Source organism: Melozone crissalis, unplaced genomic scaffold (assembly GCF_028551555.1).
Source record: "Melozone crissalis strain CALT ecotype California unplaced genomic scaffold, PUWL_Pcris_2 ptg000009l_1, whole genome shotgun sequence".
Lineage (NCBI taxonomy): Eukaryota > Metazoa > Chordata > Aves > Passeriformes > Passerellidae > Melozone > Melozone crissalis.
The window spans coordinates 8,510,478-8,798,835 of record NW_026535787.1 but is presented as its reverse complement, the minus strand read 5'-3'; the positions used below and the strand labels follow the sequence as shown (position 1 = coordinate 8,798,835).

The window sequence follows — 288,358 nt, the reverse complement described above, 5'->3', positions numbered from 1 at the left end:
GAAAACAAACCAAACCATTAAAAACTTCAATCCTTCAGCTGTGTTAACTGGAAAGAACTTACCCATAATATGTAAATGCCTTTCTGGATCATTCCAGGAAGAGAGATGTAGTAAATATGAGTATTCATACAGACCTTGGGACATGTTTAGAATTCTGTATGAAGCCTTGAGAGGCTCCCTAGAACAGAGGCTAGACAGAGTTAAAGAGATAAAGTAGGTATTTATTAAAAGGCCCTCAAAGGATGCACCTTGGACAGTGCAAGAGCCCAGCCATGGTTCCAACCAAGCTGGATGGTGGGTCCTGAGTCTTCAAACTTTTGTAAATTTTGGTCCATTTCCATATTAGGATTAATTGTCCAATTACAGCTTCAGGTTATGAAGTTCCACCCTCCCAGATTGCTCTCCTCAATTTGCTGGTTTTTATACTTTTTGGGCCTAAAGCTGCAGTGGTGTCCTTGGTTCTCAGGCAGGATTTTTTCTGACTAAACTGTGAGGAGAACTTGCTAACACTTTATGTGAAGCTCAGACTCACACACTAATGCAGTACAGAATCTAAAAATATGAAAGCTAGAACTTAAGGCATCAGTAAGACTGTTCCCCAAAGGCTTAGGCTGGAATAGGAGATGTTCCCTTGAGTGCAGAGGAAGTTTGGGATGCCTGGCTGACACAGAAAGGCTGGGGTGGGATTCAGTAATGAACTTGTCACAGCAGCAAGGAAAGAGGTGAGATTGTGATCTGAAGAAAATGAACAAATTTAAACAAATTTGACAGCTCCTTCCAAGGTTGTCCCTATTAGTTAGCCACAAGTAATGGAGAAATATTACATACATAAACACCTTATTATTCTAGGATACTGCTTCCATCTAGGGCAAACAAGCAATGACCCCAGAATTCATGTAAAATAAAGAAATGTCACACAGAGTTCTGCTGGGCACGACAAAAACCATACAAAACAAGGCATGTATGTATAAAGCAAGGTGTGTATGGCCCCATTTGCTCTGAGGAATGATGAGCAATGCAGAAAAGTGTTGAAAAACTTGTCTTGTTAGGGGAAACTTGAGTCCTGAGGGATAACTGGGAACAGCAGGAACTTTTGCTCAAATTGCTTATCCTTTGAAATAGCAAGGAATTGCATATCAATCCACAAAATCTGACTGCATCCTGGTGCTCTTTAGGTTGAGTCCACAGTGGAAATGGCTGCTTGGTCCACCCTCATAATTCAGCATCTGGTGTGTAGAATTACCACTCTGATATCACCTGGCACTGAGTGTGTAAGCTGGTTGTCAGTAAAGGAGAATTTTATTTTTATTGCTGGTGTTTGATCTGATACCCTGCCCTCAAAGCTTGGTATTCACTGAATCATCTGTAGCCAGCAATACAAATTAGATTATTATTTCTTCCTCATAGCAACAAAAGTTGGGAGTCTTTATCTCTAGTTTTTGATTCATAGAGACAAAATTTGTTGTGAATTTAATAAGGCAGATGATGAAAATAAACCAGCTCTGCACTAGTGCTGGTTTTCACTGTATATTTTACTTCAATCTCTACTTCTTACACTTCTAACTTTTCAAACAAATTAAATCAGTTCTTCACTTTGGATGCCAGTTGGATTTTGACAAGTAAGAGATGAGGTGATGTCCATACAGCGTGAATAACTCTAAAACCTTCCTGCTCCAAATATTATTTCTGTAACTACAATTCTTTGAAAAAACCTAATTTTCATTAGAAATAAGCAAATATTTGTGTAAGAGCATCCTAGATTAATGCTCATTAATGCTGGAAGGCAGCTATGACTGCCTCATCTCTGATTCACACCGAGTCACTGGTTTCAAAGTCAAAACCTCCCAGTCTAGATGTGAGATGTGTTTAATCTTCAAACACATCTCAGAACAGCCTGCCTCTCTTCTGTCCTTATCAGCATGAGCTGGGTGACACCAGGCTCCTCATCAGCATTAACAGTGTCTCCTGAGTGCATCTCTAGGAAGTAAAATGAAGGCAACAGAAAATAAAATATGCTTACCTGGGTAGGTGGCAAGAACACAAAGTTTAGGGCACAGCAAGCTGCTGGGTTGGTGTCATCTCGTCTGGAATAGACAAAAAAGAAGAGAGGGATGTAATTTTTCTGAAGAACATTATGTAGGATCATGACAAGGCTGTAAGACCTTTGGTCTGGGTCCTGGCACTGAAGAACTCTTCTCCACTGCACATTTCTCACCTTTTTAGCCCCAAGTAAAAAAAGACCCACAGGGAATTTTGTCATATCTCCTGCTAAGATTAGCTTATGTTTCAACATAAAGGAGCACTCTCCTCCTAATCACTTTAAATGAAATTAATTTCAGATGTTTCTGAACATTTCTTCCAATCCAAACTGATGTCTTTGGTGATATTTTTTTCTCTGGAAAAAAGGGAGGAATATCTAAAGATTTGAAAGTCAATAGGTTTCCCTGTTGTTACTCAACTCAGAAACCTCCCATGGCTTTATTTTCTATTGTTTTCTAAAGTTAGCTCTACTTTTCAAACAAATTAATAAATATTTAAAGAGAGAAAATTCTTTTGAATTGAAAGAGAAAAATAGATTTTACACAATAGCGGTTTTAGAACTGAGGTCCCTTCAATTCTCTGCTTTTGCCAGGAAAGCCACTTCCCATGCCACACAGAAATGGGTGAGGATGTCCTCCAGGTCCAAGCTGGAGCATCCTCAGCCTCTGTTTTTTACTTTTTCCTCTGCATCCTCTGTTTCTTACTTTTGCCTCAAAAACAACTCAGTTTTTTGCACCACTGCTCCAGTCTCATTTGAAATAACTTACTAATGTGAGATCCACAATAGATTGCCTCCTAGAACCTGTAAAAAAGACACAAAAGATCACCCAAAGAGACAAAAGATGAAAATAATTCCCAAGCATTCATGTTAGCATGCATTGGTACTGGAGAAATATTAGGTTTTGTGTAAATATTTCTCCCTTTTATACTATGGAAATATGGAAATTTATCAAGAAAGTTCAAGTAAGGTTGTGATTTTAGAAATCCTAATTTTGCCAGACCAAACTGCTTATCAATTTTAAATCACAAACTTTTGCAATCAGCATAAGAAGGAAATAAAATGAATTTTTTTTTTTTGCATAGTTATTTTATAAATTAGAGACTAAACTAAAAACTGGAAAAAATGTAGGACTCTGCCAGGAGAGATGCAGAAAAGCCTTCTAACTTTTGGGTTTAAAACCCTTCATGAAAAGTTAGATAATGATTGCTTTTTTAAAGACAGGGTTTTTTTATTCAAGAAATAAAAAATGAAGCTAATCAGGGGTGAAAAACTACATATATCTTTCCTGCTGTCTCTCATTTTCTTCTGCTTTTAGTCTCATATATATATACATACTTAGGTTTACATAAAATCTTGGAGATCTGCAATGCTCATGTCAATCATGGCTAGAAATGAAATATTCTCCCTTCTCATCTACCTAACAAACCAACTTTCTAAGCTTCATCTTTGGAATGTAGGAGGAGAAAGAAGACGCTTGCTGTCACTGTGGCTTCAAAATATTTTTTTAAATAAACCTTGTTTGAAACTCAGGTATGGGCTGTCATTCAAAACAACAGTGTGTAATTATTTACTATGGTTTATTTTTCTACAATATAAAGACTAAAATTTTAATATTTTTAGATATAATATTGCATGTGCAAAGACAATATTGGTGCTCAGTATTACCTAAAATTCTGACCTTTGCCAATTTTTTTTTTTTAATGAGTAAAGTAGAATTTGGCCATCTATTTGGCCAAAAGAAAAATCAGTAGTAATCCAACAAGCAAAACCCAGCGTTAGCATATGTAAAATCCTTTACACACAAAAAGTACATAGAAGTATTATTACAAATGTTCTGAGCAAACACACAATGTCATAGTCCCAGAATATTGCCAATGGTATTGGAAGTACAACCATTGAATTAAACCTACCAGGTAATGAGGCTGCTTTATCCAAGACTTTCTCACTCAGCTTTGTCCTGTTCTTTTAAACCTCAGATTAAAGCATTAGCTGGCAATATGTAAGCTCTAAAATCTTTCTGGAAAAACTCCTGTTTCTATCAAATAAATATTTTGATGGGCTAAATGATATTTTAGTGATGGGACTTAACAATGTCTCACACTGCATCTGAAAGTGATGTGTACAGAACTTCATTTGAGGTGTTTGTCTTGGTCCTCTTGATGAAACCACACAACTTTTCAGAGGCAGGAGAGAAACATAATTGGAGGAAGGAGGCTGGTTGAATTGTTCTTAAATTGTTCTTATTTTTTCAACATTTTAAGAGCTTGGTAGGCATCTAATATTACCAAGCACAAATTTCTTCAATATTGTGCCTTCACCCAAGATCCTTTTCAAAAAAAACAAACAAGTGCTTATTGTAAAAATGAGCACTGTTAATAGATTAATAATTTCAGAAGATACATGTGAAAAGTTATGATGGAATTCAAAATTTGACAACAAAGTTTATCACTTTTGTCCTGAAATATTCTGGTTTTCAACATAAACATTACAGTTAGTCATATTAGAAGTATTTAGTGTACATGTTCTCATTTTTTTTGTACTCTTTGTCAAACACAGATGTCATATTTTTGAAAGGGGTGAATGGTGAGGAAAGGGACAAGAGGGGAAACAATGTGGTGGCTGCTAAAAAGCTCCACAACACCAAGGGAAAAGGGAACAAGTTCACCAAAAGTGGAAGACCACAATGAATTATTAATGATACACTTACTTACAGCCATCCCTGGGTCAGACAGTCCCTGAGCAGCAAAATGGGAGACTGGGAGACCATTCTGGGACATTTCACTGTGTCCCTGCTCTTGTTTTGCTCTGGTCCCTAGGCAGCCTACATGGGTCATTCTCCAAGACAGGATGCAGGATTGCCTGGAATAATTAAATAGATATCAATCTTACAGCTCAAAATCACTCTTATTTATGGCCAGTTTTATTCCATATATATAGTTAGGCTTTTAAAGGATGTTGTCTTGTTTTTTTTTTATGACCACTGATAAGGTACATCTGGTTCATCTTAGGTGCAGCTTTATTCCCTTGAAACCTGCTCCAGGAAAGAACAGGAAGGCAAAACCTGCCAGACAGCAAGCTCTAAGTAATTTAAAGAGCAAAGCTTTATCATTCCAACAAAGTTCTCAGGCAGAAGTAAAACAAAAGCCATGATCAATGCCACAAAGCAAAGTTTTCTCTCTTATCTGGAAGGAGCAATAAAAAAATGCTTCCTGGTAGAACTGCTGATATAATTCCATGGATAGTTTTCTTTAAAATAATGAAAATTAAATAATTTTTAGACAACAGAGATTTTAATAACAATCCGCACAGACGATGTTTTTGTACCCATGAAGTATTATTGCTAACTTTAAACATTGAGAGGTAAACATTTGATTTTCTCATTCTAATGCCTTGTTTAATGTGTCAGCAGCACCCTACACAATCATTCCTAGTAAAAGTGAGTTCGAAAGTCATGTCTAGCTCAGTAGCCCATCTTTAGGGTGGCCAGCAGAGGATGCTGGAGATGCACTCAGGGACAGAGTACACAAATTCTGCTGGAGTATCTGGCATCTTCCAGTTTGCTATGCTTTAGGGATTTTCTGAGTTAGAATAAATATTAAATATCAATAATGAATCTTTATTAATGCCTTTGTGCCTAAATTAGTTATATTTAATAGCTCTTGCTTGCTTTTTATCTCATCAATGTTTGTGATCATTTTAGAACCAGTCTAATGCCACAACATCCTACAGAAATGTGATTTACTCTTTATCTATCCATTATGTGAAAAACCACTACTTTGTTCCAGTTAACAATCACTCCCTCCTTTTTTATGAGACATTCTTCATTTCCTTTCCTACAATCTTGATTTTACAGTCTTATGTCATATTCTCCCTTCAGTGCTCTCTCTTTCATTCTGAAGAGTCCTTGTCTATAAGATTATTCTTCATACAGAAACCATCCCACAGCTCCTTTGATTTCCCTTCTATCTTTTCTAGTTCTACTATTCAATTTTTAGATAAATGATCTTGACAGCAAAAGATAATCTTATGGATAAAGCATTAGAGTGTGGTCCTGGAAAAAGGAATTATATTTCTGCTTGTGTCACAGATCTTATGCATTATTCAGTCTTCTTGTCTGCTTAATTTTGGGTAACCATGCACTGCTAAGTGAAAATATTCTGCAGCAACACAGAACATTTTCTGCTGCCAGCATGTAGAGTATAACCACTACAGGATATTTTTACGTGAAATTATTACTAAAATGACAATGTGGCATGATTCTACTCTGGGTATTTTTAAAACTAATAGAGAACCTCAGATATTTGGAACAGATCCCTAAAGAATCTCAGAGACCATACAGTACCTTCAGAAGGAGCTCTGCTTCAGTGTCTGTGCCTCTCTCTTGTTTTGAATAGCATCTTTTCAGAAGTTGTTTCCAAACTACTAATAACTCCTAACTTTGAGTAAAATTGTGATAAAACTCCAATATTCTGGATGTCTATTTAAGTTTAAAAAGGCCCAATCTCCCTTTTAGATCATATTAGATATTAGAAAGGTGTAAAAGCCAGATGAGCAAACAAACAGTTCTGTTTCCACACTGCAGGTGAATTGCTTTCAAAAATGAGAACTCACTGATTTCTCCTAATAGAAAAGCATTATTCATTTTAGGCTCTAAAAACGGGTAATGCAGAGAAATCTAGAGAGAACATTGTATTTTTCTTTTGTGAATATGTGGCAATTTCTCCATTGCTATCCAATGATATCTGAATTCCATCATCCAAAATGGCATCAATTGCATCACCTTTAATGGCAAACCTGCATTTATAAACAATATGAGGCTTTCTAGATTTATTTTTATTGAGAGAGAGAAGCTTCAGCAAAATCTGTGGCATGATGCCAGACAGGCAAGCAAGGAGAATGTCAAACTAAATGAAAGAGCAGTTGGACTCCAAGCCTCAAATTAAAACATTACTTTCTAATCAGTGGATAATGTCTCAGAACCTCTGTGCCTTGACACAGAGATTTGGCATCTCAGCTGGAGTCCAGCAAGCCCTGAGGCTTTACCCACACTCACAGCTCCAAACTTAATTTATGTACAAAAGAGAGACTAAGAAAAATCCTCCGAAGCAGTCAAAAACTTTTTATGGGGGATTTGACATATTTTCTAATGCACAGTGTTTGGTATAGTTAGTAAAGATAAGGAAATACTGTAAAGCTTATTTATCTCTTTTCTTTAGGCATTTATTAATGTGGACTTTCAAATATGCTGTGGCATAATATTGGAACATGCCCTAGGTATTTAACAGCTACTTATTTAATTGGGAAATGTCTCCAAATCACTAAAAAACAAGAAAAAAAAATTAAAATTTTATTCTATAGATAAGGTAGAATTATATTCAGTTGGTTTCTCTGTGAATATCTAATTGAGAGTTTTGGTTTGTTTCACTGAATGCACAGAAATTGCTTTCAGGACTCCATGTGCAAAGCAGCGTCCTGAGCCAGAGGTCCTGCTGTCAGGTTTGGTCCATTATTTACAGAGGACAAGGCAACAAAACAGAAATTCCTTTTGCCCTAAGTGCCTTCCTGTAGTACTGCCAGAAGACAGGGCTGCCTTTCCCAGGTTTCAGTGTAGTACTCCAGGTATTCCTTTTTGGCAGGAGGAACCTCCCAAAAAGCACAACCAGGCTTTTTCCCCGGTACAATCAACAAGTCAGCTCTGTTCATGGCAGCAAGAATTAAAGCATCTAGAGCTCTCCATATTTTGGGTGTCAGATTACACAGACAAGAAAGGAAAGCAAAACCGGATAGTGACATCATCCAAGGATGACTGCTCTACTCACAAAGCCACTCCAATCTCACAGCAGAGTGCCACGGTTTAACCATTCTATTTTCCTGTCTTGCATTTAATTTGATTTTCCACTTAGGGAATGACTGCACTTAATTGATCCATGTAAGCCCATCTCAGTGGAAGTGAAGTCTACAAAATTCATCAGGGAAAAGCTAATGAAATTATTAGACACAAGCATCTCCCAGACATGGTCCAGTAAATTTTTATTTCATTTTAAAATGAAAGATACTGAAGCAAGTACTATTTGAGGGAAGGCATAAATAAATAAAATAATGTGGATGATTTGCTACAGAACTATTGAAAATGGAATAAAAAAAGTGCTTGTGTATAGTTCTAGATGAGGTAAAAGTTTGTGATGCAACATGCTTACAAATGATCTGCACTAGAAGTGTAATTGGTATCCCCTCAGTTAATATAATAATAATAATAAAAAGATATCTTGTAAATTAACACCTACAGCTATAAATCAAATATTTTCCATTACTTACTCTAAGACGACCCAGGCAGTGAATCTTACAAGAGAACTTCTTTCTTGAGGATTCAAACACAATTTTTATTTTCAGGTATATTATTAACAAGCCCAGAACTATCACTAACAGCCATATGTGTTCTTACATTCAATTTTTTCATTCTTTTGCCTTTGAAAAAAAAAATGTGTTTAGGCATAGAAGAGGCACTTTTTCGAAGGTATTTTCCCAAAAGTATTTATGGTCCATAAATGAGAAATAATGTCTAAGAAATTCCATCATATTATGAAATTCTGCCTCAATCCTATTTAAATTAAACCTAATTTTTCTCCACACTATTTTTCCACATGTCCAGATATCAGGAGTGTTGGATTTTTTCTTCTTGCCAAAAGAAAAGTTTGTGTATATCTTTATTTGGCTATGACTACACTAACACAGAGGTTTTTAGCCATGTGAAGCTTTGTCCTGAAATATTTTGCACAAAGAACTGTGCATCACATCTTCCAACAGCACCTTTCAACACAAAACTTAGTCAAAATCTCTTTGTTGGTTGCATTTTTACTGAACAGCACCAGTGGAGCTGCTTGGACTTTCTCCAGACCAAATTCACAGATAACATGAACCCTCTTTAAAGGACTTCAAGAATGCAATGATAATGTGACTAAAATCCAAACTGGAGAAATCTCTTGCCCTTACTTGTGTTGCACAGGATTTCATTCTTCACTATTTGCCAAACTCTGATAACCAGACAAACTCATCTGCCTCTCCTCAAATCTTTGAGTCCTTACAGCCTACAAAATACAATTTACTTTGCAATAAACAAGGCTATGGGATTAGCTGCTGTCAGAATTTACTTCATGGGATATCTTCAAATAAACTGAGCTACCATCTCAACTCCTTTGCACATGTTTTAAATAATTTCTAGCCTTTTTTTCCATGAAACCATAGAGCTGGCTTATAAAACAAAATTCTGGTGTCTGTCTGGATGGCACAGCTGGAAATTCCCTTCCCTTCCTGCAGCTGAATTTCAGCATAATCTGTCAGGGCCCAAAACCTGGGATTTCTAAAGCCAGTCCCAGATCACCTGCTGCTAATTATCCATTACTATTTATTATCCATATTAACAGCGATTTTACTTTTGAAATCAATAATAATATTAAGACAATAAGTCTAAATACAAAACATCACTTTGGTTCAGTACTTACCAGATGGAAGTCAGGCTTCCTCCTTTCCCCTTCTGTGTGTAAAGATGTTAAAACAAATATAGATACATTTTGACTTCTACAATAACAACAGACAAGGATATTGTGGAGAATGTGCCTTGTCTCTGCAGTTTGCAGGTAAATGATTTACTTATTCAGACTGTTGCCCATGGTTGTTTATACATTTAAATATTAGTTTGGCATCTCTTATTTTAGCTTCCCAGTTTGGAGCTCTTCACAAAGTGCAAGAACTTTGTGCATTTAATTGGCTCAGCCTCTGATTCAATATTTGCATGTGGCCAGCTCTATGGAATCAAGGCATTGCAATGCTTCACTTTCATCTGTAGAACTTCTTTTATTTCTGTCACACTGTTGGTCCTTTCTAGGCTCTTCAAAGAAATTTCACTGTCTTTTGTTTTTACAGTGCACAGGACCAAAATATCTATGGAAGATCTAATAATGAGATAAGTTTGCTGTTATAGTTATTTTTCACCATGAAAGATGCATTGCCTGAAAGTACATTTCTGAGTAGGAAGCCCATGTGAATAAAGTCATAGTGTGTGATTCCCCTTTAAAATGTGCTGACAGTGATGTATTGTGTATGAAAATGCATCCATATATCAAGCATTTATCTCTCTCTTTACGTTCCCCAGATTACCAGATTAATCACACCTAATCCACCCTATATTTATTGTATTCAGGGTATTATAAACTTGCTATTATTGGCACAGAAATCTGGTTTTGGCAACAAGAATTGTGTCCACATTGAGAGATCAAAACACCTGGTGCTGACTCTTCAACTCTGTCCCTCCTTAGACCATCACCTACTAGACTGGATATTACATAACATAAAACACACTAGATGTCTTCATTTAGGAAAGCCCATATGGCTTTGTTTTTACTGTTCTTCTCATGGACAAAAGCCCCAAAAATTGAGTTTGGTTTTAGTGTTACACAATCATGCACAGCAAGCTGCACTTCAGTAACTTTGGCTGTGTAACAAAAGGTCACCCAAATTTCACTGATGAATTGGTAATAGATGCATTTATGATAAATTCTCATTTCTATCCCAAAATCTGGTTTATAAGCCATCCCAAAAGAAAAATTGCTGTTTGAAATATTTAAGCATGAAATCTAATCTCCTAATTTTTAATACTTCCAGAAAACTAGATTAAAGCATACCAGAAAACCTTGCAGGAACTGGTGAAAATATGATAATCGATAACAGAAATATTAAAAAATCCAATCAAATACCCTTCTAAAAATATTCGCCTCATATAATAAACCTTGTCAATCATTCTTTTAAAAAAAACCCCCGTTTAAAATAATAACAAGAAGGAAATGTACAAGTACGTACTTCTGGACTGACTCCATAAATTGATTAGTTTTGGAAAGATTTTACTCTGATTAATGAAAACAAGACAGAGGAAATATGTGAAATACATTAACTGAAGATACAATACACTCTACATTTTTATAATGCCATTTTTCAAGCAGAGTTTTCTGATCATTATTTTAATTTAAATACACAATACCATGCATGGAATCTGGCAACTCAAAGATTGCTTCTTAAAATAATTATGGCATGACCTTTTATTACTGCTGCTATGAAAATAAAGTAATAGGTGAGTTTATAGCTCTGATGTACATCACCTCACTGATATGTGCAGATCTTAAACCTACAGCGGTGGATCCCTCCATCTGCACTCTAGGAGAACTAAAATCTATTCAAAAATTCCATAGGGACACCAAAAAAGCACAAAATTCCTTCATCCCCAGCTCATTACAGCACTAGGATAGTAGTAAATTAATTATTAGTTATTAGTTAGTTATTAGTATAACACCACATTTCTAGGATATGATCAACATGTGAGAGAATGACAGATTCCAAGAACCACATCAAAAGATGCAACAAGAAACCACAATTTGCCGTTAAAAAGATAGAGGTGACTCAGCTTCCAGGGGTTCACTTTAAATGCCTGAACACTGTTCTGACTCTGGAAAATATTTAATTTTTCAAAATTTAGAAGAAACCCCAAAACCCTGACTCTTGAGATTATTTTTTTTCTTTTCTTAATTTTGTTGTTCTGAAAGTGATATACCAGGACTATGCCTACAATTTGTATTCTATAAAACCTACAAATAAATTATCCTCACTGGTGACTGAGATGGCATAAATAAGTCTATATTTAAGTTGATGATCTGTGTATGTGAAAGCTACAAGATATAGGTGCTAATAATTAACATCTTTAGGTCTAACTTCCTTTTCCATGTCTTTGTAAGGAACTCAAAGTCATCTGGAAGGTATTGGCTATGTAAATTCCAAGGGCTGCCCAAATACATTAGCTGAAGTTGAAACTTGAGATAAAAAAAGAAATAAAAGATTTTTCTGAGAGAGAAAAGTAGTTTGTGTTTCAGCCTGAAATGATCCCGATATCTGATACAATGGAAAAGCTGAAGAAGAGATTAGCCATTTGAAAAATGGCCATTTCAGAGCTTTCATTGATTTCTTAAAGGCCTATTCACTAAAAATGCATTTAAAGCAGAAATGGCCAAGATCCTACTGGTAGCTCATTGCTTGCATTCAAACTGCCTGTAGTCTACTGCCTCAAAACGGTGAAAAAATATTGCTGCCCTAGCAGCGAGTTGGTATTTGCTGTAATTGTGGGATGGCACATGCAGGCACACACCACAGGATTCTGTACAGCTGTTTGTATAAACCTAAAATTGTGTTTCACTTGACAATCACTTTGATATCACTAAGGATGCCTGGTGGGCCACAGATAATTCCCTTTGGAAGGAAAGATGCTCCCAAAGGTCCTGCAGTAGGGCTATGTGGTCATAGTCAATGCTGGATTCAGTGGTGTAGTAGTAAAATGTAGTAGAGAATGTTTGTAGTAAATGTAATAAAGAAGAGGAAATAACAATTTATTTGCAGCAAATTACTGACTTCTGATATATTTGGATTCCTACCTTATTGTATCAGTATCAGGTTATTTTTCTCTGGTTAACTGCTATTCAGAATACTTGATATTTTGAAGAGAGATGAGGTCCTAAAACAAAAGAAATAAAAAGTAAGGTGACATTCTTTGAGAATTAAAAAAAAAAATCTGAGATGATAAGCAAACAAAATACACAATGCATGAAAGATTACAAAAAGACAATTAGCAGCTGACAAGAACAACTAGTGACAAAAAAAACTTTGAAAAGTTTTTTTGAAACAACTGAAAAGTTTAGGGATAAAAAGAAAAAAAAACAACCCAGAAACATTAAACCAAACAGTGAGGATAAGATTCAGCTGCTTAAACAAAGTATTCATTACCATGCAGGTATCCAAACAGCCTTACAAGGCTGCCAGACATGACTTTTGATCCGAGTGAGACCTGCTGTCCTCTAGCTGGGAGCTGGAGGCCAGGCAGGCTATTTTATGTGGCTGAAAACAGATAAACCAGAGTGAAATTCTCAAAGCTCTGTGCTGTTTGCAAACATGCCAGGTGGTGCTGGCCCTCTGTCCAGCACGGTGAGGTCACACCTGGAGTGCTGTGTCCATGGCTGGGCTCACCAGCATGAACAGAGATGGACAAGCTGGAGAAAATCCAGGGAAGGGCCACAAAAAAAAAGGCAAGGGATTGAAGCATCTCTCTATGAGGAAAATCTGAGTGTGGGACAGCCCAGCCTGGAGAAATCTCCAGGAGAATTTCATTTGTTGCACCACTTGTACTGATCGAATTCCACCTTGCCAAGACTTTTGCTGTGAGCCATGAATGTAATGCATTATCCCTGAAATTACTGCTCAGCCTGTGAGAATGACTCACGTTTCTCTGAGATTACAAGGTAGTTAATTAATCTGAGTTAAAGTTAATTAAAATTTCACTCCCGTAAGAAAAGTGTTGGGCTGTTTAGCGCATGTTGGTCTTTTTCCAGTTAATGACCTCTAAAAAGAAAATATTATGGGTTCTTGAAGTTTGTTGGTGGAATTCCTGTGTATAATACTCTGCTCAAAAGTGAAGTTTAGTATCTCTTATTATACAGTTTTTTAAAATTAACTATAACAAGACTAAATACTGGTAGGTAATTGTGACATCAGAGCTAATGTGTCAAACAAATTTGTATGCAGAATTTCTGGTGTTTTGTAATATATCCAGAGTCTGAGGAAGACTGAATAAAAGCATTAGTAATGGGATGTGGGGAGTACTCAGCTCCATTCTCATGGAATTTAAAAATTACTTGGCCACATCCTGAAAATGTGGCCTTTCACACCATTCCCTCTGCTGGGGAAGCAACACCATAAAGAAAAGAAAATGTAATAATGCACATACAAAGAGCTTGTAGAAATTGTGACTCGCATATTGAGCTCTCCCTTTTGCCCTGATACAGCATGCTGATGTCAGAAATACTTCAAAATTAGGGTCTTATGTATCATCAGCATTCTTTGACTATTTAGAGGCAAAAAAGTCATAAAACCCAGCTCAGCCGGCTGACATGCTCTACTTCCTTTAGTCTGTCGGTGAATCTGCTCTTAAAGTGGAAATAAATTATGATTCAGAATATCTTATAGTGATACAGAAATATCTTATTTTTCCTGTGCATTACTAGTATTTAAGTTCTGAAATACTTTAAAAAGAGTAAAATCATAGGCAAACATTCTCCTTATACTATTTAGGATAGGAAGGAGTTCTTTAGGCACAAAAGCATCACAAGGATGAGATAATTCCCTCAGAAAAATTGATATAAACTAAAAAAATTTCTAAGCTTCACACAAAACAATGTTAGCTCATATATGTACTCCTACTATGAAAAAACATTTTGAGGAAATTTGAAGATGTCAACAAATAGAATTCATTGTAGAACATTTAAAAAAACTGGATAACTGGGAGATGTCAATTGTCTTGCATCATAACATATGTTAAAACTTCAGGAATGCAAAACTATTTTTGCAAATATTTATGTGCATAGAACACAGACTTATAAATATTATTTCTGAGAATTTTATGAATAAACGTATTCTGGCATTTCCAATAAAGCCTCCAATATCCTTTCTTGTTTTATCTTAAGTCACCTTTATATTTTCTTATTCCATCAGTTTACTTAAAGTATTTGAATACACTGAAGGAAAAACTGTGATTTGATTTGCGCTATAAGATGTGGAAAATTTAAGGTGGTTTTTTTAGTTGGTCAGGTTTTGGTTTTAGTTGATAGGACAAGAATCTGTAGGGAAATTTGTCAGGACTACATGTTTATTTTATGTTTTATAATATGTGCTATTATACAGTTTAGTTGTTGGGTTTTTTGCAGAGTAAACTATTTTTATTTGAAATATAGAAGACAAAATGTTCTAATTTCAAAGTGTGGCAGGTTGACAATGACTGGATGCCAGGCACCCACCAGTGACTCTCCATCACTCCCCTCCACAGCTGGACAGAGGAGAGAAAAGTTAACAAAGGGTTCATGACTTGAGAAAAGGACAGAGAGGGAGAATTTACCAAATACCATCATGAACAAAGCAGGCTCTACTCACAGATAATAATTGCATTAATTACTAACAAAATCAGAGCAGGATAATGAGAATTAAAGTAAGATCTTAAAAACACTTTCCTCCCACCCCTTCCCAGCTCTGCTTCCACTCCAGTGACACAGGGAGACAGGGAATGAGGGTTAAGCCCAGGTCATCACCCATTTTTTTCTACCTCTGCCAGTGACAGGATTTGTTCTCCTGATGCACCCTGGGGTCCCTTCCATGGGGAGAATTCTTCATCAACTTCTCCAGTGTGAGTCCATCCCATGGACAACATCCTCCCCAGCCTGCTACAACTCTTCCAAGGGGTCATTCCTTCAGGCACAGCCTGTTCCAGCCTGGGTTCCCTGCAGGGTCACAGGTCCCACCTGCTCCAGCGTGGGCTCCTCTCTCCATGGGTCTGCAGGTCCCTGCTCCAGCACAGGACTCCCACAGGCTCACAGCCTCATCTCACACATCCCCCTGCTTCAGGGTGGGCTCCTCCATGGGCTGTGGGTGCATCTCTGCATCCCCATGGGCTGCAGGGGCACAGCTGCCTCACCATGGCATCACCAGGGGCTGCAGGGGGATCTCAGCTCCGGTGCCTGGAGCATCTCCTGCCCTTCCTTCTGCACCAACCTTGGCGTCTGCAGGGCTGTTCCTCTCACATGTCCTCACCCTGCTCTTCTCTGGCCACAATTACATCAGCACAACAATTTTTTTCTCCTATTTAACCTGTTATCACAAGGCCATGACTGTCATTCCTGCTTGGCCAGCAGCGTGTCCATCCTGGCTCTGTTGGGCATGGAGGAAGCTTCTGGCAGCTTCTTACAGCAGCCACCCCTGTAGCCCCCTGACACCCAAACCTGGTCAGGCAAACCCAGTACACAAAGATATTTGTGTAACTTAAGGGGGAAAATGTGACCCGCACCAGAATTTAGGCCTATCATTTCCTCAAGAACTTTCTAATGAATTCTAGTACTGTGCTGTGTTATGTCTACACATTAAAATATTAAAATTATTTATAGTTTTTGCCACTAAAAAACGAGTGATAATGAACTGAATTAATGTAATTTCAAGTTATAACATAAGAAGAATCCCATATAATGATTATCCTTCATGAGAATGCAAAAACCACGGTGGCATTTGAATTTTTGAGCTAAAATAGTCTTTTGAAGAAATGGGAAACTGAAGCCAATTAGGGTTATTTACTGCAGACAAACACAACAGAAATTGCTTAAATTGTGCTTCTAGCTTCTCCAGATCCTGTCCCTGCAATCCTGCCACCTCCAGGACAGCCTGCCTGCCTTGGTGAAGGGACCACACTGTCCCAACCACCCCAGAGCAACCCTTATGAAACTGGAGTTTAGGGGACTGAGTTAAAGTGTTAAATAAAAACCCCACTGTGATCTAATTTTAAAGAATTCTAAAGCAATGCTTTTTTTTTTTTTTTAGGCAAAACATCACACAGAAGCCAATTACTATTGTTGATAATGATCTCTTACTCACTGCAGCTGGGTGTTAGCAATCCAAACTGAATTCCAAGGCTATAGCAGGGAGCATAAACTAGTTAGGAAGGTTCAGTGTAAGCATCAGTTCAAGGTCTACAGTGTTTATGACTTGAAACAAGCTCAGCTAATTGCTAATCAATGGGCTGCATTGCAAGAGACATGTTTGTAACCAGGCTACAGAGAATAGCAAACCTGAGGGTAAAAAAGATAAGTTAAAATATACAGCCTAAAGTGATAAGCCAGGTCTAAAAAGCACAAACATTTACAGAAAAATAGGTTTCTCTTCAACAGAAAGAAATATTTTCCTGAACACATCCTCACAAAATGAATCTTCACCCTTCCTGATAACAAAGCAGAAAAAAAAATTAAAAATTGTGATTCAAATTTAAGCTATGCAAACTCAATCTCCAAAAAAATGAGTGATTTTCTGCTTGCTCTGTTTAGTAATATGCTTGCAAATACATAACAATAACTTCATTACACTCAAGCTTCTTGAATGAGAGATTTTGAAACAGCTCACAAAATGCATATAAAGCTACAACAGTACAAACTTATTATGGTTTATACAGCAAAATTTGGTGTTTTGATGGATGAAGTAGATATAGCTAAAGCAAGGAATCAGGAGATATGTATTTGAGATGAAGCAGGCAAGGTGAATTTGCATATTAACTTGAGAATACAGATGGAAATGAAGGTGTACTTAATCAGCCACTTTACATTATTGATTACCTAAAGGCTTCTGGTTGTCACAGGAAATGTCAGATGCCCTAATTAGATTGTGATACAACTTGCATGTGAGCTAATTTCACAGGGGACTGCATATAAAACAAAGGTAGTCTTCATTTTACACACTTTTTTCTCTTTTTTCCCCCCCTCAACAGATCTTTTACATCTGCTGGACAATGACAGCATGAAATAGAGTTTCTGAATGCAGATTTGTTTTGGGATGTCCAACAACTTTAAGTATGCAGACAGTGTGATTCCTATCCCTGGTTTACCAATGGGTCTGTAAAGCCTTGCAGAAAGATTAATTACAGCTCACATCAATTTTGGCCTCTAGATGTCATGTAAAGTACATAGCACCAAAGAGGAAGCATAAGAATATCGATTATATCCATCAGAGAAAAAAGAGAGAGAATCACAGGAAGGTAATGGAATTTTAAAAAGGGTTGGTTTACTGTTTTCATCTTTTCAGATAACTGAAGTTCTTAAAATTAAGTGAGAAGTAGGAAGAAGGAAGAAATAAGTTCAAAGAAAAACATGTTACTGATTGAAGAACTACTTCTATAAATCAGAACTACTTCTACAATCTAACATTTGAGAAAATAATAAACAGCGTTCAAGAACTCACAGATGCCATACCACTGCTATTCAAGGTTAAAAGTGATACAGAAAATAAAATGTCTGTCAAAGATGCAACAGAAATATAGTTATACAACTGACTTTTGCATGAAATTCTTCCTGCAGTTACAAGCTTTTCTCAAAATATTCTAATAACACCCATAAAACAATTTGACTCATAAAACAATCCCCCAAATATTTTAGTTGCAGTTTTAAAATGCACAATGCAAAGACCATAAAACCACTTTGCTCCATGACATCGTTTATCCAAGTATCTTAAAATGCATTAGTCATGCAAGTAACACACAAAGTAAATAATTAGAGTTACATTCATTTTTTGCAGGTCAGCGAGCAGGAAAAAGCTACTGAAATGCAGGTCCAAACTCTAATTTCAAATTGATAGCAAAGCCAGGAAAGGAAACTCAAAATCTCTTTCCCACTGAATTAAACATTCATTATCAAGCATAAAATATGTGACAGGAAATCAATTTAGACTCTATAAGGGATCCTGCATGTAGGGTTTCTGAGAGATGATGTTTTTCTATGTAGTAACACACTCTGAAGAGCTGCAGGTGCCTGCAGACCCATTTGCCAACATCATCTTTGAGGGCACTGTGCATCCCAAAAACATCAAACTCCCACATTGAACTGAGGCCCAAAGTGTGCTCATCCTAAAGGGTGAGTCCTGCACAGAACATGCAGCACAAGCCAACAGGAGAATTCTGACCTGACCTTATCCTGATCAGGCCAAAATCCTGATTTTTGTAAGGCTCTCCATTGCTTCTCCTCTCTTTGGCTTTATCAGCCCTTTATCTCCCAAACTCCCAGCAGCTTGTGCCTTTTCCTGTCTTACACACTTCTCCTGAGGTTATCACCAGGACTATCAACCTGCCAACACCAAAATTTTATCTCCCAGCTTTGATTCCCAGTGAGTGACAATCACTTCCAAGCACAGAGTAGTTCAGGATCCACCTTGTGCCAAGTTGTTTTCCTCCTGGTAAAGCTTATTTCAAAATGACACTGTAAGTCACTATGAAATACTTCTTAGAGTATGGTAGCTCTTTCATGCTACTCTAAGTGTCCATTTCTCAATTTCTCTCTCCTCCCAGTAAAACATATTTTTTTCCCTTTGAGAGAATAAATGCATTAATCAAAACCAGCTGCAACAGACTGACCATGCTGATCACACTTAATAGATCTAATCCTTTAAGTATGCCTTTTCCAGGACTTGAGGAATAATGAGATTATACTCCAAACTAATACATTCTGCTTGAAATTTCCAAGTGCCTCGAATGCACAAATACACTCAGCCTTGATACACAACATCGAGTATTTTTAATCAGTATCAGGTATTTTTACACACTCATAGCTTTATTTCACTTCTGTTAATGATAAAAAGTGGAAGAGAAGCATTTCACGACAAAGCAGTGCTTGCCTAATACCACAATTCACAAAATTGGACCCTGACCTTCACCTTGCCTTTTGCCATGCTATTTTCTGAGTCTGATGAACTCAGATGCTAAGTAAAATCCACCTTTAAGTTAAATGCTAAGTAAAACCCACCTTTAAGAAAATTACCTCCAGTCTCAGCTTCTTGCAGTTGCACCCCAAGCAGGTCAGCCACTTTCCATCACTTGGTGCAAACTCCTTGTAGGTGACTTGTCACTTTGATATTTTCTGAAAAATCCCCTCACCAGGATTTCTTCTCTTGGGAAGTTGAGAAGCCTGAGAGAAAAATTTAAATAATAATTATCTGATTGTTTATCCCGTGTTTTGCTGCTTTGGAATGTGGTAGGTGAGTCTTTCATTGGTTCCATGTGAATTGTGTTTTCTCAATGACCAATCACAGCCAGCTGTGTCTGATTCTCTGCGTCTGCCACAGGTTTTTATTACCATTCTTTTCCAGCCTTCTGTCTGTATCCTTTCTCTATTCTATAGAATAGGATAGGATAGGATAGGATAGGATAGGATAGGATAGAATATATCAGCCTTCTGACAACTTGGAGTCAAATTCTCATCTCTCACCTCATCCTGGGGACTCTCATAACACCAAAACAGTGACAAGAGTCCAGTTCCAAGTTTTTCTTTTAACATGAAAAAAATAAAAGTAGATGATTTTGTTCCCATGCAGATGACCTGCACCATAACAGAAATCTCACTTTTCAACATCTTTTCAACAAAACCAGGGTACAGTAAGTGGTTGCATCAGCCCATTAAACAAAGATACGAACTAGATACTAAAAGCATGTGAAATTAAATTCAGTATAAAAATATGGTAAAAATTCTGCAAAAGTGTGGGCTAAATGTTAGCAGCTTGAGATTTTTTGTGGTCAAAACCATCTTCTCAGGTTGGCAGGTTTTATTCTGGGGAGTCCCAGATTTTTGCTAAACCAGCCTTTGGCACATCATCTCTTTGTAGGCTGAGTTCATCAACACCAGTTTATGATAGCAAAAAATTCTCCATAAACATAAAAGGTATGGGGGAAAAAATGGAAGGAATAAGAAGGAAATAATTATTAAAGTGTGGTTTTTTTCTCCTGTAAAGAATTCTAAATTTGAAAAGAAAATACTTTCTAGAAAATTAAACAGTAAAATACAAATGAATTTTTAAAACACCAGTTAATATTTTGTGTCTTGAAATTAATTAAATTAAAATATATTTCAGGCATACAAAGTGCCTTTTACTCAATTTAATCACTGGTTAATTTGATCCTTCATTTAATTTGATCAAAAACCCAGGAATCAAATCAGCTGTATTAAAAATAGCAAAACTTTCGCTCCTTATTTTGATTAATTTTGATAGCCTTAGGCTAGTAATATCATTTAATTCAATCACTGGTTATAGTACATTGCCATTTTAATTAATTATGAAAATGAAAAAAATTGAGTGCGAACAGAGATAAGAGCCCAAGGAAGAAAATGTATTTATAACAAAAGGAAAATTACAACTCAATGTTGTGTTATGAAGACATTGCTACTAAAATTCACCATTTGTCATTGCAGCCCTCTTGCTTACTGCTCAAGCCCAATGCAGAACTTCACACAGGACTGTACTGTGAGGAAAGGAAGATCAAAATTCAATAAAAAGAAGTGCCACTTCTTGAGATTTTCTTCCACTGAGAAGAGAGGCCACTCGTACAATGACATGCAGCATTTTAACCTTCTGGGGAATTCCAGTCCTGCCTTGAGGCAAGTCTCCTCAGACAGGCTGTTGTTGCTGCTTTCCCACCTCTTCAGGGAAAATTTACTACCAGAACTGGCTCAGGAATGAAATGAAATTATTTAAACAAGGCTGAGGAGAGAAGAGGGGGAACTACCAAGCAGTTTTTTTATCAGCTCCCATCCCTTTTGCTTCATTCTCCTTTCCTTTTCACTACCCCCAGTGTGTAGGTGGAGAAGAGGAAGAGATCATGATGGTGACTCAGGAGACAAAGGCAGAATCCCTGAAGACGTGCTGAGGCTGGGAGCACTCAGAATAATGCAAAAGACTGGTGCTACAGTTAACTGCTGGTCAAGCAGACTGATATAACGTAGATAAGTGATTCTGTAACTTCTCTTCATAAATAGGGCAGGAATGCCAAAATTAGCGATGCACGTAAAAAATTCCAGATCTAGGGAACCAAAAGAATGAGAGTAATAACAACCACTACCACCACCAGAATGTAGAATAAACCCAAAGCAACTATTTAACAAAAAAATGGGGTCTTCTCACCTTTTTGTTTCCACATTTCCCCTTTTTTGTTGTTTTGTTTTTCTAGGATTAATAACATTGACTCACTCGTCCATGAATATGAACCAATTTGTTCAAAACTAGTGGAAATCCGAGGTAGGATTTATCACCTCCCTGTTATGCACCAAGTAAAATTTTTAGAGTTCAACATTTTGCAAATTAAGATCTGTTGAGAGCTGGCCTTGAGAGAAAGAATTCACAACACCCAACTGCTCCTAGATTTCCTTGATACATGTGACAATACAAAAAATGGAAATGTCCTGAGTTTATTAAGGCTCTGATCAGCACAAACATGCAAAGACTTTTGAAATGACCCATCAAAACATTGAAATATATTTCCTCGCATCACACACAACTTTTTGACTCATAACTCCATTTTCTTCAAAAAACGGTATTATAACTCTGTGATGCAAAAGTGTAATGGTAGTAAAAATTTCTTAGGTATAACAAGACCCAGAGCAACAGAGAATAATAGTTTCCAGTGTCTTCCACAAGAGAAGGAAATATTTTGGAAACATATTTTCAGACTCAATAGATCAGTCTAAACCTATGACATAATTTTAAGTATTTTTAAAGATATTAAAATGCAAAAAAAAAATGGATTTAAATAATTTTCAAATATACTTTTATCACTTTTCAAATTTAATTACTATAAGAACAGTATCACTATATTAAAACCTAATTACCATATATTCTTTCTGGCTTCATGACAATGCTCATAAAATGCTTAATATTCATATAACATGCTACCTCACCCTGTAATATCACCATATTTATGGAAAGAAATTGTAATCCTCTTTACTGGCTCAGGTTAATTCCAATAAAATATTAAATCCATTTTCTAATCTAAATGAGTTCATTAGGAGAGGCATGGTACTGAGAATACCAAACTCTCTACAGAGTTCAGCTTCATTACATTTCAGTACTGTGCATTTCCAGAGCTGTTGTACTACATTTATGAGGATTTATCTGTACTGTTCCAAAAACATTCATCCTAATTCTACTCCTTCTGTGCGTGCTAATCATGAATATGTTAAGTGGAAATACTAAGCTAGCAGCCAATCTCATCCCCAGATGGGTTCAAGTTATGATTACAGAAGCAAATTTGCCATAAGCACTCATAAAACTGTGCCAGAGAGGAGGAAATGAAGGTTTGGAGATTCTTTTTATTTTCCTTTTTTTCCTTTCACTCCCCATGCCACATTTTTTTTTTTTTTCATTTTAGTATAGAGGGGGGAAAAATCTTTGCCAAGGAGAAGAAATGCCATAGCACACTTAGAGGGTTATTTCCAGTCCATGCAAACCATTTGCATCATGTTAGGCAGTGAAATGTAATGCATGGAACAACTTTAAACAATACAAACCTTTGCAGTGTATGTTCTCCTACTTTTGAAAGGTTATTTACTGAAAACAAAGACTAAGTGACTCTCATCTTAATTGTCTTTATAGATGTCACATTAAAAAAAACAAACCATGCAAACCATTTGCATCATGTTAGGCAGTGAAATGTAATGCGTGGAACAACTTTAAACAACATAAACTTTTAAACAATATAAACCTAAACTCCTTTGGACAGACACCCAGTATCTTCCTCAGATTTAAGGGCACCTCTCCACAAAAAATATCCTCACTGATCCCAAAATACAGCTAGCTCAAACTTCAGAGCTTAAGTGAAACAAATATCTTCATTAAAAGCAGGGGAAATACTGTTTTTACCAGGTCTTCTACAGCATCACCATCAGGAGTAACTCTCTCAGATGAAATTTTTAGTTTTAAGGAAGAAATCATAGTCATAAACTAAGATGCAGATAACACAAGTAATTCTCAAATTCTTTATATCCAAGTGCTATGTGTATTATTTATATTCAAGTTAATACTATGTGTATGAACTTCCAATCTGCAAAGGGTGACCTTTATCCTCAAACCTTTTCCCTTTCTCTTCAGGAGGATCAAACCACGATTTTCTCTGCACAGTTAATTTGATTTCATTTGTGTCATACACAAGCAGCAAGGCAAGGAAACCTTTAATGGTTTCTTTCCTAAATATGTAGATGCACTACTGAAATATGGACAACATGGGTCAGCAGGGACCTTTTTGATCTGCATGGGGCAAGGTTTAAGACCATTTTTTCATTACATTTCAGTAATGAAATGCACAGAATTGTGAGAACACATCTACTCTCCAAGACAGGAACTCTCCTTTAAACTCATCCCCAGAGTTAGGAAAAGTAAAAGGAAATAGATTAGCTCTGCCCTTTACTCTTGAATCATAAAATCATGAATGCTGGAAAAGAATGGGTGTGAGTGGTTGGGTATCTGCAGGAATATCTGCAGCCACAAGGAATAACTCAGCCAACTTCAGGTGAGTGGCCGCTGGTTGTCACTGTTGCTCCACAAAACGGGAGCTGCAGGGAGGAACTTTCAAAAGTAATTCTGGCAGCCAAAAAGTTGCAGATTTTTGGTTGATCCCTCTGAGTGGCCCAAGGTAAAGGCATTCACTGAATTTTAACAGCTTTCAAGGCTGGATTGTTGTGCTAAAAAAAACCCAGCAGGTTGTCAAACAAAAAGTGATCAGACAATTGGATTTTTTTTTTTTTTGATATGACAAAAAATACAGCAGAACTGAATATACACAGAAGAAACTCATGTTCTAAAAAGGGAAAAAAACGAATCCAAACACATTTTAATCACACCTTTTGAATTCCCTTCTAAAGTCTATATGCAATTCAAAGTTGTTTTACTACACCAAATTAAAGCACAACCATGCAAATTCACAGTATTACTTACCCCAAATCATTCTCACCTCATAGCAGCTGCTAGTTTCTTCCCATAATCCCTGCCTATCATGGAGCTGAACTCCAACTATGTAAATCTCAGGACTTGTCTGAGTATTATCAAATTATAAATTTGCTTAGAGTATTTACATTTTCCAGCTACTAACACACACCACTCATTGGTGCTGTTCTGAGTGGCAAGCACTGAGTCAATACAGCTCCCAAGGTCACCTCATTAGTTTGTAATCACCACAGAATCAGACAAAATTGGCTGTGAAGCTGCTCTGCCACTTAGCCCCTCTATTCTTCTGAGCAACCTCTCTGAAGATGAAGGGATGGCCAATTATTTCACTTAAATGGAAAATAACATTTTTTTAAATCGATGGGAGAAGCTGGCAGGGTTTCTCCACAATTAAAGCTTGGACTTGATGGCCTTTTCCAAACTAAAAAAATTCTATGATTCTATTATGTAACACTCTATTCTGCTAAGGATTTCAATACAGGGATCTTATGCCCCACAAATAGATGAGATTCACAACAATTTGCTTTGAATTTTCACTTTAACCAGGAAGGAAAAAAAAAAAGAAATATTCAGATAGAAGAAAGGATACAAATTCCAGGTTGATTCTTCAGCATTCATGTTTGAATTTTCTTTACTTAAATAAAAATCAAGTTTTCTAATCAAGGAACAAATATTTTGTCGCCTTTTGAAACGTACATTCATGAAAAAAGGAATCTAATATTTCACCAAAAAAAAGACCACTCATTTACACTCACACTAATACCCCACTGCTAAAGAAATAAGACATTCACTGCTAAATAGCAGCACATGTTTAAAAAAAGGAATAAATTTTAAAATAAGGAATACATTTTAAAACAAGGAATATACATTTTGCTGCTATATGTTTATTTTATTTGACTAATAGCTAACAGGTAACAGACCAAATATACTTCATGGGTATTTCTAGAGTTGACCTGCAACACATACCTTCAGATAGCTCCTCCTTGCAGCCCATTCTGTCAATTTTTTTACTCTTTTCTTTTACTTTCACTGCTTTAGTGAAAAATATTTAGTGAGCTACTTATTCATACATCCTCAGTTAAGCAAAACCTCATTTAGCACATTTATATTTTTGATATAACCAGTGCTAAGTTCCCTCCCAGCCAGTGCCTCTGGGCCCAGACAATGGCCTCAGTGTTGTGGCTTGTACTGATGAGCATCAATTAACTGTAAAAAATCACCCAAGTTCATCATGCTCAAAGATGTGACTTTGAGTTCAATAGGTCACAAAGGACAAATTCAATTAAAAAAGCAGAAGGCTGAGAATAAGGTTAGTAAGTGATGGAATCCCCACAATGATTGAGAATAGGAAGACTGGGAGAGGCTGTGACCAAGCTGTCTGCCCCATCACACACAGATTTCTGCCCTAAGAAAAAGGGTCAGCTGCAGTTTGCCATAGGAGCAGGGCTCCTCAAGCAATCCCATTGTGGTTCATGAGTTATTGGCTTGCTAAAAAAGACAAATCCAAAGAAAACAACACTTTGATTGCATGGCACTGTGGAATAATTTAAGAAGACCTCAAAATCTACCCAGCATACAGGATAAGGGATCCCTTCCTACCTTTCTGTTCTGTGCCCAGCCTAAACTTTAATACTTAATTCCTGCTGCTTGTGAGGCACAAAAGAGTCACTGGGGCTGCAGAGAAGTATAAAATTTTGCAGTGGTTTCCAAATGTGTCTGAGTGCCCAACAGAGGGTGTATTAAGGAGATTATTCAATTATTGCATAAACTGGAGTAATCTTTTGCAGCCTGCTGTAATCTTGGAAACGCCATTCCTTAAATTAAAAAAAAAAAAACCTTGAAAAAGTATTTTATTTGTAAGTATAATAATAGGGGCAAAATTGCTTCAACCCCAGAAAGCTATTTTAAAATCCTTTGTGAAGTATGTGAATTACAGGTTATTCACAACCTGATTACATTTCGCTACATTGTACAGTAGTTAGCTTTCTTCTGCCTGTAAGGGGTTTGTAAAAATCTCCTCTTCTACTTTCAGGTAGGGAGACTGAATTTCTATAATCAATCTTTTGACTGTGGTATTTTCAGCCAGCAAGGAGCTACTGCATATGGACAAAGCAACTTCCACATGTTTATTTGGAGGGACTCTCAGCAGGGGTTCATAAATACCTTGCCCAGCAGCTCCCTGAGGAGAAAGAACATCAAAACCAAGCTGTGACATCAAATTGAGAGATAAACCCACGGTGAGGAGGATTTCAGAGCTGCAGAGCTCCCTCCCGACAGGGAGGTGATGAGGGGCTGCAGAGGCTGGTCAGGCTCCAAATCTTGAAGTTATTCTGCCAGATTTGGGGGCAGACAAAGGAATTTTGTGGTCCAGGAACCAGAAGCAGATGCCCCTGAGGCAAAAAAAGCTTTATCTGTATTATTGTGGGTGTATGGATGCTTTTCTTTGTAGTGTTTAAGGATTTAGGTGACATGGATGAGTGTTTGGGGTTTGGACTTGGTCTGTTTATCCTTTCCAAATTCAGAAAGGAGGAAAAGAAAAGAAAAAAGAAAAGAAGAAAGGAAAAGGAAAAGGAAAAGGAAAAGGAAAAGGAAAAGGAAAAGGAAAAAAGCCCCTGGAACACGAAGTGGCACTTCAGGTTAGATCTTCACTAGCATTTTTGTCCAAGGATAGACAGACCATGATTTTATTAAATGTGGCTACAAATTTTTGGAGGTTGATTAATGATTTGTTCTTTTGCAAGATCTTATTTTAAAACAAACATGCAGCAAATCTTAAACTCTACTTTGGTGAAGCCATTAAGCAAACACTTATCTATTTCAATGTACCAGGAGCAGAGCTGGACAACTGATATATGTAAGTTAAAAACCAAATGAAAATTCAAGGATGACGCCAAAATGAGCATAAAAGCTTTTCCTAGTAGGATTTTTTTAAAGGAACTATTAAGAAATTATTGTCTGCTAGCAATAGTTTTGTAACTCTTAAAAGAAGAGTTACTAAATTATAGCTAGCAGACAATAATTTTTGAAAAAAAAATAAAACAATCTGCAGTCTAAAATAACAATTAAAGACATCTAAGAATAACCACAATCTCGTTGTCAATTTGGTATTGACACTGGTTTCTAAAATTGCTGATTTCCCCACTGCCCACAATGGAGAGCCATGAAGTTGCTCAGAAGGTTGGAGCAGCTCTGCTGTGAAGACAAACAGAGTTGGGTTTGTCCATCCAAGAGAAGTTGAGCAACCAAAATGTGAAGAAATCAGTGCAGCAGGGCAGTGAAGGAGGACAGAACTAAGAGACTGACTAGTACATATATTTCAACCTGGCAGGAGTGACTTTTAAGTAGGACTAATCAGCTAGCTATCAATTAAAGATGAGGCTTGACTGCATCCACTAATGAGAAAGAAACAAGGTATCATTATGAGTTGTCAGTATATTGCTAATTTTTTCCTGTGGAAAAAAAAAATAGACATACTGCTCCAAATAGTACAAGAGGGAACAGAGGAGAAATGACTGCATGGAGATGTAGAACTGAACAAGAGAGAGAAAAAGGTACTTTTGGCTGGCAGCCACTTGCATCTCTCATTATGTGCTTATTGTTATTTATAAAAGATGCTTCATTTTGCACTTTGAGAGCATTTCCCACTATTCAGGAACAGAAGCACTACTACTGCAAAATTCTAGAGGAAAAGAACCACACAACCCAATAATAAACTCTGCATGATTTTCCTCATCAATCTGTTGGGGATGTGTCAGTCAGGTTAACTACCACTCCTGCCTGATCTTCTCAGGGCTAAATTATGCATGAACAGGGAAGGCACAGGAGAAACCATCACCAAGATGGTCACAGAACTGCTTTTTGCAATGAATTCATTGATGTGAGAGGAAAAATACATAATCAGAGGAGGGGGGAGGGAACAGCACAAATAGTGTCAGACAAGTTCAACTCCAAGCAGCAGAAGACCTTAACTCTGTTTTAATTTTATGTACTTAGACTCTTAATATTTTCTTGCAATTAAAAGTAATTTCTGAGATATAAATATTAGATTTATACCTATCAATCCATTAGAAACAGTCATCTAAAATAATGAAAGTCAAAACAGTGATGTGCCTACCTGCCTTCTCTGTTTTACAAAACCAGCTGTTCTTCAAGACTCTTTACTTATCAGGTATAAGACAAGCTATCACAAAAAAAAACAGTTATAGAAAGTATTTTATTATTTAACTTCAGTAACACATTGAAAATTTTGAATTCTTTGGTATCCTGTAGTTTATTTAAATTACTTGTTTGAGATATTTATGAAAATTTACCTGTTAATGTTGCCCTTTTGGGGGCTGGGTTTTTCTTTTCCTTATCGTCCATGAAATGTCAAATATGCTTAACTATGAGTTTTTGCAGTCACATGATATTGCATTTCTCTTATTAATACTGATATTTCCCTTTTTTTCAGGTCAAAATTATGTTATTCGCATAATTGAAATTAAAATCTTAATAAACAGTACTTTATCATGAGGTGATTTTTCTCCACCAGGATCCTCCCAGATTCCACTGAAAGCTAATATTACTTTTGATATTGTCTACAAAATCAGTATTTACCAGCCAGAGCATTAAACAGAACTCTGAGGCAATATACTACCCCCACCAGCTGAGAATTTTACTCCTATCTTAAATTAAGTTATGAAAAATTCTCATCCACTTGGGATTAACTCTGAAAGAAATTCCAGAGGGAGCCAGCCCAGAGGGCCAGAAATGAAAGGAAACTCTTAAGCAGGCAGAGCAGAAATTGAGACTGCAATTGGAATTATCAGGGTCTTTCCTTGCTGAATTTACCTCAAACCTCTGCTGGCCCCAGGATGGTCCCAATGTGTAAAGGCATCCACCAAGGTGGCAATATACAAAAGATGCATTGCTGTGATCAAATCGTATCCATTAAAAAGGCATGATTTAATAAAAATAATGACACTATGATGTGTGATAAAGTACTTAGTAAATAAGGTTTGAAGGTGGGAGGATTGGGAATATTAGCTAAACCTCTCAAGTATGAGAAATAAAGTAAAATAAAAATGTGAAGCCTTTTCAACGCACAGAAGGTGTAGATAAGAGAGAGGGAAGTGAGTGAAAATTCACACAGTCATGGTAAATTTTAAAACTGTCAGAGGAAATCAGAATCCAGTACTTTAATTACCCTTTATGACTCTATGTAGACTCAGGAGCAATATTTTTTTCCTACAAATATTTTCTGTGGACTTATTGAAGGGCAGCACTTGCAGTGGAACACAAAACTTAGTCTGTAGGTGGATCATGGTGAAGCTTCAGCCCATCCCTGGCCTTGGCATTTCCCTGCACCTGGGGGCACCTCTGGCTCCAGATCCCTTTTTTCCCTGCCCTGTGCACCACAAGTTCTTCAGACACATAATAAACACCAGGCACCAATCTCAGCTTCCTTTTGTAGCTGCTGCCTCAGCTAAAGCCAAAACCAAGGGCAAAAAAATGAAATATTCTTTTCACCTATTGCTCAGCAGCACTCTAAGGGTTAGCAGGTAAGAGCTGAGACTCAAAAAAGCAAACTAGTCTAGCAAAGCCTTCTAGTTTTTCATCTTTGACAATTCTAGCTACATATTACTTTAGAAAACTGAATTATATAAACCCATCAGCTCATGTTTATTGTCATTATGATTTTTAAAAAAATATTTATACTGTGGTATCATTGATTTAAAACATTAACCTTCTCAAAATACTAGTCTCCTACAGGAAAAAAAAAAGACCAACCTGCACATGATGTATTACACATGCTTCCCAGTGATATGTCTTACTATGCAAAAAGATACAACCTAGAACAAACTAGAAAAAGCTAGACAAAAATGCAACCGGAATATTTTTTTCAGATGGAACTCGCAAGTTATTTGCTAAAACTCAGGAGCCAGACTTAGTGGCAAACTTCTGAAAACTTGCACAGCACTGATAAGAAAGGACATCTTTCATAAATATTCATTAAAAATTACCTTTTCTGGATCATGAATTTTTCAAGCAGACACTGGTTTGACCTCTGCAAGGAACAAAATCCAGCCTGTAGCACAATGTCTCAATTTTCTCACCAAAAAAAAAAAAAATTAAAACAAATAAAACTGGCTTTTTTTGTTGAGCATCTACTTTTTTCCACTACATGAGGCCCAGGTCAATTAGCTTTGCAATCCAAGCATTAATATTAAATTCAAATTACAGTCTTTAAATTCCACAGTTACCTTCTTATTTTCTTGAAAAATTGATTGTGAAGCAAGGCAATGGTTTGCATTTCAAACAATTTTCTAATCTGCCATCACCATTCCCCACACATCTTTCAGTTCAAACAAGACAGTTGTAATTGGTAATCTTAAAGCTCTTCATTGACATCTCCTGGGCCAGGAAGGCTGGAATACATTTGTAAATCTTCTCAATCTGCTTTTTCCTGCTGGAAACTGGGGACCCCCTTTGCACCAGAGTGATCACAGCAGGTAAAACATGCAGATTATTCAGTGCCAGCATCCATGGTTAGCAAGAGATGGGTGCTGGGATAGCTGAGCTCAGGTGTGCTGTGATCTCTCCCCTGGGACTGTTTCACAGGGGGGTTTCAATCTAATCAGCTAATTGATGGTAAAGACTTGCTGTAACCTTTTTCAACAACTTTAATTTTAAATCATCATCATAACGTTGGCAGCTTCAGCTCTTTTGCTGTTCACCTTCACCCTAACATCTTCTTGATGCACAGATCAAAACACCACCAGCCAATGCAGGCAGAAGCAGAGGGGTTTGTACCTCAGTTCCATACCAAAACTGAGGCAGAAAAAGGAGAATTATCCCTTGTAGCAGTATTTCAACTTGCCTGGTCAAAAAAAGAGAGAAACATCGTGCTTTGTGCATGTTGCTGCATAAGCATCATCACGATTTCTCCTTAAAATGTCATTATTTTGGGGTTACTTGAAAACTACGGATGGAAATGAGAGATTTCCTTGCATGATTTCTCCTAGGCATAGGAATCTGAATAGGAGATGTGTTAAGCAACATATAACAGACACTTTCTCCTCAGATGCTCTATTCAATTCCTCCTCCCCCCAGCTTGTGTGCAGGCAAACCCTATGAATATAGATTTAAATGTAATAGAACCGTAGCTAACAGGGAAAAAATTGGAAAGCTGAAAACTTTAAATTTTGGCATGCTTTTGCAAAATTCTGCTTACCACACCGTTCTCAAACACCCTAATTCATTTAAGCAAAACCACATGATTTATTGCTTTAGATGAACAAAAAATCCTTCCAGTGCACAAACTCATTGGGACACGCTAGCAGGGTTTAAGCTGTGAGCTTCAGCAACAACAACAAAAATTTTATATGGGGAGAGGCTGAATTGTGTCTACCTGGAGTAGCAGGGTAGGAGCAGGCATATGGCTGTATCAGCACACCACAATCCAGGCACAGTAATAGCTACATGCTAAAAAAATGATTGAAAAATGTTCAGCATTGGAGGGGACTTTTAGAAACTTTAATCTTGCTCACTTAACTCTTTGTTTTTACATGCGTTTCTTTAGTTTGCCCATGACAAGAAAAAGAAAATAAATTACAGTCTGAATTCCAAAAGAGAGTGGTTTGTTCAGTATAGAGGACAGAAATGTGTCAGGGGCTTTTATTACATTTTACATCTTGCTGCTTATGTGCAGAGAGAGAGAGGAAATGAAGCAACCCAGTTGCCAGAGAATCAAGATGTGGCAAATAATATATGCTCCCCCTTTCAAAGGCAAGGTGCATATACACATATAGGCTATTCATTGTGAACAACAGAATTGCTATTTGCCTATTTCAAATGGAATCCAAATGTGCCAAGCACAGCAAGAATACTGAGAGCAAAGAGTGCTTAATATTCTAGCCCAGCTCGCTGAAAAAAGCACTGAATTGACAGAGCAGTGTTCTGTAGAGCAACATGATGTGTCTGCTTTAAATGGAGAATAATGGATTTAAGTTTAGTGCAGAACTAAAGGGCTCAATTACTATTCATGAATTCTGAAATGTTCTACTACAGAAACTCCTTTTGCATGAAATGTTCATCAGAATCAATGTGTGGAACTACAAAAAGTAAACCTTGCCCCCTCGCACAATACAGTACTTACCTAGATTTGTGCATTTACAAAGAGCATTGCTGCAGCATTTATCTGAAGCCACCTAGACTACAAAATAAACTATTTAAAATGTGCTTCAGAGGGTTGCTGTGGGGAAAGCTGCTCTGCCAGTGCCATTTTTTGTGGCTTTCAGATAAGTGCTTCGGTGTCTGCCTGCCCTAAGATGGGACTAGTCCTTGAGGAAAGCTGTTTTCATGAGGTCTCAAGAGGACCTTTTGGGCAGCAATGTGAGAAGACCAGTTTGCAAGCCCTTTGCAATCCAAGCATTAATATTAAATTCCAATTACAGTCTTTAACTGAATGGTTTCTCTAACATAGCTGGATTTTTGTTAGAAAGTGCATTAACACTAGTAGTTTCAGAATTCTCTTTTTATTCTTTCTGTAAATATTCAAAAATTCATTCACCACCAAGTCAGAACCAGCAATTACATCCTGTACAATTCAATATTTCTCTTGAAATACAGGGTTTATCCCACAATTCAAAAGCCTCACCATCTTCCACAGGTTTAATCTGAAATTTTTTTATGCAATATGGGGTTTGATCGGTTGGTAAAATGCAGTCAGAGAATTGCCTCCTCTCTTGTGTTGCCTACATTGATGTCTCATGGAATTATTTTTGAAATCTAAGCACATGACTCTTCAGATATGGTTGCCCTTTGCAGTTTGCAGTGTTCATTATAATTAGGGCTAATCACAAGGAAAAGTTTTGTTCGGAATGAGAAAAAAAGTAGTGCAACACATCTTTCATATAAAATGTTGCTGGTATAGCCCTTCTAATTATGTTCAAGTAATAATCTCCCTTAAAAATTCATATATCTTTTGTTTCTTTGTAACAAAAGGCCAAATTAATCATCTCTCTGCTTGGAAAACATCTGCCATTCAATATCTATTAGCATATAAAGGATGACAATTCTTCAAACATTTGTGTATCCTGCATTATAATTGAGATTAGCACAGGATTGTTTGTTTGTTTATTTCCCCAAACCACTATCTTTTAAAGAGTGAAAAGTTTTGTGTATTTTCTGAATGTACAGATCACTGTCAGTCCTGAAGGGTTTTCAGGGGCTTTTTGTTAGCAAGTTCCTTCTGTTTGCACATTCCATCCCTCAGAGCAGCACAAGTGCAATTTTCTCATCATTGTGTGCCATCTGGAGTATGCTGCTCGAACTGCAGGTTGGAAATAAGGTCTGAGTGGTATTTTCATTGCTTGGATCTGGGAATCTTACCTATTTCAAGGCCTCTTTCTCATATAACATATCTGAAGTTTGGATTTTGCCAGCACTTACAGTAGAGGGCAAACTTCATTTTGGAAATCCCTTTTTTTTTAACCCTGTCTGCTGAGAACCATTCTGATTCCTACTTCTGCATTTTTGTGATACCTTGACTAAGCAGCACAAGCTATGAACAAAACCAGCCATGATTACTGATTTAAACTTCCAGTTCTGAAGAATTAAAGGGAAAGTGAAGTAAAGAAATCACCTACAAAGAAATTGCAAGAAACAGACGACAGTCATCCAGGGTCACTTGACAAAGAAACTTGAAAGCCAAGTTAGCTTCCTTTTAAGTTTTAAGTCATGTTCTGAGGAAGAAGGCCAAGAGCAGGTCTGGAAATAACTACAGGAACAGAGATGCCTTTACTAATTGCAAGTTCATCTGAAGAAGGAAAGTTCACAGGAGAAAAGGCTTCTGCTGCCAGGGAAATGCCACAGGGAATGAAACCCTGACTCCTTGAGCAGACACAGCCTAGGGCCAAAGAACAGCAAAAGCAGACACATGATACACCCTCATCCCCTAAATGAGCTCTGTGTTTCCTTGCACTAAGAAGGAGCTCTTTTCCTTCTTTTTTTTTGCCCCTTCTTTTTTCTTTTACACACAAAAATCTATGGGTGTCTTCATTTGGTTCAAAACCAGGTATTCCAAAAGGTGAAACTGCAATGCACCTGAATTTCTCTGGCACACCAGAGAAGATTGGGTTGGGTCTATGGGAGCTGGATCCAAGATTCTGTTTTCTAGGAGTCTCACTGACCCCAAGCTTAGAAATATTGCGAGGGTGTCTTTGCAGCTGAACTTCCACAAAGTTGTACGGCAAAAAGAGGTTCAACTAACATTTTAAAGTTTAGAGAGGCAAAATTTCAAAACCTCAAAATGCATTTATTGCAAGGAATCAAACAAAAGGTAGAAAGTCAGTCTGGTATGACTTCATTCCTTCAGTAGCTAAGAAAATAAACTCATATTTTTATAGAGGAGGCAGCTTTTGTTCTCCACACTGCAGTTATGAACGGGGACTGCTGTGTTACCTTGAACCCTTTAATGCATCTTGGTTAAACAGTGACAAAGACTAGACTCAGACAATTTATTTTATGCAATCTAATGTCGCTGGGCTGCAGTTGAGATTACTTTAGGTAGGAAAATTTAACAGGGCTCATCCAATTGAAACAGTATAGATTAACTCTGTTGCCATAGAAACATATGATTTTGGCACAGCAAACCCAAGAACAGCACATCTAGTCTGGTATTTCACTTCTACTAAGGACTATCATCTGATTATTCAAGGATGATTATAACAAAACACATATCATATGCACCTCTCCATAAATTTAAGACTAATAAAACAGCACTCTTGGAGTTATCAAAAAGTAGTGCAAAATTACCTCATATTATTATAGGCACACTGAAAAGAACAACAATTGAAATAATTAAATGTATGCAGATGTATAAATTTTCTGAATGTAAAACTTCTGACAGATAATTATTTGCATTATTTAGACAACTTTCAGACATCTTCAAGCAGGTTTTATAAATGCAATTCAACCTTCTTGCAAAAAAACAATGTTAAATTGTGTGTGAAATCATATTAGTAGCTCAAACATTTTTCTCTTATATGTCTTTAACACTTTGAGAGATCTTTGAGTTTGCTGTCTTCCTACAAATTAATGTATTTAACGTTATTTTTCCAATAGCTATGCCCAAGAAAATTTCCTTTATTGACTTTCTTCAACTAGCAAATTTCAGAGAAGCATAACTTTGGGCATCTTCCTCATAGATAACAGGTTAGGGAGTCAAAATAACTTTCTTATTAATTTTTTTCAAATCAATTATTAAAATATATTATAAAGAATATGCAAAAAGATGAAACCAGTTCAATTTTTCACTTTCCAGATTGTCATTTTAAATTGCAAGCATAATATACAGAAGTATACTCTAGAAAGAATGAGATACTGGTAACAGTAACTCCATGAGAGTTTAATTTTAATTCTGGAACACCTTCATACTAAAGAGACATTCATTCTAATAAGAAATGTAACTCAGAAACTGCAAAGTTTTGGGACAATCTTCACTGAACTATACATGTTTTTTTCAGCCTATATTAGATGTCTCTTTCTTTTCTCTTTGGGAAATTACATCAGTATTAAACACAGATGAAAGCTCACAAGCGATCAGAATTGCACAATTTCTATTTTTGTGTGCACAGCCTTTTATTACTGTTCTTACCTTGGAGATGTGATTATATATTATATATCCCTCTTTGCAAGTATAGGAAACATCAGGCAGACAAAATATTTTAAAATGTGCTACACTTTTTAAGCAAGAGGATTCATGTATATAAATACCCATGCTTACACCTGAACTCAGTAACTCTAATGGATAATATATTCTGTTTAATTCTATTGGTATTTGGGGCCTCAGCAAACAAAATGCCAAAAATCTTTAATTTATATTCTGCCCTAGTAGGAGACTGGAAATGTACATTATTTAGAAGGCTTTTTTTTGTTAAGTGGCTTTTTGATAGGATAAAATATCTTTATTCTAAAACAAAAAATATTATATTGAAAATTTTTCTTCATATTGTAGACTGCCTATAAATTCATGCCCCAGAAATCTTTCCAAAATAAGGAGAATTATGATGGGATGACCTCATTCAAGTGCCAGACGCTCACCCAGCAGTTTTCATTTGCTCTCCTCAACAGGACAGTGGGAGAAATAAGACAGAAAACCTCATGGGGCAAGATAAGCATCTTATCAGTATCCACTGCAGACAAAACAGATTTGACTTGGGGGATATTGATTTAACTTATTGGTAATCAAAATAACTTAGGGTTGTGAGGAACAAAGACAAAAAAATAAAGTAACACCTTCAGAGTCTTGCCCAGGCTCAACTTCATCATTCTCTCTCTATATCTCCTAACACAAGCAGAGCAGGGAAAGGGAATGGGGACCATGGTCAGTCCATAATAATTTCTCTCTCCTGCTCCTCCTTTCCTCTCTCTTTTCCCTTGCTCCTTTGCCAGTAGCAATTTTCAACCATCTACTTTTTAGACACACTCAAGATATATATTAAAATTTAGACAGAATTTTGATCAATTTCAGATTTAGAAAAAAGGTGGTGCCAGACAAATTTTAGAGCAGACCTGTCAGAACCCACACATATGCTTCTTTAGAGCCATGTTCTGCTTTCACATGTTTTTCATGTTTTTCTGTCTCACAGTTGTCTGCCATCTGGGTGTGCTGCACCCTTCAGTTCCCTGAGGCATATTTTAAACTAGATCCAATAAAGTTCTTCAGAACCATTCCTTTGCCACTATCTCCAAGCATGGCCCCTCTTAAATCCACCCAGCAAACAGGGCTAAAATATATTTCACAATTTGACAAAAAGCAATTAACCCACCAGATATAGCCGTGCTCCAACCACAGGACAAGACTAATTGCTTTGATGCAGCAAAGTGTTTCACCAAAAATAAGAAAGGACTGCTTAAAACAAAACAAAACAAAACAAAGCATCTACAAAGTGGATCATATTACCATTCAGCTATTGAAAATGTGAGGAGTTAAATGATTTATACTTACAAAATATTCTGTCCTTGCAGGCAGCTCAGTAGTCTGCAACAGGCATTGCTCTGGAGTTTGCTTTTCACCCTGCTTGGAAGAGAATAGATCTGCTGTGCATCAGCAAAAACAATGACTTTTCTCTAAGAGTTTTTACTATTTTGATATTATTTTATTATCTCTAGTAAAGTACTAGAATCCATGGAAATATCTTATAGTTTTTAAAAAACATTGCACCTTGTCATGGCAAGAGCCAATTACCATACTGAACAGATTATTTCGTAAATGTTTGAATTGAGTTTTCAATTCAGTCTGGAACATAAATACAGTTGATGGATGTACACAAGAATTACTGCAAATTATTTTTTAACTTTTTTTCAAACCTGAAAGGAAATATTTTGTGTGATAATTCTATAATTTCATTTTACAAGAAACATCTAGGGAAATTACTTTTCATCTATGTGAAATCATACACCTAGTTTTGTGAAAAAGTAAAAAAAATAATTAAATAGCCCTTTATTTGCAAAGAAATCACTTTTGTTATTGACATGACTAAACTCTGGGAAAGGATGCACAATGACAGATAGTCTCATTCTCTTTATAAGCAAACACTATACATTCAACCTTGCAAGAAAGTCCTTTTACCCTTCCAACATCTCAATTTAGATATCAATACTTGCACACTTTCTTTACATTAGAGAAAGAAACCAAACCTTGCTTAGAAAATGTAGCAGTTGTGGAATATTTAAGTGTCTAAGATTTGAACTTTTTCATGTGTCCTTCCCATGAAGTATTTAAGTAATGAATATGCAGGTCTGATTTACCTGTTCAGATAGGCAAAAAAGTGTTCATCAAAATAGATGTGACTTCAAATGCTGGCCCTGCAGCAGCCAAAGTATGAAGTGCATTAGTCCTTCATGACAAGCTCCATTTCTGTTTGGTTTTTTTTTTTTTTTTGACAATATCCCAACATCTTCACCAGGAACTAGAGGGGAAAGAGGCACACAATTTTTAATTTTTTTTTTTTTTTTTTTAGAATGAGAACACACTCAAGCTGAGAGTCCTGATGCTTCTGGACTTCTTACCACAATGGCATCTTTTCAATGGAGAAATCATAATAAATTTTTTAGACTAAAATCAGGATTCCATAGGATTTATGCTGAAGTGATTGTGGCTTTCTGAACTTTTGGTTTCCTATAGCAGTATCCCAAGTGATTTGGGAGTGAAACTGAATTGTTGAATGACAAAATCGTATGATTGAAAGACCGAAACGTAGCCAAGTCTGGGAGACTTGCGCGCCTTGTTACAAATTGTGATGAAAATATAAATTTAGGGCCATTTTGGAGGTTCTCGCTTTTATTTCACACCCTATTTCTCTCCAAGGGTGCTTGTTAGAGCAGTGCTCCCTGTTCTGGCCCCAGGCCCCTGAGGAACTCATCAGTGGTCCTTCAGGGATCGATGGAAGACTCTCACTTCACTGTGAAACTGAGCCACCATTTACAAACAGGGGTCCTTGCAGGACAGGAGAGGTCGTTTTCAGGGAGGTTTAAAGTGAAAAGAAGGAAATCAATATGTAGTTTTAAAAATAACTCTGTTCAGGGAAGAGAGGAAGCAATCACACAATGGGACATTTTTAAAATTGTTTACTGTGTGTGTTACAGGGCCAGGCAGCAAGTACAGCATTTTCTATGCCACACATGGAGCAGGAGGTATTTTCCCCAATGCAAAACAACACAATTTATTAAGTGCCATATTAAATTGTTGCATCTTCCAGAAAGAGCAATAATTTTAAAGAAATATATAAGAAAAATTGGAAATAAATGCTAAAAGCCATGTAAATTATCAGTTCCATTTTGTAAATTTACCCTTTAGAGTATGTTATCTTATTTTTGACTGTTTTTCATTGAACAGAGGACAGTCTCACAAGTTTATGTCAAATGGTTTGTATTTACCTGAACTGGTTTGTAGAGTCACACTTTAACCAGCTGTTCATCCTAGAGGCATTGGTGGGGGAGCAGCAGTCAGAACCAGGTTTTTCACAGGTTGGTCAACCCTCACCTGGCTGCATGAATTCTGACAAATTCAAAGTGATTCACAGCTTTCATTCTGGAAAATCAAGTCATCAAGTTTCTAATTCCACATCCTCCTGAAATTTAGAAACCCACTGTTAAATGCCCAACTTATCCCCCTTTTCAAGTACTTTTGAGAACTTGCCCATACTGTTGCTCAGATTATGTCACTATACCTGAAACCTGTGACACAGACATTAAAAATGCAGGGCCTGTATCAAAAAGCTAATTTGCTTTTTGAGATCTTGGCATAAATTAGTGCTTGCAGGGAAGAGAGGATCCAAGATCCTTGCAATGACACCTTCAGTAAGGTCAGGAAAGACCCCCTGCACTGCTGCTCTGCTTGGCTCCAATAATGCAGCTGGTACATGGCTTTAGCATGACCTCTGGCACATGCAGGATCCATTGCAGCTGGCTAATTTAAACTCCATTAAAAACACCTCCTAAGTGCCTTACACACAGAAGACTGTTCTCCATGACCTTTCCTGCCTCTGCAGGAACACTTCTTATTGACTATTTACAAGTGTCTTATCTCTGTACAATTTAACCAGTTTTGCAGCAGAAACCCTGAGGCAGTGTTGGAAGGACGGTTCAGATTCTCCAGCACAGATGTTGATCATCACAGTTAAGGACACAAATCAGTCTTTAATTGTGGTGAATTTTTGTTAAAAAATAATTTTTGTTATTTGCCTGGATTCTTTTTTCGGAATTCTTAATTGAATTTATATAATTAAAATAATTAAGTTACTTTCTATAATTACATATTATATTACATTACATTATATTATATTACATTACATGATATTACATATTATACTATATTATATTATATTATATTTGAATTTTATATATTCTATTATATATAAAAAATTAGATAATGTATGTATTATAATAATTTCTGTAATTAAAGTAATTAAAGTATCAAAGCATCATCAAAATACAGCTGTTAAAAAGCACCTGTGCATGAGAAAACAAAACATTTCTGTAGCACATGCTGTGTCACAAAATGCAGCATTTAGCCACAGAGCACAAGAGAAATTTTCTCCCATTTCCAACTTCATTTTATATTACTTGCTGTTTTTTCACTTTTTAAGAATTTCTATCCTCTTCATCACTTAAGAAAAACACAAGGCCCATAAAATAAAACCCCTTTAAACTAGCTTCAATGTTAATATTTAACAACAGTCACAAATTCCGGGTTGTAGAGTTTTCTTCAACAATCAGTATAATGTTATTTAAAACAAAACTAAAACAAGCCAAAAACACCCCCAAAATAAACAATGAAACCAACTGAAACAAATCCAAAATGGGAAAGAATGGGGGAAAAGAATTTGCTGCAATATAAACAACAAAGAAACACACCTGAGTAAAGATTCCCAAAACACCAAAGGGTCATGGAAGTCTCAACCCATTTTCAAAAGACACAAAGGAGAAGCAGTAGAACAAGGTATTCAAACTGGAAGAAAATAGGTTTAGATTATTTTTTTAGAGTTTAGATTATTTTTTTTTTTTTAAGAAAACTACTGCTACTTTTCCAATGCCAGAAAATTAGAAAGGAGATACACAGGAAAGGTTTTTCTTTTCTTTGGCAATCAAACTACTGAGTTGCCAAACAAATCCGTATTTTCATCTCCTACGAAAAGTGCCAGTATATCATGGTTAACTCAGCTGTACAGATAATTGGCCTTAGGAGATGGGAAGGCTGTTTTGAGAAGGCTGCTGCTCCCACTGATGGATTTTAGTAATATGACAGAGACAAGCTTCTGCATCTTTCACAACTTTTCTGTCATCTGTATGTTAAGTATTGCAAAGATTGTCTTTGTTTTGCCCATTCTAAACTTTGTATTTTTATTTTGAGGCAAAAACCCCAACTGATTCATGTGGTCTTCCTGGTGGAAAGAAGCCACTGAGCCTCTTGCAAGGGCTTAAAGAAGGGAGCAAATGCAAGGGCAAGAAGAATGATGTTGAAATTAAGAGAATTTTGGGAGAACATGATGCAGAAAAGCAACTGTTACTTGATCTCCCAGAGGGAGCTGTGTCAGGATTCCTACAATTAAAAGTTGGGCTAAAATTCAGCCTGGAAACACAAGGACACAGAAATTGGGGGGAAAGTGGGATGTAAAGCCTTTACTAACCTTTGCTGCCTAACCTGGCTTGTCTGGCTTTTTCTCTTTAAAAAGTTGAGCCAACTAGTTTATAGTTTAAAACCCATTGAATTTTCTTTAACATAAAAAATATTCTGATCTCCCTTGGAAAGCTCACTCAGAAAACAAACAAAAGAAATAAACAAACACCATGAAAAAAAACCACACACAAAACAAAAATCCCAAAAACAAACAAAACAAAAAAAATTGGTCTAGACAAGTGTACCTGCTGTTTTGGGCCATCCTCATAGTTTTCTGTCTTCCTTCCTGTATTACCTGGCACAGGACAGCTGTCACTGGGGTCCCTCTGTCCCCACAGGCCCTGACAGGGTGCATCTGGTTCAAGACAGGAGCAGAAGTACCAACCTGAAAATAGAAAAAAGAGTAGAGTGAAAAAATAGAAAAAAAAAAAAGAGTAGAAAAACATAAGGAGTGAAGAGAATATGGATCTGTGTAATCTAGAAGTGCAGAAGACATCTGGAAGAAATTAATGTGGGAGCTTTGTCTACTTATGCAATCAGGTAGAGATACACTAAAACAAACTCTTTTGTCCTAACATAACCTTTCAGATAATCAAAAGTTGTTTAGCAGTCTATAGATGGATCAAAGAAGTGAAAACCAATTACCAGTTCAGCCCATAAAAATTTGAAAACATAGCTCTCTAAAAGAATTATTTTAGAAAGTGAAGAATTTCATCTGAGAACTCCAGAAGAGGAAGAAACTTGCGTAGGAAACTTGTGAAAATTTTTCATCAAATCTGAAATCCAGTCAAAGCCCTCTTGAATTAGAGAGTTTATGGAAATGTAAACTGAGGTCAACTGGTAATGGTATTAGAAATCAAGATCTGAGAAAGACAGTGCTTTGATATCTTAACTAATATAACTAAAATTATTAAGGAACTAATTAATTAATAAAAGAAAGCAGCATCATAAAGAATAGAATTAAAACAAATTGATATGAAATGATGGCCCTGACTATTAAAAGTGAGGGCTTTTGGAACAGGAAAACAGAGATGAAGCCTAAAGAGAGAAACCTGCAAATTGCTACTGGAATGAGTTGGTATAAGCTAGCATGAAAGGTTATTCAAAATCTTGACAAGGAAATAAACCTGGAGCAGTACTCTATGCTTGGATGGAGTCATTATACTTGAAATGAAAACATTTTGCAGAAGTCTGCAAAGAACTGAAACTACCTGAAGAGAAACAAAGTATGAATCATATGCACAGTGAACAAAACTAAAAATTCCTTTTTGAGAACTGCTTAAGAGAAATCCACATTCATAGGTTGTGCTTATATCCTTAAATATGAAAAACCTCTGTGACTTGCAGTTCACACTGATAACATAAGCTAATATGATTTTTATATTTAAGGAACCTTAAATACATGGTTTTCATAGAAAAACAGATAATACATAACATCCATGTATGTTGAAGTTGACACCTTGGTGGCAGTGAGAACAGACCATGGGCTACAACTTAATTATGGATGTAAAACTTGTGTTAATTCATGCGATTTTTAATGTGCATGTTTAAAATCAAGATTAAATACATACATTTCACAAGCCTGTAAAAATAATGTAGGGAGAATCATAAAACTGTAGAACAGTTTCTGTTAGACCTTAAAGATCATCTAGTTTCTGCTTTGGGCAGAGACACCTTCCCCTAGACCAGGTTGCTCAGAACCCCATCCAACCTGGCTTTGAACACTTCCAGGGATGGGACACCCGCAGCATCTCTGAGCAACCTGTGCCAGTGTGTCACCACCCTCATATCAAAGAAATTTTTCCTAATATCTAATCTAAACCTACTCTTCTTCAGTTTGAAGCCGTTCCCCTTTGTCCTGTTGCTACATATTCCTCTGGATTATCTCCCTCTGCATCTTGTGGGCTCCCTTCAGGCACTGAAAGGCCACAATTAATGAAGCCTTTTTTTGTTCCAGACTGAGCAAACTCAATTATTTCAGTGTTTCCTAACAGATGGAGTGCTCCATCCCTCTGATGCCCTTGGTGCCTGCTCTGGGCTGGCTGCAGCAGGTCCCTGTCCTTGCTGTGCTGGGAGCCCAGAGCTGGATGCAGCCCTGCAGGTGGGCTCTCAGCAGAGGGGGCAGAGGGGCAGAATCCCCTCCCTGCTCTGCTGCCCACGGGGCTCTGGATGAAATTTCGAGAACTCTGTGAATCCACTTCTGACCTCTGTCTCTTGTATGATAAAAACTCCTTTGATAGCTTTGCCCATTATTTGTCGCACACACCGAAGTATGCAAGGTATTACTACTAATATAACTACCAAAACACCCAATACATAGAGACCTTTCTTGCAAACTTCCCTTAGCCAAGGTGCCAAGCTCCATTCTGGGAACAAATCATCTAACCAGGACCCACCATCTTCTTTACTTTGAACTGTCAAATCTTTCAGCCTTTGTATACTTTTGTGGATAGATTCAGAGTGATAGGACAGGTTCGTACAACACAATCCTTCAAATTCCTCACAACCAAGTCCTTGTGCCTTGAGGAAGGCTTTTCTGGTTCCAAATTATACAAACATATAGTATCCGAGCCTGCTGCCTTGGCTAAGGTCACCCAAACAACCAAAACATTTGTTTTTGGTTGTTCCACAGGCAAATCTGCACTACAACAAGCCACCAGCATCCCCAGGTCTTTCTCTGGATCTCTTCTTCCCCAGGCTGCATTGGTACCAAGGTTCCTCTAACCCAGGTGCAGCCCTTTGGAGCTGGGCCTTGTTAAACCTCATGAGATTCCCATGGGCCACTTGCTGAGCTTGTCCTGGTCCCTCTGGACGGCATCCTGTCCTTCAGGTGTGTCAACAGCAAATTTGCAAAGGGTGCTCTCTATCCTCCCATCTGTGCCATTCATGAAGATTTTAAATAACACTGCTCCCAGTGTGGAGCCCTGAGAGAGTCCCACTAAGAAGGGACTGTTGATAGCTGGTACACCTCAGGTAATTTTTGCAGACACATGCATTTGCTACTCAGAACAGCCAAAGCTAAAACAGCAGGAGAGAATAAATCCTTTAACTTTACTCCCAACTTCTACACAGAAAAGAAAAGCTACTCTCAGTTTCTTCCAGAAAAGAAGTTGGGAAGAAGAAATGAGCATTCAGAATTTAAGGTCTGACACAGAGGAGACAGGAGAGGAGAAGTTGCAAGCAGCAACCTGGAGAGAGCTAAACCCCCTGAGGTACCTTGGATGCTGCAGGGCAGGCTGAGCTCACAGGCTGCCTGTGATGTCTTGACACGAGGCTCAGAGCAGCAGTCCCAGCTCACTTTTCTCTCCTGCTTGCTGCCTTGAGACACGTCTCCCGTGTGCCCAGCAGCATCCACTGAAGGTCAGGCAGTCCCACGCTGCTGCCTCCCTCCTCCTGCTGCTCCTCCCTGCTCCTGTGCCTTGCCTGGAGTGAGGAAACAGGTTTGTCTCCAGGGAGGCAGGTCAGCACAGTCATCTGGCAGAAAACATGTTGCTTTAGCAGGTTTGTTTTCCACCAGTGAGCCAGCTGAGCCATTCCACCTTGCAGAGCCTTTCTTACAGCTTAGTTAACCTGATTAATTCGTTAATGACTCCCCTTTTCAGTTCTGACAAAATCCTGATCATGTTACCTCATGTACAACTGAAATAACTATTGCAAAATCCACATCTAGAGTGGGGAAAAAAAACCAACAAAAAACTTCTGCCCAGAAAGGATTGAGAGATTGAGAGATAGAAAAAAGAAATTTAATATCACCAAACCCACCAGGAATCGCAAATCTCTTGAATAAATTGTTAACTGCGTCAACCAGCTACAATGCCAAAGTTTCAATGCTGCATATTTTTTAAAAGGTTCTGCGCTGGCCTGACTTCTTTCCTCACTGAAATCTCACCTTGGGATATTTCAATGACAAAACTTACCCTGGCACAAGAAAATGTGAGCTGCAATACAAAAGTGGCATGCGTAATATGGAGAAGGTGAGAACGAGAAAATCAATTTGCTGCTTATTGGAAACTGTTTTTTCCAAGGGCTGGTCACCTCAGCAACCTAATTATGCTATGCATGCAATCTGCTTCCCTTGAACATTCAATATTGATCATTTTTTGTGACTGCTATATACAGAGACATAGACCACCTCTGGTGTCTAGACAAGTACCATGTCTTTCTAAAATAGATGAGGTTTACTATTATTCTATGCAATAAAGTAGAAAGAGTTGTAATTCACACTCTGGTTTACCTTTGGGATCTTGTATATTCTTCTTCCTATGGCTATGTGCAGAATATAATTACAACCCTTTATTTTTGTCCTTACATTTTTTTCCCTAGTAGGAGAAATACAATTTGGCTGAAACTAAATGTTTTGTGAAAATGAATAAATCTCAATTAAGCATTTGCTAGGATGAATTCTTACATACAGAAGACTTGGATGGAGAGCTGGGAAAGGACTGGTTGTGGAAAGAATCCCTCAGATCTGAAATAACAATTGCTTGAATAAGAATGGGCAGAAATTAATAAAACCTCTCTGCTCCACAAGGGACAAAGCATAGAATCTAGTTCAGCCATCCTCACTCCACGCTTTAAATACTCAGTAGTAGCCTGTTTGAAGTCTTTCTTCCTCTGTGAAAACCTAGTCTCACATTCATTTTATTGCAAAATGAAATAGGCTTCAAACCTTTGATGTTTCATAAAATTGATTTGCTTTTCCACTTTAATTATAACAGTACCTTACTTAGATAGGTGGCCAGCTTTTTGTCATCACACAGGCCATGTCTTGTTTGAGAAAATCCTTCCTCCTCTATGCAAATTGGAAAGACATAGACAGCTCTAAACACCCTTCAAGCCAGGCAACAAAAGAAAGGAATGCAATGGACAGCTACATTTCTGCTTGCAGGTGGTCCTCTAATATTTCATTTACTTGAAGAAATGACCATTCAAAAAACCACAATGATCTCCTTAGATAAAAAAAGAGTCCTTGGAATAACAGGTAGAACAGTAAATCAGTCAAGTGGGTCAGGTATTTTCACCAGTGAGCTAATGTACATATATATATATATATATATATATATGTATACACATATATATATTATATATACACACATATATATATGTAAGGGTACAGTTCAATAGTTCCTAACCTGCACTGTTTAAACATAGCCATGAAGTCAGACAAAAATCTGGCTGGTATTAGTCCACTGATGGTAAGGCAGTGGGTAAAGCAATTTACTGTCTCAAGTTAGGAACTCCAGCATAGAAATGTAGAGGATAACTTCCATTAACTGCTGTTTTGTACATGTTTACAGTGAATTCTACTTCTTAATAATTACAATATTAAAAAAAAATAGTCTAAATCAAGGCTTTCCTTAACTCAGTCTTTTTAACTGTTTTTCAGTAAAGCAGCTTTTTGGTTGACTTTTGTTTTTCTGAAAACAGTTGTCTATAATTACCCTAAGAGCTGTAAGGTTCATGCTATTAAAAGGATCTCCTAAAAGGTTGAAAAGTTTACTACAATAATTTCTGTAATAATATATCATAAAAAGAAAGAAAAAACACATGAATATGCACTCACTTCTTTTTGAAGGTCGTAACTAACACTGTTAAGCAGATGTTCTAGTCTAATATGAATGCTGAGGAAGGGGACTGAGGAAAAAAAAGGGGAAAAAAACCGCCTACAAGAATGCTAATTAAAATGTGACAACAATTGATCGCGCCCTTTCACTGGGGGCACTTTAACAAATTTTTGCATTTGACCTTCACCGCTAAGCCACAGGAAGTATGAATTCATAGCATAACTAATTAATGATTGATCGCTCCGTGTCTGATGGGAGGCTGGGGCTGCGTGTGCAGTTCCTGGCGGAGCCAGCTCAGTGTGCCGCAGCCCCGGGAATGCGGCACCACGCTCAGCATCACCGGCACCACGGAGCAGGAATCAGCCCACGCACACGGGTGAGCGTGGAGGGGCTCTCACACCGCTCAGCTCTGCTCGCTAGGCGGAGAGAAGGGAAAGTAAAGAAAAAGGAAGAAAATAAAGACGAAAAATAAGACAAAAAAAAGAAAGAAAGAAAAAAGATGGAAAAGAAAAAGAAGACAAAAAAGAAGACAAGAAAGAAAAAGAAGACAAAAAAGAAGACAAGAAAGATGAAAAAGAAGACAAAAAAGAAGACGAAAAAGAAGACAAAAAAGAAGATGAAAAAGAAGATGAAAAAGAGAAAGAGAAATGGAAAAAAGGAAGATGAAAATAAATAAAAAAGGAAGAGGAAAAAATAAGAGAAAAAAGAAGAAAAAGAAGAAAAAGAAGAGAAAAAAGAAGAAAAAAACTAAAAAGAAAAAGAAGACAAAAAAAGAAAATGCAAAAAAGAAGAGGAAAAAGAAGACAAAAGAAAAAGAGGAAAAAAAGATGACAAAGAAGAGGAAAAAGAAAGATAAAAAAGGAAAAGGGAAAAGAAAAAGACAAAAAGGACAAAGAAGATGAAAAAGAAAAAGAAAAAAGACAGAAGGGGGAAAGGGGAAAAGGGGAAAAGGAAGAAAGAGAGAGAGAGAAAGAAGACAAAAAAGAAAAAGATGAAAAAGAAAAAGAAGATGATAAAGAAAAATAAAGAGAAGGTGAAAGAGAAGATGAAAGAGAAGAGAAGATGAAAAAGAAAGAGAAAAAAGAAAAAAAAAGAAAAAAAGAAGAGAGAAGAGAGAAGAGAGAGAAGAGAGAGAAGAGAGAGAAAAGAGAGAAAAGAGAGAAAAGAGAGAGTAATTGAAGAGGTGTTTAGCAGCCCTGAAAACCTGCTCTCATAGGAAGCCAAGGTGCGAACGCGGCCCTGTGAGATGTTGGCGCAGGTTACAGGTGTAACACATCTGGAGAGCAAGTGGGGAGAGTCATCCATAAATTATAAGTAAAGCACTCATGTATGTTGGAGTCCATAATAAGTTCATACTCAAGTCAAATCTAAATCCTTATCCTTGAGTGTGCTGTCATAGATAGGCCAGAGGAAGGTATCCATAGAATACAAAAACAAAGGATTCACACAGTGATGCCTACCCAAATGGGTAATGGTGTGGGCCTGGTTTCTTCTTTTTGTCGGCTTTCATTTTATGCTTTCCAGAAAAAAGAAAAGTTGCTTCAGTTGTTCACACCATCTGTTGGAATTCTAAAAATAATCAAGAGTCAAAAATGGCACCTTTAACAGCAACAGTCTAATGAGCTCCGTATCTCCCCCAAGTGTGTCAAAGCTCTCCTGAAAGGATCCTAAGCCTTAGCCAAGATAAGTCTCACACATAGAGTGACAAGAAATACAAGGAATGTAAGTTACCCAATTGTCATGGAAAAACCCCTTTATTGAACAGTGCTTGAGCAGAATAATAATTCTTTGGAGAGATAAATCATATAACTATATGAATAATTATATCTATTTGGTACAATAAGGAATTTGAAAAAAAAGAATGGAAAAATCATCAAAACCACCATCTTGGAAAATATTAATAGAGAATTAATTGGCTTTTCTAGTCATATGTAGGTCAACAAAAAGGACTGAACAAATCAAAATATTGCTAGAGGAAAATGATATTGCTATCATTTTCCTGATGTTGTGGAAGTAGTAAATAGGTCATTAAATGTATTTTATCAAAGATGCGTAGACTTCCAACTTCCTCTGTTATTAGTAGGATTTAAGCAACTAAATGTGTTTATAAATTTCCTTATAAGTGGTTTTTTTTTTTTTTATACTACAAAAAATTAAAAAAGCCATCCCTATTCAGAAAGCTTAGAGGCTGTCTTACCTGCTATTTAGCAATGGTCTTTCTTTTCCCTATAAACAGAAAGATACAGTGATCTTATGCAATAATTTATTTTACCTTGAGGACACAAAAACCTTTCTGCTTGAGAGTTACAAAGCCATCAAGAAATCTAAAATGACTGGAAAGATATCAGTATTTTTTCCATCTTGAGTGGGTCATAACAGGGCAGGGAAATGGCATGGTAATGGAAATTAAATGTCAGCCAGAACATTTATAGGGGACATTATTACTTACCCTGAGTAAGAATTAAAAAAGAACATGCTGACTTTGGTTAGCTTATTAACCAGAGCATGCTAATGTATACAAACTGAGAAAGTCATCCTAGGAATTATCTTTTCTGTGACAAAGTAAATCATCACTTCAGGACCTTCCTTCCTTGTTAGCTCTAAACTAGACCACAGATATCAGGAGATACCAAACCATGCATCTAGGATAGGGCAGGAGAATTGCAGCCATGCACAGCTGGGTTTTGTGCCTCCAGGGTAAAAATTTACCAGCCCAACTCGACTCAAAAGCTGCTCCAGAACAAGCAGAGACTACACTGCAAAGCTAGATTATGATTTCATTAAATACCAGGTTCACCAAGCTGTAATAATAAAAATCCTTGAAGAGTTGAGAATAAAATATTGGAATATTCTGATGTGTGAGGCTTCACGGATAAAGGATATTAGATTCTCTATACAACACAGATGAGTTAGTCACAGAAATAAATATTGCATTACTTTGAAATGCTGAACACCTTGATCACAAATCTGTCACAGAAAGGGTTTCAAAAAGGAGGCAGCTGTAACTCTCCAGTCTTGAATTCACTCCAGAGACAGAAAAGTCATCATTTAATGGCTATTTCTCTAAGTCATGGAAAACACAAAAAAATGAAGCCAAAAATAATGGTAGAAAAACCCACAAGAACTTACATTGCAAATTTGAGAGCTTTAGATAAATTTTTCAGAGTGATTGATCAAAGAGTAATAGCTCTCAACATTATTTCTAAACAATACACAGTTCCAGTATTGATCCCAGTGATCTGGTTCTTACCTACTACAGTGTACAAAAATCTTTTGTGGAGGGTCCACAATTCTTTGTAGGCCTCCACTGTGAGAAAATTCTCTATCTCAAGGTTACTTGGCTTATAATTTATCCAAAAAAAAAAAAAAAGAAAAAAAGGGTATGGATTTCCCTCTAAGTTTCTCTTCAAACTGTGGCCTATCAATCACTGAAGGAAAATGCAAGGGAAAGAGGGAGATGGAGGAAAGGGGGGGAAAGGCATACAGATTTCCACACACAAAGGAAGTAGAAGGCATTCCCTGTGATGGGCACATAAGACACTGCTTTCTATTATCAAATCCCCAAATTCACCCTCCCCTTCCGGCCTGTCTTTCATTATGTGCTGTTTGTCATATTCTGTTTTCCCATCTGGTGGCACTTGTGTACATCTAATGAATCCTGCACAACTTTCAGCTTTTCAGTATCCTTCTGTGGCTCCTCAGTTCATTTGCTGTTAACTTCTTAAAAGCTTTTCTCAGAAGCACTCACTCAGGTGACACATTTCCACTCTGCAGGTGTAGGGCAGGCATTACTGCTGCTCCCTGTGCTGCCTGCCCCACTCTAAACCCCATTTTTATGGCTTTTAGATTACAGTAATAGGCACACACTGTAAGGAACAATATTCACAAATGACCCTGTTGTTCAGTGTGCTGCATCCCATATGTTTGCTTATGGCAATAAATCCAATTGCATTACTTCAGCCACGGCAGATTTATACCTGCTTCCTATCGGTCAATGAATTGACTTTAAAATTTTGTTCAGAGTTTTTCATTACCTGCCTGAATCATCCCTTTCATACCTATCAAAATTGGTCTCCATTGATACATACCCTCAGACCTTACTTTCTAATAATAAATCTCAAATTCATCAGCCCCCTTGCCAGGTCTCTCATCCATGAGTAGCAGAGCATTCACCTGTTATGCCCCTGAGCTGTGGAATTCCCTGAACTCAAGTCTCATCTCCAAATCCCCTGAGCTTTTCTAATCCCTCTTTGATTCACACTTATTAAAAATTACTTTTTATACTTGATCCATTACTGACACATGCTGTAGGCTTTACTGACATAAAAATAGTTCTGTTTTCTTTATAGATGATGCACTGACAATGTCAAGACAAAAAAAAAAAAAAAAAAAGAAAAGAAAAAGAAAAGAAAAGCCCCTTTATTGGCTTTATATATAGATGGCAAGACTTGCTTTTCTCTATCTTTTCTATCTTTCTTTTCTTAGGCTGTGGCATCCAGAACTCAGCTCTGAGAATAAAAGTAGAAATTTCCATTGCTATTAGCAGCATATCATGACTCAAATGCAGAGTAATGAGTAGGCATATCATAAAAATCTAATTTGTAGTAAAGGCATTTTACAAAACGTTAGCACCCAACCATTCCTATGGCCTAATTGGGTTCTATGCTCAAGAAAGCTAAAACGGAGCTAGAAAATACTCCAGGAATTCCTGAAGGGACTCAGGTGTTCCAGTGCCCAAATTCTGGTCTGGGACAAGGTCTTTTGCCATCAGCAGGTATCTTGAATCTTTCTTGCACACGTTTAGCCTGCTGCTTACCACTTTGAAAAAACACATTTTGTTACAGGTGCACATCTGTGGGAAATGTGTATGAGAGAGAGAGAGATTTCTTTTCTCATCATGTAAAATGGCTGCACTTATAATAATTTTTGTTCTCTGAGTTTACTAAACTTAATAAACTGTGAGTTTTCAGTGATTTCTCTCAAGTCTTGCACGTCCCATTGAACCCCATGCAACAGAGCAGTGCTCAGCCCTGGCTGCTCTCTGGGCACACACCTGGGAACTCTGACCTGGACTTCCCATGGCTGGACATTGAAAGAATTCCCAGGGTGTGCTTGTTGTTCTGTGACCAGAAATCATGAATAGCACTGGTGAAGGGAAAACTCAGACAGAAAAAACAGGTAAATGATGATGGTTTCTCCTTCATATTAACATTCTACCCCAGTTAAACAGTCTCTAACATGGCCCACCAGGGTATATATATTTATCATTCTTATCTTTACTGGTTGAGTTCTAAGTCTAAGGCTTGGTCTGAGATAATTAGCAGGTCACCAACTCGATTTACGGCAATGTATTTACTCACCTGGATTATCTGTGCATTGAGTTTGCTTTAGTCCTCTGGAACTTCTTCACCGTTCTCTGTTTTTTTAAATCAGCATCATGGTCCAGAGAGTTTCCCAACAAACCCTTTAAATACCTGGGTGCAAGTTATCTCACCCTGTAAATTCAAAAAACCCTTTAGTTCTGACAGTTGTCATTTAATGATCTCCCAGTTTATTGATTAAGAAGTAGTCCTTACCATTGTCAGATGTGATTATGTCATGCTGGTTCTTTTCAAACCAGAACAGAAATATTTATTGGCTTCTTTAACCTTTTCTGCATCATAGTTGACAGCTTTACTTCCTTTCCTAGGTTTTCTAGAGGCTGTGCACCACTCTCAGTGTTCCACAATTCTGCTGCACTGAAAGGATTTCCTCCTCTTTACCCCACGCTGTTATTCTCTCTAACTCTTCCACACACATCTATAAATCCTAATTATTAAAAAGAACCATTCCTCCAACAGCTTCTCAGCCCTCAAGATATTTTATGGTGGGTTTAATGAAGAACATTATTCCCTTTCAAATTATGAAGTTTTCTTACACCACTTTGAAAATGTAATTTTCCTTTGAAAACCCCAACCTTAACTACAGTTTTGCATAGTACACTCCTGAAGGAAGTTTATTACTGGCTGAAGACAATGTTTCTTTGTACTTAGTAAGCAGAACCATGTATACATTTTCCTTCAAATTTGATATTTACTTCAATAAATATTTCATATTTTATTTTAATTCATAATGGATAAGTACTGAAAATTAAGACTATGTGCTGGTCGGAACGCTTTTTCAACCAGAAATGTTTATCCATGAATTTTTTAAATAGTAAATAGAAAATTTTCAAGGAAAAACTGCCTTTAGCAAGCCAGCCTCCTTTTTCAATTGTATTTTTCTTAAAGGTAGTGTGAGGAGCTGCCTCTGCCCTTTCTATCAGATGTTATTAACATTAGGCCATGCTCAGGTTTTTTTTTCAACACCTCTGAAGCAGAAGTCAATTAGTAGTGGTACTGTGGAAGGTAAAAGAGGAAACATCTGGGGCTTTTTTGGTAAAAGACAGAAAAACATGGCTTGCATTATTCCACAAAGGTCTGCTGAAGCAGACTGAGCCACAAGACCTGGTTGAAACTTCTGGCTGCAGCAGAAGACAATTGGTCTTCCTTAATTCCCATAACAAAATTCTACTTGCTGCATCAGAAAATGCCAAAGGGAATGGCCCCAGTGCCCTGGGGGCACTGTGCCATCCCTCCAGGGTTTATGTGTTAAAGGGTTTGTGTGTTAAAGCCCCACCACCACTGTGGGTTCAGCCTTTTCAGGAATCTAGCTACTTATGCTGGGCAGAGCAGGCAAGGGACAACAACAATTTAGGGCTTTGAACTCGCAGTTTAGAAACTGTAGGAGGGAAAGTGTCTGTTTAGTTTAAGTTTCTGGATGGAGAAGCTCCTCCAAGCATGACAGGCAGCTCAGGAGTACATACACAAGTGGCTGTTTAAAAATTTAACAAGCAGGCAGTGGAGGCTGCTGTAATAGGTTGATCAAAAGCAAGAGCCAGCATCCTGACAGTGAGTGAGTGGTAACAGCTATGATGGGGTTGGACTCTAAAGGGCCTGGAAGGCACAAGCAGTTATTTCTGATGCAGCACAGGAAAAGGAAAGATGCCAGAAGAGGATAATGAAAGAAACTGATCTTTTCAGTACTATCCACCGCAGCTACAAGTGGAACAGAACACTATTTGTCAAGGCCAGAGTGAGGGATGTTGCTGTAGCTAAGAGAGATGAGAGGCTCAGCGAGCTGGATATAAAATCCTGCATGGAAATCTTTCTCAGAAGTGCTAAAGGAGGAGAATCTGTGAGACTGAGATATTGTCCAGAAGCTTCTCTAGTCAAATACTGTGGGGGCCTTACTACCTTCTATTCCTACTGAGCTTTTCTGGTGGCTCCCTGAATGCAGGTGCCAGAGGTGGGGACAGAGGTGAGATTGAGGAAAACATGCAGATGTTCTCATTAGATGAGAGGAAGAGGGAATTAAATGTTTTCAGAAAATATTACCTAGGATCCAACAGCAGGAAGGAGACAAGAAAAATAAACTTTGAGACAAGAAAAATAAGCTTTGAGAAGCAGCTGAAAAAATCAAGAAGGGGGTAGCAGGATTAAACCCCTTGTTAGATTTCCCTTACTGCTCAAAGCGCCATCACTTCAGGTCCTTCATTCCTGTGGCTCATCCCTCACCTGCTCCAAAGGACTGCAGAGGAATAGTCAAATCTGGCCTTTTTTTTTCTTTTTAAGGCACTATTTAATTTTTTTTCCAATGTTCTGCTTAGTCATTCCAACATATTCCTCTTCTGATTAGCTGTACAGCACGTGGCACAGTGGGAGCACTCTGTGGTTACAGACTAATTCTAAAACCAATTTAAAACAATGTAGATGTAATTTACCATGTGTATGACTCTAACATTCCCTAGGCAGTTGTACCCTTTATTACAATCAGGGAAAGCCTTTTACTGTAGTTCTTCAGTTTTCTACACATTGCTATTTTTAAATAATGTTTCGAAAATACTTATGGTTCTTACAGAAAACTAATCCACTTGCATCTCTACAGCTTATGAACATACTAATTTTAATCTTGCATTTGTTTTTGGGTTTAGTTCTTCCTTAAAAATTTGTAAAATATGGTGTCAAGAGGGAAGATGCAGAGAATAATTCTGTTTATATGTTGAAAAAGTTAGAGGAAAATCTGTTGAGAACAGAGTCAAGAAAGCCAGGGAATGTACAAATCTAAGGACAAATGTGAGTGACAACATCAGAGGCAATTAAAGCTCAGGGAACAGAGCTTTGGCTGGAAACAAGACTAAAAGGCTTAGAAATCATTTCGAAAAGTAGATTATCAGTTATTGAAGATAAATTTTAGAAAATCTGGAATGGAAACACAGCTGAGAGGACCCAGGAAGGGGCAAATCCTGCAAGGGAAGGAAAGATAAATTGAGAAAGTTATTTTGTCACTCTTTGCATGGAATAAATTTGTAGGAAACTTTGCCTAGATAAGTGAAATAAGAGGGTAGGAGAGAAGTTTTGAGATCCTACCTTAAGACTATCATCTGACTATCAAATTAGAAATTTTGTTACAAAAATAAAAATGTGAGTAAACAATTTGACATTGGAAAAGGAGTGTTACCTTGTATAGAACCATACAGTACTTTATTATTAAATGCTATATTGAATATTCAAGTGAAAATTTATCTGAAAATAGAGAATTTAACACACAAATTACCAAATACTTACAGAAAAGCATGGCAAGTTGTACAAGGGGATCTGAATTGGAAATAACCTTCTGCTCTCCTGCATAGAGATGCGACATATCTACAATTTCCCATATCCAGTTGGTGCTTGATTTCATAATTTCTCTCCATTTTATGCTGCCTCTTCTGTCCCTCAGGAAGCAGGTGGAGTGCCAGGTCCTGTTGGATAGCAAGGATGTAGGACTAGGACTTATTTTCATATACTTAGTTATTTCTTATCGAATACAGCCAATTTGATATCTTTCTTATCTCATTTCTGCCATCATCCAGGAGCATTTCACAAAGTCATTAAGGAATTATTTTCTGGGTCTCTGGCAATTTTTTTTTTTTTTTTTGTTCATAAAAACAATGAGGTTGCTGAGGAAAAGAGATTAAAAAGGCACGCCTAAATCTAATAGAAAAAGCTAGGAGAACCCTACATATTTATCCCTTTCAATAATGATGAGATTGTCCTGAGATTAACAAACACCCGAGTCAGTGTGCTCATAATCATGACATCAGAAATAAAGTTCCACATAGAACAATCATGCTTGAATGAATAAAAGATTATCCAAAGAGGTAAGACTGAGGTGCATAAAGCTCCCCAATGCTACAAAAATCCATTTTCTAGGGTCCCAAACTGGAAATGATTTCATCATTTCAACAGCATTACTCTTGTGAGTAAAGGAAGATTTCTTGGGTGAGGCTTAATGCCAGCAATTAGTAAACTATCAAAGTTACATTAAATTCACCAGTTTGACTGGAAAAAACCAATCCTAATTGGTGAAATGGAACAACAAAACACCCAATTTAAAATATGCATCCATATTTTTAATATATCAGAATGAAGATTCAGCTTGCAGGTGTCCTGAGTTGCAAAGTTTTTGGATGTTGCATCAAAGTGAGCATGGGAACTCCACACACAGAAGATGACATTGGGAAAAGAACAGAGCAAACTTATCTTCACTAAAGCCTACAAGATGCCCAGAAAGTTGGTGAAATACCCAAAACCTGGAAAGAGCATTCTGAGTAGATCTGCTTGCATTATCAGAGCCAGCTAGAAATTGCTGCTGTAGATGGAGGCTGAGATTTTTTCAATCACCTGTCAAAAGCAAGAAGTAGAAAGTAGCTGCAGCCAACATGAAGTCATATGCATTATTTTACATAAGGCCCTATGCATTACTGGAGGAAGGTTAAATTACTTCCTTTCTCTTTAGACTAGATTTTAAGAAGCAAAACCAAGGAAAAATGTCCAAAAATTCTCTCTTTGAGGTAGTTTCACTCAGATAAACTACCTAGCTGATGGAGATAATTAAAAATATAAGATTAATTAAATCAGGAAAAGCATTTCCTTGAACATTAGCAGAAATGCTAGGTATGTTTCAGCGTCAGGCACAATTATCAAAAAACAAAACATACAGAACTTAAATGGGACAGTCATCCTTGCATTATTTTGATTCTTACCTTGTCCTTCCTGGGCTGTCAGGCCACCCTTTCCATTACCATTTCCAAGGATTGTTACAGAGCAGAGCTGCCTGGGATGCAGAGGAAGAGTTTCTTGCTTTTCCTTTGAGTTGTTACTTTCTAAGAGAACGCTTTCTAATGGAAAACACAGAACAAGAATTTTGTAGGGAAACGCGCCATGTCCAAGATGACCTGTGACCAGATCTCACTGCAGAGTTTAGATCCAGGATCTAAACCCTTTTTTTCCCTACCCAGTTCAGAGCAAAAATCTGAACATACAGGTCTCAGATGCAAATTCTGCCCAGCAGGAATTCTGTACAGAGCAGGGGAAAACAGAAGAGGAAAGAAATAGCTCTCACGAAATAGCTCTATACATGCTTATAACCACATTAAACAACAGTGAGTTCAGCTTTTTGATCACAGATCATCACAAAGTATACACCAATAAACTTCATCTGCACTGTGCAATGGTATGGCTTTCTTTAAACTTTAAAAACGTTTTTTTTTCAATAGTGGACAGCCAGAAACAAAACTGGAGGAAAGAGCAATGTGCATTTTTTACCAGGAACATCTGTCTGTCTCTACTTAGGCACACATGTAAAAACAGGGTTGATTCTTTTGCTCATACATGGAATTCTTCATCCAATTTAAAGATTCAGGCTATGCCATCCAGGGTTAATTATATAAAACACAGGAAGCATCTCCCACAAACCAGTTTTCAAAACATCCCTTGTGGCCCAGGATCAAACAAACAGAACAAGTCAGAGTAAGCACTCAAAAAATCATGGAGAAATCCTGCTGGAAAGTTGTTTGCACAGAAAGGGAGGTTTTGTGTGATTCTCACAAATTAAAAAGTGGAAGATCCCAATAATTAAATATTAGGAGTTTTTTTTCATCACTGACAGAGTGGTGGGTGAAGTGCAGTGAGAAGCAGCTAATTTCCAGTGGTAGCACTGAGAGCACCAGTGCGATCCCACTGACCTTCACTCACAGTCCTGAAAATCCTTTCCTGCAGGAGCTGAAAACAAGCAATGAACTCCAGGACTTTGAAGGAGCAAAGAGTAGCGCACAGAGAAGCTAGAGGGATGTTTGAGTTGATCTTTTACTGTGAAGCAGAATAACATTTCCCCATCTCTGAGTGGTTCTCTGCATAACAAATGGTACAATAAAGAACAGCTCGTGTCAGAGCAGAGAAATACATCCTGACTTCATGCTCCCACACAGGAGACAAGGAAAAGCCTGGGTCCTCCACAGTGGATCCAGGAACTTAAGTTGATGTTTGCTCATCAAACAGCTTGAATAATGCTTTTTTTGACATGCAGGTTGCTTTTTGAAAGAGACCTTCTATAACCATTTTTTTTCTTTCTTTTCACACCACTAGAAGCAGAAGAGCAATTTCATATCTCATTTTCTATTGAATTATTTTCTTAGTTTAGCTAGAGAAGAAAAAAGATAAAGCATTAAATTATCCAGATCCTCATTCCTTAACATTTTATTGGTAAGGAAAAGTTTGTTTTTCAAGCTATCCCTGTCCAGCCACCTTTCTGAATAAATACCAACTTCTTTTCTTCTCTCATTTCTTTCTCTTACTGTGAACACAGCCTGACAACAAATGTGCAGGCAAACAAACATTTTCACAACTAGAATTACAATTTCTCTGTAGGAAGATACTGAGAACTGCTGCTTATATGTGTCCAGAAGATACATACTCAAATTTTCAAATTTCTTTACTAATAAAGGTATCCTGAGGTTGCAAAGTTTTTGGATGTTGTATCAAAGTGAGCATGTGAACTCCACACATGTGCTCTGTTTTGTTTCCACACACACATAGGAGTCTTGAAATTTATATCTTTAAAATATGTCTACAAATCACTATCAGGAGTTGAAATACCTGCCCTTTGTCATTTCTAGGGAAGAACCTCAACCTGAAAAGGATTTTGACAATGAAATGATTGTTGGAAAATTCATATCCTGCTAGGTATTTTGAGTTATCTGGAGCTACACAGACCTGTCTGCATTAAATATAATGCATTTTGTGAAAATTACTTGAAAGAACATTATGTAAGGAGTCCATACATAATGTAAAACATACGTCCTACAGAAATAAAAGGGAAAGGGAAAAATGCCTTATAAATAATCAAAAAGTTCAAGGCTGCATCTTTGAAACATTCATTGGAAAACACTTTGTTTGCATAAGAATTAGGCTAGTCTGCAAACTTCAAAAGTATTTTTTAATATTATTTGTTTCTTATATTATTCATTATTAAAATTAAATGCTGTAGGTGAAGATTTTTACAGGAAGTTAGAAAAGCTGCCTAAGTTTAAATGACCTTAGTTCAATTAGATATTTTGGAATAATCTTGGCTTGTTATGCTTGTTTTACACTAACTAATCAGGCTACCTGTTTTCAAGGCCTAGCTAATTACTGGTCAGACACTTGTTTTTTACAGCTCAAACATCTTTGACAATTGTTGAAATTAAACCTTCTTCCCTTAGTGGAAAACTCTGAAATAACAAAACCAAAGCTTACCAAGTATGAGCCTCAGTGTCAAGCTGCGAATTTATACTTGCGTAAAGTGAAGGCAATCAGAAGCACAACTTGAACTGCATATGGCAATAGGGGAAGGGGAAATAAAAAAAATAGACAAATAAGAAAATAATCATAATGAACCTCATGAGGAACAGATAAAAATGATCTCAGACTGTTCCTCTTCACCAATGGACCACAGTTCATCACCATGAAGTGGCATTCTGTGCCAGAAAACTCATGGTGTCCTATGCCCTGCTGCAAGGAATTCCTGCAGCTCTGCCATGTTCCTTCATGCCCGTGGGCATCCCTGTTCCACCCAGGATCCACCCTGCTTATGTGACCATAGGCAGGGCAGGGGGCAGTCCTTGGTGTCCTCAGTGCCACCGAGCCATCAGTGCAGCATTTCTGGACCTAAATCACAGGCTCCTGCCCCTGCTGAGGAGGCAAGTTTTGGTAATGGGGGTAGGAATCCATAGAAAATCCATAAAATGCTGCCTTTTCTGTGAGGATCAGCCACAAGTGGAAGGGTGGAGGGACTGACAGAGCAAATACATGTATTTCGTTGCCTTAAGGAATAGGGTTTTAGAGAGGGAGAAGAAATTTCCCAGTTTCTTACATCCTTCACTGCTATAATACATTTTTGTCCACTCGCAGCTATGGGTTCATTATTTCAGCTCCAGTCCTACCTGCCAGGTTATTCAAGTGCCACACAGTAAATTTGTGCTAGGCAGCTCCTCTCCTTTCTACTATTCATATTTCCTAAGGAGACAGCGCCGTTCTTACAAGAGGAGGCATTTAATTCACAGCCCTGCCACGGGCTCTCTGTGTGACCAGAGACAAGCCACTTAACCTCTCAGTGCTTTGGTTTCCCCTTCTCTAAAATGGGAAGAATAACAATACATTTCTTGCCTTTTATTCATTTTGTCTGTTTAGACTCTAAGCTCTTTCAGGGTGGAGGTTATCTGCACTAAGTTACAGGACTGCAGCCTTTATCAGTGTAAAAATATCAGTTGCCGTGTAAAATAGTTCAGAATTTTTATTTTCATAGATGAACTGAAAGTTCAGCACTATCTGAGCAAGTGCAGAATGTTCAAATGCTTTTTTAAAAAGCAAGAAAATTGCTCCACACTGCCTGTGCTTACAGATACTCTGCTGTCAGCCTCTAACAGGAGCATTTAAGCAGCACTGCTGTGCCTGGATTCCTGATTTGTGACAGCTGAGAATTTTACAGATGGAGGGGGGATTAGGGACCGCCTTGTCTCTGAATTCCCTAGTTTTCTTGTTCAGTGCATTGTTAATATGATTTTAATGCAGATTTGCAGGTATGTTCTTGTTTGATGCAGTGGTCTCAGTATGCAGAGTGGCCACAAAAAACACAATATTTCTTGTTTCAGTCCAGAACGTGTCACAATTTGGGGGCTTAAACTGTTAACACTGAAATGCAGCCAGCTCCTTTGTATTACAACTAGAAAGAAAAATTGTGTGTGTGTACTGGCTGGCTTAGACCCCTGACTCCTTATTTACACTCAGCTAGATTCAAGCACAGGCCTTCCACCTTCAACAAGAGAATTTCTGACTTTTTTGAGACTGGGGGAAATGGACACGTTAGTCTACACTGAGACAGCATGGAAAATGGTATGTCACAGACATCTTTTATGAAAAATCCTTTCCTTAGGATTTTTCCTCCTGAGAAGCTAGGAGACCTCAGGAACAAAATGTAAACATTGATTATCTGCTGGTGTGGAATGCAACAGGGGGATCTGGGATTGGTCTCATGTGGTTGTTTCTAATTAATGGCCAATCACAGTGAGCTGGCACAGACAGAGAGCCTGAGCCATAAACCTTTTTTATCATTCCTTCTTTTTCTATTCTTAGCTGGCCTTCTGAGGAAATTCTTTCTTCTATTCTTTTAGTATAGTTTTAATGTAATATATATCATAAAATAACAAATCAAGCCTTCTGAAACATGGAGTCAGATCCTCATCTCTTCCCTCATCCTCAGACCCCTGTGAACACGGTCACAATGGTAGAATTGCCTGATAAGCTTATGAAAATGGAAAAGCTTTTGTATTTTAGGCTCTCACCCTTGTGGTCCTGTCTGCAGGCTTTGCTGCAGATGCCACAGTCAGAGGGGCTTTGTTCTCCCCTGTGTGAGCTCCCACCTCTCCAAGACAGCAGAGGACAAATGCTCCTGGGCTTGGAACCCATCCCAAGGAGTCCAGCAAGGTTGATTGACCCTTCCTGGTGAATTTACACTGAGATCTTTGGGAAGACAGGAGGAGAAAGGGAGTGTGAGGGACTGCAGTGAAGAACCAAATCTTGTCCAACTACCAGCACTGTTGAATCATTAATGTACTTTCTAACAAAGGCTATGCCATGGATGACAAGAGCCTTAGCAATTAGACAAGTCACCACCACAAAAAATATTTTACCCTATTCTTAAGACAGCTAGGGCTTTCTTATGGTTGAATGTCTAAAGATCTCAACCCGTACTGAGATGTCTCCTGATTAGCATCCCACTCAAATTTATTCAGTGTACAACTTTCTAATGCAATCTGAATTTTGTCCAAGATGCTGACTTGCATTTTCAGAAACAGCAAAGCTCCAAATCACAGGGACAATACAGCAACCATTTTAGATTTCACTCAATACTGTATATTGCTGATGGTCCAGGTTTCTAGGGAGTTGAAAGTTTGTCTTTGAATTGAAGGTAGGAAAACATATATTTTAAGAGTTTCAGATCCCAGCTTTACTTTTAATCATCCAAGACTGGTGTTTTTCCTTTAAATCTGTCCTCTGTCAGCTCTTTCTGGGTAGCTTCTTTCAGAACTGATCAGAAATAAGTGACAGAGAGCAGAAATTCTGGTGACATTCACAAGTATTCACAAAAATCAGAGGCTTAGGGCAGGGGTTTCATTCACACTCAAGTATTTGAAATGCTAGACATCCTGATTTATAAATGCAAGTGGGTTTGCATCAAGGTTTTTTATAATAGAAATTTTTTGATGTAAAGCGATCATAAAAAAATAAGTGTTGGAATCAACTGGAATGCAAAAAAATGAAACAAATCTGCTTTAACATTAAATAAATATAAATGGAATTAAAAAGAGAAAATATTTGTTTGTACTTTATATAGAGATGTCTGTTTACCTTGACTATGGTGTGATTCCTGGGGTGTTCTGCACAGGGTCAGGAGCTGGACTTGATGGTCCTGATGAGTCCCTTCCAACTGAACATATCCTATGATTCTATGACCTATTCAAAGTTTTATCTTCTTTGTTCAAAGAAGATAAAAAGTAGTTTGGGTTGTTTTTTCCAAAATTATCAGTATTAGTAAGCAGCATGGTTTAATACACAATAATAGTTTTTCATGCAAGCAAAGGCTCATTATTTCCCACAAAGTTGAAAAAAGAGAAACATTTTTGTAGGGAGATAGCATGAAAACATTTGCACACAAAATATTTCCTATAAGAAAACCTGTTTGTGTTGCAGAGGATGCTGTCCTCAAATTCTGCATCTTCAGGGCATCCTGAGAGTTGGGAGCTCCCTCCTTAGCACAGAATGGCTCCTCTTCTCTTAACAGGGAGAAAAGATGAGCCTGCACTTTTCCCTCTCTGTGCAAACAGCAGCATTAATGCTGTGTTACTTCAGGCATAAATCCCAAACAACTCTTGTGGTCCATAATCACCAGAACCACAACCAAAATCCTTTGCTATCTAAGCAAAACGAGGAAGGCAACAAACAGAATGCAAACACATATTTCTAAATATTTCATTGTAACCACAAATTATCAGAGGGAAAGTGTCAGGGCTGGAAGCAGCAGAGAAAATCTGTTCATTTAGTAAACAACTGTAGATGGTAAAATGTAATTATCACAAAAGCAAACTTTACTAAGGGGATAAGTGTGAGGCTGTTACAGTAAAAGGTCTCTTTGCATTTCTAATCTGACAGGCTGAAAGTTCTCTGGAGAAAACAGTTCTTAATAAAACCACAGAGGCAAGAGGCTCTTTTCAGCTCTTGTTCTCCACTGTGCCTCTGGTAATAAGCTTACAAAGCAAATTAAACTTGTTTGTTTGCAGTAGTGACCACGTGTGGAAGATAAACAAAAGCTTTGCTCAGTATTCACTGGCAAAGTAATGTAAGCAGATTTTAGAAAATTAATCATTCTTGACTCACAAGCTGAACTAATAATCTGGATCCCAGTTCTACTTTCAGCCTTTGAAAAATGTGATAACTCTTTAAAGTCGCTTTTAGAGATGAAGTGAATTGCTCAAGAGGAGTAATTCCAAAAAGCCCAAGCTCATTCCATGACTTGGAATCTCTAACTTTAAGCCTTGACACAGGAGATACCAGAAGCACCACCTCTTTAAGAGCAACCATACACAGACAGTTTCTTCGTACATTTTCCCTTGAGAGTAACTTCCTCAGAAGTATCTTTAGTACTGTGAATAAATTTATTGCACCATTTTAAATGGGAAACCAAGTCTTCAGTTTCTACATTTTTATTTAAATATTGCCAACCCTGTATTCGCCACACTGCTTACAATTCTATCCTTTAGAGCTTTATTGCTACTCAGTTGCCAAAAATATGCATATGCAAAATTTCAATTGTGAAAAATCTATCCTGACATGGGACTGGTGAACAAAAATTCCTACACAGGATCCTCTGTCCCCTGAGTGGGCAGAGAGTTCTATCAAAAACAAAGGGATGCTCACATACAATGACAGCAATCAGAGCTGTAGATCTCAAAGGGAACAAAAAAGATGATAAGAAATATTAGATGCAAAATATTCCAAATATTTGAGAGCTGTAGATCTCAAAAGGACCAAAAAAAGATGATAAGAAATATTAGATGCAAAACATTCCAAATGCAACCCTTCAGGACTACAAGGAATTTTGGAGAAGCAATCTGTACTTCCACTTGTTTCCACAAGAATAATTCTGTAAATTCCTGCCCTACAAAGTCCAGTCAGCCCAAAAGGTCTTTGGAGAGAGATTTTTTTCATCAGTTCAGCCTGTTCATTTGGGAACAGGCAGTTTGATGTTCTGAACATAATTTGCTTCTTGCTTTCCCACTCCCCAAGGTCCAGAAGAGCTTTGAACCACAAAATCAGTTGCTTGTGTAATAAAACACCAACCTGCTCTTGAAGAGTTATCAGAGCTCAGCAACAGGAGTTTGGTTTATAAATCTGATGACATTTCTTCCTTGATTCTATTGCTTTTTCTCAAAGATCCCACTGAAGTTAAATGGACCTATGCTCTGGTGAAGATGGTTGCTCCTAATTTAGCAGCTGTTCCTGTGTCTGTGGATTAGTGGTTTGTTTGTGGCATCCTAATCACATTTTCTGATATGATTAAGGAGCCAACATTGTCTTAAGTTTCAGGGCCATAATACCCTATTGATTTTGAAGCAATCTCCCCATTGATTTCAGTAGGAAACTCTAATTTTAAAAGAAAGAAAAGAAAAAAAAAAAGAAAAAAATAATCAATGGTATATTATGGCCCTTGGAAGGTAAACAGGACAGGAAAAATCATTTGAAGATGTGTTTCAGGCATTACAAAGGTATTTTGTTTCAAAACATGAGAAAATAGAACTACTGCATTGTCTGAACTTTCTAATTGATTTCCAGGTTCAATGAAGTATGAAGTACAAACATGCAATGTTCATACCTGCCTGGGGGAAAGATAATAAAACCTGCTTAGGTTATGGTGCCAGGCATGTCCAGTGCACAGCTCTAACAACAGCTCTATGATGGTGAGGGCAGAGCAGGACTGGGGTTTATTCAGGATCAGTTATTTACTAGACTTGGTCAGAGAAAATATGTTTCCTCTAACACATAATTTTAAAGTTTATTTGGGTTTGGCTTTGGGGTTTTGGTTTTTTCTTTTTCCTTTTGAACTAGAATAAATTGCTATTAGTGCACAATGTTTAGGTTTAGAATAGATTTCTTAAGCAAAATAAAATAAATACCAAACCCTAATAAAAATAGATAAAGCTTTTAATTGGTATTACTGTAAGATGTTTACAAAGGAAGGGGGGGGGGGGGGGGGGGGAGTTGCTTTATTAAAAAGAATCTTGCATGTTTTTCCCGCAACTTCCCCTCTCTTGGTCCTGTGAGAACACTGTAACGAGGAGCTACCAGACCCCAGCAGAGACTAGTTCTCCTCTCCAAGAGCAGCTCTGAACCTCTCTCTTAAAGACCAGCAAAACGTTATGGTGCATTAGCCTGTCAAATAAAATCTCTAATATATGCTCTTCAATTCCTTGTTCATGCGGTGCTGAGCTTTGCTGCACTGTGACTGTCCTCAGCAGGTTATTCTTCACGCCAGTGCAGGTAATTTATTGTGATTACTGGTGCTGTAAAAGCACCAGAGCCAAAGGATGGAGCCATCCATCCCACCCAGGAGCAGAGGGATCGTCCCTAACCAAGTGTGGAGAACAAGGAGAGGCAGCCTGGACCGACCTGCAGCCATGTGCGCTGTATCAAATAACACTTAGACTCTGGGGTGAGCCCCTGCTCCCTCCTTTTGCTGCTGTTTCCACTCTCACCCAGGCTGGAAGAGGGGCTGGAGCCCTGCCCAGGTCCCTCTTTGCAGCCTGACGAGCACAGTTAATCCCCCCTGTAAACGTACAGCCTGGGGTCAGGGCTGCCAGAGCACAGCTCTCTCTCTGCAGCTGAGCATTTCAGCTGCTGCTGTCTGAAAGGAAGGATTGAGGTCTCTGGATGGGACTATAATAGACAAACTCTCTGGTGTTGACACAGGTAGGCCTGCAACACGCTCAGCAGTAGGTTACGTGTGACTTGTGACGATGTCAAACGGCACTATTCCCTCAACTTGCCTTTCTTTATTTGTGCTTGGATAGAAGATATTTGATCTTCCTTAGGAAACTCAGATTCACGTTCAAATTACAGCAAGAGAGTGGTGTGTTCCTTTCCTTTCCTGTCCTGTTATGGTAGCAGCAGTGGAAACTGGGAAGAAAAGGAAGAGTTTTCTAAAGATCCCACATCTTTGCTTCCCTCTTCCCATCTATTGTATTTACAGGGATGCCCTGACGCAGGCAGGAACGATGCATCGGATTCTCTGTTCTCAGAAGGCTAATTTAGTACTTTATTATACTATATTACATTAATGAATACTATACTAACTATACTAAAGAATACAGTAATGATACTTACTGAATGCTAAAAAGATAATAATGAAAACTCATGATTCCAGAGTCCCAACACAGCTTGGCCCCAACCAGCCAAAAAATCAAAACAACTCACACTAGATTCTAATTAGGTAAGCACCTTTGGGTAAACAATCTAAACACATTTTAGATGAGCACAACACAGGAGAAGCAAATGAGATAAGAATTGTTTTCTTTTTCTCTGAGGCCTCTTAGCTTCCCAGGAGAAAAATCCTGGGCAAAAGAATTTTTTAGAGAATGTGAACGGTACACCCATCCACCATCCCTGAAATCAACAGCAAAACACTTTAAACTCTGCAAATCATACATAAATATTAAATAGAGCTATTAGAAATTTGGTATGTTTTGCTTTCTTCTGTGTTAGATTTGAGAGTAAGTCAAAAAAGATTTTTTTTAAAAGCAAAAATGCACTGAAAGTAGGAATGGATCCAGAAGAATAACTGATTGCTAAAAATGAAAATTCTGTGCAATCAACTGCACCCTGTGAAAATACTTGAGCACTCCTATGAGTCCCTGTGATGGTTTCTCTCCCTGCCCTGGGGGAAACAATCCCTTCATCCATCTTGGCACCTTCTCCCCCTTCCAACCAGCTGCTGTGGCTCTCCCAGCTGCCCAGAAAGGACCCTTCATCCCACATTTCCATGGGATCACTTCCCTTACAAAACACACAACCCTCAAAACAGGAAAGAGAGGAAAAAATTACTTTTCTAACACAATGGTGATGAAGGAACCTTCACAGACCTTTCTTCAAATGCCCTGTGCTGAGTGTTCAAGGAGAAAATAAAAATGATTGAGATGTTATTTTGTCTCAAAGTGAGGCTGGGAATGCAGGAACATCTCCAATAAAATGCTCAAGGGGGTTTTCAGCTTGCAGTCCTGGCACATATTCATGATCAATGAATAACCCATGGATTCCAAAGTCTGCAGAAATTCATGAACATGTTACCCTAGGACTGCTCAAAAAAAAAAAAAAAAGAGGCTATCACAATCTCTTAGCTTACAGATGAGCTTTGGGTGAGTTTTTAATGACAGAGATACACAACAGATTATAATAATTCTGAAAATGAAGGCTAGTCAGGTAAGTAAAGGGAACTCACACAATGCACATTTTAACAGTTTTGTATTTACCTGAGAGACTCAAATGGCTCCTACAGAACAATTATGTCAATCCAGAAACAGCACATTCCAGGACAAAGGTGTTCTAAGAAAAGAAAAGGAAAAGCACGTGTAAATATTCAGAATATTCCTCACACCACAAGAACCCAATTCAGAATTCAAACCGAAGCTGTGTCCTGAATGCATTGCCCCAGAGATTGGCCTTTCCTGTGGCTCTGAGATCAGCTGAAAGCCAATTATAATGTGCCATCCCAGGGAAAAAGGAAACTCTTTTTTGTTATTCAAAACAGAATTCCTCTGTAACTGCGCCTGTAAAGTGACTTCTTGAATTTCTTTACATTTCAAATGCATCTGCTTCCTTGACTAGCAGTGTTTAGTATTTAATAAGAGGAAGAAAAGGTGATTCTGCTTTTCAAAAGGCTCCTGTTATAGGTGGTGAATTTCAAAGCACTCTACTTGTTTCTGCTGTTATTTTTGAGTGTGAATGTCACAGAATAATTCTGCTGTTATTTTTCCATGTTATTTCTTGAGTTAAAAGACCTGACTGCTATACATTCCAAGGTTGCTGATTTCCACTGCACTTCTTATGCCTTCAAGCTTACATTATTTATACAGCTTTGTCTGCTGCCTTCATACCTAGCTGTCTTCTTCCTAAACATTAAAGTAATATAAGGCACTTTTAGGTATGTTTTATACTTAAAACAATATCTTATGGCACACAAAGTCCCTGTGTTGTCAAAGGACTACAACTCACAGACCAGCTTTGTTTTCTTATTTCAGTTTGGCTCTAAGCTGAAGCACCTAGGCATGAATTCTGTTGTACTGTTTGCATTTGAAAATCACAGAGAAGTGCAAAATGCGATTAGTCAAATGTCTCTGTAGTCACACAAGGTGATCTGACTGAAAGATCATACAAGCTGGTGTCAGAAACAAAGGACAGGTTAGTGAAACACATCAAAACAAATGAATCAGAAGAGCTGCCCCATCACACAGAGTCTGTCACTGAACTGAGGTTGCACAGTCACAACAAAACTACCTTAAATTAACCCACCTCTGTAACACCATTGATTCTCCAGTTCAAAATGATGCTGCTCTTTGGGGACTGGTGCTCAGAGCATCAGAAGTGCTCGCTTCAAAAAGGAGAACTCAGGTGGCTGAAACAATTCTGAGGCCCCAAAAGACCTTCCAGCCTAGGGAGGAGCTGGATGCTGTTTGCTGTGCAGTGCAGGGATTTCCAAAGGAGGCTCCCCTGGGGTGGAAACAGTGGGATGAGCTGCCCACGGCCATGGGCTCGGCCGCCTGGTGCAGGGCACAATAAGGGAGCTCTGCAGTGGAGGAGGTTGGCTGGCTCCAAAGGCAGACAAGGCAACAAAGAGGTGCTTGCAATAAGAAAAAAGTCTCCACAAACCAAGTCTCCGCGCTTTCAAGGGAGCACTGTCAGTTTTCCTGCTTTTCCTGAGGTTCTGGGCATTTTAAACAGGCTCTGGCAGAAGAATGACAGGTATTGAGTTTAGTCTCTTACTCTCCTTTATAATATATGACTGATTTCCCTGGAATGCACATATTCACAGTAAAAAGCAAAGCTTACCACTGCTTGGGCCTCACATGGAAATCCCCCTGACCCTTCTGAAAGACAGAGCAGTGTAGCCATGGGAGATCACCTGGGTGGATTCTTGTTGTTTGCTATAGGGGAGGGTAGAGTTCTTTTAAATTCATTTCTCTAGAATTAAAAAAAAAAAAAGTGTCAATCAGGTGATAGCTTATAGATCAGTCCATTTTTTCTAGTTATTTCTTGTTACATTCTCTGCATATTTACCCGTTAATTAGGAAAACACACAGTCAAACATCACAAAACTTGTGAAGAATGGATCATCCACTAAAAAAAACCCCAATAATGAAAATCTAAAAAAAAGGAGTACCTTATCAAAAGCAATAACTTGTAAAGCATCTATCAGTATTAATAACTTGTAAAAGAAGGAAAAAAATTACTTTCCATAGAGAGACTCCTACAGTAAGAATTAAAGGGAATTTTTGACAGCTTCATTCTCCTTCCCTGGATGTACAGTGTGTAGTCATTGCAGTGCACATAAACAAGTAATAAAAATGTAGATGGGTGATATAAACAAGATATTCTTTAAGGTATGAAATTATTCTTATTTGTCATTGATATTGAGACAGAATAAGCATTTCCTCACTGACAAATGAAAATAATTTTTATGACAAAAAGAAGGAGGGATAGAGAAAAATGAATTACTTTTCTTCAGAAAGAAAGAATTTTTTACCTAGGATGCCCACGTTCCATGACATAAAAGAATACTGAGTTTTAAATCTGAAATAGCATTCAGATTTTATTATGGCATAGATTCTAATAGGAAGGGATTTCATTCTGATCCTGCAAAGCTGTACATAAAATTATCCTCTTCTTTCAAAGCAAGTTTAAAAAAAAGTAAAGAACATTCCACATTTTTAAATGTTAGCTACGTCTTAAAAGAGAGGCTGCATAGAACCCTACCATTGGGTAGAGTTGATTTGGTAAGGTTTATTTCTCAGAATTATACAGCAACATGCAAACCCCTGGGGATACTGATTCTATTACATTTTATTGTTCCTGAGTTCAGTGAATTTTTTAAAGGGACCATTTTACCAATCAAGCTAACAGCAGTTCTGAAAACGTTGTAGTAATCTGTATTCTTTATTAAGCATACATTTGCTGACTAAACAAATGACTCTTGTTTATTTCCATAGGATAATAGCTCTGGTGCTATATTTGTCTGCAAGTCTGTTGCATGATTTGCTGCCACAGAGAAATGAGAGTTTTGGCAATGAGAAAGATCCAACTGCAGAACCCAACCTCAATTCCACAGAACCCACCTGATCACTCCCATAAAATGATTGTGTTCTGCTGTTCTTCATTAACAACGCTGAACATTTAAGTCTATTAAGATGCATTTCAATGCCTTGGCCAAATGCAAATGCCTTTCAACCTTTTCAGAGCAGTAAGATTTATCACAGTGTTTAAAGGATGATTGTGCCTCCTTTCTTGTACAAACAGAATTTGTTTTCGTGGGTACCCTTCCCAGCAATTTAGCAGCTATAATTCAGTGGGCTTGATGTACTCCTGTAAATATTTGTGATGGAACTTGAGTAACAGCCCAGGCACATCCACATTGATTTACTGAGAGATACTTGCAGGAATGCAGCCACAAATCACAGTGCAGCTCCATTGTTAATTACAGAAGTAATTACACACTTAAAACACCAAACAGTGCAGAGAGCAGCTCCTGTCTGCACCTCCTGTTACCAGTAAGGGTGTTGTTTTATGGCAGCACATGGGGTGACAGTTATGGCAAAAGGTAATCTTTATGAGCACATTTTCATCCCTGCTTGTCCTTGATTACATCACAGAAAATAGAATTAATAAACTGATTGTGAGCACGCAGACATGCCCTGGCATATGCAGATCTGGGAGGAAATGAACTTTCAAATCCATGTTCAGCTTGCATCAAAGTTTGTGTAGGCCTTTAAATTTAGAGGATTTTTGCTAAATTCGAATGAAAATTGTGATGGTGTTCACAGGGGTCTTAGGATGAGGTAAGAGACAAGGATCTGACTCCATGTTGGAGTTATTATTTTATTATATATATTATATTAAAACTATACTAAAAGAATAGAAGAAAGGATTCAATCAGAAGGCTAGCTAAGAATAGAAAAGGAAAGAATGAAAGAATGATAACAAAGGTTTGTAGCTTGGACTCTCTGTCTGAGGCAGCTGTGACTGGCCATTAATTAGAAACAAATAACATGGGCCAATCAAAGATCCACCTGTTGCATAGTCAATAGATACCTGGAGGTATTTCTATTCCCCAACAGCCTACAGAACGTGTTACTCCATTATTTCCCTTGCACCCTGGAAGAAATATGTCTCACAAACCTACAGGGCAGGCTACATAATGCCATCCTTACAACTCTGAAACTCTCCTGTAAGGCTCAAGCATGGGAAATACTTGAATCTAATTGGAAGAAGGAAAGATGCATTGGGTAATAAAATGAAGTTAGTGCACCAGGAAGACTGTAATTACTCAGCAGCTCTTTGAGAAAAATCTCTGCCTTCATTTCCAACTGCCAGCTTTCTAGAATTGTTGTGGTAAAATTACCCTTGAAGATAAATATGATTATTCACTTAAAATATATTTCTGTAATAAGAAGGTTGCAGACTTGTAAGGTATATAAAATTTTAACATAGAGTTAGGTATATTAGTAGCTATTGAGAAATCATTCCCCTAAATGTCTCCAAGCCCCAGACTGGCTTCTCTAAGAGAAACATCTTCAGCTAATCCTCCTCACAGTCATGAGGTTTATGGGACAGAAGCCTTTCTCTAGTTTGGGATGTGGAGTGTGGTTCTCAGGGAGTGCCAGGGCATCAAACAGGAGCCTGGCTGCCCTCCATGTAAACCAAAGATGAATCTACTCCATCTTCAAAGCCTTCCCACCCTCTCTGGCAGGTCCTCCACCCTTGGAACCTTTCTGGAGAGGTTGGTGGTGGCAGCAGCATTAAGCCAGGCTCCACAGAGGGGCACACGAGGACCTCACAGACCAGTTCAAAACCTTTCTTTCTGCTCTGCCTTGGGCATGCAGGTAAAACTAGCAGCTGGCAGGGAATATTCCAGGCCCATGAGAAGGAAATAACTTCTCCTTCCACTGATGGGAAAGGTCTGATGTGCTGAAATAATGTGATCTCCAGAGAGGTGAAAGCGCTCCTGGGGTGGCTTGGGTCTCCAGCAGCCTCTGTGGAGGTCACCAAGGCTTCCTGCAAACCCAGTGCCGCACCTGTCAGTGTGATTTGAGGCAGAGACTTCAGGGCAGGCATCTGAAAAACTCCTTACCAGAACAGAAACACATTTCAGCTTGTGCTACTTGAGCTGTTCTGTAAATCCAAATTGTTCTGCAAAGTCTTGTTTTGGAGGGCTGGTAAACAACGCAATGCTTTTTACCTGTATTTAGAATCTCTTACCCCAAATAACTTCATAATTTTAGAAGCAAAATTCACACACAACACTCCTCCTGTGAAGCTTTCCCTTACTGGATCAGAATGCAAAAATTACAAGGTGCTTTATGTCTGGGAGCAATTTCAGGAGCAGGTATTTTGGCTAAACATACTGAGGAAAATGATTGCACTGGATAATTCCACACAAGAGCATTAACGGCATGTAAATCCAGCATCCTCTGTGGTCTGCTTTTAACCTGAAAGTGAATTTTTTTTCCTGGATGTAGCTTGTTTTCTTTTTTGCTAATAACAGGTTCCTTTGTTGTTTTTGTGGTAATTTTTCACACTTGATCTCTAAAGCATTTTTTGCACAGTGGAATAAGCAAGAAAACACGAAATACACATTTTTGACAACATGATATCCAAGGTTTAGCCAAGCCTTCCCCCTATTTTGCATGATTCCAGGACAACATGAATTTGAGCGAAAGAACCATGCATTACTAAAAAGATAAAACTTAGATGCAATTTGAAACTAGACACTAATACATATAATGATCTTTTTCCTCTGGTGGTATTTGATGGACTCCTACTCTGGCCTTTCAAACTATTCTAGTTTTCTAATCCTATCTACACATAACCTATGAATGTGTACAAGATTATTTATAATAAAATAGTCTGTGGTCACTCAATACAGGAATGCTATTTCAACTTGAAGTCTGTCTGTACTGCATATGACCCAGAAAGGGAAGGAATCTGAATGAAAATTACAAGTTCAACATCACTTCACAAGGTTTCCTAAGTCATATAATTGCATCAGTGAACACTGAGCTAAAGCTACAGTGGCTGGTATTAATTCTGTCACAGAAACACTCCACTCAAGTGGGTCCTCTGCCCTGCAATCCCTCCCTAAATGTGTATTATTCAAGCTCAATAACTAATTTTGCTGGAATAGTGCAGAAGCCTTCTGATATCTGCCTAAAGTCATTACAGCTCTCCAGAGTAGACATCATATTATTATTATTATTAAATAAAAATCATGGCCATGACCAAAGTGAAAGTTTAATACTATGACCTTAAAGGAAGATATAAGGGCTGACTCCAGATTGATTATATTCCTTGAGAATTTATCAACCTTTATAGAAAGGAACTGCTAAAAGCATGTTCAGCAAAGACTTTGAAATTCCACCTTTGCACGTGAATGCAAAAAGTACCTGAGTTAAAAAAATATTATGTATGATCTTCAAACTCTGAATATATTATTTAAAATGCACTGGTTGACCTTGGCTATAGATTTTAAATTTCCAGCAACAGAACTGGCCAGTAGGTATCAGTACACACTACCAGATGGAGATTTTTACATTTATGCATACAGGCACTGGAAAGATTTGAAGTTTTCCTTGCAAGCTGTTCCACATGCTGACTGCTGAGTTTTACTGCTGAGTTTAACTCTGTGCAAATGTAAGAGGTTACAAAAATGAGGTGTGCTTGAATCCCTTTAAGGATGCCTGAGCTGTTTTGCAGACCTGCACTCTGTCAGGGGTGTAAAGTTTAACCCCCAGAAAAATGGGGCACAAATCCTTCCCTTATTGAACATCAGGATGAAAATTTGGTTCAATTATGATCAGAGTTTATTTGAAGCGCTGCATGCTGAAAAATGCCCAAGAATCCAAAGTAAGGTTTGCAACCTGAAGCCCTGTTACATTCACTTTTTCATTATGTTAAATTATCTCTGTTTATAATCATCACCTCACTGTTCCTAGGTCTCCATGAAAAATAAAAAAAAATAGAAAAAAATCTTCTTTGTGAGTTTTTCTTGCACCATGATCTCTCTTTCCCCACATTCAGCGCAATAAAACTGCCAAAATACAAACAGGCTACATACAGTATTTCAAGTATTATGTGTCAAATAAGGATAATTCAAAACCATTTTATTACAGTCTTAATTCTCCTGACATGACAAACTCAGAAAGACAACTACCCACACCCTTTAATATCACCTGCTGCTCAAAAATGTGCAAATGAGATACTGTTCTCTGAATCCAGTGAGCATATCTTGCCTCCCATATAAATGACTGCACAACTGGTACTGCTACAATGGTGAATTTGGAGTGGCAAAACAAGGTTGTATCCTTTAAATGGTGAATGTATATACACATATGTATATTTGACCTTGGAAAACTTATCAGAATGCTATAGGCCCCTCACTAGATCCACTTTTGTGTGATGTGAGCGCCCACTTTGGCTGGAATGGAGTTAATTTTCTCCCTGGTAGCTGGTAGAGAGCTGAGTTTTGGATTCAGTGTGAGAATAATGTTGATCACACACTGATGGTTTGGTTGGTGTTCAGCAGTATATGTATATATATATATATATATATATATAGTTATGTATATAGTTATATCTCTATATATATAGAGAGAGAGAACTATATACATAGTTATATAGCTACATATATACTATATATATAGTTACATATATCTCTTTTTCTTCTTCATTATTATTTTTAGCAATTTTTTTTCAATTATCAGACTATTTTTATCTGAATCCTTGGGGTTTATCTTTTTTTTTTTTTTTTTCTGATTCTCCTTGCTCTCTCCACTTCCTATGTGGTGCTCAGTTGCCAGCCATGGTTAAACCATGCCAGTGAGGTAGATATCCATTTGACTTAATCTGTTTTGCCCTTGACTAGATTAAAGCCCCCTGCAGAATTAAATACTGTTAATGAGCTTTGGACTATATTCAGAAAAAAAGAAAAGGGAGATTCAGTTCAGGCAAACCCTTCAGTACAAAGGTATATATTAAAATACAGATTGTGAGTGTATTTGGGGGAACAGTGATACCTACTGAGCCTCTTCAGGACCTACATGCTCAACACCACAATGCCATGTTAGTGCTCTTACCAGCTAAAACATGTTCAACCAGGGACCAGAAGAGAGAGGAAGGAAGGGAAGGAGAAGGAAAGGGAAAAAGGGAAAAGCAATTTTCAAAGGACAGATATTGCTATCTTGTACCTGCCTTGAATATAGGAAATAGAATTTTTAGTTCGCCGCTCCTAAATTTAGTTCACTGCCATTTCACTATCAGAAGAGAAAAAATTAAAGCAAGTTCCTGAAAATAATAATGAAGATTTCTCATGGGTTTGCATGGAGTTTTTTTGGGGTTTTTTGGGTTTTTTTTGGTTTTTTTGGGTTTTTTTACATAAGCCAGTTAGCATCAATCCAGTCTGATGAGCCCATATGAAACAATAACTGAAACTCCTACCTTTTCCAGACCGCTCCTGTCCAAGTCAATCAGGTAGTTTAATCCAAAAATGGAAAGGAAAGGAAAAAAAAGATCACAATCATGGTCTTTGTAGACACAGTCTAATTGATGTATGTTTGTCCTCAAAGATTTTGTATTAAGATACTATACAAGCTAAAAAATTACAAGAATACACTGTACTAAAGAAAATTAGGAATAAAAACAGGATGAAAATAGAATACAACAATGCCAGATCACTTAATTTTTTTCCTTACACTTTTTCCGGTGTCATGTTCTGTTCTGTTTCTACTCACCCATTGGAGAGCTGCTGTCACAAGCCACCAATTCCTCCCATTTTTGTGGTGTCTGGGATCCACCAGCCCTGCCTGTGCCAGGCAAGGATGACACAACAACGGAACTTCATCATCTTCTGGACCCTGGTGTTCTGTGTGTGATCCTTCCATTCTCAGATGGATGATTGAGCTCTGCCCATATCAATAATATAATTACTGGCACGCTCTTGCAAGATGTTGAAAAAGGAAGTCATAAGATCCTGCTCTTTCCACGTTGTATTGCTCATGGACTCGCTTTTGGGGTGGGAGCCTTGTGGAAGCAAAGGGACACAGCTCTCTCCTTCAGGAGCCAGTGTAGCAAATGGTCAGGGAACTCATTTTCCAGTGAAGTTATTCAAGGGCTGTCTCAGACTCCCACAGGAGAGGTACAGCCTGATTTTCTGCCCCTCACTTATCCAAAGGAATGCTGGGCTAGGCTGCTTTCATAATGAAAACAACACGTGCAAGCAACCCCCAATGCTTTTAAACTTACAGTAATAGTACAAGTAGGCTGGGATGGCTTAAGAGAGAAGCTTATGGATACCTGTTCGTGTTATTGATGTCCAAAACAAAGACCAACCAATTAAAAACTGCTTTTCCTTTAAAATTTGTGGAATAAAGAGGCTGGTTTGCTTTATTCCTCTAGACAGCTTTAAAGTACAGTTGTCCAGCTGGTGGCAAGAAAGCAGCTTAGCATATGGTGATTCTTATCCCAAAGAAGGCTCCTTCCCTGCTGTTTGAGGATTCTTTTTCCATCTCCCCCAAACCTTTGATAGCTGCCTAATTCCTGACTGAGCTGCACAGGGCTGCCTCCCTCCATGCAGTGTGTGACCCAGATATGCAGCTTACTGCTTTGCAAAGCACATTCCCCTGCACTGACAGATAAATCAGTTTCTTCTGGCTGCTTAAAAATCGCAGCTTGAGCTGCTGGAGAAGTTCTCAGTGAGCGCAGCCAAAACACGAAAGGGAGTAATCCACCATGCTCTCAACTAGGCAGAGGAGAGCCTGATGCACAGGCTATCACCCACACACAACCCCACTGGCTCAGCAACAGAGCTGCAAAATCCTCCAGGCACAGCAGGGGCTGTCAGCAGCACTGACATGATTAGCCAGGGGGATCTGCTTGTTTTCCTCTCACAGGCTTGGGAAGGGCGAGCTCCATTCAGCTGGGGTGCTCCCCTTAGGTGGGTCATCCCTGCTCCAGGACATAATAGCCCTAAAAAATGTCAGCCCTGTGCACCCATGCTGATGCTGTCAGTGCCAGCTTGATAATCTTGGCACTTCTTCTCAGGTGTCAGCAAAATTTGGCTTGGCCAAGGGGTAACTCGGCTACTTTCATCTACACCATAGCTTTGGGCCAAGGGTGCTTGTTCTACTTCTCACTTATATCAGCTCCAGGCCCCTGAAATAGACCCAAAGAGTTTAAAAAACTTGACCAAATGATAGTTTTTTTCCCCTCACTGAAAACATTAGAGACTAAAAGACTGATAAGTGTCTCCTTCTACCTAACTTGACTTAATGCAACATTTCTTTACAGACCCTTCCCCAAACTTTTTGGTACAGAAAGCTCTAAAATATAATGAACATTATTTAAAAAAACCACAAAACCCTAGTAGTATAGAGGTGGCTTAAAAAACTAGCAGAGCAAGAGGATCTCAAGTGGAATCCTTTATCTAGACAGTACACCATCTCTATTATACCTTGATAAAATAAATACTACTAAATACTACCTGCTTTTGGATGTGTTGGTTTTTTGGAGTTTTTTCTTGCTTGTTTTTTATTGTTTTGTTTTGTATTTTGAGAAGACTGAGGCTGTCATTAAGTGGGAGCTGGTGATCGTGACTGCATAACATTTGTTATATATCCTCCCTTCTGATTTGAGAATAATAATTTTTGGTTATGCATTTTGAGTACTGGAAGGGCCATGGTGGGTGTCATTAGAGCCCAATATCAACTGAATAACCTGAGCTGAGCAGGAAGAAAAAAAATCTTCAGAAAGAAAAATACATTCACTGCAGTAATTAGGTCAGAAAGGTCTATGAGAAGGTCAGCCATTCTCAGTAAGTGTTTAATCATTCAGGATGATTGGGAAGTAAGTGCACATACACATCCTGAAGAAAAGAAAAATACTGTGGTGATTGATTCCCCTGAAAATTTCATCTTAGAACCAGACTACTTACCCATTTGATTTGATGTGTATGTTTTCTGGAATCCAGCATATTTTCCTTGAAGCCTGTCAAATCTTGAATATTCACAGTAAGCCAGGCAAGGTGAGCTAAAGGCAGCAAAACCAAAAATGAAACTCCTCTGACAGGTTAGGTTTTGTGGCACATGCTGCAGACAGGAGGTCACACTCTTATCAGAATAATCCATTCTGACCTTAAAACCCTTTGAACAATGTGAAAATACTGGCATGCCAAGATTTTTCTCCACATTGCATACTGCTCAGAATGCAAATTTTACAATGGCTCTGAACCATTGTGGGAAAGATTTTTCTACCACTTTCCTGTCCCACGTGTTTGTAAATAAAAAGCTAATTAAAAATTAGTAAAAACAAGTAGATCTCCTTTTTGCTTCATGCAACAGCAAAAAATAAATATTCTCTCAGTGAACATATTGACAGTATGACAAATGACAAACGTAGAACATACTGGATGGTATGACAAAAGAAAAATAATTTTTTCTTTTACTTTTTGTTGAAGACATAATGTAGTTTTTTAAATGGCTTTGTGTCTTTACACACTGCATGAGGTTACCCCCACTTTACCCTTCGCAGGGAGATCAATCAGCAGAACATATTTCCCCACGGGTGCTCATTCCAGCGGCTTGTCCTCCAAATCAACAAGAAGCCAGCCAGCTCTAGTTTGGAAGCCACAGTGGCATGGAGCTCAATCCAAATTGAAATGCAGTGTCTCTCATCCAGTTTATGGCAGGGCCAGCCCTGAATTCATGCACTTGAGAAGCTTCCAGGTGCCAGCTGATCCTCTCTGAGTGCGGGCTGGATGGGAGCGTGCCTGTCGCTGTCACGGGAACACCAACTCGCTGAAGGGGATGCTCAGCTGGCACAGAGGCTGCACATTTGTAGCCTGCTTGTGAGTCAGTTCTGCTTGCTGGGAGCTGGCATCCTCAGAGGGCTCCACAAATGCTCCTTTCAGCAGCTCTGGCCTTAAACTTTCTCCCTGCCTTGTACCTCCTATATCATTCCTGCTCCCTTAGTTCTGCCCGTGTCAGCAATTAGCGGGGTTTGAGGGAGCTGGGCAGTAAACCTCCAATAAAGTTGATGGCACAATCACAACACTGGCCTTAGTGGTACCCAGGCAATAAACCAGAAAGGAGGAAGATTAATTGCTGAAATTAATTGCTGTTAAAAATAAGAGTGGCGTACTGGTGGCGGACAAAACTGTGCTCACTTTGTTATACTGCAAATACATTTTTAGCATTGACTTTAGCCCTTTCAGAGCTGCTGCTGAACTGACTAAAAGCAGGTGCAGACCTATTGAATGCAGGCTAATCACTTCCATGGTGAGGATCATCATTTCCAGTATCATTTTCAGGACAGTTAAGTGGAACACCATGGTTGCTAGCACCTTTAGCTTCATTTGTGGCAAAATGCAGCTGAACCTGGTTCCTCTCCCAGACCAGAGCAGAAGGGCTATCTGCTCTCAGTTGCCAGATACATCTTAAAGTGCCCAATGAAATCAAATACCAGGCATTAAATCAGCTGCAGATTTTCCCTCTTTTAAAAGCAAACCCAAATAAAAATACCAAATATTTCATTTAAGATTTCTCCGACATGAAGTCATTAAACTACAAGAATGTCTTTTGTTTCATATGTGGTATGCACAAAATGCAAGAGGACGCTTGTAATTGCAATTTTCTGCTACTTTTGATGAACTGTCAGAACCTACATGCAGAAAGTAGAATGGGCAATAAGTAGCAGTAATTTACAGCCCTGTAAGAATATTATCACTTGGGAACCTATAATACATTAATTGTACAACTCAGCATTTTACCAAATGATATAAAAAATCCCTTCAATAAAATGTTCTGTCAATATTGACTAAAAATCAGCATCTAGCTTTTAGCCACTACAAGCTTAATTGATAAGAATTAGTTCTATTCCTCTAAAAGGCAATATTATGAGGCCTTGAAAAACAATATGTTTTTGGAATTAGTAAGTATTCACATTATCTTTAAGACAGAAAAACAAGGCACAGTGTCTGCAACTTATCCATTTGTCCCAAGACATAGTTAGAGGAACCCACACCACCATCACATTTTACCAGTAATCCTTGATGTTTTCTATTCCCCTATTTTTCATGCAAATTTAGAGCTCTTCAGGAAAAGAGAGAGGAGAAAACATTCAAAAAAGTCTTCAACATATGGCTGAAGTGAAAGATTTAGTTTGGAACTACCTGCCTGGATGCTCTCTGATGACTCAAAGTTGCCAGAATTTTAGAAAGGCGAGAAGTTCTTGCACTTAAATAGGAGCAACTTACATTTTACTTATCCTAAAGGAAAGAAAAAAGAAAGAAAGGTGGTGCTGGCTCTGTGGTAGAGGATTTATATCTTAACTCATTATAGGTACATATAAAATCTCCAGATCTTAAAACATCTGACAATATAGGGGAATTTTATCTTGGATTCATATCTAGCAGAAAACCTGTAACTGTATCAGTCACTCCTAAAGAAGCAGTCAGAATTTTAATTTTTCTGCAGTTCTGGAAATGCACATTGACTGCACAACCCCACTATTACTGCAAAGCTTTAATCTCGTTCGTATATTCTGGTTTTTCTCCAATGCTAAACATGCCTCTAGCAAAGCAGAGCTCAGCTTATTAGCACAGACTTTTAATCATTTCTCCCTCCCCTTTCTCTCTCATTTATTTTTTTTTACGTTACCCCTTTTCTTTTCTGTTATCCCTTTTTTGGCTAGCCATTAAATTTAAGACGATCCAGTACATAAAAAGCTGAATTATATCGACTGGCAATAAATACATTTAACTTAAAGATTTATTTCATTACTAGCTACGTGTTCTTCCCTAGTCACACTCCAAGGTCCATTGTAATACATCTGGCTAAACAATCTTGGTTTATTTTTCTGTAAAAATATGGATTCCTGCTGACAGCAACATTTTATTGCAGAGGTATTGGAAAGTAATATCTGTTCACTGTAACAAGCTCTCCTGAATCCATGCTATCAACCAGAAACCTGTTGTGGGCCATTTGTTTTGTCTTTTTATTTTTTTTTCCCCTCTCTCTCTCTCTTTTAAACAAGTGGAATTGGAGTTGGAGCAAAAAGGCATCCTTGAAGGACAGATCTGGAATGGTCATCCCTCAAAAGTGCTAGGCAGGGCTCAGATGCCATCAGTCAGTGCCCCTCAATTCCCTCTCAGATGGAAGAGCTGCCCGTCTCACATTCTAAATGAATTTTGACAGCCAGGTTTTCTTTCAGGTCTCTGAAAAGAGAGTATTTCCTGACTCAATACACCTGTTCCCATTAATTAAAAGCAAAAAAGAACCCACCCAAAATAACACATGAGCAAGGAATTCTTCTTCACTAAGATAACTCCTCTCCAGCTCTGAAAACAGGGCTGCATCTTTGGAACAGGGAGCTGCGTACAACTCCCTTGAAGTAAGCACCCACGCTCAGAAACAGGCTGGTCCAAATTCTTTCTAATCCACGTTGGGTTTATGAGAAACAGAGAGTCATATTTCTTACTGAGAATAAATCAAAAGGAGGAATACAAATTTAGCTGATCCAAACTGCCTCTACACAGGGACATTCTGACTAATATCATTGTGATGGTAATTAAAAGAGCAGAGACATCTAATTTAATACACTGCTAGAAAGGAAAATTTTATGTAATAAGCAATTGTTGTTTTGGGGTGGGTTTTTTTTTTTTGGTTTTTTTTTTGGTTTTTTTGGGTTTTTTTGTTTTTTTGTTTTTTTTTTTTGCCATAGCTGCTTAACTTTCCCAAATATTCATGAGATAAATTTGCACCAAAATTCTTTAAAGTTTTAGTCTTTGCCCTTAATGACACCTCATATTTTAGTTAGGTATTTTTTCCAACAAGAGAAAAAGGGAGGGAAATTTGCTTTCAGGAAAATAAAACCATAGCATTTTCCTGTTTTCAGCTCCTGATTTATATTAACATAAGGAAGAGAGAAGCTCCTGTCATCAGTAACCAACCAAAATTTAAACATGTGTAAACATTTCTGATATGAAGGCTAAATGTGTTTTGAATCACTCCAAGTTCTCCTTTCTCTCTTTCTCCTTTTATATTACTCATATGAATTTTTTTTCATAGGAACAGGTTTTCTACTTGGGATAGTGATAGCATCCATATTTCTACTAAAAAGGAAGATGCCTGTGAGCATGTAAAGGGTGGTCAGGGAGAAATCTAAGAAAGTTCAAATAATTTTTTTAGACTTTTAAATTTTTCTCATTTTGGTACTATATTAAGTCTGCAAGACAAATCTGATTCTCTGTATTACTATTCCCCCTAGAACTCCTCTGCCCCATTGGCAAGGTTGATTGGAATATCATTACATTTCAACTGCTAGGACTTGGATTTTTCCTACTCTGTTCTTTTTTTGGCACATTGAAGCATTTTTATTCCCCTTGTATCTTTTAAATATATCAGATTACTATAATAAATGATAGCTGACCTTCATAGATATGCTGACACAGAACCATAAATCTTGTTTGGTAACTTCTAATGGCTGTAATAAAATGGAATTACTGAACTGGCTTGTTTAGCTTGTGGGTTGTTTCAAAATTACCTGAATCTTCATGCACTGTCCACCAGCTACTGTAACTGAACTCATCATTGCTGAGGTCTTCTGGTCACCATCTGGATACAAATCAAATAGCCACAGCTGGCAGGACAGGCTGCAGATGTTGAGTTGGTAGGCACAGCTGGATCAATTCTAGCCCTCCATGATCAGCAGCACTTGAGCTCACCACGCTGCTCAACCTTCTCCTCCTTGTGGTCATCTCTTTTTGCTTTGCATCTCTTCTTGGGCTTCCTTCTTGGGAGAGGTTTAGAAACACCTATCAGAGGATGTTCCAGCAGTAGGGACTCAGATATTTTGGTCAGAGATGACTTATTCCAGTTCAAGAAACTCAGCCATCCATCCATTCCACAAATAGATGCAGCAGTGCCTGGGGATGTGTTATATAACAGTGATTTGAGGCATGTGTACAGACTCATACAACACACATGCTCCTCTGTCACAGAGCTTCCTTCCAAGCAACAGAGCTGTGCCAAGTTTATCATGACAACTCAAGAGTCAGGGAGGAAAACAGGAAGCTCTAAAGAAGGAATTACCATCTGTCAAGTGGCTGTGTACCTTGCCTTGAAAATCATTGTAGCATAACTGATGTGCATCTTTGCGTGTCTAGACATAGCGTCTCTCCCTCTTCAGTTTCTGATATTATCAGACAGAATATGAAAACAAGTTTTCAGATGATCTTCATATGTATGCATAATTTTGAATGCATACTCTGTCAAAAGTTCCTTCACAATCACAGGGCTTTTCCTTTTATGTGTATGGCCTGTATAGCAAGGATAGGAATTAAATATGAAGCACATCCCATTTATCAATTTTTATGTCAGGAAAGATGATGAATACAATGCAACACTGATGGATTTCTCAAAGCTTGCAGAAACATCAGTCATACACAGTCCATGACCTGGAGTAAAGTGGAAAAATAATAAAGCATAAGCAGAAATCCTATTTGAAGTTGACCTGTAAGTTCTGAATGACTTTAAGTTAAATTCTTATCCACTCTCTTATGAGCAACTATCCTCCACATAGGAAGGTTTGGCATCAGATTCTGTGGGAACTATATCAAATGCTGTGTGTATGCACAGAAATGAAGTAATGTTTCAGTCAGAAAAATGTTTATGAACACATTAGAAATAAAAGTGAAAGCAAGATAAATTTTTGATCTAAGGAATAATCAGCATGCCAAGAAAAAATGGTTCTGTTCATATCTGAAACAAGGAATTTCACCAGCTATTAACATGAAAAGTTACATGTATTGCAAATTCAAGTTATTTTATCAGAAAATATGATAAAGGCAAAATGATTCACATATCACCCTGACTTGTGTGTCAGGATCATTCTTTATACCTGAGAAAACCAAACCATTTCCATTTCAGAAGTCTAAAAATTCGAGACCAATGTCACCTAACATCTTCGGCCCCATTTATGCAATTTTGCTTAGAAATCTCCTAATGACCTCCTCATTCATATCAAAGTAAAAGACCTAAAATTCCAGAGATCTGGTTTAATGTGCATTTGAGCCTGGGAAAACCTAGCGGACAAGTATGCAAATGTCAAAACAATCCAGCTAAACCCAGGATTCCTCTTTCAGGGTGCCCAACACAGATGACACGTTTGGCCCTTTTCTCTCGTGCTTTTTTTGTCTCTAATCAAGGGAGCAGAGCACCAAAATGCAACTTTGGGAAGGTTCAGAATGCTGGTGGATAAAGCACCACCACATTCAGGGAATCTGCCTGTAAGCCAGCATCTATTTATCAATACAAATAACCTACATTTTACAATGGAAACTATCTCAGACAAGCCTAGAAAGGATCTGGCCTGCTATAATACACTTTGAGCAGCCACTCACTAACACAGAAAGAATTTAAGGCACTGGGATCATAGATCTTATCAATTGCTCTGGATCTACCTGTAAGAGAAAGGAAAATTTCCAAAGCATCCTTGCAAACACAGCTTCAAAATCAAGCTGATAAATCTGTCCTGCATGAATACTGGCTCATAGCATCAGGACAGCAAGCAGTGAATTATTTTAAACTGAAGCCTAACTGTTGTTGACTACATATGAACTCCTAAGGGGACTATAAAAAGGGGCAATTTAAGTAACTTAAGAGATGCTGAGTTTCAAATACTAAAATAAAATTGCCTGAAAGTTGCTTGCTGATGCTGTACATATTCCAGACTATAAGAAAAAAAATCCTCATCCTTATCTAGAAGATTTGTTAAATTGGACATTGATCTATGCTCAGAAACTTGAGGGCATACCTTCTTCCTCAGCAATTCTAGGAAAGCATTTGCATCTTTGTGTGTTTTAGCACAAAGCAGAGAATTCCATCACTCCCAAACACCCCCAGTCTGCAAATGTGTCAGTGAATTAATTCAAGCCATATGGAAAAAAGGTGTTTGTTTTTTAAGAGCAGAATGTCTGTACAGAATGCAACAGGCTCTGTGACTGCAGAAGTTTCTGTTTAGGTGAAATTCCAGGCAAAAGGATGCTCCTCATCCCAGCACACAGCTGGAATATCCCACAGTGTCAATTCCCTTCCAAAAGCAGAATCCCTACTGCCCAAAGGTCTCTTCTAAAGGAGCAGCTCTCTTATTCCTTCATCATCTCACATTTTTCAATACAAGTCTACCTAAAAGGCTCAAGGCTTGCAGACCTGGTGGAGGCTAACTGCCTACCTTCCAAAGTGGAGCAGGAAAACACTCCAACACCTTTAAAAGCACCAAGGAGTGCTCCATGAGGAAAAGCGCACGTGAAAAATAATTTGCAACCTGTCTGCTCTCAGCATTCGTCTTCTAACTTTTCTCTTTAATCCAATAATAGCAACAATAGACTGACTCCAAAAAACCAAAAAATAAAACAAAACAAAAACAAACAACAACAAACCTAAAGAAAAAAATGGGTGTGGCTTGAATGTCACAGTTGTTTTAAACATCCACTTTTCATAGATGACAAGGAGTGGAAATTACTAATTTTATGACATCATTAACACCTTATATTAAATTTGACCTGAGTGACTAAATCAATGCTCTTTAAAATCAGGGTTAGGACTTGATCTAACACTAGCAGACACGTACCTCATTTCACATCAGAGAGAGAGTTGTCCCCTCTTGCTCAGTGAGGCTGTGTCCATAGAAAGCCCTGCACTGGTACTTCAGGGACACCCAGGCTCATTCCAAGCACAGGATGGATGCACCTGGAATGCAAAAGCACCCTGGCAGTGTTAGGAAAGTACCACACCTTGCTGTCCTGCTATTCTGTTTCCAGGTCTAAAATCAGGGTACTGAACTTTGCTGCAGGGATCTGCTGCAGTTTGCTGGGCTCTACACTAAGGCATATAAGTAAAAAAAATAATCTGTTGCTCAAAATCACACAAAAAGGCCTTTTCTGCAGTGGAAAACTACACCATACTAGATATGGCTTCAGGAATACCGGGAATTAGGAGAGTTCTAAATGCATCATATCAAGGATTGCTAAATTTAGCAGTAGTCAGCCAATGTTAATTCAAGGTTGGATTTTGCTAACACTGGACATAATTTCTTTGAAGAGATTGGATTTTTTCTTTTTTTCCCAAAAGAAAAGAGGTTACAAATAACAAGTAATGGCTAATCCAAAATATGTTCCCAGCAAAAATAAATGAGGAGTTGTGTTACTGTTGGTCACTAGGTCAAAGCACACTGTAGTCTTCCCTGTAGTATTTACCTGGACCTAAAACTACAATTCCAGCCTTTACTAACATTTTTATTGTGTTATTTAATACATTATGTAGTGCCTACAAAAGCTTTTTTCTTCCCTCCTGCTGGGAGTTTGCTCTGTGTGTGCGCAGCCACATCCAATACTGCTTTCATTTCCTGACCCTGGTGGGTCCTCCAGCACAATGTGATTTTTTGTCAAAAAAATCAGGCGCAAAAAATTTGTCAAAAATATCAGGATCTCAGCCAGGTCCCCAGCTCTCCCATGAACGCAGTAAGAGAAGCCTCTGCAAAGGGAAGAAATTACAAAGCTACATAAAGCTCTGTGTGGACTGTGCACTCCAGGGATTGTCCACTCCTTTCCATCCACAAGGCACAGAAGCTGGCAAAAAGAATGATTGCAGGTAAGAAAGAGGAAACCAAGCTAACAAATCAGAAAAATTCTTTGAAGTTTTAGACCCATTTAGTCATTCTGCACATAAGACCCTCTGTAGATCTGGCATCTACACTGTCACATTTAGGGATATTTCATGTCCAGCCTTCCAGAACATGACAGTGTGCAGGGATTTATATGCAGATTCCACAGCAGTGAAAGTCAGGACAAAAGCAGCTATTCAGCCTTCCAATGGAAGCCAGGCAAATGCAATTATAAATGGAATTAAGAAGAGTTATCTCCTTCTACCCAACTATTCTAGAATTTTTTGGGACCAAAAATGGTAAGGAAGATAACAAGCAGGCTGAGAATCTGTATTAGGCATTTCATTAGACATCTTCTCCTCTGCACTCTACTATTTTTAAAAAAAGATTTTCTTTCAATACTGCCTGTCTGAAAGAACATTTTTTTCCATCTTTCTTTATAAAAAAACAACAGTGTATAGTTAGGTCTTGAAGGGCTGGAAAAGTCAAACCAGAAATTATAGAGAAATGGAATTATTTACTAGAATTTAATAATTAGATGGCTGAGGTTTCTCCTTGTTGCCACACTGTGCACATATGATGATCCCAAATGAACAGCCTATATTTTCAAACATCACACAAAGGGAATTTCCAGCAGGACTACAAAAAGATTGGGAAAAATCACTTTGCAAGTCAGTTCACTTTACTTTTAAAAGCTCGCCAAGGTCACAAGCCCAAGGAAAGCTTAATTAAAGTCAATGGAAGACGCAGAAGCGAGGCAGAAAGAATAAGATGGCAAGAAAAATCATTTTTTAAAACATATTAGATTATGTGAAGCCAGAGAGGCTTGACACCATCGATTTCAGAAATGGGTTAAAGATAAGGAACCAAGTATTGTAGGAATTACAATGAGGCAAAGCGGGCTCAGAGCATCTGCTACACACATTCACACTCTAATTCCAAGGGATACAGTGAAGGCTAAGACTAAAAGGTGTCTAAACCCAGTAGGCTTTCATTAGGAGCTTAACTCACAGGTCCACAATGAGGAGAAAACAGCCCAGACATGTTGTGCTGCTGGGCAAATATTTTAATCTTTCCTCTCATGAATTGCTAGTAAAACCCATAATATTTTGCCCCATAAAGCTTTGATGTGCACACCTTACATACTCTACCTATTAGTCATGGAAAAGGTGTGAGGAGATTTCCTGCCCAAGACAACAAGCAGTTTTCTATCAAGCTGAGAAGCTGGCTCAGAAAAGAACAGAGCATAAAAAAACCCACAAGCTCAACTAGCACTTATTATGCAGAAAATTATTGCCAACACTTTGTGATACTTTCATAAATCATCTCCTTCTAATCATTGTTTAACAACCAGGAAAACTCTCCACTGATAATGTGGAGTTATGCTTAAAGCACTCCTTTATACAACTGCATCTCAAAGTGAGTGGAATGGCACAAGGTCAGTGCTTGAAGGTGTAATCCCTGTCAACAGAGCAATTTTCATTATCTGGGTGACGAGTTTGCATCTTGACCTCTAAGACACTCGACTCCTCTCAGCCCTGCTTGTCCTCTGGTGCTCTCTGCTGCAGTCTGCAACATCTCAGAGGGGAAAAGGAGGGATGGAAGCTCCTCATTTTCAGCTACAGACCTACCAACAGCTTTGGAAACCAACAGAAGGAAAAGCTTTCTGAGGGCTTGTGCAGAAATAGAGAAGTGTTTCTTCTGGAGCATGCCACCAAACTTAATTAGTCAGGGGCATTTCTAGAAAGAAGGTGGGGAAGGGTCCTCATTCAAGGAACTCCCCAAAATCTCCCAGGAAATTTTCAGATGAAAGATGAATAAGAATAGACCCTTGCTTTTTAAATAGAATACTACTGATTGCTCTTTTTTGCAAAGCATTTGAAAATACAGTTCATCGTTTTATAATGCATGGCTAGAGAGTCTGGGGGAAGCAGAAGAGCGGTTTGATTCTAATATGTTAAAAGATTTTTAGCTTGAGGCACTGCTGGCTAAGGGAATATTAGATTTGTAATCAATTTTCCTACCACTCTATTGTTTTCCAGGTGTGCTTATTGATTATTAGTTTCAAAAAGTAATACTTAGTCTGAATAAAATATAAATAGTTAAGAATCACATAAATATTTATATATTTTTTAAAAATTAATAAGTTAAAGGGGTCTATGTATACCAACATCTACTACACCATTTCTTAGCATGTTGCTTCCCTTCTGCAGGATGTGACACTTGTTCTAGGATCAGATGAGAAAGAGAATAAAGAAATTACATCCACCTGAAAATTCTGGAAGACTTTGGAGTTACCTGATTATGCTTAGAATTATCTGATTACTAGCCAAGGAAAGAATTTAACCAAATACAGTATTGGAATAGGTTCAATACTGCTAAATTTATGAAACCCATTTTCACTGTTTGTGCACCATGGGTGAAAATCTTGCCATTGTTACTGAAGGAAACCAACATCTCTTAGGTAGCATGTGAACAAAACATCTGCAGCTGCCACTTGTCTGTACACAGACTGTGGAGAGCAAATGAATAAATTGCTCACAAAAATGCTTTTATTTTTCTCAGTGTGGCTGCAGTTTGTAATTATTTGGAGATCTAATGTCAGCAGCACTTAGCCTATGACATGCTTGAAAATTGTGTTTAGAGAATTAATATTGCTGTTTGTAGTAGGTCACCTTGGGATATATTTTAGCTCTTCCCTTTCTTGATGATACACTTCATTATATTTAAGTAAATTCCTGGAAGAGGCAGACTTGAAGCAAAGGCAATTAAGGGAAGTCAGGTTAACAAATTAAAAAGTTAAGGGGTCTGGGTTTTTCTTTTGAAAAACTATTTTTTTTCTGAGCAACTCTAAATAACTCTGGCCAGATAATTTGGATTAGGTTAAGAAAGCTAGATACAATCCCTGATGGCCAGACTTTCTCTCACTGCAGGAATATGTGGCTGTGTCACCTGGAATTCAGCCTACCTCAAAGATTTCTGGTTCAGCTGATGTGGGGCTCTGCTGGAGTTATCACAAGAATTCTATCTCCTTGCTGAACCTTCGGAACAGTGTTTCAGTGCAGAGAAGGACTTTCTCTCTTGATATGACTTATTCATTGGCAGACATAACCTGCGCAGAAGTGACAGGAAACAGCAAGGGCAAGGGGATGTGCAGGAAGAGAGAGGGAATTTCTTAAAACAGATGCCCCCAAATCTTGTTTAGATATTCAAGGACAAGATTCAATTTGTTAGCAGCAGCCCATCCAGGTAATTCTGACTGGGAAGAAGTGTGTAATGGATGGGGAAGAAGCATGTAACGCATAGACAAAAAGAAAGAGACAAAAACCCCAATGAAGATAGACCAATAGTCAACCCAGGGTGAAGAATAAAGAATTTTTATATTGGGACTGTCAAAGATCTGTTTGTTCTACAGTTTTCTATAATTATTCTATAAAGCAAAATATTACAGAAGTCTCATTATTGGAGATATTGAATTGCTATATGGAATGCTGAATTTATATATGGAGATAGGTGATGGGGCAATTGGGACAGCAAGGAACTGGGTCATTCAGAATCACAGAATCGTTTAGGTTGGAAAAGACCTCTAAGACCATGGAGACAAACCATTAATTCATGACTGTCATGTTCACCATTCCATTAAACCTTGACCCTAAATATCATGCCTACCTCCAGGGATGCTGATTCCATCACTTCCCTTCACAGCCTGTTCCAGTGCCTGACCCCCTTTCCAGTGAAGAAATTTCTTTTGTAATATCATGACTCATTTCTACTTGGAGTGTTACCTAGGGAAGAGAGAGGGAGTCAGGGAAGGGAGAGAAAAGAGCCTTCTGACAAATTTAATTGGAAAACCAGAAATCTTTTCCTTTCACTTTCACCTGAAATGGATTTGGTATAGTATGAAACTGATTTCAGCTTACAATCTAAAAGTCCATTTCTCAAACTTTTCTACAAATAAAATTTCACTCACATGAATACAAACATTTGTGAAGGGATGAACATAGAAATCAATAAAACATGGCCAGCTGTTTCCCTTTCAAAATAATTCCAGCTATTTGTGATTTGTTTTTCCTATTATTTTGCCCAGCCTTAAATTGAACCTAAAGCCTAACTTCCATACACAGAAGGGGAAAAACACAAAGATTTCTCTTCCAAGTAGGCTTCAGCAATGTTCTGTAAAAAAGAAAAGGTTTTACCATTTAGTTTGTTGAGCTCCATTATCCCTTAGACTCCAAATATTTCACATTCATTAAAAGACATAACATTTAAAAGCCACCTTAATTTTGCCTCTAAATATTCAAGGGGCAGAGTGAACAGAAAGCTTTTTATATTTTTCATGGAACAGTACTTAAAATTTCCTATGCCAGGCTTAGGTAGTTCTCACAGTGAAAATTTGCCACTGGGCACTGCCCTTAAAACCACAGCTCTTAATGGTGAGAGACAAAAGCCACTTTTCCTTTGTCTTTAGTTTTCACAGGATGATGGATACAGTGCAATCTTTGTGAAAACCAGAGATGCAAAGCATGGTTTGATCCTGAAAGTGATTTTAGTGCTGAAAATGGACAATTTTTGGAATAGTGCCCGGTGAACTGCATCTTTCAGAAAGTCAAGAGGCTGTCCTATTAAATCTGAAAGGTTGGTTTGGCTGGTGTACAATAGATACTAAACTCAAAGAACAAGAGCCAGACTGACTTACCTGAGACATTTATCTGCTGCAATGATAGCCCACCTTTCACTCTGCTCTGCTGAACTACCACACTCCTCATCAAATCTTTATGGCCACAGAGGTCTATGGGTGACATGCGGCAAGAGTCAAGTGTCAGCCCAGGGAAGCTAAGGCACATGGCAGAGTTATTATAGCTTATTTTTCCCCATTTAGGAACAAAAGGGGCATATAGTGTTTAAACACTTGACAGCAATATCCTTTTCTCTCCAGGATTGACTTTTATGCTGTGTGACCCAATCCTTTCTCTGGGGTAAAGTTTCCTACCTTGTTATCCATGGTGATTTATAGGGAAGAAGGCAGAACGTGATCCAAATTTTACCATAACCCCAGATATACTTCAATAAAGAAAGGAGTTGCTATGAAGTACCTATTTCTGTGAAATACCTATTTTTGAGCATTTGCACAGGACTGAGCCCGTTAGCAGAAACCCCATCAAGAATGCTGTTTCACTGCATCCTTATGACTAAGTCTAGAGCACTCGCCTCCCTAGCCCTCCTCTTTCTACAAAAAGAGAATGTGGCATGAGGGAAAAGAGCCACATAGAGCTGAGCTGGTGGCAGAAATCTCAGGCTGCACTGGGAGTGCGCTCAAAGTTCGTATTAAGCAGAAATTATTTGACTTGGTCGTCTCCTGTCCTACATTACAGAGTCATGTAATTCCCTCTCCTTGGCTGCCATCTCACAGAGATAACAGCTGCAGAGCCACGTGCTGCCCTTGCTTGCAGTCAGCACAGAATGCTGTCATCTGATTTCACAGATACTGGAGGTGCCACTCGGCCATCTCCATCCTCATTTTCCTCCAGGCTCAGGCTGGAAATGAGAATGAAACTGAAAGAGGAAATTAGCTCCTGGGTCACAAGTATGAGCATGTGAATGGGATCAGCGCAAAAGGCTTATTTCTGCTCTTCCTCATAAACAGAAAGAAAAGTAGTGTCAGATTCCTAAAGCTTGTTCTCAGTTTTAATGAGCACAAGGGAATAACACAGAAAAGACTTGTATGTTAGAGGCTGCAATACATCAGGCTGTCAAAAACACTGGAATACCACATACTCTAATCTTTGTTCACTCACCATTGCACAGTCAGTGCAATTATCTTGTTGCAGCAAATTGGGGGAAAAAAGTATTAAGAGTAAATTAGTGTTTAAAAGCTATGAAATCTGCATTGCAGGTTGCCCTATTTCCTAAAGAGAGAAATATTATGAAAGCATTAAATAAGGATGTGAATTTTTAAGAAGCCTATTTCTCCCTTCCACAGCGCTGCAAATACTTCTGGTGCACAGCCATGGCATAATCTGTAATAGTATCAGCGACAAGGAAAAAAATTAAAACTGGATGAGACCTGTAATTTTAGAACCAATACATAACAGCAAACAAATCTGATGGAAAATGCCATGAATAGTAATTGCCTGTTTGCAAAAGATATGAAGGTCAGGAAAAACACTGGGTGAAATTCAAAAGATGGGAATACACACTGGGAGGAAATAAAAAATTTCAATTCATGCAGATACCTTTCTCAGTCAGTGATGTATTTCCTTTGCATCTTTAAAATGCTAAGCGTACTCTTCACTAAGAGTAATTAATGGTAAATAATTTGAAAAGCCTTTTCTCTTTTCAGGTCCCTTCTGCTTATGACACTTCAAGACTGCCAGGATGAATACATCTACTCTTACCTGCTCACTGAAGCTCAAGAGCCACATGCAGTGCTTGGATACTCCATCACCAAGATTTCCATGCCACATCAGAGGTAGAAATCTAAAGGGACATGGGCAAAAACAGATATAAATGAGTGAGGCCCTACTTGGTTTTGCCAGTATTATCAAGAGGAAAGTAAGAAGAAAATATTAGAAAAGCGGGCTGATATTACATATTTCAAAAATTTCCTAAAACAGTAGAATGTGAAAAAATAAATAAGATGTCTTCTGTCAATGATTGAACATTATTTTGGAAACCGTGAGGTGTGACTCTCTAAAGTCCTAAAAATAATTAAGCTCACAGTTTCACAATTTGGCTCTTAGGGAGAGTTGCAATACATAGATTAGTACAGTCTAAAATGGTAGTCCACTCAAAATATTTAATTACCTAGAGGTAGTAAAATAATAGAATAAACTCAGTAGTCCAGAGTTAATATCTAAGGTGAGTTTTGGATTTTGTTTTCATTTTTCTCCTGAAGGACTTGGCAGTGAGCAATGGATGCTGATCTGCTGATGACTCTCCATGGCTGGAGCCTGATGCAGCTGTGGAATAGGTGAAACCTCTGCTGTGATCCAGTCAATACCTCCAAACATCTCAGTCTCCACTGTTGCTTTGCTTTAGAGTCTGGTTATACTTTTAGTCAGTCCAGCAGACTGCCAGAGAATCCACATTAACTGATTTTATTGTAAAAACTCACCTTCTGATAGTGCTTTTTCAGCTGTGAGACAGATGAAGATTTTAGGATTATCTTTTTATCTTGATTCCACTTGTTGTTTCCCAGCTAGTGGGGCAAGTTTATGTGGATAAGTTATGCACAGAGAGGCATTTCTCTCCTGTAGTAATGGAAGTCATAAAAGACTTAAACCCATTTGCTTCTGTAATTAAATCATCCATCTCAAGAGAATCAAGGAAAAGCTGCAAATGGAGACTTTTCAAATTAAGAAAAATTAGGCAGTAAATAAATGTTTAAAACCCACCCAGCTTAAATTAGTTTTCCTTTAATAGACTGAATTTCTTGCTCCTAAACAGAAACAACAACAAATCTGACCACCACAACAAACAGAAAGCTGAAGTTACTCCCTTAGTAATGGTTTATTCTGACTTGGAATACGAAGCTCAGACATTTAAAAACTGATTTGAATGGATTTTTAAAATTATTATTGATTGTTTGTCTTTCACCTTATGGAAGCCCACAAAGAGATGAATGATAATTAGCCATTTTGTCATTATAGTGGTTGGTACATAATTCACATGGGCAGAAATTTAGCAAGTGTTTGTTGTGGCTCCTGTCCTTTTGAAGAAGTCTAAAAGGACAAGTACCACAACAAACACTTGCTAAATTTCTACCCATGTGAATCATGTACCAACTACTGTAATGACAAAAGAGCTAATTTTGGGGGCTTTTTTAATTCACTCTGATACCCTCACACACTTGAAATATATTTTCTATTTAGATAAGGCTGCTTTTTTTTTTATATATCTGTGCCATGCAGATTCAGGAAGACCTTTGATTATATTGGTGAACCCTGCACAAGGGGCTTCTTCCAGCATCAATGTTTAATTGATTTCATAGACACAAACAACCAAGCCCTTGAAAACCAAATTTGTACTGAAGTGGCTGAGCCTTTTCTGTTCATCCCTCTAACTCCAGCATTCAATTCCAGCTAAGAAAGATCACATTCTTCAAGAAGTATTTTTTCCCCAGATTTTTTTTTTGATGATTAGCTATAGAATTCTGCAAAGGGCCTGATGTACCACATTAAGAAGGATGCTAAGCGGTTTACAAATCTCAGTAATTAATGACTATTTTTATCACAGAGAATATAGGAGACTTTCTTATATCTATCTGACACTCAATATAAGCCTCTATAAGCCTCCAGGCTGCATAATTGGTGCAATAGAGCTGAAAATAAGATGGGGGATATAATACAGCTCAAGTAATCCTGCCTTTAGCTGAAATGGAAGAGTGGAGGCTCTGAGCATCCAGAATGTTGTTTCCACTAAGATTTAAAGCCAGCCAGCTGTCGGCTGCTGCAGTGAAAATTGTTGTGTTATTTACTTTCTTTAGTATCCTCCAAATACTTAAAGAGACACAACCATATTTACTGGCATTTTTTTTATCTTTAACAACTTAAGCAATGTATGCAATCACATTTTTCCTTGTTAGGGGTCAAATGGGTGCATATCTTTCATAAAAGTTTCAATTCAAGCACTCTGGAAATTACCTCAGGTCAAAACATCCTGGAAATGATGCAATTGGTTTTACCTTCTCTATGCAGGAGCTGTGAGAAATAAAATCTTTTTAAAATCATAATGGGTTTATCAAGGGCTCTGAGAACAGGAGGGAACATTGAAAAGGTTTATACAGTGGTGACATTTTAAGATTGAAAGAGAGTGCTTGTTACACAGAGACCTGATGAAATCTGTCAGGTTGGGATTTACTGTTTAGCACATTTACCTCAGATCTAAAACCACAAAAAAGTATAAAATAGTAAAATAAAAACCACATCAATTTCACCTTCTCTTTACAGTTTGCATTGCAGAGAAGATTTGAATGAACTGATGAAAATAATGACAAAATCTTTAGGATAATTCGTTTCAATTTTTGGTAACTTATTAGCAAATGATAAACAGAGTATAGTGTATGTCACTTTCCTGTGTGAGCACTGGGAAAATTTCTCCAGTGTTTTGTCTGAAATACAGTCAGACTAGGGTTTTGGGGATTTTTTCTCTCTAGGGAAATCTTGGTTAACTTTAAAGTTATAACAGTCTATAACCTATGGTTTGGGGTAAGGACTATCTCTGTTTTTAATTGTGTGCAAGGAGCCTGGCAGAGCAGAGTCCAGGGGCAATGCTGTAAAACAATCATTAAATACCATTAAGCCTGTGGCAAGGGAGAAGGAATCAGTTATAATCATTGTACATCATTCCTCCCAGATTCACCCTCAGCCTAGGGTCTAGCTCTTGGTCTGCTGGAAATGACATCTTTGGATTACACCAGAAAAACCCCATCAATGTTTCTGCCATTGCCGCAGTCCTGCTGCGTTTGTCCTTGTGACAGATTCATTGCCCCGTTCGGCTCCATCATCTGCATGGCTGAAATGAGAGCACCAATTCTCTGTCTCAGGGACATGATGTGGATTTTGACACTGTTGGACTGAAAATTATTTGGAGCCAGAGAACATAGTCATTACTGTTTAATAATCAAAAATGCTCAGGAACTCTTTTGTGATGGTGTTCACAGGGGTCTTATGTTGAGGGAAGAGAATGGGATCTGACTCCATGTTTCAGAGGGCTTGATTTATTATTTTATGATATATATTACATTAAAACTATACTAAAAGAATAGAAGAAAAGGCTTCATCAGAAGGCTGGCTAAGCTAAGAATAGAAAAGAAAAGAATGATAACAAAGGCTGCCGTCTTAGACTCTCTCTGAGCCAGCTCACTGTGATTGGCCATTGATTAGAAACAACCACATGAGACCAATCCCAGATGCACCTGTTGCATCCCACAGCAGCAGATAATCATTGTTTACATATTTTTCCCGAGGCCTCTCAGCTTCTGAGGAGAAAAAAATCCTAAGGAAAGGATTTTTCATGAAAAGATGTCTGTGACACTCTTGAGCCTCACAAGTCCTGCTCAGAACATGCAGCCACCTCAGAAGGGGAGGCAATCTCTGTTCCACCCAAATGGGCTGTTTAAATAATGTCCTGTGTAGATAAATGTCCTGTGAATGCTGCTCTCATGCTGCAAACCATCCTCCACAATCCCTGACCCCACTGAACCTCTGTCCCTGGATAACACTGTGGGGCTGTGACCAGAGACTGCAAGGAGAAGAAGCTTCAAGGGCTGGCGGCACCTGGTCAGCATCTGTCACCTCCCTGCAACAGAATGCACACATCCCTCAGTGCTCTTAACCCAGGCGTGGATGGGGAAGTAAAAATTAATTTACCTAGAGACCCTGAAATTCTCTATTTTGGTACTTTGGCCCAGGCAAAACATTACTTATCTCATTAAGAGATAAGTACTTAGCTTTTAAAGTGCAAAGATGAGGCATCCTGACGTCTATGGATGGACAGAAGGCATCTAAATGTCCTTCCTCTCACGACACAGTTTGGACCTCAGAAGGAAATCTCTGCCCTAAATTCATCTCTTCTAAGTACTGTATCTTTTATGTACTATTTTGCCTTTATAGATTATGCTGCCAAAGAGCTGCTAGGTATTATGCTAGGAGATCATATAGAAGGCATTGCTAAAAACTGGTTTATCACACTTACATTAAGGTGGTGGAATCAAATATGTTTTGGTATTCACTGTGGAGAAATGCTTCTCCTTTTTTCTGTTAAATTTTTAAAGTTTTAACAGCGTCAAATTTGAACTGGCTTTTTTTTCCTAATCAGGGTGAACTAGGAGAGAAGAGGAATACATTAAACTGGAGACATGAACCTCATATTATTTTCTTTGGTTCACAAAGCCCATTTCACCATATGAGCACTCACTCCAGGAATTTAAGACCACTCTTTCTGAGAGGCAACTCTACTATCAAGAGACAGACTTATGAGCTACAGAACGTTTTGATGATGTTTCTGGAGTTATACATGACCAAGGCAACAGTGATTTGATTGAATAGGATGCAATATTGCCACAAAAAAACTTCAATTAAAAATAAAAAGTGAAGAATCAGGACTGAACATTCACTCTCTAACAGGAAAAAGTAACAGAGCTGTCCTTATGAGGACCATGTTCTCTATTCATGTCTTGAACTAACTAATCAAAATTTTGATTTTACTATTTGTATCTCCTCTATTTTGTTCTATAGGTCTTCACATGTTTCAGATTTGCATATTCAAATACACTCCTTAACTTTCCACTATCATCTCTTTCTCTGGACTTCTCATCAGCATTATCTTCTTGGTACCACACAATTAATTTTCCTATTTCCTTCTCAATATTCTCCCTTGAATTCCTCACCATATTGACCTATTTTCAGGAACAGTTTCTCATATTGTCAGAAGTTGACTCCAGCTTATACATTAGAATTAAGTTCTGAAAAGCAATCTACAGGGAAAAGAGACACAAAAACCTTTACCTGTCACACTCTCCATCCCCTACAACATACCCCAAGAGGACAATATTGCTGTCTGGACATGTACACACAGAGCTACTATTTTTTGCTGTGTCCTACATCTTTAATTGGAGTTCAGGACGACACAGAGAGGGATTGCCCAAACTTTAATAGACTCCTGTTGCAGGAAAAAATTCTGTTAACAATACATTTTTAAATTTACTTTAGAGAATTTAGCCAGGCAGATAAATGCAGAACAGTTCCTAAGCCTCAATAATGCAGAATCACATACTAAATCATCCATTCCTTAACATTAGAGGAACATTAATGTTGGAAATTGTGGTCCCTGCCTGCATGGACCTGCAGATTTTGAAGCAGACTGTATTTGACACATCAGAGTAGAGCCAGGAAAAAGACAAAACCAGTTATCTACAAGTGGGAAATAATTATGGGAGGATAGTTATGATATGTTATATAATCTACCAATGAACCCATAGAATTGTTATCTGCTGAGCCTGTGGGTGCATCAGATGCCATAGAAACTGTAGAGTGGAAGCCCAGGCAGAATGTGAGTAATTTGGCAAGGTAGGTCTGAGAAGCTGATTAAAAAGGCTCAAAATGTGGGAAGAAAATTAAAACAACAAATTGTTTTCCTGCAAGATTATCAGGCCCAGTTTGGTGCATTCAGTCTCCTGGGATTCCATAAATTTCCTCTGTCATGCTGGAGGACAAAGAGCTCTCACATGCTCCGTGCAGAAACCCAGGAGGAGCATTTACCTCTCATCAGCTTGACCTTGATGCATCCACAGCAGAAAACCCTGACCTGTGGGCATCCTGGGTCTGCCTAACCTGGCCACTCCTGCTGCCACCTGCACTGCTCTGTGGCAGCAAAGGCAGGCAGCTCTGCTGTCCCTCCCCTGGGAGCCAGTGTCACAGACATCTTTTATGAAAAATCCTTTCCTTAGGATTTTTTCTCCTGAGAAGCTGAGAAGCCTCAGGAACAAAATGTAAACATTGATTATCTGATGTTGTGGAATGCAACAGGTGCATCTGGGATTGGTCTCAGGTGGTTGCTTGTAATTAATGGCCAATCACAGCCCAGCTGGCTCAGACACAGAGTCCCAGCCACAAACCTTTGTTATCATTCTTCCTTTCTTTTCTATTCTTAGCCAGCCTTCTGATGGAACCTTTTCTTCTATTCTTTCAGTATACTTTTAATGTAACATATATCATAAAATAATAAATCAAGCCTTCTGAAAAATGGAGTCAGATCCTGGTCTCTTCCCTCATCCAAGAACCCCATGAACACCGTCACAAGCCAGTTGTAGCATTCGCATTCTCTGAAAAAACCCCTTCGCCCAGGATTTTTCTCCTGGGAAGCCTCAGGAAAAAAAGGAAAACAATTCTTACCTTATTTGCTTCCCCTGTGCTGTGCTCATGGGGAATGTGTTTGGAGAATGTTTACCCACAGGGGATTTTTTTCACTGGATTCTGGTGTGAGTTGTTTGACTCTTTGGCCAGTTGGGGCCAAGCTGGGTCAGGACTCTGGAAAGAGTCACAAGTTTTCATTATTACCTTTTTAGCAGCCTGTAAGTATCCTTCCCATATATTTTAGTATAGTTTAGTATAGTATTCTCTAATATAGTATCATAAAGTAATAAATTAGCCTTCTGAGAACATGGAGTCAGATTCATCATTCCTGCCTTCTTCCAGACACTTCCCAGCAAATACAACAGCCAGTGGTGCCACACACAGCAGGGACAGCACAGCACCTGGCAGGGAGCTGATGAGCACTGCCAAGGAAGCAGGGAACCTCTGCTCCAGTGAGACTGCAGCCTCACAAGGGATGGAAGAATGGAAGGGTGCTGGGATGTTTCTGCTGTTTCCTATGTCAGTTATTTACCCATTTTTACAAGCCTGGTGCCATTTTTTTGTGAATAAATATAAATAAAGGGGTGTGGGTGCATCTCCACAGGAGACTGGATGTGAGCATTGCCAGGGGTGGAAGAGCTGGGGCCAGCTCTGCATAGAAAATAGCCATTTAAACTCAGGTCCTGCCGTTAAGGAAACTTCCCAGTGTGACCACCCACCAGACTCCCTGGGAGCCACACTCCCAATGTCACAGACTGTCACTGATGACACTGTCACCCCTTCACTGGGGTGGCTCCAGTGACCTGACAGGTCCCTGCCCGACTCCCTGCACACCCACTCACATCAGACCAGGTTTCTTCACTGGCCCAATCCCAGGATTTCCATAGCAGAGTCTCAAATGTCTCATTACACAGAGCAGTAACACACAAACAGCCTGAGCTGGTGCCTCCAAGGAGGGACCCTGAACAAAGGAACCCCTGGGCTCTTATGCCCTCACAGTCCAACCAAACCAGTCTGGCTGTTCCTCCCCAGCCATCAGCTCCTGCCATGTCTCTCAGTGTCCCTGCCCTGGCTGTGCCACAGCTCCCTGTGCCCTTTGCTGTGCACAGCTCACAGCCTCTTGTCACAGGTTCTCACCCAGATCTCAACCTGCAGCTCCATCTGCAGCTGCACCCCGAGCTCCCTGCATGGAATGTGGTCCTCAACACTGCCATGGGGATACCACCCCTGGGCCATCCCTACAGCCCACCACATTGCTCTGGAAGGCTATCCCAGACATCCAGGCTGAGTTCTGATCCTGCTCAGTGCATCACATAGCAACACGGCGCTGCACTTACCCACAGCAATTCAGGCATCGAGGTGCTGCTTTGATTTTTGTGGTTTTGCTCAAGAAGAACGTTTCTGTATAGCCTGGGCATGGTCACCAGTACTTTGGAATCTGCAGATTTGGACAGAGGGAGACAGAGTTTTGACCAGGGAGAGGGATGAATTGGGAAGCAGGTAGTGAGTGATCCTCTCATGGAGGAAGAGCATGGAGATCTCGTCTCCTCTCCCAGCAGGTGCCGTGAGGAATCTGGTCACAGGAATCTGGTCACACTCAGCCTGGCTGCTGAGCAGCAGGCCTAGAAACTGTCTGCACACTGACAGAAAAAAAAGTAAACTGCAAAAAGTAAACAGCCAGTATTTATTTGTGTAATTAAAGGAGACTAAAACATGATAGAAATACCTAATCACCACATGAAATCCCGTAACCAATTTCCAACATGATTAAACTCGCATTGTTGCAAAATAAAGCAATCTAATCAAGAGCCTGTGTTCTAATTACATCTACCTGATCTCAAAATATTTCTCAGCTTGTTTATATCCCCAAGCCCTTTTATCTTGACGTACTGTAAAATCATTTCCAAAATGAATCAGGTAATGTGTTTTTCTTTCCGCGGCAGGTACGGCAGTGCGAGCGCAGGGAGGTCCAGAGACCACTGCCACGAAGAGATGATTGAAAATCTCAGGAAAGCGGGAGAGGGAAATGAGAGTGCTCAAGGGGAAGAAATAGGCCTACTCCTGGAAAAGGAAGGAAAACACACTGTATACAAATGAGGGTATAACAGAGTAACAGGGGGAGGAGAAAATATACAGTGCAGGAAAAGCAGGTAGAGCAGAGAGATGGAGGCAGGGCAATCAGAGGCACCTAGAAGCAGGATGGATGTGGTGGAGAGTATTCAAGACTCCCTTAAATTGCCAATAATCAAGTTTCAAAAGTTCACATTTCTATCTCCTTCTCACACTGTACTGCTTTATTCATTTAAGCATTTTCTCAAACCTGATTTTTGCTCTTGTAGCCATAGAGTTCAAACAGTTAATGATGGTTGGTCAAGGAAGAGATGGGTGCACAAGAGGTGATATAAGCACATAGCTAAATAATTAATATTCTAAGTTAGCTCCAAAAGATAGGGAAGGACAGGGACTTTGGGGAGTGAAATAATTATATCTTCCTGTTTCACTATACAGCAAAGTGAATTGCAAGGTTTACACCATAATATTGGCTCCTGGACGCTAAAAAACATGTAGAATTAACAAGCATGGTGTGTCTGTGGGAAAGGCAACATGCTTCAAATTAGAAAGACTAAAAACTGAACTAGCAGACTAAGCACACAAATGATGAAGAGGGAAAAAGAAAATGCAGACTTTCAAAGTTTTATTTTCTATTATAAATTCTCACATAAGCCAAACTACTTAAAAAACTACTTTCCTCACACACATACATATTTTACCTCCAGTGTTAGGATTTAAATCAAGTTTGCCACCTGGAGTGCTGAAAATCAAAAGGACCTGTAGCACACAGGCAGAGTCCCAATTAGAAAGACTCCAGACAAAATGCTGCACAGTGCTGCCCCTCATTTCTCAGACAACAGGAACTTACCCCAGGTAAGAAAAAGATAAGTCACTTTCAATCAGTGTGACAACAGCAAGACTATTTGGACAGGGGGAAAGACAGGGGAGATAACTTTCAACTGAAAAATGAGCAATATGCAGCACCTATAGTGGAGGCAAACATTACCACATTTTTTAACATTCATGAAGATTTCAGATCATTGCTGCAAAACCCTTGCTCCCCTGTTTCCTTGTTTCTTTATGCAATCAGAAGAATATAATAATTCAGAAGAATAATGCAGAAGATACAATAATTCATTGTTTAACATCCATGGAATACATTTCACTGCATGAAAGCTTTTTACTCCTCATCTATTTCATTTTAGATCTCTGAGATTTAATGCTTTTCCCATTGTTAGTCACTATTAATGGCAAGAACTCTCTTTTATTGAGCTCAGTATCTGAGAGAGTGGTCTGTCCTCACTGAAAAACAGCAGGGTTCTGAAATTTTGGCAGGCTTCCTCTGAAGCACATCTAGAGGCCCTTCAGTGCAAATAGGTATTCAAAGAGGCAGCAGCTGGAAAACTAAAGAGACGAAAAAAAAGTTATTTTGACAATGACCTCCATTCCTAAATTAAAAAGGAGAAAAGAAAAGAGGAAGAAATAGAAACCAAACAAGAGCTCTGTGAGCTGTTACCAGGAAATGTCATGGATGCAGCCTCAGAGCTGGAAGAGAGGAAAACCTTGGCTCAGATTTTCACATTTACTTTGTACAAGACAAGGCCATGCAGGAAGGTTAAACCAACTTTTTTCTATGGACTAATTTGCTTTGTTTAGAACCCTCTGTGACACAATACCTATCTCACCAGAGATTTTCCCGATGTCTAAAGGGCTTTGGGTTCCTGATTCAAGGGCAAAGCCAGGAAGGGCTTGGAGAAAAAATTGTTGTGGGAGAATGCCAGCAGATCAGACTAAGATATTGTCCTCAACAAATAAGAGGCAGAAAGAAAATTCAAGCAAAACAAGAAATGTAGCCATAAAAAAAAAATTTTAAAAAATTGCCTGGGTTAAAAAGTAAACAAGCCACAGCTTTAGTAGAAGGCCAGCAATTCCCAGGAGTCCTCACAAAACCTGCAGCACAGCTTTGGTTTTCATTCAAGTATACCAGTGGCTATGCCACAAAACAGAGACATTCAGATCACCTTCCTATTGGGGCAGACTTGATTATAGGCAAAAACCTAATGTTGGCTGCACAGAACTCAGCATCTAATAATTTATCTTTTTTTTCCTCACCTCTTCTCCTCTGGCTGCAGTGTTTATATTTCTTGAAGTGTTCAAATCTCATTTGTTTGTGTATATCCCCTCTAAAAAGGTCTCTGAGCTTCTGGGGCTTTCCTGTTTCTCCTAACACAGAGAGAGAGAGAAACAGAACAATTACAAACTTCCAATTATGCAAAAAGTTGATGTGGTTACTGATGATTTATATGTTGTTTGATCTTTTATAGGTCATCTTAAAAGTTAACATTTAAATTATTTGAGAAATTCTGACTCTTAAATTGGCTGTTTCAATAATGTTATTGCTGCTAACTCCCTCGAGTGCTTGTGCTCCCAGTTTCCTGATTTTAATTATTAATCCACCACCACATGTTGTGTTTCTCTGTAGCAGCAGAAAGGTTAATATTCATAACCAGTTTTTTAGGTTATTTTTTAAAGGTAGGTGAGGAGCAGTGTAGGGGAAGATGGAGGAGGGAATGGAGTTTTAATTACTTGTTAATATTGCTATCTGGGTTGTGGAGCTGATAGCAGCTCTGCTCCTTGCCAGGCTCTTTATGTGCACATCCACAATTCCACCCGAGGCTGAGCATCACTCCCTGTCTCTCTGAAATTGCCTCTGTGCCAGCTGCTTTCAGGCGCTTCTGACCAGCAGCTTTTGCAATACTAGTCTGCTGAGGTAATAATTGAAGGGAAATATTAAAGAATCATCCATAAAAAAAAAAAAAAAAAGTCTGTACACACATGGAATCTCATCTAATCTTGTGCTGCATTAAAATACAAATAAAACAGACTGGGTTCTTTCTCTGGTTGGGAGAGACCAAATCCAATTTCCATGCTGAGAAAGCACAGAGCCTGCTGGAGACCTGAGCTTCTCTCTGCCTTATTCTTTACTGTCTCAGACTGATTTTTTTTCTCCTGACAAAAATCTGGACTTAAATAACCAGCACAATTTATTCCCTTCTGCCTGAGTCTCCAGAAAGTGGAAAAGCTTTTTCTTTTTTTTTTTTTTCCCTCTACAAAGACACACTGAGAAATCTTTCTTTATATCAGCAAGGATTTCCATCACAGGCTCAACTGTACATTTATTATCAGAATGTAATATTTGGTCCTTTCTCCATAATGGGTGCACTCAACTACATCATTTATAGTGAAGCCAAAGTGAGAAAGAAAAGAGGAAATGAAGAAAATCCTTCCATGGGCAACCTTCACTCCATTTTTTTTTCCTCAGGAAAAGGTAAAATCAGTTCACAATTAGGCACATCTGAAACTTAAATCAAAGCTCAGATTTGCCCAAGACAGATCTCTCTGCCTGTCCCTGCATAACCTCCCTGTATCCACATGGGGAGATTCCTGCTGGGACTACTTGCTTTCATTTTACCCTAGAAATAAAGTTGAAAGTGGACCAAATTGGTACCTTCCTGTCTTTCAAACATGAAAAGGAAATTGACACACACACACTTTTGTGCCATTTGAAGTTCTCAGCCTGTTCAAAATAAGACCAGAGGCCACTTGCTTCCATTTCTCAGTCTCTCTCCTCCTTCTGCCCTCAGAAATGAACCACCAGGAGCTACAGGGTATAAAGTCAAGTCTTGCTCAGAAGATTAAGATGAGAAAACTGCAATCTGAAAGGTAACCCAGCAGGTATTTATGGAAGACAGAGTAGGATACATATTACACTATTAATTTTCCCCATCTTACCAAGAGGTTCAGGATCCTTTTTTTATTAAGGAAGCCCTGGATCCCCAACATTACTCAATTCAAATTCAAAAATTAATGTTTACTTGGCACTCCTGCTGTATCTACTCATGCAAAACGCATTCCAAAGCCCATTTGCCCAGGTTCTAAGGGAGTGATGTGACTGCAGCCCTGTCACATACATGAAATGCCAATTGCCATCCTGACAAGAAACTCACATATTTAAATGATAAACAATTGATGGGGGAAAAAAAAAAGATGTGAATATGTTTTTTGTTACCTTGTAGGATTGCTACAGAATCCCTTTCTACTGAATGAACCTCATGAACGCTATAATTGCCACCCTTTTTTTCTATTTTTTTTATTTTCAAGCAAAATTTCTTTGCTTTCAGAATAATAAAGTTTTGTTTCACTGCCTGTTGAGACACAGGCAGCAGGAGAAAGAAAAATTATTCTTCATGTTTTCAACAGTTTCACTCACCTATATTCACAAGAGGACATTTACCTATTATTCTCTACTGTAAGGATGATGCAAATATTTATTATGCAGCACCATTTGAAAAGTCTTTTTATGTTCTACATCAAAAAGATGAAGTGGATGAAAACTGAAAGTCTCACTGCATACACAGGAGAGAAAAACTCGAACCTGCAAACTGCACTCTGTTTTAAATTGCTTTTTTCAAATCAGAAAAATGATGAAACTAAGCTCAGCTTATTCCCTGCCACCAGTCAAAACATGCATAATTGCTTGCCCACGGCTTCATGCAGAAAGCTGAATTTTGACTAAGATTGAATTTTTTATGAATTTTAACTAAAATTCATAAAGCTAAGACAAAATACCTACAGAGACAGTACAGTGATGCTTCTCTGAAAACTTTAAAGTGTTCTTTCTGCACTGTCAAAGCCCTCTAGATGGCATTCTTTAGCAAACTTTGGCGATTGCACACATTTTGGCCTCAGTGCAGTTTACAGTGTTTTCACTAATGTTTTTAAATTAATCCACTGTAATGACTGTCAGTTTAATGAGTTATTAAAAGATATTCATGCTTTTGTAGTGCAAAGTGTAACAAAAATAGAATAAATAACATTTCGCTCATTGCGAAAGTTCCTAGAGTAAAATATATTTCTCTGTCTGATGTGCATTGCAGGCTTTGGAGAAAAGAAAAGCAACAGTATTTGCAAGCAATTAAATATTTTCTGGAACAGGACACATGCCTGCAAAGATTATAGTAACCCATCTTCCTCCTGAAGTAAGGTCTTTATAAATGAGAACTTCACTGAGTTTGAATAAGTTTCTCCGGTAGGGATTCTCTGAATGGTTTTACAAGCAGAACAACTTGTAAACAGAAGGAAAACCTGCTGCTAGGACCCCTGCTTAGCCTTACATCAGAATGCTGCATTAATTTGTAGCGAGTCCACAAATGTCAGTCTCATTAGATGAGCAAACACAAATTCCTGTATAAGTCAGGCTCTCTGTTACTGCTCCATGGAGCCCAATAGCTTTGCAGAAGGAGATCCCAGCAGTGAGGCAAAGTGTCTGGAAAAGGGCAAGTCAGAGAGATTCTGACAGTCACTGCCACCAAACAGGGTGGCAATCTCCAACATCAGTGCACACACAACACATAAACACACATGTATGGACTGGGACTCCTGTGTGCCAATTTAGTACCCAAACAAAAGGATTTCAGAGTTCCTGACCCACACAGAGATACTGTCGCAGACATCTTTTATGAAAAATCCTTTCCTTAGAAGTTTTCCTCCTGAGAAGCTGAGAGGCCTCAGGAACAAAATGTAAACATTGATTATCTGCTGCTGTGGGATGCAACAGGTGCATCTGGGATTGACCCATCTTAGATGTTTCTAATTAACGGCCAGTCACAGCCCAGCTGGCTCGGACAGAGAATCTGACCCACAAGCCTTGGTTATCATTCTTTGCTATTCTATTCTTAGCTGGCCTTCTGATGAAACATTTTCTTCTACTCTTTTAGTATAGTTTTAATGTAATATATATCATACAATAATAAATCAAGCCTTCTGAAACATGGAGTCAGATCCTCGTCCCTTCCCCAATCTGAAAACCCCTGTGAACACCAACACAGAGCTACCTGATCATAATCTGGGGCATGCCTCCGACCCTACATGCTTTGCTAAAGAATGTAAACGTTTGAAGCAGACTTGAAAACCCAACCCCTACACCCTAATCATTACTTAGTTTGATTCAGTAAGTACATAGGTGTTTCATTTAGTTTTTAAACCCCCAAATGAAGCCATGTATTCCCTCTTGTCTGTATTCTACCAGATGGATGCTACCTCATGCCTTATGCAGAATACCACAGGAAAAAAGAAATAAACAAATGCCATGTAAAAGAAGAGCAAGGCAAAAATACCCCGGGGTTATTTCAAACTCCAGCAGTTTTTTGCAGGTGTTCTGGGCTTCAACAGCACAGTGAGACTTTTCCATTCATGTTCTGCCTGCTTCCTGGAAAACAACACTGATGTGAATATCCAAGCTAAAGAAAACAAACCCCAATGTATATTTCAAAGGGAGAAGTGGCTTTATATCCTATGGATTATTATATAGCTGTGCTCACAAACTGTGCCTAGGCATCTGAGGCATGTTGAACTATTCAAGCATAAACAGAGCCAAGAATATTTATAGTTCTATTCTGTCATAGTGGATGTTGCAATTGGACAAATAATAGGGCCCAAGGTGACATACTATAATATTAATAGAGGGGCAGAGTGAGAAATTACCAAACTGAAGCGCTGAGAAATCTACATCCTACAGCAAGAACACCCAATGTCATAAGAAAGTCATTCCAGACTAAGAGCACATGGATTCAGGTTCCTTTTAATCATTTTGTCTAGTTGTGTACTCTGTTTTATGATGGTTTAATTGTAGCTGTACTTCAAATGTGGTGCACTGATGGGGGACAGCAGGGGAGCATTAGGCGTAAAATTTAACTGCAAAGCTCAATGCAATCCTAATTATGGTGCTGCTATGACACCTCCATAATTACTCATTCTTATCCACTGGCTCCACTAAAATAATTCACAAGACAGAAAAGCAAGCTGAGAATGCCAGCATTGTCACTGCAGTCCAACACTACACAGGACTAAAACATGGTGATGCTTGGCTTTTCGACACCCACATCCTTCCACAAAATTTACAGAAGCCCTATTTTAAGCTCTGAGTTCCTATATAATTCAAAGATCATCTAAACTAGCTAGAAGGAAATGTGGAAGAGAGAAGTGCTTAAAATTTCATCTTTCTCAGGCTGTGTGATCTGTGTTAGCTGCTTTTATTCAGTCAGGATCCACAGCCCTGCAGGACTGGGGAACCTTTTCAGCAAAGGCAGGCAACTTACACTTTTCTTTTAAGAAAATACTAGAAATAGAAGTGGAAGTCGTGCTATTTTTTTTTTTTCTTTTCATGACAACCAAGGAGCAGAGCATTTCATTCATGGACAAAATAAATAAGCATCACCATGCCTTTGTCCCTCTCTAGACCAGGCGTGCAGTGACAGGGCTGGCATTCTCAGCTTGCTTCTTGTCATGTGAAACACTCAGCAGAGATGGTGGATGGGGAAGAGTGATGATAAATGTGTCATAGCAGTGCAGTAATTAGGATTGCACTGGATATGGGAAGCATGGATCAATCTTCAGTCCTCTCTTTGCCCAGGGAGTGCCCTTATCACAGGGCTGAGGAGACAATCCTACAATCCTTCACATTTTTTTTTCAAATGCTGGCCAATCTAGCCTCCAGCTTCACAATTAGGAGAATTTCATGGGAAAGGACAAGCAAGGGTCTGCTTTCCTCAGGTAGGGAATCAATTAAGGCTTTGACCTTCACATCATAATACAGGGATATGTATCAGGTCTGGGGAGCCTTCTCCATGCTCACTCTTCCTCCAGATACCTTTATCATGTGGTGGAAGCTAAATCAAGCCTGGAGAAATAAATACTTGTTCATGAACATAGAAATCTTGGCTACACTATTAAAAAAAAAAAAAAAAAAAAAGAGTTCTAGCCACCTTGAGTAGTCCACAAAAATAATGTAGGTATGTATTCACAGCCCTTCCAGCATCAGGACAGTTCTTCTGTGCTCTGCACCCCTGTACTTGTGTCTCATTTTACCCGGCTTATTATTTTACAGAGTATGTCTCAAAAGATCATCTCAAAAGACCTGGAGGAGCTACAAAACTCCTGATAACCTCCAGCACACACTCTGGGGTGTGAAAAAGGGCAGCAGCCTCTTCTATCACAGAAAGGTTAAAGAGCACTTGTTTTGGCTGTGCAGAAAAGGTCAAGGACAATTACCAAAACTCTCATTGCTCTATTTCAGTTCTTTCTGTCCTACAATATTAGAGCAGCTTAGGTAGGGTACAAAATCATTTATTGGATCGTGACGCAAGAGATCTTTAAATTTTAACAACAGAGATACAGATTTCCTTTAGTGCTGGCAACTCCAAGCAATACAGAAAGTTCAAGCACTTCATTTGAAATAAAAAGCTTTAAGAACTTTTGGAACAGTGAAAGAAACCACACAATTTTGAGGGTGTGTTGTTCCTTTTGAAAAGGAAAGACTGTGGAATTAAAAAAAAAAAAAAGACCAAAAAACCCACAAAAACCACCCAAAACATACCTAAAAACAGAGTCTGCAACAACAACACACAACTGTGAATCTGAAATGAGACACCACTTACTGCAAGAACATGAAATAAACAGTGAGTTTGCAGCACTGTCCCTGCTCAGCTCATTCATTCACTGAGTGCAAGGTTGGTTGATAGGTACTGACAGCAAAGGTTAGATCAACTTCCCAATCTGCTGCAGGGTGCTCAAAGGATTAGTACCAAGGGACTTAATAATATTGAAAGTACCTGGTTCCCTCTGCTATTCTAGGTTATTGCAGGGAGCTGCTTCCCTCTGCCTACACAACAGTAAAATATCTAATCAAAGGTAAAATCAGGTTCACTTTTCATTTCCTGATTATTTCCTGGCTGATTTCTGAAAATTGTGACCCATTTCACATAATCAAACTTTTAAACCAATCTGGACTCAGAAGGCACAACCACAAATCCAGCTAATATATATCCAGCAAAACCAGAATGTGCATGTTGACTGCAAAAATAGATGGGGTTTTTTTCACAGTAATCATATTTAAAGCAACCAAAAAAATTTTCTTCTTAATCCAAATTCTTACTTAAAAACAATCTAGATCCACACTTTTGCTATATATGTGTTTTTTTATATATACACCAACATATGCATGCATATGTATATATATATGCATGCCATTGGTCTTCCCTGAAAAGTTTAGAAAATAAAAATCTTAAATTCAAAGTTTTCTCTTCATGACCATTGACAAAGCAAGGCAAAGGAAGTTTCAATGCTTCACTTCCTTGAATTCAGTTCAGGATTCACCTGCCTGCCTTCCAAACATACATCTATAATGTACAGGGTATGTGTCACCTGGTCAAATAGACTTTTCTAGAAACACAAAAGTGGAGATTTATTCAGTGTTTTCCTGACCTCAGCTGAATTTAGAGGCCTAAGTGAGACTAGAGGTCTAAAAATCCAGTGAGAGAAATCCTTCTCCAGCCCATTTGCTGCTCCATCCCACAATATGAAAAATGACATCAGATTTCCAGTAATTACAGAGAACAAGTAAAAATGAAATGTCTTCGGAATGCAAACCTACAAAATATTCTAGCTCCAAATCCGCCTTGCTTCTTCTAAAGATCTAAAATCCAATTATTGCATCATCCATTAAATTGCATATTTACAGCTCTCCTGATTCAAAATGTGGAGAAATTCAAAACTAACTAGATTTTCTTTACTCTCCAAAACAAAATTCCTGATCTGAAGCCAACCATGGAACACAGCAAACCAAAAGGGATCTGGCTGAAGGAGCTGTGGAAAATTGACATGAGAAAGGCTAAAGAAAACACAGGCCAAAACAGAGTCTTCTACAGCAGTGCAATATGAATATTTCAAAAGCAAAGACATCGCTAAGAAAGATTTTATAAATATTAATCCAAAATGGAAAAATCCTTGAAAATGCATATTATCCATCAATTATTTTTTCCCCTGTAACAGTCTGTGGAATATCAGACCTAACTTTTGGGGGAATATCAGACTAACTCAGTGCTTACCCCTTATCCAGTCCTTCCTGACAGGCTCACAAGTGACCACGCCTGTAACAAAGAGGATTGCAAGAGAGAGGTTAAAGATTCATAAAAACATCTTCAGGTAAACACAGCACAAAGAGGGATTTAAAAGATGGGAAAGGTTTTTTTATCTACAACATGAACAACATCCACATTTCATGTAAAAATTTCTATTTCATTATCAGTGGTTCAGAGATAAAAGGTAAAGTCACATAAGAAAACTCTTAAATCTGAGTTGTTTTGTCAATGTAGAAGAGAAACATGTCTAAATAGTCCCTTAAGAAAAAAAGCTTCCTTCCTAGTGTTGAAATGTTCATCTGTATAGGAAAATGGATAATCATAGTTGCATCCTCTGCTATTTATTCAAGAAAGAAAATTAGGTGCACCACATGTAGGTAATTTTTGTCTCTTCTGTAGGAACAAACCATCCTTCTCACCCTTTAAAAATCCATCACAACTTTTTCTGCCATCAGCTCAAACCACCAGCTGAGGGGATTTTGCTAATTAACTACAAGTTGCAAGGTTCAAAATTCAGCCATCAGTTTGTTTTTTCTTCTCCTAAATAATAACATAATCAGAACATTAAAATGCTCCTGTTGGCTTTATCTTACATTCTTATGTAAAACAGTTATTTAAGAACCAGAGTAAATATTGAGAGCATTAACTAGTAAAGCTAATGGATGATAGAGGCCCCATGAAGCTAAAAGTGAATGCCAAAATGCTCCAGCAAACGAGGCCATTAGATTTTCCACCCACCACGCTGCCAATAAGGCAAATACAATGATTTCATTTATCCAAATAACTGCTGCTAGTCACAGATAATGGCAGCTTAAGCTACTCAGTGTGCAGCAGGCCACTTGGAGAAACAAAACACAAAACAAAGCCCGCTGCAGAAGAATAAAACAATTGTGCAGTTGTGTGTCTGGGCCCTGGCAGAGAGTGTCCATTATTCCTGGTTAGCAGAAGGAGCACACAGGTGAACAGATACCTGCCTGGATAAACAAATGCTCACAACACAACTCACACGCTGAAAAACTGGCCCACAGACCAAACCTGCACAACCTTGAGCATAAGTAGCCTCTTTCTTTTATTTTTTTTCTCCTTTTTCATGCCTGCATGTACCAGATAAAGTCACAGGAGTCCCAGCCAGCGACTAGAACAAATGAGCTGGTTCAAAGGGCTGTTGTGAGGAGCTCTCTCACCGTACACAAAGTGCCATTTCTCCTTTGCCTGCTCAGTGCCATCTCTAATCCAAAGCAATTGCCCTAAGGTGCCAGACACATACAGAATGAGACAGCCAGCAACAGCAAGGAGCATCAATCTGCCTCCTCCAGATACTAAATGCTGCTGGACTGAAAGCTCCTGCTTTATTCTGCCTGTGTCCCACCAATTCCAGAAGAACTCATAATAATCTCAGCTGCTGCTCCTCAAATCACCACAGTAACTCTGTAATGAATGTGTCACTAAGGAGAGAAAAGTCATCTAGATTTACTCAGCAAAGAAAATAAAAAGGGGGCTTTAATTACAAACACGATGTTTTATTTTCAGGCAGCTCACAGTTAATTTTTTCACACTGCCACTGCAGAGATGATGTTTCAGCTGATCAGCAAGCAGACCTTGAGCCACATAGTTTACAGTGCAGAACTCCAGTGTAAATGGAAGTAGGTGCTGATTTACACTCTGCAGCTGAGGGCAGTAACTTTCTCAGCCAAACTATGCAAGCTCTCCATGCCCATGTAGAAACCCAGGGGATGGAGTGAAAAAAAGTGTGGAGATAAATGTTTCTATATAAATGTTTGCCAGAAGATGGTGGACTCCATTTCATGCTCTGAAGTGAGAAAAATAATGGAAAAACCAGCAAATGGACTGGGTGTTAGTTTCTGAGGCTGCTTGTCAAAGGGCTCTGAAACCTCACTGATACTTCCCCTAGGCTACAGAAATTAAATGAAATATTGAAAAACATTTAAATATGTTACAGCAAAAAAATATTGTGGGGAACAAAATGGCTCAGCTTGTAGCTCATCTTTGATGGGCAGTACTCTGGCATCCAGAAGGGTAGTGTAAGGGGTACCTTGAAAACTCTCTCAAAGACCTTTGGGTTGGCTCTTTGCTTGTCTCTGCCTGGGGGACTGACAGCTTCAGTGGTACTGCAAAAAAAATTAACATTAAGAAGCTTGTGACGAAAGATTAGCATCTAGAATATCTGTACTCACATAAGATATGGCTTAGAAGGACAAAGGTAAGACAAAATTATCAAACAACTGTTCGTATCACTGAGGAAATACCATCTCACCAGAAGAAGCTACCACTCAGGAGCAGTGAAGCATTTTCCACCCTCTGAAACCAGCTGGTTTTCTCCCAACAGTATCAGCATAAAGATAATTTGGATTAAAATAACTGGAGAGCATTTTTAATACAAAAACAATGAAAGAAGGACTGTCCATCTGCAGGCTGAGAGGTGCAGCTGAACAGGAGCACCAGGCACGGAGGAAGGCAATCAGAGGAGGAAAAACACCTTTCAATGCACAGCTTTAGGGCCCAAGGAACAGCTGGTGGGAAAGACACCAGTGCAGCTTACCTGATCGTGCTGCAGTTATCTCAGCAAAGGTGCTCTTCTCAAATATTTACCTTTTGAAACAGCAGAGGCTGTGACCAGACGTAAAGTTTTGAGAAGCAGCTGGGCTCACGTGTGCTTAACAAGGGAAGGACCAGAAGTCGGCATCAGTGCATGAGAGAGAGCAAAACACAGATTTTTTTTTTTTTTTTTTCCAGAAAATTACCTCATTTCAGTCATGCATTTGCAGCACTGCCACCAACTCTGACCTTGAAAACGTCACTTGCAGGCACCACTCCTTTGCCTTCCCACCTGTACAGCACCTGGAAACTATTCTTTTGGCCTTCAACCTGGTTCAATTTTGATTTAAAACTCCAATTTTATGTCTTTCACATATTTCAGCAGAAGCACAGTTCTTATTTTCTAAAGGAACACTTGAATCCTTTGTTGTTAATTGTACAATGTGTATTTTTTCCCTTCTAATATCTCTATAATGTAGAATTTAATTTACTTTCCACCATCATCCTTTTAATTATTACCAGACTCATAACCCATAAACAGAAGAAACATATTGATGGGACAAGCCTTTTAAATGATGGGACATAACAATTATTAATTACAGCTTAAAAGTCCCTAGCAGCACTTTTTTGCTATAAATACTGGCTGACTTCAAAAACTTCAAAAGGAAAAGACTAGTATTGTGCAACAGTCAATTAATTAGATATACTGCAGATACCTTTCTTAATGAATTTGATTATTAATAGCACAACTGTCAGATTTAAATTCTGACTCAAGTGTTAGCATCCATATATTTTTTTCAAGGATGAATATATTAGACTGCATGGGCCACCTAATTTAATTGCAAATTATTTTCTCTGCTATCATGTGGTCTATTGTATGTCGAGTGCACTTATTCAGACAGGTGTAGGAGGTGGCAAAACTTTAAATCATCCCTAAAAGAACCCAGTATTTTGTATTTCTTCTCTCTGTTCTGTTATTTTCTGTAGAATACGTCCAAATTTTATTATTAAAATAAAATTTGAATAAAATTATTGTAAAATAGCACGCCTGTCACAAGTAAATCAAGAATGTCCTTTTTAAAGACATGAAAATGTTTAGCAACTTTCTGTTTTAATCCCAAGAATGCTTGGGACCTGGTAATTTCTTTTCAGAAGCAAAGTCTCCACAGGTAGGGAAGTTGTTTTGTCAGTTCAGTGAAAGAGCTTTTAATTACCTGCATTTAATTGAGTCTTGCACATAGACACTGGGAAGCAACTTGTGAGGTTTTCTGAGTCGACAACACAGTTCACACACTAAATCATTCTTTCTCTCCGTACTTAACTCACATGCTGCCTTTGAGCCAGGCTTTGTTGGTATTCCAGGAGTTTTTTTTCTTTTTAAGGAATATGAAAAGCACAGAGAAATAATCTTCTGGTCCCAATAATGTGGCATGGAGCAGGGCTGGGGTCAGAACAGGACAGCTCTGTTTTCTTCTCAGCTGCACCAGTTACACATGAGGAGACTGGACAAACCATGTCACCCTCATTTTGGCATTTGCATTCAAGTGGAGATAAGTATTTCCCATTTCTGGTGCAGTTTTCTGAGGACTGAAGAAACAAAACCTGCACATGGGAACAAAATGCCTTGTGACTGCTTTGCAGAAGTTCAAACACCAACTTGGGCTAACATGAAACTAAGCCTGCATTTTCCAGTTTGCTTCTATTTGCAAATTGGATTAATTTCAGCAAAAAACCACTGATTTCCAACTGTGGTCACGACTTCCTGCAAAGATAAAGGGAAGGGAAGCCATAACTAAATGCTTGAGAAAAAAATCCAAATATTTGGATTGCAGCAGAACCCAGAGGTGCCAGGTAAAACCAGCAGAAAACTGCCTCAGTTTTGATGTGTTCCTCTCAGGGATAGGATGTGGGGAAAGGAGCTGCTCTAGCACTATTTATCTAATTAGTGTTTTAGTTTGCTCTTTGTTTTACACGAGACATGAAAGGTTTTCTGTGGACAAGAGTACACCAAGGAGAAAATGCTAAACATTTTAAAGACCTGGCTGCTACTCTGGGCTACCACATCTTCATAAATTGATAGGAGTGATCCTGCAGTGAGGAAGAGTTTTGCTGTGTTGCTATTTCACTCAGTGTTTGCCAAGATAAATAAAATCCAGAAATATGCTGCAGAATGAAGTGGTGATGTGAATTTCTGCAAGCAAAGTCATGGAAATCATTGGCCACTCACCCTTGACAGATCCTTCCTCCCGATCCTTGGCTCTTGTCCCTGGGAAATTCTGCTACAAAGAATGCTTAAAGCAAATATATATCACTAATGACAGAAAAGATACTCACAAAGCTGACACAAGAGTGTGATACTGGTATACAGGTAATTCTGGTCTCCTGAAGAATTTATTAAACTCCTTATGAACATTTTAAGGTGTACTCCTTGGGAAAAAAAATAAATCCTATTGAGGCAGACAGAGAGACTACTAATCACGTTTCTTCTCAATTCTTCTGCCTAGCCCTAATTAGTAGGAATATTTGCCTTGAAACAATCTCTTTTTCTCCTTCATTCATTTGATCAGCTGCTTATCCCTCACCTGGAGCCATAATCTCTTGTCTGTAGCTTCATAATCTCCTGCACTGCTGAAAGGATTAGGTATCCAGGTGAAGCCTGAACAGCAGGAACAGATGAGCACACAGGAAACAAACACCAGCCTGATTTTTCAGATGCCACTTTTCCCCACAGTCATTAGGTAAAAATGAAACTCTAACCACCACTGCCTCTTAGAAAGCAAAGAAGGAACCCTGTAAACATACAGAAGGAAAAAAAACCAAAACAAAAAACCCCAGAAAACCCAACAAAAACCTTAAGACATAGCTTTTTTAATAATTCTCCCCCAAAGTAAAACCCCATAAAACCACAAAATGAGCAATAGTAAAAGAGAATAAGAAGATTAAGGAAAAAAAAAAGAGACCAATTATTCTAATGCTTTAACAATTTGCTGCAATATTTACAATGCAAATATTTTCTTTTCTGAAAACAAATGTCACTTTCTCTGGGCTTCTAAAAAACTGGTCAAGCTGAACTGGTGATGGGAAGGTTACATTTTCTGTAGTTTTCACTGGGCAAGAATGAATCTGCCACTGCACAACCAACAAACACATGCTCATTTCATTTATAAATTTATAGGGTATTTCTTACATGTGACTTGTTTTAAAGCCAGGACATCTATTAAGGTTAAGCACTCTGACTGCATGTGATCATCAAAAAAGCATGAGGCAAACATTTGTAAAATTCAATATGTGTTTCATTCAAAATTCAACATTTGTAAAAGTCAACATTTCAAAACTCAAAACTGTAAGATCTGAATCCAGCCCGTTCATACCCTTTTGACACACCTCATGTTGGAGACTTTTCTTTTGTTGTTTACCATTTCACTCTTTTCCAACAATACTCCTGACGTTAGGGTCAAATACAGCTCTCACTAACACACTGTACACCTGGAAAATTTTCAGTAACTGCTTCAGTTGTCTAAAATTGTAAGAAAAGAAAAAATATTTTGAAATGTATTCTTCTCTTTTATTAAGTCTGGGTATACAATAAGTTAAAAAAAAAACCCAAAACAATGGCAGATGAATATGACTTTTTGGTTATTCAGTAGTGCTTGTATGTGGGAATTGGGTGAAGTGACAGCCTCATCTGGAAAATGAAGCCACTAGAGAAGCAGAAAACAAAGTCAATCTATTCAAGACCAGATAATTCTTCATACCTCTTCAGTTCAAGTGACAAGGTGCTCCTGCTTGCTAATCTACCAATATTGTCTGTGCCTAACCATGTGTTGATTTCTTCCCTGGCAGTTTAAGGAGCAATGGATCTGCTTGCCTCTATCAGGAGCCTGTGGAGATTTAAAGAAGTTAAGCAAGGCAGCCCAAACCTGTTCCCAAGAAGTGCAGCGTCCCTTTCATTGATTAGGATGGATTTCAGTAAGTGAGTGGACATAATAGACTGCACAGGGTTGGAAAGGTCGTTAAAGGTCTGCAAAAACTCCAGCCCAATGTAGATTGAGTTTAGAGATTTTTGCTGGTGGAACCAGACCCTTCTGTGCTCCTGCCAGCAGCGCAGGGGCAGCTTCTAGACAGCTGACAAAAGATTCTGTCCAAGCATGTTGTATTCATATTTCTACAGTCCCATACTGTTGTTATTAGATTTCTAGAGTCCCATACCTTCTCTCGGTGTTTTCTTATGGCTGCAGATCTTCACAGCACGGACTCCTTCCTCTGCTTGTTGTTCCTTTTCAGTCAGGGCTCCTTCCAAGCTCTCCCTGACTGGTCAACCCACCCCCTTTTATCCCAGTTATGTTCACTAGCCACAGCTGCTGCCCAATTAAGGACATCACAGCTGCAGCCCATTAAAAACAACTGGGACCTACAGGGGCAAGGCCTATATATAGACATTCAAGTACAATACAGATATTTCACTAGGACTCAAAGGCCACCTCTATTATACAAGCAAACAAAAGTCAGCACCTGAGCCAGGGGAGCCTATATCTGCCTACACCTACATTTCTTCTGAAGGGTTATTTAAAATTTAAAATGACCATGCAGCAAAACTCACTGAAAAATAACAGCCACATGGAGTCAAACTTCACCTGGCAGTCCTGTCTACTACCCTCTTATAGACAACTACAATCCTGTGTTTTCAGGCAGGGATATCCATGGAAATGGGAGCAAAAATTCAGCAGGGGCTTGGGCCAGACAGAGGATGTGTGCTGATTCTGTGGCGAGGATTGTCTCTGGTGGTGTTACACACTTAATGTTAAGCTGAATTTGAAAAAAAAGCAACTCATTAACTTGAATTATGAAAATAATGCAAAAGGGCACACACTAGAGGATTTTTTTCTTCTCCCCTCCCTTTTTTCTTTTCTGTGAAACCACTACCACTCTTCCAGGAGATGCACACACTGGCTGGAGGTTTGCAGGGAAAGTTACCCTACCTGAGACATTTGCTGTGATCTGAAAACCCCTCTGAGCTCCAGCTGTGGCCAGAGGCACAGGAGCAGCAGAGAGCAGGGTTTGCCATGCAGGCAGGCACGGAGCTGGGCTCATTCCCCTCATTGCTCAGAGCAGCCTCGGGCCATTGACCTTCCAGAGTGAGCTGCAAAGCTCATCTCTCTCCTTCATGGAAGTGGAAAAACGACTTAAAAGGCAAAAGCCAAGACTGAAAAAGCTATGATATGGAACAGCCTGCTTTTTTTTTTCCCTCCTTCGCATTTGTATTCATTATTCAAACCACAGCATATACCAGAAGAGCCTAGAATCTAGGGCAGGTGCTTTAAATGTCATACTTTAATCCAATCCACTAAATAGCTCAGAAAATTGGAATATCATCGATGATTGCTCAGTTAGTAATTAACAATGAAGGACAAAACATCACTTCAAATGTCTGTTTGGCCAATAATTGACTAAAAGGTAAAGTGTGGAAATGAAAGTGTGTTTGTTAATGGAATATGCAACATTTGAGGGCTGCAAGCACCTGGGGAGGGTAAAAAGTTATACTTTCTTAGACAACCTTAAATAAGAATGAAAGTCACACAAATTAGAGATTATTACTAAATAGCAACAAAAATCACTCTGTTTGAGTAACAAAGCTTTAAAAAATATTTGTATGTAAACACCACAGAGTTAATATATCAGTTTCTCCAAAAGAACTTAAGTGGGGGTTTATGTTAAATATTAGCCATTCAAAAACCAAATTCACCGTCTATGGTGCTCAAAGAAGAAAATGTTAAAGATGGATATGTCATATATTTAAGCTGTTGACCATGATCTTGTAAGTTGATGAAAATAAGGATTTTTAAAATATTACAGCTTTTGATATACATTTTGCTGACTTATTGGTTCAAAGATAACAAGTGAGAAAGAAGTAGAATTCACTAAAAAATAAAATTATAGTAGGACAATGTGACTTTTATAGTCAATGCACAAGAAAAATTTACTCAAAACTATCAGATTTATGTTTCTAGAGAGGGGATATTCAGTACTATTGTACATCAGGTAATATTTCTTGGTAAAGAAGAAAGAACCAGTGTTCCTATTGAATCTCAATTGATTTGTGCTGTGTTGCTGCCAACACAGACAAACACAGGAGATTAGTAAAGGGGGAAAATGCTTATTTTATATATAACTGGATCAAATGTGATCCATCATCCATGAAGGCACAGACTGTGCATCTCAGCTAAAACTGCTCCCTGCAGCATCTGGTGCAGACCATCACCTGGCCAGCCTGGGCAGGAGCTCTGGTGCCTCTCAGCTGCTCTTTGGGAATCACCTCGTGTCGTTTTGGGACACAGGCAGGGAAGAAGGGGGATGAGAACAACAGAGGGAAGAACAAAACAGGCACTGGGGCAAAGTAGCAGGAAGCTCTCCAGGGTACAGAGCTATGATTTTCCTTCTTTCAATAACTCCAGCTGAGCTGCCAAAGTCAATTTAACTCTCCTCCCTGTCTTCAGGTGCTTGGGTTTTGGGTTTGGTATTTAAATTTTGGTTTTTTCTTATTTTCTATTTTTTGGGTTTTTTTTTTTTTTTGGTTGGATTTTTTTTTCTTTTTTTTTGTTTTTGGTTGGTTTTTCAGGTCAAAGGGAGATTGGGGTGGTTTTTGCTTTGGGTTTTTTTTTTTTTGGGGTTTTTTTGTGGTATTTTGGGGAATTGGTTTTTTTTTTTTTTTGTTTTTTTTTTGTTATTTTTTAAATTCTGACAGAAAATATGATAGAAGATTTTTACCATTTGATTTAGGTAGGTTCAATTAATGACCTGTCACCTTCAGTCAACTAATTCAGAAAGTGTCCTCCTCCTTTTCTTACCCTGATTCATCCACAGTACTAAGTACAGTTCATAATTTCATCAAAACTCTTGTTGTCCCGGTAAACATAAATGTTTCCAATTACTCTACTTTTATCTCATTTCATTTGCCTCTTTGTTTTTCCTTTCACTCTATTCTCTCTGTATTTGCTGTAAGTAGTAGCTTAAGTCCTTAAAATCATTGCAGCAATGAAAGTAATATCTGTAGTCTCCATTAAATAACATAGCTGCCCAACAAGGACTGCTAAATTCTAAATTCTGACCAGTTCATTCTGAGAGCACACCAACAGGATGCAAATGAGATAAAAACACATGAGAATGTTGAGATGTAATAACACTGATAATGTTACACAGGCTAACACCTTCATGAGGATTTAGGGAGATGTACCGGGAACATTTGAGGGAAAAATGACACAACAAGGAAGAGGTCAAGCAGCTTTAGTTCATGTCTACTCTAGATGGAGTAGGAGAACTAATTAATCAAATTTCAGCATCTTAAGGCACTAGAATGCTGAATTTCTAGTTTGTTAAATGAAAGTTATATTGCTTGTTAGCTCAAGTGTTTAAGCTCTTTTCTTTTTTAGTTCAAAAATGTTAAATTTTGCAGTCCATCAATCCAGCCATCTCAGAGCTGTTACTGGAGCTAAAAAACCTCATAAGGGAAAAAAATTAAAAACAAATTAATGTGAGAAGATGAGATAAATCAAGTAGTGAAGTCAAGAGTAAATTATCAAAAAGATCTTTTATCAAAAATGAATAATTTTTTCTACTTCAAGAGTAACCCATTAATTTTATTCCCCACACTCCATTCCTTAGCATGATTGTAGTTCAAGCAGCATAATATAAAAATAGGCTTATTAAGATATGAAATATGTTTAACTCTCATCATAAGCACCACAGTCCTTCAAAATTCAATTTAAAAATATATATAAATCAGGAGAGCATAAAAGTGTTTGCACTTTTCCATAATTAAGGGGAAAAACGCATTTATAATTGGCAAAGAGTAAGCAAAAGGGAGCCAGAAAATAAATGTCCTGGGCTGGATTTGGCAACTCTGACAGTACTATGACTGCTTTCATCGACCTTTAATGAGCTTTTGCAGCATTTCCTACAGAGTAATTCCAGGGATTTTTTCAAAAGGCTCAATGTGGGAGGTGCAGTGTGATTTGGTATCAGTCAGAGTGATTCCTTGCATATCTGTACAACACTTCTACGTGACACTGAGCTCCCCAGTCCTGAAGGAAAGAGAGACACAAAACAAAAGGCATAAGATGTATATTCCTCTTTAAGGCTTTTATCTCACTGGCATCCCTCCATTAAGCAAGCTCTTAAATTCCTGTCTGGAGTGGCCAAAGAGAAGGGGTGGGGCATGGCAGCCCCTCCCTGACACAGGTGTGCAGGTCAATCCTTCTGCAGTGGCTTAAACCATGTGCAGACTTGTTCATTTTGCTTATTCACAATCCTGTCCATCCCTATTCTCTCCTGGCATAATTACCAGATGAGAAAGCACCTAAGGGCCCTCAGGCCAAAGCTTTGTGGGGCTAAAGGAACACCCAAGGGCATTGCCAATCCCTAAAGCAAGAACCTGAGCGACAAATTCTGACCCTGGGGAGGAGGCTGAGGAGGTTATCAAACATTAGGAGATAACTGGCACAACAATTTCAGGGATTCTGGGAGCTCCATGAGAGAGCTTGCAATAAAAAAAACAAGGTAAATCACAGCAGAGCAGATTGGGGATGTAGCAAAAGTACTGATGGTGAAGGCAAAGTAATAAAAAAGATGAAATAGTTTGCCAGTCATTATCAGCTCTTATTATATATTATAATTTGGCTGAGATATCTATATCTATATCTCAGGAACTCTAGGAACCCAAATTCCATTTCATAATTCATAGCCAGCCTGAGAGGCAGGGAGAATTTTTGGGCAAATCTACAATATTAAAACACTTCTTCAAACTCGGTATACTGAAACTTGAATCCTGCTTTCCGCTTCATGTAATTCTGATGCTAAGGTATCAGAGTCCTGGTAATTACATCTCTGTGTCACAAAGACAAAACCACAGCTTGGAGGAAGAAATATAGTACTTCTCACCAACCTAGAATTTGTGATCCCACAACTTTCTCAATTGACTTCCTTAAGGGAACCCAGTTCAAAGAAAGATTCAATAGAATCTACTGAACAAAGCACTGAAACCACTTCAGCAAGAGCATTGAGGATCTCACAGACTCTATGGTTGCTTTAGCAAGTTGTCAGGGCAACAGTTTCACTTAATATTTAAATAAATATACTTAATTTGAAAGAAATATACAAGCATATTTGCTTGTCTGTATATTATCCTTAATGAATGTAGAGCCTATAAAAAAGGGCCATTAGCAGAATTCCACAAGAGGGAGATCTCTCTTTTTATCCTGGTACTACAAAAAAAAAAAAAAAATTAAAAATCAAAATCACTGTAAAGGAGCAATCTGAGGATGTGATAAGAAAGTTTTCATTGTTTATTGGCTATGCATATATGTCTAGGAATTTCATAATTAAACCAGAACTTTTGTGTTAGGTTTGTTCAGGCATACAAACAGGAGCTGTTCCTGACCCTAAAACAGATGAAATCTGGTAAGTATTGATGCAATCCTGCACTCAGAAGAATAATAAATATATTGTGTGTGCACATGCACAGGGCACATATACATCCAGAAATGTCCTTTCTATGGAGACAAAACAGCTTTAAAGGCTTAAAAAGGAGAGACAGAACATCCAGGGTGGACCAGGTATTCCTAAAAGCAAAAAGCTGTGCTTTAGTGCCATTTCCACTTAAGGTCATGGCAAAGATCTGCTTTATTCAGGATCAAGGAGCTCAGGTCCACCTTGCTCAGTTCCCCTGGCACATTAAGATCAATATGTTCAAAATTTATGATTGGACCAAATTAAGTGTTTCAAGAATCACAGAACATTGTTTTACCTTGGCAGCAAAAAATAAGAACTGTTTATCTGATTCTTAAATATTTGTATATTATCAGTGTGCTGAAAAAAAACACACAAAAAAATCAATTATTCACCCAGAAAGACACTGACATCTGCTTAGGAGGAGCAACTAACTAAAAGTCGTTGCTGGATTTTTATGGAAACTGAGGAATGAATTTTTCTGGAGGACTGGAATGAGAGTGGAAGCACCAAGGGCAGCGTTCATCCCATCCAGCTCACAGGTGGGCTTTTTCCATTACTGCAATTAAAGAATAATTTAGTCAGGGAAATGCACTGCAAGCTCTGAAAGCAGTGAATGAACATCCTGAAATGCATCCTCTTTGTGACAGATCTGTCAAGTGGGCCTGGATCCCTTTTAATTCTGAGCTTCTGTTGGAGATGAAAATCATCTCCCACAATCCCTTATGTGAATATAATAATGGAATCATAGAATGGTTCAGGTTGGAAGGGACTCTAAAGATCATCATATTTTTTTCAGATTTTTTTTCCTGATATCTGATCTAAACCTGCTTTCATTCTGAAACCATTCCCCCTGGAGTTAATTGTTCCTCTCCATCTTTCCTGTGGGTTCCCTTCAGGTACTTGTAGCACCTGAAAACACCAAACTCAAAGACTGAAAACCAACTCCTGATTTTGAATTTATGGCTGCATCAATGGGAGTGGCAGCCCTCAGGTGGAGCAGCCTAAGAATGAAGCAGGGAGTCTTCATTCTAGGAGTGAGGGGAGCCAAGTGTTCCACTATGTGTTGCTATATAAATGAAACCCCTCCTCACATTAAAAACAAAACAATATAAAACTTGTTAGATTTTAAAAATCTTCTGGCACACAAAGACAAATTAGTCCCAGCTAAAAATCACTCCCAAGCCAAATTACAGCTGCCATCCAAACATCCTGTTGGTAATGATTTTGTTCACTGAAATGTTACGTGCACTGCTTCAATTTATAAATCTGCATTTTCAGATGAAAAAGTGCAAAATAAGGTCTAGTAAATTAGATATTAAAGATTTTGCCACTGACTGCAGTTTCTGTTGCATTAGACAAGCACATTATTTGCCATAGCAGGCAGAAAAACAATGACTAAAGGCTGTTATTATGCCATAACAGCTACATTAAGATAACTGCAAAAATAATTGTAGATTCACAACATCAGCTCTGTGTAAACAGTTCCAGAAACATTTCTGTAACTTTAATTTGGTTTGCAGTGTTACATAAAGAACAGAGTTAAAGCCAAGGAATAGGGATTGACAACAGTAAAGTCTTGCTGGCCTATTATGCTACATGTGTTTTAGCAAATATTTTTAGAAGTGATCAAAGTGGCTGCTGAGCTCCTCACACTGCTATTCCATGTAGTTTGGGCAGTATGCTCTGGATTAGAGACAGGTTTACCTCCTATGTTGAAGCTTCCTGACAGGAAGATTTATTCTGGCATGGCAAGTCCTTGCAGTGGACAGAGGCAGCACATGGAAATATTGGAGGTCTAAGGAATACACACCAAGGGACATCCAGAGTGCTTTTGGAGAAGAGGCTGTTGTTTATGTCCTCCTTGAAAGAATCTACATTTTTCTGTCCCAAAATAGCTCTGGAAAATGAGTTAGCAAGTGGTAAGTGAAGACCATCCAGGGACTCACTTCAAAATTTCACATTATTGCTCTGATCTGAACCACTGCTGTCGACACAGGCTTGCAGGGCTACCAAACAATTTGCAGCACATTTATCTTTCTGAACTCAACTACCACTTTCCTGTTATCGCTTTGAGAGGTTCAGGCCTTTTAGGTAACACTTCTAGAAAAATGTCACATAGCATTATTACACATCACTTGGTTAATTAAGCAGCATAATTTGCGGAAATATTGTGCAACAGTAGGTTGCTGTTGCTAATGATGCGACTTAGAGATGCAGAAAAGAAGTGGGTACAAAATATTACAGAATGTGTACTTTAAAAATAAGGCCAAATTACTCATGTTCCTGTGACAGAGAGATACATTACCAGAAGATTTCAAAGCAGGAGAAACAGCATCACTCCAGACACCGACCAGAGATATCTGGATATCTGTGCTCCACATTGATTCCTTTATCATGTACACTCCATCCCTAAACAAACCTGCCTTGCCCAGAAAGAGGATTATCAGACAGGTACCTGCTGCTGGCTCCTTGTGTCATTTGCCACTGTGAAAGATGAGGTGAACAGCTGAACAATTCCAGTAAGAACTGGGAGTTAGAAACACTAAACTCTGTGTGTATGTGCAATTCAATCAAGGTTTCATGTCCTTGTTTACCTTGGTCATTCTGTCACCTGAGTTTGTGACACTGCACCTACAATCCCTGGAGCACAGGCAGTACCTGCATACTGGCATGGACATGACTGGCCCCCCTAAAAGAGAAGGGAAGAGGGTGAATTTGACATGACTGGCCCCCCTAAAAGAGATGGGAAGAGGGTGAATTTGAATGCACCAATCCAGCAGCTGCAGGAGGATTCACATCAACTCACCCTCACTCATACACTGGGCATCAGAGCAACCTCAGCAGGTGACGTGTCATCACAAACCCTTCATGTCTTCACGCCTTGCTTTGCTTCCCCCAGTGCAATAGGCTGTACCTGGTGAGTTTTGGAGTGATTCTCTCAAATTCTGGGCAAGTCATCCGCCACAGATCAGCTTTGCAAAGTGAAGATGTGTGGGACACAAAAGCAACTTTGAGACACATGCAAAGACATGCTCAGACTTACCATTTTTCCTCATGGAGAAAATTCCCAAACGACAACACACAAGCATTGCTCAGCAGATGACATGGAGGAATACATTTAAGAAGCTGAAGGTGGTTTATTTGCACACCTCTGATTGCAGCTTACATGTGCTGTGAAGGCAACAGTTGAAACACCACTACTGATCCTTTCAGGTCAGGAACAGCCCTGAGAAGGGGCTCTCAGACCAGAGTGACAGAGTCTGTAAAATCTGGGGAAGTTAGGAGCTAGACCTAAACTGGACCTTTAAGGATGAAACAAAACATGGGCCAACACATTTGTCCCGCATTTACCTGTGTCTCCAAGCTCCTGAGAGATTTGTCTTTAATAAATCTTTTGATGGGCCCAAACCCTTGTGAATACCTACACATCAAGATCTCCACCTCCCTGGGGTGGGAGACAGAAAAATAGGAAGGGATAGGGACACAAGAGCAGTACAGAAGAATAGAAATTAAAAGAAAACAATTAGAGGCACATAGGGCTGAGCCCTGGGATGTGGCTGGGCACTGCAGGGAGCACCAGCCACCTGCTTATGTTGTCCAGAATAAACAGGAAGATTGACAAGCTCTGTTCAGGAAAAAGGCAAAAGCAGGCAGGACAGGTTGAAAGCTATGCTTCACATCAAAGCATACCATGACTTGAAACCCATCAAGGCTGCTAAAACCAAAGGTCAGTGCCTATAATCAGTCACAGGAATGTCTACCTGTGAGCTACAGCCAGTGAGGAATCAGTAAATATCTTTCATGTTTTAACAACCTTGCACAGTGTTTTACATAACAAGGTGTGCATCACCACTCAAGCTCAAATGGGACTATTACAATCAGCCACTGTAACAAGCAGTGCAAGGCAAGTGCTTCCTGGTGAGAGCTTCTATAGCAGCAGCAGATGCATAACTCCAGGACATTTGCCCCTTTCATGTTTTGTACCAGCTCTACCCAGTTAGGCAAATCATATTCAGCTTGTTTCTAAACACTTGGTCACATTACAGAATTCCTTGGGAATTTTAAAAATGGAGCAAATTGTCAAAAAGAACTGCCCACTGTGTTAATCCATGAGTATGAGGAATTGCATTGCACTTGTCTGATAAGCTTGAGGAGCAGGGGCTGGTAGATCCAGAAGGTAATTGAAAAATAGAAGAGTTAGTTCTGTGTAATAGCATAACTAGAGCAAACACAAGTATTGAATGCAGCCCTCAACCCCACTGACAGGTTGCAGGGAGACTGATATGTCTATCTCAGAGTAAAGAGTCAATTTTCCAGCTTGAGCTAAAGATCTCAGCAGCTTATGCCATTCTAGAGCTGCATTTCCACAAAATCTGTTCCCCAGCCCAGATCAGCACTTGGCAGCACCAACATTTGGGCAAGGACCACAACCAGGACAGCCTGGGAAAAAAGATGCTGAGGGCATCAGCTTGCCCAAACCACTGCCTGCTGAGGTCTCCAAAAGGCAGAAGCTACACAGGTGACTGGAATTTTAGAAGTCCAAAGAGGCCCATGAAAAGCCAACTCAATAGCCCTATCACTTTACATAGTGATTAAAAATCTTTTTTTTTTCCCCATAAAAATGGCACAGTAATTCAATTGCACAATGAATTTAATGAAATCCCCCTTTAAGCAGCTGCATACACTAACAGAGTTAAAGCTGTGAGTGCCCATGCTTTGCACATAATGGAAGCATTGATTTTGAATAGTATTTTTATAGAACTGTTCTGGAAGGGTTTTTTGACAAATCTCTTCCTATGAAAATGCTCACTTGTCATAATCCAATATTTTTCATGAAAAAAAAACCCCAAAAACCTGTATTTCAAATACTGGAATATTGTTTGCCTTGGGAAAATAGGGGGGATTTTTTGCACAAAAACCTGTTCTCTATGTCATACAGCTCATCTGCTCCATTTTATGAAGTGATCAACACTAGGTCCCTTCAGATAAACAAACCTGGATAGAAAAATTCATTTCAGTTTTGGACATGATGTGCTTGCATAATTGCTTTCTCATGCCAGTCGAAAGACATGCTTTTTTGGTGCTGCTGCAGGGCGAGCTGTTTTGTGACAAAGACATGCCACAGTCAAAGATTTAAAGTTATCAGTGGCATTGCAAAGGCAGGAATTTAAGTGGTATTTAACAACTTAATCAGGAAGCATCTTCAGTCTCCCCTCTTATCTCCACCCTAGAAACTCCCAAAGCAAGGCCAACCCCACCTTCTGACTGATGACTGAAAACTGGGATTGCCTCAAATATTCATAGGTAGCAGTGACACAGGACACAGAACACACAAAGACTCAGTGTTACTTTTGTTCTAAAACCACTGCTATGAACAAAGAAAACAACAAAACCCCAGAAGCAGCAGCCAACAGCTGAAAGGAGCTTTGTGCAAAAGTAATGGTTAAAATTCCATGCATTTTAAAGGTCAGGTTTTCATTTAATATTTCAGTTAATTTTCCATATCGTCACTGCACCAGAAGGTAGTCTTCCACTAGCAGCTTCCCATCTTCCCCTTTAATAATGAATAAAATTTTATGAAAGATTTTACATTAGAAACTTACTTCCATTTTGAGGTAGAAAAATATTTTTACACTTTGCTAGAGGGATAATCTAATGCTACTACTGCAAAAGAACAGGTCCAAGAACTTCTAGCATGAAATGGAGTGAATATATACTGTCTGTTCCCTCATACAGGTGATACCTGAATAAAAGGAAAATTAATTACTCCAGTTGTCTCACTCTACAACTCAAATAAACACAAGATACACACTCAGTGTTTTGTGAAGGGCAGCTAAGGAAAGTTGGGATATATCTCCTCCCTTTCTATTTCAAATTGCTTCAAGTGTCTTCACCTACTTTCCTCCTGTCAGCCAATTTCCTTCTGAGGTGGACAGCTCACTCAGTTTTGGAGGTGGTGGGTTGATGCCAGCAAACAGCCAAACACCCTCCCAGGTGAGGGAATAGAAGGAAGGCGAGAATACTTCAACAGGGAGAGCAAAAGGTGCATGTGCAAGCAAAGCAGAAACAAGAATTCATCCACAACTTCCCATGAGCAGGAAGATGTCCTGGCACATCTGTGAGTGAGCACAGGGTAGGGAATAGAAAGCCTTCACACTGCAAACTCCATTCTGCAACAGCCAAAACACTGATTTATTAACACTACTTTAGCATGAACCTGCCCCACCAGACCCAGTACCCCAGGACAGCTGGGTGCCTGCCCCCAAGTCCTGCTGTGCTGGGTTTGGCTGGGGTAGAGCTGGATTTCCTCACTAACTGGTATGGGGCTGTGCTTTGGACTTGTGCTGAACACAGAGTTGATAATATAGAGATGGTTTTTGTTATTGCTGAGCAGGGCTTAAAAAGGGCCAAGGCCTTTTCTCTTTCTCATGCTGCCACACTGAGGGGGGAGCTGGGGATGCCTGGCAGGAGACACAGCCAGGAGAGGTAACCCAAAGGGATATTCCAGACCACATGGCATCCTGCTCACTGTTTAAGGTAGAGGGAAGAAAGAAGGGGGAGATGTTTGGAGTGATGCCATTTGTCTTCCCAAGTCACTGTTATGTGTGATGGGGCCTTGATGTCCTGGAGATGGCTGAACACCTGCCTAACCATGGGAAGAAGGGAATGAATGCCTTGTTCTGCTCTGCACAGCTTTTTGCTTTTCCTATTAAACTGTCTATATAAAACTCAACCCCATGAGTTTTCCAGCTTTTACCTTTCTGATTTTCTCTCCCTGATCCCTCTTGGTGGGCAGTGGCTGCCTGGGATTAAACCACAACACCCATTACAGCACTGGCAGCTTGGTTTCTTCAGTGTTTGCAGACACACCTCTCCTCCTAAATGCACTCTACCTGTTCTGTCATAAATACCTCATACCACTAAAGACAGAATTATACGAAATTAATGCATTGAATATTCAATAACAGACTGTCCTTGTTCCATACATTTAAATTGTCATCTGTGAGGCACAGCCAGAAGAAACAAGGCAGTTGAGAAAGTTCGCTTGTAGCTTTTAACGATATGGCAAATTTGAAGTTAATTTGACGTGGAGTCAAATGGCATGGATGATTAGTGCTGCATCAATTTTAACACTCTCCTAATACTGAGAAATTATTGTCTTTGTCTTAACTTTCTAAGACAGTTTTCAGACTTACTTCAATTAAACACTTAAGATTTTGTTTTTAGTGTTCAAAATAGCTTTGTAAAGATGCAAAACCATCAGCTCAGCTCAGACTGATTTCTTCAATACCTACAAATTCTTTCGTTTTGTCCTAATGTATTTTAGGCTTTAATTTAGCATGAATAACCAAGACTTATTTATATTTACAGGGTACATATTGTACTCACAGGCATGAAAAATATAATTTGTCTCATCTAATGAGTCATCATTAGCTTTTGTTTCTACCTTTCCATAAGCAGAATATTATTAATGTATTCAACTGGAGTTATTTTTACCCAACAAATTATATAATTATTTTTAAGAAGAGCTGTCATATGTCAGCCCATCACTATTACTGCAGGTTATTTTCACATAAAAAGCAAAAACTGAAAAAGCCTACTTAAAGGAAACATTCCATGAAGAAAAAAAAAAAAACTCTTTATATGAAAAGGCAAACACGACCAAAACTTTTGGATTTCCTTTCTTTTCCTTAAATTCTTATGAAACTTTCAGAAAGATGATGCTTCTCTCCTCAAGAACTTTAAACCAACTCTAGATAATCTCAGAAACCAAACAGAATTAAAAAGCAAGATTGGCATAAGAAACAGCTCTCCATCTCAGCAAATTATATTCTCAACCCCTTCAAAATACTTGCACCATAAACTCTGAGGTGTGAAAACACACACATGTGCCGAGTCTTCCTTAGCAAAACACTTCAAATTGTTTAAAAGATACCGCTTACGGGCTGATTCTTTGAAACTGGGATCCCAGCTAAGGAAAAATACATGAAAATAAGTAAAACACTGCTTCATCTCTGTGGAGGTAGTTCAACAATGTCAAAAAGTCTCATTTAGAAACATCAGTCAGTGATAAAATACTTAAATGCAGAATACTTAAATTTCTAGAAAATTGAATCATGAAGCAGAAGACAGGCTAACCATACACCTCAATGTATCCTGAAAAGTGTCCTAAATCCTAAAAATGTCCATATTTATTTAATGTAAAGGAAAAAATTTCTGCTGTTCATTCAGTTAATCTTCACTCTTTACTACTTAACTACAGTTACTTTTAAGCTCTGAGAAATGAGACTCAAATAGACAGAAAGTTCATCCTTTAATCATTGATAGGCCATTAAGAACCTGAGTCATGAAAAAAATGGGGAAGCTAAAACTTCAAGATGCTTAAAAAATATAATTTGAAAATAGAATTGTGACTGACAGATTAATACACAAAATATCACCTTGCAGTATCTGCAAGTACCACACAATTGCTTATCTGGTATCTTACTGTTCACACAGCTGCTCTCCCTTTGACAGAGTTTTACCAGCACCACTTTCCTGTCTTAGAGAACACGGTTAAAAAAGTCTTTACAAAATTGAGTAGAATGAGCAAGAAAAGCTTCATAAGAAAAAAACACAGAAAGCTTGAAGAGTTTTTACCAATTAAATTTGTTTTCCAGAAGTACTCACCAATTTTAAATAATGGGTCCATTCTTCATCTTCAAAAAAAAAAAAACTAAGGATAGTAAAGCTTGAGTTGTGGGAGGAAGAGAAAACAGTGGGGAAATTAAAACTCAGTGCTCACAGAACACACCAGTGTAGTGGATGCCTGCCTGTTATCACAATAACCACCCAGTCTGGAGAGTAACTTGAATTATTGAGTGCAAAGAACCCTTCACACACACAGTGCAAGACAGAGGGAAGGTCAGCCTGACTCTTCAGATAAACTGGCAGGTGAAGGTGAGCTTGAGTTTTCATGATAGAGAAACTGTGGAGCAACAGTTCTGGGGCCAGGGATAGCAAGAATTCCCAGGTGACAGGGAAGTCTGCATTTCCAAACCTTGAAATACAAACCCTTATCAGTCCTGTACACTAAGAGGTCATCTTTAAAGAGCTTATCCTTCACTGTGTCTGAGTATCTGTGGAGAGCTGATTTGAGGTGTGGCCAAGCAAAAAGCCTCTGGAGCTCATCTGCTTCTCAGAATGTCCCAGGCTTCAACCAGACACGGTGACAACCTCAGTACATGACTCTAAGGAGGGGCCTTGGTTGCAGAGTGTCACTAGAAGAAAAGTGAAATATTAATTTCTCTTCATAATCCATCAATATTCAAGGATCAGGAGGAAGAAATTTGCTTTCCATGGGTGTTGAAAGGGAAAATTTGCCAGTCTTGCAAGACAGGCAGTAGCACCCTCACCATTAAAATGCAGAGGTGGGCTCCAAAAAGCTCTAATTATTCTGCTGTGTTTACATGTTCACCTTGTAAATTTTTTCATTCATTTTTATTAATCTACCATTATGTTAAAGAAAACACGCAAAGGTCGAGTATTCTACCAATCTCATTATGAATGCTTCTGACCAAGACAAGTCCCTGATTTCAGGATTGAGCAAAAATCTAATCTGTCTTTCAAGTGTTAAGACTGCTGTAAAATCATTTTACAATGCAAGGAATGAAACCATATATGCATTTGTTTTCTCCTCCTCAGAGTTTATTTTGCATGTGATTTTACAGTTTATACTTCACATCATACATTTATTCCTTCTCTTGAAGAAAGGTTTGACACAGACGCTTGCCATTACATTTTGAAACCTGGAATTGTGCCAGCAAAATAAAAATTAAAAAAAAAAAGAAACAAACCACCCTATAAAACATATTAGAGCAATACATTGTAAATATAACATGTTTTAGAAGTTGCTCTGTATTAGAAGAAAAACAATCTGGGGGAAAAAAAAAAAGATAATCAGTTCCAGTTGCTAAAACAGTTCAGTATATTTTATTTAAAGTCATAGCGTAACAGGAATGCTTTTATTAGCCCACAACCAAACAATGATCAAACAGGTGCAGAGGAAAATGAAGCATGATCCTGTGGTACTCAACTGCAATAGAACAGTCTCTGCCACACAGAACATATCAGACTGGGGATGTTCACAAAGCCCTTTCAGTGTGAACTCTGCAAAAGACTGTTTTCCATCATGCTGCATTATTCCATCCCTTGCTTTGCTTAAGTAAGCAAGCCACAAGTAAGCATTCCAAGAACTGTGAATAGATTGTCAGTGTTGGCACCAACTATTCAGTAGTTTACACAATGGTTCACAAAGGAAACTGGGTAAAATTATGACTTGGAAATGGTCACGGACATCTTCCTCTTTGGCTACTTTAAAAGTTAGAAAATTCAGATTGGTACAAAAGACATTCATTTCAGAACCAATTCAAATATGTTTTTAAATAAATGGAACAAAATAAAGCATGTCTCGTTAATTTGGTATTAATTTTCCAGAATAATCTGCAATACATTTTCAAATATACAAAATCTTACTCTTTACAAAAAAGTTGTAGCTTATTGAATAAACTCACTTGAATTATCTTAGCAGCACTCCAATAATTAACTATCTTAATTTTAATCAAAAAGAACCACCTTAGTTTGATCACTGAATTTTGAGACTGCTTCTTCATGAGAAGCAATGTTTCAAAAGTTATAAAAGTGCAAGAACATCATCATGTTCCAAGCTGAAAGGCAGCTTCTGCAAGTAGTGAAATCAGTATTGCAAGGTCCTGATGTTAGTGAAATATATGCAGTGGGAAGAACTACACTTTAAGTACCTCTTCCAGTGTGGTATTGTTGCATTAAGACCAAAACATGCTTCTCACTGAACATTTTAGTGATCTAGATAAAACAGTTGTGTCATTTTAGTCCATCTCTAGCAAGTGAGACGCTCAGACTCAGTGATTTGGGTGGGAGCAGACAACCAGCACACACAATAGCATCAGCAGGCCCCCACTCAATCGGCCTGCTCATTTTGCTGCCCAGCATTTTTGTGCATTTGTAATTAAATAAAACATGGCAAAGTACAAGACTCTCAGAGGACCTTCTTATCCATTTGGATAAGCATTTCTAATTCCATGTTAGACTTCATTGAAGAAGAGGAGCCTCAAATTAGGTCCCACAAACCGTTAAGGCTGCCTTTTAGCCAAAAACTTCTGTTTCATTTAAGCAAACTACTTACTTTTAGTAAGAAGCACTAATACATAATGAATATCTGAATTCACTATCAAAATGAGGATTATAAGAAATTACAAACTTTGGAGCAGGATCACTCTTACCATTCCTGATAAAATTCTGTAAACAACAATTTAATTGAGAATACCTGCTGCTTTGCAACACCTTAAGTGTAATTTCGTACTACTAGAACTACAAACCCAACATTTTCCTTTCTGCCTCTTTGTAAAGCTTCCTCAAAAGAGGGCCTAGCAAGTCAAGAGCTCTGCACTTATATGTGAATATTAATCTTACATTTTAAACACCTACTATTACTATACTCAGCCTCAGAAAGCCTCCTTAGAGCAAGTTTTGTTATACTTAGTACTAGTACAGTGTATCAGCACTTCTTTGTGACTTGCTTCTTCTGTGGTGGTCACAGAGAACTTCACTTTGGGATGTCCACGTTGTGAAGCACAAGAGCAACTCTGCTTGGAATGTACACCTAGGAAAAACATGACAAGAACAAGAACAGCTGAAAAACCCAGAAAATTAACAGGACACAACTTCTAAAAAACAGTATATGGAAAAAAAACCCCCATATTTTAACTGTTAAAAATCTGTCATTTGGGCACTGTTGTGGGTATAAATATAATATTTAAAGAATGATTATCGACTGCTTAGTCCCTAGCATTGGAATTACACAAGATAAAAATTTTAAAGGCAGCCTAATTACAATCTCTCTTCTATTTTTCTTTTAACAGCTTAGTGTCATACATTTTAGGTGGCTACCAGGAGAGGGACTCACATGAGTTACAATGACCAGTTTCAAAAACCTGAGAATATCCAGGTCAACAGATGGGTCAGTGATAAATGACAAAGTTCTGCAACTCTCTTTTACTGTGAATTAAAGTTGTCCCAAGGCCTGTGATGTCATTTCATACAGGTAAATACCAGCAATATGGCACAGCAGCACATTCTTCACACTCTTGGCACCTCTGGAATGTCAGTGGCCGAACAATAAAACTCCCTCTCAAAAGTGGACAGAATCAAAATTAACCATTTAAATAATTGAACTTTTCTTCCCTTTTTTTCCCCATGAATACCACAAAAATATCCAAACACATATAATCAAAAGACTTCTCATAGATCACAAAAGAACTCGTGGCAATGTATTTTACATGACATTCCTTCCAAGCTGAGCAGAGTCACAATGAGAAAACAAGACTGATATGTGGTATCTACCAATTACCTTGATACATCGTACTCCATCAATTGTCAGGTCTATGAATGTGTTTTCTGAACAAGTCAATAAAAATGCAATTATAAAAGGTAACACAAGATTGAAGATTATTGGTTTCATTCTGACAACGTCCTCTTTTAGACTATCCTTCATCCCTGAGGAATGTCTAATATTCTGCAATTTCAACTGCGTTATCTGCTAACGAGAGCCTGATGGCACGAAAGGCTTTCATTGTTTTCAGAACAGAATAAAGCAATAAAGCAAAGAGCTTTAGGAAAAGGAGAAAAAAAAGGAAACTAACTGATCTTCATTGAATCAGACAGAGCAGTGTCCAATGCTTCTTGAAAGGCAGCGAACATAATGATTTCCCCTAAGGTTTCAGTGATAAATAGCTTCTATAAACTGGTGCAGGAGAGGAAATACTTAATGAAGTCAACTACCTCAAAACATATAGATAAAGGAGAGATTCTGAAGTTGTGTACTCAAAAATTCAGCGCTCTGGCTTTGGATGATGAAGTCAGAAGGGAGAGGGAACAAACAGAAATAAGTTTTCTAAAAAAGAACTTGTAAAATGTTACCTCAGTTATGGGGAAAAAAAAATGTTAATGCAGGACATGGCAATCCTCAATTATATTGTGATCAATAATGTGTCAGATCCTAGGAGGAGTAAATTAGCTCAATTCCTTTAAAGTCAATTTACATCAGCAGAGAATCTGAGAGCACTGAGGATCATCCAACTCCAACCACTCATTTGACAACCAGAACTTTAAAACTGGTTTAAGCAGAATTTCAGAACTTGCACAGATGGTTATATTTAAACTAATGACAGATCTTTTCCATTTGCCATCAAGAGCTATATCTGCCAGCTTATTACTTTAGTCACTTGTTTTTTCCTTACCTAGGGAAATTAAAGACTTTTTTAGAGTTTTTTTATCTTGGAGGGCTACTTGCTAAAGCATAGAAAAGCCACATAAGGCTCTATCTCCTAATCTTCTTTCATTGGTCATGTAACCACCTCTGAGGCTATTTGTTACAAAAAGCAACAATTAAGGCATGAACAATGCAAAAATACTGATTAAGCATATAATTACAAATAAGATTATTAATTTTTCATTCCACTGGTGTACAATTTTTTTAAAAGGAAAAATACAACACAACTATTAGATACTACTCGTTACAAATATATAAGTATTATAGGTATATAAGTATTATTATTATTCCTTTCCCCCAGCCCAACAATATTCCCAGAAATACTATAGTCTATGTGCTCTGGCTTTATTACTTGTTTCAATAGACAGAACTCAGAAGATTGTGTGAGGGACTGAGGAAGAACAATGTGACCAGTGAGGTTGGAAAGATCACTTGTTTTTCCTGAGATAAAGTGAAAACTGGAAGATTATCTGCCCAGGATCCCAGCAGGGTTTCCAGACCAGATTTCTCACCTCCACTCCTCCTTCTGACAGCCTGAACCAAAAAAATTCCTCAGCCTTTTCACTCCAGTATTATTCCTTTTCTTTCAGCACCTCCCACTTGAATTACCACTCTTGTAGCAACATATCCCCCTTTACTAAAATTTATTTTTCTATATTTTTTCCTTGAGTGTACTGACTGTTTCAAGCCAGTGCACAAAGTCAACCGTACTCCAAACATATGCTTCAATCTGCCATTAAGTAACACTATTAAAAAAGTCAGGAATCCATTGCTGACAGGATAAGTTGAAATGCAAGCATTTCATTGTATGTTTGAATCCACACACTTTGAAATATATAAATGTAAGGATAATCAAATGTAAAAATGTATGGATAATCCTTAGCTCTAGATGTGTCTGGATTGGACCTTGACCATTCAGTTGATCAATGATTCACTCTAATTCAGTGTCATCTACAACTGTGCTCTGTCCCAACATGCTGGTCACTGCCCCAGACTCCAAACAGGATCAGCTCCATCACAATTCCTAAGACTTTCTCCTTGATTCCAGTCAAGAGATGCACACAGAACCTCTGATTGCTCAAACAGCAGTGGCCAAGCCAGTTTTTAACCCACATAACAACTTTATTTTCCCTGTAGCTCCTAGGCAGGAATGCTGCAGGAGACAAGGCTGAAAGTTTACTGAACTGACTGGAGCAACCTTGGCACACAGCTTGAGTCATTTCATCAAGAAAGCAGTCAGGCTGACCATGCATGCTCTGACTTTGCTAAATCCAGGCTGGCTTTCTGACTGACCCATCTCATGTAACCCACTTGCCTGGGCAGAGATTGCAAGAAGAGGTGGTGCTTTTCTTCTGCAGCAATTGCCCTACAGACCCCTCAGCTTTCCTTTTCAGCCTTGGTTCAGCTGTCAGAAATTTCCCCTGACCACTATGATTTTTTTCAGATAATAATCACCAGCCTTTCAATCACATCACTGAAATAATCCAAGCCTCTGGGTGTACCCCACTTATACACAGCCTCTTTAGCCTACTGCTCTGCTACTTTATTTTCAGTAGTGTACCATCACACAAAAGCATCTGAAAGCAGACTTTGCCCTTGGAGTCTGAGAAAAAAAACCCCAACAAACAAAAAACCAAAAAGGCACTGAATACTCCTGTATTGTCCATATTATCCATCACAGTTTTGAGCCTTCCCTTTGTCAAGGGACTTGCCTTTTTGTTTTTTTCTTTACCTACAGATTTGCAGAATCACCTTCCTCTCATCTTCATTTTATATATAGTATACAGCCTGATATATATATATATATATATATATATATATATATATATATATATATATATAGACAAGTGTACTAAAAGTACATAGAGGCTTCCTGATTAAAACCATTACAGGAAACCTAGCTATTCTTCAGCAAAAAACACTATAAGAGATATGTAATTTTTTCCTTTTTCCATATCCTAGGAAGAGTGTTTCAGAATTTTATTCTTTCATATACTGCTGCTGAATTATACACTCTCAATTACTAGCTTCAGTTCTACTGATCTCTGTTCTTTTAACCAGCTTTTTCTGATCACAATTTTTATCCCATTCATGTCTCCTTCATCATTTCCCAAGGCTCACTTGATGAACATGGACAGAAGCAAAAACCCAAAGAACAGAACACTAAAGAGAATTCATTCATAGCTTACCCACATCAATCAAATCACCCTCAGAGTCTCTCTTGTGTTCCAAGCTTTCTGCTCATCCTGAACATCCTTTCCAGCCACTTCCTCCCCTCCAGGCTCACCCATGTTGGGAAGGGCCTCAGGAGACCCAAAGTCCCTGCTGGAAGCAGGGCGAGCCCTGAGATCAGAGAGGGTCACTCAGGATCTCAGTGAATTGTCCCTCTGCACTTTATGCCAATTATTAATTTAACTTACAACCTCAAGCCCTCTAAGGTTCACAGCAACTCCACTATTTTAGGAAGCCAAGACACCTAAAAACACACACAGAAAGGTTCATGAGGCCTTTTCTGACAGAAGAGTGTAACATGGGGATTGGAAAGCATCCAATCTGTTTGAGACAGGATGACTCAGCTACAAAGACAGTTTTTGACAAAGTTAACTTTCAAAAGTTTACTCATAAAATATCACTGAAAGACTTTATTCGCAGTTTGTCAGGAATGGAGTAACTGCTGTTACTTCACCAGCAGATGTGCTAGCAGAGAGCATGGTGGGGAATCTTGTTCATAAGGCAAATACAAAATGGGATTTTCTTGGCACTTTTGACCTTTTTATTCTGCATGTCCATATGAGGCAGCTACACTGTCTGAAACTGGGCAAGTGCCATACAGATCAAAGCTTCTGGCACTAAAACAGTATAACTAGTAAAGAGACAAAAAAAATGAATTCTTTTTAATAATCAACCTCTTGCCCACCAACTATTTATCAAGATCATAGTCTATTCATGCTGGCTGTCTCACAAACAGGTCAAAAACAACTGGTACTACTACTGGCCAGGATTGTAAGATGTTTTCAGCCAAATTCTTACTCCTTATACTTTATTTTTTTTTTTCTTTGAATATCCAGAACATTTCTAGGAAAATAAGAGATTTAAAGAATTAAGAGTACAGGATTACCACATGTAGGAAGCACCTGTGAACAGCAGCAGCTATAGGCAGAAATATCACCTTACATATTTCAGGAGGGGACTAAAATACACAGCAATCTCCAAATATATCTAAAAACCCACAAGCAAGAGGTTCTACAAATGACAACTGCTACTTTCAGATCTGTCAGACTAATTCAGTACCAGGTGCAAGCACAACCAAAATTGGCTGGAACTGCAATGAACTGCTCTTCCTCTGACTTTCAGGATTGGAAAACACCAAGCCCTAAAAATAATTTCAAGGTCATTTTGCAACAGATGGGAGAATTACTAGAACTCAGAGCTAGATCAGGCACTGCAGAAAAATACTCAGTAGCACATATTGCAGCTGGTAGATGCAGAAGGCAATGTCACAAGAGCCTGTGCCAACATCATCCAAAACTTTTAATTAAAATGAGGACTTTAGACAATCTCCTGTCCCTGTATCACCACTACTTTTCACACATGGACACTATTCTGAGAATATAATTAACCATCCAAGAATAAAATAGATGATAGCTCTTCCTTTCAGACCATAGTTTATTATACAAAACCTCACGCATTTTGGTTTTCATTTTGGTAGATTTTGCACATGACAAATTATGTGTGCTTAAAATAATGTGAAGTTTTGCCTTCCAATTTGTTTTTCAATTTACAACTATACAGCATTAATATGCAGAAAATAATTTCTTAGATTTTCTTGCTCCATTTAAGCAAAAAAGTCCATAAACCGCAAAGGGTGTGTCCCAAAATTTCTTCTCTATTACCTTCTGCACTCTTTTTTCAGGCTGAGAAAAAGTACTTTAAGACAGCAAAAACCCCTGAAAAACAAGTACTCTGAAGACAAAGATAGGATGAAACAAAATTAATAACAGAGTAACTTCACATTACATTTGCTGGTGGTTTTAAGAAGTCAAACAATCAATGAAGATGAACAAATGAATTTAGAAGTCTTAATCATCAAGATTTAAAAAACAAAAAGACCTTTGTGGCATTAAATTCTGATTGATTCACCTAGTTTGAACAGTTAAGCTTCCAACTACAAACATTCTTTCATTTAGTCTGTCTATCTGCATATCAGGGGAGAAAATAGGTTAAAGATTACATCAGTGACTTAAAATTCAATACATAAATCCTTATAATGAAAGTTATTTGAATGAGTATTTTCAAAGCTAAGGTCACTAAATGCTTTTAGATCATTTCCATCTATGGGAGTATTTTAATTGGTCCACAGATTTAAGGAAGCAGGAATTTGCACTTTGACACTGAATAATATACATTAAGGTCAAGGTTAAAAGCTCAAGCCTGTAATAAGGATATTCTTAAAATAAACTATATAATTTCACCTTAATTTAATGTGAAAAGATTTATCATTGAATGCCAAAAATAGAGAAACAGAAAAGGCAGCACTGGGGACAGGGGGAAAGGAATACTCTGACATCTATTTATTTTTTAACTAATTGGAATGAACTATAGAAAAAGTAAATCTATAAAAGTCAAAATATGTTAAGCAATTATATTTCACAATAAATCATATACTACTTTTCCAATGACACAATATCCTCTGTTATATCCCACTTAGCCTGTTTATTAATCAGTTTCTGTTGGTGCATGAAGTGGGAAAGTATAACCCTTCCATTTCCATATAAACCCAAACTTTTGGTGTGGTACAAAAAATTTACTACGACACTTATTGATAGCTGGTTCTTTCCTACAGCAAAACTCAATCGAGTTGGATACCTTAGAAAAGGCCAACAAGATATTCTGAGTAATACACTATTAAAAAATTACACTTTTTCTTCCCCCTGCCCCAAATCTAAGTTTCACATCCAACCACAAAAGCCAAGTTAGGTACCAGCAAATGAATTAATCCAGAAAGGGGCACAGGGGTTGAAATGTGTGTGCAGCACTTAATTTACATCTTGCAAAGAGATGATGAAACATAATCAAGACTAAAGGTTTATCAAAAAAGCACACATAAACATACCTCCAAAAAGACTAGTATGAGAATACCAGAGTGGAGTTGTAAATAGAAATGAAGCTAAAGAGGTAAAAAGAATCTATTCCTACAGTGACAAAATGGTTCACAGCTTGTAATTAGAAAGTTTGATTACATGGAATGTTATGTACCTTTCATATATTTGTTAACAATCCATTATAGAAAAAAGCAGTGAAATGGAAAAATTAGTACAGTTATTTAAGTAAGTCATATTACAAAGGGCGTTTCTGTGCATTTTCTATGGAGTTTTCAAGGTGTGTCTGATGATGTTGAATTTGGGCCCTCTAAGAGCTTTACTAAGCAAGCCTGAAAATTGTACAGTGAAATGCTCAGCATTTCATCTTCTTCCAGGATTCTTTGCTCCAGGAATTTCATATCTCCCTTCTTCTCATTTTGATATGCCACCTTGAATATTTCTTTTATTAGATGATTTTTTAGAATGAATCACGTCACATTTAATCTTCTATTTTTGTACCACATTTGTGTGCTATTAAAGCCTGACTTGAGAAGCAGAATTATTGCATGTGATTTCATTTTGTCACAACCCTCTGGGCATGTTTTACTGACAATGTTTACTCACACATCTTAAGGAAGGTGCATCTCTCATTAAAAAAATACTCCTTCAAAGTTTGTAGTGGAGGAGAAACTAGAACTTTTGAAACAAGAAACTCAAGTCTCATGGATTATGAATTATTATTAAACAACAGGAATAATTATTAAACAACAGGAAAAGAACTTTCAGAGTTTATTGAGGTGGCATCATAAGTTATTTGGTGGGAAGACTTCTGAGTTGGATTTTAGAAACTGCAATTAAGACTAAAGAAACTCTTAAGCTGGACAAATTACCCAATTACCTGGATATAAATTGCTATCTGAAATAAAACATCTTTATTTTACTGCAAAATGGCAGCTGGAGGCATTTACTGTAGCTTTTGTTAGTTCTTACATGAAGACCTAATTGCCGAATTTAGGTTTTCCAGATGTTTTTCCTCGATCACTATTACATGGTGTCCTTTCACTGGTACTTTACCTTTATTTGGTGCAAGAGGCATCTTCTGGGGGGTTGGCTGGAGCTGCTCTGTGAATTGGGTGGCAAAGGACACAAGAGAAATGGTTTATCTGGGTTTCTCTCTGACCTACAAGTGCCATTGCCATGCCACAGCTTTTGGTGCAAAAGTGCATTTGCTGCAGTGTTTGCCACATGCCTTATCTTGCACACACTCCTAGCAAACCACAGCTTCACGTTCTGCCACGTTTGTTTCTGGCTTGGAAGGCTTGCACTCACCATCTAATGAACTAAATGTGAAATACACATTCCAAATCACAGTTAATTGGCTGGCAAAAGTTAAGTTAGTGATAGATAATTAAGATGCTCTCCAATCACCCAGGCAATGTACTTGAATTGGGCACACGAAGCGAGAGCTCTGGAAGCAATAATTTGCTACATAACCTTCAGGAATGAAACCTCAGACCTTTCATTTCAAATTAGCACAAATACTTACTCACACTATGAAGGCACTATCACATGCAAATACATAAAAAAGAAAAAAACAAACCCAAAACCCATTCCTAAGATCCTTTACACCAAGCACAAAAATTCTTTCATGTAAAGAAAATATTTTAAATCATGCAAATGAAAGAAATGCCAATACTCTGGATACAATGAAAGAAAGAGAGACAGAGGTTAGAAGTGAAAATAATTCTCAGCAGTTTAGATCTCATGAGAAAATTTAAGAAGTGACACTAGAAATTCATAATCTGTTAAACTATGGAAGGGGAGTAGCCAACAAAAATCAGTGCAGGTGCTCCATTTTTGCAGGCCCTTAAGGTCACAAATGTAATTTATTTGCAGGTATTTATGTGTACCAATATACCTGTGCATAGAGAACCATGCCCTTCACCCACATAAATGTTTTGGGTATAAAAATCTAATCAGTAATATAAATTATTTCAGAATTTTTTTCAGTGAACTCTTAATTCCCAGCCTTTCTGAATATTATTTTCTTGTGCTTATGAGCATATACACAGATGTGAATGCATACAGAAAGAAAGGGAAATATGTGCACATGTACACATATACATAAAGAATAGTGAAAATAACATTTTAAAATTCCTGCTTGTGATTCTGATTTCAAGAGCAATTAAGGAAGGTAGAGTTTTATTAGTGACCACCTCAGCTAACAGAAATTGCATGCCAGGATATGTCTCCCAGTTCATCTCAAGTGATTTGTAGAAAACTCTTTATCCATTATTCATACCACTCTAGGAATGGAAATCTTTGAAATTCTTGATGTGAACAGAGAAATCCTGTTCCGTTTTGCAAAGTTTTTTCTATAAACTGGGGAGGAAAAAGCCAGTTGGCAAACACATGATTGACCCTAATTCTTGTTTGTAAAGTTAAATACATGATTTTAAGATAGAAAAGGAAGATTCAGTTTCTGTAGAGCTTTAAACAAAGCAAGCATGAAGATGCAGTCTCTTGACTGAAATAAAGTGAAAATAAAGGAAATTATAATATTAAGGAGAGCAGCTCAACGGCATATTAGTATGTTTCCATGCATGTTGGCAAGGAACACTGCATGCCAGACACTGCAAAAGTGCATGGAAATATAAGAACAAGGTTTAAACAGAAAAATTAGTTAATGTTCTTGGTTATAACCAAATCATAATGTTATCTATACTGTATTTAGATAAAGGTTAATTTCAGAAAATAAATTTAAAATATCCCCTTCCCCAAATAGAAGAGCCTCCATATTTGTCCAAAGAATTGCAAAACTTACACAGATGAAAGTAAAATGAAAACAAAACAAACAAACCCCCAAACATTTTACTCACCATAATTGAATTAGGTCGATAATTGTGAGGATAATGCTCAGAGAAGTACTCTGTTCTGTGGTCCAGCCTTTGATGCCCTCCATATTCTCCAGCATCAGAATCAAGAAGGATTTTATACTTGAAGGCAACTGTTAAGGAACTATGCCAATTACCCCTTAAACAGAAAATAAATCAAAGCAAAAGATCTAGAAGAACTAGTAGTGGAAGTTATGCAGTAATGGAAGCATGCTGATATATTCAACAAAACCCAAAAATCATACCAAAATCTAAGAAAAGAGTGGAAAAACATGCAGAACATATAGAATTCATATGAAGTTTTGAACTGAAAATTTAATTTAGCACAGTGACTCCTCTTACAGCAAGCACCTCCCAGTATCTTCTGCAATCTGCCATGAATGATAAGTTTATACACAACAGCAGATATGCACAGCACTTCAGGTGATGAACTAGACTAAAAATGTACCACTAAACAAAACAACGCATTTGAATTGCATTTAGGAAGTAATATAATTGTGACCATCAAAATCAATTGGTATTTAGCAGTATTTTACAGTCTGTCAGAATTAGATCAAGTGTCAATCAGAAAAGCATGTAATTTTACAGAAGAAAACCCCACAACTCCTCTGAGAGTCTTCTGGAAAAGAGCTGGAATTATTATAGCACAGAGGAACAAAAGAAAGAATATATTGTAAGAGAAGGCCTTTTGAAAGACAAATATTCTTACTGCAGTTGCTAAAATGGGGTGAATTATTTAACAAAGTGTAGCAATGAGTTGGAATACCTCTAGATACCTAAAAGGAATCAAAGAGATTTAGCAAAAAATAAAAGATAAAATAAAGTCGAAACTTTACAAAGTAAATGCAAATCATAAAACAGAAAAATTTGTACTTTGTTCCAACACTTACTGCTGATGAAAGAAACCAAGTGGTGCTTGTGGGGGTGATAGAGTCTTAAGTGGTGAGGCCATTTTCCTTTTCATAATTCTTGAATTTTACTAAAAAAACTAGCATAATTTCAGGATGAAGGGTATCACTTTTGCTCCTCTCCACACACTGCTAATTTTGAAGTCTAAGGATTCAACCTATGAGTGAAAAAAAATATACCGAGAGTATTTGGCTAAATTTTGTAATGAAGTTAAACACCTTGGCCTGATAAAATTCAGCTCAGGCCATTTCAGTGGCAGGTGAAGCCATTTAAGCACAAGTACTGAGAGGGAGAGGGGCACTGTCCCTTTTAACTTCTGCCAAATATGATTTTTGTTTAAACCACATGCAAATTTACAGATATGTCAATTCATGCTGGTTGGTGATTATAAATATAAAATGCAGATTTACTTTGGAGCCAAGATAACAAACCTTGTTAAAAAAGAGGGAGATATACACACATATAGCTTAATTTTAATGAGAATTCCAACACAAGGGAAAAATTATTTAACAAAATCAAGTGTGGAATCTTAAGGAAGGAAAAAGAGTTCTTTCTGAAATCTTTAAGCCCCTTTCCTGTTTGTTTTCCATCCTTTCAGCCATGTTTCTTTTGAATAGAGGAAAGAAGGTTTCCATATTGAATTTTCACTGCAGACTGGCCTTGGAATCCAAGCACTATCCTACAGAAAAGCCTAGGCAGTAGTAAAAACATAAAATTGGAAACTTATGAATGGTTTCTCCATTAACATTCAAAGTTTTATCTACAATCAGAAAACTAGAGACAGCTGACCTAGATGTTGATTGTTCATCTACCTCCAGACTGAAGCAAATTAGGCAGAAATAATTTGTTAGCTCAAGCTTCTTTTCTCATGAAAAGGCTTCTGAAAGAGCATAATTTATGAAGTAAAATTCCAGTATAAGCACAGAAATGTTTTTCTTTTTCCCTCACATAATGACTCAGAAATTGGGCAATAGGATATGCCACTCTGATACTTACAGACACTCACAGTGCTGCAAAACTCCTTCTTCTCCCATGCAGATCAAAGAGGCATTCCCACATTAGTATGCTGTATTTCTTATTCACACCTATTAACCTTAAGTATCAACCACCCTGATGGAATTTAGCATTTGACTGATCCTAAATTAAGTCCTTTGTCTCAGCCTGCCAGGATTCTACCAGGCAGGGACAGTTACACAACCAGGCTTCAAAGGGGTGTCTTTGCCTTCAGCAATCACACGCCAGTGACTCATTTAAATGACCTTACTTGCTCATTAGAAGCTCTAGATGCACGTTGTAAATGTCAGAGAGCCTGAATTAATGTGGGGATTTTTACAAAAAAGTATATTTTTTGCAGCATTTTGATGACAATATTTGTGATTCCTCAGGTTAAATCTAGCTATTTCCTTATGGATGACTCTGGCTTCAAATCACAGAACATCCTGAGTTGGAAGAGAGCCACTAGGATCCAAGTCCAACTCCTGGGCCAGCACAGGACAGCCCCAAGAATCAAATGTGCCTGAAAGCACTGTCCAAATGCTCCTGATCTCTGTCAGATTTGGTGCTGTGATCACTGCCTTGGGGAGCCTGTTGCAGTGCCCAACCACCCTCTGGGGAAAGAACCTTTCCTAATATCTAACCTAAACCTGACACAGCTTCATACCATCCCCTCAGGTCCTGTCACTGGTCACCAGGGCGAAAAGATGAGTACCTGAATGTCCTTATGAACCCTAAATTCATGCCACTCTGCAATTCATTCACTCTGGGACTATAATGCTTTGATACCTGCTATGCAAAAAGAGCGATATGTGAAACAAAGAAAGCACTCTTTCCCATGACATCTTTTTTCTGCTTGAGCAGTACATGACAACATGAAATGTCAAAATACAGATAAGTCAGCAGCAATTTACACTGCTCAACATTCACAGATTCTCATGCTGACATATAAAATCAAGGTCTCATTCCTTGAATACCTCACACCAAAGTACAGTATCTTACAAGAACAAATTGTAGAACAGAGCAAGGAAAATAAGTCAAGAGAGAAGACTGAAGTATAAGGAGGAAGGAAAAACTGACCACAAACTGTGACTTCTCATACAGACATGGACTGGCTGAATGCCCACAGAAAGACTTTCCAAAAGCAGGTGGGACCAGCAGAACTGTAATGTTTGCTGACTACACCTTCTCATATAAAAGTAGAACTGGGGTTGTTATGCCAACAGCCTACATACAGAAGAGTTGAAAGAAGAATGACATTTTCAGTGAGTTCTGAACTGAGGACTGCCTACAAAAATGCAGGCCAGGCAGGAAACTGCACCTTTCAACATACCTGGTAACATATCTGAGAAGCTGCATAAAAACCAGCTTAGAGATATATATCACTACAATATATGGATAGACCAAAGCCATCCATTTTATAAAGGCACATTCAATGACGTGTTAGGTGCACTCATTCATCTAGTTCAATACACAAAACAAACTTAAACCAAAGTATTGAGAGGATCATCCCATTTCCCACAATTCCCAATATAATTCAGAAAAATGCTTAATTAAAACAATTTGATCAATACATTATTGCAGTTTGTCTCTTCCGGCTTATAACAGCAAAGGATATCAAACTAAAAATCCATTAATTTATTAAAAGAAACAAACAGACTAACAACAAACTTTTGCTTTTAGGTACTTCCTCTGCACATCTAAATTTCAAAAGGATCATAAATAACTCCTTTTCAAGTGGCGAAATTGTTCTGAAGATTTAATATAATGTTACCATATGTCCTAATAATAGGACATCATTTATTGAAGTCTTAGGTTAAAAGCATCCATTAAAAAACTATACACAAAATTCATGGCTCTAGTAGCAGAAGAAGAGTTAGGGAGAAACCTTAGCCAACATTAAAACACCCCAAAGTATTTAAAGAAAATAGATAAGGAAATTGCTCTAGATATTAAATAGCTCCTTACTCTTCTCTGGTGAGCTCCCCCTCCCACAGAGTAGTTCTGGGATCCTCAGGACAGGAAATTCCATGATTGAACTAAAGCAACTGAAACATGGAATTACCCTGAATGGCTGATAAATAAGGAAGAGGCGAAAACTGGAACTGCAGTGCTTTAACCTGACACAGCAGCAGTCACACACTAGGCTGTGTTGGTCAAAGGACTTGAAAAAAACTGAATTTGGGCAACTAAAAGTCCCCCAGAAAATCAGCATTAATTTTTGGAGCCACTAAGAATTTGGACACAAATGCAAAAGCAGTCAATTACTCGAGTCATCATTTAATGCTCAGCTGATCTAAGAGCACATTCTCAGTCCACTCAAGTTTTAAAGTACAAATTTACAAATACAAACTGCCTGATGAAGTTTTGCACTAATGCACATTCCTGTGTGAATTCATGCAGCATTATCCCACTGTGGTAGGATATTTAAGAATTTAAATATTTAAGAAGTAGGAGTTACTTGCTTTCTCATTCCTCAACAGAATTCCAAAAAACAGCTTCACAAGCCTTTAAATTGCATTTTTTTACTTTTGCTTTCTACAAAATTATCTCCCATGAAGAAGACTAATTTATAATTATTTTTCTGACGTACAAAAAGAATTAAAGGAATATTATATTGGTGAAAAATTAGTGATTTCTTATCTTTTAACTAGAGGTTGGATTCATATTAGGAAAAAAAGACACAAAATCCACTTTCAACTTCTAAAACTTATCCTCACAAACAGAACAGTAAAGAAAAGGATATTTTCCTGGAGTTTCAATACCCACTCTGTAGTCCACATAACTTTGGTATGGATGGAAGTTGAAAATAAAAATAAGACCGGCTCTCTCAAATGCTATGACCTTATTGGATTCATGCTTTTCACTCACATAGGCCTAGGGGGAAAAGCAAAAAAATCAGCACTTGAAAAAGATTTAATTTCTAATGAATGAAAAAAAAAAACAAGAAAAACCCCACTGCTTCTGTACCTCATTTCAAGTAATACAGGTAAATACTCAAGGAACCGAACTAAAGGCATTAAAATATGCAAACTGAAATTGTTTATCTATGAAATTTCATATAAAATTTTTGATTACTAAGCTGTAGCTTACTTTTCACAAGGCAACATAAAATTACAGAGGTAGAAGCCTGTTCAGCATAAAGCACTTGAAAAATTCTTGCTCAAAGATTGGTAATATGGTCTTTTCATCACACTTTCCTTTAGTAAAAAATGGATTCCTTTTGGTAGCCTATTTGCTATGGGGATCTGCATCACATATAATATTATTAATTCAGAAAATGAAGCACTCAATATGGGGTTTTTTGTGTGCTTTTTTAGCAATCTCTGTGAGCAACAGCTTTGATAAGCCACAATAAATGGCTGTGCATACTTTTATTGTTTTATTTGCTAACGCCATTAATAAATAACTAGGCATCAATTAAAAAAATCTTTAAAGTGGATTATTCCTTAAAGTGGACTAGAATAAAATAATTAAACACTGAGAAACTATAACAATTGATCTTTCATAAAAATTACAGCGTGATACAAGTGTAAAAAATGCAAATGCAGAAGCAGCAGGTTGATGACTAGGAGACCATAACTTACACCAGACTTTGCTGAAAGTTTTTCCTCAGAAATGGAGTAATTATTTTTATAAAGTGTAATGTCAGAACAACTTATACTTTTGCAAAGCAATTCCTGGATTGGATTACAGACAATTTTATAGTCTGCTTTATGCAATCCACAGTTACTGAATAAAAATAGGGAAAATAATAGGAAAAGACCTTGTTATGAAGCTAAAAGGAGACTGTTTCAGGTTTCTATTATCTGTGAAAGATATTTCAGTGCCATATTTTGACAACTTGAAATATATGGTGAGGCATTACACAGTGCATAATAAAGCACTGTTTGAAATTTCAGCATGCAAATTTGAAAGTGTTGTTACTCTACACATGTACCCAACTGGTGACTAAAACTTATCATTGTGTACATACAGCTTACCTGGGGAGATGCAAGCCAGCCAAATCTTTCCTCCAATTTATTCATATCTCTATCAAAGGCATTTAGGAATTTATAGCGAAGAAGATCATCCTCAGTAAGATTAAACTGTCTTCTGGCATAGTGGTAGCTCTCATTATTCCCTATTCTGGGGAAGTCAAGCCATTCTGGATGTCCAAATTCATTACCTGCATTCAAAAATATTAAAGATCTGTGAAATAACATGCTAAGAATACACTAAGCCTGCAAAAGCAAAATATATTAATGTGTGTTTCCTTTCTACAAGTTTTAAATTCCAAAGAATCCACTTCCATACATAAAGCAGTCATTTTATAGTTATGTCTGTAATTTTTTAATAGGTCTCTCAGAAATTGCATTTGTATTAGAAGGGTTGCTTGGCCATTAAAACTACAAGACCAAAATACCCATGGACTCCAGAGGAAGTACAAAGTGATGAATTATGAACTCCATGTTATTGTACTTTAAAACTTCCCAAAAATTTTTCTGTGCGTGTGAGTGCCATTATGTCTCAATTTGGTTTTTTATAGCAGTAGCCTCACAAGTCTGCCAGTCTCACCCAAATTATCTAGCCCAAAAAACTACTGACCAGACTTCTCTTGAAGGCAAAGAACAGGTTTATTCAAACTTGGATCACATTCAAGAAGAAGGAAACAGGTTAACATTTAGTCAAGAAAAAGTTTAGCATCTCTTATGTAGAATCTCCAATGCAAATCTCAAAACAAGACCTCATTTGGGACTCAGTATTTTGAGTGACTTTGATGTATCCAAAGTTTTCTTGGTTTACATATTGTCATTATTACAGACTGAGACAACTCCAAATGGACTTAGTGATTCGTTAACTCATTACATAACCTATTGTCCTGCAGACTCTCTGACATTTTGGACTATTCATTTGACACAGGATTAAAGGGTATCAAGTACCTTGCAAGTTAAACACTCATTTCAAAGCCCACAACAGTGAAATCATGGCAAACATTTCAGAGATTACACAACACCCGCTCACTATGAAACAGAGACAAAAACATGTACCTAGAAATATGTATGGAAAGAATTGAAATTTATGAGCTTTTCCACTAAAACAAACAACAACAACAAAAAAAGAATAATAAAAGGATCCTCACATTTCCACAAACTGTTACTCAAGTTCTGTCAATGAACTGGAGCTTTGTGGGCTGACAGAGGGCAAGGATGCCAAGGGAAGGCAAGAGATTCCTGGCTGGATACCCTGCATGTGCATCCACCAGCCATCTGCTGCCCCATCCAGCCTGCACTGCCTCACAGGCAGCAGAGACAACTGTGAACTTCAATTTGTGAAATGATTTCTGTAATTCTGTGCTTCATGGGAACAAAGAAATGAACAGAGGACAAAAGAGAAAAGCCTCATATATATTTAGGAGAGTCCTTCAGAGTGGTATCTGCTTTGTAAACGAACTGACAAGTTGTAAATTAAATTTCCTATTCAAAAGCTAAACCACTAAATTTCATATTCAGCTCAAAACTGGAGACAAATATAAAAGAATCAGAATCACAGCAGGACTTACAAAATGACCTTGGAATAATGCTGGACTGAGCTCTTAAACTGTGCTAACAATACGGTTTGGAAAATGAGGAAAGATATTGCTGCAAAACAGACACAGTATCTAACCAAATTCAATATTCTCTGAAGAGCTAGACAAGGTATTACCTTCCTTCGTGATCTGCACACTATTGAAAAGATGAACTACATGAGATAGCTCAGCTAAAGACAGCAAAAACCATCAGAAAGACAGAGATGACACATATCTTGAATTGATAGGCAAGAAAATCATACCTATTTGTTCAAGAAAGAAACAACAATGGGAGAAATAAGCAATAGGAGATAGCAAATAAATTAGACTGAACTAGCCCATCATTTCCATAGATTATTTCACTGTAAATAGAGCAGACTTCCTTCAGGTTTATAATGTGTAATGACTCTCTCACCTCCACTTGCTTTGCCTATTTCCCCACCACAATAACTAATGTGTTTCCAATGCTGTTCTGCTGTCTTGGCTTTTTAAAAGGAATAATATAAGTGCAGCAAAATACTAAAAGCAGTCTTAATTTCCTATTACTAATGGCTATTAAGAAAAAAAGGGAACTTAGTACAGTGCAGCAATTTGACAAAGCACTAAGATACTTTCTGTTCCCAAAAACACAAGCTGAGGTTTAAAGTCTGCATGTTCTTTGACATTCTGTGTCTATGAGCATCTTCTGGAGAATATGCTGCTGAGCCTTTTGTAATAGTCTTGACTGTAAAAGGGTCACTTGCTCTCTCTTTATAGGAAGAAAAATAGTTAATAAATTGTAAGAGAATGAATACAAGCAGTTTAGGTTATGTTTTTAAACTGTGGTATAGGGAAAAGAAAGTAACATTTAGGGTGCATCTGCTTCTTGCAATGCATTAAGGCCATGCATCCTATAAAAACACTCACATCTAAATTCTACTTTTTTAATTGCTATTTTTTTCCAGTTTAGCTTCATAACAAACAATAGGAGGGACTAGGAAAGAAAAGGCACAGGTGAGCAACACTTGCTGCTAGAGATAACTATTGGTTCACTGCATGTGAAGCATCATCTGCCTCCTTCCCCATGTTACACTGCTCACCCCTGACAAGAATCAGCAACATTCACTTCTATGCTTAGAGGCTTCTACAGTTATCAAGAAGTATAACTGGGATTTATTTTCCTCTAATTAATTTACTGTTTGATGTAAAAGTCTAAACTACAGATTGATAAGAAGCCAGCTGCCACAAATGATGCAAATCAAGACAATGGAACTAATGTGGGGGAGGCAGAGAACAAAGCTGAAATTAACTGGAGTTTTGATTAGAGAAACAAAACAAAGAAATCCTTGAAGTGCAATGCATGCTAATTTTATCTAGGAATTAATTGAAGTTTGCTATTTGCTGCATATTACGCACACTGGACAACTTTATTATGTACAGGATTTCAAGATTGCAATTCCAACAAATAAATTAACTTTCTACTACCATAATTAAAATTTATGTCACCCTTGTTTATGAGGATAGAAATGCATTAACACCACAAAGAAGTCAGGCTGCTGTCAATTCTTTTAAAGTTGATCTGCACAGGTCAATAAAGTTTTCTTCATCTCTTTTCTTTAGACATCTTTAGTAGCAATTCTCCCTGAAAGAATAAGCCTAAGCAGAACTGAAGGCATATTTAAAAGATGGAGCAGGCAGTTTCAAGAGATGTTATTAGGAGTTCTTTGCATTTTGAACTAAATATGATGACAGTAAATATTTTAAAAGCAGTTAAAACAAGTAGTTTATTTTATACAACAAAGGTAAGAAGTTTAATTAGGTGCATAAGGCTAAACAAGGCTTTAAACCATCTAAAACACCACAAAAAGATCCTATTTAAATCTGATGAGCTGAAGACTGGACACATTGGGACAAAACTCCATCAGTTCCACCTTAAAGTACATCATCAAAATATGTGCAGTTACACCAATTTACAGAAGTCAGATAATAAAGTCATCCAGGAGTTGCAACTGCTTTGAATTTTACTTCACTACCTTTGTGAACAATGATGGCAGTACAACAATCTGCAGGCTATAAATAGAATCAATGTAAATCAGATCTAGATAGCATATGGTATTTATCATTACTTCAAACAATAAACACTTCAAACAATGCATCTTCATTTTCCCTACTTGTAAAGCTCTTGGGTGTTAAGTAATTCTGTATTTACTCAATTTAGTACCAAATATTCTTCTTAGCATCTTAAAATCTTCTTCTTACTACCAAACCCAAACAATAAACACTATACTGTCTCTGAATGATGAGAGAATGAGCCTCACTGCAAGCATTCCTATAGTCTTGAAATCCATACAAAAATAAAATAAAGTGAAATTCCAAATAGACTCCTGATACACCTGGGTTAGATGACATGAAGACCTTCACATATTTTAATCTTCCAGCATTGGTATTTAATGACATATTGGGTCAGAAAAAACTAACAAATCAATTCAAGCAAACAATTATATTTTAACTTCTGCATAAAACACAGGCTAGAGGAAATCTCTAGCATGAGGCAATGGTAGAGAGGGCAATTGGTAAAGACAGTAAAGTGAAAATAAATCTATTTTTCGCCAATTTTCTGAAAATACCAGATATTTTCTCCTCCCAAGTTTTGAAAGATGAAAAATCAGGATAAACACCATATTTGTTTTGCAGCTTGGATCTTCCACATCTCCTAGGGGAAAAGGGAAGAAACATTTAACATTCCCTGTATTAAAGGATCAAAGAATGCCTCTCCTCTGGGATGACACAGTCATGAGGAAACCAAGGATGTCTCCAATGTATCCAAGACATGGGAAAGGACTGAGTCCTTAAAATGCTCATCCTAAATCACACAGGGACACAATACTCTGTACAGGGATACAGTTCCTGTTGTTTCTCTCCTATTCCCACTTCCCATCAAGAGTTGCTTTGTCTTCTCTCATTTCCTACTGATGTTTAAAAGTTGGGAGCTATTGTACCACACCATTTTATAAACACTGATAAAACAGTTCCAGGTTCTTAAAGGAGATCATATTCCAATTATTCCAACAAAAATTCCAACCATACTAAATGGCACTGTTCAGTTCTCATATTTCAAACCCAGATCTCTCTTTTGCCAGATAAATTACAGGAAAAAACCACCAAACCAAATAAGAAATAAAGAATTCTCCTAAGAAGCACCAATTCTGCATCTCTAATAGGAAGGGCTGGATGGCTGAGAAGATTTCTTACATAGAAGAACAACCAGACACAGGCATAGTAAACAGCATTACTTATTATTAGTTACTTCTTTTTCAACAGAATATCATATGATAGTTATGCCCACATGCTGGTATTTAGCAGAACTCTAGTTACACAGGAAAAAAACCCAAAAAAACCATTTATCTGGAATAAATTATTATTTCATTAAATTATTTGTAATGTTCTATCAAAGGAGTACTCAATAAAATACCAGTGGCCTCACTGACAACAGTATTCAGTTCCTAAGGGCAGATGAACATTTTCCCTTTAATGTTTACTGAGTAGAGCAAGAGTTGCTGCAGTTCATACTAACAGAAAAAAAAAAAAAAAAAGAGTACCATGAAAAGTTACTTAGGCTAGAAGGGACCTTGAGAGGATAATTATTTTATTAATCTACTCTTAGAAACTTTCAGGCCTGAAAGTTTACATTTTAGGCCTCCTTTCCCAGCATAGAGTAATATAGGACTGACTTAAAACTTACTCAACATCCACATAGAGTATTCAAAACAATAAAGTAACACCTAAACTCCTTGTGGTGCTTTTACACTGGAACAGTTCCCATTTTGCTGTTTCCCATTAGCTGCATCCTGGTAAAAAACAAGAGGCTGAGTTTGATACTGTGACATTTCCACCAGGCTGTAAGCGAACATGGCACAGTACACATTATTTAGTCAACCACTTCCAAGAGCTCACTAAAACATTTAAGAATAGAAATATTGCAGAACACATTGTAAAGGTTAAAACCCCCCCCACAACTAAACAGACAAACCCCCCCCCCCCCCCCCCAAATCTAACAAAAAATACAAATGTATATCAAGAAACTTTTTTAACAGATGATGCAGTCAGAGAAGTTCTAGCTAGATCTTTCAGTTTGGTGCACTGCCAATTATTAACTGGTACCACAACTGATGGGTTAATGGGCTTACAAAGTGAATTTAGAACAAGGCTGAAACAGAGAGATCCAAGAAAGGTGTCAATCTATTTGCTCTTGGATACCCAACAAATAGCAGTTTAGTTACTGGTAAGAATTTCATTGTCTAATTTTCAAAGAACACAAAGAATTAAGAAAAAAATGCAAACAGAGGAAAAAGACCACTTACATAGTGTTTGGTGCACAGGAAAGGTAAAGTAAATGAAAAATGAAAGTTCAGTATTATCCTGTTCTTATTACAGGAACACACTGAATTACTTAAATAACTGTGCATTTGTTAACAGCGCAAAATGAGAAAATTTGAAATTAAAATCTGGAATAAACTTCAAACAAAGTAGGGGAAAAAGGGGATTCTAAAATAGATGTGAGCAATCAAAACAGAAGGTGCATTGTGAGAAGCCCTGGTTTTCTTGAAACAGTACAAAACAGCCATCAGAGTATACTTCTGGCTGCACCTCTAAACCTCTTCCTACCTGTTGTCCTCAAAGGAGTACATTCCCAAGATTATTCCTGGACTCACATTTCACTGCTTTGAAATTAAAGCTTCTTTCTGCCAGCTGCCTCCTGCCCTCCACCTGAGGCTGGTTCAACCCTGCCATGCTGAAAGTTTATAAATAAACTTCCTAAAAACAGTTGTTTCAGAAAAAAACCTTCTCAAGATACTCACAGTTTTAAACAGCTCATGTCTGCCATTGTTTTCAGTGAACCTGGGCACTTATTAAGGTATTTTCAAAACCAGAATGATGTAATTACTCTAAAAGTCTTTGAAAAGGCACAGCATTATATTGCTACACTACTTTTTTTCTCAAAGAAATGGAAAACTCCAAACAGCACGTGGGCACTGTTGCACATTCCTTAAAGAATACAGAGACCCTTGATGGGCTCAGTCTCAAGGCTGTGGCTGCCAACGTTAAGACTGCTCTGATGCAGAAAACCAATCAATGGTATTTCTAAGTTGCCATAACAGTTATGCTTCATTTCAGATAAGGAAATGGAGTTATTTGTTTTCTGAACGTTACATAAGTGATTTGTGAATTTGAAAGGTACAATCTGTGTTTTGTTTGCAGGACTCAGCACTGTTTCAAAGAAACCTGTTACTGTAATGGCTCCTGCTATGAACTTGTATATACAAAATATAAATAAACATAATATTAAAAAAAAAAAAAAATTGGTGCATTTGTTTCTACACACAAATCTACTCAACAGCTGAAATCTTAGGTCGAACTAACACCTAACTAAAGCCATATTTTAGATATATAAGGACATTTGCTTATGAATTAGTTGTCCTTGCCCAAACAAACCCCCAGTATTCCAAAACCATCATGGAGAGTAAAATTCAATATCCTACTCTCAAAATAAAAGTTCATAGAAAGAAAGGAATTCAAATTTTCATATCAACTTCTAAAATTCTCGCACAGAAAATCCTGAATGCTAGCAGAGAATTTTACCATACTGGAAATTGAAAAAATATGATTCTGAAATTAGCCACACTTCATATTAGATAAGAAACATTTTACATTGAAATCCTTTCAGGTTCCCAATTCAGCAATTAAACATCATACCAACATATACCAAAGAAGTTTCTGACCACAATTGTATCTTCCAATTAAATACTGTTCAGAGAATAAAGACAGGGAACATCCAGATGTATTTTCCAATTGTTCAATTATTATAGAGTTTGACAACACCACTCCAGCATAATGTGTGCAGTCAGTACACATAATGTGCTTGGTCAGTACACCCAAACCCATCATTAAGGAGAAAGGCAAATATTGTGATCTAGAATTGTATATTAGCAGTGTCTCACAATACAAAACATCTTCCAAATGAGAAGAGCTGCAAGAATTTTAAAGTCAGGTTTCTCTTATAGTGTCCTTAAATATTTTGTTTCAAGAAACAGACTCACTTTAGTGAGCTGACAAAAAAAGCATAGACCTGGCAATATCCAGCCTTCCTACTGTTCAGCAGGGCATTTTCTTCCTACAATTACTTAAATTTCACTACTTAGCTGGAACACGTTCAAATTTTTATTGCACTTCTACCTTGCAGCAAAAGAATATATGAGACTGATGCTAAATAATCATGCACTGGGGATTCAAGGTCATATGGGGTTAAGGTTTTGGATTTTTTTGTTTGCAGCTTGGTTTTCTGTGGGATTTTTGATGTTGGTTTGGGTTTCTTTACACAACAGCTGAAAATAAATGGCAAGGACTGACATTGGAAAAGATTGGTAACTACTCCTTTGGCTTCAGGGCTACTGCTGAAGGATGAAGGAAATATGAGCCATCTGTAAAACTCAAACATGCTGGGGAAAATAAAAATACAAAATCCACATTTCAAGAGTCACTTTGTTAATAGTTTAAAATAGTCCTGAGAGAAGACATATTAGCTAAATAATCCATTTTTCTATAGTTATTCAAGTGAATGTTATAAGGAGATTCATGAAGAGAACTGAAAGTGTAGAGAAAGAACTTTGAGTGTGGGCAACAGGTAAAACCAATCTTCTTACCCTGCTACTTTCAAATGCTGATACTAAACCCTTTTGTGAAATCAATACAGCATGAGCTGTAAGAGTATCTGTGTGTAAGATATTATCTTGGGAAAGAGTGATGATAGTTACATCTAGCAGCCAACAAAAATGTTGGTTTGGTGTTTTCTAGCTCTGTTTAAAGACATACCAAAACCACCAACCCTCATATGGAATGCAGCACAACACAGCATTAGGCATTGCTGTTTGGCATTTCCACTCAAGGCAACACAGTATGATTGCTGGGCTTTGGAAGGAAATTTTAGCTAATAACTCAAGGGAAAACATGAGCCTGGTCATAAAACATCTAACAGACAGATTAAGAATGGTTAGAGAAGAATGGCATTACCTGGAATAAAAATTAACTGACTATTTAAGCTAGGGAATTACGAGTCTGCCAAAAATCTGCTTGTGAAAATGGGAATATTTTTGAGCAACCTGAGGAGAAAAGAGGAAGCCTCTAGAGTTACAAACTCTCATTAGGCCTATGCCAAATTAAACAGTACATTCACATCATGATTCATTTGCCTTTTGCTTACTGTTAAATAAACAGATTAATCAAGTACCATAACCAGTTTAAACTCTATGAAGTGCAAATAATTTCCTTATTGTTCCTCTCACAATAATTTGACTCTTTATCTGGGAAGCAAATTAGCTTTGAATTACACTGATATTCCAAAAAACAAAGCTGCTGCTTTGCTGTGTATTTCAATAGCAGTATCCTCATTGGATGGTAAATATTTAAGTTTGTATAAATATATTTTATGTGTATGTCAAAAAAAGTCCTGCATCAACTTATTGACTTTTTGCATTCATTGTTTTAGTCTTTTGCTTCCCCCTCTTCAACTTGTTCATTGTCAGCTTCACAGTTTGGGGCTTTGTTTGTTTGCTTATTTTTGTTGTGTGGAGGATTTTTTTTTTTTAAGATACTCTTGCATAAAAAATGAAAGATGATAAGTGGTTTATGTAAGACTCTAACCAAACATTTGAAAGCAACTTTTCTAAGTCATGTTTATTTGTTTTAACATATTTCAAAAATCCTAGCATAATATTCTTTTGGTGACAGCACAATCTGTTGAAAGACCTCTGCTCATTGGAGTCAATCACAATGAATATGTCCAAGGCAAGATTATTTGTATTGTTGGTGGGGTGTTTGTTTGCTGTTTTGGTTTTTTTCTTTGTGGAAATGGGTATTGAAATTTTAAGGTTTGGGGTTTTTTTTCAGAAAGAACAGTCAGAGATTACAGGTCAGGGTCTCTGCTATTTTGTCAGCTACAAAAAGGGAAGGTTTCAAGAAGAGTCTCATTTGCCTAATAATCAATTAACATACTTATGAGTATTAGTCTGTATATTAAAGTCAATTGTTCTTGAACAGAAAATGCATGGTTTAAATTGAAATGTCTTGTCTGTAAATGAGATCTATTAATGAAGGTGCACAGAAGGAGTGTATTAATGAGAGAAACCTCTGCTGATGTAATTCTGACCTGTTCAAAGCAGTAATTGCCCTCGTCTTCTCTCTCCCTCTTACTAGACTAGGGACCAAATCTTATGCAGTTTTAAAAGAGATATTCTGAATTTTTTGTAAGATACAATGCAAGATACAATGCCAGAACTGCAAGATCAGACTGCACCTGAGAATGTCAAAAATCAGAATTCATTTAGAATCATTAAGATGTGCTGCTTCCACAAAAATTCCAAGTCTTGGAATGCTCACTGCATCAGATTTTAAAACGTAGCATAGATTTGCAACTGCCTCAAGTGGACATTATGCATGCCCATCTTATATGAAAGGAAGTGTCACAACATCTGTTTTTTAAGCATCTTAAACCTGATCCTTGCGCCATCCTTAATCACATCTCAGAGTATAAGAACAAAAAAGGAAAATTAAAATACCATAGCAATACAAAACTCATATGTTATTAAAATTCTTTTACAACTGTTTACAACCCCAGAAGAGGATAAAGAAAGGCTGTAATTAAGAAGCAGCCTCTCAAGAGCATCACCTTCTAATACTAATCTACAATTAGTTACACCAGAATAATTGCTGGTCTTCCAGTATGAGTGGGCACAGGGAGACTGCAACTACAGAGCACGCTGGGGCAGACCTTCACAAATACCCTGATGGCAAAATGGGCTGGATTCACAATGTAAAGATAGTTTTCACTCACCTGTACATTAACCACTGTCAGCACAACTAGAAGCAGGAAAAAGGGGGAAAAAGTAAGGAAAAGAAAATATAGCAAAAAAAGAAAAAAAACTTGGTAACAGGCAACAGTTTTTAAAGCTGAAGCAAAATCATTGCTCATATAAAAAAGGGACTTAAAGGGATTGGTACTGATGGCACCTTTACTGCAAGAATTACAAAAAAGTCACCAAAATCTATAGGACCTGAGCACAGTTATGAAGGAAGGTGTTAATTTTTGTTGTTATTGTTGTTTTTGTCATGTAAGAAGACAGGAAAGAATAAATATCATAATATTAAGAGAACAGTTGTTTGTTGAAATTTAAAATATAATACAGAAAGAAAATAGTCTCCAACTCAATGTTACTACAGCCTTTGAAAAAGCAGTTGTGGCCAAAAAAGGCTCTTTCTGCATGTTTAGTTACTCCTTCACATTCTCCTTCCCTTGTACTTCTGAAGGGGACTTGCCTTAAAAATCAGCTTTAAGAGACATCAGAAGAGCCACAATATTCCCTGATTTAAGTGGTATGATTCCACTCCCCTTCCTTCAGGTAATCATTCTCACCAGCCAGAAAGACAAGAGAAAAGATTATGGACATTTGTTCCCTAATAACAGGTCATTTGATAGAGAGATTTTAAGAGGTATTCAGAGTATCATTGGGCAGAGCTGCTGCTGCCATTTTTTTATTTGGTCTTCCAATTTTCAGGATTTAGTGCAGAAAATTTTTCAAATAGCTGGGAAACCCAAGACCCACTAACACACTCCATTTCCTGACAATGGGTACATTATATAGGCAACTCCAGACACATATCAACCCATAGATCACGATCTCTAGTATGGAGCATGTCACAGGAAAGAAATCCAGTGCTCTTCCTGACTGTCCCTGTGGTGCAGGTGGAAGGAAAAGCTGAATTTTGGATGGTTTGTTCTGGTGGCACCTGAGGAGGGGATGATCCCAAAATCAGATTAGTTATCTGTCTTCACACAGGATTTTTTTTTCCAAATAAGTTTGGTCAAAAGAGGTTAGGAAGCAAGTAAATAGTTGTAAAAGAATAGTCTAGAACTGTGAACCTTTGAGATTTAACATCTAAGAAAAAGAGGTTCACCATGAACCATCCCCTCTGTTCATTCCATTGTCTCATGCCTCCTTATTTGCATTGGACAGCTAACCCTTCTCTGAAATTCAACAATTTGCTATATTCATGGAGGCAAACATGACAGCATTCATCTCATGCTCAAAACACATATAAATTAGCATCAAGACCTGAGTCAGCTGAAGGCATAAAAAAGCTGTGAGCCTTTCAAGACAAAACCAGCTAATAATTTTAGATTTTTCTTGTGACACCAAGTAAATACACAGAAAAAAAATTTAGACTGATGAATGAGAAGAGCAGAAATTATTCCAGATTACATTATGGCTGCTTAAATCATGATAAAATTTTAATTTATTTTTTAGTTTTGAAATAAGTACCTCTGAACTAGTGTACAAACTAGTAAAAGCAATGTCATTTAGGTAGACACCTCTAATGTTTTCCTTATCAATGTTTTACTAAAAACATATGTTCAGATGAACTGCTCCTTTCTCTACCCCAAAGTTTCACATAACTGCTGGAATTAATTCTGTACGCACACATTCATTTCTTAAAAAATATTATTTCCAAAAACAGTGTTTCAATTTACTGAAATATGAATGCATTTAAAGTACTACATTTCATGCTGTCATTGCATTGTACACAAAGAAGAGATACAGCCTTTTTAGGGGCCAAGATGAAAATATACTGCACATAATGCTTTTTCTGCCTTTAAGACAAAACTTCTTTGTCAAGGGACAAAATAGGTTTTGATCTCATGAAAAAACCCCCAATCTACTTCCATGTCTGAAAAGTGTTGCTACAACTGTTTGAGGAAAGCCAAATATGTGCAAACACTAAGATGATTCCTCCTTTCCCCCTCCAGCAATGCTGTATGGAAATTCAAAATGACAAAAGCAAAACACAAAACACAGACAAGAAACCATTAGAGATTACTTGCACAAAGACATTTTGAATTGGACACATGAAATTTCTCAGTAATGATTTTTCATTCCTTTGCAGGTTTTTTCTTTAAAAGAAAAGAAAGTTGTTCAAGTGATAAATGCTTTACATGGATCACCTATAAAAAAGGGGAGAAGAATCCTCTGAAACCAGTAAAATTACACATTTATCTGCAAAAAAATATTTGCCAATGTCATTACTCATTTTGCTTTGTTCCATTTCATTCCTTTACATGGCCACATTATGGTGGTAGCTTATTTCAATACTTGTTTTCTTATTTAGATCTTAATGGGAACATTTTATTGTCAGAAAACAACATATCCTTTGAAAACCTGATACGTCATGGTAGCAGCAGGAGGGAGGAAAAGAGACAGGGCCCTAACAGGAGCCTGGCAAAAACTTCTCATGTCCCTGAGCCCAGGCTCGCAGTATCTCAGACATTGATCACATCATCCCTTTATGAACTGGGAAATGAAAAATAAACACAAATCAAAACTTACTGAGAGAATATGACATGCACACAGCACCTTTATTAAGATAAATTTTAGTAATTTCTACAAGCCTCTTCCTGTATTTCAGTTTCCAGAGGCAAACAATGAATTGAGTTCTGTATTCTTATGTGCAAACCAAATAGCCTTCCATATAGGAAATAAACCAAAACCACAGTCTTTCTGGCCAACAAATATAAAAGCAACTAGCAAATACAAAAGCAAACTTGGACAATTTATCTGAAAACTTCAATTATGTATAGGCTGAACTCCACAAAATGAAAACTATTTTAAATGAAGATACTCCCTGTGTCATATTTAATTAGGACACATCTTTCCAACCCATAAGTAGAAAAGCAGGATATTAATAAATAGCTTACTATATTTCTAAGGCTAGTCACTGACAGAACTGTAACAAGCTTAGTGCATTATTGATTTTTCTGTTTTCTTTTTTTTTCTCTAACCAAACAGAACAATAAATTTCACATACTGATGAAATTTGCACAAATAAGGCAACTTTTCTTCACATCTATTGCAATTTATATGTCATTACTCTGGCATGCTTATCAGCCTGTGGGCTTTGAATAGGCATACAATCATTATGGTTGTCTGCAAAGTGCACCACTAAACCACATCCTCAAGATAAACACATCCAGGGGTGGTGACTCCACCACCTCCCTGGGCAGCCTGGTCCTGTGCCTGACCACCCTTTCAGTAAAGAAATTTCTTAATACTCAATCCAAATTTTCAGTGGTGTAACTTGACAGCATTTCTTCTTATCCTGTCACTTGTTACCTGGCAGAAGAGACCTGGCTACAACCTCCTCTCAGGTGGTTATAGAGAGTGGTAAGGTCACCTCTGAGCCTCCTTTTCTCCAGGCTAAACAAAATGTATTGAAAAATACAGAGTTTTAAAAAATTAACTATTCACATACTCAAGAAGAAATACATAAAAGTTGTTCAAGTACAGCTAAATAGTACACAAGGATAAAAAAGCACAGTAACACAAGTGAAGACTGATGGAAATTGAATATAGTATTTTGGTATTTATAAATTGAACATAGTATTTTGGTATTTATAAATAACTACTACTTGGACTATGCTAGCTTAGAAGAAAGAAAAAATGTGAGTTATGGAAATCCACCCATGTTCAGACTTCTGCACTTTTCCTTTCAAGCAATATCATGCACAATTCATGACTTGCTAAAATGGTGGCAGCCACTGGGAACTACAATAAATAATCAGTCATGAAAACAAACAAACAAGAACAGCTCAGCTTGAGCCAAGTTTTTCTTTTGTTTTTAGGAGCTCAAGGTAAATCATGGAAAAGCATGCTGCCAATCCAACAGTGTATATTAATACATGCTAATGCTTTCCATCAGATATCCTTCTTTTCCCCCAATAATATTTTGAAACAAGACCATACATTTCTCCATTATGAAGATAAAGGTTGTGAGCTTAAGCTGCAAAAGAGATGACCTATAATACAACACCCAGATGATCCAGGCTTTCCTGCAGTATTTTGTATTAACAGTTAGCTGGATTAAAAAAAATTAAAAAATATGAGAGGCTTAAGTGAACTGTTTCATAGTCTAGAGATTGACTCTTAAATCAAGAGTGAGTGGATTACTAGATTGCCTTTAAAAAATCTCTCTAGAAATGCCACTTGAGAAGATATTCTATGAAAATACCTTGCTTGCAGGACTTGCTTTGAATTTCACAAAAATATCCCAATACTTATTCCAACTGAGTAAAAGTTCTAAGCTTCTGGCTGTAAAGACTGCACCAGTACTTTTGGCTTTGTGAATAATCCTTTGCTCCTTAAGACATTAGTCACTTGTCCTGTTATTCCTCCAGCCCTGCAGTTTTATGTAGCACATTATGACAGAAGTAGTGGTTTATATTCAGCAAGGCATCCCAACTCAAAAGGTACCTGTACTATTTGAAAAAGAAAAAAAATCTAACAAAATGTCCAAAAAACTTCCCTTTAACAAAATTAATTTTCTTTTCAGCCAGAAGTATTTTTATTGTGTTGATAAACTCCTTTTCTACTTTACTCCACTATAAATTCCATCAGTATTTAAGATCAGACAGCAGTAAGACATTTTTTGCTGTGTGGGTGGTGAGATAATGGAGAAGTTGTGGATGCTCCATCCCTGGAATTATCCAAGGCCAGATTGGATGGGGCTCTGACCAACCTGGTCTAGTGGAAAGTGTTCTAGCCCACACACAGCAGGACTGTTGGGATTGAAAACATTTAAGATGATCTTTTGGTTGTGTCCCTTCCAACCTACAACATTCTACAATTGTACGGAATTTCAAATTGAAGATCTCAAGAGGCATCCAAGAAAGAAGTCAACCTTTATAAAGGATGTTCTTATGCTTTTCTCTGCAGACTTTACCATTTCTCGGAAAGAGCAGAAAATACCTCGTCTCTTCAAAGTCAATGCAAATTTAACTACAATGTTGTTCAAACTCTATTCTAGCAAATTCCTCTGTGTTAGATTGATGGCCTCAAAAAATTAGGACAATGAGAAGATTCTAAGCTAATAACATCTTGTGAAAATAAGCTTTTGAACAAATAAAGACGTCTTTTTTTTTTATTCCAATGTCATCAGACAGTGTTATCTCAGCTTAAGCTATATTGATTTGGGGAATTAATGACACTACTGAGATGAAATAATTTCAAATTACCTCAACTGCATGCATTAAAATCCAAATTGGAATCTATGCCTAAGGATCTAATACGACAGACTTCTCCAAATACAAAATGTGCCCTGCACAGTCATGTCTCAAACCAACAACTCCTTACTGAGTAACACATGGGGTTTAATTCTATTTGGCTCTGCACTGCCCAGAGAAACCAGCCTGATAAAGAGCAATGTACCACCAAAGGTAGGCTTGAGATTTACAGAGCCCAGCTCACTAGAGCCTGATGTCACTAAATTACTTGATTTGGATCCCCTTTCTCTACGTCTTTAAAAGCCAACCTAGGAAGTATCATCAGGAAGAAATTTTTTGCTCTTTGGTAGATGGCTTTGGAGAAAATAGTTATATTTTTCTCTCAGCAATTTCCAGACTAGTGAGTACAGACAGACTGGAAAAAGTAGAAGTAAAACACAGCTGGGAGCGGTAAGACGCTGCTGCTGCTTCTTTTCAGCATTGGGGGTTTCGAAATAAGTAACTTAAAACAAGTACTGACAAATTATCATAATCAAAATTGCATGTAACACAGTGAGCAGCAGGAAGAAAAGACAAAACTTTGACATCCACATCCTTTTTACCCCTGCTTGAATGGGTATGCTTATCCTTATTTCCTCCTTCCAGAACACAAAATTTTTGCACAGATTTAGTTTTTAACAGGCACACCACTTCTGCAGACACCTGGCATTCAGGAAATGAATGACCTCCTGCAGTAAGCATTTCATTAGTGACAGTAATAAACTCAGAAATCAACTTTACTCATCTGTTCTGTGACATGGCAGAGGCCAAGTTCTGCATGAAAACTGTACCTTATTACATGAGCTTATTGTAGAAGGTACAACAGAGAGACCCCCCCAAAAAAGTTTACTCTCTCTCAAAACATAAATTGTAATGGAGACCTGAATGCTAGACTTCACTTTCATCCATAGATAAACTTAATATTTACTTGAAAATCTGAAAATACTTTTAATTTTCTTTAAGTTTTGCATTGTGTCTTTCAAACAGGGACACAGAGCACTAGAAGTAGAAGTCTGAGCAAACTCATCCCAAAAAGGCATTTTACATACCTTACAATGGAAAGGCTCTTCTGAAGCATTAATGATTACCAAATTGTTCATAGACTGAACCAAGCTTTATGAAATTTTTAAAAGTCACTGTAATATGTAACAGTTTAAAGTACTTCAAATGTATATAAAAAGGTATTCAAAACATTTTGTTTGAATCCAAATTAACCACAGCCAAAAGGAAGTGTAAGATGGCTATATTTAATTGCTTAAACAATTAATCAGATGCAAAGTAATGTTTACACACATGTAGATAGAAAAAATTGCATATGTGCATATAAAATATTTCTATATATTATAAAATTTTAAAGACTTAGCATAGTTTCATACCACCTGGCAAAACTATTCTGTCTTTTACTCAAATCTTAATTTTGGACCATGTCTGATATTTAATCTAAACAGATTCTTATGTACAAAACGTTGTATTTATATGCACAACTTCTCAGAAAGTTCAGACATGTTTTCAAGACAGAGCTTTTACAATGGTGTTTACATTCTGAATTAAAAAAGAAATAAAATCCAAATGTGAGGTAAATCTATTGATTTTAAACTTATTTTAACTTAAGGTGAAGGGAATGAAAACAAAATATACTTTAGTCTTTGGATCTATCTGTAATTATTTTTTTCCATAAAAGACACCAAAGTAAAACTAATCAATGTCATGTGTAAATAATTTAATTATAATTTATTGTAAAGAAATTCTGAGTCCTATAGCTGTGGAGAGAAAAATAACATACAACTATGACAGGAGAGAATATCAGCTATGTCCTGTAGAGTCAGACACCCAGGTGTGAAAAAAGCTTATCATAATTATATGGGTTTGTCATAATTTCTGTAATACATTAAATTTTTTAACAACTTAAAAGAGAAATTCCTCTAAAAACCTGTGCTAAAAGTTATAGTACGCAGTACAGTTATAATATATAGTGTAGATTTATAAAAAATTATAATATATAGAGGTCTATTTCTGTGTTCCTCCAAACAACAAAAAAACAACAATAAAGGAAAAATAGAGGCTGACATACAAACAGAAATAGAACTCTTGTAGCTTAAAGATTTATTTTGCAACTTTGTGTATTATTCTTTTGCAAGCCCTCACCTCAAATCGAGTATTTTATTTGCAGACAAGACTGCACGCACTCACACGGTGATAGTGGAGATGTCACAAGTCCCATCTGTGAGCTTTACCAAGGAGACAATATGCAAGGCAACAGATGGAGCCCTTGGAACAAAGTTTGAAACACTAGCAGAAGTTTCAACAAAAGTATCCCATGGTTAAATGATGCTACTAAGCATAATTATAAATAAAATAAATTTAAAGAATAGTCCCATCCTCAAAAAAACCCAAAACATCCAACACCTTGTAAGTGATGCAGAATGTCAGAATGCCTTGATATACCATAAATCTTCTCCACTGGTAATGCAGTTATAGCCAATACCCAGCAGATGTGGGTACAAACTAAGGAAATATGAGCATTACTCTGAGAAAAAAACAAAGTATCACTCGTGCCAGCTACCTTGATTAAGGCTATTCCCCCTAAAATCCTGGAAAATCCTACCTGGATTTCACTCCATGAACACAGCTGCAGCAACTGCTGGCTCTCAAGCAGTTCTGAGGATGCTGCTGACTGTGAAGGTTTCTGTTTCAAGGTTGCTGCCTTGAGAGGCCACAGTGTGGACAGGCATGCACCACCACATATAGATTGCTGCCTCTAACAATCTTATTTATGTATTTAAAAACCATACAAATATAGTGCTTTATTCCCTATACTTTCAAGGAGGATGTACAGTCAACCCCTAAAACAAATTCCTAATATTGGGAAATACTTAATTTGTGAAGAGTAGTGGGATAAGACAGGTCTGTGTGTGTGATTTAGTTTTGAATTATGAGACAATCTCTCTCTTTAATTGTTTTTCTCCAGTCACTCTAATGTGTTTTGAGCAAGTGCAGAAATGAAGCTTGCTTCAATCAACTCTAAATGAATAAATATTAACAGTTTGCACCTCTAGACCTTGCAAAGAGACTGTCAAAGTGATTTATGAAGCCTAACATATAAATTTGGATTCTTCCCACTGCCACTGCCCAACCCAAGTTGTAAGTGGGGTTGCATATGGGCTATTATGCTACAAAGTTGTAGGTGGTTTATCACTAAGTCTCTGAGAAGCTGTAGGTGAGATTTCAGATTACACCCTTGTTTTCTACTTTAAAGCGAACATAATTGTTTTCTGTCAGGATGCCATGGAATTAAAGCACCTGCTGGAACTGGCAGCACATTTGTCACCTATCCTAGGCAGGCACATTAAGAAGGATGACTTCAAACTACCTCTCCTAAAGCTGCAGGCTGTACCAAGTGAGAACTCCAAGGCTGCTTTTCCAGAAAAGCTGACTAAAGTGAGTGAGTTTGAAGAGAATATGCTCTCCCACTCTTTAGAGTATGGTCAAAAAGTCACCCTGTAACCAGTGCACAAATGTAAGATGCATAAGAAAGAGAAAAGTATCAAAATGCAACATGTGCCAAAGAGAACCAAACTCCCTTAAGTTTAAGCAAAATATCCTGTTCTTGATAACAATTTCTTTTTCATTTAGAATAGCTAGCAATAAAAATAGTAGTCTGGATTTTGCTTAAAGTGTCATTCCTATTTATATTGTCAGTTATGCTGCACCATTTTTATTTCAGGTTTTAACGGATATAATTAAAGAAAATGGTACAAACCTTTCTCACACTGATATTATGGGTGCGACTGATACAGTTTTCTTGTTTGTCAATATTTTTTCAAGAGCCTGCTGTTAGGAAATTCCTTAGTTTAAAAGAAAAAAATATCTAAGTTTCTCTCTCTAAAATACTCCAAGGAATAGATGATGCATGTCATTTTACTGAAGACGGTAGATAAAAACTGCTGTGTAAATGAACTAACAAGTGGGGAAGAGGAAACCTAACAGACAAATTAGACAGTAGTGAAACAAGTGAATGTCAACCCAAACAGTAACATTTTCAGTCAATTTTCATGACAGCAAAAAAATGTTCTAGTTATTTCAAATAACTTCCTAGCTACATACATATATATAGTCTCAAAAATTGTTTTTCAGGGAGTGAAACTTGGTCTCTGGAGTCTTAATTAAGAGTTGTTTTACTACAGGAAGCTCATGAAAAATAGTGCTAGAGGTTCATGTAGCAACTAATCTCCATTTAAATCAATGGATTTGAGCTGAAGCCAATTTCAAAAAAGAAAAAAAAAAGAACCAAGGAAATTATTGTTAGCAAGATGAAAAGCAAGACCCTATAGGGGCATAAAACACTTAGTATTTGTGCTATGAAGGATCTCAAGGACCCAAAATGCTATTTAAGGCCCTTTGGGTATGTATATTCTGGGCAACAAAACAACTACCCTCCCTTGTCTGAATCTGGACACACAGATGTATCTTGCAAGATAAGGAGAGACCGTGGAAACAAGTCCACTGAAGAACTGGCACTGCTTTTTTACATGTCCTGCAGGCTTTCCCTAACTGCAAGACAGATGCAACGAACAAGAAAAACACAAAAGGAACATTTAAAGAAAAACACCCTTGTCTACAGCTTGTCTTCAGGGGCAGAATGGAAAATGAAGCAAAAAGAAAATGCAAGGATGGAGAGACAGCAGTTTTGTAGTGGTAAGTTCAAATATTATTTTCAAGAAATTTGTGTGAGTCTTCATTTACACTGAAGTTAAACACTGCTGGGCAACAACAGTGGTTGTTTATTTTCAGGCTGAGATCAGAAGATTCCTGTAATACTCTAGAAGTCTTATAACAACTTCTATTAGTCCTTGTCTAGTGCTTGAGCAACCATGCTCAATCTCATCAAGTCCTTTTGTTATTTTGTAGAGGACTAAAATTGACAATTAGGAATTTTAGTCAGATACAAGTTTTTTATTTTGGATTTGTTTTCAAATCCTGATATTAGGGAGGGCAGAGATCTATGGCCCTAAATATTTTTGCATTTACTTTTCTGGTTTTAAGTTAATTAGATGTGTATGGTATTTCAATATCACTGTAACTACAAACAAAAGCACTTGAGTAGGGAGAGAGAGTTTTTTCTTATTATTTACAATTAAAAAGACAACTTTTACTATTTAATATACACACATGGTAACTCCTTGAGCCTGTAAGTGTCAATAAAGTTCAGACATTTGCATGTGCATTTTCTATGTCAAGGCCTTCAAAGAAAATTAGTAAAGAAAGAAACGCCTTAAGACATCATGTGCTCTCAACTAAAGAACTGTGCAGAAGAGCTTGAAATTTTTGTGACTTCCTAAAATTCTGTGTCAACTTCTGACTCATCACTGGCCTGTCTCAGTATTAAAATATGTCTAAAACAAGAGCTGGGTTGTACAAACTACAGCTACATTGGGATTGGTGCTCTCTACCTGCTCTGAAAGAAGAAAATTTAGACGCAGCAAAAGTTTCAAAATAATTGCTACTTTTTTGCTATTACTAGGCAACAAACTGGCCTTCCAGAGAATGCATTCAGTGCTGCAGGACATTTATCATTGTTATTCTCACTTTCAGCCAAGCATATGGAGTTTCTCCTTTCCTAGGTTAAATCTTCCATGTCAGATGCACACATGAAGCCTGAGAGATCACCTGGAAAGCTGCACATAAAACCAAAACACAGACTGGAGGAAAGATTGCTCCCAAAGGTTTTTGTTACAAGGGAACCAATTTACTGAAAGGACAGAAATTTCCTGTTCATGTTTAACTTTGCATACAACACTCACTGCCAATAGAGGGATATAAGCAAGTGGGAAGAAAAATAAAAGTCTCCAGTGAAAATGAAACATCCAGAAACATGAGAAATAAGAATTACAACGTTCAGGATTTTTGCAGTAGTTTCTTAGAGATACATGTAAGAAGGACAGAGAACCATCCAAGGTGAAAAGTGAGAAAGATGAGAGAAAGCCACAATCAGTGTTTGATGCACAGACTTCTGTCAGCAGCAATCTGCTTGCACATATCGACTCAAATGATGCTCCAACACATGTGTAATTAAATATTATTGCAGCTCTTCAAAGAGAAATTACAGGATATATTTGAGCATAGAGATTTCCACTCCTGACAACATTTTTTTGATGAGGTTTCTTTTTCCTTAAGGCAAGCAAAGTATACAGAAAACAGGGTGTTTCTTTGCTGGGTTTTCAGAGACAGGAAGTACAAGATTCTTATTGGAGGAATCTAGGGAAGCACAGAGGCACCTGGAATGCCTTCTCCAGGCACTGTGAAAGAAAATGTCCACTTCCTCCCTCACCCTACAGGAGGCATCTCCTTCTTACCTTTGGCATTCACACAAACCAGCAAGTTAAAGAACTCATTTGTCACTGTATTTGCTTAATTAGATAGCATGTTGCAACATGCATTTTAAGTCCACAGGACAGCCAGCATTCTGAATTTTATATGCTTTCTCCTCCAACAGTTATTACAATCTTTCCACCTTTTTATGTATAGCAAACTATAATGTAGTTACTGAACCATTTGCAGTACTCAGAGATACCCAATATTAATTGCTCAATCAGCCAGCATTGACACACTGGATTTAACATGCCACATTGCATTACTGATTATATCTCTAATCTTACTAAGTCAATCTGGGCCAAAGACACCTGCAGTTTAGCTGCAGCATTTAGTAAACACCTGTTTCCTTAACTATTACAGTGTCACTAGTTTGAATGGAAGCACACACCTCATACCTTGAACAGCCTGATTGCACACTTCATAAATATTTATTTCATTAACTCTTTTTTTTTTTCTCGAGAGTGAAGCAAACAACCTGCATTTTCTTGGAAATTATAGTTTTACTAGTATTGCATGTGGTGAATTAGTTTGTTCTATACTGAAATTGCTTCTTTTTAAGAAAATCAATACAGTATTTTCTGAGTTTTCTCCTAATACAAAGAAGGAGAATATGTACCAGAAAAGGTAAACTTAAATCCAGTGTCACCATTGTCTTATGTTTTCCAGGTTTTTAATCAGAAAATATGATGTTAAATACACCATTATGGAAGAATGGCAATATATATCCAACAGTCCGTTCAAACTTTATATAACAGAACATTTACCCACAAAAGTAGAAAACAGTACTAAGCTAAAATTTCTAAAATTTTCAAATGTTACATTATCAGAAAACGAAGATGGTGATTTGGTAACAGGCTTTCAGCCCTTTTATTCCCCAAGAGACTATCACAAATGCTATACAGAACTTGTCAGACCACATTACAAAACTTTTACTGTAAAGTAAGAGCATTTTGCAAAAAAAATAAATAAATTAATGTGGCCAAGAACAGACAGCATAAATAGCTTTGGAATTTTCCATAAAGCTAAGAATACTCAACTTTTAAGATGACTACCTGAAACTGTAACTTGCTGATTAAATTAGACTAACAATTGAACTTTCTTGTACCAATTGTGCTTAGGAAGTAACTAAGTAATTTTATTTACAGTTGATGGACCAGAAGAAAGTACCACTAACAATTTCTGTGCTTTGATAGCAGCATGTGCCTCCTGTGTCTGTGATTTGTCCTTGCCTACCTCATTAAGCACTAAGAAGCAATGAAATAAGTCAGCTGCTTCCAGACTGCTTCCTGACAATTAATAACTGAAATAAGCACAGAGCTATCTTGAGTAAATTCATTGTAATCCTACAAAATTTCAGAGAATAGAGATGAAAACTTAAGAGAATAGACATGATTCTCTAAAAGAATAGAGAAGAAATACAACTCAGCTGCATGAGCCACAGCACCTGACAAACTTGAAAAACAACAATTAAAATACTAGCCTGAGTTGTAGAAGTTATTTCTCATACACTTAGAAACCATCTTGATTTTATCTTCTTGTCTTACCATACATCTTGCAGACAGAAAAACAACGCATATTACCTTTTGTAATAAATCTATAAAAGCATTTATGCTCCAAATTTCAGCACTGTGATAAATACAGTGGATAGAAGACGACGTCAGATCATTTTATTTCCCCGCCACGCATTCTGTAGATGAGAAAATGAGAGACTTTTTCCTGAGATTACTTACCCATGAAGTTCAGATAGCTCTCTCCTCCGAGTGCATGAGTAATGAGACGAATCATTTTGTGAAGCTGGATCCCGCGATCGATGACTGGCGTCAGGGGCATGAGCACACTCATGTTTGTGTACATCTCTGCATCCATCAGGCGAAAGGCCAGGGTCTTGTCACCAACCAGGGCCTACAACAGTTCAGAAAAACACTGAAGAAAACCATTGGGTGTAATAGAATTGTCCCTAAGTTTTGGGGTTTTTTTAAAACAGGGGGTCTGCATTGTGGAAGGAGGACTTGCAAGATCACTGCATGATCCAGTCCCTGTTCCTGAAAGAAACCACCAATGATCACCAGGTCATGGTGACTCTACATTCTGATCACTGCACCTGTGATTTTGTGATGTGCCATACAGATCTGGTCTGCTGCCAAAACTTGAGGCAGGGATGTCCATGAGCTGAGCCTGGAGTGGATGTCAGCCCCAGTTGTCTGTTTTCCCCTTGCAACCCTGCCCATTGTTACTGGGGTTCCTGGGCTGATGGGATTGAGTGTATAATGGTAACAGACTAGCAGCTGCCTAACCCTGGTCCTACATTACACCTAATGGGATCATACTGCATAAATACTTCTAAGAACTTTTTTCACCTACAGCTATCAAATATGATATACCAGCATCAACTCAGTAAGTCACAACTGACCAACCATTTGGGGATTCTTATAGGAAATATGGAAAATAAGAAAGCAAACACCTAAAGTAAAAGTTCCAGGAATGTAAAAATAAATGGGTATAAACAAAACTGATTCAGACATGCAGAATAAGTATGAAGCATTCACTTATATGCAATCAAGAATGTGATTGGTTTTCTGTGATTTCACACAAAAGAAAAAACTGAATTGCTAGTGCTCACTGCTACTAGAGAAAGGCCACAAATGCTATTCAATATATTAGCAGGTAGGTAGTGGGAAATATTTTGGAGCATTTATATTTAAATAGCTGACTTTTGTTCAATTAGACCAATTCTTGTTTTATACTCTTGAATGAAAACTTAGTAAATTCCAGAGATACGGGTGAATTGTAAACAGGTCTAGCTGAAAAGCATCATCATCCTTTCATTTTCCAGCTGACAATATACCAGCATATATAGATTACTCCCTTGAGTAAAAAAATACTCTATTTAAAGGAAAAAAAAATCATATGACAATGACAAGACTGAAGACTGCAACGAACAACTATTTTCTGGATTCAGAATGTGGCATTTGTTAGTGCCATTTAATATCCCCTAATCTTTCCATTGGAAGAGCAGCTAAGTGTTTCCCTATTCATGTTTTCTGTGGCAGCTGTGATTTTATAAATGGATATATTTCCCCCTTCAATGATCTCTTTGCTGCCCCAAAGAATCTTATTCTGTTTAGTTTTTTTCTTATGAAAATCAATTTTCACCTGCTATTCCTCTCCACAGCTTTTTTTTTTCTTCCAGTTATGCTGTATATCCTTTAAAATACAGGACCAAACCTGTCTCCAACACTGAAGATGCACACAAACCAGGAAAGACTGCAGTGGCATGCTGATTGTGCTCTTTGCTCTATTCCACTCAGTAATTCCAGGACTGCATCTGCTTTTTTGACAGCTATTAAATTTGGAGTTGCTATTTTCACACCCTTCTTATAACCAAAAGGTCTTGTACTCTGACTGGCAACAGTCAGCTCATAGCCCATTACAACACATAAGAAACCAGGATTGTACCCTCACATGGATCACTTCAGGCATCTTCAGGCTGAATTTTATCCACACTTTTTGTTTCTCTAGCCTACTTTTCACATATCAGACCTGTAATAATTGTTTGGTTTTTTTAAATTAAAAATAATGAGATTTTTTTTTTCCTTAAGTATGACATTCTAAACAGAAAATGCAAAGTGATATGGAAAACAACTCAATTGCTAAAAATCACGATGAAATAAAAGATCAGCAACATTAATGTTATATGCTGTGCTTTAGGGTGAAGAACCATCTTTGATGAAAGCAGCTTATCATAGAATAATATATATTTCCAAGTAATTTCTGAAGTTCTTTATAAGGATCATGCATCAAATGAACACTGTAATAGACTCTGAGATTAGAGTGTAAGCTGGCACACAAAATGAATTGTAAACTCAGAATTCTCTTTTTGAAATATACAACTTGTTTTGGATATTTCTGTTGACAATTACTGCAGAAAGTACAGGAAATGGAATATCAACCTCTATTATATAAAGGAAAGATAGGTTATTAAATAAAATATAAATTTTTAATGAAAGGTTTAAAGACTCTAATGGTATAATTCCCAAATTACATGTTTTCTGACTCTTCAGAAACAAGGGTTAAAAAGATTGTGGGAGATGAGTGTTATCCAAACTCATCATTACTTTTTTCTTTTTTTCACACACAGAACTATTATAATTGCTATGCTTTGAACCAAACTCTTACAGCATATTTCATTTAGGTCTCAAAAGAGGATGTTTTCAATTCTTCCAGAGAGGAAAGACTTTCATGAAGGGAAAAGAAGTCACAAACAAATTTCTTAAATTGGCATATTGTTTATGCTTATCAGAAATAGTGTTCCAGTTTACTTAATGGCAAGAGGGTTTTCAACTGCATGGATTATACACCTTCCTGTCTTCTGTGGCAGGCAAAATAAACAGCTTTGACTCATTCCTTAAAAAAAACCCCAAAACTGAAAGCCAATAATACCCGCACACTCCAGGGAAGATTCTTTCACTAAAATTAAGGATCATAAAACAAAAACACAGAAAAACAAAACAAAACAAAAAAAAAACCCCAAACCTCTCCAAAAAACCTAAACAAAACAAATAAAAGAAAGTACAAAAAAAGAGCACTAGTCTAAATCTACTGGTTTCTGAAATTCTTATCCTCCTCAACTCCTTTCTCATTGAAAAAAACAAAACAGACCATCAAACTTCTAAACAAGTTCATTTACTTGGTTATGAACAAACAAATAGCTGAAAATACCTGGTCATGACTCTCTGCATAAGCAATGTATTTTTCTTCATACCGTCTGTTTGTCAATGTATGCACAATATTGCCCATGTTCCAGTCTTCATCTTTCAGCTCCTTAATTATCTACAGAAATGAAAGAAAGATCACTGGAAAATTGCTATAACTAAAAACATGCAACATTATCTTGGCACAGAAATTTCCAATGGATTGTGAACTGCATTCTCATGCTCCCAAGTGTTGAAGTGATGAGCTTTCTCTGATAATCCAAAGAGTTGTCTTTTTCCTTTCAGCTTTCCCACATAAATATAATACCTAGGATACTTTGTTTCTCCTTTACCTCCCAAGGAATCTCAGACAACAGAATTTACCATTTATTATATGAATCCTCTGATACATGAGATAATGTGATTGATAGCACCTGCAAGAGAGCACTGCACCAAAACCAAGGAAAAAATATGTGGGCACAGACCTACCTGGTTCACAATATCAGGAAATGTAACCCTGGCATATAGGAGCTTCCAAATAAAGCTTGGGCAGTGTGGTGCTACCTGCTGATTTTTAACAATTTAAATTGAATCCCATTAATAGGAATTTTCTGCCTCATATCACATTATTTCCTTCCTCTGCTAAATCTAGCTCAATCTCAGTGTTTGTTATTTTTTTTTTTTGTACATCACTTTGTAGACCTTCATTGATCACTACAACTTAAATGCACGCACATAAATATAAAGACATAAAAATAGAAGTCATAAAAAGGCAATAGCACCAAGATGGCCAATATCATACTGTAAAAGTTAACATTATAATTGTAACTGCCCATATACTCCTAAACAGTCTTTTTTCCTCCTTGGTTGATTTTCTTTTTTAAGTCCATAATTTCTGGTTCTGAACACATCGAGGTCCCTATGTAGCATCATGTTACATATACATCATATTACATCTATCTTGAATCTGAACTAGTACAACCACTGCTGTGCCAAACAGTTTATCTTTCTTACTTTTTCAGATTCCTCAGAATTAGTTCATGGAATCTCTTGGAGCTGCTTCAGTTTTCAAGCTGACTTTAGCAAGTTGCCCAGAAAATTTCCTATTAACAGGTATGTACTTAAAAACTGAAGAGAGAGTAAGCAGTCTAGGAGAGTTTGATAACAGGTGATAAACTGATTAGCTGAACTTCTCCCTTCCAACCATCTCAGCTTTATTTTTCCCTTCATGAAATGTGGTAACAAACTCTGGCATCATCTCTTTCTTTAACATCTCTACTGTGGTCACTTATTTGCAGTTTCTTTGGCAAGAAGCTTCCTGTCTACATCACACTAAGTTTTTGTATAATATCAATCATAAGTGATTTGCACTCAACATCCCATCAGTGTCCCATGCTGTCCCATGTCAAGTGCCTGTTTAAGCTGGAAAAACTGACATTTCCTCCAGTTAAAGCATTTGCTACAGCACAGTTATGCCTTCTATCCAAGTATTGTGAATTAAATGAGGCAGACTATATAAAAGATTGTTAAATTAGATTGCAAATTTTTTGGCACTGGTAAAATTCTATGGTCTGGGGTTTTTTTCCTGTGTAACATGAACTTGGCCACTTGCATTTTGCTTACCTAGGAAATTGCTCATATTGCCTGCCCTAAAGTATGTTAAGGAACAAAACAAAAAACAAACTAACAAAACTCCAAGAAACCCACAAAACATCACAATTAGGTATTTGTTGTCAAAAGAAAATGAGCCCTTACTGCATTCCAGGACCTAAACGTCTAAATTACACATTCCAAGTTTTAGTGATGGTGTCTCTGTTGGAAAAGCTGACAAATTTGTCTTCTGAAAAGAGGCTTGAAACTGTTTTTCAATTGGCCCTTTACCTCCTAGTTACAAAACTCAAAGATGTTGAAGGTAAGCTAATTTTTTGGTTCTTATTCTTACCTCCCTACTGTATTTATTGAAGCATTAGTGGTCATATAAAACATTTGTTTTCAGATCACCGTGACATCCTAAAGGATGTGGGTGCAATATTTCATTTAACTGAAAAATGTTCTCTAAAACATCACTAGAAGCGTTTTCAAATCATTTAGTGTTTATGCCTTTTCTTTTGATTCTCTATATTAAGGAAAAGGTGATATAAATCCTTATTGTAGACAGAATTTATTAAAATTTACAGATTTATATTACTCAGTTTTGTAACTCCCCGTACCAATTGCAGGTGTTTGTGTAATTCACCTAGGTTTATTTTGCTTAAACTTTCAGGTCTATTTATATTCAATGCCAATTTCTATGTCCAGCATCAGGAGGGTTTAGTGCATATTTTTGGAGTGATTTGTTTGTTTTTTATATATTTATATGCATGTGGTTAAATTTTTTTATCTACATGTTCACATTCAATATAGATTACACATTCTACAGCTCTTGCAAGGCACAGGTCTTTTCAAAGAAATTGAACTTATGTGTATTGTATTAAGAAAACAATTATCAGCTGGAGTGTGAATCCCAGCTCCTGAACTTCCTCACCTGAAGCCTACATAACATCTGACAGCTCTCATTTCAGCCTCTAATACCTGTGCTCAAGCCTGTCAGAATTTATTTCAATAGCACATTAACATAAGAGAAAGCAAAACTTGTCAGCAGGATTCAGAAGTGTTTATGTGTATGCACTGACAGAGGAGCATCCCCCTTTGAAGAGCAGGATGTAATTTTTAAGTTCTCACCTGTATCCACTTATCTGGAATGGCCATGGCAAGTCTGTAATCAAAGCCCCCTCCTCCCTCTGCCACAGGCCGACAGAGAGCTGGCATTCCAGAAACGTCCTGGAACAGATCAAACACCCACAACATCATTTCCACAGCACTGCAAATATCACTGCATACTTCCCACCAGTAATGCTGACATACAAACACTCCATAAGCAGCTTCACAGATTGACCTGGTTTAAGGGAGAAAAGAATAAATTTAAATCATCTATAACTACACCCAGATGTGCTGTTTGAATACAAAAGTTACAGAGAAAAGCATTATGACTTGTCTCATCAAATACTCTGCCTCAGAATACTTTATTACAGTAAATATTTAAATGGGAAGAGACCTCACTAGATGCAGAGTTTGAAATAATTAGCTCTCTTGAGCTCCAAGCAATCAATAGAAAGTACAAAGTGGTCAACAAAAGACAAATTAAACCTTCATTTTGTTTATTGATATTTTGCATAAGGAATTGCATAAACTAAGGTTAAATATAAAGTGCACTAAGGAAGAAAAATACAATCTCTACTCTTTTCTCAAAACAAAACCTATTGATCCAGCTAGTCCTGGAAGTGACATGCTCTTACTGCATAATTTTCCAGTTTCATATTGATGGATGCTGACCATCCTTACATTTGTAATTCCATATTTTCAAAATATTTATTTCACCATGTTATTAGGCAATTTTATCATGCAGCATTCTTTTGTAAAGTTATCTCAAAAGAAAATGCAAGTCTCCAACAATTGCAAAATATCCATCAGTACTCAATTTTATTAACTTCTGTGGGGGAATGGCTTCTCACTAAGAGCAGTTATGGATTAACAAACACCTCTTGCATCTACACAAGGGAATTTATGGAATTAATACTGACTAGCACCAGGTCTTAATTAGGAAGCTCATTCTGATTTGCTAGATTCAATCCAGTTTTTTTCAACCCAATTGCTGCATTGGAATAGTGAAAAAAGATATTTATGCTTCAAGTCATACACATATACAGGCATACTCAGACATAAGGGAGGAGATCAACCAGATCACCAGGAAGCTCATGGATGGCATCCCAGGGGTGGAAGGCAGGGCTGCCATCCAGAGGGACTGGCTGGAGGAATCAATCAGCAGAAATGTCACACAGAATGTCAGAATGTCACCGAGCTAATCCTGACCCTGGGATGTGCCACCTCCCGCATCCACAGGGGCTGGGCCAGCCAGGCTGGGAGCAAGGGCTGGGGCTGTGGGCCAGCAGCAAGCTGAGCTTCAGCCAGCAGCCAGGGCTGGCAGCAGGGATGGCATGGCCAGCACATCCCAGGCTGTGTGAGCAGCACAGCCAGGAGATCAAAGAGGGAATTATCCCCCCTCTGTCAGCAGCCACTGGATCACACAGAAAACTGTGTCCATATTCCACACGCTGTAAAAAAAAGTGAAGTGGAAATTTTTTACAAAGTTTTAGATGTGATAAAAATTTCAAAAACTCTCCTAAATCAGTCAGAAAGGACAGACACAGACTCTTGGTCTCTAGGTTATACAGGACATGATGATATGAAACAAAAGCCTTTTTCTGTAATTCATGATGCCAGTCTGGAGGACGTCCGAGTCTAAGATTTAAGCAAGTCCCATCTACTTAAATCAAAATAATTAGAGCCAGATTTTTGGGAAGTAAAATTCCCAATTTAACAGCATTTATATCTATGTCTACAAGTTTTAACTGGACACAAAAAAAAAAAATCATAAATAGTTTGTTTAGTACATCAAACGTACTTAATGTACTTATACCAGGAAACTTTCTAGCCTGGTACAGCCCTCAGATTCCAACACATTGACCTTCCACACAGGGGGCAATGAAATAATAGCATGTGATCAAAGGGGGAATCTAAAAGGACTTCAGGGCATTGAGACAATTGGTAAAGGAAGCTGAGGCAGAAGCCCATTTCTCCTCTCTAACTCTAGTTGAAGGCAGTAAAATTGAAAGAAATAGATGGACTCAGTTTATTCATACATTGCTCCATGGCTGGTGTCACTGCCAAAATGTTGGGGGTTTTGGCAATGGAATGGCCAAGCATGCTGGATTCAGACAGGAATTACATTCCTCAGTGATATCTGTATGGGAACCAATTTCAGCAGGCACATGGGAGCCTCATGAGTTTAGCAAGACACAAGTCCAGGGGCTGTGCCTGGCTTGGGCCAACCCCTGTTTATCAATCCAGGCTGGGTGTGAACAGATCCAGAGCAGTCACTGAGAAAGACTTGGGTGTGCTGGTGGGTGAGAGGCTGGACATGACTTGTCAGTGTGCTCCTGCAGTCCAGAAATCCAAATCTGTCCTGGGCTGTGCCCAAAGTGGGCAGCAGGAGGGAGAGGGCATTCTTGCCCTCTCTGCTGAGAGCCCACCTGCAGGGCTGCATCCAGCTCTGGGCTCCCAGCACAGCAAGGACAGGGACCTGCTGGAGCCAGGCCAGAGGAGGGCCATGAAGATGATCAGGGATAGAGCACCTCTGCTATGAAGAAAGGCTGAGAGAACTGGGATTGTTCAGCCTGAGCAAAAAAGCCTTTGTGGTGACCTAATTGTGGCCTTCCAGTGTCTCCAGAAAGGAGCCCACAAGAATGACAGAGATGACATTTTGCTAGGATATGTATTGATGGGACAAAGGGGAATGGCTTCAAATAGGAAGAGAGTAGGTTTAGATTAAATATTAGGAAGGAAGTCTTTACTGTGAGGGTGGTGAGGCACTGGCACAGGCTGCCCAGAGAAGCTGTGGATGCCCCATTGCTGTTCAAGGCCAGGTTGGATGGGGCTCTGACCAACCTGGGCTATTGGAAGGTGTCCCTGCTCATGGCAGGGACATGATCTTTAAGTTCTATTCCAACCCAGGCCATTCTATTATGCTATGATAAAACAGCCAGTTTCAAAGGATTTGTTTATACCAGGTTTGAAAAGAGCTGCATATAAAAATAGAAACCTCAGCATACTGTTTCTTTGCCTGTTTGTGTCTATAATACTTCAGGCATGACATAATTTTACTTAGCATGTTTTCTTCCCGTTATAAAGATCTTTAATCGCCACTTTATTTAGAAGACCAAAATGAAAAACAAGCGTATACTCAGTAACACCTAAAAAATTAGCAATTACTAAGACAGAATATACAGAATATTAAAAAGCTGTAAAATCATCAATTAATTACATTAAGAAGGGAATATATTATCATTAGTTATGGCCAGAGAAAAACATTTTTCTCACATGGCAGTGATTCTATAGCCAAGCAGACATTCTTCACTGCCTTTTGTAATTTTCAATTATGTCAATAGTTTCTCATTCTGAAATTCTCCTTTAACCATGAAGCACATTGATCAATTCTATGATTCATGTAGCGACTTCCCAAAGCAGAAAATTATGTATTGAAAAAGAAGCACTCTCAACTTAAACATGAGAAACTGAAGACACATCTTATTAAAAAAAAAGGAATTCTTAGGCCAGGTAATACAAGACAACTAAACTCAGAAATTCTTTGGTAGGAATGCTTATAATCTATGCCTACCTAGAAAATTAACTGATTTAATTTCACATAAGCCTACAGCTCAATGAAACCACCCCCAGTTTGCTACTGATTGCTCCCCAGATGCTGTTTTGGTAGTTTGTCATTGAGCTCCTAGCAGTGATTGTCTATGATAGAAGACTTCACCATAAATAAGAAACTAGAGTAAAGCAGTATTTTGCCTTCTAAAGATAGAGAACTCTTCAGCATCACAAACCCTTTTATTAGAAATCCATATAGTCCCTAATGGTATCAGACAGATATCACTTTTTCTTCTAAACAAAATGAATTATTTAAACATGATAACAGAAAAGAATCCTCCATGTTTAAATGATTTTTCTTCTGGATAAAAACAAAATATCAGTGAAAATTAGAATTTTGAATGCTCTGCTGTTTCATACTCTTAAAAACTCCATGTGCCAGAAACATTTTTCAGTCAAAAAAATTTATCTCAATAAACTCAAGTAATATAGTCTATTTACTCCTTTAGAAACCTGGAGAAACTTAATAATAAATTTAAATTACCCTACATATTTAACATCTATAAGTTTATTGCATTTAATTTGAAGAGTAATTGTCAGATATACCAATATAATTCAAAATATGCAAAACATCATTAGGGCTGTTAATCTTTAGTACCACAGAGCACCACTGACAAATGGCTATCATGCACAAGCAATAAACTAATAAAAATAATTCTCATTACAAGTTCAAGGTGATGAAGGAAAAAAAATAAAAAGAAACTGTCACATTAATTAATAATCTATTAATGCTGAGAAAATTCCCAGAGTGCATATTCAGGTTGTTTTTTCCCAGCAGGCAAAGTCTGTCCACTAATTAATATTTTTCAGCTCATGTCACTGCTTGAGTACCCAAGGCGTGACTTGATAATTAACAGGAAATTCACATCCTAAAGCAAACTAATCAATATTAATGTCACTGAGGAAGGCAAAGTGATCTTACCTCTGCTATGGTTATGCATTCTGGGTGCAAGGTATTAATCATGTGATTGGCCAGCATCAGGTAACACAAAGCATCTTCATCCACATGTAGGCCAAAATACTCATTGTAATCTCCACTGAACCCTGTGCCTAATAAGACAAGAAGTTTTAAAAACCAGAGTCAAGCTTTATTTAGCAAACACAGCTATTTCACTCAATATTTCATTTTATAAGCAGAATGTTTTAATGATTTTCCATCTATCCTCATAGCAACAAAGCAAGAAAATTAGCAAATCCAGATTTTTTTGATCATTCACAGAATATCCTGAGCTGGAAGAGACCCATTAAGATCAGAGTCCAATGCCTGGCCTTGCACAGGACCAGAATCACACCCTGCATCACCCAGGTGCTTTAGTAATCTTCTGAACATGTTTAGGAATCTTCTTCACACCTGTGCCAGCTGTGTTGTGCTCCCATCCAGCCACAGGACTCATCCCCCCAGTTTTGCTTATGCCAATCATGTCAAAACCCTGGGACTGGGCTAAAGCTTTGAGCTCTTCTTTTTTGTTCCTCATGTGTGTATTGGTACAGAAACACTTCCAGCATGGTTTGTTAACGCTGACACCTTGTGGAGCAGATTGAGGGATCTTCCTAGTGCTTCCATCCTCATGTTTTGGTTGCGCCATCCCATTGCTCATCACTAGCAAGCCGGGTTTTGTCCCTTTCCCATCTAGTTTCAAGCTCTACCAACAAGCCCCTCTAACTCTTGTGCTAAAGCCCTTTTCCACCCTGAGAAACAGTGAACTTTAGAGGAACAGAGCTGCACCAGGAGAGCTGAGATCAGAGCTGATGAATGGCTCACCGATGCCGTGGTGGTGATACAACATGGACGTAACGCCGTCGAACCGGAATCCATCGAAGCGATAGTCTTCAATCCACATCCTCAAATTAGACAGAAGGAATCTCAGGACTTCCCAGCTGAAATGCATTTATTAAGCTTTAAAAAACTTGGGATCAACTAGAGTTCCTTGTACCATGTCCTCCACTGGCATACGTGGTACTTGTACTGTACATTTTACTATTTTAATGACTTCTTCCCTGTTTTTCATTAACCTTTCCCAAAAAGATTTGTCTTTAAGCCTTTGCCTTTTTACTGCACCAAATCTTAAGACTGGAGATAGGAGGTTAGTAAAAACTCTCAACTATCTACATAGACATCTAACAGGATAGTGTCTGAACACATATACTATATTTTACTACCCATACTTGCAGGTGTAATTTTCCTTTCCCTCTTTGAAGATGGTTACTCTCTGTGGGAAAAGATGCTATAGAAAAGGAAATCAAATTTTAATAGGCAAGAACTTCTCCCATAGATTTTATGGATTTATAGCAATTTTTAGGCATAACTGCTGTTGAAAAACTGCCCTTCCTAATTAACGACAAATCACATGTCACCAGCAGAATGCCAAATCACCTACTATGTTGCAAATTTACACATTTGAAAAGTAAACCACGGGAAAGTTGAGGAGGTGTATTTTGAAGTTCAGAACATCAGGAATGTGATATAACACACACACATGCACAAAGCATGGAGATGAAATCAAAATATAAGAGGTTCCAAAATGAACAAGCATGTGGAAACATTCATGAAAAGATTTTGATATTAAGGAATACAATAGTTTCATGAGCAGTTTTCCTAGCATTCATCACGTCCTCTCCCTGGGCATTGGTCTCTGTAGCTTCCAAAGATACCCACATCTTGTTTCTACTGTTCACCCTCCATGGCACAGCCCTCTCTGACACCCTCATGTGCACCTCCTGCAAGCCACAGCTCTGAAGAGCTCACCCATCTCAATCAGGCAACACAAGATGTAGTGAAACTGGTTTTGTTCACATCTTCAGCACTTGCCAATGTTATGATTTCTTTCTAACCAATTTCCCAAGACAGCATAGCTACAAACCCCACTTCCTACCAAGTTTCTGTTCAGAGAAAAGGCCAGGAGCAGGCAGGGTCTCTCCAGCCACCCTCTGCTGAGACAGAACGGATAGTGTTGCAGAAACCACACCAAAATTTACCTATGCACATGGTAGGCATAGGGTAGTGAAGGGGATCCTTCCTACATTTCATTTAACAGACATCAGAAACAGTAATTTCGGGAAGAAATTCTGACAAAACGAAAAGCTTCATTTTGACAAACAAATGTCACCATTTTCCTTCCTCCAAACAACTTCTTCATATGAAGGATGCTGTAAGTCCTGAGTAAGTGGTATTACAAGAAAAGATGAGAGGCTATGGACACACTATAAAGTCAAATCCTGATCTCACTAAGTAGCTAATTCTTATTAACTTCCATAGAATTTTAATATTTCCCCTTCTTTCTGCATGCACTGGACAGAAATACACACTTGTGCATATAAAGATAGAATTACTACCAAAGCAAAACCTCCAAATTTAGGAAATGTGAATCAGCTCACTGTGAATTCCCTCAGTTCAACACCTTTCCTGGGCATGCATTACATGACAAGATTTTTTTGGTTATTGTTCCATTGCTACACTCCCCTTCAAATCATCCAATTCACAAGTTAACACGACACTAGAAACATCTCAGGAGCTTGTCTGAAGAACCCTTCATATATTTATTAGTTCTCAGGTGAGATGGTTTGCAGGGAATGGACAAGATTGAGATTGCTCTGATATTGAAAGGGATAGAAAAGTATCAAAAGTCCCACAAACTGGCAAACTGGTCACAAAAACGCAATTTTGTGCTGTATCTTTTTCTGACTCAGCATAAAATTCACAGAAAGCTATTTCCTGCAAGCTAAATACTGTGAGAAAAGAGCACAGCATTTTAGCAAATAAAATTAGTATCTCACACAGAATTAGGATAATGCATGCACAAAGAGTGCATTAATTACTACAAGCACTATCCAGACTTAAAAGTTATTTCTTCTCATTACAAACATCTTGACTTTATAACCCTAAAGTCCTTAAGATGGTGAAGAGGATTTGAACATTTGTAAAAAATACACAAAAATCTCAAAATGGATAACAAATGTAATTTTTTTCCACCATTGTTGGCATTGAAGATTGATCTTTGGGAAAAGATGGAGAACCTGCAAGAACATAAATTGTAATGACTTTTAGATGAAAAAGCGACAACAATAAAAACAAACAAGATGAATTTGTTGCACCAAAGTATTAGTTAGAAAATTTATGAGATCAAAAACCTGAGTAGGAGCAGCAGATGTTTTCCAAGCATCTGATTGCACATGGGAGAGAAGATCATAAATAAATAAATAAACATTTTATCTGTGATTTTTAGTCTAAACTTAGACAAAATTCAGCTTTAGGATAATTTTTAAGAAGTGTATCAAGTACTAGCAGCCATATTGACTTGTAGAGAAATGCCTACACAGCTCCAAAACATGAACCAGAATAACAGATTTTTTGAGACATGCAAATCACACAAACCATACAGAGGATCAGTTTTTCATCCAAGTCAATTTGTTCATGGGAGCAGCAATATTAGACATAGAAGTTGACAGAACAAATAACTTTGCAGAAAGCCAGCAGAGGCCAAAATTGAAGAGACATAATTGAGATACAGCCACCACAGAAGCAGTAATTCAGGAGCATTTCTAAACCAGCTCATTCTTGTATTTTACAGGCAGATATGGAAACGGGAAAGCATTCATTAGGAATGTAATTTCTTCTGGAAAGAAGCCATATCTTAAGATCTATCCTAAAAATCTCACATTTTTGCATATATCAAAACTAAGGAAGTTCTTCTATTGCATGCATGATCAAAGACAGGCTATTATGTAGCTTTTTTATGCTGTATCATCATTATGGAACCGAATGATTTACAGTGTAAGAAATCTAATTCAGAATTCACTCAGACATTCAAAACAAAGAAGGTCTTTGCAGAGAAGTATTGCTGGATTTTTTCCTTCACTCTTGGAACCCACAGCTCATTTATTAATAGCAGATTTTTTTGTTTGAAAAAGTGGAATGAGCACATCTACCCTAGATGACCTAGTTTCATGAGGTGATGAGACATTTAACAACTTTCCTATACTAGGTCAGCACAAAATCTGTGAAATTGCTTATAAGACACACTTGTTATTTACTTTTTTCCTCTAGACTAACAAAAAAAGCAAAATAATGATTCACCATAAGCATTTTAAATTCCAGTCCATGATGAACATGAAATATTTAGATGTAAGCAATGCATTTAAAACAGTTAATTTTGTCACTATGGACAAAAAATAATATTGGCTGTGCCTAATACAGTTTGAAGATGTAATTCTTGAACCATATTAATGTTGACCTTCAGGAATTGCATTTATTACTATCTATTGGAGAACTGCTGACCTTATAAGAATCTAGACTTTTATGATGATATGCCTCTTTCAGTTCTCACTGTTTAATTAACTTAAGACATAGGAGCACTGAATTGCTAAAACATTATTTCTCAAACTATCCCCAAATGTTTCAACAGCTGACTAGTCTAAATTCAATCAAAAGATTGCTAAACAAAGAAATTGGCATTCAGTCTAATAAAGGGAATAGTTGTAAATTAATTTGATGCAGGGGTGCACAATTACTTCTGTGCCTTTTTGTGGGCAGAACTTCAATTCTTCATAAACCACAGAGAAATATATATATTATATGCATATATATAGAATCATAGAATGGTTTGTGTTGGACAAGACCTCTGAGATCACTGAGCACAACTCTTTACAGCACCGTGTTCACTACTAAGCCATGTCCCTGTGTGTACCACATCACACATCTTTAATGCTGCCAGGGATGGTTCTTCCACCACTCCTCTGGGCAGCCTGTCACGCAGGCTTACCCCTCCAGGGAAGGCATTTTTCCTGATACATAATCCTGCCTGGGAAAAGAGACTCATCCCACCATGCTACACCCTCCTGGCAGGGAGTTGCAGGGACCAGTAAGGTCTCCCCTGAACCTTCTTTTCTCCAAACTAAATAGTCTGAGTTCCCTCAGCTATTTCTCACAGGAGAAGCAGTTTGGCTTTAGATATATATATATATATATATACACACACACACATATATATATATATATACACACACACACACGTATGAATATGTGTGTATATATATATGTACATATACACATATGTATATGTGTATACATGTATATATGTACATATGTACGTACGTGTATATAAATATATATGTATGTATATGTTTATATATATGTATAGCAACCATACTAATACATATCATACACAATCCACATCATGTTTTATGTATTTACAATTTTCTATTTAAAAATTCTAATAAGCAGAACACTGGTTATTATGCAGCTTGTTTGGTTTGTTTTGTTTTGAGAGAGAACTAGAGCAGCAGCTTTGAAGATGTAGAGGGTTTTCCATTTTAGTTAAAATTGGAATTCTAGAGTGCCACACCAGACAACAGCCCTTCTGCAACCATTAATCCTAATCCCCAAAGTCCACTGCTATGCAGGGAGAAAGACTTTTTTTTTTCAATATGCTGTAAACAATATAATAGCACTATGCATTTATTAGACTTATATTCAATAATTACTTCGGCAAAATGAATTCTTAGAAATAGGCACAGTGTTTACTCATACAGAAGCAGTAATTCTGAAGTGCTCATGAAAATATTTTAACTTTTTTCCCCTCAGAATGCTACTCCCCCTGTTGGTACCAAACAGTGCCATACAGCAAGGTGAAACAAGAATTTCCCAGTTTTTAATCGCTTAGACATTTGATCGATGCTTTGAAAAGACACATCATTTTAAAATTGTGCAGGTTGATTCTGCACCAACTCTCTTTCATATATTGCCAATGCATTAAACATGTTTATGAATATATTCACACAACCTTCCTGAAATGCCATTTGCATAAAAAATTTTCTCCTCAAATGGACTATGGATTATATGAGGATTTAAAATAGCGTGCAAGTAAGCAGCACTGTCCTAGGCTTACATTTTTATGGCTAGTCCTATCCACACTTGGTAAGAGTAAACTAGTATCAAATAAGGCATTCAGTTATCTGCCCTATAAAATGGAAGCAATAATTCAAATACTACACAGCAAAGGTTATGTCCTGCAAAATGTGAATATAAGAACAGCCTTGGAGGCAAAGCAGGTATGTACTTATTGTAATGAAATTTAATACTCTTGATGCTTTTTGCTCAGTGAGTTTCCTGAGGTAAATAGAAAGGAAAAAAACCCAAGTAAGTACTGAAGACAATTACCTCAGTTTTAAGAGAGCCTGCAGGGCATACACATTTTAAAATAGAGAAAATATCAAAAAATATTACAAAACTCTTTTAAATGCTGATAAAGCCTACATGGATTTCAGCTCCGATTTCAATAAATTAGCATTTGTCCCACTTTTATTCTACCCAAGTAAATTATACACTAAAAAAATAAAAATCTTTAAGATTATTTAAAATTCTGTTCTCCCAAAATAAACCTCATAGACAATATTAAGTTTGTTTGGTCATATAATCAACTCTGCATATTAACAAACAAAATTTGCTATTCTACAAAATACAACTAAATCACAGCTTAAAGGATGTATTGTCAGAATTTGCATACAATTTAATGCAATTCATTATTTCCATAATTAAACAGTAGTTTACTGTTCAACACTGAGTTTGCTTTCAAAATTAGTCTAAATGTAGTGCACAAATAGCTACAAAATATTGCAGGTCAGGGACTTGATTTTAAACAGATCATTATCCTGAACTTTACCCAGAAAATGGCACCAAGAGATGAGATGGTGACTGGTAAAGAATCAAGTGATCAAGTGTCAAGGGACATTTAACTGCTTTGTTGTGAGATGCTTTTTCTCCCCTGAAGTAGTATGCTACTATATATGTATAAGAATAGACAACAATTATCCTCAACTTTATTTATTCCCTATATAGGAAAACAAAATTACACTCAAAATGAATGCATTCCATTAGTAGGGAGAAAAATATTAACTACCTGGCCAACTATTAACATTTTTAAGCTCTACTTTCTCAAAACCATCTTATTAAAAGCCTGAAACAGTGCTTTCTATAAACTTAATTTCATTTTTTTACTTTAAAATACTGGTTCCCTAATTTATGCTCACACAAGTGACTTCCAAGGGATACCGAGAAGGTGTCTGGTTCACACACAAAAATCTTTAAAGCATTCATACCATGCCTGTACCTTCCAAATGCAAATTCAAACTGGTTTAATTTAAATTCAGGGGCATTTTTTTTCTAATGCTAATGAATAGCAACAGGTATTTAAGCAGCTAAGAAGTAGAATTCTTCACAAAAGAGAACATTTTGAAAAATGTCAAATAGAAGCGCTAGAGAAGTGAAGAAAGACCAGACCTCTGCCCTTGAGAAAATTCCAGGATTAGTACAAACAGATCATCAAATATCTGTTTTTCCTAAAAGTTAGAGAGCACTGATGATTGAAAAGTCTTTCTGTGTACAGATGACGGCAAATCTCAGTTGTTGCAGATGTGTGAGGCTCAAGTTCATCTATACCACGATACCTTGTATGACACCTTATCAATCTACCATTCAGTATCCACATCCTACTACAACTTTTTTTTTTTTAAGTAATTACCTTGAAATTCTCAAATCAAAACTTTAATCCTCAAGCAACAATTCATGGCATGTGCTTTTTACATTAACACAGCTAAATCAACCTCCTAAGGAATGTGAGATAGTATCAAATAAAGAAGACTGAAAAAGGGGAAAACTTTTGCATTTTACCAACGTAGGGCACCACCTCAGAAGGTGTTATCTGAATATCTTTTTACTTTAGACCCTCATGGTTAAGCACACTGAATCCCTGAAGACTTAGTTCCCTGTCTATATTTTATTGACTGAAAGTTTATCCTTCTCTTCATCCCAACTAGGCAGTTGATAGCAACGCCAAATCTAGACAAGGATAAGAAAATTTTAAGATGAGTCAAAGTGTTCATTATCAGTCATCATCCAGTACAGACAACACAGGAAGCTTCTGAGACACTGACTCCACGTCTTGAATGGCAATCTACTGATTTCTAACCCTGGGGAAGCAGGGGCTAAGGGAAGTTCACTCTGGAAATTAGCTGCTACAAGGCTTAGATTACTTTCCTCTCATGCTTCCAGATTTTATCCTCAGCATCAGCAATTGCTGGAGATACAAATCAAAATATTCCTTTCAGCACCGTGGGGTGAGACTGCTCAGTTACATGACAGACTTTGGCATGGAAGGCAGAAAAGCTTGTACAATGAATTATTACTTTCAGAGACAAACATTTCCAGTAGAAAGCTTGAAGAGCCTGCAGACTGTCTTAGATCACCCCCAGCACAAGATTCAGGGAATCTGCAAGGGGAAGCAGCCACCTGGCAAAGCTGACCATGGCATGCAGCACTCCCCATTCTCTCTAAGGAAGCACAGAAGGCAAAGCTGCTGCATTTCCACAAACCAGCACAGGAGATCTCAAATACACAGTTTATATTAAATAGGAATCCATCCTTAAGCACAGCACAGTATTTCTCTCTTTGCTGCATTTTTTGAAGCTACATTCTTCAAAAATGTAATTAAAGATATTAGCTCAGACTGGGCTGTGCCAATAGAGTTGTGAACTTGCAAATACACTTTCAGTATGTTTCATAAATACTTTTTCATCTAAGAGACCTGAAGAACAGGTTTGTATTCAAAGACACCTAGTTTTTAATCTCAATTTCTTACTAGATACTGTCATTTCAACCATATAATTTGTACTTCATGAAGATAAATATGAGAACAATAAACACATTTATGATAGATTGTGCCTGTAGCTTTGCTTAGTAAAATACATGGCAAAATTATTATTTGCATCATCTCTGGAATAAATACCTATAACCTTATTCTTGTATTGATTCACAGCTATACTCTGTTTTATTCATTATTTTATTTTCCAAGCATTATGCACCTATTTTAAAACCTCTTGCAACCTGAACACATTTTAACACACCCACTGTCTTTCTTTAACTACCAAATTGGTAAGCTCCACAAAAGACACTGGGAAATACAGTGTGCTAAAATGTATTCAGTTGTATTCCCACTAATTCAGTGAAATTAAATTGTCACAGTGGAAAACTCAGATACTATCTTGGAAATATTGAGAAAATAATTAGTGTCCCTACATAGAAATTACAAAAAACATATTTGTCTGCCTAAAGATTACTTAGAAAGTTGTTTACAAACAACACATTCCTCCATATTTGAAAAAGCTTTGAGTACTGCATTCACACTTTTAAGTCAACAATGGGATGGCAACTCACACAACAAGGCAATAGAACCCTTTGATAATTTTAAACCAACTTTTTGTTCTTCTACAGTAACAGGTTAGTGCATAAGATCTTGTACAAGACCACAGAATGATCTGTGTCCAACAGGACATTAGGGATTATCTAGTCACACCCCTTTATCCCCAGTAAAGGTAAGAAGTTTTTTAGAAAGTTAGAAAAGTATGTATTAGAAACAGGAAAAATAGAGAACTAGCTGTAACTACAAAGTTTGAAAATAGAAAAATGTTATACAAGCACAGAAAGAAAGGATATTAAATAATAGTTCAAGTTTTAGTTTAGATAGACTTTAAGATTATAGAAAAATATGTTTAGTAAGACAGCAGAAGGTTTTAAGTTGAATAATGGTGTATGTCAATAGAAAAACAATATTTTGTGAGGTATGTGTACGTATTTTAGCCACAGCCTCTCTGGGCAACCTCTTTGGTGTCTCATCACTCTCCCCATGAAAAGTTTTGTCCTTGTGTCCTCCCTTATGATACCCTTGCAGTTTAAAACCACTGCCCCATGTCCTGCCACCTGTGTCCTGTCCCGCATCCCCTTCCCTCAAGCCAGTCAGCCACACCTCCCAGTTTGGTCCCATCCACAAAGTTCAGTCCCAATAAGTTCCTTAGGGACACTGCTTGTTACTGATCTCCATTTGGAAACATTCATCTACCAGTATATTTCATGCACTGGAAATATGTGTTTATTTTTAACACTGAGGTTTTTTACTGAAATGCCATGATTTTTAACTGAAATGAAATCCACTATTTACCTACTACAGATATTCTCTATTTCAGATCATATTTCACTGAAAGTATTACTGATCCTGGCTTATGTGGTAGCAGAATGCTGGCAACTTTTAATTAAAATATATCTGAAATGGAAACTTCATAATATTATAGAAAACAAGTTTTGTTGTTTAGAGCAGGAAAGAATACAAAGGAAACTAAAGCTAAAATTCTCTGGAATAGTTTAAAACAAGTTTGCCCTTGCATATATTGATAGTCTAGCATTGCTGACAAATTGCTTGAGTTGCTCAAGCCTCAGACTCTAATCAAATGTTTCTGGTTTTCCAAGTTGGGTGAGGATGGTTCTGTGCTAAGAGCAACTGTTGGTGAAACCTACAAAACATTTCCTGTTTCCAGAACACAGTTAATGAGTTTATAAGAATGCTATTTTGAACTGCTTTCTGTAAGTCACTACCTTTTTCAGCCAATTTGTTAGCTGGATAAGGATTAGAAAGAACATCCAGCTGAAAGCTGTTTCCCATTTCCTGACAGACTTTCAGTTTCCTCCCCAATTAACCCCATGACAAAATAATTACCTTGAAATTTCTTATAACAAAGTCAAAGAAGATTTTCATATTTTCCAATGCCCTTATCCAAGAAGGTGGTGGCAAAGGAAGACTGGAAACATTCATAATGTAAATTTTAGTGGTTTGTAGTCAACTTTTTTTCCTCTCCAAAAAGCATTCATTTTGTTAATCACCTACAGGGCTTAAACATCCACCCTAGACCAGTTATAAGCCCCTACCTAACTTGTAGGAAGAAAACCACAGGATTTTAGATTTCAGGGTAGTGAACAGTCTAAAAATCCTGGGTAATGAACACCAAACACTCAAATCAGAAAATGGGGAGAAATAGCAATGGAAATCTTTTGGGATATTTTTTTCCTCCAGTCTTCGACTGACTAATTACTCCAATTCACCAATTGTTTGAACATAGAAACTATCTATGAAATCTTAAAGGCAAGAGTTAAATTTCAACAAGAAAAATTAAATTTCACCGAGTCATTATTCCTAAAACCAGCTGTACATACAGCATTTCGAAAGATTATGCTATTCCCTTAATTCCAACTTTTAGAACTTGTTTCTCAATGTCCAAGCTTAGTCCACTTAGAACTAAATAAAGTAAAATAAACCTGTTCTATTTAAATTATATAACTCCTAATAAGAAATGTTTTGGCTCGTAGCTGTCGCTACACTTACAGTCAAAAAATGTCACTCAGACAAACTTGACACTTGAAGCCAGTGAAATACATATTTTCCCTTTGTGTGAAAAATTCTATTTATTATTATTATGTATTATTCTAATTATTTACCAGCCTGACTAACTTGGTGTCATAATAAGTGAAACATTAACTTAAATGGTTTTTCCCTTTTTTTTTTTTTGCCTTTGGGCAGGAAGAGAATGGAGGGAAGACAAGGGAGAATTTAGCACGGCTTCCACCTGCTTGCAAAAGGTCAGGGTATGAAAATGTAGTACTGTACTCCTTTAACTTCCAGTTGTGGTTAATAAGAAATGGATTCTTTCCTCAAAAGACACCAATTTCTCTATTGCTCTACCAGAGAACTAAGAAAGTTTAAAAATACTACTAATAATAAGCCTGTGCTAAAAGGTGCTCTCAAATATCAAGCCCTAATCAGAGGTGGGCTACATTGCAATCAAAATGTTGCTAAATAGAAACAGCAAGAGGAGAAAAAGTTAATGACGCTGAAGCACTGAAGAAAAAAATCCAAAGAGCAGTGCCAATTTCCCTGAAGTTTTGTGGGTTAAAAACACAAGCTGTACAGTCCAACTTGTTTTTTTATGACAGGGAGAAAGGAAAATAGCTTCATTCCATATCATGAAATGACAAATTCTATGGTGTTTACATAAATCCCTGCAGCCAAGAAGAGGCAATCTTAGGTGTTTATTTAATCAGGAAAGTGACAACAGTCATTACTTTACTTTCTTCACATATCTTAAAGGAATAAAGAATAAAAATAAAGACTGCAAAGAGAATTCTCTTCATTGTGAAGCCTTTTGATAAATATACTCAGTTAAACACTCTTTGTGCAATGACTAAATATATTACATAAACAAAAAAAATCCATAGTCTTACTTAATAATTCTTCAGAGAACTTAATACTCAGCTCTTTGTTTGAACAAATTAAGTCATCTCCTACAGAAAAAATTACAAGAGCACATAGTAGTGACTATGGGTGTGCTTTTTCATTCTTGTTTATTAGTTCACATGTATCTATCCTTAAAACTACACTTGACAGGACTTAATTATTGTGCAGTAACACTAAATAAATCAAGGGGTAAGGTCTCCAAAGTATTACTTGTACACTTGCTTTCCTCCGCCTGAAATAAACTCATTAATTGCAGTAGAATAACTTAGAAAAACTTGTGTCAACTATCTAAACTATTAATTAATCAAACGGGCAATTAATTTCTCTTTTTTTTCCAAATAACTTTATACCAGTTTTCAAGAGCTGACATGGAATTGTAATATAGATACATGCAAATATTGGGTAAAGAGCCCCCTTATCAACAAAGAGACCCAAAACAAATCCATGGGGAAAACAGCCAAGGAAATACCAAATGCTTTTAAAAAACCCCAACAACCACAAACCACTCTTTTTCATGACCTGGTATAAAACAACTTGCTTTGTTCCCAGGGATAAGGCTTTTAATAGAGTATCATCCTTATTCATTAAGACATGTTTGACACGATACACTATTTCAATTTTTCTAACTAGTCCTGTAACTACATCAGCCAGAACAGAGCCAAAAGCTGCTCCTTCTCCATCCATTACTATTATAATGGAGCAGCAGAACCAATTTTTAATCTTCTTTACAATTTCACCAATAATTTTTTAAGTATCAACTCTAACAAAATTTCTTTCAATAACAACAGTTCCAAAATCATTATGGCATTTAAATAAGCCCTAAAGAAAACATTTATATACAGCTCAGTATGTCCTTATAAAGATTCCCTAAATCTTAGCATGCTATCATGAGAACAGTCCCATCCCAAGCAGAATCTCAGTCAGTGGCTACAGGCGGGAAGCAATTTGTTAGGACAGGGACAGCTACTCCCTGAAGCAGCAGGCTGCCCTGGTTGTGTGCATTGCTCTCTATCTCCACTTCCAAACACCTTCCAGAGACAGGAACTTTTGTCTTTATGCCACTCTCAAGAAAACATGGCATCCCTTCCAAAACTCTCAAAACTCTAAGTAATATATCAGATCAACATAATCACTTGCAGATTATTTCTGATTTGTTGTCCATACATACACGAGTGATTTTGGAAATGCTACAGCATTTTTATTGTTTTCTACCTTGTAGACATAGCCATTAATTGATTTTTTTCCCCCCCAGTTATTTATTTTATGCTCTTTACAGTGAGCTTCCAAAAAATGTATGTTAAGTGGATCTGTGCCTTATACAACATGTACATAATAGAATCAAAAAACCCCCCAACAATTGTCTTAATATTTCCATCTTCTTTCCCTTCTGTGAGTTATACCATGCCTAATTTTCCTCCAGCCTTGAATTTCTTTGGATAAAACCCTATCAGAAGAAAGTCAACATCCCTGATTTAATTTGTGGATTCTTCTCAAACTTATACAACCATCAGCCTCTTCTCCAGCACAGCCTTCTATTCACAACAGATGCTGCTCATGTAAACTGCTGCAGCAATCACTTAAGAATGCTGAGGAAGTTGCCAATTCAAGTGTGGATTACTAAATGCAAGATCATTATTCCATTTAGACTGATGCAAAATTACCCCCTGAAATGTGTTGAATCTTAGCTAATTTTAGATATTTATTGAAATACCACAATCAACTTCACGTAAGTGTCACTGAATTTGTTCGAGATATTATTGAATTTAAGTGGCTACAAGTGGTCACCTCTGTATTTCAAAATGTGCTACCTGACAAAATTTAGAACAATTGACTGCAACTTTTCAGTGTGCCTTTCTTCGCATTTCAGTATCTTGCTTTATTGCTGTACCACTTTCTGTGCAGCTACATTTTTGAAACTTCACACAATGCTTTGAATGCTATGTTGGAGGTTAATTATGGAAACTGGACACTTGAAAGAAAGCTACATGGAGTCTTATATGAAGATCTCAGTTTTAGAGCACCTATTTAAAGCTTCACAATCTCTTATACCAAAGCACAGTAAAACAATTAAGCTTGTTTAATTAAAAACTTTAAAAATTAAAAAGTAAAGCAATTATACAGCAGCTTTTGACTGTATGTACTATAAATCATAGAATCATGGCTGAAACTTTTATTTTTTGCACTATTATTTCAATTTTTCCAATTACATTGCAGTAATTTCCTATGTATCATCTCTTCTGTGAATGCTTTCAGTAATCATTCCCTTCAAAAAAGGCAATTTGTAGACTGCAATGTCCCCATACTTGAAAGTGTTTGCTTACTAGCATTTATAATGATGACTAGAAGAAGAAAAAACAAAAGCAAACAAGGATTTTTAGGCATGAAAGGTCTTAAACTTTAAGGTTTAAATTTTATAAAGTACTTTTATACTGTCACAGTCACCATCAAAATCCAGTCTATTAGAAACAGAGCACTAAGGATCATAGGCACACTGCTTTTAAAAAACAATCAAAATAATTACATTTATGAGGGGTGAGGGGAAGAATAAAAATCTCACTATTATGCTGCAAGCAGTGCTTCCTTAAAACAGTCATTAAGAAATAATCTTTGCCAGCCAAATGAAATTCCAACGCATATTATGCAGATCTTTAAATACAGAGCTTTCCTAAACTAATTTGGTAGAGGAAGACTGGCAGGAAATGAATTAAAATCAGCACAGCTTTATGTTTTACATAATGAAACACAACTTACATCCTTGTTCTATTGTAATTATCCTAGAATCAACAATATACCAAAAAGACATCCCATGACTGAGAACCTCTCTCACTGTCAACTCTCACTGCATTATCTTTAGTCTAGCTGGAATTATGGCCAAAAATTCCCATTTCACAAATGAAAACACATTTGTGACAACCATGGCATGGCATTGGAAATGCAGCTGGGAGAATGCCACCTGCACCTTGCTGAATCCTCAGAAGCTGCAGAAGAAAAAGCTCCAGGTCTTACACCCTGGGAAGTCAACTGGATATGATTCACTAATTATGTTCAAGCCACCCCTGCTTGCTTTTCCCTCTCCTCTTCCCGTGTCCCCAACTGTGTCTCAAAACCTGCACAGCTTAAGCTTCTAAGAAAACTCCTTAGCTGAGAGAAACCTGAAAAGTCTTTAGATTAGAACTAGACAAGATACCGAAGGCAAAGTTACAGACAGGTTTGTTAGGAGCACTAGGATTCAAAAGGAAGATCATGGAAAGGCACAAAGCAGTGAAGAGGACAATCCAGAACCATCAAGGGTCTGTGACAAGTAGTGGCAATCTCCTTTCTCCCAGCTGACTGACACCCTCCTGGCCAGCAGAGTCTGTTCAGGTGTCATCTCAGCAGCACTGAGTGTCCTAGCAGCCTTTAAATCCCATCTGTCCTTTGTGTGCATGAAGCTTACAGTCAAATCTTTGCACTCTACAACGTGTGTCAATAAAGGGCCCCTGGGGGGGATGGCAGGAACACACACAACGTGTTATCTGCTGTCTGTATCTCATGCTCATGTGTCAGTTTTCCTTAAGAGCATTAGGCAAGGAACCAGAATCTTTAATACCATGGTACTCCAGAGTATCAGCTGAAATCTACCTGAAATGCTAGTTATGCAAGCAATAAAGAGTAGCAGCGAATCCATTTCATCCTGAAAACTGTTACAAACCATGGGGATGCTCCCAAAGAAGGAAACAAGTCTTTACCTCAACTGATATTTAGAATTCATCACTGAATTGAAGGAAAACAAAACCAAAAATATTCTGAACAGCTGCTTTTAGAGAATTATGAGCCCAGACAGGTACCCTACTAACCAAGCACTAAGCTCTGAAAGATTTATGTTCCAATTCTACTATCAACCTCTCAGTGGCAGATAAAGACTGGCAAAGTAGGCAATCAGAAGAAAGAAAAAACAATTTGGGTGAATAACAGCTGTTTAAGGAAGAACTAAGCACTGAGCTGCTGAAGATGTTAGAAGACAAACATGTCTTTAAAGAGTCAGATCCTGAAGCAACATCAGGGGATCTTTTGCCCTCAGAATACACAGAGTAAGGTTTATGCAGGATTTAAACACTGGGTGGCAGAAAAGGCCACTGTCTCAGCATCCAAACACAGGTGGATGTTTTAGATGCAAGAGAGCACCTGAGATACCTGCCCCAGGCTGGACCACAGGACAGGGGAAAAAAGCTTCAGGTGGCCCACCCCACTGTGGAGGGGCAAGCTGGGGAAAAGGCCACTGAACAAAGACACAAGCTTCAACACCTGGCAGCTGCCCTGTTTCTGCAGCACTTACAGCAAGGTTAAAAGCAGTTTCTGAGCTATGGCAGTTTCTAACACACATTAAGAAAAATTGAATTAAAATTAAGAAAAAAAAAAAAAAAGTAAAAAGTACTGAGCTATAATCAGCTGTTCCACCAGCAGTTCAGAAAGCTGAGCTGTAGAGAACATCTGGACTGGCAGCAGGGGACTAGCAAGTCATCTGCTGCCCTGATGTAAAACTGTGGCTCGTGGGACAAAGTGTTTATTGTATACACTAAACCCTACCTGTAGCATCTCAAAGCACATTTGGCATGGATGTCACTTGAAACTTCATAAAACTGACAAAGAAAAAGCTTAATAGGAGATTTCTTCCATTACATGGCTTAGTTATGATTTGTAACCCCAAAAATATGGACACAACATCCTCTCTTAAAAAAGCCTTGAAAACAGGCCTCAAAAAAGGCCCAAAGGAGATGCTGGGACATCTGCTGGCCCCAAATCCTTGCAACCAATGTAATCTCTTACTGATCATACTGCTGCACTCAAGGAAGCTGGACTAATTAAAATTAAAACTGCATTGTAAATCAATCACTGACTTTGCACCAAATTCATCTCCTAGACTGTGAAATAACTTAAAATTTTGCTTAAGTGCTCAGGTGAAAAGCATCATAGCATTAAAAAACCAACACAAGCCAAACTAAACCTCCTCTCCAGAAAAACCCCAAACAAACAACAAACCAAAAAAAACCCAAAAGGCATCACATGATTTCTGAATTTTAATCCTACCATTATTCCTAAAGGCTCACAGAAATATATCAGTATACCTATTGACATTCAGAATTGGTTTAAGACAGAATAGAATCCAACAAAAACTAATGAAAAGACATGAAAAGCCTTAAAAGTCAAAACAGTACTCTGGGACCTCAACAAGTCCAGAAGGACAACATCATTTACACATTTTATTCATGTAGTGCTGTGGGAAAAATCTTTACTAGGTAATATCTCGTTCTCAATTATTTTTAAATTGTTTTGCCTGATTATTATTTTAGACACATTTGCTATTTGGAGAAATGAATTTAAATGAAAACACAATCAACCACTCTAGTTGTGATCCCACCTGGTCTCCAGGGTGTACGACATCATTTCTAATGAATCTGGCAGCTGACTAACCTTTGAATATGATTTTAGGAGGAAAAAAAATTACACTTGTGCAAAATTAATTACAAGTAGAATCCTTACTTAAGGTGGGAAGGTGTTTACATGTATTTCAAGAGAGCTACCTTTAACAGGAACACAACAGAGACCTTTAATTTCCTCCAAAATTACCTGTACAATGCCAACTAGAGTACCAGTCCAGAGCTTCTGGCACCCCTTTTATACTGAAGTATTTCTCTGTCATGAATTCAGGGCTAGAAAAGTCACAATTATTAACAGGAATCAAAGCAAATTATATAAAAGTTTGTTTTTCAACAGAAAATGTTAAAACCAACTGCAATTCTAAATGAAGCTTTGTGATTCTGGTTTTTGGATTGTTTGCTGAGGGAAAAGGGATGGACACAGATATAGACAGACAGGATAGAGATGATGGGGAGGAAGAGTCACCAAATTAGAACATTTCAAGAAAAAAATGCCCAGGATCTCGACTTCAGAAAAACTCACAAGAATGTGCAAGAACTATGAAAATTATTAAAATAAAATTTTCTTTTTGGTTGATTTTTAAAGCACCGTTTATATATTTTTTATTGAAAACGGTTAATCACAAAGTATTCTATTGGCCAACTACCTTATCTGCAATTGCTTATTTCAATGAATTTGAGTTGTTATTCTCCTGTGAAAACACCATGAAAAGCATAATTTTAAAATGTTGTTCAGAGTTTATGGAAAAGCTCCTGCTTCATACAACACTAGTATAAATATGGATTAAAATATGAAGAATTTAAAATATACCTTTTTCTTTTTAAGTAGCACTATGGTGCAAAGATGCAGTACCCAGGCTGTCTGTTGAACAGGTTTATTATTGCTTTTATTGTAACTACTCTCTACTTACATGAATTTGACTAGAAAACAGTATTTAAATACACAAAGGATATAATCCTTTTTTATTTTTTAGCATGGATATGGATCTTTTGCCACATTCTGTTACAGGAAATATTCACGGTCCCCTTCACAGACAACTGAATAATCTTGCAAATGCTGTGAGATAAACTTACTTACATCTTGGCTTTCAAAGAAAATGTAGACAGACTAAACTGATAAAGCAACTGTTCCTTAATCTCCTTCACAGTAGAGAATTAGTTTTTCTCAATTCCAAAGTGAATTGAGCATTCTTTGCATTTGATGTCTAAGTACCTGAAGATTTAACAGCTCTTCCCACTACAGAAGGAAAGGGATTTAGTACAAGCTCTGTGCAGGATAGAATGCTGTGCTAGCTGAAGAAATTTCACTCAGCAAGCAAGCTTTTCTGTAGACCATTCAACAGACTGTGTTTGCTGTCATTTATTTTGACCAAACTTTCAACATCTGCCAGCAACTTGAGTCTCTCTCACAGATTTTTATGCTTGCCTCATCCAAACTAGAGCTGCTCATCCACTGGTATGGAAACTAGCAGAATGCCAATACAGACTAAACTGGGTAGGGAAAAAAAAGCCAAACCCAACATTTTCAATGAAATGTCAGTTTGATTCTTCCACAGTTTTGCTCAGAACCTGCACACACAAAGAGGGGAAAAAATGCAAACTATTTTTAATCAGTTCTGTGAAACTTACACTGACCATGAAGGTTATAACTTTTCAGCCTTAAAACTTGACTCTAAATAGAGAGTATTTACTGTCTCAGTTATGAGGAGGACAGAATCCCTTAACAACTAGAAAAGTTCACAGCATCCTATGCTTGAAGGAAGAAAGGGTTTCCACAACCATTTGAAAAGAGAACTCCAGATTTGCAGTTGAATATGATGAGAGGGTAGGGGATGGGAAATGACCTTCAAGTGACCCACAGTCATCCAAGTCATCCAAGAGCTTCAGTTTCTCTGGTCTTTGCTATTCTCTAATCTCATCTCTCCCCCTCACAGCTCTTTCTACTTCCCCTTTTCTGCATTCAGTCTGGTACCTCTTCCAAAGCCAAAGCAGGAAAAGGAACTCCACAGGTATCTATCACTGACCCAAACAAGCCATGGAAGCAGTTCTTCACTTCTGAAGAAATATTTAACATTGACAAGCGCAACCTACAGAGGAGCTGGTTGTTTCTCTCATTTATAAACACTCAATACCAGCATCACTTTCTTTTCCAGCAGGAAGAACCAGAACAGAGGAAGGTCCATAACCACATTCCATTGTCTCACTAGAGACATTGGTACTCACACACTTGTTGCTTACTCATAAGAATCAAATGAAATAAAATGTCTAATACTATCATATTGATACCAAAGCTTTAAGATTATTTGAAACACAACTGATTTGAGTATGAATTTAAAGCTTTATAGGAAGGACTAAAATGCATCTCTTTCAATTATTAAATCACAATAAATCACATCAGAAACTCCCCCTGAAATGACCCATTAAAATGTCCCCAAATAAAGAACAGCTCATCCTATTAAGTATTGAAGTGCACCAGTCACTTTTCACACTGGTCACTTGGTTTATTTGCCACTGAGTTCCATTAAACAATTGGCCCATGCTATGTAACATGACTTCTGTGCAATCATATCCATCCAGTCCATGGCAATTCAATGTAAACAAGGGAGGAAAATGAGGAAAAAACTGGAAATTGAACCTGCAGCACAAAAACCTTAACAACTAAGAGGTTAACAAGAAACTAGAACTCTACAGTTGCTCTGTGATGAGCCACCACAGGAACATTCAAATATAACCTTAAAAGGGTTGAAACAGGACATGGTAATTGGTAAGAAGGTCACACCAGATTATGCATCTCAAGGGGGAAAATAAGAGAATTTATCCTGGAATAAGTGAGAACGCTATACAGAATTTTATTAAGACATGCCTTAAGGAGATTGTGAAGTTACACAAAACTTACTGTGGAATGTTTAGGGAAACAAAGGAAAGGAAAGGGAAGAATCAGGGTGCTTCAGGGATGAACAAACAGAAAAAAATGTGAGAAGGACACTGAAAGAAGCTGGCTGCTTGTACCTGTTTCTCCATTTAAACCACTGAAACATTCAGCATACAAGATCAATCTCCTTGCCCCCAATACCTCAGAGAACACAGAGTAAACAATATTAAGTACTAACAATCAACTGGCATTAATACATGTTTTGACACACGTTATATTTATACTGGTTAATTAAGCTTGCACAAACTGGGGTCTCTAGAAATGTCTACTGAAAATGACCCCTGCTTCATATTAATTGTTGATTGACCTCCAGAAGCTTTTTGAAATAGAGTCAGCTGTCCTGGGGGAAATCTTTTCCTACATTTCAACAACCTGACAGTATGTCAATAAATTTACAGAGCTTACAAGTTTTCATCAGCTTTTCTTACTATTTTTTTTAATTTACAAACATAATCTCTTATATATATGCAACATACTATATATAGTAGGAATATAATATGCATAAAATGCATAAAATACACAATTATATACTCCTATATAATAGATATTTAATTGATATTAATAGAGAAATATGTTTTTAAATAAAAATAACTATAATTATATAATGCATGCAATGCACATGGTATATAACATGCACATTGGTAGTCACAGATGACAGGAAAGTAATGAAATTGAAATACCATAATTAAGTGTTAGATTTTAAGGATTTAGCCAAGTAGAGGAATTTCACTCCACATACTGCAATTGTAAACAATCCAAATGACTTTACCAGCTTGGAGAGGAGTGTAGTTTTAACAGAATTGCTATGAAATATAACGACTAGCACAGCTGAAGTGGTGTTTTATACTCACTTTGCATAGTCAAAGAGCCTGCTGTCCCAGAGCTGGTGATTGCCTCTATATCCAGAATGGAAGAAACAGGAATCTGTACCATCAAACTGGTTGAGACCATCTTCTGAGTTTTTTGAGGCGTGGCTGTGCACCACATCCAGCAGGACTGTGATGCCCATGGAGTGAGCAACGTCAATCATCTCCTTCAGGTCGTCAGGAGTTCCGTACCGGCTGTGAAACACAACGTGGCACCATCAGGACTCCTGCTGGCAGTGCTCAACACTCATCATGGAAACTACATCAAAGTCAGCAGTTCTTCACCATCTACTCTACAGATGTACACACGTTATTTTTCAGCCTCTTAAGCAGTAGATATTGCTTACAAACTAACATTTGAAACCATTTTTCCTTATAAGAATTCCATCATCCACACAATGTTTTGCAGAAATAGATTGTTTTACTCTTTCCTTTTTAATCATACATAAAATTCAGTACAAAAGATAACAGATACAACTTAAAGCTGCTATTTAATAACAACTTAAAGCTGCTATTTAATACTGAACACTTCCTTAGCTCATAAGGGACAAGAATACATTCATATTGCTGGAATAAAGTAACACAATGATTACAAAAGTAAATGTACATCCACAAAGCCCACAAAATACACTAGCTGCTATTTTCCTGCTTGGTTATTTGGTTTAGGTATTACACCATTTTCTTCAAAAGATTTTTTTCAAGATTTTTTTCTCCTACGCTTGACACATTTTTTCAACTAATTAAGCTGTTAAAAACTGTTAAAAATTTGGATAGTTAAAAACTGCCTATCTAAATTTAGCCTGGTTGCCACTTGATCTGCTCCAAGATTTAAAATAAATTAAAAAAAAAAGACTTCCACATTTATTGTCATTTTCTTAACAACTACCTGAACTCATTTTTCATGTAATTTCACCCTATACCTCAAGTCTAAGCACAGTCTGTTACAAGCCTGTACGGGAAAGGGTGCCCACAGAACACAGAGCCACGATTTTAATGAATTTAATTACAAACAATATATAGTTCTGTTTGTCATAAAAGAAAGCCCTACACACCGTTTGCTCTTTGCAAGAATTCTACAACCCCAAACCCATGCATAAAGACTGCTGAAGGTGGATTACCCAGAATATGCTATGGTAGCTGAAGTTACTTATAAACTTTTTGTCTGTAATTCTATCAAAAGCATTTCACAGAGTTGTTGATCACTGTGCCAAACTGATTTCAGATTTAAGAGGAAGGTAGAGTAATTATCTGAGCCATTGCTTCCCATTATACACTTCCTTGCAAACACACACATCTGCATGCAATAGTGATTTCAATGGATGTGAAGGAAGGGAAAAGAACAGAGAGGATGCTGGAGCACTTAGACCTACCTTGATGCTGCAAAGAAACTTGTGACCTGATAACCAAAACTGGCATAGTATGCATGTTCCATAATGGCCATCAGCTGGACACAGTTATAGCCTATAATAAAAGCAAATATAACAAACAAATATAACAAACAAATGCCTTAAGGATAGTAAAAAGAGTATTCAACACCTGTAACATACCCATTCTAGTCTTCTCTTATTTTAGCTGCCTCTGAACCTAATGGTTAACACCTAAAGATTCAGTAACTTTCATAATGAATTATTAACTAATAGTTTATACTAATGAGATCTCCATGGCAAATGAAACAGCCAATTTGTCAAGTGATCTACACATACTGAATCTCCCAGATGCAGACAGAAAGAAGTGTAATCCTTATCTAACTTCAGAATATTAGTTATCCCAACCTGCATGTCCTGAACTGCTTCAACTTCTGACACTTGCAGTCAGGGTTATCCACTGGCTACACACACTATGACAAATTCACAGAATGGTTTGGGTGGGAAGGGAACTTAAAAGATCCTCTAGTTCCCACTCCTCTGCCATGGGCAGGAACACCATCCACTAGACCAGATTGCTCAACACCCCTTCCAGGGATGGGGCATCCATAACTTCTCTGAGTAACTTATTCCCGTGTCTCACCAACCTCACAATAAAGAATTTCTTCCTAATGTCTAACCTAAATACACCCTGCTTCAATTTGAGGCCACCCCATCACTGGTGTCCACTTGGATATCAAGTCATTGACTGAAACTCTGAATGTGACCATCCTTCTAATTCCTTATCCACCAAGTGGCCCATCTGTTAGATGCACATCTCTCCAGCTTAGGCACAACACTATAATTTCATGACATATTAAATCTTTTTTTCATTCAGCAAAAACACAGTTTTCCAACTTTAATAATTATTTCTTCCCTCTACAAGAGTCTTCCAAAAAGAAAAAAACACAAGTGTAATGTGCTTTTATTCCAAGTTCACCCTAGAACCAAAGCAGTCCAGGAGGGCTGGGGGACACACTGTGTTCCATCTCCTAAGATAGTTCAGTGCATGCTTAAGGAAGGGAACTCTAAAGAATCAAGATTTTTCTACAGGCTATTAAGACTCACACCTCTACCACTTCTCAGTTTGAAGAAAATATTCACTTCATTCCTTAGTTTCAACAAGATGCTGTAGAATTTTTTATTCTTCTGTGTTTTTTTATTGCTGTGACATTTAAAATCAGAGCTATTATTAGAACACAGTTGGTGTGAGCTCAGCAATTTGTCAGATTCATTGCTGGTTTATAATTCAGGCCCATTGTAGTTATTTTTATTTACATCATTTTATAAATAAACAGCAACATTGCATCAAATTCATCTCATTCAATTTGCTTGCTACTTATTTTGCTATTTGTCAAGCACATCCTCCGACAAACTAGTAATATATTAGGGTTCTCATATAGTGATGTCTTTAAGCTTGTCCTAAAAAGTAAGACATTCCAAAACTGAATCTAACAGACCTTAAAAATATATTCTTAAATACTTAATTCCCATGATGTTTACTTAATGAAAACAAGAAGGAAAATAATTAATAGTTTCTATATACTCTAAATTTGATACTGCTTTTTATTATTTGGTGTATCAGCCTTTTCATGACATTTCTTCACAAAGAAAAAACTGCAGGATTCTATAAATCCTATTAACTTCCTGGGATAAGTGAAATCCCTTGGCAGTAAGGAGTCACAGATATATAATGTAAAATCCAAAACTGCTTTTTACATAATGTAGAATCGCAAACATCTTCCACATGTGCAAACTCTCTCATCTCACCTGCAAGCTCAACTTTACCAAAAGGCAAAAGCCACAAAACATTGACTTAACATGCAAAGCTACACAAAAATGTCCTCTTCAGGCACTCTGATAAATAAAACAGAATTTAAACAAATCAAACACAAACACAGCCACCATCCACAGAGGTTTCAGCTACAGATGTCATGATTATTTTATAGCAGTGTAAAATATATATTTCATCACAAGGCAGTAAGAGGCAATAGCTTCTAACATTGTCCATTACAGAAATAGCGCAAAGACACCATGGGAAAAAATAATTAAATGAAATTAAGTTGAACAGTTTTGCTGTGGTTCCTGAGATAATGTTACCAGCTCTTTCACATATCCTCTCCAATATACTAGAAGCTCCTTTCCTGAAGAAGGTCTTTCATATTTAAAGTTTGCTTGTTCCGATACTTCTGAGCTACTGCTCAGGGATAAAAAGTCTAGCATGCTTATTCTGGCAAAACAAAGAATATTCAGGTATTTCTTCTGTCCTTTCTTAGAATTAAGCTTTACACTAGTAGAGCCAATTAAGAATGAAGTATTTTCTGAATACTATCACAAAAACAGGTCCTTTTTCAAGCTGAAAGCAAACCATGCCAAAAGCAAATTACCTTGCAATACTTATCTGGGCTTTAATAACCATAGTTTACTTAAAAATTTGGAATAGGCTTTTAATTCACATATCTTATTTCAGTCTTTGTTCTCCATAGATTTGACTTGTTTATGATTTTTGCTCACCTAAGAATCTATTTTTATAGCAAGTGTAATTGGGAAATTCAAAAAACCTCCAGATACTTGACAGTTGTCTTTTCTAACAAGCACAGGCACAGAAGTATTAACTCTGCAAGCATTTCTGGTATTACTTACCAAGGTCCTTTATTCTAGGCAGTACATTGTATGTGAAGTTTTTATAAGAAGCTACTTTGCCTTCTGGGGAAGCAATTCCCACATGAGATTCATAGATTCTTAAGCTTTTTAATCTCTTGGGAGAAGGATTCTTATGCTATAAGAAAAAAAAAATAAACAGAGATGTCATTAGCTCAGGAGTGTTGTCATAATCACATGATTTGTACAAGATGAAAAACAATTTAGGTTTATTTAGTTTTTCCTCTAAGAGCATTCTAAACATTTCAGAAGCAATTGACCATTTTATATTTCTAAAGGAAATGTCTGTTTGAAAATAACATCCTCTATGAACAAGAAACTAGACATTCATGATTCAACGCTTTTCTAATATTCTTTTTAAATTATACTTCAGTGTTCAAACTGATAGTAGCCACTCCACTTGTTTTCCTTCTGAATCACTATGAAGCTTGTTTGAAAATAGAGAGAGAAAATAATAAGATAGGCTTTTATTTTTTAAGCATACCTGCTTTTTGCAGGTACATGAAATCACGGCCTTATCTCATCTGAAATTTTTAAATGTTATTCCTAAAGAATACAGTCCCACAGCACAGAATCATTTATATTGTAAATACTTAGGATTAAAATATAATTTAAAAATCCCAAGTCTGGTGATCAGTACACAGCACTTCTAGATGGGTGAAAATATTTGAAGAATACAGAGGCCATTGAAGTAAATATCCTATTTGTTCGTTTATTATTCAGGTGAAATATTGAAAATGCGGAACAAAACTAGTTGAACACAAACATGTGAACAGAAACTAAAGGAACAATGTGAAGAACAAAACTTCTGATTGAGGCTTGTTCCCTGTGATTTATTTCCTATGGACACCTCTACTATTCATAAAAGGACTTATTAATTTTTTCAGTAAGGCCTTATCTGCACCCAAAAGTTCAAGCTTCTTTTTGACTCTAGGTCATCCCAATCACTGCATTCCCAAATTCCTACCCATTCCTTTTTTTGATGACATTAGGATGTCACAGAGCATCATACACAGAGCAGGCCACTAAATTGATAGACTACACACTTTAACGTGAGTTAAACGTACATTATGTTAACGTACATTTAATGTACATTATATTATCTGTTTTTAAAGAAAATATTTTCCATGCCAGTAGCCTTTTCTCTCTCAAGCAGTTGCTTCATAATTTGAAGTGAATGCAAAAATTTAACTCAAAATAGAGGTTACAGCATCTCTAATATAAACCACTGCATACCATTTCTCAGGGAAAGCATGAAAAAGTTATTTATGAAACAACATCACTCAGTCTGAAGTTTCCAAATGTTCTCCTAGGGTATTTTTCACATATCATGCAACGAGTTCTCTCCCTTAAAAAAGTGCATGAGAAGAAATAGGGCTTTCAATTCAATAATGGGATTTTCCTGGTACAAAGAAACCAGGATTTGACTGGAGCATTGGCACCTTACTTTGGAAGTTTTTTCTGACTTCATGGAATATTAATCTAGTGTTGAGTACTGAGCATTTGCAGATGACCAATCCTTATATCCAGTACTGATAATTCCCCACTCTCCACCCTACCAGGAACAGCCATCTTGTCCCAGAATACCTGTCAATCTTGCCTAACAGGTGGCAAAACAACTTTAAAATACCACATTAATAACTATTTTTATACATTCTACAGGAGGCTGAAAAAGCCGCTCAAAAACATCCATCATTAAAGTCATTTATTTCTGTCAAAGCCATGAATAAAAGCCCATCATCTCTCAGCTTTTTTAACTAGTTTGTGATTTCCTTTTATTTTCTCCCAAACAGGGAGACAAAGATAACGTGCTACACCTCTCAAAAATAATACTGAAGCCTTACTATATATGACTGTGGAGGATTCCAGTGAACCCAATCATAATTCACTTTGTCTTCTTCACGGACCACATATCTTGCCCAGGGTGAAATACGATAGAGGAGGGCGCCGTTCTGAGCACGAATCACCACCTATAAAATAACACAGCATATGCAGGCAGTCACTTATAACTCACAGAACGCCTTCTATGCAAGCCACAGCACAGAATGAAATAGGAGACTACACAGAAATTTAATTTAAAGAACACACAAACACACAATGCAAGTCAAGAGAAGGAAGAATGACCCTGCCCGCAGGGATGATTTGCAAAGGGACAGTAAACCAGACATGTCACACAGGAGTGATGTTCACAGCAAGAGCTGAAAGGTGAGAATATACATAAGATTTATATAAGTAATGGGAGAAGAAGCCTTCCCAAATGGATTTCTGTTAGGTTCCCTAATTACTCCTGTCATTGCTATTTCCTTTCCATGTTCTGATAAATTTAAACAGACATGCAGTATTATGCCATTAGGATGAGAACTGTGATTTGTTTAATTTGACAAACAAAACAATCTAGTAAGGCAATTTTAATATCATAATGCCATCTTCTTTTCCATGCTGTGAGAGTCCTTAACAATGTCACATAGCCCGGAACCACAGACAGCACAAGAAGCACAGGACAAATTTTGGGTCAAAGCAAAGAAAAAGTTCCACCTCACATCCTCCCACCCCATTCCACCTTCCCTCTCCTCAGCACACAAGGAACAGCACTACTCTGGTTTTGCTTGGTATCTTGGCTGCCACTAAAACAGTAACACAGATGGTTTGCAAATTTAAAACCTAGAAATGTACAAGCAAGTGAACGCACAGAATTCTTAATTCTGCTTTTTTTAAACAAAGTGATGACTGAGACTTTTCAGTTTGGTTGTGGGTTTTATGAGGCTTTTTCTTTTTTTGTAAGAAAAACAATGAAATTATAAGAAGCCTCAAATGAAAAGGGATAGGGGATTTTTTCCACTCCTTTGTCATTTTTTTGTTAAAAAGAAGTTACTTGTTTTGCTCTGAATTCCTAACAGGTAGTCTGGAAGACAAAATTATCAAAGGATTGCCTTTTGACCTCGGGCAAGCGTCTTTCATTGTTTTGAGAGATTATTTGTATCCTTAACCCAATCATGGAAGAAGGCAGGATCACGGAATCACGTTTAGTTGAAAGGAACCTTATAAAGGTCATCTAGATCAACAAAGAAGAAAATATGTATATGCAGATGGCTAATGGAAGTTGATAGAATAAGGCAAGGAAGAATGCTGTCCCTCAGTACACAGTATTATAACTCCAACAATTTAAAATAGGTTTTATAAAATGGAGTAATTCATATCAAAAACCTCACCAAAAAAGCTGAGAAAGTTATTGCAAAACACTGTAAAGCTGCACGGAAAGTTTCTTCTGTTAGCTGCACTAGCAAAGCTGACTCAAAGAGTGTTTCTGCAAATTCTATCAACACTGTGAAGATCCTCCTTGCTGATAGCATTGACAATTTGCAAATTATTCTTAAAATAATAAAAGTTATCTGCTCTCTCTAATATCACACTTCTGATGGTGCTATTGCTTCTTTTATTATTTTGTCCCAATTTACCCATCACAGAAATAAGATGATTACGGCATATAATAACCTACTCATCTTAGCATTCCTTTTTTCTAATATTTTAGTATAATTCATACTAGACAGGCTTATGAAGGGTGGGCACATTTAAGAAATGTGAAGTAATTAATCTACATTCAGAACATTAATTAGCTGTAGTACTGGTTTAATCCAAAAATGATACTGGAGGGGAAAAATGTAAATTTCTTTATTATGCTATATTAATCCAGTCACGTACTGTCTTTAATTAAAGCCATTAAGCAATGAAAAAGTTAGGAGAAAAAAAGATATCAGAAAACCATTTAAATAGCCAACCATCAGTTATTTGACTTTTTCAAGTTAAATTTCTATAGTTATACGGCACAACCAATCTCTGTATCCTTTCCTTCTAAAAAAGTTTAAGAACTTGTATTGTTCTGTAGTCACTTAAATTGACCTTATTTTCCCTTATTTGTGAGACACCAGTGCATTTGTTTCAGCATTCATTTAGAAGTAATTTTTTCAAGTGCTAGTTTTGCATTTAATCAAAACATCTACAAAACCAAACTTAAGGGCTACACTTTTCAGGAATTGAGAGACTTACAGGAAATCATATAAGGTTCTATCAACTTTTACAGACTTAATTTTAAAAGATAAAACTAAAACTTCCTAGGAATGCATCAATTTATCTGTCATATATTATGATAGAAATAATATAGAGTCATAAACAAGCCGTGGAAATCTACAGGTTGGGTTTACACACTTGAACAGTCTCACAACTTTAGGGTCTGCTCTATTTTAAGGCTCACAATCTAAATTTTTGGGTTCATTAATTTTAAAACTTTGCTTTCAGTTCTATTATGCAAACATATAAGGTAACTCCCATGCTCAAAAGAAAGTTATCAGAGAATCACAAGGTTGGAAGAGACCTTCAAGATCATGGAGTCCAACCCAAGATACATTTATCCAAAAATAGAAGTAATGAAATTTAACCATGCAAATATCAGAAAAATCTCAAAAAATGTGGAGAAGCACTTACTTTAAACAAATAATAAAATGCTTTTGTTGCTTTCTTTACAGTATAGGTGGTCTTAAGAAACATTTTTCAAATATATCCAGCCATGGCTATAGACTAATCTTACCCCTACAGTAGAAACCTCAAGTTTGCTCATTTGTTGCTGTAATTTTTAGTATCGTGGGCTGTGCACAGAGAAAGCAGAGTCAAGAAAAACAATTATTACACCACCAGAGCTGGTAAAGTTGAGTCCTTTCCTTCTCTGGTTTGCAGAAGCATAATCAACACAGAATCCTTACAGATCTATCAAGTGATCCCTGGCAATTTCAATTCTTAGTAGCTATGCTTGTTTAATACTTTTCTTAATTTTATGTGAAGACCATTTACAGGGTCTCTCCTAGGCTTAATTATCAAGCTCTGTACTCAATCATCTTACTCCTCTCTCCTGATATTGTATAAATTTTATTAATAAAGTTAGAAATAAAAATTCCAAATAATGCTCTCTGAAGTTTCTTGAGAGAGAACATCACCATGCTTAGCTGAAGCATGATCACAGGAACAGGAAAAAACTAAATGGCACCACAAAACAAAGAGCAGTTCAGCCCAAGACTGACAAAAAATAACTCTAATGCAAACAATCTGACAGCTTTAATTCCCATATTTGCTTTTCTCTTTCTTGAAACAATTACACATAAGTAAAATAATAAAATAATAATATAATGATAAAAGGAGTAAAATTATAAAGCATACATAAAACAAAGACAGGTGAATATTCTTGCTCCACTCACCCCAAATTATGCCTCGTGGCCCCTTCTATGCAGTGTCCAGATATAAAAATTAGCTACTGTGTATCTTCTCAATGTGCTGTTACAGTTTTTACATGCATAAGGAATACTGAATAGAGTCATTACACAGCACTTTTGACAGAGTATCTATAAATCACTTTAACAGATACTATACTTTTCCTCCAAATTAGTTTGAAATGAGTAAAAACAAATTCATAAAAGTTACAGCGTAACTAGCTACTACTCAGTTCATCAAGACTTCATAGCTGACTTTACATTTTCTAATTAACTCAAAAAATTGTTCTCTAAAGAACATATATAAAACCATGATGATTATTAAATTAGACTTTTTCAAACTGGCCTGGGGATTTACCTACTTCATTTTCACAAGGCATGTCCCTGATCATTCCTCAATGTATATGAGGAAGTACATGCCACCATTTGATATAAAAACTACAGCTCCCATTAAATAAAGCTTTTAAAATGCATAATTCCATAGCATGAAACACATGCCAAGTGAACCAAACAAACCTCTCATCACAAACAACCTCTTTTACAGTTTAGATTTAAGTGAAAGAAAATCCTAGGTAAAAATAATCCCTGTATTTTTGATCCTATTATTACAGAAAACACTGCAACAACAGGACAAGTGAGGGGAAAAAAGGAATCCAAGTCTCCAACACAAACTAATACATCCTCCCCAATTAGTTAAAAAACAACAAAAATTGTTAAAGAAGAAAGAAACTGGTATCTCAAAAGAGTTACATTTAAACTGCCCAAATACAGACAGAATGGAAAAATACAAAATAACTGATGTAAAGAACTTGCCACCATCTACATTAACCACCTCTTTGTGTGAAACATGAGATAAAGTAATATATATCAAATTGTATACTACATGGACAACATCATGATTTTTTTTTGTGTGTCTGTGTGCAAAGAGGGAAGCATCTTTAAACAGCAAGCCTGCTTAGAACTACCAAAAAGAGGTTTTTTCCCCCCGTTTCCAGAGTCTCCACGATGGCTTTCCCATTGGAAACTTCTAACACAAGAATGTAGGAAATTCCAAGTCATGCTGAATTTGCTGATATCAACTTTAAAAATAGCTCACCTAAATAGTTTAGGGTTTTTCCCCACCTCCCCTAGTGGTAAACATTCAAAATCCTTGATGTGATCTTTGAATGTCACATGATTCTGGCTTCCAAGTGAGATATAAATACACGTAAATAAATGATCTCACAGAAATAAGTGTCAGGAAGACAGAATGAAAATGTCCTTCAAAACCTGGCATTAAAAAGTCAATTTGCTCTAAAAATGGACATGACACAGACACACAATTTATATAAGTACAACTGCAAAACAACAGAAGTGAAGACCTCAACCTATGCTGTACATCTTTTGAATGCAAAGGTTAAAAATTGATGTTTGGCATATTCATTTTCTATTAAAGGGATGTTAAGTGTATTTTCAAAGTTTCTGTCTGAAGTGTACAGCATCCTAAAGTTTAGCATCCAAAAACAATGTAATAAATGCTGTGGATTTCACAGATGAGAACACCCAATGTCGAAAAAACACAACTTCAAACCTGAGTTGTACAGCATCAGTGCTAGTAAGTGATTAATTCTGAAAAACTTTCAAACCTAAATAAAAACAAATGTATAGCTGCAGTCAGAGAAAACATAACCAATAAAGTCTGGCTTTGAAGATATATAAGAATTGGTGTGCAAAAGTTCTTTCCAATTTTCCAAATGCTGGACTGCTGGAAGACAAAGCAGGACCTGAACTTCACAGTAACATTAGTACAAAAGTGACAATGTGTTCCATGTCTGTCCACTACAGGATAGGAAATTCATGGAATGGGGAGTAGGTAGTAGGATAAAATTAAATATAGGGGTTATGAGTCTGTTTGATGATGTTTGGAACTCTCAAAAGCAGTTTATTACAGTTAAGGGGAAACCATCACTCTGAGGTCAGTCCAGGATCATAAAGAAAATGTAATAACACATAGGAGCAATTCAGAAGCTGAAATAGGTCTCATTTAATGTAATGATTCTGCCAAGGCAGGACAAGTGAGATTGAAAGGCCTTGATTTTTCAGGCATTTGAGACTCTTGGGTATCCCATTATTCTGCCTTTCCAAAATAACCCAGGCCTTTTATATCACCCACAGCACATCCAGCAATTCCTTCTGGATGTCTTGGGGCATTTAAAGGAAAACTCTGCGCTTACAATCAGGCAATTTTCAACCTATTGTGACTCAGGGAAATCTGCTGGCTTTTTATGAACAGGCACCATACATTTTTTCTTGGACAATCTATAATGATAAAAAGTATGAAAGGTTCACAACAAATTTAAAAGATTTGTCACAAATACAAATTCAGATAAAAAGTAAATCCATGTGTAAAAATGGAGCTCAATGTGGCTGTGCTATTGTTATGACAGATGAACCTCTGCAGTAACAGGACACAAACTACCACATTTGAAATTCATGTACGTCTATGAATATCCCTTTTTTCTTTGTGTTTACCTACCTTCATCTTCTCTTCACATCAGCTCCATTTGGCTACCTCAATTCCCAGTGTACACAGAGATCTTCAGAACAGTGTGAGAGGATAATTCAAGAGACAGTTGCAGAAGATCAGACAACTACTCTGCTCAGCAACCACTCCTTTTGCTTTCAGTTCCTGCATCTAATCCATTTAATTTAATTATGATGTGCTTCCATAAGGTGTCTGCCTCTGTTTCCACTAATTAGGAGACAGGTTCAAGCACTAGAACTAAAAAGCCATGCTGCCATTCCTCTCTTTTCAAATATTTTGATTTTAAGTTCTTTAAAAATTTATATAGAAAGTTCTTTAAAAATGTATTTTAAAGAACTTAGACACATTTCTGTTTTTTGAGAGATTTGTTATATAGTGCTTTATCATTTATACTCCAGGTGAGGAAATTAAAATAAAATGAGAACTAAATAACTGATGAATATATGCAAGCCAATAAATTGCTCTGAAACTGTATTATTATTTCATTACTTTAATAGCTTGAAAACACTTAGAATGATTCTTGGTATATGTGGCTTTTAATACAATGATGAAATTAAATTGGCCATCAAACCAACAATAGCTAATAAAATGAGAGAGTGGACTAGCTTTAATATAAATATGGAAATGGAAGTGACTTGTTATATAAGGGCAATAAGCTATTATTTCAGTATTTTACAATCTATAGTATTTCATTAGCTTCAGATCTATTCATTTCTGACACAAAATTATCCAAATACAAAAGCCACAGGAATACAGCTGTAAATATCATTTCATCTCAGTAACATGCATCTGACTTAAAAGCAAATTCAACACAAAACATAAAATATGGGCAGGACAAACTCTTGAAGACTCCCTAGAAAGTTTATATTAGATGCTGTGATAACATAACAAGGTTTTTCCTGCTACATGAAATTTATTAGAAATTTAGCATCAAGGTATTTTTCTCCCTCAGTTTTTCTAAAAGTACATGAAAATGGAAAAAAACTGCTTGACTATGAAGGAGTAGTATTCAAGTAAAAATGTAAACTTATATATTCTACAGAGCATATTAGCATAATGTGCTCTGTAGAATATAAAACTTAACATTTTTACTTTTTTTTCTGTAGATAAATAGGGTAACCAAGAAAAAGCACCACAAATTTCCAAGAATACAAAAGAATGTGACTCAATATACCTAGGACCCATTGGTGCTATAAGGAAACCTGATCTTAGATTTTATTTCATAAATGCTGTTCAAAGACAGGCCCTGCATTCAAAATACCAATACAATCCTGCTATTCTCTTTTTCTTTAAGTTGTACATCCTTTTCTCAGCATCCTCAAGCTGCTCCAGAAACAGAATCCTAGAGTTGTTTATGTTGGAAAAGACCAGGTAGTCCCACAGCTAGCCCAGTACTGTGCTCACCACTAAACCATGTCCCTGAATGCCATATACATGTGTTTCCTTAAACTTCTGAGGATGGCAACTCAATGACTTCTCTGTTCCAATGCATGACCACTCTTTCCTAATACACCTTTTCCAGCACAACTGGAGGAAATGCCCTCTTTGTCCTGTCACTTGTTACCTTGGAGAAGAGACCCATTCCCACCGTGCTACAATCTATTAGCTGAAAGTCCCTCTCCCTGAGCACCCCTGCCTCAAAAGAATTCAATTTTCTTCAATACTCAATATTCATCCTCAAAAAGAATGAATCCTGACTTTAGCACCCAGGATAGACAACATGGTTCTGATGATCTTTTGCCAGTGGGCAGTGTAAACTGAGGCCATTTCATACAGCAAATAAAATCACATCACCCCCTCACAAGCACAGAGGAAACCAGAGAGCAGCTCCTCCCTTTCTACAGGTCAGCACTGGTGTGTGAGAGAAGCACTGGAATCTGGAGGCTGTACTTCAGTATGTTTGGTTCTTAAGGCATAGGACCACAGCAGAACACTTCCTGATAACACAGTGCAACCTGTTGCAGAGCTCAGGACTGGAATCTAGAGCCTCTTGTCTGAAAGTTCAATTTAAAGCAGCTTTAGATAAAAATACAAAAGCCTGATAAAAATTTGGGATCTAACCGCATGGTAAAGAGCATTATTCCATAATTGTCTCCCTTTACCTGATAGATTTTTAGAGGGCAGATAAATTTTTCACTTAAATAGCCTCAGAAATAGAAGGCAAGAAATGAAGAAGCCAACACAGCTCATTAGTGCCTCACTCTTCTTGCTCCTGCACAGCCCTGTAACAAGGCTCAGGAGAGGCAGCAAGGAAATTAATGAATCAGAAGCTCCTCAACACTTCAGCTTCCCCAACTCAGGAGCACCTTCCCAAATCAACCTTCACCCAAACTGCAGGGGCAAGAAGCACAGAAAATGGGAGATCTTTGCAGAACTCAACTTCCCCTGAAAAACTCTACCACATTCTATTCATACTGCTCCAAATAACCAGGAAATCGAGTCTATCTGTCAAGGTGCTTGTAGACTGAAGTTATTTCCTTACAGGGAATTGATCATAAACCTTGAAATGAAATTTTGGAAAGAATGGACAGCATGTTGCTTCTTCCAGGCTGTTCTCCTTCATAAGTTGCAAATTGGTTACACTGGAAACAAAAAGTAATAGAACACTGGTCACATTATTCCTTCCCCCAAGCTTTTATTTTCCTGATCAATTTATGATTACTATCAAAACCGAGTCAGATAATACAAACCAGTTGTCTGGTTTGCTCTTTTTCTTCCTAACTAGTTTCTGGAAAAGAAACCTGCTTAAGGCACAAGCATTAATATCAAATATTGAAAAACATATATTCCTTAGTTATCAGATATAATAGTACTTTTTAGGTGGTTTACATGTTTAACAAAGTTGTGCACACATTCTGTGCCATTCAAAAATCATTGGAGATTTATTTGCTTTGTAAACATATCACAACATTAGCTATTGCAATCTAAACTTATGGATATTAAATATTTGTTCACAATTCTCCCTTTTTTCACCATTCCATCCTCCCTCAAGGAAAAAAAATAAAGTAAGACTAAAATACAATCAAGATATGAAAGAGGCAAACGCCTGTATTCTAAGCCAAGTCATGGAGTCATGCCTTGACTTTCCAAAAGAGGGAGATGCAGCTCCATTTGTGATTTAAGTATTTCAATTGCATTGCAGAACTTCCGAACGTCTTTAACTAGTTTACTAGATCAGATAAAAAAGGAAAGCTTTTGTTCTTTTTTTCTGTTTTTGTGCTCCTGTTAAAAAACTAGAAAAAACTTAAAAAACTAGTAGCAACAAGAAAAAACAAAAACTACTGTATTATCTATTTGAATAAAAAAGTAAATCAAAAAATGGAGTCAGTAGCTTAGTATTAAAAAATATCTACACAGATAAAAATACCATAGGAAAATCAAACTGTCAAAATCCAGGAAACCTTAGGAGAGTTGTTGAAACTGAAAGCAACATCACATAGAAACATTCCCAATTGATTTTAACAGTCAAATGTACAGAAAATACTTCACTTAACCACCCAAGTACAACATAACTGTTAGCTCCACAGGGGTAGAATTATAGGTATGAGGGACAGACAGTTTATTTTCACAAACGGAAAACACACATCTGTCCTAAGGGAAAGCATTAAAACTTTAAAAAAAAACCACAACAACAAAAAAAAAAAAAAAAAAAAGCCAAAAAAAAAACCAAAGGAAAATTGGAATCGCTAGAAAATATAGAATATTTTCCCTCCCTATGACTTAATCAGAAACAAGTTACTATAAGAACAATGATGAAGCTTAAAGACTATAAAAATGTGTATGTATAATATAGAAGCATTCCTGTATGTATTCTGCTAGTCTCTTAGTTAAGAAGCTTGGGGTACGAGAGCATAGTTTGAAAAGTAACCATAATAATAAAGCACACATTACACATACAGCAAGTGTAACTTCTTACAGTGGTTCCAAGCCATGTCAAGTAGAAAAGAAGCTGATGAAGTATGTAATACAGGCACCCAAGCATTAAGCATTACTGATCCTCAACTACAAAGCATTTGTATCTAGGACAACTGCTGCAGAATGCACCCTGCAATTGGGTGGCTGTGCCACACTGCAGAGAATGTCGGGAGCTTTCCCTAGAAAGTGATCCTATCCTCCAAACCAAAACAATTCCCATGACAATCACAGCCATGCTTATATATTCTTAATATGGACTCTCAAATTCTGTTTCAAGACCTCTTCTTCTTTAAGATGTCTCCCTCTTTTCCTCAAGGAAAAAAAAAAAAAACCAACACATTTTGCTTAAATGTTCACCTAATAGTAATTGAAACAATTAGTCTTCTGAATGGATAAACAAAAAGTAAAATATCTTGAAGTATTTTTAAAAATCAAAACCTCCTACTGGAGAATTATGGAACAGGAGAATGAAGCCTGACAAAATAACAGAAAAAGAATATTCTAAAGAACTGAACTCAGTCTGCAACAAAGGCTCCAAAAAACAACAATCCACTGCATTACAGCAGCTCATTGGTGCTACAACCTCTCCTATGAGTCCATGAGGAGTTGCACATTGTTTACTAAATCCAAACAGGCAATGCCAACTAATGAGAAAACAACTCCTCCTCCTGGCAAACCTCCTCTGTGACCCAAAGAAATCTACAATAATTTGTTGAAGGTCATGGCTCACAATCACATGGTGAAACATGAAGGATACTGCTACAAAATTAATGTCCTAATTCCTGTCAGTATGATTTATATCCAGAAATGCATATGGTACACGATTTAAGTCCTGTTCAGTAACTTCAAAATTCCAGGAATACAAGTCTGCTGCTTCTTCCACAGAGGGTATGCACCATGATGCTGCAGAACATTTGTTTCATTCACTGTTCAAATTTGAAAACCTGGTGATTGTGTTTTGGGTTGTTTGTTTGGGTTTTTGGGGGTTTTTTTTGCATCCTACTGACTATTTAAGAAATGATACTCAAGTGATCCTGAACTTGGCAGACTGAGCAAGGATATTCTCTCTTCCCCAAAGCTAAGGTAAAAAGCAGAATAATTAGAAGTGTTTCTGTATGTACATTAAAGGAAATAGCAAACATTTCTTTGGGAATGTTTCCACTGAAATCAAGTTGAGGACCTCTGCTCAGGGTACCCAAGACTCCCTCTGTAAAAGCTATCTGACTGCACATAACCTATCTATAATGACAAAAATCTCCCCAGGAAAGTGTTGGATTTCCCAACATTGGACACTTAAGATCCAGGTAGACAGGGTGCTGGGCCATTGAGACCATGCTTTTGTCAAGAATGGCTGGACCAGAGGATCCTTGAGGTCCCTTCCAACCAAGTATTCTGTTTCTATTTACATTTTACAACCCTGAAAGTCCACCACATCCTTAACACCTCTGTCCCTAGAATCCTAGCCACCAGCCTGCCATTATTAATAGATTTCCTGAGACTTCACATTCTCATTATAAACACGTTTTTGACTGCAGACTGCTTCAGGTGCACGAGACCTGAACTCCACACCAGTCTGGCACTGCTGCTGCACCTCCTGATGAGTGGGGTCAGCTGCAGTACCATCTATTTCATTGGTGACAGTAATTACATTTGATGAATTTTACTAGCGGTGGTTCCCTGACACAGATTAACCTACCTGCTCACCATATTTGATTCTTTTTCAAGGTGTACAAGTTTAACACAGAGCACGCAGATCTACTAGGAAGTATAGGACAGAGTGGTAAAACTGTAAAGATTAAGTTTTAAAACTATTCTTCACAACTAGCTTTCCTCTACCTTTGTAATACAAATGCACTTCAGGTACTTTCAATCATGATTAATAAACTGTTAATGCTCTGACCCAATGTAGTTCTTTCCTTTGTACACTTGAGTATTCAAAAGGGTAATATATTTGGACTGAAAACATATTAAAACCTATCACATTAAAACCTATCACAGTGAATTTACAAGCATTTTGTGCAAACTGATGAAAGGACTGTGTTCTTCATGCCTGCCTTGGTCTTTTACTGGCCTTGGCACCTACAACTCCTGTTCAGCAATCACTGAAACCACTCAAACATGCAAGAGTAGCAGTAGAAAAATATTGTACTAACAAGTACACAGGTTATCAAATCTAATCACCTCATTACAGTACAAGATACTCCCTCAAAAAACTATAGACATCACAATTTAAATACATACTATATATATACACACACACAGACACATGTGAAGAAGAAAAGGATACAGACTTAACAAATAATGGAATGCAGAGCTTTTAAAAAGGTTTCTACCACTTTCTGAGGTGTTCTTTCCAGGAAAAATACATCAACTATATTCCATGAATATTCAAGTGATATTTAGTTGCATATATAGAGTAGTGCACCTATGCAGCACATTGTTAGCTAAAGTGTCAGATGAGTTTTAGACTAAAAAAAATATTGTTCTGGTAATAATTTCAGAAATCACATATCTATTGTCATTATTAGAAGGTCTAACAATGACTTCTATTTTAATATATCCTCTCCAGCTCACAAAAAACAATTAGTGGTTCTGCTATATGGATTCTTTTCCTAATTAATGCTACAGAGCAGCAAGTAGCTCTATCATAATTGCCAATATTTTTCAAGTACTGACCTTGCCATTTTTTCTTATTTAGCTGTGTGAAAATATTTCAGAATTTGACCATTAATTTGGAAATTATTTTCAACTAGGTTTAAATTCTTCAAGGATGCCATTTACCAATTGCTTCCCATTTTCTTTGTTGTTCTTTGGCATTCCTGTAAATAATATTAAGCAAGCTCCCCAGTGCAGATACTCAAATCTCAATTTTACCCAATATTATCCCTAAACTCCATTGACACTACTTGAAAATTAGGATCTTGCCACCTACAGTGAAAACTTAATTTACAGGTACATTTAAGCAGTTGGAAAAATCATTTATAAATAAACAGTCAAAGGACAAAGTGTAACAATGACTAAACTCCTGCATTTATACAACCACACACAATGAGACTTGCTATAAAAGTTCACCTATGACAATTTTTTAAAAAAACTTGCTATGTCCTCTAAAAATTTAATTAAGAACACAAAAAATTAAAGAAACAAAACCAGTCATTTTCTACCACAAAAGGTAAGTACTTGCACCCCAACTGCTACTGCTGTAGAATGACAAACATGCTGATGTTTAAGGAAAACATCTTTCAAACTACCTCATTAGAAATAATGAGAGGTAAAAAGGCTTCTTTTATTAAAGGATAACATTTGGCTTTGGGTTTAAATCTGTGCTCACTTTTGACACCTATCAGAAGCTTAAAAGCCAGCACTACCCTACCATAATAGCAACAATATTTGTTCACTTAACTCAGTCTAAGCTCCCAATAGATTGAGAGAAAGAAAAAAGACACCCTTTCCTAGCAGGTAACCTTATTTTGAAGGTGGATGTCAAAATAGACAAGGGAATCACTCAACTATCATAAGCATCCATCTCTTCACACAGAAAAGTGTCAGAAGATTTACAGCAGGTTTTTTAATTACTCATTTTCTGCAGTGTTTGTATTTACTTATGAGAACACTGCCTGAAGAGCTACAGTAGACAGCCTGCTCCTATTTGAAAACAGGCAAACATTTGACCTCTGCTCCTCATTTATTTTCCCACAAAAATATTTTGTGACCTGATCTAAATTAGTGTCACCGACTACACTCCACCCATTTCCCATTCTGGCTTAGATATTACTTATTTAAAAGAAATGACCTTGTTACCATTTCAGAACTTGGCATTCGCCTGTGTGGAACTGAAGATCAAAACAGAGTAGACAGAAGCCAAAGAAAAGCACCTTCTGGAGGAGACATTTCTTCCCCTAACAGATTAATCACCACAATAATGTCTGAAGTTGACTATTTTAATTTCAGTATTTAAGAATCATACTGGTAAAATGAACTTTTAAAGCTGTAATTCCTTTTGGCTTCTTTCGTAAAGAAGAATGGGAAATACTTTCATTATTCCAAAGATGCCTGTTGCCTGGGTCTAGTGCAGCCACCAGTGCCTGTATATTTCAACATTATCTCTGCAATCTACATGGCAATTTCTATCTGCAAACAACCAATTTTCTCAGCTTCTACATGAACAAAGAACAGCCAAACTGTGCTCCAACACACAAAATACAGACATTTATGAACAATCATAAATGTTTGAACCACATAGCTCAAGGAAAACTTATAGGAAAGCAGAAGCTTTCTCCATCCATTAGCAGAATGGGAGAGGGTAAGATCAGCTGTAGCATAAGGTACATGCCTACCATGTGAATACTCCAAAGCTTTTGTGATAAACCATCTTTGAACTACCTTAACTGGAGACTTTTGTGGTTTTTCCACCATCTGACTACATCACAAGTATACATTGATAAGTGTTGGATTCAGTCCTGAAGGCACTATGGAACAAAAACAAAGTGTCATGAAAAGTTATTACCAAAGCTACAGATGAGGCAGGGAGAAGCTCCATAGGGATGGAGCCATCAATTATGACTACATACACTCACAAATCAAGTTTCTAATTATTTGCTCCTTTTTAAAGGAATATACTCCAAAGGAAATTTGTTTCACAGGCAGTCCTGCTTTGGACAAAGCCTGTTGGATAATAATGAGTTTCACTGACAGCCACATAACTTTGTCTAAAATTGACCATGGAAAGCACAACTAAAGTGACAGGGTAGAAAAGGCCCAAAACCAAAATCTCACATTCTACTCCACCAGTGGGTATCTTCTGGCTTTTCAGAAAACTCAAAGCAACTACAGAAGTACAGCAACTCATCTTGAAAGTAAATCAGTACCAAGTGCAATTCATAGGAATTGCTCATACTAAAAAAATTATGTATAATGCAATCTTCGCTTTATGGAGTTTATATTTGAAAGAAAATGCTGAACAGGAAAAAAAACTATTAAGACCTTACTTCAAAATAAGGAGATATGACCAGTGATTATCTAAGAGGAAAAAAAAAATCATCTTCTATTGCTCCAAAAGCATTTAAGATTCTATGCTTTTTTTGCTATTGTGTTAAAAATTATCAATACTCATAATCATTCACACCTCTAATCTTTACAAAAAGCATAGAATATTCTACAGTAGATGAGTAAAGAGTTTTGTGGATACAACAGGGAAGGTAAATTCAGCAACAATCAAAAAATCTAACCTACTTGCATCTCAAGACCATGGAAAATATTAAATAACCATTTTGCACTCTCATACCTTGCTGCATAATCACTGCATTTCTGAGTTGGAGACAAGTATTTTCTTTCCTGCTCTGTAAAATAAAAACAGCTTTCTTGTCCTTGAATGACTACTCCTAAACTTCAATTTATCCTTATTTATTACTGGGATTATTTCATAAGCCATAACAAAAAGCACAGAGATAAGCACACACACTGAGTAAGCACTTCCAGAGCATTTTTACACCTATCTTTGTTTTAACAGATTTCTTGTTTGCCTAAACAGATTTTCAGCAGAAAAATAAGGATTTTTTTTTTCAGTATTTTAGTTCTGTTGATGGGACCTCTAAAAATGTAGCAGTATTACACAAATGCTCCCAGGTTCTTAATTTTCCTAGTCTATAGGTAATTTCAGTATATCTCTTTCCTTTACTACTTATTACTGCCCTCTATTAGCACCCACTATCTCTGAAACTCAAGCTCTGAGTGCAACAAAGTGCATCTCTGATTTAAATGAATATTCACCTAGAAATCATCAACTCTGCTCTGAGTTAGTTGTCATTAGGTGTATTTGCACTAAGCATACAACTGTGGCATTTAACAGCTCAAAAAAAGTTTTCAGTAATTTCTGGAAGAAAGTATTTTAAGCTCATGGATGCCCACGAAATACAATTGTGTTCAGTTTCACTTAAGCCTTCCACTCAATACTATGAATTCCTAAAGGGTAAGTAAAATTTTTACAAATATGCATGTACCATTAAAGCAACAAAAAAATCACCTGAAAAGCCATGGTTACAAGTATAGCAAAAATTACCAAGATATTGAGATTTTAACAGGATCTTAATAACAGGTAGTTGCATCAAACACAGAAAGATTTTACCTATATATTACTTAATTCTTCTCTTTCAGATTATCAATTTGTAAACTGTTTTACTCTTATGGCATGATGCAATACCCTACAACTACATTTCAGCCACATATGCCTGTTCCCAAAATCTCTTTGTGATGCTTAACGTTTCACTCCTTTAAGTCACTTTGCTCAACTAGATAAACTGATTCTGCTTCTTAGAACAATTAGAAGATGATAAAGTTAGTTACAAGGAAACAAAATGGGCAGTAAGTGAGTAAGAAAGGTTTCAAGAGTTGGAGTAAGTGTAGAACAAGCACCTTTAGCTTTGACCCATGGGGCACAGGAGATTGGCCATCTTCAGGTGGAATGAACAACTCCCACTTGCCATATTCCAGCTTCTTATATGGATGAGAAGATGGATTCCAGCCATCTGCAATACAAGAAATAATACTAAGTGTTCATCTTAAAATGCATCCAGTTACAACACAAACACAGATGGAACTCTGAGTTCCATCTTTCTCAAAATGAACATCAGTGAGAGAGCAGACACAAATACTTTTATGCCTGATACTGGACACACACTCAAAAAGGATAAAATGAAAAGTCACAGTTTTAAGTCTTCAGGAAGATTCATTTGTCATTAAAAAAAAATAACTGAAGCAAGCTGAAATCCCATAGTTGAAGACTTTGTCCTCTTTGATTTACTGAGCACTGGATACGTGCAAGGATGGTCATTATGGCCTGTCCAACTGAACAGACCCCTGCCAAGGCGGTCTGGAGTGTTTGTAAGCACATTCAAGATTAACTCCTCTGAATGGAGTGAAGATATCACTTCTGAACTGGCACATTTCAGCAATGGAGTCATTTCTAGGCTAGAAGGAAATAAAAAGATAAGTTTGAAAATTCCTTTTTTCTTTTTGCCTTGAAACGTCCATTTCACAGATCAAGGCAACAGACTCAAGCTAAATAGGAGCCAGCAAACAAAGAAAACTGAATTACAAAACTTTAAAGTAACACATGCTTATCTTCCTTCATGCTCATCTACTTGCATGCCATGGTTTCACGTAATTAAAAAAAAACAAATAAAAAAAACTAACCCAGAAAAAACAACAAATCAAAACGCACACATAATTGAAACAAGGATAAGCAGCAGGATATTCAGTTTAAGAATATTAACTCAGAGTTGTAGAAAACAACATTGCTACTAAATATATCAGGTTAAAAGCATTTCAATAAAAAAATGGACAGTTACACTGAAGCAGGATCATCACTTTTGCCACCATGGAAATCACAGCAGGGGAGGTAGAGAAATGAAGAAGGTCTACCCATCAACATATGTATTTTCCTAAACATCAATAATCACAAATATTATTTGCAGTGCAACAAAAGGATAATCCTTCCTGGCAACATATGCATGTGTTGCATTTCAGACAAAGACCAGACTGTGTCAAAGTTACTGGCTGCATTTGCACAGCTGTTTGAACCCAAGAACTGCCAATCTTTAGTTAAAGAACACTGAGAGACACAAATTAATCAAGGCCACACAATGCGACAAAAACAACCATGCCAGACAAATATTCTGGTACCTACTCATTTTACAGTGGAGAGTAAAACAGAAATGCAATTAATTCAATATTCTATTTAGATGGTGTTTTAATCATGTTTAAAGTATTTGGATAGTGGAGCTAAATTACATATATTAGCAGAGGGAAAGTATTTACTAAACTATTGCTTAACAGCAGAAGAACTTACATATTAGTAAGAATTAGAATGGTTCCTCTCCCTTGGCTTTACACTGAATTTTCAATCAAGAAAAATAATTAAACAAATACTACTAATATCTGCCAGGACTAACATCAAACAAACAACACCTTGACAATTAAGCAATACTCCTTAATAAAATGTCTAAACTATAAGTGTTTATACAGCAAACTATAGTGTTTGTAAAGTAAAATATAGATGTATTTTTTATTTCCGGGCATGGTGAAAAAGATGTAGAAAACAGCACTTGAAAAAAAGTTTTTGGTTTTTTTTTTTTTTAATTATAAGCAGCTAGACTATCTCAAATAAACATTCCAGGCAAAAATGAGAAAACAGAATAAAGAAGTTAAGAAGTTGCAAGAAGTTTGCTTTAAGAACAGGTTAGGATTTATGATAGTCCAGACTCAACTTGGGGGACTTACTCTAAATTCTTTCCATCTTCTTCTGCCCCCAGATATTCGACCATCTTCATGGCTTCTCATCAAACTCTTTCCAACAGAGCTACACCTCTTGATTCACACAAACTGAACCACACATGCCAGGTGATAAATACTGAGCAAAATTAAAAGTTACAGCAAAAAAGTCTTAGGCCCAATTTTTATAAAACTCACCCAGAGAAACCTACATGGAGTTAATCACGTTGACCAAAACCACTGCATTCTTGCAGTATTAAAAAAGATTCTCTGACCTCCACTAAAACCATGTCTTTCATTCTTCAGAGAGGGAATGGTTACATGTCTCTACCTATTTAAATATTTCTGCTCTCCGCAGACAGATTTGATAATTCTGCCAAAGTTGCCTGAACTTTCCCCTTCACCTGCCAGCAATGCCAGATGCTCCTGTTGATCCCTCCTGTTCCCAGCCACAGTCCATGACTGCAAGCCTGTGGCTCATGATTTAAAAATAAATGCAAAGCAATACCCATCTGCCCCAGATGGTCCTACTTAAACCCACTGTTTACTAATTACCCCTGGAGAGGAGCTCACTTAGAAAGATTATAACAGAAAACATTGCTTTGTATTAATGCCAGAGGCATAAAGAACACCCTGAAAACTGAATATTCCTTTCAAAGAGAGAGTGGCTCATGCTTATCTCAGTTTTACTGCTTGGTTTTCTGATTTTTCAGCAAAACTTAGCCCAAAATGCCTGAGGGAAGAAAAAAAAAAAAAAACTCAACTAACCAACAAGTGATTAGTAGAGTATTATGAAGATGAAAAACTAGAAGTCAAAAGAAATATCTTAGTTTGAGAACAGACTTCAAAGATTCTGCCAACAACTACAAACAGGAAAAAGCTGAGGAGATTACCAGCAGAAGTTCAAATAATCAGCTTGAACAGGTATTGGGGGAAAAGCACACCATCACAGAATACTCATAAGCCATAAACAAAGACAAAAGCTTTTGCACAAAAGTTCAAGCCTCAGCTATTGCTTAATCCAACACAGAAGACATCTTTGATAGCCTGATACTTTGTTTTGTCTCATCTCTGGGATTATATCTTCCAATCCCAGGCAATTATTAAAACACTACATCCTACCTCAACAACAGAGGGCACAAGGGAACTTCTTGCTCAAAACTACACCCTTAGCATGCCAAAGAATCGTGAACTGAGCTTTTATGTAGAACAGAATTCAAATGGGTTCTACCATTTGTGACAAAAAAATCAATTTAAATGCATATTGCTAGCTAAATGACAATTTGAGTGACTTCTTGTTCAATCTCCTGATTTTGTTTTCACATTGACAAGGATATATCCATACACCTCTGAGGCTCATGCCTGAACTTGGAGTTTCACACAAGAAATTAACACTTCTCACAGAGGAAAGGAGTTGTTCTCACATATTAATCAAATAATTGACTTTGTCTTATATAAGAACTGTAGCTGTTTTTTCCCAGAAGTCAAAAAACTTCATAAAGTAAAGCTGAATTCTCAAGTGAAATCAAATCTCTTACAGCAATTGTATTTCCATATATTTTCTGATCAACTGAAGACACCTAAAGAGAATAGAGAGGCCGGCAAACACAAAGCATCCTTGAAGAAAGTCTATCAGACAAGTAGTTCAGACAAAGGAAGGCGCATCAAAACTCCAGTATCCCAACAGGATACCTGCATTCCACTTTATTAGAATATGAAATCAGAACATAACTGGAGAGATCCTACAAGGACACTATTCTGTTCTACACTGTGGCCAATTAGGTCTTCCTCTGCTCACATTAATCATGTCTAAAGCAGATTTCATTAATGATCCTGTGCTTCAGCTATTGGAAAATGGGCAAATAGCTCAAACACTGACATAAAAACAAGTGTCATTACTTCTTCTGATGTTTCCCTGTATATTAGTGCCACCTCACATTACAGTCTATTGCTTTCAATCATCTGCACCCACAGAAATATAACACTGTTTGACTTTACTCATCAAATGTAGATATATTTCTATTAAAAAAAATCTCGAAAGAAAGCCGTAAGAAATTCGGCATGATATCATGACAGTATCTAGAATCCATTTTAGTAAAAATCTGGAATAAAAAAACCTCAAAACATTCTGATACATGAAGTTTTTAGTCAGCTGTCAGATACTCAAATTAAGCACCTTAAGGTACTCTCTTTTCACTCTGAAGGGATCCTGTCAGAATTTAAATAATAGACAAATATCCTCCCAGAACCAACTATCTTACCCTCCTCCAACCTCAGCAGAAGCCTTCCCCACCAGTGCAAGGAAAAGGAAGCAAAAAACAAACCACATATTCCAGACTGATCAACATTTTAGATCAACGTTAGCTGGGAAGAAGGGAAGAGAAAACAACTAAAAGAACAAAAACCACAAATATAACCAGGTATTATATCAAATGCTGACTTCCAAATTAATATATGCATACTTACTCTTAAGCTTTTTAAACCAATATCATTCTTTTTAAAATTAAGGAACTGTTCACAGATAACTCACTGAGCCTTCACATGACATGACCAAATACAAATGCTGAGTGTTCCAATTCCCAAATAAATTCCATGGGTTACTCTCAAAACTCACAGTCACTCACAGTGACTTATTTTGAAACAGTCAATTTTAAAGCAGCAATAAATTGCCAGTAGTCACTGGGTTCCTCAGCAATAGGGCACACAAATGAAATATTCAATGTTATCACTGAGAGTTTTTGAAGGAGCTATAATGTTGATAGAGCCTCTAGTGTTGGAAATTCAGCTGAGTAATTGTCTCATACACTTGATTTACTGAGATGCTGAAAGTACTAATTGACAAATCTTAATGTTTTTGGATGCTCATTTAATACTTCTTAGAGAAAGCTTCATACTAGAACACCAACAGATACAACACTTTTTCTCTCCAATTATGGAGTTTTAAAGAGACAAAAACAGCTCTGAAAGCATTGGGATTTTCTTGAATTCATGTTTCATTCTCTAATACACTTACAGATTTGTGTACTATTACTAGTTTCTAGCTTTTGTTTTTTTTTTTAAAATGCACACTGATATTAAAATTTTTTCTATAAATTAGAGCTATCCCATTCATTACAAATTTCTCAGAATAAGGTATAAAAATCCCATAATCAAAACACCTTAATAGCAAAGCTTTTACTGTCTGCTTTAAGGCATAAAAGTCATTCAGAAAAAACTTCGCATGTACAGGACGAAGGCTTCACATGTATATAATTACAGAAGTAAATTATTCATGTTCATCTTACATATAACTCATAACAAAGATATTAGCAACTATAAGGTTAATTATAAATTTGGGGGAAAAAAGTTCAAGGTCTCTCTACAAAACCTATATGTGCCATTTTAATTCTTACTAGTTTTCGATCCTCAAATGCCTTAAAATGAAATAGCAGAGATTAATATTTTGTGTCTTCACATCAAACATTAAGCTATTCTCAGAAAATACCACATTATTAAGGAAAACACTGCTATTCATTCCAAAACAAAAAGCATCAATTGACAGTTATTTATATTACATACCACCATATTTCAGTTTAAAACCTAAAGACCTTCTGTCTCCTAAATTCAGTGTTTCTTTAAGATTTCCAACTTCCCCTGATGTGGTTATGCTATGGTTCTTTTTATAAAAAAAGTTTTATTTTTAAAAAATCTTTTTAAAAGCAATCCCAATATCCAATTTAAACACAATATAATCATAAATTTAGTCTGAGACTTTAAACCTGCTTGAAAACTTAAAGAAAGGTTAAAGGGATTCAGTTTTAATTAAGCATATCTGTAGCAATCTGACTCTAAATCTTAGGGTTTTGCAATCCAATTTCTCATGAGAATATTATTCAAGATCATATGAATTGAATGACAATCTTCCATGCCTCCAGTCTCTCCAAGTACACTATTGTCCCTTTGGGAATGAATACTTTACTATGATTGATTGATATATAGAGAAACACAGTTTTTCCACATTACAATGAATTTCCTTTAATTTATTTCCTTTTCATATTAGTGCATTCATTAGTGTCTAGATACAACTACTCTAAGATATTAGTCCTACATTTCTGCTTTATATGATGTATTACATCAAATATTTTAAATAAAGTAGGGTTTAGAAAACTATTCCAGTGTTAAGCTATCCTATTCTGGTATACATATACTCCTCCCCAAACCTGATAAGACAATTTACAAGCTATAGCCTCTTTTCAAAATGTTAAACATATTAAAAATCTGGTGTTAATGTTAACATCTTTGAAAACACATATTTAAAACAAATGCATTCTGGTCTTTAGCTGAGTAGTGACATTTAACCTGCACCCATCCCATGAAAACCTTGAGCAATGGGTGGGGTTGCAAGTAGAGGAGAGGCAAGGAGAATTTTCTGCATGTTTCTACATATAAAATTGACCTATGAAAATAACCTGATCCAGCTGCCTTGCAGTCTATATTGATACCTGAAATCACTATTATCTATCTAGTAGGTGAACTATACACGACTCATTATTCAGTGTTAGAGGACATATCCAATTTCAATATTAAAATGCAAGAAGTACACTTACCTATTTATCAATGTCTACTCCAATAAAATGACAAGCAGCACTTTAAGAAAAGCTACTTCATCATTCACTATGTTAGTCATATCAAACAGGATCATGGCTAAAAACAATGTTGCACTAACTTTTCTGTTCAACTTCCACATGAAAACCAGGATTTTTATTAAATAAAAACTTTGCTAAAATAAAGAGTTTCATTTCAATAGCTTCCTCAGACAGGGGTAAGGTATGGCCAACATTTGGCTTTGTGTTTAAGCAAAAGTAGTTAATTACTTCAAAGGACTTTTCTTCATATTGCTTCTTTGCAACATAAATACCCTAGATCAGTATTTTTGCAAAATCAAAGCCAGATAAATAAAACTACATGCTTCTGAAATGCAGTTACATGAACAAAATAACTTCACACAAAGTCCCTGTTCAGTACTTTGGCAGACCTAACTGAAAAGAGAGTAGAGGTGAAAAGGAAAAAAAATAACAAAGCTCTCTGAAACCCTAAACAAAAAGGAGAGCAAATATTGCAGGATTGAAGAGCAATGATCTATGTCACTTTAATCTAAAAGTTTTAAAACATCATTTGAGTGTAGCTGGCCTTCAAATAAGAAGGAAATTTATATTTTTGTTCCAATTTCAAAGGGAATAGTCTTCTGGTTCTCAGAGGAAGCAATGCAATTCCTCCACGTAATACTGCCACCTTCCCATTCTGCTAACACCTTTCCTTCTTCTGTCCTCACAAACACAGAGCAGCTACTCTTTCAGTACTATTTAGTTTGATTTTAGGCTACCATTTCCCAGCAGAACTTTTGTCTAAGCTCTCAGGATGGGAGGGAATTCTCAAGGGCCTTGGTCCTTAACAACACTGTTGCTTGATCAGTAAAAAGAAGAACCAAATTATTTCACTGTTATTTTTGCTTCTCTGCATACAGTTTTAAAAAATTCTAGTTATAAATCTTTAAAAAGAACTTCAGGAAGTTTAGGTACAGCCTTGAGTTGCCGTGTGATCCAGTGTGACATGAGTCATTGCCTTTGGGACATTAAAAAAATGTGTAACACTAACCAAGCAACAGAAACACATCTTCATAAGCTACTGCAACACAGAGGAAAATATTATTCATTTAAGCCATGACATCCATTTTTTACTATCAGAATTTCACCATTGTGACAAAATTTTCTTTAAAAGAAGAGAATATTTATGTAAAACATTGTGCAGAGGAGAAGAAATTTTCCTAAGAATACTTACTGAAGTCACCTGCCAGAAACACTGCTTCTGCTCCTGGTGCCCACTCTTTGCAGTATATTCCACCATCTGCAAGCTGGTTCACTCCAAAGGATTTGTAACTTTTGGTAAATTTATCAAGGCCACCTTCACTTTCCTCAATGTTCTTCAAGTGGTTATAAAACAGAGAATACCTTGCAATGAAAACAGAGAACATTTTTTAGAAAGATTAGCAAGCATCTCTTATATTAACTAGTATAAAAACCTAAAACAAAAAAAAAAAAAAAAAAAATAAGCACACTAACATGAGATTCACTGCTCTCTACCTCTCTACTGGAATAGGAAAAAAAAAAACATGCAATTTCTCCATGGTTGTTACACAGTCTGAAACTGCAATCTCCCTGTTTGTCAGTGCTTTCTCTACTTTACAGGAACATTTTGCACTTTCAGTCTAAAGCTACAATTCCTGACTGGCAGCCAAGAAATCCCAGTATTACTACACAACAGGAGAACTTCACACCCTGAACAGCCTAGCACTTTTCCTTCCATCTTATTAATATCAGACACAAGCCTCCTAGGGAGAGCTGGATAGGCCTGCCACATCTCTCACAGCCAGTTTGAACAGACAGACAATCTCAGGCCATCGCAAAGTTTGCAGTACAGCATGTCAGCGTGCACAAACCCATCTGGTCCTTGCAGAAAGGGGCTCAATAGGCAACCTCTTTACAGAGACAATCAGCAAGACTTTGCAGTCAGTCCTTGACACTGCAACAATCTGGAAAAAAATTGTAGCTTCATAAAAGAAATTATTTGGACCATACCCTACTTATACCAGTTGGAATTTAAATGTCCTAAACCTCTAGCATAAACCTTTGCCTGTAGCAGCTTAAAGTTTTTGATGTATTTTTCTGTTTTCTCCAAGTTTGTGGAATTGATGATAACATCAGGGGCACAATACAAACAAGATGGTCAACTTTGACTCCTAAATTATGAGCTATTTTGTGCAGAAGCACAGCTAAAAGCTGCAATTGAGCATTTAATTAATGCTACCTGTGGAGTTGTTTTTGTTATTTGTTTGTTTTCAGTAAGACACTCCTGAGGTAAATTAGAAATGTGTTTGCTTTTTCATAAATGGTAGAGTCTTCTGAAGTGTATAAAAAACAGTTAGAACCCCTGCAAAACCAAACTTGTCAGCCTTATTACACTTCCTAAGTTTTGCAAAAGGAAATAGAAACACTAAACCAACACTATGAAATAGCACCTTGTTGCTTTCAGAAAAAGAAGTCTGTTTGCAGTGTCAGGACTTAGAACTCTGTGATTTGTTGCAAAGTTTTGATTTTTTTGGCCCGTAGTTCAAAGTAGAAGATTAAAATGCCGGATTACTAGTTAAGGTAAACAGCATTGCCTGTATTAATTTAGAGTACTATTACTATTAAGGTTAATCTCCCAGTGAGTTTTTATTATTTTATTATTAAGACTGATGATCATCTTTAAAGGGAGAAAGATTTGAAAATGCCTCCAGGATACACAGTAGCAAATACACTCATAACTATTTTTGCCCATCCACCTGCATTATTCCTTTAAAATTTGCTCATGGGTATAATCCTCAGAAGTGCATTACTAACTACTACTGCTCTGATAATCAATTTCATTTATGTCCTTGAGGGAAAATATCTTATCAGATTTCCAACTATAAGTGTATTATATACATATACAAACTCAGTTGCTTGACTTACATTTTCAACAGCTTCAATCACAACGACTTATATAAACCTTAAATACAGAAACACAGAGCAAGTCACAAATACCCTCAGAATTTTAACATATATCATCTGGTAAATTCAAGTTACTCTATTTTTGAAGAGTTCTCCTTGGGGAAAAAAGTAAACCAACCACTATAGCTTAGAAATTTAAGTCATTCTTTAAAATATTGTATGATACAAGGAGTATAATTATATACATATAGATATTTTCTCTGTATATATATATATATTTTAATTGGTTAAGGGAAAAATATGTATAATAAGAAGCATATTTGGAGTGTTATCTGCAAATCCCTGTTTGTCTGCCCTAAAATGCTGTTTCAAAATTGCTGCCTGTCACATGTATTGCTTCCGCCTTGTTCTTCTGTGGCTGAAGCAGGATCTGTTTTACTGTAAGCAGCTGCTGTGACTTCAGAGAAGATCTAACTGAAGCAATGAGCTTGATAGAGGTAAAATAAAAGAGGGGGGTTTGAAATATGTTATCTAACCAAAATTATTCTTTTCCTCCCCACTCCTACCACAAATACATTGCCACAGCTTTAAGAAGATGAGTGGATGCCGTATTTACCATACTCAGCAGAAAGTAAAAGTAGTGGTAAGCTTCATTTTGAAACAAAAGTCAGTCACAAACCCTAGAAAGCTGCAGAAGAAGGAAATGAATCCTTTATTACCAGAGAAAAACAAATGGACATAAAGAAGGACTGAAAATCTCAGTGCAGAAAAGGAAAAGGTTTCTATTCACTTCACATCACCTAGAGGTGCAACACACACCAGTGGCCTACTCCTCTTCCTCAACATTATCCCTTCCTAGGAATCAAACCCACTCATCTCCTTCAGAAGAAATAAGCCTCTAACAAATTCAGGATTTGAATGTGGGATGGATGAAAACGGAACTTCAGAAAGCAATTACGTGATTCTGTATCTTCGGGAAAAAAATCAGTAATACAGACATTGTAAACTCTTGATTCTTGTCATAAAAGCACTAAGAACACCCACTGCTTCAATTTTTGCCTTTCAGTAAATTGAGAGTTTAAGCAAACCACGACACAAAGAGACCATGGCATTTAGTAGATGACATGATCATGAGTATCATTGTGAAAAAGTCAAGTCTCTGCTCACTTTGAAAAGAGTGGTGAACAAGATTACATGCTCAATAAATTATTTTTGGGGGGAGAGGGAGGGTAGGCAAGAAAAGGAACATACTAGAAGAATTGCTGAGCAAGGACGTGTAACATTTTTACAATAATTACTTTTTATACAGGACAGACTTGGAACACACCATCATGTACACTGAGTAAGAATGTTCCTTCTATTTGTACAGAAGCACGCTGATTTTAATAGACTAAGTTAATTCAGGTATTATTGCTGCATCACATTGCAGAAATAAAGATTTTTTTCAACAAGCAGTGCTCTCTGTAATTGATTTTAAATTATAATCTAGAAAGAATTTATTCTTTTTAACCACCTCCCGAGATTATACAGTAAGGAACTGTAGTTTGCTCAAAGCTCACAAAAAACTCACCAACTCCTGAAATGGATCAATTACTTTTGCTGTGAACTATTCCAAAAACTCATCTCAGGAGATGAAATACTTCTGGACACAGAACAACATTACTTGTCACAGAAGGCCTTGAAAAGCAGCAGAAAGGGCTCGTAAAGCAGCAACTGTGGCCTGCTGCTCCTTTGAAGGGAAGGACTGAGTTAAGTACATACTCATGTATTTTAGGGAAGTTCAAGATTTTGCTTTCCTGGCCAATATTCAGAGGCTCACTCTTGCAAAAATTTTTCTTTTTTTTTTTTTGGAATATTTTTCTGAATATTTCAGCTTTCATTTCTATACTACTAAGGCTTGTTAAACGCTTAGTTTATCTTCCAAAGTGACATCCCAGGATTACACACAGAAAACCAGAGGAACTTTTTTTCCCAACCAATTCCTAATGTTTATATTGTTCACTAACAGCATATAGGTCTTAATACCAGAGATAAACATTTGATTAAGACTACATTTTGTGATCTCTTCAACACTGAAAATTATGTCACGTTCAGCTATGCATATATACACTTAAATGACAGACTCTGAATGCATTTTGTAAGTTAGAATCTCAATATTCTGGACATGGGAACAGTCAACCTCAGCATCTAGAGCTGTAAGTCACAACAAAAGACTGACTTCTGCCTTCATACTTTTCAAGTTCTCAGAAAGTGCAAAGTCTGTTAAGATTTTGCAATTTCTGAGTGTGAACATCAACACTGCTGAGGATTACTAGTTAAACTATGATTTGAAAAGCACAACCATTACCTTTGGGACAAAATAAACTGAGCAACAAGAAGATCCACAGAATTTCTGAACAGAGCATCTGAAGGGACTGAAAGAAGTTGCATGTGAAGTCCTTTACTACAGGTACAGCAACACAAATCTGACAAGTGTAAGCAGCAGAAGGGGGGCTGCTTATGGTGTACTCCTGGATCCTGGAGTTTTTATGAAAAGGCAAGGTTTTCAAGCCCCTTATTCATTCATTTAGCCTCTGTTAATAGATCAGTGTTTCTTAAAACTGAAATAATGAAATTGTCATCTTCAGACTTACTGAAAATATTTCAGTCTCAGCATGAGCCCAAGAACACAGAACACAGAGACTGAAACAAAGAACTACTCTGTTACCAAGTGCTTTTACACCAACATTTTTGCCCTCCCCATCATTATTCCAGTGTGAAATACTGGTAATCGTAAACATCACCTGAAACATAGTCACAACAGTCTTTTCCTATTGTTGCATCCATAATTTGTAACACAGCATTGCTTTAAATCCCATGCTTTATATGCAGCTTTGTTTGGAAGCCTTACAATAGAAGTGTAGGAATTGGCTGACTTTCCATAGAAGCAGGATTAAAACATCTAACATGAATTACTATAATGGCTATCTAGTAAACAAGTACCCTGCCAAAAAAATAGCCTTCTAAGTGAACACAAAGACAATATTACATCAGCAACCACTTCAAGAACTGACATGTCAGGTGAGCACTTACTCCTCACACTTCTATCACTGAAACACCCTCAAATATTTTGTCTTATGGATACCTACACAACTAAAATTTGTGCAGTAGAAGTAAAGAGTTCTAAGTTTAATGTTAAACTATACAGCCTTATACTAAAAACCATGTTCTATTTATTTTGTAAGTTTGATATACAAACACCCTGGTTCTGCAGTTCCAATAACCCCTGAGTTAATACAACAATTGAACCCGTTAAAAAAGTCTCAGGTATATGTAAAAATTGTTAGCCTCAATATGAAGCATAAGAAAAACAAAGCTAAGCTTGCCCTATCTCCCCAAAGTCAACTGCTTTATTGAAATAAGACTTTTGGCAGATCATTGAACAGTCTGATGGTAAGTCAAAGCACCGAGTTAGAGCTCCACATAAAGCTTTCACATCTTTATTCTTCCAAGGAGAAGAGGTACTAACTCCTTCCTGGCCACCTCATAAAATAACAAAGAGGTATTGTAGTATTTTAAACTTTTAAATTTAACCAGATTAGCTTTAGTTTCTCAGGCATCACTAGAATCTAAACAGAAACTAATATAACCAAAAAGGTATACAAGATACTTTCTTTTAAAGAGGCTGGTGCTGACTACCAGATTGCTGCAAAACTTCGAGACATTTTTGTGCCCATTCTCATGGTTTTTTTACAAAGCTCTTGTTATTGCAGGTTATAGAACAGTCAGTCATCTTACTAAAGACCTGTGGCAACAACACTGCAATTAATGATTTTAGCCCCTCTTCTGCTTATGATGCTGGTTTTAGTAGCTCTTCATCTTTTAGATTTTTGTCCACATCATCTTTTGGTCAAAGCTTATTTCAACAGTATTGGCCCAATATTAATGCTAATTTATTCAAAAGATGAAAGCAAGTAGGAGACTTTGATAATGGTATCCATATGGAAAGTCCAATTCTGCAGATACCAAAGGAAACAGGAAATGAAAGAAAATACCAAGTGAGGTACTCTCTGTAACCAAATCCTACATTTTCCAGCAAGTACAAACATTTAAGTTAATGTCAGTGTCATGGACTACAGTCCAAAGCTTTATGGCATTGTTCACAAATTGCCTCTAATATTGCTGCAATCACTTTGAAGATGCAGTTACAAAGACTTTCACTGACACCAAAGCCAGTGCATAGTCCCTGGTCAAATTAGTGAAGCCCTGGATCTCATCTTCCCTTTGAGTCTGTAGCCAGTTATTCCCTCAATCTCTCATCATTCAACTGGTCAGAAAGCAATGGATTGCAGGAAGACTAAAGTAGGAGAGATAAAGCTCTTCCTAAAGTAAATTTCTGCAGCCCAGCAAATTAAAGGCACTAGACCACTCTGAACTAGAATGATGCAATACAAGCAAATTCCTGCTGGCAGCTTCTTCAATTTCATTTGTCACTAGTGAAAATACACCAAAACAGAAGCCTTGGGTTTTACTTCATTCTTTTCTCCACCCTCTGTCACACACTTTTCATTTGGCTGTTCAGAGTATTACACAGAGCAACCACCCTTCAGGAAAACAGGAAAAAGGAAAGGCGCAGTAAATCTTGGGTAGGTATGACTACTTGAGAACGACAGATTTAATGCATTTTTAACTTTTAACAATTTTATAGTTGTAGTTGATTGACTTGCACTTTCTGCAAGCAAGTCATGTCCCATTCAGGAAATCTTGTTTAATATACATTTAAATAGATTAAGGAACATGAAGAACATGCAACTCATGCAGCCTTTGAAGTGTTAGAACAATTCTGAGAGAGATGCTTTAGAAGCACAAGATAGCCATGGATGATTATTACAAAGATCCAGGAGATGACCACCTAATTTTGCTTCTCTGCAGGTTAAAAGTAAAGTTGTTATATGATTCTGAAATCACGATCTTAAGAAGTTTCCCCATAGCTAAATCTGAATTCTCCAAATCTTCTAATTGCTCCTTCTGCAAAGTTGCTCACTAAAAAATAATTCGCCTCTCTCCAACATCAGAGCAAATATAAAACACACTTTTAGCAGAAAACTAAGGCTTCTGCAGGTTGCCAATGGCATTAGGTTCCTTTCAGGAGTCATAAAATCAACAGTTAACCAAGTAAATTGAGGATATAGTTATTGCAATAAGGAATGTACACAGGTAAACCATTTATGTTGTAATTCCTACCAAAAATGTGGTTTTTTACTAGCTGCTAGAAGACCATCCAGCAGAGAAGTCATAAGAGTGAGCAAGACATGCAAAAGCTTGAAAAATAACTTTTCCAAATTTTCTCTGCTTGGCAGATAATTAATAACTCCCAATTCTCTCTGGATGTTTCATGACTGCAAAATGCTGAGGTAAAGAATTTATGCCTAGAACACTAATGTAGTTCACATCTCAAACTAAATGCAACATCAAAAATTAAGAAATATTTGCTTGAGATAAATAATACATAATCACTCTGTTGGAAGCCATCAACACAAGACAAGACATCTGATTCAGCATCACCTCCTTGCAAAATAATTTTAAGTACAATGACATGCAAGTCATGCCCTAACAAAAAGTCTAGTATGTGGAAGCACAACAAAAAATGGGCAGAAAAAAGAGGAACTACAGATTTTCTTGACATCCTATCAGCAATTTCTAGCAGAAATGCAAAGACCTGTAAGCTGTGATGTCTAATATGGATAAATATCACTTCATAGTATTTTAGCAAGAAGATTATTTGTTGCTGACCAGGAGCCATCTTCCCTGCTTTAAGCATTAAGGTAACTTATTGGCTTTGGCAGCATTTGACAGCTGTAATGTGTTTGCCATCAGCATCAGAATGAACACACACAATTCTCAACTTGGAACCAAATGCAGGAGAGGTTACAAGATGTACCAAATGCAAACTTAATGCAATCAATTATTAACAACTGCCCCACTGGCTTCTCTAAACCAATCCCAATCCCAAAAACAATCCCCCTCCCACCCACCTCTCCCTGGCCAATATTTAGAGGCTCACTTATACACATTCCTGTTCATCTCTCACCCACTTCAGTTTATTAGAAACACATGGATGCACCTCACAGGCTAAGTGTAACAAATTACTAGTGTTTAGAAGGACCAAGAGGCATTTTCTTTCCATCAGAAGCCCAGCAAACTACTTAGAGACATCAATTGCAGGAGGAAAGAAGAAAGAACTGCACATGTATCAACACTTCCTACAAGAAAGCCATTTACTTTAACCCTCTAATGGAATAAAAGATATACAGCAATTTGAGAAAATGAAACAAATAAAGCACACACTCCTCAAAGAACAAAGTAAGGAAAAAAAAACCACAAATAAAGAAAAATTAAATTAAAAAAACCAATAATTAAAAAAAAACTCCACAGACAAACCCCCAAACCTTACAATACTAAGTTGTGTTACAACCTTCTGGAATGGCACAGCTAAGTATATTCTGTATCTGCCAAAGCACTCAAAACAGCTTCCCTATCACAAGGGCACAGTCTAAATAAGACAGCAATTACAAAATAATGAGAGTTCTATATATTTTTTCTCTGAATGTAAGGAGACAAATTTAGCAGCAGCATACTTCATTTATTTAGGTACAGGATTTCTTCATTTCATAGTCATTGTTCCATTATTCCTCTGCTAAGCAGTCTTTATTATGCATGAGTTCTACACTAAAGCCCCTCTTTTAGCTATAATAATTTGCTTCACTGTTGTGATGATATCTGAAGTTGATGGAGTTTCTGGAATTAATGTAACTACAGAGAAACCCCATCACATCTGAGCAGAAAGCTGCAGAAGCACAGCGACAGATTTTCTTGAAATCAGTAGACTGGGGCTGCGTTAGCTCATGTTTCATATTACACAAGAGAAAATAAACTGAAAGGTCAGTTGAACAGTTACAGCATTGCCCTTTTCCAAGGTAATCAGCAGAGCATGTAGCAGAGACGTGAGCACAGGCGTGACTGGAACGCCAGTAGCTGATAAAGAGGCTCTTGCTGCCAAAGCAGTGGGACAAGACACTGCTCTCTCCCAGGGGCTGTCGAGGAGTGGGGCACACTGCACACCTTACCTCACTAACTCTGAGTTATTGCTTTAATTTGAAATTGTGGTCTTGCTAAATATTCAGGTTACCATATTGCCGAAACACACTAAAAAATGTAACACTGAACATTAATCACATTCATGGGTAACCTATAGGAACAGTATAATTATTTATGTGTTTGTAATATGAAGACAACTGAGCCAAAAATTAATCTGGTTTACTAATGCCTTTTTATTATACATTCACAAATTCTTGTTATTCAGTACTATTTAACTGGAAACCAAAGATTAGATTTTCTCCCCATGCTAAAAACAGCTTATTGTTTCTCTTCTAAGCATGTATTTATTAGTAGAACATTCAAAACTGTTTCTACTCATCATATCAATAAATGCTTAAAAAGCACCTTAATCTAGAAAGAACTCAGATGTTTCATTTACCAGAATTAATTTTAATGAAGCTGTAAACAGCAGCTTCTCAATTCCCATTTGATTCCTCTGCTAGCTATTGCTAACAAACCCCCTTTGTGTTAACAGAAATCAAGATCCAGTTTGGGGCAAAGAGGCAAGGATTACTACAGCACTACTACAAAGCTGGAATCAAAACAAAGTTGCTGTGCAAGAGACTTCAGGGAAAAACCAGAATTTTTGTAAAAATAATTTGTAATTCTCCTCTTGATAGTCAAGTATTATTAACTCTTGCAGGACTTCAGTAAGCTGGAAGCACCAGATGGCACCATTTCTAAAACATTTATTTGAGCAGTGAGAATCAGCTCACACACCTCCTACATGTTGTAAAAGCCCTGCATAGTGACAAAATAATAGACTTCAATAACACTTTAATTTTGTTTTCAAGCTGGTTTGTATATTGTGGGTTTGGGTTTTTTATTAGCTTGCCACAGCAGCAAACATAACAAGACACGGGTTTCTTTTCAAACTTGGATTTCAAGTCTGCTGCATCAGTTTGACTCCCACATTGAAAAGCTGCAAGTAACATTAACTGCAATAAATGAAGCTCAACACAAGCCTAAGGACTTACCTTTCTAAATAAATTCACCAGAAATTAAACCTGAAAGTTTTATTTGTCTACCAGACAGAAAAAAAGCTTTTAAATCAGAAGTCAGAACTGCTGATTTATTTGAAATAAAACACCAAATATTCCTCACTACCTTTGCCACTCATCCCACTTTGGCGGAAACACGATGGAGTAAGAATTGTTATTTGAATTCCCTGCCAGAAAACTGCCCAGCTGCTCTAGCTACTGCTTCATTGCTCATTTCCACAAGTCATATTTCACCTCCCTTAAAAATATGCTCCAGAACTAAAAATGAAGTCACGATATAATGGATAAGATCAACAGCTTGTATATTTAAACTATTGCATAGGTCACTATTTGAAAGACATGTTAGAAACTTAAATAAAAATTCTCATCCTTGATAAATATCAAACACAACCTCCCCTTACTACAGATTTTTTTTTTTGTCAAACCTGAAGCACATTTAAATGGACAGCCATCTTAAGAGACTGCCAAAAAGATGGTTTGAGAAAAGATACCTATATCAACACCTGGCTTCTTTACTGCCTCTCCAAACTGTCCTCACTATAGCAATTTTCCTTTCCATAAACCTACAGTATGCCACCTAATGAAATAACCCCTTAAATTCTACTAGCTTTAGAATGCGCATGTACTCGTGCATCATCTAAAATACATGATTTGTTTAAATTTGCCATGCACAAACATATACTCCCAATCCCTGTCATGCACACAAATATCCTGCCATTGCAGGTTTCTTCCTGGCCTTTAAGTGTTTGTCATCACCCACTTTTCATTTACCGCTGTATTTTATCGTAACAAAACTTCACAGAACTCCAGGAGAGAAAAGCCTGCATGAGATTTTTACACAGCACCACAGCTGGACAAACAAGTATTAAACATGGAATGAGAAGGAAGGACTATTGCTTTTATTACTGACCACTCTGCCAGCTTTGATCAGCCATCACTGGTTTGATCAGGGAGTGTTTTCTCTGCAGGCTCAGGAGCGGTGGGGGCTGTTCACACAGACCAAACATTCAACTCCCCCAGCATGCCTGCTCTGCTCTGCAATGCCTGGGAAAAGTCTATTGAGAAAACCATTTTAAGGGAGAAAAAGTCACCTCTAGTGATTGGGAAATAAGATCTGGGATATTTGGGGTGGGGAGGGGTGAACACCATTATCACACAGCTCCAGTCACCTCAGCAGAGGCACCACAGTGGCTTCACAGCACAAACTTTTCTAAATTTAATTCTTAGCTGCTTGAAATGCAGACAAGAGCAACAAGGGAAGCCAAGCACCCAAACATTTATACCGACCACAATGCCAAGTCTTCATAATTTACTGTCAATGTACCAGAAGTATAATTAGAACTTGTGTACTTGAGAAATGTCTGTAACTAGTCCCAGGCAATCAATTCCCACAGGAGCCAAGCAAGCTAAAAGCAAGTATTGTTGTTAAGAGCTGCTAGGAATAGTTTGTGACATTCATGTCCAAGCATTTTCAAGGTGCAGTCTAAACACTGTTTATTCCAGAGTTCAGTTAGAATGAATATTGAGGTAAGAAATACTACCCATTAACAAGATTGTTTTAGCCAAAAAAGCAAACAGCAGATTTTCCAAGTTGCTATACTGAAAATTTTAAACTTTATTGAAAACAGGACACTTTAGTTTTCACACAGTCTGGCTATTCTTGTGAAATGCTAAGGTACCATATCTCTTTGATATAATCTCAATCGGACTAAAACTGCATGATTTGCAGCATCACCCAAATCTGTTAAGCATGTAACTGCAGAAAAAGCACTGCCCAGCAGCTGTTGGATTCATCCCACATAGCCCCTTCCACATGATTTAAGCTCCTAAGTACATATGGTATAACTTCCAAGAAACCTCTTTCTGATGGGAGTGCAGCTGTACTGGATGTTAGGGAGAGCCCAATCATTTTAGACATCATTTACTTTGCAGTTGCCAAGCAAGCAAATATTTTCTACAATGTGACTTATCTGTCACAACATTAGAAAGCTTATGATTCAAGTTTTGAATTGATTTGACTAAAGAAAATTGCAAACAAAATAGAGGGGAGAGTATTATCTAGTTCTTCATTACTGTGCAACATTCAAATCTCTTAATAACTCAAGGCACATCAAGACAGTGAAGTTTACAGCAGAATTTTAAATATCTGAAGTGGTGAGGTAACTTGGGACACAGCAATTGCAACAATTCAAAGCAGAACTACCAAGTTAGAATGTCTGGTATTGCCAGGGTTAGTCATCCTGACACACTGCACATGCAAGTGTAACCACTCTTACTGTGAAGTGCTACTGGGAAAACTTCCAAGATCACGGAATAAACCCTTATCTAATATACGGAGTTAGGAAATAAAAGATGTAATAGAACACTTTATTTACTGGGTAGAAAAAATTGGTTGTCTGCAATTTCAAATTCATCTTGTCTGCCCAAAACTATATGCACCTTCTAAAACAACTAAAGTTAGAGCCATCTTTCATAGAAAATTTAACATAGGCATGTTTATACAAAACCTTTTCTGTAGAGAATTAATATTACTAAGCACTCACTATAGATGAATAAACTTAAACAGCAAATAGGTTGAGCAACATAGTAATGGATTATATGCTGGACAATTTTCCTCTTTAATAATTTTCCATAATGTCACCCATTATGACATCCTTATGACTACTTAGTTTTTTTCTCTTTATAAATAAACTTGGACAATTTGCACTGGATTACTTGCTTGAAAAGCTGTGTTTTAAAGTACCTATCTTTAAAGCACAAAATAAAAAAAGCAGTGCACTGCAGCCTTGATTGAAAAATAAAAGAATGTATATGATGATCTGCACATCTGATTGTTTACATCCCCTCTCCTAAAATTCATAGAACAAAACATAAAAGTAATATCTCTTTTACTGGAGCTAAGCCTAGAAAATACTACCAGCTCCAATTTCCAGCCTGGAGAACTGCCAAAGAAAAACCTACAAACTGAGGCAAGCAGGACAACAGGTTAGTCCCAAAGCATCAGGCAGCAGAGCCTCCTTATTTGAGGTCAACTTGATATGCACCAGCACAAGGGAATAACAAAGCAGAAAAACCATGAGCCAAAACTTCAAGTGTTCAGAGTTTTTTAGGAAATCAGTCTCTTCATTTGTGAGCTATATATGAATAATAAAGCTGGTAATAATGATATTAATACTTCCAAGGCATCAAGGAAGATAATCAGTATTGTTAGCTATGCAAACAATTAACATGTTTCATTTTTTATCACCTTTTATTCTTTGCATCAGAGCATCTTGGCTATTTATTATTCCAGGAATAAATGTATAACTTTTAAACTGCATACAGCCCTCCCAAAAAGCCCTACTTAAACTTTTCCTTCTACTCTTGGAGAGCTTGAACTCACATTCAGCTTTTACAGAGCTACCCATACATGACCACCTATTCCATAACCACCTATTCTGCCCCTCCCAATACACAAAGTTTGTGCACTGCCAGTTAGAAGCCTTTTTCAATTGCCATCTGAACTGGTACAGGATGAAAGATTAGTGAGTAAAACACATGCAAAAACTGACAGGGGGTGCCACCTAGAGAGAAGAAAATAAATATTCTCTTAGGACCAAGGCTCCATTCCCGTAGGTTTCACATGCAAGAAAACAAAACCGTGAACCATCCAGTCCCAATGCAACATTGGCCCAGTCCTGAGCAGGAGGGTGAGACTCAAACAGTTTTGAGAGGTCCCCTTCAACCGGAATTGTTCTCTGAACATTTAGTACTTCACATCTACCGTGAAGCTAGACAGTTCTGCTTTAAAAAAACTAAATTTAAAACCACCACAAAGCACATAAGATAAATAAAACTAACAATGGAGATCACAACAGATACTAACACAGCAAATGCCAAAGCATTCTAATATATCTTGGATTACTGGCAACCACATACACCTCCCCTAAGCTTGCATTAATTTTCTTTGTTTGTGTTTCTGTATCTATGCACACAAGAATTCCACAAAGCTAAAACACACAAAAACTTGGAGAAAACAGCCCAGCTCCTACCTCAATAGTAGTTTAGCATCCATCTTCCTTTGCAAAGGACAAAACATAGCTCTACATCACCAGGGAGGGAGTCACAGTTTAATTCATTGCAGTGTGATGGCTAGAATTAGTGTAACGCCACACATCATGTAGCCTCTCTCACAGCAAAGAGCTGTTGATATGGACCTCCCTTCTTTTAAATCTGAAGGAAGACTGAGTCATTATAGTCCATCATTCATACACTCTAAGAAAAATTCATAATTATTCTTCTTGGGTTTTTTTGAGCTGAGCATTTGTGTGCCTTTAAGAACGTGCACACAAAATGAACTCTTAATTTCTTTTAAATGTTAAACCACAGAGGGGGTGATTTTGTGATGAAGTTTGCAGACACTTCTGTTCAAAAGCCCTGGTGTGGTGTCCCAGTGCACCACATTACACAATACACTTGCACTTGGTTATGACAGAAAGCTTCCAGCAACACACCAGACAGACAAGAGACTGGCAGAAAAGCCCTTCTTTCTCCTTCACAGTCCTTTAGTACAGGTCAGACAGGTAAACACAACCCAGAACCACAGCTTCTCTCCCAAATCCAAATTTCACACAGCCCATGCAGTTATGTTTCATGTCCTACAAGGAGCAAAAGCTCATTAAAGGTTTCCAGCACAAGATGTGCACATCAGGTGAGGAGGAAAACAATAAGCAGGGCTTGAATTTAAATGTTCTTTTTTCCTTTATCTGCACTGGAAGGCACCCCTGTGCATGGCGGCAGGTTGGAACTGCATGATTTTCAAGATCTTTTCCAACCCAAGCCATTTGATGATTTTAGGAAATACAACTGAAACAACCCAAATTTTCAACTTGTCAGACAGCTTCTTAAGAGAAGCTTCCTAAATTTATCAATTATTCCTAATCAAGCATATCCTTTCAGGTTGCTTACTGAGGTAAAATCCACAAAAACTAGATTCATAAAAGCATAGTCTGTATATATCGTGAAAAATCTGAACAAAAAGTGATCTGGACAATATTAAGGAGTCCAAACCAGCAATTCATCTCTCTCTCTAGTACTAAAAGAGTTGTTAGAACTGCATTGTGCTCATGTGTAACACTCGACCTTTGGGGGAGGCTCATGTCTGTTCTCCAACACAGATCTCAACCTGCACACGTGATGTAACTCTGTTCTGTCAGACCCTTTAAGAGCACACAGGATCAACTCAGCTTCTCCATCAGCCCTCCCATTTAGTTCCTCAGGCTCCCAGCATGCTCCAAGTCCAGGATAAGCAAAAAGCAGGGTCCCACAGCCAGGCCCTGACCTGTTCTTCGGCCACAACTTTCCCTTTTGGCAAGACCTTCCTCCTCCCCTTCACCTCAGTTTGGAGCAAAGACAAGCTGTGAGCTCCACAACGAACAGGGCTACTTTTCTCCATGCAGTTCTCAAAACAAGTCAAACTGTCCCTGATAGAATTTTATGAACCTGACATTTCAAATAGCTCAAACATAGCCAAGATCCACAGGCAAAAAAAAAAAAAAAAAAAAGAAAACAAACCTAAACTCATCCTCTTAAAAGTTTTAAAAGCTTAAGGTATCTTAAAGAGAAAAGCTGTTCTTTAATTAGGTCATTATTTACATTATTGGGCAGAGGAGGTAAGTATTTTCAAAGTAAGTATTGAGGCAGATGCCAGCAAACATGAAAGACAGTGAACATGATATGGTAACCTTCTACTAAAACAAACAAGAATGCAAGGCCAAAACTTAAAAACTAAATCTTAAAAACTAAATTAGCTAGCTCTTTCTAGACCAAATTCAGTGTCAGGCACCCTCCACTTTTCCTTTGAGAAGAAATTCCTAGTAGCAACTAGCTGCCAAAGGGTTTTGTGGGAGTTTTCTGTTTGAGATTTTCTTGCTGGTTGGTTGGGTTTTGGTTTGGTTTTGATGGGACAGTAATGGGAAAGCAGTGGTTATGGGGGTGAATAGTAAGAAAATAGTGCAACAGAAACTATCTCAGCCTACCTAATTATTGATTTTTTATTTAATGTGTTCTCCCAGAAACAAATATAAACTTAATACTAAGTTTAACTTGCATCAAGGACAGCTATTCTAGGACCATTCAGTGAACTTCAAACTTTGCTTATTGCTAAAGTTCCGAAAACTCTCACTCCTTGGACAGTTCACAGAGAAATTCAGAAAGGGGGAAAAAAAAAAAAAAAAACCCACAAAACCCTGCTGTCATCTTATTGCAAGAGTTCCATACCTTCTCAGTGATTTCTCATGTGCAGCTCCTCACAGCACTGACTCCTTCACAGCACAACCAACAAACTCCAACTCTCTCCTCACGCAGCTACCGCACTCATTTTATTGGACACAGCTGTGGCCTGTTAAGGGCAGGCCTCAATCTCTGGTGATTGGTACAGCTGCAGCTCTTCAGGGGTGAGACTGCCTTCTGCACTATTCTCTTACATTTCATCCCTCCACAAAAAAGTCACAGAAAATACACACACACAGTGTCTCCCCCATCAAATCCATTAATAACACACCTTGAACAGAGTTGAGTAGCCAAATAATCCCATTTCATTAACAGTGTTGAAGACTGAAGAAAAAATGCTGCCACAATTTTAGTTTGCACTTGTAATCTCCTTTATTTTTGATCTGTATGATCCCACACCACCAGCTCCACACAAACTTACAAGATCCTCTACTCCCTCAACCCTGAGGTCATCTATAAGTGTTCACGAGTTTTCATGAAGAGTTTCAGTAGCATGCAGCATATTCCAATTAAATATAAAATATATGTTATAACAATGACAGAATCAGACAGATTTTGTTTCACAAGTACTTTTATTCTGGCTGTTTACAACACAGACATCACAGGAACAATTAAAAAAAAAACCAAAACCAAACTTGTTCTACATTATTACCAAGTACTAAGGTATTTGACAATCAAACTTCCATCTTTCTAAAACATATTTCTTTCTTTTGTAATTAATGCTCCGGAGTGAATTCCCTCCTCTACCTTGTCAAGTAACACAACTGCTGTATTTTTTCAAAAGAAAGATTTGTATTATCAGCCTCAAATCCCAAACTTCTCAAAGACCATGAAGTGCTGGCTTGGACACCCACAATACTTACTCCAGATTGCTCCCTGTGTAAAAAGGATACAATAAAGGCGTACAAGGAAATGGTTCTCATGGCAGGCAAAAGCAGGAAAGGTAATTAATGTAAAAAAAGAAGATGTGATGTAAGTATTTTTTTAAGATCTGAAAACACAAACTCAGTATATTTTACCCTTTCATAATACTTGAATTCAAGATACTTTTGCAATAATCACAAGGGTTGTGCAGTGTCGGTAATGTATGATGATATGGGTTTTGTTTGGCTGCATTTTGGTAGGGTAGAACACTTCCCATAATAAACAGCATTCCCTGGAGTACTGACACGATTGTATCCAATACAAATTGCATCATGAATAATGCAGAAGCTATTTCTTTAAGATTTGACAGTTACCTGTATTTCTAAAAAATTAACAAAAAGCACTTACATGCCTCTATCTACTAATAAACATTTCTTAGTGATATCTAACCAAGATATCAGAACACCAAGAATTCCTGAAGACTCACACTGAAATATGCCATTATTTCACCTGAAGGTCAATAGCCATCTTGCTCATGTAGACACATGATACAATTTTTTAAGCTGCCTGCCTTTGGCCATCTCCCTTGTCAGCTATCACAGCAGAGCACAAAGGAACAAGCAGGCAGAATCCTCCACAGAAGTTATTGAGATTTCATGTGGTCTGCAATTACCATGTCACTGCAATAACCATCATGAAAAGCAACACTACAGGTTGCAATTACAACCTGTTTGCTCCAGTTATCTTATGACCACCCCAACAATTATTTAAAAACCCTACCCACACGACTCCCACACCACACATTTTTCTCCTCATAGCTAGAAAACAGAACACAGCAGAGTCTGGACACTTTCTGAAAGAGATGTAACCCGAGCTTTCATGACAACCTTTAGAGCTTCTGTAAATCTGCATTCCCTATTTTCTTTTCCTTCTGCTCCCAAGTTTGCCCTGGCTCTCAAAAACACTGACATCCTTTTAGTTTTATTTTTGTTGAGGCAATGAATGTTTTTGAAAGAAGCAGAGTGAAGTTATCAGAGAAGACAGGAATTCAAATTTATATTACAGTAGCAACTTTGTGTGTAGATGCATTTGAGTGTACAAAAATCCACTGCACTCATCCAGCCTCAAATTTGCTTTGGCTATATTATGAATGGTAGAAACAGCAAATTATATTAGGATCTTATGGTAGTATGTGCAACAGTATCCTAATATTTTATCTTCATCATGTCACCACCTATTCATGCTTCCAAGTCAACATGTCAACATGAGTTTTGAAACACTAAACTTGTAATCTGATCTCCTACACTGCAGCTGTAACACACTAGCTTGTTTCCTGGGGATATATACAATTCTAATATTGTTCAATAAATAGCTCTGTCATTTAATTAAGGTCATACATGTAAGATCTATCACTGTAAAAGCTCCCCACTTTATTCCACATCACAAAGGAACCTTTCCTGAGTCCATCTGTCAAGACCACAATTTTCTCTTTGCTTCAATTCCCTCGTGGTTTCTTTCATAATTCACAAGTGGATCAGTTGATGAAAGAGTATCAATAGAAACAGCAGGAAAAAAGAAAATCTTCAGCCAAAGCTTTTAGCCTAGGAAATGATGCATTCACTGCCAAAGCACATGCACAACAGCACTGCCAATCTCTGTTTTCTAGATGCCCCTTTGCATCTTAGAGGCTATTAGATTTTCACCAGGTAAAAAGCTCATACCCCACTGAATTTTGAAGTTTTTACGATGCCATTTGTCCCCTAAAGGGGAAAGCAAACCACAGCAGGAACACCACCTTGATGAAGCACAGCAAGACCCAGAGAACTCCCAACCAGCACTTTTCAGCTCCTTCTCCAACAGAGCTGTTCATGCAACCTCAGTCTTGGTCAGCCTATTCTGCACAAAGCTTTAGAAAGCCAGAAAAGTAATTTACAAGCTGCAGGGGATGAATACTTTCTTTACAGTGACATTTCTGAATCAACAACTTCAGCAAAATAGATTCAGAAAGCTAATCTACTGCAGATAGATATTAAAAAAAAAAAAAAAAGAAAAACACCTAGTTCAAAATAAAAATGCCCATACATCTGAAAAATTTTATGGGAATACACCACTGCAAAGTATGAAAGACATTTTAAAAAACAGACACAAATTACTGTCTATGCCTACTTTTCTGTTACAGTTTCCTTGCCACAAGAATTGTGGTCCTTGAATAAAAACAAAAAAAACCCCTTACCCTTATTCTTCTTCTATTCATCATTTATGCTTTTACATGATCAAAAATATCAAAGCCAGGGTTTGGAGCCATCAGATCAAAATTATGTTTCTCTGTGCTAGGAAGTAGGAAGTGCCAGCTTCCAACCATTCCAAAAAGGTGGTAAAAAAGTTAATTTAGGAATTTTAAGGTTTTATACCATTGTTTCTCTGATACAGATCTTACTTATCTTGCTCTAAGCAGCAACACTCACTAAAAATACCAGGAGTAATGCTAACCTAAAAAAAAAAAACCACCCACTCTTCAATATCAAAACACAGCACAATCTGCTTCTGGTCATTATTCTCCTGCAAATTTTTCTCAACTAGTCCTCATCACTATAGCAATTCATGGAAAACCAAAGAATAAAACACATACATGTTCAACTCAACAATACCTATGCATTGTCTGTATTTCACAACATTGTAACAGACATGACTGTAAGCTCCATGTTGTCTGACACCTATCATGGAGTAATATTGATAGAATGAATGCCAGAAAAGGTCCCAGAGGCTAAAAGCCTTCTCCCTTCTGACAAATCCCTGAATTTCTTACAGTTCCTGGCAGGCAATCCACACAGCCTAGGAAAGAGAACCAAGATAAACTTCAGAAACAGAATAAGAGAATAGCACACATACAAAAAAAATATTGACACACTTAGCACATCTGTTCTTTTGAACAAGCAAAGACTGGACAGACAAACCTTAGTTTAGAAAAAATGTCAAAAAATAAATACAAAAACCACCACAATTTACTACTATCACATTGCTTTCCTTCACACAGTCTAAACATGGCTTGTATTAGACAAATGTCATGAAGCATTTAATAAAAACCTCTCTGTGGAGAAATCTCAGTGGCATTTTTTCAGTTATTTAAACAAGCAATTACATACAGAGGTTGCTGACAAGAGTCAACAATACCCAGAGCAGCCTTTGAAACTGATAACCCACAGTAATCAGTGGAGTCAAATACCTGAAGTTCAACCTGTTACCTCCTGGTAAAGTCCACAAATTGCACAAACATAGTGTCAGACCTCCTATTTCAGTGTAGTCAGCCCAGCACCATCTAAAGGAATTATGCAAGTGCACCCAGGAGCTGTCTCTGACCCTTCCAACTGTGAAAACTGTTGTTCTAAAACCAGGCTTCTATTAAAAATGCTTGCCAATTATTAGCAAACACTACTAGTGAGCAGTGTCCTTCTGGCTGCAAAAGTCCTTAGTGGGTATGCCATTCGATGAAGGCATTCATAATTCAGTTTTTAACAGGGTTGGACTGGGCACCAGCAATAATTTGTATTATGAAAAGCATAAACTGTGTCGGTGTTGTACACTATATTGGTCATGTCTTTTTGTGGACATTCACTACTCTCTCTGGACTTTCTACTTCAGTAACTCCCTCTTTTGGTTTCTCTGTCAAGGAGTGCAATTATTATCCAACCTCCACCCCAGAACTCACTACCCATTTTTGAGGAAACACTTTAAATTGAATAACAGTAATGACAGGTATTGTGTTTGCAGCAAACCTTTCTGATCTCCGCTGCATAAGGACAAGCAAGCTGTGCAGTGAGACACCTGGAGAAGAATCAGATTTGGCATTTCCTGCATCTGTAAGGCTTGAGAGCTGTTTCTGTCAGAAATCATTATGGTCAAAGTGGTCTACAATGACACTTAATGGATATAATTGCCACTTACAGCTACCTCCATTTTAAGCTGGAAATCACTCAAGTCAACCCTGACTGCTGCTGAAAGCTTAGTCTGATGTCTACTTCGATGGCAATATGTTATTTATGATATTAGGGAAGGTCATGCCTTACTTCTTGTTCTGCAACTCAAAGGCCCCCATCTAAGATGAAGTATTTGCTTCTGCTGTAGAAGAAAACCTTTTTATGACATTGTTTATACTACTTACAGCTAAGCAAAAAGCCAAATCGCTTGGCCAAAATAGAGAATGCCTGATTCACACTCAAAGACATCGTTTGTTATCTTGTAATACTCAGGCCATAACTTCATGGTCCAGAAGAGATTCTATTCACAATGCAAAGACACTTTAATCCAGCCATTGTCACTGTGCAGTAACAACATTCCTGCTTTACTGGCTGGGCTAAAATAGTTGACATCTAAGCCCTATTTCAGTCCAAATTTAATAAAATTTCAAGTGAGAAGGATCATTAGTTGTATTTACCCACCTAATCTTTTATTATAAAGCTTTTCCTGTCCTTCCCAGATTCACAAGCTGTAGCTGAAATCTCCAAACACAAACTGAGTGTATTAATTTTACTCATTTGGAACCCACAGACACCAATTAAAGCTGTAAAGGACTAAGTTAACTTCTGTACTATGAACACTTTTATCCTATTATCAGTTCATGGAAAAAGCAGGAGATTGCTTTCCTCAGAAGAAAAAGCATATTTTCGAACAACCAGATTTATAGGCTGTCATTCATTGTCATTGAAGAACCTTATATTTTTATTATGCAGTTGAAAAAGTTAACAGGAACAATTTAAGTTTAAGCAAAAGATGCATGAAATCTGTTAAAAACCACTGTACTGGGAGGCTTGCAAAAAAGGAACTGATGATACCTGCTCTGTTTGGAGTTGTTCTTAAAGCTTGAGTAGCTTGAAGATTCACCTGAGTGGCAGTCATTGCCTGAATGTGAGCACAAAGTGAATTTTAAACCAGCTTATGTGCCATCCTCAGTCCTAAACATGCTCACGCCTATCTCTGGAACAAAATACCTTCAAGTCAGAGAAAAGACAGCTCCTGCTATAAATCAGCATTCGCTGCATGGCAAATTTTGAGGATGAAGGGGTGGAATTTTTATGCAAGTAGCAAAGCTAAATGTGCCCACATAGTATCAGTACATGGCAATATTAAGTCTGGTAGCAAACGTCTCTAACCTCCCCCAGGTCTTGCCTCCTGCAAACTTGAGCTTTTCAATCATTGTCTATCACAGCAACAGGAAAACAATGTACATTTCATACATGACTTGGTTAGACACTGACATTATGACCCAAAAAGAGTAAAAACAGAAAAACCATACTAATTATTAGGGTTTTGAATTTTTGAGGAAAGTTCTCCATTCACCTACATACACAGCAACTGTGGCATCTAAAACTGAGGGAGATGAAGAGGGAGTCTTGAAGTGTTTTTAACTACATGAATTTACAGTGTTCAAGTGAAATAGCAAATAATCTGATTTATGAACTCTTACTCTTATTTATTTTAGGACAATCAGCAAATAGAAAAAGCTTTTGTGCCCAAAAATTTTGATGAAAAAAAGAAAATGCAAAGAAGTTTCGCAAATATCTCTAAATGCTAACACTTCTCATTTATAAATTTGTCTGAAACAACTAATCACTGTAATCACATTCAAATTACACAGCAATAGCAAGCAGATCTTTTAATAGTAATCTGCTATTAAAAGAAAAAACTGTTACAAGCTTGATTTTTTTTTCTTAAATACTTTCCAATTGTTGTAAACAGGATTAAAACAAAGCAGCAATATTTTGAAAAAACCTTTCAGATGTTTATAAAATCAAGCATTAAGGAACTCTGATTAGAAATTTTGGAACAAATAAGCCACAGATTAAGTCTCTGAATTCTACAAGCCATAGCTAAACTTGCCAATGAACTCTAAGTGGAGGGTGAATTTACACACAGACCAGCTAAAACTCCTCAAAAAAAGCTATGTCTATATAAACTTATGCATTAGGCACATAAAGTGCAATTAATAAAGATATTTTTATGGTCTTTGGGGAAAATACATTAAAGGCTGTACAGCAAATGAAAGAAAAACTAGCATTCACACTCAAAATAGCTTTTACTGATGTAAAGTTAAGGCTACAACTACCTTGAATTTTGCACAGACTAAACACATCTTTAGGGATCAAATTCCTCCCCATTTTTAGCAGCAGAGCTTTGTGTTTGGGAGTTACATCTGGAGGCAGGGCAGGGAGGAAAGAGTTAAAACACAGACCTTCCTGACACTCTTACCAGTGCCAAGCTCCTGCCTCAAGTGACCTTTTTAATCCCTTTATCAGGTTAGACTTTCCCCCTCAGCGCCTGACAAAGCAGGCAGCAACACCTCCTTGGATTTGCTTTCTCCAAGAAAAGGGATAGAGCTGCTCAGACAATGGTCACAGACACAAGGGTGTAACCCAAATTCTCGGCTTTGCTGCAGCCTCTCTCCCACCACTTTGGGGCTTGCCAACGAGGAGATTATTTTTCTACTCATGCTACTGCTGTGCAGCAACCCAAAAGCACCTGTTGTAGCTCAAAACAATTGATAACCAGCACCAAGAAAATAGCCAAGAGCTGAAGAAAAACAGAAGCACAAAGAGGACCCTAACTAAAAAGAACATGGGCAAATTGGTGCAGTTATTTAAGCCTCATAAAGGCTGGACCAAAGGAAGAAGATAGTACAGCCACCACATTATTTGCAAGATGAAAGATTTAACGATATTCTGACAATGATCTTTTTCTTTAAGCTGTATTTTTCTAAATAACTCCCTCTAAGTGAGAATAAAAAAATGTACAGAAGACACCTGAGCTCTACTGAAAGGACAATTAAAAACCTTTTCCAACAGACTACGTTCCACTGGGAAAAAACCTCACACACATGTTGAGAGAGGCCATGCCATTGGCAGAACTAGACACGTACTATTTACTTCCCAGAAGTGAAATATTTTATTAAAAACAACATCCATTTATTCAGCTTGAAAGATATGATGATCCATGAGCTTTCCAAAGATTAACTTAAAGCCTGGGAGTTCACATCAACTGAGAGACTGTATTTGGTTGTTCAGACAGTAGATTTAAATTACTTGGCTCATTCAGCATGCAGAAGCTTTACCCTGCCCTCCACTGCTTTAACATTCTCAAAAGAAGCTGTAGTCTAAACAGCCCCTGAAGTTGCAAAGCTCGGCTTTTTTCAGCTCTGTTCCTTCCTTTCTTACCAAGGAGGGATTTTTCCTCATTCCTTCTGTATTTCTCTTAGGGACGTCACAGGTTTTCAGGGAGTGAGGACAACTGCAGAAGGGTGGGACACAGGAGATAACACAAGATGACAATCCCATCAAAATACAGGCTGAGAAAGGATTTGAGAACTAACACAAAGTATTTATTTGCCTTAAGTCTTACACTGATGTACCAAGTGTAAGATTGTTCTCTAATTTCTCCTTCTCAAAAAGGTAGATTTTAGCTCTAAGCTCTGGAGAGCCCCTGTACCAGCTCCTGTCCCAAACCATCACATCTGCTGTGTCACAAATGCTTCTACGGAGTCATCACTGCTGTTTGTGTAACAACATAAACCTATTGTGCAAGTATTTACATGCTGCCCAAATTTCCTCAAAAAAGCTGGCAACCAAAGCAATATTCCAGACTCTCTATTTCTATAAAGCTTCAACAATTCCCTAAAGGAGCAACATTTTCAAGAAAGAAGTGTTTATTCAGGTGAAATTAAACCTTGCTGAAAGTGATCAAAGATTCTATTTCTTATTATGGAAATGCAATTCTTTTTCTTAGACTGGAAAGCACCCATGGCCTTACAGCTGACCAATCCATGTCATACCAGTAACATTTATACTGGGGATATAGTCTGCAATAAGAATCAAACAATTATGTTAACTATTGACAGGTGTCAAATAATAATGTTAACTTGCTTAAACCTGACACATAAGACAGAATTTATTAAAATCCTTAATTTTTTTTTTTTTTTTTTTTTTTTTTTTTTTTTTTTTTTTGCTGGGATAGCAGGTACAGTACAATCAGGATGCCCCCTAAAGCCTAAAGCTGCTAAAATGAGCTGCTGACTCTTATGTTCATGCAGTGAATACATTCTAGATGGGCAATTTCCAAACAGTTGTGGTAGTGCAGCATGCTTTCATTTACAGCACACCGTAACTCAGCATGATTTTAATAAGAGTCTTTCAGACAATTCCCCCTGGCCCTCCTGCCTTTCGTCTGAATCATCTTATCAAATGCTTACACAACCAAAAACCTGGATCTGATGATGACAATGCATTCATATGTGACTGTGGGGAATGCCTGGAGGTACATAAAGGTAGCCTGCCTCTCAGGGACACATTAGGAAAAAGAGAGTGCCCTCAAGCCAGAAGTCTGACCCACACACAGTTGGCACAGTTTAGCCACCATCTAAAATACTCTTTTCTCAAAAAAAAAAAGTCCCCAAACTAAATGTCATAAACTACCTACCCTCCACCTACATCTGAGATCAGGATTAATTTCATTTTTCACTTCTTCCAAATCAGTGTCTCCTAAAGAACCTTCTCTAGCAGCTCCCTCTTGAAGAGAAGGATGAGAGCAAATGAAGATCACACTGTAACCAATGCCCAGAAATAGAGAAGTAATTATCTTACAATCACACAGATTAGCAAGCACCCTTCAAGATCCATATAGCTTCTTTACATATGCCAATGAACACTTCCAGAAGTTTTTCATTCTTCCTCAAAACCAAACCCTAACTTTTCTTGACTGAAAAGTTAGGGTTTGGTTTTGAGGAAGAAATTAAAGAAGAAATACTGATAAGCTTGAAGTCCTTACTCTCCTATTGTAATACTTCAGCAGAATCCCTCCACATTTCTATTCCTACCATAAAAGACAGCATCCTTCCTTTGGCATGTCATATCTGAACCACTTTTAAGTGGGAAAATCCAGATCCAAACCTCCCTTTAGAGACTGTGAAACACAAATTCACTCAATGAACACAACACCAGTTCAGGCAACAAGGGCTGAAATTCACATTTCCTATTCCATGAATTACAGAAACCAGCACATCTCAGTTAATTTCGTGTGACTGAGCATCGCTCCATTTGTACATCTAGGTTAGATCCTTCTGAACTTGGCATAACTTTTAGCAGTGGCATTCCTTCTCTGGAGAATGTAGGCCCACCATTACCAGAACTTCATAATCCAATTTGAAAATATTTTCCCTCTCCATCACTAAACACAAGGGCAGACATGCTAAGCACTGTAAGAGGCAAAGCAACACACCAGGACAGCAAGGATTCAAAGGAAGGAAAGTATCCTGTGCCTGAACAACAGCTTCAAAGAGAAAAGGAGGGTGTCTAACAGAAAGCATTAGAGCTACCTCTACCTGCAGGTAATACCAGTCAATGGAACCGCAGCTGAATGACTAAAACCCTCAGTAAGGGGTTTTTTTGTTAAGTATAACAAGAGAATATAAGTTCAGCCTTAGAATTTCCCAGATTCATGGAACAATTTTTTTGACATGTTCACATAATAGAACTAATTGCGCTGGGTCCTTCAGCAGGTCTTCAGACATCTATTTTACCAAGAGCTTATACTAAATTTTAATTTTAAATAATGCCCAGACAATATTCACTAATTAGGTGCTTCCAAGAGCAGCATCTTGGAGGCATATTCTTTGTAGAATCAACAGGACTCATCTCTAACAACTGGCCTTCAATTTCTCATCGTGAGGTGCTGTAAGAACATCAAACTGTCAGACACTTGGGGAAGTGGCAGCCATACTCTAGGTAGAAACTTGTTTTTTGCTGAATATTCTTTTTTCCAGAGGAAAACTTATGTTTTTAACATTTTAAATACAAAGACCTCATCTTGTTGCACTAGACACTTTGCCCGAAGACATTATTTTCTTTTTAACCTGATGAATAACTGTATGAAACAAAGTTTCAGAAAGTACAAAGCAAACGGAAGCCTGAGTGAGAGGTTTTAGATCTCTGACATTGAACAAGCCAAAAGGAGCTACCTTTTGTGGAAGGCAGAAAATAAGGGAACAGTTAGGATTAGATACTGGGAGTAAATAAAAGGTAACAGGGAGCTTGAAAGAGAAGTGTCTACACATAAATATTGAAATTGAACAGGGGAAGAAAAGTATCTTCATGAGGCAGGATGTCAGTTTAAGACAGTCTTCCATAAGAATGCCTTCTTTACATCTTTGAAGTAGTGAAGAAACATGCATAAATACCTGAATGTAAAGTATTCAACAAGACAAAGCTTTTCCTCACTATTACAGTGAAACAGCAATCAGACTCCTGGTCACGTAAAAAATTATTCTAGAATTCCAGGCAAATTCTCAGAGTCATCCAACATGCTCAGATCAGCTAACACTGCATAACAGAGCTGAGGGGGCCTCAATTCATTTTTTCAGAGGTTTTAATTTTAATACAGAGGCAACTGGTCTGCTAACAAAAAGCAATACCTACATATTTCCCTGCCTTTTTATAAATCTGGCAGCTATTAACACAATTCCAACTTGAATCTTTTGATGAGGCACACATTTGCTAGAGGTACATTGGCCCATGTAAGTACTTCCTCGGACACTTAAAAATTAAGGTCATCAATGAGATAGTGAACTATGCTTGTCACAGTTAACAATCCAAATGCACATGAGCTAGAGACTACAAAAATGCAGAAGGATATATTCCATTAAATTGGCAGGGTTCTAGAATCAACAGAAGCCTACTCAAATTAATGTCACTAAAACCAACAAAAATGCAGCCACATATGACATGTTTTTTTCCATTAATATTTAGTTCTGCCCACCCAATACAACTGTCTGTATGAGACAAAATGGAAAAGGAAAATCCAGTTTTCCTGATGATACATAATAGGTGTGTTAAGTCTGTGACAGATCATACTCCAGTCCTTCTCCCCTTTCCAACTTCACCTAAAAATAGGATTCTAGCTTAGTCACCCTTCAACTGCCATTCCCAGACTTGTTAGAGCCCAACAGCTGCCTTCCTACTCAGCCCTATCACATGCACTTGACACCTCCTCATTTTCAACACCTCAGTCAGGTACCCACCACTGTTCCTCTTTAAAAAAGATTTAAAAAGACAGAACCAGAAAGCAGCATTAATCTGACATTAACCAGACACAAAATGGGAGATAAAAATGGAAGAGTGGCAAGTATTCCCCATTTGTAAGAATGGAGAGATCTCAGAACACTCTGAGAAAGCTATGAGCCAAGCGACAGGATATCTTGGTAATTGATATTCTTACAAAATCCACTGAGTACATGTTCCCATCCCTAGCACTACAGAAGGAATGGAGCTCCTCTCTCTCAACCCATTCATATTGCCAAGCACTTTCAGCAGCATTTTATCTAGCTCAACAAACTAATGTTTTTTGAAGACAAAGACTGAAGCTATGCATTGCTATCAGTTTTCTTATTTATTCTATAAATTGAACTATTAAAAAAAACTTTCACCAATGGCTACATAATCAGTAGGTTACAGAGGCAGCTGCATGGTCTGGTAAAATATAATAAGCCATGCATTGCTATAGCAGAAAATTTTAACAGGCAGCAGTTTCTAACACCAGTTTGTAATTCCATAAAATGCAATCACACCACAGGCATTAATGGTTTTAATTGAACCAATTATGCTCTAAGAGGTAAAAGACTAAAAATACATACCAAATTATACCAAGTCTTTAGTCTAAATAACACTTGAGACTTAACAAAATACTTGTGGGCAAACATATCACAGATGGTCAAACAATGTAGCACAGCAATACTCTACACAAACACTATCACTTAGGGATTTTTTTTTGTTTGCTTTTTTGAAGCAAATTCTTATTTAGAGATCTGAAAAATGTATGTTTTGGTCAAGGCTGAGCAGTTCACTATACAGATGCTAATTTCCCTTCATCCCAAAGAAGATACTCCTTCCTTGACTCAGGATCAGATTCAGGCATTCATCAAAAGAAAAAAAAAGTTACAGATTTCTATTTTCCCCATGAACACCATTTGCAACATGCTCAGGAATGACAAAGTATTGAAAAGGTAATGTGACCAAAAGTTTTTCTTCCTCCTAGTCACTCATTTAACAATGTCAGTTCATCCTCCACACTTAGGGCATCATTAGGTCCTACCAGCACATTTTAGGCATTACTTCTCTAGAGAAACCCTTTGTTCCTATCAAAGCACTCATTCAGCATTTCTTGTGGCTTTATGAAAGAGAGGGAATACAGTCAGATGTCTAAAGCACAAAGTTACACTTTCCAAGAGGTAAAGGGGACAGGACTTCAAAGCAAGAGGAACATTTTCACAACTTGAGGCAACATCACAATTCATTTCATCGTGGATCTGGCAATTCTCAAGGTGAATCAGGATAATCATATTACACTGCAGAACCCAGTCTGATGTGGCTCAAGCCTGTCTGTCCTTCAGCAAACCATTCCCTCCAAGAGAAACAAAAAACAAAAAAAAGCACAAAGATCTCAGTATCAGCTACACTGCTGTGCATACCTGGTCACCATCCTGTGGGTGAAGGAGCACAGGGCAGGGCAGGAGAGGCAGGTGTGACCCCCAGCAAGGCATTGATGAGCAGGAACAACTAGAGCCTCTCCAAAACACAGCTTTTTATTTTCTGGTCTGTATACCTATGGCACACAGGTAGGGCCTCAGAGATGGGTTTCCTCAGAAGAGATGTGAAACAGCTAACTTGAGGAGGCATGGGCTGCTCATATCCGCTCAGTTTTTAGCTGTCTTCAGGTACAGATAGCTGAGAGTACCTAAAGAAAATAATGAGCTAGGCTGCAATCCAAGGGAAACAGGGAAAGCAGACCAGAAGCAACAAGGTTGCATCAAGTTACAGTATTAAAAAAGAAATTTCCACAATTTAGGTAGCCAAACACAGGGAGAGGCTGCCCAAAGAGGCTGAGGAAACATTCTCAGAGACCCAGCAAGGGCCTGAGCAGCCCAACCCAACAGCAGAAATGGTCAGTCTGAGAGTGTGAGAATAGCCAAGACACCTGTGCAGTCACAGCTCCAAAGTTCTCTACTAACAATCACCTGGCCATGCCAATACCCTGCCACAGATAAGGGAGCAGATAGACCCAAGCCCAAAGGGCAACTCAGCAACTTGCTGATGTCTCTGCCAAGATTAAACACCAAGTCTTTTATTTCTCAACACTTCTACAAAATAACTTTCACTGAGCAAGATAAAGGCAGGACTGTTTCACATCTTACTGCACAAGGCATAATATAATGATGTTCACCAACAAGTGTTTAAAAGCTTTGTTTCTCAAGCATCCTTAATCCTCTATCAAAAGCCCCAGTTTTTATTTCTTTAGGCAATACACAGTATGATAACTATAAGCTGTAAAATTTCCATGACTCCATGATGATTTGGTTTAATATTAAGTAAGGTCAATATCATTGCAAACTCTAAGAAGAGGTTCAGACTACTACAGGAAATGCATCCACATATATTGTATTTGATAATTTGTATTTGATTCTATTTTTTCCCAAAGCTTCCTAATCCAAGCAAGTAAAATATTTCTAGTGCTACAGAGTGCCAGGCATCCAATCTGCCTCCCATTCCCTTTATCAGGAAAAACTCAACCACCTGAACTGAGAGACTGCACGTAATTTTTTCTGTCTAAACTATTCAAGTGCCAAAAAACAAATTTCACCAGGCAGGGGTATCCAGAGCAAAGTTAGATAAAGTCAGACAACAGCAACAGAAGGAATAATAAACAGATTGTCACTGGTTCGGCAGTTGAGTGGCATCATTTCTACCCAGTTTTCCTACTCTACAAAACTAAATTAATTGCTAATTTAGTCCTTCTGTCCTACCTATGATGAGGCTATGGCAAACAGCTGACATGCAATCAACTCTTAACCCACAGATTTGCTTAACAGCCATATTCCTGGCAGCTTTATCACAGCCTTTTCCTGCACCACTATGGTGCGGACAACCAGATCCACCGAGTTATTTAATGAGTCCCAAACCACAGCCATGGGTCATACAACCACCAGTTAAATGCATCAGGATCCTTCAGCCTGGAACAAGGATCCCATAGTTCCACACTGCTAAGGATTCCTGACACACTGCACACAGTTGTGCAGGGCTGTTCACCACCTCTCCCAGCAAAGGAACTGGGCATAAAGTAAGCAAATCCCATTTACTGGAGGCACTAAAGAACTGATTCTTCACACAAACAGCATTAAGGCTGCAAAACTCCTTTCTCCCGGGCACTCTTGACAAAACACACCCAAAGCCTTTAAATACAGACTGAATCACAATTCATAGAAACCACAATGTGCACTGCAGACACTAACAGGCATTTCCCTGCGCTTACAGCTTCTCCTCCCTGGCACTCTCCACCATCCACAGGATGAGCTGCTTCTTTGGGCTTAGAATAAATCATCCAGTTTATCACAGATTGCCACAAAATTAACTTCAAAGAATAAAGGAAAACTTAACAGGATACATGCTACCATGGTAATTCTACAGCAAGTGACGAGAAAGTGACGAGAAAGTGACGAGAAAGTGACGAGAAAGTGACGAGACCATCTGAAGCTCTCTGCTCCAGATGCACAAAACCTGAGGACAGAAAAGTTTTGCAAACTCAATATACTCAGTACAGTCACACCATCCTCAGAAATACAAACAGCACCATCCACAATATGAGTGTTTTGATGGCAGGCACATTCAAGGAGCCCAAATGCTTTAATGAATACTTTTATTAAGAATAAGATCATTTATTAATTCCTACACCCTGACTCCCTACTGTAAAAATTAGGTGTTTTACAGCAGTACATGTATGGCCAGGAGCTTGTCAGGAACCACTATATAAAACTCTCAGTTGTTCTGTCATTAAGAGATTAGTCTGAGAAAATGCTCTGCAAGTCAGACTAATAGTTTACTCAATCCTTAATCCTATTTTACAAGATCCAGACTTACCACTATTCAATACCAGAACGCAACAGGACACCTGGTAATGTTAAACTATGTAGATTATAGGAACAGAAAAAAAAAACCCAAAAAAACCAAAGACTGAAAAATAATAAAAAAATATATATATTCCTTCTTACATCCCTCACACACAGAGTTTTCCAGACTTCTGGGACACAGGGCATTAGTCAGTACTACAATTATTTTGATTGCCAGAGGACCACTAGTGAAACACAACATAAACGTGCAACATAAAAGCTCCCAATGACTGTGTTCAATCAGGGGGTGAGGTTTGCAGCAGATTTTCCAGGCCAGCAGCCCGGCTCTGCAGGATGCAGGCCTCCTCCTACCCAGGCTGCTACTAGCAAACTCTCACCCAGGCCCTGGACAGAGGGTTGGTGTCACAGCTCCCAGCGAGAGGCACAGAAAAAGGGATGCTCAGCCCAGCAACCTGGCACCAACCTAACGCACATTCTGCTACTTCATGCATTGCAGGTCCGCCGAACAGCTGAGCTGGCGGTTCAGGGACACCTCAAAACATGCGCCTGCAGGAAAATTCTCCGGAGAGACGAGATTCAGTAGCAGTTTATTTACAGATTATTGCAGCTAAACTCTTTTTGGTGATAGCAGCTCAGTGCATCACCCTCAATCCTGATTGCATCCAGCTCTGGGATCCCCACACAGGAAGGGCACTGACCTTTTGGAACGAGTCCAGAGGAGGCCACCAAGCTGATGAAGCATTTCTCCCATGAGAAAAGGCTGAGAGAACTGGGATTGTGCAGCCAGTGAAAGAAAAGGCTTAGGGGTGACCTAATGGCACCCTTACAGTACCTGAAGGGAGCTTACAGGAAAGATGGGGCTAAACTATTTGCATGCAGTGACAGGTCAAGGTGAGACAGGTTCATGCAAGGAGTAGGTTCAGATTAGATATTAGGAAAAACTTCTTTATTGTAAGAGTGGTGGGGCATTGGATCAGGTTAACCAGTGAACTTGTGGTTGTCCCATCCCTGGAAGAGTTCAAACCCAGGCTGGACGCAGCTCTAAGCAACCTGAACAAGCGATGGGTGTTCCTGCCCACGGCAGGACGACTGCAACCAGATGATCTTCAAGGTCCCTTCCAACCCCAACCCTTCTGTGACTCGGTGATTCTCGCAAGCTGTCCCGGCTGCGCCCCACGGGCCCGGCTGGCCCGGGCACCGCCTCCCCTTCCCCCCCGGCCGCTCTGGCAGGGCCCGCGGGCGCAGCGCCGGGTCCGAACGGGCCGGCCCGGCCCCAACAGGCCGGCGGGGATGTCCGCGGGCCGAGCCTCCCTGCAGCGCCCCGGCCCGGGAGGCCTCGCCGAGCCCCGGCCGCGGATCCGCCGGAAGGGAAGCGGAAGGGAAGCGGAGCCGCCCCGGCCGAGGGGAGGGGAGAGCGGTGAGGGGGAGGGGACACGGCGAGGCCCGGCGCCCCCGGAGGCGGCCGCTCCGCGCTGCCGTACCTGCGCTGGAAGTCGGTCCGGAAGGGCTCCAGGTAAGGGTCCCGCTCCAGCAGCTGCTTCAGCCTGGGCGGCTCCCTGCTGGCGGCGGCCATGTCGCCGCCGCGGGCTCCGCGTGATCCGCGGCGCCGCTAAATACAGCCGGGGAGGGGGCCGGGCGGGCGGCCGGGAGCCCCTGCCTCTCCCCGCCCACCGCCCGGGGCCGCCCCCGCCGCCTCTCCCCGCCCGCGGTGCGGCGGGGCCGGGGCTCCGCGGCTGCGGGAGGGACGCCGGGGATGCCCGGCCTGGCCCGGCCCTGCCTCCCCTCAGCGATGGGCTCGGTCCCGCAGCCCCGCGGAACGGGAAGGGGCCGCGGAAAAGCGTCGGCCTCCGAACCGCATGGGGTGACAGCAGAGGAAATAAAAAAAACTTGCGACCAAAAATAAAAAATAAAAAAGCATTTGCGGGAGCCGACCCGCTCGACAGGAGGGGGATGTCTGCCTCTCCCTGCCGCGGCTCGGCAGTGCCCCAGTTTGTTTTCTTAGTGGCTCTTTGATGTCTTTTTTCAGCGTGTCGGATGCCCGGGTGAACTCTGCGTTCCCACACACACAAAGCCCACTGCGCGCCCCGGCCAACAGCAACACCCCCCCAAAGCAGATTTGGCATCATCGTGAGTGCTGGAATAAATTTGTCCACTGTTTGATAGGGTGCTGACGCGCTCACAGACAGCTCAGCAGAACAAGACTCTGGGGACATCCCCGAGTTCTCATAAACTCCGTGTCTGCACAGCAAAATGTTGCTTTGTCAGACACATAAATTCCAAACGTGGTAAGATTAGTCCAACTGATCCTAGTACAGATCAAAATCGTGAACAGCACAGGTAGATTGCTGTGGAAGTTTTTGAGCTAACAGCAACACGTCTTGTTTTTGGATAGGTCACCAGATATCCAGGGCAACTAATCACCAGCCTGACCATGCCTCTAGGCCAGCATTGAGCACTTTTATTTAAGGTCCAGCAATTTTGCTTTGTTTTGATAGGTAGTGAGAAAGTTTATTTAGAGGCCTCTTCTGAATAGTTTTCAGCCACGGTTTAGAAACTGTTCAGCCTCTAGACACCTTAACTCGTTCCCACAACCATCTCCAAAATTGTTGTCTTCAGTTTGAGACTCATCCCCCTATCTTGGCTTCCTCTGAATTGAAGTTTCTCCTGTCTGCCAGATGACTAACAGCATCATGTCTGATGAACACCAACAGTTCATTTATTACTTCTCTTAAAACTAGCTACAGTGAAAGTTTCCATAATTATTTGTTTCATCAACAGTGCATGCACACTTAACTACATTGTATTTCCTTCCCTGTAACAGTTTCTAACCACACAGGCAAAAGTCCAAGTACTTTGTTCTTTTTCTCCTTAGGGAATGCAACAATTATTCTGTCCTAAGACTGTGGGGCAACAGTCATATTGTTTGCTAGAGCAGTTGCCCTGACAGGAGGCCCAAGGAGTTTTGGTTTGATTATTGAAAGAAGCAGCATCTATGCTGTAGCAGAACTACTTGTCATACCCTGCCCTGATAGATCAAGATTTTTTTTTTTTTTTCACAGTGGCTACAATTTCTTCAATCACTGGAGACTGAAAAACTGTTTCTAAAATTACCCAGGCTTCTCAAACTTTCTGTGTGGCAGTGATTTCAGTGCCTGTGATAAAACGTTTAACAACTCTTACCATCTTTTTGCTTCTTTCCTCATACTGCATGCATCATATTCTCCTGCAAATTCTCCTTACTCTCACAGTTAAATAAAGTTGACTCTCTTGGTCACCTAAAAGAAAAGAAGTTCCAGCTTATTATCAAGAGCCATGAAATTGGGTTTTTTACAATAGCTGCATGTTACATGTGCTGCTGCTTTGGGGCTTCCAGATGTTCAGTACTGGAGAGGGCACCTGCTGGTTGAAGTGGAGATGGGAGAGCAATTCCTGCAGCCCCTGAATGCATGAGCATTGGAAACAGCTTCAGTCTTAGCACAGGTTCTTTGGTTTTATTCATTGTCAGGAAGCCCAAGCAATTTCCTAGCGTTGTTTTTAGCTTTTCAGCATAAACACGAGAGAGACATCTAGAAATTAGCATTAGCAATTTGTGTAGGAATGTAGCTGTGACTTGCACCTCCCTGGAGGCAGGGACCCCTTTGTAACATTCATTTTAAGTAGAAATGACACAGCATCCAGCCTCATATACAAGCAACCTTGAACTTCAGGGAGTTAAATTCTGCAGATATAACAAAGTCCCTATAACAGACAAAGCCCCAGTGATATATTTAACACTCTGTGAACCAGAATATGAATAAGCATACCATTTGTATCCACTCATGTTTCATTTTACAACTTGGGCACGATTTTATCTGCCTGCTTTGTCACAAGTAACTGCAAGATATTAAGGCATATGTTATTTGGATCACTGATTACACCATGATCCTGGTGTTCCCACCATGAGCTGAGGTTGGCTCTCAGGACAGTGCCATTTAATCCTCTACCTGGAGGCAAAACCGACAGTTCAGACAATGAATGTTGTCCCAACAGCTGAATGTGTCTTTGTGCATTTGTCAGGGATGGATACAAAGCTGCCAGCTGCTGCTGCCAGTAGAAACAGAAAGAGGAGGACTGTTGGGAATAACTGCTCTTTTGTGGGGACAGCAGTGGATCACATAAGAATGGTGTCTAAGGCATGTGTCTGGCACCCAGTTACCAGTGGGGCTGGAGTATATCAATTACTCCAAAGTAGTCTTTCAAAGGATGTTCATGTTTAAGTTGTGTATCCTTTAAAATTCTGCAGAGTGGTTCTTTAGAAGTAACTGTATAGTTAAATTTATAAAATCAATTTAGATGTCTTTTTAATATGCAAAGTTCAAAGATGAACCTAAATTTTGAAGAGAAAAATGTCTACTCCTGTCATGCAGCACCTCCATTTTGATTCACTAATATATTGCACTTGCTTTGCAAAACATGACAGAGATGATAAACCATAGGAACTAAGGGCACTGGTTCAGTCTTCAATAGGGCACTGGTCCAGATTCTCTCTCATCAATAGTTTATTTTCATATTTCAGCCAGAATGGATCTGTGAGGTCTCTGACCTCTGGCTCTTACAGAGCAAATTCCTGAGCTCCAGGTTCTGCTAAACCAAGTGGCTTAGAGCAGTCCTGGGCCCTGGTCCTGGCCTGGCTCTGTAAGATGCTTCCAGGCCTGTCTGAGTTGTCTTTGGGATACAGGCTTCTACTCTGCAGCAAATATAGAGACTGACCCAGTCCCACAGTTTAACCTGAGAAGAGATGGCAGGTACCAAAGGCAGCAGGATATTTTTTAACTCTGTGTTGAGAACATTGAAGAGTTGCTGATCTCTCAAAGTGACAATTCACAAGGCATGTCCTTTGTATGGTTCAGTTCAATACTTAAAGGCTGTATCAAGACTTGTTATCCTTTTAGTCTGGGCAGAATTCCTCACAACTTCTTTTCCTCAAAGTCTTTTTACATCTAGGTATGGCTGGCCCACCGTGTTTGCTTGCCTATGGGGAGATACATATTTTTATTGGCATTGCACCTACCCTTGACTTCCAGATGAGAGATAGTCCATGAGCAAGAACTGAGAACCTGTGACTTGTGCCTGTACTGGATCTCATATTGCAAACTGTCAAGAAAAGGTGTTCCTGTGGACAGAGACAGGAAGATTTGTGCTTCAGCATTCCAGAAGAATGGATTCTTGAAGGCTCCCCTGTCCTTTAAGGACATTTCAGACATCTGAGCATGTTATGGGTACCAACCCATTGCAACCTCCCACTTTTGGAATGGTTTCTTTACATTCAGTTCCTAACGCAAAGTGGAGTTCAAAGAGTAAAGGAAAATTAGCTTATTTTGCCACATCAGCCAGCCAAGCCTCCCCATGTTATCTGTTCAAAGATCCATAAGAAATAAACTGCACAGTTGTCATTCAGATCCAAAGCAAAGCCCCCCCTTAAAAAATAATTATCCTTTATCTCAATAGTCTTCCCAGAGAGGTCAAAGATTGGGCATGGAGCTGTAGCTCACTGCAGGGTGGCTGTAGTAGGTGACCTTTAAAGGTCCCTTCCAACACAAGCTATTCCATGATCCCATGAGACTTATCCCTATCTTTGGCTTTGCCAAGGTGAGACACATAGGAGAAAGGAAATGGTCAGTGTTGCACAGCTGCTGCCAGACATCACGTCACTGCTCCATAATTAGAACTTTACTACAGCAAGGATTCAACTGATTACATATGAAGAAGAAAGCATATGTCCTTGAAAATTGCAGCAAACAAACAAATTGCAACAAGTATCTTTTGGTTTGTCTGTTAGTTTCGAATTTTAAGTTTGGGATTTATTAGAAATGTAGGGTATTGATACTGTCTTTTAAGGTATCACCTTTGCCCTGTCGTGGTTTCAGGAGCTTTACATAACAACACATCTTCAAAGATCAAAACAAATACACAGTCTGAAACACTAAAAAGCCAGTTTCAGGGTTGTAAGATTCCAGTAAGCAGCATTGATGGGAATGCCGTTTTCACTTGCCATTCAGAGCAAAATAAAAACACATTCCAACAACCTCATGGTCCTAAATAATGATTGCTTCTTGTTTTCACAATATTGCAGTGTGATTATGCTTTGGTGTCCTTATTTTGTATAATAAATTATAAAAAAATGTAAATATCTTTCAAAGTTGTTTACACAAGACACTTCAAAGTGTGATACCAAGTTTAAAACATCCAGATGTAGAACAATATTTGTTGTGAAAATGTCTATGAGTCTTACTAAAAAAATCAACAAAGAATTTTTAAAACAGTTCACAGATGCAAAACACAAATAAAACCTTCAGGAATTTCATAGTATTTTGGGTGCTGTAGATACTCTGTCTGTTTATGCCTTCTATATTTCTCAAAAGTAATTACTGCCAATAGTAACGACTTTCTACAACTTACTACAATTTCCTGGTGTTTGCATCTGTGTTTATGCATTGGAGGAAGAACAAAAAACATTCTGGACTCTCTCCTTAATGCCATACCACAATACTTTGTGGCTGTCACCTCTGTTTTACCAATGTGTGTTTATCTCCAACACGTAGAAAATAAGTATCTTGAGCTCTCTGGGATAGTTGCCCCAGAGGAACATTCTTGCTATTATTGCAGCAGCTCCTGTAACAATATATTACATTAAACAAGCAACCTTTTAACACTTGCCAAAAACTGTATTCCTTTTATCCAATAGACTCAGAACTGAGAATGAAACCCCACAGCATCAGCAGCCATTTTGCTTTCTTGCTGTTAATTGTCAGGTCTTTCCTAAAACCCCTGAGGAATGATCTTACCTTGGTGGTTTTTGGCTGCATAGTCCTGAAGCACTACAGGCATTCAGGCTGCCTGGCCTTTTACTCAGAAAAGAAAGTGAGGTTGCCAGATAATCGTTCAGAGGGTAACACATCTAATCCTTGGGGAGGTCAAGTGAGGTGAGAAGAAAGGAGATGCATACTGCTAATGCTCTGACAGCTCTGTCAATATAAATTCATTAGTATGTATAGAAGTATTTTAGATTTCAAAAAGCAGAATAGTACCTCAGTTGTATTCATGAACTCAAGTCTCTCCTGAGTTTGCCTCAGGAAAAGCAGATGGATCTGGTGCAAAGTGTGTGTGAAATGCAGAATTTTTGGAAGTCCAAAATGCTTTCCACAGACAGCCTTTTAGATCTTGTCAGTATTAGTTCTGGTTTACTTTTTAATGAGAGTTGGTGGCATTTGACCCAACTAATTCTTAGGTGTGACCAATAGTGTGTTGAGTGAACAGAAAAATAGGGCAGGGGCCAGATCCTTAATGCTACATTGAAAATTTTTCTGTAGTTAGAAGAAAACACCAAACGTGGAACAAAAAACTTGTTGTTAGTCCAATGAGTATTTTAACTTCATCATTTTTCAAAATATTGGATAAATTTGGAAAAAAACCAATAGCCAACACCCTCATTAATAATGCATCTCTCTCTCTATATATATGTATCTCCAGTGTATACTTGTTTTGTAGAAAATGCTTTAGCACACAAAAGGGTCTGAGAGTACAATTATGTATTTTTTGTCTTAGAATATCCCCAGTACAATAACTGAAGGTTCGGCCTTCACAGTCCCAGTGATACAGAGCTGCACTTACAGGTGTGTAATCTGTTGCCATAGGTGATTGTATTGTATGCAATACAATTTTCTATAGGAAATTTTGTATGCCTTGGTGATTGACCTTTTCTTTTTGGAACAAAGACTCTACATTTCAACTCTCTACATTTCTATAAATACAGAAATCTTCATCTGAGACATATATATATATTTTTTTTTTGAGAACATCAATATTCATGGATTAGGAAGAACTAATCTTTCTTCACATAGGTTTTTTTTCCTTGCTTAGAGATAAATCCTTTAGGTTGGATCCTTTTTCTCTTATTAGAAAGGTTCATATCATGCTCATTTTTAAAATCAGCCATGGCTTTCAGTTAAAAGAAAAGTGGTATGACTTTCACTTTTTCTATATGTATGCAGCTTAACAAAATTATACAATAAAGAAAACTAAGTGATACACAGCTTCCAGTATGAATAGATTTGGAAAGATTTGCTTAAACTGTGTTATCTGTGAGAAATAACAGGAGCAAATATAATTAATAGTTATCTTAGTTGCCCAGGCACCCAGCACCTCCTTCAGTATGAGTTCCTGAGGATATACAGGATTCAGGATTATTAGCTGCATTTCTGTTTCCTGAGTATTTAATTTTGAAGTACATATTAATAAAACAACTACTTCATTACCACTTAGTATGAAAATTTGCTTCATAATATTAGATAACTTTTTTAGATAACAGGATTTTTTGCAACAAGCAGCTAAATGTTTATATTTTAATCCATATAGCAATCTTCACTGGAAATATATTAATTACAGTCATGTATTATATGGGTAAATTTTGGTTTTCCAAGTTAATGCATCCCAGTTCCATTAGAATAGTTTAGGTGCTGATGGCTCAGTTTCAGTTTTCCTCAGTTTCAAACACCCCTCCTTTCTGATGTCTCTGAGCCTTCTGTTTATCTCTCAAAATTCTCTTTGAATGTTGTTTTCCATTACCTAATTCTACTCAAAAGATGGTTAATATTGGTGGCCAATCTCATTTTAGCTAAGCAATCCCTGGGTACAGATTTCCTCTTGCTTGTACCATCAGCCCCTGCAACAGGGCATCATCACACATCATCACTGCTCACAGCAGTTCTGATTTCTCCTGCTTAAGCATGCACTTCTATGTTTCTTTCTGCATTATATTATCTTCTCAAGCAGCATCCAGGCTCTTTCTTCATTTTCCTTTTTCCCTGTAGTTCCACCAGTAGGGCACACCATCCCCAAGAGGGGAAGTTCACCTTGGTGCTTGTAAAGGTGGGACATAAGCCATTAATTGCCTTTTTCTTTATGCCAGTCTTCAGTTCTAGGTATGACTATTTCCTTACTGCAGTATTTCCTACTATTGCACATGTGCATGAACTGCTTTTCTGCCTCTTCTCACTTTGTCATCCCCCTATTGCCACCTCTACCAGAAAAGAATTTATGAGAGTGAATGCTGACAAAAAAGAGCAGTTTTTATAGCATCTGAGTCATGCACTCTGATGGACTTTTTGTTTTTCTTGCTTGCTATTATTTAGTGTCCCCTAGATCACTTCTTCCCTCATATGGGTTGCCATCTCTTTCTGTACTGTTCCAGTGTGTACAGGCCCTAAAACTAAATATGTTTCAGTGTCCAGGACATCCACTACAGGACTTAAAATACACCCTGGTCATAATTCAAGGCTTGCCTGTCTCTACCACATAAACTTCAAAGAGAGACTGACAGCTTTTTCTGGTCCTAATATGTCTCTGCTTTTTTTTGTCTTGTGATCCATCCCCAGATGATACAATCTTTCCAATTCTGTGTCTCTCTTTCAGACTCTAGAGTGTTGCATACCTGCTCATAGCTGGCAGTTGCTACTGCAGGAACAGCTGGATTGCAGCAATCTGCATCTCCAAGGCTTAGTCCCTGCTGAATGTGCCATTCCCCCAGCCAGACATTTCTTCTACTAAAGGAGAGGAAGACAGGTGTTTCTAGGAGCAGAGTGGGCATGTGTAGTAAGAGGTTGGATTGGGTTTTCTCCTTCCTTGATTTCCCTATCAATCTACCTGATTTTGTCCTTTACAGGTAAAGCCATAATAAAAACAGTCTGTACTCAGCTGGGTCATGAGAAAGGGACAGAGACAGAGATCTCGATGATCAGAGGCTTTTAAAGCAAGTGTAAGCAGATTTGGTGCTTCCATTTAGTATCCACCTATAGCTTGCTCATACTGCCATCTGTTTTCTCCTCTTTCTCTCAGATTTTCAACAAAGGTTCCCTGTCCCTCACAAAACCTGCTACTTGCCACGGCAAGGTTTGGCTGGGGTGAGTCACAGCCAGATCATAAATTGATGTAACTACTGTTTCTCTGCCTGCCTTGGATTGTTAGTGATCCTGAAGCACCTGGGTTGCCCAAATTTATTTTATTTTATAGTAAATGAGATAATTGCCAGAAAACAGGACTGCATTTTGTTCCCAGTCTTCTATGATGACTTTAGGCTTCCTCCTACAAAAGTTTTTTCAGAGGCTTGGTTGTTCAGCAACCCAACTAGAAGGATTCACAGTTTGTTACACTGAAAATCTTCTTTGCTACACCATATACACACTGATAAGAATTTACTGTTAGTCCAGTAAATATTCTAGCAGTATAATTTTTTTGATTAATGCAGAAAAGCCTTACTTTTGTGATGTTCTGGTCACCTTTCCAGTTCCTTCTAAGTCCTGAGCTTGGCAGTCTTCCTGACGCAGACAGAGATGGGACTTTGTAAGTCATCAGCCCTTGAGACCTACACAAGAAAAACAGTGATGTTTAGGTTGAGGGATTCTAATTCCTCAGCTTTGGGTAAGTTTGCTTTTATTTTTAAACCTTACAACATCTGCTTTCCTCTTACCTATTCCAAGCTACTTTGAACATTGTACAATATCTTTACTCCTGGGCTCTCAGATTTCTGCCATCCTCTGCAATTTTATTCCTCTATCACTCAACCATTTACTTTACTATAACCAGTAGTTTCAGCAATATGAAGCTGTAATTCCTTAGTGGAGAATCCAGGAGATAGGTTAGAGACAGGTTGATTTTTCAAAATCACAGCAGTTTGGCTGAAGTGCACCGTCAGCAGAGCTGTATAAAACTGGAGGTCATTGCATTGTTAAGTTCAAATTTGTCATTGAGCTTCTCAGGAAAAGCATCTATAAATGGAAGACATCATGAATGTTTATGCTGTTCAAAGGCCTGTTTTACAGCAATTCAGTAATTTGTTAATACAGAATATAAAAAAACTTAAGCCCAATGTCTCTTCCAATTTATTCTGCTTTTGTAATATTTACCAAATTTATGTTAAAATCCCAACAGATCTTATGAAAAACCTTATATCCATGGCTTCTGGGCCCATGAGCAAATCAGATCATTGTGCACTAGTCCTACATTAGCCAACTGTTGATAAATATGCTGTAGAAATACTTAAATATTCAAAATGCTATGTCCTGGTAAAAAATTACAAATATTTTTATGTCTTCCTTTATTCCAGTTCTTTATTCCTCAAAGAATTTGAAACACGAATAATTGTGTTGGGATAAATGAGAACACACAGACCTGTAGTTATTCTGAGTCTGTGGAACCCATCTGCCATTTGCTTTGTGCTATCACAGAAACTCATACCACAGTGTTCCAGGCAAAATTATCATTACAGATTTATATTGTTATAGGCTGTTATATATCTTACTATAGATTTATCATAATATATTGTTATATATTATATACTATATGATTTTTATATACATTATTATATTTTGTTATAGGTATATATTTTTGCTTTAATAACAACCTTCTATAAATTTAACATTTTTTTAATTAGTGGTACAGTTCACTGCCTTTGGTCAGTTAGGTTGATAGCAGGGAAGTAGTAGACATAAAAATACTCTCTATTAAGAAGAGTATACTATAAAGCAGGAATATTTTCAGAAGTCTTTCATGCTTTACCCTCTTTAAAGCTTAATCTCATAAACCACAGAGTCCTCTCCTGACATGTCTCTTGGTTTCTTGGTTGTCATTATCTGTTTTTTTTTTTTTACTGTCTATAGTTAAGGAATTAACTTGTGCAAATAAAGAGGTTTCTTCATTCGTAAGATAACTGTCCACACTGTTAGAATTATTTTTTCTTCCTTCTGCTGTTTCAGCTGCACACAGTGAAAATACTGAATTACTCTTTAAATTAATGAATTATCTGTTGCTTCTTGACCTAAGCACTCCTGCAGCTGTCTCCCCAGCAACTCCTGTGGTGCCATCTGATTCAACACGTGCACAAGGAACATTGCAAAGGGAGCTGAGTCATTCTCTAAATCTGGAACATCATCCTCAGAACACAAAACCTTCCCCTGCAGGACTAATGGGCAAGTATTAACTGTGTCATTCTGCATAGGATGTTTTAGCTTCTCTTACTTTAAATTACTAGTGTGTCTTACTGAAAAGCACATAATTTAGCTGTATCCACCAAAATTTTCTTTGTGACATTTGTGTTGCAAAGTGCCAAATACTTATGTTCTTACTTCTGTGTTCCATTTCCTTTTCTTGTAATTAATTGTCATTTCAGAATAAACTCATCTTCACTGATTGTTTTTAGTACATACATGTAATTTCTGTGAACTGTGACTACTTTGCTGTCATTCAGAAGCCCATGAGTCTCAAGGAACATAACCTTCTGCACAATCAAACTATTAGTCCAGTCAGAACATTGAAAGATGCTCACTGTGAATATCAATCTGACTCAAGTCATGTGATATACCTAACATTTAACAGGGCTGATGAACGAGGACATGTATTAGACACCCTAAAAGTGAGGAAAAAGCAAGATCAACTGTTTATGTCTTATTATTTTCTTAGCTCTATAAAATATCATACACATTCTTTGCATTTTTAAAATGAAGGACTTGTGTCCATCTTTTCTCTGTGCTTGCCAGAAATGTGTGCTCTGGTATGTTGCAACCACTCTAGCACTACTACAAGTGATTAATACTAGGATTTTTTTCATGTTTATGTCCAAGTTGCTGGGTTACTTGCAGCTCTGAATAAGATTTACATGAAGACTTGTGAAGAGCTCTGTATAGGAGTTGTATTACATTGCTCAAAATAAGGCTTTTCAGCTGACTCCTTCAGTATAATTCTTTTTGTGTTTTAGGAATTTTCATGCTAGTTCTGTTTTTGTAAATATTGCCTTTATTAAATTTGTAATATCCCAAAGTAATACTTTTTGCTTTAGGTTTATTTTCTTGATTTATGTGCTAGCAAATTTGTCTTCTCCCTCTCCCTTGTCTAGTTCTTTTTTGATTTAACACTGATTTTTTTCCCTTTGTTTTACAGTAAGTCATTGACATCCCTGAGAAATTTCAAATTAACATGGAAGAAAATTGAACAGCATATCAATGGATGAGATAGGCATGATGGTTTCTCCATGATGTCATTGCATGTTGATGAAGGCACAGCACTATGAAATATGAGATGCAAATGCCATCAAAATACTACCCTGGTTTTGTAAGGAGCTGCACAAGGAGCCATTCCTTTTCTGCAAAAGGAAGGCTTGATTATTTATAACTGTAAAAACAAAAACAGAAAAATAAATGTTTCCCCTTTTCTTAACTTCCTTTCTATTCCACGACGTATAGATATTCCTATTAATTTTAAAAAGGCAAACTATCACCTCTTGTCTCTGTTTTTCGTAAATCTAGAAATATTTTGCAAATTTAATTTAAAACAGTCAAATGTCTTGCCCTGTTTTTTTCATTTTTAGAATAAACTGAAATGTTTCACCTTTTGGTGTCTGTCCTGCTTGTTCACATGATTTCATTTTTATATCAGGGTTCAGTTTTTCATAAACATCAAGACCTTTTTCAATACTGAGTAACTGTGGTGGGTTCTGTTGTATTGCTGTACTAAATTAAATTAATTTTATAACCTATTCAATACTCAGAAACATGGAAACAAGTTTTTCTCTGAGTTTAAATCAGGTACACTATGCCTTTAAGGTTAATATGTTTTACATAGTGCTTTGCATATTAACTGAAGGAGGTTTGATTAGTTTTATTCTTTTCATTCCTTTAAAAAAGTCTTTTGCATTGTGTATTATCTCTATTAGTAAAAAGTATAAAATCTTCTCTGATAACTTTTCATTATCTAAGAGACGATTCAACAAAGCCTTTAATTTCTTTTGTCTTACATTATAAACCAGGATAGTTAAGGGAAAAAAAATCTTTCAAGAACATGGTATCTGCTTGTAAATATAATACTGTCATTCATCATTGGAGATAACACGCAGGGGTTATAGCTGTGTGAGCTATTTAAAAATCAAAAGCAGCACACTCAGAGTGGAGCCATGTTTGAAGGAGCAGTACATAAAAGTTACCCCTCAAGAACATATCGTTCTGAAGGGTAACCAAATATAATTATTTCATGTGGTGCCACATAATTGAGAGGACTTGGAATTCCCCCTCTTGTAGCACTTCTGATCTGTCTCTTAAGTTTGACAGGGTAAGGTTAAATCTCCTTCTGTCACGGGTTGGGAAGCACTTCTGGTGTTAAGAATAGCTCATTAAAGGGGGATGGAATGCCTCATGTACATATTAATTACCATAACACTCAGTGAATGTGTCTTTGCTGGCAGAATGACGTACCGTGCTGCTCTATCAATGAAAACTGAGTTTCTTGTTGGTTAAAACTAGGTCAAGTGAAATAAAAACATGGGAAATGGAGCAAGATTTTTTTAAAATATACATTCCTGTTCTAAATTAGTCAGCACCTATTTCTTTTTAGAGAGAATTTGAATTGAACGTAGAACCATGATAATCTGGGACTAGAGTTTATATCTGGAAAATTGAGTGCCTTTAACTGAGTTTCAACTGAGTTTCCATGATATTCCTGTTACCTGTGGATACTTAGCACACTGCCACAGCCAGACATTTTGACATGGCTATTCAAATACCATTCTGAGTGATTTTTCTGTAAGGCTATGATTATCAAGACCCAAAAGGAACATTAAATTATTGAGCATGTCCTTCAATTTGACTTAATATTCCCAGAAATGTTTCTAAGCATTCACTGCCTGTCAGAGAGCAATGCCTTAATATCCAGTAGCACTGTCTCCCATGGGATCAGAGCAGTTGCTGGACCTTGCCTCTGCCTAATCTCCTCATTGCAGACTGAGTGACAGGGCTCTGCCCACATATTACTGTAGCAGAACTCCCCTGAGACGCCCTCCTTTGAACCTGAGGAGCCTACAGCAACCCAGATTCTTTATTTCTGAATATAAATCTCCTTCTCATGAGTGTATCCCTTTAATGTCTGGCTTTCAGTACATTTGATTCTTCCTACTTTGAGTGTCCTACAGCTAGCAGGTTTTGATGAGCCCCAAAGAGGCACCTCTCTGTTTCTAACCTTATTAACAAAGGGTGATTTGCCTCTGTGTGACAATTCTCTCTGGGTGCCACACCACTGTGCAGGGACTTGTGATCTCTCTAAGAATTGTTTTACAGAAGAAAGCAAAATGTTTCTCTTTCTGTCGCTTGGTGGAGAGTTTATCCACTGCAAGACATGCAGGAAACCATCCTGCCAACAGTATGCCAAGAGCCACGGGTGCCCTGCTCAGCAACCACTGTGTTTGTCACTGCTGCTCTGGAGATGCAGCCCCCTGGCTGGGTTTGCCCTGAGTTTGGATTGTAAAACTTCAAACTGGAAAGCAAGGCTGTAAACTGGAGAAAGGCAATCTAAGTTATTCCTCAGTTACAATTCCACCACTTATTTTTTCGTAACTCTTGGTGTATTCTTGGAAATATTGCAAATCACAGCCTGAGTCCCTGCTTCCTTAATAAATTTCAAAATTCACCATGAAAATAGTAAGGAGATGAAATGAGATCTCTATAACATTCCTGAAGCAGTTATTCCCCCAAGTTCTAGTCAAGTCAGAGGCACTTACCCTGCTGGTTAGCTTTCACTCAACATACGGAGGGATCAAGTAACTCCTTTATTAGTAGAGAAACCTTAGCCTAGGGTTAACTACTGCATCAACTTAACATGATTATTTGTAACAGGATGATTCTTTGTAGTATTAGAGATAGCAAAAATAATTTTTTGTAGGACCTCGTTCTTTAGCCATCCCAGGCAGCCATCTTATGTTCCTCTCTTCTCAAAGAAACAGCTGTGGGATAAAGGGGGCAGTCTGAGGCCTCAGGAGATTTCTCAAAGCCCAGCTCACAGATAAGACAGTTTACTGTAATTCATTTCCTAATCTACTTCATACTGCTCTACCACATTATTCATTATTCTCACCCACAGGGCTTATTTTTATTTCAGCCTACCATACCAAAAGGCAAGTTACAGACCTTATTTAATCCTGAAGAGCGGGGATGTTAATTGGGTTGAAAATGGTAATGATGCATCTAATTCTGTCTTATCTGCACTGCTCATCCTGCTCTCAGGACACCTGAGTGCTCCTGCATCCCAGAACAGAGCCTTGAACACGTATTTTTCTGTGTTACACCCAGCTTCTCCCTTGACCCATTATCAATGGTACATTACTCAGTGACTCAAATATGAATCCCACAATATTTCCTCTCATTCTGTTTCTAAGTAAGAGCAGGTACATGTTCAAAACATTTTTTTATGTATATTGCCTCAGCTAAAGCATAATTAGCTTCATGAAAAGGAAGCAGGTTAACCAGCCCCACCTTAGCTGAAACCACTGTCACCTTTACATTTCAGACTTTTATTTGGTGTTTCAGCCATTTCAATTACCAGCCAAGGAGGGGTTTAAGTCCACAGTATAATAATACTTGCAATTACTGGTAAATAGCATTTCACAGCACTAACCAGTCTGTCCTTACTACATCCATTTCAGGCAGGCAAATAAATGTTATTATCCTCATTTTACAAACACATTGATTAAGTGACTTACCTAAAGGCCACACATCAATTTCAATGTCAGTGCCAAGATTAGCACAGAGGAACTTCTGCATTGCAGACACAGAAAAAAGTGACTGCTATTATCAAGCCCACCCCCCTTCAGAAACAAACAATCATTTTTCAGCTGTATGTTCAGTCAAATGGCATTTACCCTCCTCACATCCTCCACATGTTATGCCCACCTCAAGCTTCTCCCTGACGATGGCTCAAAATGGCTCCTAAATATGTCTTTAACATGGGAAGCTCTTCTATCTGCCTCCTGCTTTTAACACAAGGGTTGGAAAGCACTGCCTGGAGAACCTGTGAAGCTCCCACAGTGGTGGCTGAGCCTATGGAGGCACAAGGCAAGGGAAAGGGAAAGGGACAAAGGGCCCTTGCTGTTCTCCAAAAGGCAATGTGATATGATAAGAGGAAGCAGCAGGAGAAGGATTAGATAGAAATTAGGATGATCTTTTACAGTCTCATTTTAAGAGATTTTTTCCTGTCCAAAAAGCAAATTCTCAATTTTAAGGTTGTGTACAACAGATACAATTCTCTTTTGTACTGCTGTTGTAGCTGCTGTTTGGAAATTGTGGTAATTGCATTGGTAACACTGGAAGCTGAGTCTTCAGCTCTAAAACACAGCAGCATCTCTAGTCCTCAGTCTGCTGAGCTATTGGGAAAATTGGTCTATTTTAAAGCCCCTTCTTTTGAATTTGGAAGGAGTTTTGGATTTGATCTCTGTTGTCTGGTTTAGACCACCAGATTGTGTCTGTTCAACATCTAACTGATGAGTACAGACCTTACTGCCTGCATGAAGCTATAACAAGGAATATCACATCATGCAAAAATCTGTTAAACATTTATAAGTGTCTCAATGTAAAAATCTGCTTTACTCACAGTTGTTTCTAAATAAAAATATATGGTGGCTATATTTGCTTCCCCTCCAGGACAGGTCTTTCCTACCTGGAAAAACAAACACAACAGGGAAAATCAGGGCAGCACTTTTAATTGCTAATTAAAGCTGTCTGTGTCTAAGGGTGACAACCTTTTGTTGTGATTTAGGTAGGGGTCACAGGATCTTCTTGAATCAGCTTCGAAATGTGACAAAAAATCAAAATAACCATAAATATTTTGAACCACAGTAGTTTAGTACTTCAGCAAAGCTACCATTAGAGCCCACAGTGTCATCTGCCAACACCTGAATTTGACCCAGTCATTGAAGCTGATCCTGTGACAACGACTGAAAGCTGATACATTGAAAAACTGTTGAGCATTTATGACAGATACTGAAATTTCAGAGCAGATTCCCAAGCAATGAATTATATTCTTAATAAGCAGACATGACAAAGTCAAATTTAGAAGTAGAATTTGAACTAGTTGCCAAGTTTTTAACTGAAGGGCATTTCTTTATTTTCTTTTAAACCACGTGTATGTAGACACAAGAAAAGTGTGAACTTACCTTCAAAATACCTCAAATATTAACCATATGAATTATACATATGCCTTTTTCTGAATTTTAAACGATTATTTCTTGCATAAAACTAATATCATTCAATGTATTGCTGTGAGTCACCTGTAGATTGCAGTATCAGAATTATTCAATAGGTTTATGCCTGTCAGAATTTTATATTAACTCCATTATTCACTAACAGTAAAAAAAAATCTTTTTAAATGAATGCTTAAGCATGGATGTTTTCTTGTCATTTCATTGGCTTGTCTTCTGTGCAATTCTAGTCCTTACTCTTCCACCTCAGAATTATTAAGGTGTCATATACAGAAGTAATAAGTTTAGCTGCCTCAAACTGTGATAGAGGGTTAATCTTGCATAGGGAAAAAGCAAAACATGTCTGGATGGCCAAAGATATGATTATGTGTTCTGAAGCCTGATAAATATTGTATCATGCCACAATTTAAGATGCTCAAGGGCTTCACAACCTTAATTATATTTTAATCATGGCAACTCTGTTCAATTATGTGCTTTGGCTTCTTCAAAAATGAAGCACTTCAGTCTTTGAACAGATATTATTGTACATCTCACCTGCAAGGCTGCTGCCCTATTTTCTTCAGGGGTGGTTCTGGGTGCTGAGAAATGCAAACCAAACACTTCTGTATTGGGAGAAAAACAGCGTAACTGAGAATGCAATCGGGACTACAACAAGAAGAAATAATGTGGCAAACAATGAAATAACAGAAGAGAGTGGTTTCTTGAAAATGGAGCAATCTCTTTAGCTTGAATGTTCTGCAGAGCCAGTAGCACCTAGTGCTTCCTGAAGGGCATTGCACTGCACAGTGGGAACCTCATTTGAGGTTGATCCTTGGCTGACACTACAAACATGGCTGTTGAAAAGCAAGTTTTTCTTACAGTTCTTTCTGTTTTGTAATTTATTTTACTGAGTGTCTCATAAACTCTGTTCTACCTCCTTGCTAAAAGAAAGTAATGATTTTGACTAGGCACTTCAAATTCAATCTGCCAAAGCACTTAGAGGCATACATGTGTCTTCCGAAACTTTTAACACCCTCATTGCCTTTGGTGAAAATTCTCATAATTTTCAGACTCACAGGCACACTTCAATGTTGCACTGGATTACAACTTTAGCCATTTTTTCTTTCTTTGCATTTATTTCTGTGGCATGGTTTTTTACATCTCCAGTGGTTGATGATACTTCAGCATTTTATTATGGTTTTTGGTTAAGTTTTCTTACTGAAAAGGCACAGATAACTTGTGCCTTTCATTCACTTCCAGAAGTCCATTTATGATTTTAATAAATACTTCAAGTCAGAGATAAAATGAAATTAATTACTCAGCAGTTCTTTGCAAAGAAAAACTTATTTTCAGAAAATAAAAATTAAAATTATCTAGTGAATACAAAGTCTTGGGCAGAAAGCCTTATTTTCATTTTAAGGAGCCCCTGCAAACAAAAGAATTGTGTTTGTCCAGAAGCACAACTTGTGCAGGAATTGTCAGTGAAATTCTCTTTGCTTCTCATGT

The 288,358-nt window shown here is 37.5% G+C and overlaps 1 protein-coding gene and 1 long non-coding RNA gene across 3 annotated transcripts; one reads left to right on the top strand and one right to left on the bottom strand.

Moving 5' to 3' along the window:
• Positions 1-134,171: 134,171 nt before the first annotated feature.
• GBE1 (1,4-alpha-glucan branching enzyme 1) lies at positions 134,172-270,443 on the bottom strand. The gene is made up of 16 exons (XM_054270313.1): positions 270,309-270,443; positions 236,927-237,096; positions 229,253-229,365; positions 212,992-213,117; positions 211,130-211,265; positions 208,454-208,544; positions 207,069-207,278; positions 186,519-186,634; positions 185,679-185,806; positions 181,166-181,264; positions 178,473-178,583; positions 175,484-175,655; positions 151,695-151,879; positions 150,460-150,588; positions 145,795-145,914; positions 134,172-136,166 (listed from the first exon to the last, which is right to left on the bottom strand). The coding sequence occupies exons 1-16, from the start codon at positions 270,398-270,400 to the stop codon at positions 136,110-136,112; spliced, it is 2,055 nt and encodes a 684-aa protein (XP_054126288.1). The 5' UTR covers positions 270,401-270,443; the 3' UTR covers positions 134,172-136,109.
• On the top strand, positions 270,250-281,099 carry LOC128933356 (uncharacterized). Of its 2 annotated transcripts, XR_008482777.1 has the most exons (4): positions 270,250-270,340; positions 270,854-270,954; positions 279,110-279,282; positions 280,617-281,099. It is a non-coding gene; the product is annotated as an uncharacterized LOC128933356 (long non-coding RNA). The 2 variants fall into 2 exon arrangements; XR_008482776.1 differs by lacking the exon at positions 270,854-270,954 and having other exon boundaries at positions 270,268-270,340.
• Positions 281,100-288,358: the final 7,259 nt, after the last annotated feature.

Bases quoted from the DNA above. Each gene is read 5' to 3' on its own strand.
- GBE1 (XM_054270313.1), bottom strand. From the start codon at position 270,400: ATGGCCGCCGCCAGCAGGGAGCCGCCCAGGCTGAAGCAGCTGCTGGAG. The intron at 186,635-207,068 runs GTGAGTATAAAA...AATGCATTTCAG, and splicing joins AGGCTCTTTGACTATGCAAA to CTGGGAAGTCCTGAGATTCC. The intron at 185,807-186,518 runs GTGAGCCATTCA...TTGTCTTATTAG, and splicing joins GTATCACCACCACGGCATCG to GCACAGGGTTCAGTGGAGAT.